Source organism: Gymnogyps californianus, chromosome 8 (genome assembly GCF_018139145.2).
Source record: "Gymnogyps californianus isolate 813 chromosome 8, ASM1813914v2, whole genome shotgun sequence".
Lineage (NCBI taxonomy): Eukaryota > Metazoa > Chordata > Aves > Accipitriformes > Cathartidae > Gymnogyps > Gymnogyps californianus.
The window spans coordinates 8,286,899-8,512,412 of NC_059478.1; the positions used below are offsets into that span (position 1 = coordinate 8,286,899).

At 51.7% G+C, this 225,514-nt stretch overlaps 12 protein-coding genes and 1 long non-coding RNA gene across 18 annotated transcripts; 6 read left to right on the forward strand and 7 right to left on the reverse strand.

The window, feature by feature from the left end:
* Nucleotides 1-24,689: 24,689 nt before the first annotated feature.
* TADA1 (transcriptional adaptor 1) lies at nt 24,690-40,109 on the reverse strand. 2 transcript variants are annotated; one of them, XM_050901300.1, is made up of 8 exons: nt 39,993-40,109; nt 39,614-39,705; nt 38,387-38,452; nt 31,724-31,821; nt 28,510-28,719; nt 27,313-27,464; nt 26,134-26,296; nt 24,690-25,132 (listed from the first exon to the last, which is right to left on the reverse strand). In XM_050901300.1, the coding sequence occupies exons 1-8, from the start codon at nt 40,064-40,066 to the stop codon at nt 24,980-24,982; spliced, it is 1,008 nt and encodes a 335-aa protein (XP_050757257.1). In that variant the 5' UTR covers nt 40,067-40,109; the 3' UTR covers nt 24,690-24,979. The 2 variants fall into 2 exon arrangements, with proteins under 2 accessions (XP_050757257.1, XP_050757258.1); XM_050901301.1 differs by lacking the exon at nt 24,690-25,132 and adding an exon at nt 25,139-25,865.
* Nucleotides 40,110-40,282: 173 nt separating this feature from the next.
* PRDX6 (peroxiredoxin 6) lies at nt 40,283-50,610 on the forward strand. Its single transcript, XM_050900788.1, has 5 exons — nt 40,283-40,418; nt 42,706-42,862; nt 47,560-47,706; nt 48,300-48,446; nt 49,891-50,610. Exons 1-5 carry the CDS (start codon nt 40,327-40,329, stop codon nt 50,020-50,022), a joined length of 675 nt encoding a protein of 224 aa, XP_050756745.1. The 5' UTR covers nt 40,283-40,326; the 3' UTR covers nt 50,023-50,610.
* A 5,677-nt stretch (nt 50,611-56,287) lies between these two features.
* On the reverse strand, nt 56,288-58,650 carry FAM78B (family with sequence similarity 78 member B). Its single transcript, XM_050901345.1, has 2 exons — nt 58,388-58,650; nt 56,288-56,810 (listed from the first exon to the last, which is right to left on the reverse strand). Exons 1-2 carry the CDS (start codon nt 58,648-58,650, stop codon nt 56,288-56,290), a joined length of 786 nt encoding a protein of 261 aa, XP_050757302.1.
* Nucleotides 58,651-59,376: 726 nt separating this feature from the next.
* Nucleotides 59,377-62,654, forward strand: PLPP6 (phospholipid phosphatase 6). Its single transcript, XM_050901346.1, has 2 exons — nt 59,377-59,779; nt 61,763-62,654. Exons 1-2 carry the CDS (start codon nt 59,377-59,379, stop codon nt 62,131-62,133), a joined length of 774 nt encoding a protein of 257 aa, XP_050757303.1. The 3' UTR covers nt 62,134-62,654.
* On the reverse strand, nt 59,705-63,223 carry LOC127019347 (uncharacterized). The gene is made up of 3 exons (XR_007766897.1): nt 63,066-63,223; nt 61,747-62,147; nt 59,705-60,223 (listed from the first exon to the last, which is right to left on the reverse strand). It is a non-coding gene; the product is annotated as an uncharacterized LOC127019347 (long non-coding RNA).
* A 3,101-nt stretch (nt 63,224-66,324) lies between these two features.
* Nucleotides 66,325-70,754, forward strand: LOC127018894 (flavin-containing monooxygenase 5-like). Its single transcript, XM_050900689.1, has 9 exons — nt 66,325-66,355; nt 66,801-66,958; nt 67,170-67,358; nt 67,440-67,602; nt 67,846-67,988; nt 68,409-68,608; nt 68,979-69,328; nt 69,695-69,767; nt 70,012-70,754. Exons 2-9 carry the CDS (start codon nt 66,827-66,829, stop codon nt 70,355-70,357), a joined length of 1,596 nt encoding a protein of 531 aa, XP_050756646.1. The 5' UTR covers nt 66,325-66,355; nt 66,801-66,826; the 3' UTR covers nt 70,358-70,754.
* Nucleotides 70,755-71,518: 764 nt separating this feature from the next.
* Nucleotides 71,519-75,988, forward strand: LOC127018895 (flavin-containing monooxygenase 5-like). The gene is made up of 8 exons (XM_050900690.1): nt 71,519-71,653; nt 72,821-73,009; nt 73,092-73,254; nt 74,014-74,156; nt 74,410-74,609; nt 74,712-75,061; nt 75,462-75,517; nt 75,604-75,988. Exons 1-8 carry the CDS (start codon nt 71,519-71,521, stop codon nt 75,973-75,975), a joined length of 1,608 nt encoding a protein of 535 aa, XP_050756647.1. The 3' UTR covers nt 75,976-75,988.
* Nucleotides 75,989-78,280: 2,292 nt separating this feature from the next.
* On the forward strand, nt 78,281-85,133 carry PRKAB2 (protein kinase AMP-activated non-catalytic subunit beta 2). 2 transcript variants are annotated; one of them, XM_050901153.1, is made up of 8 exons: nt 78,281-78,382; nt 79,674-79,851; nt 80,094-80,260; nt 81,161-81,254; nt 81,838-81,958; nt 83,187-83,320; nt 83,628-83,696; nt 84,180-85,133. In XM_050901153.1, exons 2-8 carry the CDS (start codon nt 79,690-79,692, stop codon nt 84,255-84,257), a joined length of 825 nt encoding a protein of 274 aa, XP_050757110.1. In that variant the 5' UTR covers nt 78,281-78,382; nt 79,674-79,689; the 3' UTR covers nt 84,258-85,133. The 2 variants fall into 2 exon arrangements, with proteins under 2 accessions (XP_050757110.1, XP_050757111.1); XM_050901154.1 differs by having other exon boundaries at nt 81,838-81,952.
* A 205-nt stretch (nt 85,134-85,338) lies between these two features.
* On the reverse strand, nt 85,339-116,051 carry PDE4DIP (phosphodiesterase 4D interacting protein). 4 transcript variants are annotated; one of them, XM_050901151.1, is made up of 41 exons: nt 115,911-116,051; nt 115,372-115,448; nt 114,336-114,459; nt 114,106-114,260; nt 113,709-113,826; nt 107,456-107,575; nt 105,587-105,706; nt 105,251-105,343; nt 104,922-105,137; nt 104,213-104,371; nt 103,727-103,840; nt 103,354-103,491; nt 102,865-103,044; nt 102,397-102,591; nt 101,336-101,479; nt 100,205-100,283; nt 99,574-99,662; nt 99,275-99,391; nt 98,703-98,840; nt 98,256-98,368; nt 97,375-97,502; nt 93,154-93,245; nt 92,872-93,032; nt 92,455-92,770; nt 92,194-92,362; nt 91,944-92,063; nt 91,385-91,859; nt 90,908-91,143; nt 90,626-90,677; nt 90,097-90,314; nt 89,536-89,730; nt 88,735-88,956; nt 88,426-88,557; nt 88,173-88,292; nt 87,903-88,131; nt 87,694-87,818; nt 87,363-87,464; nt 86,609-87,180; nt 86,367-86,505; nt 86,200-86,246; nt 85,339-85,902 (listed from the first exon to the last, which is right to left on the reverse strand). In XM_050901151.1, the coding sequence occupies exons 1-41, from the start codon at nt 116,049-116,051 to the stop codon at nt 85,870-85,872; spliced, it is 6,513 nt and encodes a 2,170-aa protein (XP_050757108.1). In that variant the 3' UTR covers nt 85,339-85,869. The 4 variants fall into 4 exon arrangements, with proteins under 4 accessions (XP_050757108.1, XP_050757107.1, XP_050757105.1 ...); XM_050901150.1 differs by lacking the exons at nt 113,709-113,826; nt 114,106-114,260; nt 114,336-114,459; nt 115,372-115,448; nt 115,911-116,051 and adding an exon at nt 111,155-112,511 and having other exon boundaries at nt 86,609-86,746; nt 86,993-87,180; nt 87,903-88,080; ... (1 more) ...; nt 99,574-99,650; nt 100,199-100,283; XM_050901148.1 differs by lacking the exons at nt 113,709-113,826; nt 114,106-114,260; nt 114,336-114,459; nt 115,372-115,448; nt 115,911-116,051 and adding an exon at nt 111,155-112,511 and having other exon boundaries at nt 87,363-87,488; nt 87,903-88,080; nt 91,944-92,060.
* A 7,926-nt stretch (nt 116,052-123,977) lies between these two features.
* Nucleotides 123,978-127,761, forward strand: PHGDH (phosphoglycerate dehydrogenase). The gene is made up of 12 exons (XM_050900722.1): nt 123,978-124,177; nt 124,454-124,605; nt 124,789-124,854; nt 124,936-124,990; nt 125,079-125,177; nt 125,281-125,413; nt 125,496-125,644; nt 125,863-126,015; nt 126,144-126,276; nt 126,616-126,743; nt 126,938-127,166; nt 127,462-127,761. The coding sequence occupies exons 1-12, from the start codon at nt 124,040-124,042 to the stop codon at nt 127,614-127,616; spliced, it is 1,590 nt and encodes a 529-aa protein (XP_050756679.1). The 5' UTR covers nt 123,978-124,039; the 3' UTR covers nt 127,617-127,761.
* Nucleotides 127,762-128,526: 765 nt separating this feature from the next.
* HMGCS2 (3-hydroxy-3-methylglutaryl-CoA synthase 2) lies at nt 128,527-131,751 on the reverse strand. Its single transcript, XM_050900723.1, has 9 exons — nt 131,639-131,751; nt 130,946-131,385; nt 130,546-130,671; nt 130,078-130,242; nt 129,839-130,007; nt 129,583-129,753; nt 128,942-129,048; nt 128,713-128,838; nt 128,527-128,633 (listed from the first exon to the last, which is right to left on the reverse strand). Exons 1-9 carry the CDS (start codon nt 131,749-131,751, stop codon nt 128,527-128,529), a joined length of 1,524 nt encoding a protein of 507 aa, XP_050756680.1.
* A 1,168-nt stretch (nt 131,752-132,919) lies between these two features.
* Nucleotides 132,920-135,475, reverse strand: REG4 (regenerating family member 4). The gene is made up of 8 exons (XM_050900973.1): nt 135,370-135,475; nt 135,142-135,223; nt 134,606-134,710; nt 133,765-133,841; nt 133,561-133,658; nt 133,342-133,479; nt 133,156-133,261; nt 132,920-132,993 (listed from the first exon to the last, which is right to left on the reverse strand). Exons 1-8 carry the CDS (start codon nt 135,473-135,475, stop codon nt 132,920-132,922), a joined length of 786 nt encoding a protein of 261 aa, XP_050756930.1.
* Nucleotides 135,476-137,540: 2,065 nt separating this feature from the next.
* On the reverse strand, nt 137,541-225,175 carry NOTCH2 (notch receptor 2). Its single transcript, XM_050900506.1, has 33 exons — nt 225,131-225,175; nt 215,001-215,082; nt 205,098-205,357; nt 204,072-204,407; nt 197,400-197,522; nt 182,010-182,243; nt 181,022-181,177; nt 179,705-179,893; nt 178,430-178,543; nt 177,128-177,241; nt 173,586-173,819; nt 172,974-173,084; nt 171,111-171,303; nt 169,372-169,517; nt 168,728-168,847; nt 168,472-168,624; nt 165,436-165,664; nt 162,786-162,987; nt 160,063-160,216; nt 158,880-159,064; nt 157,906-158,038; nt 155,562-155,807; nt 153,462-153,574; nt 152,370-152,899; nt 151,232-151,579; nt 150,845-150,987; nt 149,772-149,982; nt 149,053-149,149; nt 148,366-148,534; nt 143,292-143,593; nt 142,786-142,933; nt 142,176-142,273; nt 137,541-141,260 (listed from the first exon to the last, which is right to left on the reverse strand). Exons 2-33 carry the CDS (start codon nt 215,069-215,071, stop codon nt 139,917-139,919), a joined length of 7,206 nt encoding a protein of 2,401 aa, XP_050756463.1. The 5' UTR covers nt 215,072-215,082; nt 225,131-225,175; the 3' UTR covers nt 137,541-139,916.
* Nucleotides 225,176-225,514: the final 339 nt, after the last annotated feature.

Here is a 225,514-nt window from a genome sequence, read left to right on the forward strand (position 1 = left end):
TAACACCACATACCACTGCTGCCCGAGATGGCTGTGGCTATTGGGAGCTGGAGGGAGGCTGGGAGGGGCTGCGTGCCCCCTCTCCACCACCACCACAGGCAATGTCAGAGCACGAGCACCAGGGTGAGATCTGGCCTCTCAGCTCTTGCCAGTAGTCTTTGCCTGTAATTTAAAGGTTTGGCCTCCACTTGGAATAAATTACTAGAAGAGCAGTGCTGTTGCTCTCATTGCTGCAGTCAAGTAACACAGCTTACGCACGGTGTTGGGCTGTCTTGTGTGCGGTTGCTTATGTTCCATCAAGGCTGTCTTTGCCTCGAGAATAACTGGTGGCATGGTTTGATTTAGTAAAACAGTGGGAAATAGCAAAGGAAGCCTTGCATTTATATAGGAGGGGGGAAAAAGCAGCATTACAAAGGCAAGATTTTCATTCAGGTCCTGCTGCTCAGCGTGTGCCCCAGCTGTTGCTGTTTAATGTTTCTGTCCACTCCAGAAACAAAGTATTTTGTAACTAAGCTAGATTTATTTATCAAAGTCAAGGAATTTTGCCTAAAAAGTTTGTGGACTCCTGCTCCAGTGTCTCTGAGCCACGTGAGCTCTCTCTCACCCTTGATTTCACTTCCATATGGCTTTTTCTTGCTCCTTGCTTGTAGCCACTCTTTGACCGATGTGTGCGTCAAGGATTTCTGCCAGCAGAGGCACTGAGCCAGTAGGAAGGAGTTTATGTTAGTCAGGCTATTTTTGACAGTGTAAAATAGAGAAGGAAATTGTGAAAATGCTGTGAAATCACAAATAAAAATATTGACATTTATGTGGAGCCAGGATTTTGTGGGGAGATCCCAAAAGAGGAACATCAGCACCGAGGTAAATCCCGCTGTGCCTCATCCCAGAGTGCTGCGCTGGGATTTTTCCGAGCAAGCTGCTTTATGGGAGCAGTGGGGTGAGTGGCAGATGGCTTCCCCAGGGCACACCTCCAGCAGCTGCTGGTTCCTCACTGCTGCACACAGAGGCTTTTTCCGTGGCTGTCACAGTCCTCGGGCCAAGAGAAGGCTTTTTTCCAAAAGGACCCGATGCTGAGCTCCGGCTGTGCTGGGCACAGCAAAGCCAGGCAGGATTAGGACCATCCCCTCTGACAGTGCTGGCAGCTTTTCGTGGATCTTAGGAACTGTAGCATGCCCAGCACCCTGGGACAGGCTAGGTGGCATCTGTGAGCAGGTACAGTGCCTGGGGAAGAGCTGTGTGCTTAATGGCAGTTTTTAACAGCAGCGTTGTGGTGTTCAGCACAGCCCCCGATGGGCAGCAGTGCAGACCTCCGAGCAAGCCAACGTCAGCATTCCCTCAGCTGGCAGCCACCACATTTCACACCAGAGTTGTTAGGTTTCTAAAGGTCAGCTGCTGCCTGCTTTTTGATGTGATGGGAGATTTTCCATTGCTGGCGGTGATCTTTGCCCTGAGCATTCTCTCTTTCCAGTGAGCCCCTGTGAACCATGCTCTTCTGTTCCTTGGAGTGGACTTCATTTACCACAGTATCAGCTGAGTGGGTAGGGACTAAGAGTTCACTGTAGCACCTTTAAAAGGTCAAGGTGAACTTAGTCATACCAATCTCCCTTCCTTTTCCTCAGTAGCTGCTTCAGTCAGAAATCCCACCATACCATACCATCGTAAGATATCAGGAGAGAAAATCAAATACAGCTTTTGTCATTTTTCTGGTAAAGAGAAATAACAATCTATGAAAAAAAAGAAATAATTCTACAGATGACATTCAGAAATGCAGCTGGTCTTGCAGAGCTTCCCAGCTCAGCCAGCTCCATTCCCAGTCATTCCTGCAGTGTTAGAAACCCCCGGGAGGGACGTGAAGCCAGTGATGCTCCAGACACAGCTCTGCTCTGGGTTAAGGAAGTGGTTTCTCTTGCCTATCTGTCATCATTGACCTGTCTGCTTCCACTCATCACCCCCATGGGAGTTTTTTGGCCAACAAAGATTCTCCCAAAGTCATCCCTCCCGAAAATGAGGTTTTATTGCAGCTTTTGATTCTTCCTGTGGGTCTCTAACCGGTTCACTTCTTTTAAACATGATGATAGGAATTGTGAGCAGGGTTTGGGGGAAGATTTGCAGGCAGAGGTACTACCTCTCATTAGCTCCCTTAAATAGCTGGAGTGAAGCATGAGCAGATGGGTGGTGGGCAAGCAGAGACTGCAGTAAGGAGAGGGGGGTTAAGAGCTGGTGACCTTTCTAGGACAGAGACAGGCTGGAAATTGCAACAGCTCTGTCTGCAAACCCCAGCCTCTACCATGTGTCCCTCCATCTTGGGGTGACTTGTGCTTTTTAATCGGTGGTGATGGCCTTACATTTACTTCAAACTGTTAAAGAGGGGAGTTTACTCCACATTAAAGAGGTGGAGAAGGGTTAGACATCATTCCTGCCCCAGCCGAGCCCAGCAAGAAAGACCCACATGCAGTACCATTTCCTACTTGATGAATCACTTCATCCCTTTGCAGGTGTTTTATTGGGATGACGTGCTCATCCTTTTCTAATCAGGATGCATGCAATACCGCTTCACCTGCCTCTCACCATCAGCTTCATCAGCAAAGATTTATCCATTAGTTATGGAACTCCAGAGACTGAATCAAGATCTGGTGTCAACAAAAGCATGTTGACCAGCATGATGCTTCATAGCCTCTCCCTCATGGACAATATGAACTCTTTCCTTTTCTTGTTTTCTGAATATTTTTTTCTTATTTTTAACAGCTGTCAGGTTAAACTTCTGGCTAAATTGTTTCCTTCACTGTTTCTTAAACACTTCTTAAAGAGCTCTTTAACTTTCCATTCAGTCATTTAGTTATTGTTTTTTCCACATGGTCAGTTTTGCTCATAATTTCCCCTAATTTATATTAGCCCTTTTGAAACATCTAGTAGCTGTATTACTGGCTGGGGCTGCCCTCTGTTTTCTTGTGCTGACTATAATCAGATTGTGGTCACTACTCCTTAAGCTCTGACCACTTCTTCAGCAATTAAATCATATTTATTCACTGTAAAAAGCAACAAATATAGCACTTGCATCTGGCTTAACAGTTTCTGTATTAGTAAATGTCCATCTGAAACCTTTGAAAACTCTCCTGACACTTACCCTGGTCACGCACGAGTCCCAACAGAGGTTTTCCCCACAGCATCACCGTTTCCTTTTCCAGACCCCATGGGAGGGACGTTGCTGGGACCTGGTGCCAATCTCTGCTTTAACATGGCAGACAGAAACAACCTGCTCTCAGTTTTCTCTGTTTATTCTTTATTCCTTTTATTTGGAAAAGACTGAATTGTCTAGATGCAGCTTGAATGAATGATTGAAAAGTTCTTATTACAACAGGGTTTCCATAGGTTCAGACTTTTACTTTTGGGTGAGATGAGAAAAGGTCCATATCTCCAAAAAGCAAGCGGTCATTGGCCCCTTCTCCCAGAGTACCCCCAGCAGACAGTCCTTGAGGCTTTCAGGCACCTCTAATGCCAACTGCACTGTCTTCGTGACATAATGTGCTGGTTTCGGCTAGGATAGAGTTAGTTTTCTTCCTAATAGCTGGTACAGTGCAGTGTTTTGGATTTAGTAGTGTCCTGGTTTCGGCTGGGACAGAGTTAACTTTCTTTTTAGTAGCCAGTACAGTGCTGTGTTTTGGATTGAGTGTGAGAATAATGGTGATAACACTCTGAGGTTTTAGTTGTTGCTAAGTAGCGCTTATCTTAAGCCAAGGACTTTTCAGATTCCCGTGCTCTGCCAGCAAGCAGGTGTGCAAGAAGCTGGGAGGGAGCATGAGCCGGGGCAGCTGACCCGAACTAGCCAAAGGGATATTCCATACCATGGAACGTCATGCCCAGTATATAAACTGGGGGGAGTTGGCGGGAGGGGCAGATCGCGGCTCGGGAACTAACTGGGCATCAGTCATGAGTGGTGAGCAATTGCATTGTGCATCACTTGCTTTGTATAGTCTAATTCTTTTAGTATTACTATTGTCATATTATTATTATTATTTTTCCTTCCTTTCTGTCTTATTAAACTGTCTTTATCTCAACCCACGAGGTTTTTTGTTTTTTCCGATTCTCTCCCCCATCCCACTGGCAGGGGGGAGTGAGCGAGCGGCTGCGTGGTGCTTAGTTGCTGGCTGGGGTTAAACCACGACACATAAGCCAGTAACACAGCAGGGGCAGGAAACATTTCCCAGCCGCTGTATAATTCTCCTACAACTATAGAACAAGTGGCCAGGCCCCGTTTGCCCAGGGCTGTGTGTCGTAGCGGGCACGAGGCCGCATGCACTTGCAGGAGCAGCCCATGGGTGCTGTGGACGGGGGCGCCCACAGCCATCGCATGGCCATGTATTTCGGTATGCGCAGGGGCTCTACAGATGAGTGCATCCAGCCCGTCCGCAGCGCCAGTTCAGAGGGCTGCGAGGCAGTATCGAGAGCCTCAAATGACTAACCCCGGCCGGAGGTTTTCTCTGTATTACACACAGCAGCACTTGTGCTCCAGCGGGCTTTAAAGCGGGGGACAGCACAAAGGCTGTGGTCGCAGCCAGAGCCCCCTGAGACTCTGGCTCCCTGCCCTTCCCACGCAGCCATCACGCTGCCAGCCCCGAGGGACGCAAGCAGAATTACAAGGGGTGCAGCAGTACGAAACCCAGGGGGGCTGAGCAGTCAGCCCCTCACCACCGATATTTGCAGTTGACCTGTGTTTGTCATCTTCTTCACCTGCCACTTTCACTAGTCCGTAAGTGAAATATAAACAGCCCTGCCTAGTTTCTCCCGTAGAGACATGAACATGGCTGGGCTTCACGGGCATGTTCGGGGCTCCCTTGCCTGCAGCCAGCACACCCACCCCCCGGCCATCCTGGGGAGGCTTGAGAGGGGACACTTCTCTGCAGGCAGGCAAGCAGGTATGGGTTCATACCAGTGTCCCACTGGGGAAGCCTGCGCTGAGGTTGGTTTGTGTCAGGGTTTGCCAAATCTGGCAGCCTAACAGACGTAAGGCTGCCGCAGCTCTGATTCCCTGGGTCCAGCCAGCAGCGAGGCTGAGTGTGCATGCGTGCAGTACATACATACATACAGCTACAGTACATGTATATATACTTACACATATACACACAGTCAGCCACGCAGATCAGCACAGGCAGAAAACGCACAGTCCTCACACAAACAGCACCAGTGGCCTCATCCTGTTCCCCTCTGGCTAATCAGGATGAAAGCCCACTAGCAGAAAATATATACATATATACACACACTATAGATTCCTTCAGCTGCTGGTCTTAGACATACAGTCTCTCCAGTCTATCCTCCTGACTCCTGAGCCTTTTATCCTAGTTTCCAGCTGGCCTGGCTTGCTGTTTGCTAGTGATCGCACACACCAACACACCCACCCACACCCCAGTCTCTCCAGCTGCTACCATCCTGGCACACTGGCTGCTGGGCCCCACGGGGCCCCTCTTGTCACTGGCACTCTGACCTCCATACACACCCATGCACACCGAGCGGAGACCCTCACCAGGAAAATAGCTAAAGAGAGTTTAATAAGCAGACAGGACATGCCGCAGTGATCAGGCACAGGGCACGGCCAGACAGGCATCCAAGCAGTCCCTTTTGTCCCCTTTTCCCTCTGTTTTCCCACACTAGTTCCTCCCCAAACTGCCTTGATCCCTCCCTTTCCCCCGTTTGCTCCTTCCCCCAGACATCCCACAGTAAGTCCTGGACAGTCTCAGAAGGCTCTTCCCAGCATCCCATAATGAACCCCATGCGCCTTTGGGCAATCACCCTCTTTGGTGGGCAGACGGGGAGGGTTTCCCGGTTCCTCACCAAGGCGGATGCAGGTAACCCAGGGGGTGTATGACCACCTGCCCCCCCCAGCACTGTCCTCTCCCCCTCCAGCGCCACCAGAGCTCATAGGTTAAACAGCTACTTGGAGCATTTGTTGCTATTCATTTTCTTTCAGATAGCTACAACCCTCCGGACAGGCTCCCGCACTGACATTAACAGCTGTTAAATGTTTTCACTGCAAGACTGCAAAACCAGTAAGTTATAGCTCAGGGATTTGGTGACATCTTTTTTGTGTTAAATCATCTCTTCCTCATCCAGTGTTTAGGGATTCTTTGCTTTTTTTAGTGTATGCAGTTTTTTTAGAACCTTAAAAGACTGATTTTTTTCAGTTGCATCTTCAGTACAGATGCAACAGGTAACTCAGGTCTGAGCAAGGAAGAAAGTTTATTCCTCTGAGACTACTTTTCCCTGCCAACATGCTCAGCTCCCTTCAAGGCTGGGGATGGGGGAAAGCCCAAATTACCTTGTTTTTTACAGCATTTCTTCTCCTTTCATGGTGGCTGCCCTGGGCAGGGAGGGAGCTGCGGTGGCCGGATCCACCAACTCACGTGGAAACGCACAGCAGCGTCGGGGCATGGCTGCTGGGGTTCACCTGCATCCCATCCGCAGCACCTCGAGAGGTGAAGTAAAGCCTTGCTGTCCCAGCTCTGCTTTGGGCAAACCCCCGGGCAGAGGGAGCCCCGGCCCCAGCCCCGCTCCCTTTATAGCTGGAGACAGCCTCAGCTGGCCCCGGGGCTGCTCCCCTGATGCGTAACGAGCTGAGCCTGTCTCCAGCCTCTGCAGCCCTTCCCTGCAGGTCCAGTTTCCCTGCAGGTCCAGCTCCTAACGCTCTTTCCCAGCTCACGACATGCCAACCCAAGTCCAGCTTTCCCATGTAGGAAGGTTTTTTCTTTTTGATCCCTTTTCCCTGCAAAAAAAGGTTTGCACACACACAAAAAAAGACATTTCAGGGGAAAAAAAAAAAAGAAAAAAAGCCTGCCTCTGCCTTTCTGTCCCAATTCTGAGCAACATTTAGTGCCAAGAATAGTAATAAATCTGTAATTTTTTCCCGGGAAAGGCTTTCTGCACCGCAGCCCCCCTGGGGATGCAGAGAGGGCCACAGCCGGTGGCAGCACTGCCAACCTCCCGCTGCCACGGGTTCGGCAGCCCCGGGAGGAGGGTCAGACACGTGTCCGGGCCCTGCAGGGCTCCCCAGGGCTGCCTGGGATGGGTCCCATGGAGGGGCAATGATCAGATAAGACACACCAAGCAATGACTCGACACGTGGATGTATTTCCTTTGAAACTCAAGCAAGAAAAGCACTTGCAAGCAGTGAACACATGTCTGAACATGCTTAATGTGTCTGAACTGGGGTTTAGCATCCAGCCAGGTCCCTGCAGGAGCTTACCCAGAGCCTGGCTCCTTTTCCCACCACCCACCCTGTGCCTTCAGCTTGCACCATCTCTCCCACACATCAGCTGGGAGAGACCCACCAGTGGCATCCCTCGCTCTGACTAGAGGAAGAGAAATCAGCTTTTCCCTTTGGACTGCAGCACAGGGAACCACGGCCAGGCTGGCATGACATGAGTGTAGGCAAGAGCCGGCCATTTCCACCGGCCCTGCCTCGGGGCACTCGCCTCTTGCCCCTGCTCCCCCTGCCTACATGGGGCATGGGGCGACCCTCAGGAGAAGCACCTTTTTCTCCCCAGGCAGCGTCAGTGCCAACCACAGCGCAGGATGTCTCTCACTCGCCGTCTCTCCGTGACTCAACTAGGTCAACCGAAGGCAGGCAGCGAGCGAGCAAGGAGGCAGCCGTGGTACAAGCGGGGTTTTCTCTTCTCTTAATGCTACAAGGTCTCATCAATTTGGGACATTTTCCAGCCCTGATTTGAAGACGGGAGCGATGGGAAATCTGTACACACTTAGGTCCACTCTTGCACATACCCTTGGCAGCTCCCCATGGGCACCAAAGCCCACGTGAGCCCCAACGGGAGCAAGCCCACCGGCTTGCCAGGCTGGGGCGCTTGGCCGGGCGGGCTAGGACAGAGAGGAAAGCGGGCCACTGCCTCCAAGCTGGTGCCCCATCCTGCTTTGAGGGTGGAGTATGGAGGTACCTGTAAGACACCTAGCTGTGAGGTACCATCAAATCTCAAATGGTTTGTGCTGTGCTTTGCCAGGTTTCATGCCTGCTTTCCCATCTTTTGGGCAAAGTTTCCCCTAATCATTTTTCTACTTCCTCTGCTAATTTCTCTGTGGTTGTGTTATTCCTGGCAGGCTTAGGACTATAATTGTGCTAATGGATAAATAGTATTTGTGGTTATGAATCATCAGTTGTGCCATTACTATCTACAAAATCAGTGTAGATCTGGGTAGAGATGCTGGTTAGTGCTGGAAAATAAAGCCCCCGTGGCTTTACATGGCACCCACACTTGTGGGTTGTGACGCACTAGCCCTGCCTGGTGGGCCCCCCTCTCCCGCAGTGACACTGGAGTGAAGGGAGGACTTTTTAAAGCCACCGTCCCCATGGCATTTCATCAGGCCAGCAGGATTGTTTGAAGAGCTGCCTTTTGATCCACTTTCCAGCATTTGCTTGATATGGGTTTGTTGCAGTTTAGCTGCAAAGAAATCAGCATTTTTGCTGGAAAAAGACTTCTGGTATTTGGTGGCTGAAGGAAAAAAAAAAAGAAAAAAAAATCCCAGAGAAGTTCAGCTGATAACGTGGTGGAGTCATCTGCGTAGTGCTAGGAGCGGGCGCAGTCATGTCTCTCCACCCAGCGATATCATCAATACTGCTATGACTTGTACAGAATATAGGATGGAAAAAACGAAAGTGCTCGAGTCAGCTGGAAGTTTTCAGGTGGAGTGTGTGTCTGCAGGCAGTGCCGCTGCCTCCGGGGAGCCCACCACGACCGGCAGCCCCAGCTGCACAATGGCCCCTGTCCGAGAGCCACACTCGGGTGCAAAAACTCCCCCAGCAGCCAGAGAGAGCCCCAACCCCGACACGGCGACCCTGGGATGGAGGAAGCAGAGGTGAAGGGGCTGGTCCAGCCTCTGAAATGGAGACGGCTGGTTCTCCTTCAGCCATGTGTCCTGCTGAAACAGGGGCCGGGGGTTTGTGGGGCTGCTTGAGAGGCAAATGCAGGGCAGGAGCTTTGTCAGTCTCCGGCTAACTCTGGTTGCAGATAGCTAAATGAACACTCCTGTGCAGAGCGCCCCGTACCTTCTCTCTGAAATTATTGACCCAGGCTCTTAGACGCATAGTAGGAGCCTGGGAGCCCCTACGCCTGACATCCCAAGCCTGGGGCAGCGTTGGTCCCCTAAGGCAAACACCCCAGAGCTAGTGGGTGCCAGGTGGTCCCTGTCGTCTCGGCACAGGGTCCCTCAAGCTGAGCAGGGGTGTTTGATGCTGGGCGTTTTGGGCTGGTGGCACTTCTCCATCCCATGCAGAGCCCTGTGTAGGCTTTTAATAACACAGCATGTATGTAGTCAAAGATGGGGTAAAAATGCACTACTTAAGGCTGTGATTGTCCCAGGGTCAAAGCAATCCAACGCTTGCATCCCCAAGACTTTTGTAACTCTCCTATACATCTTTAAAGATGAAAAACCAGAACCCCAGCTGTCAGAGGCTGACAGGGTCCTGGGGCAGAGGGTTTCTCTCAGTGCTGGACACCAGGTCCTTGAGAGGAGCACTGCCTGCAGAGCAGGGACACAGCCTTGTCCCCAGGGTGCCATCCTCCATCCTGCCCTCGCTGCAGGAGCTGTTCAAGGCCAGCTTCAAAGCCTGGTTAGAAATCCCAGCACTGCTCTGAGGCCCCAGAAAGGAGCCAAGCAGCTGAGAGAGTTGTGTGTCCATGCCCAGCCAGAGCTGCCTCAGAGGATCAGAGAGCCGAGAGCACCCAAGCTGCAGCTGTCTGGCACCACGGGCAGCTGGTGTGCCCCAAATCGCAAATTGCTTGGGCAGATCTTGTTTTCAAGCAGTTCTTGCCTTTGCAGGGAATGATGGTCCCTCTGTCTCTGTGCTGGGTTTGTCAAGAGCTGTAGGGAGGAGAACAAGCTGGTTTCCTCCATGGGCAGTTTTGCCATGCTGATAGGAAGCGGGGAGGAATTTCCCTGGAGCCATAACCCAGAGATGCCCCCAAAAGCAAAACAGAGATAGCTGTGCAGGGGAAACCACTGGAGTGAGCCCTGTGAGCTGCGTCCCGTCCATCTCGCCACGAGCTGGCAGCATGGCAGTGCCGAGCCCACTCTGACCACTGCCTGTCTCCCCATCTCCTCACCACCAATACAGATTTTCATGCTTCTTTTAGACCTCTTTTCAAGCTGACACCTTCTGGGTTGAAAAAATCTCTTGGCAATCTACTGGCTGTCAGTTAATCTAGCGGATGATCAGTTTAAGCAAACTTAATCACTGCTAAATGCCACAGAGTATCACCCATCGTTGGGAAACCTTGGCCACGTGAGGGCTGGATGGCGTGCTGGGCTGCCTGCCTGCCTGCTTCTTTCCCCTGGCTCAAAATCAGACCCAGCGCAAGCTGCTAAATATTGGGATCCTGTTCTCAGTTTAACTCGCCTTTTGGTGACTGCCTCATCAACGAGGTGTGATTTGCTCCAAGAGGCCATGTGGGAAGAATGGAAGGAATAAAGTTAATAAGTTGGATTTCAGACTACTGGGAGCAGGGAAGCTAATGGTTGGGAGCTACCATTTGGGAAGCCAGCACACTTATAGCAGATCTCTGCAGTGAGTAATGATTTAAGCGCCTAAGTGAGCAGCATTTCACTGCTCTTTGGTACTTATGTATGCCATCACTCGGCGTTGGGCCACATGGCCCTGTTGGTGCCAACTCCAGGAGAAATAAGTTTGCATTTCTCAGGTTTCCTGTGGGTTCCTGCAGTATTAATTCCTTACTGCATCTGAAGTTTCTCTGACTCACGCTCTCATTTGCAGCATGCAAGTTGTCCAAGAGAGGATAAACCATAGGAAATGAGTGCACAGAGAGGTGGTGGTGGGATGGCAACTGCTCTGTCATGGATCTGTCTGGTGAGGTCTGCTATGCACCATATTCCTGGAGGTCAGGTCAGTGAAGGTGCAGCCTGGGGTAAATACCCTTTCCCATGCATTCCCCATGTTCCTGGAAGCAGTGTCATGTTCCCGTATCAGCGGTAACTATTTGCACGTGGTGCAAAGCCCTAACCAGAAGCAAGGGCCTGGGGACCATGCTGTACTGTTGCGCTGAAATTGTGCCTCTCGTCAGGCTTTTACATGGGTTTCTTTTCTTTTCCTATTTGACAAGATCCTCCCCACCATAAAGTTCATCTTGTCGTTGCAGCTGCCTTTGGGAGTCAAGAAAATGATCCATTAAGAGCCTTTATATGTTTTTTTCAAAAAAGGAAATCATCTTCAACCATGTCAGCTGTGGTGCACAGCATGTGCCTCGGGGCAGGCAGGGGTCTCAGGCTGTGAGGTGGGGACACAAGCTGGAGCTGGTCTCACCGTCATCCCACCTCCTCAGCAGTGTGCTGCCTGGAGCAGTGCCAGCCCAGGGCTCCAGCCCCCCAGCTGGGTGCAGGGCGCTCAGAGAACCTTTCAGCTGCCCGAGGCATCCCCTTTTCAGCCCATTTGCCCCTAGGCATCCCCGCTGACACTTCCAGCTCTCCGCCCGCACACAGATGTAGCGAGTTCCTGGTGGGCTGCATTTAACCTTGCGCTCCAGAGATGGGCTGCGAGAGTGGGCCAGGAGGAATCCCCCTGTTATCTCGCTGGTATTTACATCATGGCTTCATCAGGCTTTGGAGGAGTGTTTCCCATGGCGTGTGGCTGCTCAGGGGCTGCGTGGGCACCCATCGGTGGCTGGCCGTGGCCTTGGCCAGTCTAGCCGGGGGCTACAGTGATGGATCTCCTCTGCTCCGCAGTTCTCTGACTCGCTGAGATGAGTCTGAACCAAAGTGCTCGCAAAAACACTACAGGAGGAAGCACGCAAAGATCGAGATCTCATTTACCCAGACACCACCGAGTCCTCTCTGGTTTATTCATGGACTCGTAATTCACTGGGCCCAGCCCACAACAAGGGGAAAAGCAGCATCCTCGTGCCAAGTGAGACCCTGGACGCCCTCCCCAGGTGAGCTCTTAGCCGGGGGCCGGTGGGGACTGGGACATGCCAAGGACACACATCAGCCTTTGTGCTCGAAGGGTGATGGGCTTCTGCCTGGTGATCCCAGGAAAGAATTAGACTTTAGATGATGTGCTTTAAATAGAAAACTCACTTCTGAAGTGAGCAGAAAACCACAGATAAGGATGGCGCAAAGATGTGGCTAAACTGACAAGGAATTCCCCTGATGGAGCGAGCCGTGGCGGCAGCCCCAGCCCTGCCCGATCTCCCCGCTGTCCCCCGGCCTCAGCCTCTGGCAGCCCCACGCAGCCACCACGGATTAGCTGAGGCACCAGGGGATTTCTGAAAGACCCAAAGCAGTGCAAGGAGACACGAAGCCTCCTGCAGCAGCACACCACTGGCTGGTCCTGCACCTGGCCATGGCACCATGGCCATTTGTTTGCACAGAGTTGGTGATGGTCCCGCAGTGCCCACCCAGCAAACCACGCACAATGGAGAGGGGACGTTGGCCCCCTGCTCCCAGCCATACGCTGGCATCCACAGGGGCTGGGAGGAGATGTAACGTGGCATCAGCATCCAGACGGCTCCTTCTTGGCACTCATGCTTAGCCTGCATAGCCCAGTATTTCCTCAGCTGTTAAGTGAAGGTGACGGGGTGGCTGCTGCGTGGCGCTCCCTCCCTCTCCCTTTGCAGCCAGCCGGGGTGTGTGCTCTGCTTGGGCTGGGGTCCCTGCAGCTTCCCTGATGCCTGCAGCTCTGGATTTGGTAGCGACGCCGAATGGGACTGCTACGCCCCTCCACGGGCTTTTTTGGGTCGATGCAGCTGTGAAGCTGTGCTCAGCTGCCGGGAGCCCCTGGGACCGCAGCTGCGAGCAAGGGCAGCACTGGCCCAGCCAAGGTCTGCAGCTCTGGTAACAGACCTGCTCCAAAGGGACAGACTGAGCCCCATCTCCCAACTGGGCAGCGCAGCAAAAGGGGGCTTTCAGAACCCCCCATCTGTGCCACAGGAGGATGGCTGCTGCTCCCCAGCCTCCCAGCTCCCTGTGAGCCCCCGAGAGGCATGGGGACTGGCCACAGCCTTTTTCTGCATGGCTGCCAGTGGGTGCAGTTCTTCCTGCTCTCCCAGCCCCTTCCCGGCCGCACTGTAACACTGGATTTCTCCAGACTTTAAACAAGCTGGGGAGCAGCGTGCTCCTTCCCCTCTGTAGCAGGCAGCACAAGGCAGGCAGGCCAGCACCGTTACTCTGGCCTGAGGGAGCACATGTGCCTCAGACATGCCCCAGACATGCCTCCACGCTCTGTTCTTAAAAGAAATCCTTAGTGCTTCTCTCCCTCCCCAGTTTCAGTTTGAAAAGCAGCTACAGCTCCTCTCGCCTGCAACACCAACAGGAAACACAGACCGGTGGCCAGGGCATGCTTGTGCCCCAGGGCGCCAAACTCGCAGGCACAGCGCACGCAGTGCCCTCGCTGCCCGGCCATGGGGCGAGCCTGGCCCCGCGGCACTGACATCAGCCCAGCAGAGAGGGAAGCACAAGACTGAGGACACGTTTCTGAAGGGACTGGAAATTTTGTTCTTATAAAAAACTGTGATGGCCAGGGTCATCCCAGCCGCTTCAGCTCAGGCTCTGGCTAGGGACCACTTTTTTCGCTGTGGTCACCATTTTCAGAAAACATTAACAAATAAACCATCAAAAGCCCAGAAAGCAGAAGCCATGACTAATGGTCTTTGAGCTTCCTCCAAGTTTAATACCAGAGCAATAAACAATTACAGGAATAGAAATGAGACCAGGCAGCGAGTGAGCCGTCACTGGGAGCGCCAAGCTGCTCCTCCATTGCCCGGACGATCTAGTATTTGGGCAGTCAGGCCCATGCTTTTATTTTTTACGTATTCCCTTTTACTAGTAGCAAAAGCAATAGCCATTAAGTGCCCAGGGGAGCAGAAGTGTTAGGGGCACTGGGAGGGTGCAGTCTGCCCTCACCACGATGCCAGCAAAGGCACCCATGGGAGCCGTGCTCTGCCTGCTCCTCTCCTGGTCTCTAGCAATGCCTCAGGACCATGGAGGACATGCTTCCACAGTGCTGGGTCCATGCCTGACCTGACACCCCCCGCCCTGATGGTGGGGCCAAAGCCCTGGGGTAGACCACAAGCACCTCTGAGCTCATGCGAGAAGCTTCAGAAAGGGGAACTGTCAGCTCATTCCCACAGCCAACACAGAAGCACAGCTGTGGTTAAGCACCAGCTCTGAGGTATTGCTCATTTGCATCATGCACTTACCTCAGCCGCTTTGATGTCGCACGTGACGTTATGGTGCCCGGGGTGCCTGGAGCTCCCGTTTACCCCAGGCGGACAGGTATGCCCATGCTACTATCTGGTGAACAGGACCGCTGCCATCCAGGCAGGCTGGTTGGCTGCAGGCGCGTCCCTGCTCCCTCCCTGTCCCCACCGTGGCCAGCTGAGCCAGCAGTAGTGTGGCACCCAGGGGACCTGGCCCCACTCACCCATCACCGCCTTCCCAGGAGCCAGCGAGGGCTTGGAGGGGGGCTGTGGGCCGGGAGGATGCCTGCACCTCTTTAGGCACTGGGGAGGCTGCTCCTTCCTCAGCTTACACCTTCGTGTCATTTCTGCAAGATGGGGCTTGTCCCTGTGTGCTACGTGGTCAGCGCCACCCCTCAGCAGCCCCTGTACCATCAAAGGTGGCAAGCTTGCAAAAGGCACCTCTCGGAGCTCGCCCAGTGCAATGGCGAGGTGGGCTCGGGCTGCTCACACCTGGTGGCACACGGGGTGAAGCAGCAGCCACCGCCCAAGGGGCTCCTCAGGTGACTGCAGCACATGAGGGCAAGGCAGGCCCAAGGCGGGTGATGCCAGCAATGCCGATACCTCTCTGGGGCGAGAGAGACAGAGCTGACCTCGATGGGCCCAAAACAGCCCCCAGACTGGGGATTTGTTCCTCGAGGTCACTGCAGATGCCAGTAGGTGCAAGCCAGCCCCACTGGCTGCTTAAAGGTGTGATCTCCAGATGGCTGTGGCTGCTTTGTATTAACGATGCTCTTCAGTCTTTGTTCGCTTTATTTATTTCTTTTTTGGCTGCGGTTGTAGAGGTTTAGTTTTAATGGGATCAGCTGTGTGCAGGGACCAGCATCTCCCTTGAGCATTGAGGTGGAGGCGGCCAGTTTAGATGACCCAGGACATGGGCTTGTTCTCTACGATGCCGAAGCTGCAAATACATTCACTACTCGCACGCCGAGTCCTCGGGAGCTGGAAACAGGTGAGTGGGGTGAGCCGTAACACCTACCACGCAGCAGGGAACAGCCTGCAAAATGCAGTGCCTTCAGAGCGGCAGCTCCCGATGTGAGCGTGGTGGCCGTTCGTCACTGGCAGCCAGCGACCAGCAGCTGGGCTGTGCTCAGGTGGTTTCTGTGTGTGTGCGTGTGCATGCTACTGCGTGTTTGTCGTTGCCTCTTTTGGTTTTTTCCACCCGTGGGCGTCCTGAAGACTCAAATAATGCAAATCACCCCCGTCACTGTCCGAGTGGGGTGAGGGGAGCTGGATCCCACAAAACCTCAGGGAGCACGCGAGGCCAGAGGGTGCAGCTGCCCTGCCAGGCACTGACGCGTCCCTCTGGCACCGGCTGGTGGAGCCCGCTGCATGAGGCTGGACCAAGGGATCTCATCTGAAAGCTTATCTGAAAAAAAACCCTAAATCAAGCCCTGCATGTTGTGTTTTACTGGGAAGCCCCAGGAAAACATAGGAGAGCTGTTCTGGGCAGGGGGTGGGGTGAAGCCTCGGCAGTAGTGATGGGCTTCCTGGCCGTCCCCACACCCCTCAGGGGGGCTCACGGTGTCAGGAAACCACAGGAGCTGCTGCACAACCACACGCTGCTCCCTGCACCCAGCCAGCTGAGCAAAGGCTGACCCCAAAGCCTGTTGGGGTTTGGAGACCAGGTTCTACCATTCCTTCCTGTCTGCTTCCCAAACTGGCTTTTTCAATACTCTTATTAAAAAAAAAAAAAAGGGGGGGGGGATATTCCCACCCTCCTGTTCTCTCCCCTTCCACCCTGGCTCTCAAGCTCCCCATGTTTTTCCCTTGGGAACAAGGATGCTGAAGACTATGGCACTGCATCGGCTGTTTTGGAAACAGGATGCCTGTGCTTGGGTATGGCAACGAGCCCTGCTTGACTGCGTCAGCGTTGCTGGCTTTCGCAGCCAGCAGGAGTGAAACTGAGAAAGCTGAAGTGGAGGGATAATGCAGCCAGCGTACGAACAGCCCCAGGACGTACGGCTCAGCCGCGCATGGGGGCGTGGGGACAAGCGGTGGCACCCCCTCACCATTCAAATGTGGGTCAGCGAAAGGAACTGTGCCTCAGCAAGGCAAATGGGCGGGGGGGAGGGGGCGCAGGCTGCCCCACACGGGGTCTCATACCCCATCCATGCTGGCGAGAGCCCATGGCCACAGGCAGATCTGAGGCAGGGGCAGCTGGCACAGGCACAGCACCAGGAGCATGGGAAGCACGGCCACGCGCAGCCTGCCCACGCTGCGGTGTGCCACACGGGGCCCTGCTGCCCTGGAGCAAGGACACGGCTGTTTGACTCGCTGCTAACATAATTTATGACTCACGGCATCAGCATGTACAAGCTGGTTTTGGGCAGGAGAGTAAATACTTGATTTTTTTTTTGCCCCAAGGGTTTTTTTCCCCTTTTTTCAGCACCGCCAATATCAAGAGTTTTCTGAACTGCAGCTGCTGACCCCCAGGATGGCTCCCAGGGCTGTGTGCAGTGCCTGTGGCAGCTCTGGAAGGGACACCAAGTCAAGCTCTGCTCCACGTCCCTGGCTCAGGGACAGACATACGCCTTGCCTCCCTCCTCTCCTGATGGATGGTCCTGGCAGAGTAAGGGACGCCATGCTGTGTGCTGGCTGCTGCCTACAATGGAGGTCCAGCCCCTGCTCTCACGCATCCCTTGCTCGCAGGCTCGAGGCAAAGCCAGGGAGTCCAGCTGAGACATTTTGCAGGGCAGGAGGGATCATACAGATGAATCTCCAACATGTGAGAAAGGAGAAAAACCTGCTAACGCCCCTGCAGCACTGACCCTCTGGTGCGAGCCATCAGCCACCTGCAAAATGGCAGGGCTACACCTCCACCAAGCGCTCCCAGGGCGCGGGAGCAAAGCCGATGGACAGCCGTGCTCTTGCTCCTCCTTTTCCTATCTTTAAGGAGCAGAGTAGAGAGTGGATGAGGACAGAGGAGAAGCTGGTGGGTAAGCATTATTCTGAAGCCATTTATTATGGAGTTATTTATTAACTCTATTTATTATAGAGTTAAAAACCAGATTTGACAACTTAGAACAATCTTCTGGTGAATATGTTGGAGAGGTTGGGGGCAGAGGCACAAATAAAGCAGGCTGAGCTGCCTTGTGATTTCTTTCTGGTGGGAAAATAGCATTTTAGTGAGAAATGAAAGTTTCAGTGGAAAAACGTCTGAAATCTTTGCTTTTCCCTAGAGCAACACAGAGTATCCGCTACCATCAGCATTTCACGTAGTCTAATAACAAAATATTAATATCTGAAAATCAAGCCTACAGTTCACAGAAGGGCTCTGTGCCAACCTCCTACAGTACGCAGACAAGCACCTGCTGATGGCTCTGCCAAACCCCATCTGGAGCATCTGCTTCCGAGATACAAACAAAACCACGTGGGAGCCTGTTCCCTGCAATGCCTTTACTGCTGCAGTCCAGCCCAAACTGAAATGGAAAGACCTAAAGGAGGCTTTTCTGTAATTACCTGTGGCAGGATGACAACTTCAAGAACTGCCAGGGAACACTGCTCAGCCAGGGCCAGCCTCCAGGGATGTGAGAGCAAGCTGGCCAGCTGTGCACGTGGAGGGAGGAGTAAGGAAGGAAAAGAGGAATGGGCCTTTGCCCACATGCACCGCTGCCAGGACTTGGACAGGACCACTGCCTCCATGCTCCAAAAGCAAGGTCTAAAAACCTTCAGAGGGTTTAAAGAGGTTACAGGCTGCTCCATGGCAAGGCCAGCAGCCCTTCCTGTGAGACAAAAGCAACCCCAGCTCATTCTCTTCTTATCGAAGTGGAGTTTCAGAAGTGGCTGTCATTGCACAGAAGCAGATATCTGATTGTGGGAGCTTTTAAATTTAACAAAGACATAACAAAACCCACCAACGGGAAACTGGTTTCAGATATTCAAATGGAAACAATACTTTTTAATGATAACCAACAACACACCCCCAGCGAGGCAGTCACTAAGCTGATGCCTGCCATCTTTCTGAGGGAGCTCTACTTCAGAGACAACTCCTCTGGGGCTTACCCAGGCACCAGATGCAGATGGAACAGAGCAAGCTGCCAAGCGCCCTCCCAGCCGGGCATCCAGCCCTGCTCCCGGGCACAGCTCCCCAGAAGCTGGCCCCACAGTGCGAGGGTAAGGGCTAGATGCGTGGCAAAGGGTCTGCTCACAGGCTGTGCGATGGGAATGGCTCCGCTAGGCACACCTGAGCTGGCAAGGGGGTCACGAACACTCACCGCAGTGGCAGTTTCAAGTTCTTTTCTACACACTGTACCCATTGCAGGGAGGTCAAGGCTCCGAGCAGAGCCCCAGGAGCAGCTTGTACTGCTCAAATGCAGGAACTTTTTCTCCTCACTTAAATGGCCCTCAGGCAGAACAAGAGCCCAAGTGCAAGCCTCCAATACTCCACCCGAGCATCCTCAGACGAGGATAGTCTGCAGTCATAAAACCCCCATCGGCCAGATGTTATCTGGAGACACAAACTCATTTCCTGGCAAGAAATGAATCAAAAATGCTACAAAAAACTTCACTTGGATGCACTTCTTGGTGAAAAATTATTCTTACACAAGTTTTCTGTCCAGTTATAACTCAATGCTGCCTCTGCCTTTTGTGATCTAGAAAAAAAAAAGAAATTAATCATCTAATCAGGACCTTGGACCATAATCCAACTGAGGGCTGGAGGCAGGTTACAGCGGCAGCTCAGTGGTGGCCAGCAGCCTGTGCTTGACCCAGAAGAAATCTGCACCAGGTTCCTGCCATTGCTACACAACCCCACCCAGAGCTGTGTCTGTGTGGGGATGCCCAGGACACTGAACAGGACTCCTCAGAAGATGCAAATTCTTGGAGGCAGCTGAGGTGCCCTGATCTCAGCATGAACTAAGGTCTCTGTACACCTGAGGAAGGCAGACACTAGTGTTTGTGCCCTGACTTTGCACGCTTTGTTAACTCTGCTGCTGTGCAAACAAGCCCGAGGGGTGCCAAGCCCACGACAGTCCCTTCAGCCCGCGGTGCCTAGAGCACACGGAGCTGTGCTTGCATCAAGGTTTGGCAAATGCTGACCTCAGGGACATGAAGGGTGCACTTGCCTGACACTGCCTGGCTTCCTGGCCTGCCCCAGGCTACAGCCACAGCTACACAAAGGTTTTTTCTGCAGTAACTAACTGCGAGGCAAGCTGGAGAATTCTTCCTCTCCTCCTGCCAACCAGACCACACGAGTAACCACACTGGTAAAGAAAGGCAATGCCACAAGCAAACCTTTTGGCTCTGAGAAATTATTTCCTTCTAGGAGCCTGTTGAAGTTATGCTGCCGCAGCTCTCCTCGCAGCACGAGTTGTGCCTCCTGCTGGGAGGAGAGCTTGCTGGCATTGTGCTACTGCCACAGCACCGCTGCTGCACGTCATTTCAGGCCAGCAAGACACATCCATCATCACCTACAAGTCCCTGACAGGGAACAGTCACCACCACCCCTCTCTGCAGCTGCCGTCTCAGAACTGGGGAGGCAGCCCCTCCTCTGTGGAAACTTTCTTCTTTGACGACATTGGACTGCAGCAATAGGTCACGCACTTTCTTCCACCCCAGGAGCACAAAAGGAGGTCTCCTTTCTGGTATTGTTTTTGCTTGGCTGGACAGCAGAGTGTTTCTGCAACCCCAGTTTTGGGCTCTTGGGCATTCACAGTTAAGGACACAAATGCAGTGTGTGTGGTTTCTTCTTAAATGCAAGCAGTCCCACTTCCTCATTTTCCCCTCGTTGTCAGAAGTTTCCTAGAGGTCAAGTAGGAGGAAGGTGGTACAGTCACTAGTTTTAATTTTTCTCTATTGAGAAACCAGAATCTGCATTTTTAGGCACTGCTGGCACACAGTTTCTGGCCCTCAAACAGAGGAACCACTCTTTGCATCAAGCCCAATTCATTTCCTGGCAAGAAATGAATCAAAAATGCTACAAAAAACTTCACTTGGATGCACTTCTTGGTGAAAAATTATTCTTACACAGGTTTTCTGTCCAGTTATAACTTGATGCTGCCTCTGCCTTTTGTGATCTAGAAAAAAAAAAAGAAATTAATCATCTAATCAGGACCTTGGACCATAATCCAACTGAGGGCTGGAGGCAGGTTACAGCGGCAGCTCAGTGGTGGCCAGCAGCCTGTGCTTGACCCAGAAGAAATCTGCACCAGGTTCCTGCCATTGCTACACAACCCCACCCAGAGCTGTGTCTGTGTGGGGATGCCCAGGACACTTAACAGGACTCCTCAGAAGATGCAAATTCTTGGAGGCAGCTGAGGTGCTCTGATCTCAGCATGAACTAAGGTCTCCGTACACCTGAGGAAGGCAGACACTACTGTTTGTGCCCTGACTTTGCACGCTTTGTTAACTCTGCTGCCCAAGGCAACAGCTTTCTACAACAGGGGGATTTTCTGTTAGGAAGGAAGAACTGGGCAACAACCAAAAAAGTCCACCTCAGCTGCCGAACAAAGAGTGGGAAGGCTGAGAGGGGATATATGAGCAGTTAAGCTAAGAGAAAGGCAGCGCAGTGCATGTTTGATAGCAAGTGCTATGCCCAAGGTTTCTGCTGTGAACCAGCAATGAGAAACATCTTTCCTGGTCACCAGTCTTGGGAGCAAGAATTTGGCTATTTGGTGGTGTTGAGGAGGGCTACATTCGCATCTCTAGGATCCTCCTTGGCACCCAGCTGGAAAGGCTTGCTCAGACTTAAGCCAGGTCTGGCAGCTGGAACTGGCCGAAAAATAAAAATAAGATATTTTCTTTCTGCATCTTACACTCCCAGGGGCATTCACCTCATCCTGAGATCAGATGGACATCTTCACCCAAACTCAGGCCATGAAGTGAGCCCAGTGAAGCTCTCAAGCACTTTTTTTCCCCTCTTCATGTAGCGGCTAATGGTTTTCCACTGCAAATCTAGAAGCGGAAGCTAGAAGCACTAAAAGCTCCCAGGTGGCAACTTTCAGTACATTGCACAGTTCCTACTGGATGCATGCAATTCTCGCTATTGGGATGTGACAGATGATGTCTCATTCCTTCCCTTCTGTCTTTCCATACAATACTCTGGGGTGAATATAACAAGTTCTAGGTCTAAGCTGCAGCAAGAGGCACAGGACTGTGGAAAAAGCCTTCATTAGTGAAGACCACTAAACAGCGCAACGGGCTGCGTCAAATAACTCTGAAAGCTTCCATTGTAAGTTTTTCGGCTAACACCTGTGAGGAACAGTTTTGGTCAAGCTCAGCTTGCCATAGACCTGGCAGGTTCTTGGTGGATCTTGGGGCAGAAAATAGACCCTTCCAAACTAACTTCAGTGCTACTTTGAGCTGCTGCTTTGAAATTCAGCAATATCTTATTCATTTTAGAGGGCTGATTACTGTAGTGAACAGATGCATGTCACAGTGAAAGCCACCAGCCTAACAGCGATACATATCAGTGCCATCACCCTGCTCTTGGGGCAGGTCTGCAAGAGCAGTGGTCAGCGACGCAGAGTCCAGCTGGCTGCTAGTTACTAGTGGCACTCAACACTGCGACCAACACTTAGGAGTCAATACTGGGGCTTCTTATGCTTTAGTATCTTTGCTACTGACCTGGATGATAGGGTGGAGCGCACAGGCAGCAAGTCTGCAGATGACACCAAATTGGGAGGAGCGGTTCATACACTGAAGGGCAGAGCTGCTATTCAGAGGGACCTAGACAGGTTGGAGAAATGGGCCAAGAGGAACCTCAAGAAGTTCAACGGCGAATGCACAGCCCTGCCACTGGGATGGAGTAACCCCCGGCAGCAGAACAGGCTGGAGACAACAGGCAGGCAAGCAGCTTTGCAGGAAAGGAGCTGGAAGCGTGGGTGAACAAGCAACCCGGGAGTCAGCAGTGCACCCGTGCAGCAAAGGCCAGCCGCTAGCAGGAGCGCAGCCAGCAGGGCGAGGGGAGGGATCCTGCATCTCTGCTCAGCACTCGCGAGACTGTCCGGAGACCTGCGTCCAGTTTGGGTTCCCCAGCATAAGGACGGTGACATACCAGAGCAAGTTCAGTGGAGGCTATCAAGATGGTTTGGGCTGGAGCACACAACGTATAAGGAGAAGCTGAGAGCGCCGAGTTTGTTCAGACTGGAGAGAAGGCAAAAGGGCAATCTTACTGTTATCTGCTACTCTCTGATGGGGAGCCACGAAGAGACACACAGGAAAAGCGGAAAGGCAACAGGCACAGGCACAACATGAGAAATTGATGAGATGCAAGGAAAACCTTCACAGTCAGCATGGTCACACACTGGAATAGGAAATGCCACCACTTCTCTGGTCTCATCTCTGGAGACAGACAACCTACTCTAACTTTGAACTTAGCCCTTCTTTCAGCAGGGGATGGACAAAGCAGCCTCCAGACATCCCTTCCAGATAAATTACCCCAGAAGTCTATGAAGCACCACTTCTCACGAGACCTCACACTGTGAGAAAGTGCATTGAGAACGTGCCTTTCAGTTTTCCGATCTGTGAAATGGGGCTGACAGGATTTCCTTATTCAAGCCTTTGTTGTCTAGCAGGTGTCCCAAATAACCCACTTTTTTTCAGTGTGGAATAGATGACTCAGCTCTTCAGAACATGAGGCTCTGTCTGCAGAGCCTTCCCCCAGCACATGCAAACAGAAGAGGCACTTCTTGTGCCATACTTAGTATTTTGTTTCAGAACTCACTTGTGATGCTGTCAGAGGCTGCGTGCTTTCTTCAGATCTGAAATCCTCAGAGCTGCCCCAAAGTTTCTAGCAAACAAACTTAATGCTTTCATTTTACACCAGAAGCATAACAATTATCTGGGAAATCCCCCTCCCACACCCCAGAGTCTGTACTTTGGGTGACTTGATGATCTCACCACATGCAGTTACTCAGGTTCAATGTTGCTTTTAAAAACCATCATGTAAAAGCCACTGGGGTCAACTTCTAAGCTAAGGCTCACCCTGAACAGCTATGTATGCTTAAATACAGAAAAAATGGCTGTTGAGAGAAAGGGACCAAAAGAAATCTTCCATCTCCTCTCTCCCACTCCCCTCTTAACCACACACTGCCATACCTTAAGAGACACGACCTACCAAGTACAGCTGCCCTCATCCTGCCAGGCCCTGCTGTAGTTCTCTGCTGTTGCCTTTCCCAGCTTCTTCATAATCCTAAAATGGTCTTCTCATGATGAGAGCCACTGTATCTGCACGGGCACTGCCTCTTGCTATGCCTAGCTCCACAGCACGTCCCACAAGGGGATGCAGGAAAGCGAGGAACACGGTGACAGATGCACAGCCCCTTGCTACAGCTCTGGTCCAATATGAACAGTCATGGGGGTCAAGAAAGGAAGTTATAAAAAAGGTAACTGGGACGAAACATCAGGGACCTGCACCCTCTTCAGTCCTGGGGGCGCAGTAAAGAAGGAAACTGCATTAGGGAACGGGGAAAGATGACACCTCTATCCAAATACTTCCCAAACAGAGGAAAACTAGAATGGAGGGCAACCACAAGCTTTCCCTTTCTTATTCCCCCAGGGGAAGCTGCTTCTATTCTGCTATCTGGAGGCACAATACGCCAAGTCATCCTTCAGCACGTACCTCCATAGGTGTGGTTAAAACAACGTAATATAGTAATTAAGGCATTTTAATAGAAGTCTCATATTATAATAAGCCTGTTCCCTTCAGCATCTGAGGAGCACACAGTTGGTTCAGGAAGACAGCAGAGTACCTGAAACACAGCAGGTGGAATTTTCCCTTTGACACACAGTGATCTGCACGCCTCCCCACAGGGAGAGGTATGGCTGCGTATTTTTATGATGAAGTAATAAAAGGCTCTGTATTTTTTATGATGAAGTAATAAGAGACATTTTGTTCATACTGCAAATCCTGTCTGCAACACTAATACAGTGAATTGGTGTATGTATTTGGGAATTGCTGTCCCACCTCAGGGATGGTCAAGCCGCCTGCTGGGATGGCTAAATCATTAGCTGCTGTACTGACCAGCACAGAGGCTGCCTCTTGTCATAGGTCCAACAATTCCTAGAACATCTGATCACAAACTACTGCAAGACAGGGGTGAGTCAAGGACTAGGCTGACAGAAAAACATTACTCACAACCCTGATTGTATTGCGTATTTTGGTAACTGGTGAGAGATTCCTACGACAGTGCGCACCTTCATGTTTTGTGATGCAAAACAGTTCAAAAGACAGGCTAGAAAGGACCTTTCCCTTTTTGCCTTGTTTTCTCAGTTTCTAATCAGAAGTTCCCCTGGTAGAAGAGGAACAATGTCAGCTTACAGAATTGCTCATCTTCACAAGAGCCCACCCTGTTTCCAGTTAAATGAATGGAAAAGGATCCCACCAACTGCAACAGAAGTTGGACAAGGTCCCTGGAGACTGAGCTCAGAAGGGAACCTCACTGAGAGGGGAGGGCAAGGAGGCAGATTCCCCGTGCTCACAAAAGAAAACACAAACACACCTTATTTAAAACCAACTCTTTCCACCCTCACATTTATTTTTCCTAAAAAACAGTCTTTGCAAACGAATCTCGTTTCTCCTTTCCAATTCAGCGGGATTGCTGCAAGCACTCCATGGCACATGACTCCGGGGAAGCAGAGAAAGTGTACCGCAACTCAGTCATATTTCCATAGGAAAAGTTGACTCCTAACTTACATCATCCTTGAAATGCTGACACAGGTTTGTAAGAAGCATCTGTCAAGTCCAAGGAACAGCACTGTAGCCATCTGAGGCCTGACACGGTTGCCTTGCTCTAGCAGAGTAGAAGGCCCTCCTTTGCTGCCAGGCGCTGGCGATGGATTTTATCCTGCTGTAGCTCCTCGTGGTTCGGATGCCAGAGTTTCATGACAATTCTCTCAATGTTCAGTGCGTAGACAGTGTGCGCAGGAATAACTTCTTTGTGCACCTGGAGATATACGTTAGAAAACAAGTTCCGTGCTTTCATAGACGTTTGCCCATATTGCCCATGGAAGAACCTCCCTCTACTACAGGATGATCAGAGCGCCAGCCCCGCAGAGCAGGAATGCAGGCTGTCACACATGAGGAGAGCTGCAACTTGCCAGCACTGCCACACCAGCCAACACAGAACAACCGCCTGTTACGCCATTTTGTAAGGGAGTGGCATGGTAAGGAAATTGTCATCTTGCTCTTGCGATGACAAACAACAATTTGTCATCAAAATCTTACAAACAATTCTATCTGACGAAACACGTCAGACAAATGCTTGATTACAGCTCTTACAATGAATGGTCTGCCTCCACAGCCTTGAGATAAAAATCACAAGGCCTGTTCACAATAGCAGAGATCAAGGGGGAATTTCTCACAGCTAATTTTAGACATTCAAAGTAGTCTGAATGTCCCCAGAGCTGCCAGAGAGGGAGGGAACCACAGACATACATCTCCACAGGAAGATTCATCCAGCCTACCTTAGGTTGGTGTGATCATAGCTAACGCGCTGCAGCAGCCTGCATGCCAGGACCAAGTATTCCTCTTAAGTACCCAGGTAGAACATGAGGACTAAGAAGGGATGTGCCAGGCAAGTCATTCTGCTGCATCGCTGTCAAAATCTCAGTCTAGCTCAGTTCTGATATAATCACTGCAGTCTTGCTACAGAGGAAGAGTTCGCCCTTCTTACGCAGCTATAAGAGACAGGGATTTCCTCATCAACTCTCTGACCAAAGGGAGCAGAACAGGCATTAAACCATGAGCTGACTGTATGTTAACCATTACCTAAGAGTGGGAACAAGTCAAAGCCAAAGAATTGTAAATTTGAGAGGGAAAGGAGGAAACAGACTGTAGGAGGAGAAATCAAATCCCCCTCCATGCATGTAAACCAAATCTGAGACTGGTAGCTGGTACTCAGGACAGCGCTGCCTGTGACACGACAGTGTAACATGAACAGCTTACCTGTAATGCCTCAAAAAGGTCATACATGTTCACTGGTGGGAGGGATGCTGGTAAGGTGTCTCCAGAGCACGCTAGGAGTAGAGCTGCCTGCTGCTCAGCATCATCGGGCGGGGGCTGGGGAGCTAGAGTCTGACCGGCAGAAGGTGTCGCGCAGTTTGGAGGGCTGTAGACAGAGCAGGCAGTAAAACCTTCCAGTCAAGAAAACAGCATCAGCTTTAGAAGTCACACAGCAGGGGCTCGGCCCCAGGGTTTGCTTTTCTGCATCCGTTGACTTAATTTTATGTCTATAAGGGCTATTTCAGCTGTAATTAAAAACTCTTTAAAATCCCAGTTTAATAAAAATAGTGCAAACCGATCCTCAACATGCTTGAAACCTGCTTAACTGATCTCGATTGGGCAACTTCTGTTATTTACAGCCAAGTTTCTACCCAGCATAAAAATTAAGGCACCCACAACATTGAATTGAAAGACATGAGCCGTTAGGCAGAGTTGTTTGGAGTGGATTGCATTTGTAGTGTTTGTAGTGCTATAATCAAATCTTAAAACACCCACGACCTCCTGTCAACTCCTGGAAGCTGCCATAGACAAACACAACTGCCTTCTCACACACACACGCTGCCAGATGCACAGCACAAGCTGTCGCACACTGAGACTTTGGAAAACAAGATGACCTTGAAGCTCTGCTAACTGGAAAGGCGTGCCAAGGAACCATAAATACATTTGGATGCAGGAAGTGACAGCATGGCAGTGTCCTGCAGGTTCTTACCGACCTTTCACTCCTATGGCACAACAGCGGTGCCCCCACAAAGGCAGGGCTCTTCTGCCCAGGGGCACTTTCCCTGAGAGCAGCAGAATTCCTGTGTCACTCACTACAGCTTCCAAAAAACAATAATTACTAAGGACATTCAGAGGGCCAGGGGTCACCTTCATAAGTTGATGGACAAGCACAGGCAAGGAAGAGAGACTTAACACTGTCCTAAACTCCACTGCTGAGAAATCCCCACATTTTCCCTCCCTGTTTAGCTGTACAGTCCTCCGTACTGATACCTTCTTAGTATGTGAAAGCTACACACCATTATTAACAGATTCTACTAAGTAAAAAGAGAAATTGAACCATGGAGTAACTTCGGGACTAAGCAAACTGCATTTGAAATTAGCAGCGTGCTGAGAGCTCCTTACCACTCAATCAAATTGTTATAAGCAACAACACTGTTCTTCAGGTATGGCTGAGGGTTAACATTGCTTCCGAAGGCATACTTGAAATGGCCATCTCTCAGGCGATAGGCTTTCCGCCTGGATATCACAGATGTCAGAATATCCTTAAGATGGTTCTGCAATGAAAAACAATCTTATTACACACGCTGATTTATTCACTCTACCAAGCCATGGCTATGAGAAGTGCCTCACCTATTGGCAAGACAGAAGTAGTGCTGCTATGACCACACGGACCTAAAGACATAAAAAGGAACCAAGATCTGGACAAGGTACAGTATGTTTCCACCATCTGATACAACTGGATACAGAGAACATGGCACTGTGAGTTCTGTATGCATTAGCCCGTGAACTGTACTTTAATATGTGATGTGCTGCTTCAAATGTCAAAGAGGTTTCTTAAATGCTAGGAAATTCCCAACCTCTGATCCCTTTGATAAAAAGTTAAGAGATTTCATAATTGGCACTAGATGTTACACTTGTGCTGAAATACTGACCCTAAAACTACAGTGAAAAGCCACTCACTCCTCTTTTTCAGACTGTTCAGTTACCTGGAAAGTGCTGGAGAAGCAACTGTCTGAAAAAAACAAGCAGACAACTGCTTCTTAATTTGGCCTCACTCCCAGATGGGGAATTCAGGTTGGCCTCCACATCCTCACTCCAGAAAACCATCCACACATCAACGCTCCAAGTAATGGCTGTATCATTCCTGAGATATGTCAGGTAATGCACTGATGGCAAAACCAGCAACAGCAGGCACTTCACCTGCAGGTATTGCCCGATTCTGTTACTTCACTTCCATGCCAGATACTTGCGCCTATAACAGATTATTTTTTATAGAACTGTTTAAACCGGAGCTCCCGTTCTGTCCCTGCTTTTAAGTGACAGGAGCAGCATTTTCCAAAACGGCGACTTAGGCATGCCTGCAGTTCTTCATATGCAAGTACTTCAAAATTAACACTTGCAGGCAGAGATCCAAGACTTTACATCTATGATGCCACCAATCTAGAAGCCCTTGGATTCTCATCTTACTCCTCCCGAGGCAAACGGGCAGTTAGAGAAACAGGTTTCCTCTCCCCGCTGAGGGACGCTACCCCATACCGCACACAGAGCCTTTTGTTGCTGGTATAATGAGAACACCACTGCTGCCCAGCCCAGTCTCACCTCCACAGCATAAACAACTGCGGTCACTGCCTCCTCTGTGACATTGTCTAGCCCGTGCTCATACGCTGTTACGATCATCCTTCCTTCTAGCTGGCCACGTGTAGGAAGCATCATGGTATGAGAACACAGCTTCAAGTCGTCATCCTCCTGAGGATCCTTTGCCACAAATTGCTGGGCTCCAGACAGCGGATTCTGAGGCTGGAATCGGTGCTATTATGAACACAACATTAGAGCATAAGAAGATAAATACTCGGTCAGACCCTTTGGTTCATCAAGCCAAACATCCCTTCTCCAGTCGGAAAGCAAACACCTATAAAAACATACCGCAGTAGGACAAGCAGAGTGATATTCCTCCCCAGGATACTCTCCCAACCCCCAACAATTTGTGACTGAGGAAATTTCTGAGCCAGTGCTGGTGTCCTTTTATTAAACAGCCCATGAACTTGTCCAGCAGCACCCTGAACCACCTAAACTTTGGGTATCCACAACATCCTGCAGCAAGAAATTCTACAGTGTAACAACACACCCCGTGAAGAGTCACCTCCTCTGGTTTGCTCTGTACTTCCCACCTGCTGGATTCGTTTGATTCTCCTGTACGTCTCAAATGTGGTCAGTCATTGTCCTTTTTATCTCTGTTGATGCTATCTAGGCCAGTGATGATTTTATGGACTTTCACATCTCTCGGTCACCTCCTTCTATGCTGAAGAGTTCTCGTCTATTTAGTCATTTCTTGTACAGAAGGGTGTATTTTTACTTACTAACTGTACAGTTTCCATCAAGATTAAAAACCACGATGCTAAGCTTATGCGATTAAGTGATTCTTACATTTCTTCAAAGCTTTAAATGCAACAACTTAGCCAAATTCCAGTTCTGAATTTCATACTCTAGTCTCCCTGTGCACTTTCAATACTCTAAACAGAGCTGTGTTACTGAGCAGCCACTGATTCTGAGATGGATTATGGCTATTTTTCAGAACTGACTCAGTTATTTAGAAGAAAAACAGTCACAGAACAGGAATTCATACCAGAAGGTGGCAACTCGCATTTCCCAGGTCACATGTATCCCAGCACAATTCCCTTGCTGTGCTGGTGTCTCAAGCTCTGAGTGCTTGTGGTGGCTCCTGGGAAGCCCCAGCCCTCAGGTAAAGGGGAGAAAAAAAAGCAGATGGGAACAATTGATCCTTGAGCCCAGACATGTGCTTGGCCCAGGCCAAACCCACAAGGGAACAACATGACCCTGGCTCGTCAAGTACTCCCACAACTCCTTTCCCTCAACTCTCCAAGCCACAAATCCAGTGGCTCTGGAATGAAGATTGCTGCAAGGCTCTTACGGGCATCAAGACACACACATATTTTAAATATAAACAATGAATATACAGCAAAGTAGATTTCTGACATCTCAGTTTCAGAAGAGGAAGGGGGGCTGCTTTATTCAAAGGACAGTGTGGCATTTAACTCAGAGTGAAAAAACAATCCACCCACTAACGATGTGAAAGCAGTTTTCCCTCCCCGTAATTCTGAAGACTTATGCTTTCATTACAGGAAAGCTACATGCCTGTATGCCTGGAAAAAAAGACCTTCAAAATGTAAGCAACTCTTAAGAGGAACGTGGTTTGGGAGAGCAGGCCAACTGGAATGAACCTGTGGTCATTCACAGCTGTTATTCTGGTCAGTGAGGGGAACATCAGGAAATATCAAGGCACTTGAAGTTCACACTACTCAGGAATTCCACTAGTAATAGACAAGCCCATTAATCATAACATACACTTCATACAGTACTTCCTACCAAGCATTCCAGGAACATGTGTATAAACACACACTAGAAATGTGGTGTAACGTAGGGGTATCTGTGTAAACCAAATTCCAAGACTTCCACTGTGTCACGACTTGCTTCTCAAACTCACCTCTACTTGCTACTGAAAAGTTACGGTGAAGTTTTAAAACAAAAAGATAACACAGACTGCCATCAGAATTCAGGACGCAGCTGTGAACACTGCAAAATGTTTCAGCAGTTTCTAAATACAACGAGCCTTCCGCTGGACTCACATCCCTTTGAAACACTAGTCTCTGAAGCACACGCATGGTGCCTAATTATAGTCCTAATTATAGTGCAGTACGCACTTCGGCTGAGCCAAGCTAACCTCTCACAGCGTAAGAGCGGGAGGGTTTCACATGCCCACCTTCCTCCCCTATCCCCAGCCCCTTCTTCCTTTGCACTGGCTTTGGCATTCATCCAACCACAAAGAATGCTGATCCAGCTGAATAAACCAGCAAGAAAAACTTGGGGTTTGGGGTCATCTTTGCTTGGTTAGTTTTCTGCCTCGTCAGAGAACTGAACTGGATCACGATGTGCTCAGACACGTGATAAATCTGGCTCAGTAAGAGACAGACACTCTCCCTTTCAACAAACTGTTAATTCAGTTTGAACAGTCATATCAAACCCCGCCCATCGAAGACAGTGCCCCATCGCAATCCTCTTTCACACCAGGCCCCCTCCACACCAGTCTGGCAGCACAGAAACAACTGTAGAACAGACGTGTGACAGTACCAGATGCACGTACAGAGCCTTCACTGCAAAGTGAACTGGATCTCGCACACTTCTCTGCCACCTACCAGAAGACAGCGTCTTTGCAAAGCATTTTCAATTCTGAAACAACTTGACCCTCTAAAAACATTCCACCCCAGGAACATCTTACTTCTAAGACTTCAGACTGCAGAGTCCTGCGGAGGGGATCATACAATCACAGAATTCTGCCCGACTGCCTGAATAAATAGGAAATCACTTTTGCTTCAAGAATTCGGCAGATGTGTGAAGCGAACAAGATATTACAGAGAACGTGAAAGCTGAACGAGACTATGAAAGACCTGCCCAAGCGTTACTCCAGTGACCATAGAGCTAAAGTTACTCCTCATTGGTTCCTGGAATACAAGCTTTTGCAACTTTGACATTTAGGTGTTCTTCCACGGACTCTCTGGTGTCTAATAAAGCCAGATCACACCGTAGCCTTTCACCCAAGAGGCTTCCACAAGAGAGGCAGCAGCCACTAACCCCCAGCTCTTGCACTAATCCAGAACTCAAAACAAATATGACATACATCACTGCACGTGTTGGACTTTCATCATCCCTGGTAGTAACAAAAACTACATGCTGTGCAGAGCTCTTCACACCCAACAGAACGTCAGAGAGCCACAACCATTTGACCATGGACACTTACATCAAACTTTTGTCGAACCGAAGAAATCTTTTTCTTTCCCTTGGGTTTTCCAGGTTTAGTTGCAGAGCCACCTGGCCATGGCAGAGATCCAGCACCTTCTACAAATTGAAAAGAAAAGAAACCCACTCGATAGGTGTTGCTGATTTAGGGCCAGGATGAAACTGTCCACACAGGAAAACCCTTAACATTTGGCCCCCAGCTAAGCCTTAACCCAAAATCAACAGCCATGGCCCAGAGGAAGGACTTCTCGGGCATGCTTTTGGCAGCCCTTCCCTTCCTTTGTCAGCCCCCTGCTAGCTTGACTCACTCATGACCCATTACTTAAGTAGAAATTTCTATCCACACAAAAATCCACGGCAGAAGGAGCGAGATGAGCACAGCCTCCAAGGAAAGCCACAAGGAAGGAACAAGCCAGTTTTTCCCCATCAGGAAGGTGACAGGAGCGTGCCTGGATGGGGATTCTCCTCCCACCAACTCCTGGATCAGGTCAGATGCTAACCAGCAGGATCGAGCAGTCTGACTCATTACATCTGCCTTTACAGTTCCACATCCGCTTTAGCAAGCTTTATCTCAGACCCCTGTTAAACATCACGGCTGATCGTTCTTGTTACACTGAGGGAAAAGGGGGAGGGGGGGGGGGGGAAACAAAGGCCACTGAGCCCAGGAGCAGGACGACACCAACGTGAGCAGTAAGCTTGTGACTGACCAGAACTGGCAAGCAGCTGAAAAAGAGATTACTGTGTAGTACCAATAAATAAATACATTTGGCCGCATCACCTTGAGGAGACTGCTCAAAAATCCACTGTATGCTGTTTGACAAGCTACACCTACAGCAGGCCAAACCACATCCTGATAATCACACAGCTCTTGGCAAGGACAGCCTAGCAGATTTCCTGCCGACGGGTTTACAGGATCCGTGCGCAATTCCTTCAGGTACATTGGGGCTTAAGACAACATTGCATTGGATGCGTATGCGCTTGCTGACAGTGAACAAGAAGCACAACCCAAAGACTGGACAGCCCTCTCGTGGCTACAGCAGCCTCTGCTTTGTGTCACCAGTATCCTCCTCCCTTGGTTTTGCACAGCGAGTGAGCACCCTTTTTCCTTCGGAGCAGAGTGTGCCCTGTGCCGGGGTCCCTGCCCACCTCAGGGAGCCTGGACAACTCAGCTCTGAAGGTACTTCGGTCGCCTCCGAAGTGGGGGTTGGAGCTCTGCTGCCAGGCGGCGCTGACAGCACGGCAACATCTCAGATGTTCCCTGGCCACACCTGAGCCAGCATTTGCCATTTCCTCTAGACACGGACAAGAAGTGACAGCAGCCATCCCGCAACTCACCCAGCCTCAGGCACACTCACCGAGCACTGACAACCAACCAGTTCTGGTTCCCTCCTGTTGCCGCAGGCTGCCCTGGCTCAACACCAGCTTCACGCCAACCTGCATGTTTACCTCCGGCTCTCGCAACTATGTTTAATTTGCTGTAATCAGGAATTCATAAATACAGTTATACTACAGCCCTGTTTATAGGGAATGAGGCTGGCTGGAAGTCCTTGGCTATGTGGAGCTTCCCACACTTATGGCTGGAGCATGAGCACAGTGTCCTCTGCCATGAAAAAAACCCTTCTAAAACATGACTTTAAGGATCAGGCTAAACCAGAGGATTCAGTTGAAGTTTTCAAAGTCAGCTGCTAAGAAGGGGTCAGAAACAACCTACACACACACACAGAGATGGCATACTCTCCCTATAAAGTTTACTAAAAAGCTTAGCTACATCCTATTAGTGAGGTGAAAACCAATAGTCTACAACAAACCCTGTTGTCAAAATCCACCGGTCAATTATAGAAAATTAAAAGATAATAAATAAAGCCTCTCCAAAAATCATAAAGCTGATGTCACTACTCATCACTACAACATTGCAGTAGAGGCCCTAACAAAGGGGTGTGGGAAAGCAGCGTGGACAATCATCTCAAGGACCACTCTTGCCCTTCATTGAGATCTCAGGACTTACGTCTTAGGATCTATCAAAATAACGCTACTTCTCTCACAAGATGTTGTGCTCTTTACAGATGAGCCCTTTCTTCCTCCTCCTCTCCTTCATAGCAGGTCAGACCCCTTCTAGGCAGGGGGGATTAGGTGTGTTAAGGGTCGGACACAGAAATTACCTGGCCCATTTCAAAGCTTTCAATAAAAGCCCATCTCTCTAGCTTGCAATGTCACCCCACCCCAGGCCCTTCCTCCTTGTCAGGAGTCTCACACAGCTCCTTTGCAGCCTCACTTACAAAAGTATCCTTAGCTACCTGTGTGACCAGGTGGCAGAGACAGAGAAAGTGGAACGGATGGAAACAGAAATAGCAAACAATACCCTTTTATCTGACAATGTGTTACAGATGAATAGGTTATAGCAGAGTCTGAATTTTTAAAATGCCTTCTTTTAAAAAATAATATAGTAACTTTTAAACTAAATGGCAACTAAATTTTTAGGCTTTGACAGTAGATCTGAAAGATGCAATTTAATTGAATCTCAACCTGCACATTTAACAAAAACTTAGCCAGACTTAGCTTAGCACAAGGAAAAGGTGAGGTAGTATCTCCTATTCCCCATTATAACGAGCCCAGAGCAGAATTGGTTTGGCTCCTTTTCCAGGTTTTCATATTACTAAGCCTGACTTGCACTAGATGAAGAAAGCAAAATTTCCCTCTAGTATTCTAAGAAAAGCAGTACTTGCCTTCCTGGCCACAAAAGACAAGGCTGGGTTGGCTCATGCGTGAAACTTCAGAGATGTTAGCAGCTTTTATTTAATCTTGCTAGCAAGAGAATTAGATGTTAACAAGCCGCAGCGATGGCTGCTGATATGCCTTCAAAGATGAGCAACAGATAAAAATGTTTTTCTAAGAGCTGCCGCATCTCTGCAGTGATGGCACCAGCCAGTCCAGACAGAGTAAGTCAGGTTTTCCTGACGTGCTGTACCAGCACCGCACCGGAGGAAAGGACAAAGATACAAACAGAGAAAGTCACGACAGAGAAGAGCAGCCAGGCACAGGAAACATGCAGCTTCCCACCCTCGTTTATTTGACCTTCAGTTGTTTGGTTGGGTTTTTTATCTGCTTGCAGGGACAAGGGTTTAGTCAAATATATTCTGATGACCCTCCTCTGCAAACAACTCACACTCCCATTTTCTTCCTTTTTCTCCCTTCCCAGCTCTCCGGAGAGAAGTGGAACATGAGCAACCTGAGCCCATCTCACAGTTGGCAGCCCTTCAAGCAAAGCCTGTGGGCAACCCTTATATAATAAAATGTTCCTGCTATCCCAGCAAGAGTTCTAATTCGCTGAACCATCTCTTAGTTGGCTCCAGATTACTAGTAAATAAATTAAATCCTTACATCACTAACTCAAGTGCTTGCAGTTGTCTCAGTTCTATTGTTAACATTTAGCTGAGGGAGGCAACAGTTCAAGTGAGATACGTGTTAACTCAAGAAACCTTGCTAACTTGATTGCTTGCAATTGCCCAACAAACAAGATAAGCTTAGCAAGCAAGTCCATGCAAGGTTAAGAAAGGCTTTAAACTGGAGTTCCTCTTGATGGAATTTTTGGTGAAGAAAAACCTCAGACATAAAAATTCAGAAAAGCACTTCTGAAAATATTGGTAAAAAAAGAATACCAAAGAAAACAATTTTCCTGCAATGGGAAGTGTGCCACACTACTTGGGCTGGTATAGCCAACCTAAAATCACCATTAAGGCACTCTCTAGCATTTTGGATAGCATGTTTCTGGGAAGTTCCTCTCTTCAGGCACTTTCACAGCTTCCCAGCTACGTTACAGCTGGGTGCCGCTCGAGTATTTATGGGTGTCCTTACAAACGTGGCTACCAGAGGGAACATCATCACCCATTTTTAAAAAGGGCAGGGAAGTCAGCTTTAGGATTGCTCAGGATCCTGCTGGGCCCTCCGTGAGAGCTCAGCAGGAATTAAAGCAACTGGCCATTCTTCACGTCGGAATAGATAGGAACTTCCCTCCCTCTCCACCACCAAGTCCTAAACCTCCCGTGCCACACAGGCTGTTGAACCGGGATTTGAAGTTTGCGTGACCAACAGCCTAAGCAGATGGGAGGGGGAAATGGAAAGCCTTCTCACAAAGAGTCACATTCACCCAGTGTTCCCCTATAAGCCCAGGTGGAACTGCTACTGCCGGAGGCAGCAAAATTTGGATCAGATGGGTTTGTTTGCATGGTTCAACATATGTTATAATCACTCCTTAAAAATACCTTCCCCGAGGTTTCCTATTCCAAATGCCACAATATCAAGCACACTTTTAACACTGACCACACTATTTATTTATTGTTTTTTAATACAAAATCGCATTTCAAAGATGGTTCTTTCCCCCTTGTAGCTCTCACACGAAGGTGGAAAGTACGTGCATCAGCAATCCTTGTGATGGCGTGCCAAGTGCATCAAGCACACTTCTTTAAAGTTACTTGTTTCCAAGAACTGTGAAGTAAACACCGTCTACCCAGAAGACAGTGGTGGAGACAAAAGCCTGTTAGCTTTCCATTCTTACATGGGGAAAAAAGGAAAAAAAAAAAAAAAGAAAAAAACAACAAAAACTAGCAGGTGTCAGACGGGCATCTAGGGGGAGAAAAAGAAACCTAGACATCACATCTAGTATTCCACTCGCACTGCACTCTCCTGGGCTTGCATGTACAATCCGCTAGGCCACATGCAGCAGACTGGCAAGTAAAACCTGTGTGTAATAGATCTACCAGTCAGTGGCCCAGAAAGAAGTACCTCAGTAAAGATTAGCTCTAAAATCATTGGGAGACTCTGCATCGATTTGAGGAGAGCAAAACAGAGACTCCAGAAGGGACTAGCAGTATGTACTGTTAACTGCAGAGCGCTAAACCATGTCTTTAAGAACACACACATGATTAAACGGGTTTTTTTCAAGCTGGCTTATGCAGATCTGTGGACACAGAGCCAACCTGACCCAAAAAGCCTGCCTGAAAGCACTGGAGGTGACTAGCTGGTCAGCACTTGGTAAGGTAGCTGGTCAGCTAGCACGCCGTTATATGCTGTCACCCATCCGCTGAAGCACGACAAAGAAGGGTTCTTCGAGGGCTCTTAAAGAGAGCAAGCTTCAATGGGACAAGAGGAGAAGTCCTTGCAAGGACTTGAAATTAAAAAAGGTCAGGCAGGAAATAACAAGCCTGTGGAGCACCGCACTGCTTTGTGTGGGGCTCGTACTTTCAACACATTCCTAGACAGCCTTGAAAAAGGGGGTACTGGGGAGCTGGTAGAGCTTGCTGACAGATCGGAGCTGTTCGAGCCAGGGAAGGTGAAGCCTAACTGGACGGCTGCAGAAGAGCTGCACAAGACTAAGCGACTGGATAAAGAGACAAATGAAATGCAGTACAGTTAAGCACGGAGCGGTGCACTCAGGAATAAACAACCGCAACTGTAGTCACACAGCGATGGGCTCTAACCTGACTACTGCCACTCAGAAGCAAGACCCCTGAGCTATGATCTCTACTCCACCACTCACATCAGCTCAGTGCTGAGCTCGGAGAACACAGGCACTCTCTCCCTCACCCTCCTCATTTAGACTCAGCTACTTCAGGTAATACTCACAGGGGAATCACTGTTTTTGTGCTTGCTTTTTATAGTCCAGCTGTAAGTACTCTAAGTCAAAAGCAAGGAGCAGCAAGATTTAGACATAAATCTTCTGAATTACATGAGTGCAGACCCCTAAAGAAGACAAGTCTGGGACTCAAAAGGTGTTCGTAAAGTTCAAGAGCAAACAAAGCAAGTTTGGAGGTGGGGGAGGTCAGCATTTAATTAGCACAGCTGGCATAGTTAAGGACCAGCTACAACACAAAGAGCTGTGGGCATGCATAAATTTTCCATTTTTTCCTTCCTCTAGCTACATCAGGTACCCTAATAACAGGTATTCTCTCCTCTCAAAAAACTCGTCTCTCAGGTCTCAGCCCAGAGCTGTAACAATTTTGTCTCCCTTACTACGCAGCAGTTTCATATCTTGAATTGCAGCTCAACTGTCCTTCCTATCAGATCTCTAGATTGAGAGTTCTTTTGAAGACCAAACAAAAGATATCTTGCAACCCTGATGACAGCCATTCTAAATGCTTACAAAGTTAAAAGGTTAACTCTCTGCAGAAGGCTGGGTTAATTGGCCATAGCTCAGTCAAGACTCACTGTAAGCATTCCCAGTAAGCATTTTTCTATCAGATAAGTACTTGATTTCAAGATCAGTCAGGAGCATCCAGCTCCCCAAAATTATATCCCCAGCAGCGAGAAGAACAAAGAGTACCACCAAGTTCAGAAGAGAGAGGAAGCGGTAGGCAAAGCAGATCAAAGACAAAGCAGCGTCTCCCTTTACACTTCAGCTCGCAGCACACACCCAATCCAGAAATCAAACCAGCTTATTGCACACAGCAATCCAGTGCCAGCCTCTAATCAAGCACACGCAGCTTATTTATAAAAGCATCTCTGCTGAAATCAGCTGGATCACTACTTTGCTACCCTTCTGCCTGTGTGGCAAAAAGAACACGAATATTAAGGCCCAGAAAATTGGAGTGCTTTGTACAAAACCCACCAAACACAGATGTGGCAAAGTGTCACTACCCGATTGTTTTTAACGAGGCTTCTCAGCACTTACCTGGTGCAGAAACCAAGATCTGGCATCGGGTAAGAATAGCCAGGAGGAAATCGTTGTGAGAGTGGACTGCGTAAAGACAGACAGTTCATTAGCAACATGCCAGGGCCCAGAGGCACCCCCTCAAAGCGATCTTAAAGTAACTCGCTATGCCTTTCCACAGCCGTGTTTTCCCCACGTGCTTAGCTACATAGGCACAACTTTCAATTTAAGTTTTTTGGGGGAGTTTTCTTCTACTGGACCCAGAATCTGCTACTACCACACTAACAAAAAGGATACTACACATGGCATGGAAACAAGTTAGGTCACGTCTCAGTATGCCACACACACAAATCCAGCCCTACAGCACGCAACATGAAACATCTGGTGTATTCAGCCGGTCAGAGGAGGATCAGCTGTCCTTTCTGCCACGCAGACTTCTGGTAGCAGGGCTTTTGGTTTTGCTAGAAAAGGGCCAGTAAGAGCCAGCCCCAGGAAGGTGACGTTAAGTCAAATAAGTTCTAGATAAAATGCAACTTCCTCCCAGAAGGGTTACTGGAACACAGAGTGAGTAATTACGCGTCAGAAAGAGGGAAAACAAACTTCGTAAGCAGGGTCAGAGAGTTACAGGATCCTCTTTGGCCTTTGAGCCCAGGCACCAACAAACTCCCTGCCCTTCCCCACAGGGATCACAAACATGGAAGTCAGGAGCCCCCACAATGCTCTCAGCAATGCCCACCAATGTTTGCAGACCCGCACAGAGGCAAGGACGAAGGAATCTCACTCTTCAGCGCTCCAACCTGCCACCCCCAAAGGCCAGGAAGGGGATCTGCCTGCTGCAAAATCGCCTAGGTGAATTTCGGGGTTCCCTCCCCGACTTCAGCCACACCACCTGTTCAGTCCCAACCAAAGGGAGAGTGCCATACGGAAAGGACAGGGTCTCTACGTTGACATTAAAAAAATGGCTTTTTGGTTGCTAGGATAGCATATTTTACCTTTTTACTGCATTTACACAAGGCCAAATTGCCCGTTGGTGCCGGGGCCACAAAGGGACTTCCTCCTGCAGGCCAGGGCACCTCCCAGCTTTTCAACTCTATTGCTACCGGAGCGCTGGCCATTCTTATTTCCCTCACAGCCTCTTATTTCCCTGTTTGGGAAACAACGTGCAGCAGGGAGGAGCTCCCCCCAGGCCTGGCAGGGGCAAGGCAGCATTAGAGTCGGCACGAAAGCAAACACAAGATGGCTTTTTACCATTGTCTTGCGTGAGAAGCCTGCGTGCTTCCAGGTCAAACTCCTCCTTACTGATCTTTTGCTTGAACCAGAGCTTCAAGTTGGCCCAGTACCTAGGGAAGAGCGGGGAAGGTGCAGACACCAAACGAAAAGCGTTGTTCCTAAACCCACTGCTTTCCCCCACCAGCGCAAAGCGGCCAGGGGCCAGGCCAGCGCTGGGGCTTCCGCACAGACACGGTACAAACGCGCGGCCCTCTGAAGGCCGAGAGAAAAGGAACGGGGCCGCGCAGCAGAACCTAGGCCCAGACAGCGCCGCCCTCTCAGGCCCGGCCCGGCCCGGCCGAGCCCTGCGGGACGCCCCCACCGCGGCTCGGCCTCACCCCCCTCTCCCTGCACTCACTGCTTCACGTTCTCGCCCAGCGCCTCGCTCAGGCTCTTCTTGGCCGCCTCCAGCTCGCTCACATACGTCGCCATCGTCGCCGCCGCCACCTGAGGAGAGGGGCAGCGGGGCGGGCCGGCCGGCCACCCGCCTCCCCTCCACCCGTGCCGCAAAGCGCCACAAGGCGCGGCAGCAGCCGTAAAGCGCGGCGGCCGCCCGTCACGTGACTAGCCCGCCGGGGCCCCGCCGCCCGGGGAGGCGGGCAGTGGCCTCTGCGCATGCACAGAGGCGCAGAGCAGCCCCGGTAGCCAGCGGAGCCGCAGCCACAGCCGGAGCCGGAGCCGGAGCCACAGCCATGCCGGGCTTGCTGCTGGGCGACGAGGCGCCCAACTTCGAGGCGGAGACCACGCAGGGCCGCATCCGCTTCCACGACTTCCTGGGAGACTCGTGAGCATCGGGGGCGGCGGGCAGCGGGATCGGGAGGGTGGGGAGCTCCGCAGCCCCGGCTGGGCGCTGGCCCTCCGCGGGGACGCAGGAGGTGCCTGGGGAGCAGGGGGAGCCGGGCGCGGGGGGAGGTCAGGGGCGGGGGATTGACCCTAGGGCCGGCCCCGGGGGGTAGGGGCCGCTCACCGGGCAGCAGCGCCGGGGCACGGTCCCCGGGGGCCGGTTGTCCTCCCCCGCCGGCGGGCCGAGCCGGGCCTGGCTCCCGGGCGCCGAGGGCGAAGAGTTTTCTTCCAGATAGGCACGAGGATGAAGAGTTTCCTTCCAGATAAGCACGACGGTGAATTACGTGTGGGAGCCCGGCTCGACCCCCGGGTGGGAGCCTTGCAGGCCGTGTCGCTCCCACGGGCGTGCGACCGGTGCGGGGGGTCAGAGCTGGGCCAGTCCGTGCCGTGGGCTTGCTCCAAAACCGGTGGTTTTCAGGTGGAGCCGCAGCGTGCTCCGGGGGCGAGGAAGGCCTGGACACGGCGATTTGGCAGGGGAGCGCGGTGGGGAGGTGCACACCGGTCCCTCCGAGGGGGCACAGCCACCTCCCCCCGTCTTCCCCCATCCCCTCCCGCGGGCTGCGCGGCGAGAGGGCGAGCCGAGCTCGCTGAGGGCGAGCTGAGCCCTCGAGGAGAGGGACGAGGCGCACTGAAAACGGCAGAGCCCCAGGGGAGGGCAAAGCCAGGCTTGCCAGAGCGGCGCTTAGTCCAGGCCAGTCCCCGAGATCAGCTCGTGTGTCACGTACGTCCTTTGTGAGTGAGCCCGGGAGCGCGAAGGTTTGTAATCGAGCGGTGGCAAAGGGCCCTGGTCCTGTTTGAGCCCGAGGAGGAAAGCCACACGCCTTCAGGCACTGTTTCCCTCAAAGCCTGTTGCTCCATTTCTGGCACAAGCGGGAGGGTGCTGGCACAGCACGTTTGGGACTCGCTCCCCGCGGCGCTTGGCAGGCTTGAATCGGCGTTTGAGTCCGCTTCTGTCAGCGTTGTGAGCTTGGGCAAACAGGGAAAAAGGAGCCCTCTTAGCGAGAAAATAAGCTGCAGGGCTTCTTAAAACTGGCTGTTCCAGCCTGATCACCCACATGGCAGCGTTCTTGGCCAGCTTCTAATTGGTACTTTGCTGCCTTTTTATTCAAGTAGTATGCTTATTGTATAAAGAGACTTGCAGCACCAGTGGGCAGGTAGCAGCCCCGTAACTTCATGGTGAGCCGTGGCAATCGCGCGCCTCTGGCAGAGCTGCGGGGTGCCTCACTTGATCCCTCCAGCTCCGTTCCCCAGTCTCTAAGACAGGACTTTGCCCAGCTGCTGTGGCATGCAGCTCTATTTACTGAGCGCTGGGGGCCAGGTGAGGAGTGGTGCAGTAAGCCCTGTGAGCGTTGAGCTGAGAAACAGTGTGACAAGTCCCTGGCAGGGCAGTTTAAGTGCTGGGGGTGGCTTTGCTTTAGCCTCTGGAAACTCCTGAGAGCTGGGAGCTGTTTTGCCGTAAGCCCATCTCGCTGCTGGGCTGCATCGCTGCCTTTCTCTGTGCGCCGGTTGCCTTACCTGTAAAGTGGGGAGACTAGCATTTGCCTGCTCTAAAGATGGCAGAATCCACTGATGGGAAGCGGTGGGCAAAAGCGAGGTGGCAGTATTGTTGTAACTGTAGCCATAATGTGATGTTAACTTCTGGCCTCCCCCGTTAGTTGATTAATTCTTATTTTTTCATTAAATACATTTGGCACCTCACAGCAGTGGTTGGGTTAAGGTTTGGTCCTATCCCATTCTTTTAAGTTGCGTGATATACATGGGTGTTTCTCCTCACGGTCGTTGATGAGGTATACAGGATAGCGAATAGCCTTGTAAATCAGTAATGATCTCTGCAATAATGTGGCTGGCAGGCTGGCATCTACGTCCCCTCGCACATGTGGTCTCTGGGGTACAGAGTGTACACGTGGCTCCCCCACACCTCCTCCCGTGGCACGGTGTCCACCGCCACATCAAGAGCCATGGGCTATTCCAGCATCCCCTGTGGGATCCTGGAGGGAGAGGGGGAGCGAGGCGCAGGGAGTTTCTCAGAGCATGATGAGCGGGGCTTGTCTCGTGAAGGCTTCTAGCGATAGGGACAGAAAAGTTCCCAGGACAGGATTTCCACTTAGCAGAGAGATGAGCTGTTCCCGCACTAGTCTCCGTGCAGTGCAATCTGTACAGCTTTTTGTCTGCAGTACAAACCAGAATGACGTCTCGCCCTAACGCCATCTCCTGCTCTGTTCTTTCAGATGGGGCATCCTCTTCTCCCACCCACGGGACTTCACACCCGTCTGCACCACAGAGCTTGGCCGGGCGGCGAAGCTGGCGGCCGAGTTCAGCAAGCGCAACGTGAAGATGATCGCCCTCTCCATTGACAACGTCCAAGACCACCTCTCCTGGAGCAAGGTACGGGGCGTGGGGAGGCGCAAGGGGAGCTTGCACTGCTGCCTTGCTCTGAAGGCCGGGGGAAAAGCCCACACAGAACAGAGCACAGACTCGGAACTACGTATCTCAAATCCCAAAGCATGTGGGATAGGAAGTGCTAAAATTCAGAGCAGGAACAGGAAGGTCTGCTCCATCTTCATGGAGCGCTCCACGAAGTCCAGGGCACTCTGTGCACTGACACTTTGAAACAAGAGGAAAACTGCTCTCCTACCAATACCTGAAAGGGTAGAACGTATGTGAAGGTGGTGCCAAAAGCTCAGAGGAAGGCAATCTATCCACAGACCCTCAAAAAGTTCTGTAATAAAACAGGAAAGGAAAGGAGGCATTAGAAGTGAACAGGCAGTCTTCAAAGGGTGCAATTCATGCCCAGGCAGGGAAAAGAAAACAGAGAACAAACAGGGACATGTTAAAGCATAAAACCACAAATAAGAGAATGTTCAATACAAAACCATCATGAGGGAGTATAAAAAAAAAAAAGGTGGGAACGGAGTAGCTTGGTGAAGGAACATAAAAGGAACTAATGAAAAGCTTCAAATGCAGCCTCAGCGATGGTGTGCTGCCAGGGAGTATGACTCCAGAGCTCATAGGCGGTAGGGGTGTGAAATGCTCATTTCAGACAGATATGGCCAGAGTATAAAAATCCCTGGGTGAATTACCTGCCTCTTTCTTTGCTCTTAAAATTGGGAATGTTCTCGTGCATTTTCCAGGGGTGAGATATGCATGCAATAAGAGGTAGTAAAGGTGAGAAATTTCCACACTCAAACATTGTTTAGTGACTGACTGGCTTTAGAAATTGCCTAATTGCCTTATTGCTTAAATTGACCTTCGTACCCGAGTGGTCGATTTGAGTGACATTGAGATTGGCCAATGTCCCACCAAGCCTCAGAAGGGCCTGGGAAAAACACTGTACAAATCCCACACCAATAAATGAGATTTCTGTGCTGGTTAAACTGGCTGAAACCACCAGTCAAATTAGCAGACACCCCATTAAATATAACAGAAAGTTGGGGTTGTGCTTTTGTAAGGGAGTCTCACTTCCTGGTTGGCTAAAGGCCTTTGAATAACAATAGGGTATTGCTGACTCTTACAAAGTCCTCGAATTTCCAAAAAGCTTTTCAATGAAATCGGCTTTGTGAAGGGCAGGTTCTTTTCTGCAGGGAGACAGGAGGAAGTGATAAGTTGTCTCAAGGGTGGGAAGCGGTGAGCTCCCTCGCGAGTCTGCAGGGACGTGTGGGGTTCAGCATACTCAGGCGATCTGGAAAAGAGATGAACAACGAGCTGACTTTGCTGATGCTGTGGCATTATTCAGCACAACCTGAGGTAAAACCAGGAAAAGCTGCAGAACAGCCTCTTGACGCTGACTGATGGGAGGCAGAGTAGCACATTTTGAAAACCTTCCAGAACAAGTGCGGAGAAAGGCAGAGGGCAGTGGTCCAAGCGGCGATGGGCTTTCTGTCAAGCTGGGAGAGGCCTCAGAGACAATGGTTTGGAAATGTCAGCTCAGCACCTGTCAAAAAGTAAACCGTGAAAGTCCTCCAGAGCAAAAGATCCAGTTGGTGAGGACAAATCCATAGCAGACTGGAGTCTTCCATGCAGCCTGTGTTTGAAATTGCCCATCTCGCACACTACAGGGGAACAAGAAAAGGTGCAGAGGAGGATCAAAGCTGCCTGCAGATTTGGGCAGGTTTGCTTCAGTGCAGAGCAGCTGGGGCTCTTTAGCCTGGGAACGGGAGGACGTGTCAGGCTGTGACACTGTGAGTGGCGCGGGGAGCATGGAGGAGCAATGGACGCAGCAGGCGTGCATCATGGAGGACATAAGAGAGGACGGGGATGGGATTGCTCTGCTCTTAGACCTTGCCCATACATGTGATCCTTTTCCTTTGTCCTTGACAAAGCAGAGAAGAACTTCAGATAATGCGGAGAGCTAAAGAGCTGAACTAGGAAGGCAAGTGTTAGTGCTTGCTGCAAGTCTGAGACCAGGGGCAGTGCCCCAAAGGTTCTCCTGCCCAGCCATGGGGAAAAAAAAAGAGCTTAACAAAGATACCGAGCCTTGGCAGAAGCTGCCTGTCGGGACAAAAGCAGTCTTCATTAAATGCTAGATTGAGATCTAGAAACTGCAATTTCCTTCACTAGATCTTAACTTAGAGAGAAGTCCTAGGAGTGAGCAAAACTTTGGGCAGACCTCTCTGTGCAATGTTCCTTTACATACCTATGCTTTCTCTTTGGATGAAGCTCGTAGCAGTAGCGAGAGGATGAAGTTGTGTTTATCTGGAGCCCAGCCTGTGAGGAAGCAAGCGGGCAGGAGGGATGGCTGAAACCCTGCATGAAACAACAAAGAAACTTCTGCTTGCTTTGCTGCCAAATTTCAGTGGGCAGACGGGGCCTGGAAAGGTGGGACCAGAGTATAGCCAATAATTCTCATGTCACTTTGCTCAGCTTTGCTTTCCCAGCCAAAGATGTCACTGCTGTTCTTAGCCATCCCTACCCAAGACCCAGAGGCTTGCTCCAGGACTCAGAACAAGCCTGTAGCTCAGCCAGGGATTGATCCCACTCTCCTACCTCCCTAGTCCGTGCACTGCTTCTCCAAGGGTTGGCTGAATGCACGAGCTCCTTAAGCAGGGTTGACTGGCATGTGCTGTGCATGTCAGAGGAAGTTTCAACACTTTCTTCGGCCACTAATGTCCTCACCTTGGTGAGTGAGGGGTGAATGAATCACTCCAGTGATGTCTGGTTTCAGCTTGGACTCTGGAAAGAAAAATAGTTCGTAGGGAAGTGAGTGAGTCTTGGGTGTCTTATTGCAAGATAGGGTGGGGTTTGTGAGGCTGTTTTGTACAGAGATCCCCACATCATGAAACTAGTTGCATTTTGGAACGAGTTACAGTCCATGGGATTCAGATACTGCTTCTCAGAAGCTCTCTTCATCCTCCAGCCCCAACTCTGAAGGGGGAGTGGGGGAGGCTTGTCACTGTCTGACCTTCATCTACAGCTTCCTGCGACTCTGTGGGGTATTCAGAATCATTTCACCTGGGCTGGCCTCTCCAGCTCTGCTTTCATTTCCTTCCCCACTCTGCTTTGACAAGGCAGGTCTGCAGGAGAACAGAACCGATTCCTTCCTTCCAAGGCAGGCCTGACCGCAACCCAGCCAAGATAAACAGCCCCTTTTTGCAGCGTAGTGCTGACTCAGAAAGCCCTGGGGAGAAAACAAGCAAAGAGAAAAGCTGGAAAGGAAACATCTTGCCACATGTGCACCACTTGACCTGCTTGCAGCACCCTGAGGAGCCGGGGCAGGGTTACAGCCCCTTATGTCACCACTGTCAGCCTAGGAGGGCTGAGGAGTGGTGCAGGGCCTGCCTGCTCTTGCTGCCTCTGGCATGCTGTGAGCAACAGTGGGCAGTGCCAAGGGGCAGAATTTCCAACCCTGCCCTCCCCAAGTTCCCTCTGAGCAGGACCCAACCTGTTCCCCCAAGTTCAAGGCCCTGGAAAGGCAGAGAGACTTGTACATTCAAATTATCAGCTCAGCTGATAATGTATGGCAGTGGTGCGCGGGAGGCTTGCATCAGCACTGGAGTCAATTTTATCCCCTTGTAGCATAAAGAGGGATGGAAGGAACAGGCAGCTCTGTTCTGGGGCAGAAACCTTGAATTAAACTTGCTTGAATGCTGGCAGCTGCTCTGCTCGTGCTGCCTTGAGCAGGCTGCTCCCAGCCCTGCCGTGGCTCAGCATGACCCATACCAGTGGTACTGCAAACTACAAGGATAACTTGAATGCTTTGGCCAAGTCCAGACCAGATTCAGAGGTGCTCAAAATACAGTTTCCCTGTGAAGCAGGTCAAGTTTGCACTACCACAGGGAGCAACCTCATAAACAAGGGAGAGCCTGCACGGCTATGGAAGGGGATGGTTTTCTCTTCTCTCCCAGCCATGGTTCAGAAAGGAGTGTGCAGTGTCCCAGCACCTACGCTCAGACTTTCACCCTGTTTTCAAGAGCCTTTAGTTAAGTAAGCTAGGAGTGACGTGCCAAATGGAGCTGGTCCCTCGCACAAGACCTGTGAAGTGTTCGACACTTGACCTTTGTTAGCTGTAGAGTCACTGGTTTGCTCTGCCACTAGAGAAACTGTTCCTTAGAGCACAGTCCAGTTCAGGTGTGATACCAACACATCTGTCAGTAGTGCTAGATCCCTTGCTGGGAGAGGGTTGGAAGAGGGACACCTCTGTTCTCAGGGAAAGGTGGGTAAATCTCCCTGTGTCACTGGCACGGGCAGGACTTCCCTATTTCTCCATACCCACTGCCTGGGCAAAGCAGCTAGTCCACAGGCAGTCCCGGAGGTGAGTGACAGGGTGTGAGCATAGACAGCCTAAAAACTAACCTCTAAGAAGAAGGCAGAGTCCGGCATGGCACGCACGTTTCTGGTTTGTCACCTGGTTTCTGGAAGCAGAGAAACTTCGTGAAAGGCCACGAACCCCTGGCTGTGCTGTCCCAGCCTGACACCCTGGGGCCAAGCAAGTCACAAGCTCCTGTGGAGCAGCGGCTGTACATGTTTCTGCATGGCCTCTCTGCAGGAGCTTGCCCCACACACATAAAGCCTGTGTGGATGTCTCCCTGCCTGGCCTCTGTCTCTCGTGGTGGTGGGATGGTATGCCAATGGTTTTGTCTCTGCAGGACATCAACGCATACAACGGGGGGCAACCCGAGGAGAAACTCCCCTTCCCCATCATTGCTGATGCGAACCGGGAGCTCTCTGTCAAGCTGGGCATGCTGGACCCAGATGAGCGGGACAAGGACGGCATGCCCCTGACTGCTCGCGTGGTGAGTACCTGGCCCTGGAGCACCGCTGCACAGCAGCCTTCTCAGCAGTAGGCATTGCCTGCCGTCCTGCCCTGTGTCCGTGAGGCTGGGCTTGAAGATGAGGGCAGCTTACCTGGATGGACATGACCATCTTCAGGAGCTAGGTTGACTTCCTTGGGCTAGATCCATGGGTTGTGCTGCAGGAAGAGGCTGGCACAGCGCTGGCCTGCTGGCTCCATCTTGCTGTTGCCACCAGCTCATCCTGGTTGTGCCCGTCCTAACACAGAGGGGACAAAAGTGCTTGATCTGCTGGAGTTTCCCTCTCCCCTCTCGTATTTCCATTAGAAGGGCACAGGTCAAGAGGAGGAAACGTTTCAAGTAGCAAAACAAGCTGGCATTGGAAACAGGAGCTCCCAGAGCAAACACCGTGTTCCCTGTGCCTGGGCATCACTTGCTCTAGGAGATCCCCACCATGGCATCTCACCTGTCCCAACACTTGTGATCAAGCAGGCCACCTCCCAGGAAAGGGAGGAGCAGCAGGGCTGAGCAGACCCAGCAGGGCAGCTGGACAAACATCTTCTGCCCAGCCTCTGACCCTGTCTTCCTGTGCTCAGGTGTTCATTTTTGGCCCGGATAAGAAGCTGAAACTCTCCATCCTGTACCCAGCCACCACCGGGAGAAACTTTGATGAGATCCTGAGAGTGGTGGACTCCCTGCAGCTGACAGCGTACAAGAAGGTCGCTACCCCTGTGGACTGGAAGGTGAGGAGGGGAGCAAAGCTCACAGCTGGGCACTGAAAATGTGCATTGAAACATCAACCAGCTTCCCTTGGAGGGGGACCCACAGGGTGGGGAAAGCTGCTGAGGTCCTGGGATATGAGTTAGATCCCAGCTCAGGCCCCAGGGCTGTTGCAGTCTGGAGTCAACCATAGGAACTTCCCGTCCCTGCCCTCGGTCCCTGGTGCCAGCAAATACTGGGCTTGGCCCTTCTGGCTATCAGTACTTGAGCTTTGGGCCAAGAAACCTCCTGCCCTTGTTGTCTGTGATAAGGAAGGGCATTACCAGGTGTCAGTGTGCCAAAGTCCATTCAAAGCCAGCGAAGCAGCAAGCATGGGGCACCCCTCCCTGGGCTGGCTCGCTGCTCTCCTGCCTTTGAGCCAGGAAGGGCCAGTATGGGCACAGCCCCACTTTGCCCAGCACGTACACAGCAGAGTCCTATATTCGTGGAAAATTACGAGTTGAAGTTGCTTAGTTGTGGCCATCCCTGTTCAGTAGCATTATTTAAAACTCCCAAAAACCATTTAGGCAGCCAAGATAAAGCAAGAACAAGCAGCACAGTCTGGCTGCTTTAGCTAGCCATGGTTCCTCAGCCCAGCAGCGCTCCTCAGCCCCTGGACCTGTCCGGCCCGCTGGCTTTGATAGCTGTTACTGGGGAAGCCTGCCTGTCTGGAGCCAGAGGACACGCTCCTGCTGTTACAGGGTGTCCTGGAGAAGTCCTCCTGTGTTATGAGGCAGGACCAGGCTCCCAGAGCATTGTCCTAACCACCTGCTCCATCTGGGCAGGAAGGCCCCGTAGGCACAAGCCTCGGAGGTTGAGTAACTCGGGGTGTCGGTGCACTTCGCTGTGCTTCTCCACCCCTCAACACCAGCGTCCATGTGCTGAGTGTACAACAAACTGCACCTTCACTTCCTGGGGCAAAACAGAGCATGGAGGCAGCCCGCCTCCTGCAGCATAAGCTCCCTGTGGTGTGGGGCCAGCTCACCCACCAGCCCACCTCCCAGGGAAGCACACCCTTCCCCGGCACTTAACACATCAAAGGGGAGCCAGCACCGCCTGCCCAGGGGCGCCTGAGCAATAGGAATGGATGAGCAGACTTGGGCAAGCTGTGCTCCCTCCTGCATCGTAGAGATACCCAAATTCCCCTCTTGTTACTCCCTGTTCCCGTGGGAGTGCTGTGGGGAAGAACTGGGCTGTGGGATCCCGTTGGCAGGGCTGGCAGATGGCACAGCTCTCCCTTTTGATATCACCCACACCTCCTGGTGTAGCTTCCACTCAGTCCTCACTGCCAGCTCCAGGGAGAGCTACAGGGGACGTGCCTGGGGCGCGGGGACTGAGTGTTCACGGGGAGGCAGCGTCACCTGCCAGTGGGGACGTGCCACCTGCATCCAAGCCTGCCAGCTCTCATGGTTCCCATTTGCTCCCCAGCCTGGTGAGAGCGTCATGGTTGTGCCCACCTTACCTGACGAGGAAGCCAAGAAGCTCTTTCCCAAGGGAGTCTTCACGAAGGACCTCCCGTCGGGCAAGAAGTACCTGCGTTACACCCCGCAGCCGGAGTGAGCGGGTCTGCCCATCCGTCCCGCTGGGCTGCAGGTCGTTCGGCGTCGGGAGCCTTCCCCGTGCCCAACTCCTGCCTCCCCGACACCACGCGACCAGCAGCCTCGTACCGTCACACTGATGGTGTGTCGCAATACTAAACCAATCCTCCCCATCCCTTTCATCCCCCACATCGCCTCAAAACTAAAACCCTGGGTGTTTTCTTGCCTTGAATCAGCCCCGCAAGGAAGTGGTTAGCAGGCCAGTGAGGGCTCCAGGGCTCGCACTGTGGAGTCTCTCCTGTTCAGCACCAGCCGAGCTTTTCCCGGAGGCACAGTGAGAAGCATGGTGTCAGCAGCCAGGCCCCGGAGGGCTGTCCTGCTGGGCTCCCATGCCTCCCATCAGGGAGCTTCAGGGGCTCCAAACTGCTGCGTGCCTTTCAGAGCAGCCGTCGCTAACACATTAACACCTTTGTCTGGTCCTGTGCGTAGGGGAAGAGCTGCAGAGCCAAATCTCTCACTTCTTGCTGCTTTCTCATCTATTGCTGGAAGTTTATTGTTTTCAGGTTTTATGGAAGAGGGAATAGAGCAAATAAACTGATCTTCAGTACTACCTGCAGTATCCCTCGTCTGCCTCTGCTGGTGTCCACGGCACCCTGCACCATTTACTTTGTTCCCTGTGGCCGCGCAGCTGGGATGTGTGCCCATGCTCCTGGGTGGGTGGCAGCAGCACAGATTGCCCTTGTTCTTGCTCTGTAAATAAGGCACGCACTTAGGAAACGCAGGTTGGCCCAGGGCACGTAATCTCAGACAAGGCAGCGGGGCCCAGGGCAGTTGTGCTGCCCCTGCTTTGCAGCAGAGCCTCAGTGGTGGGAAGGAGGAGATGTCTGCTTAGGGAACACACCTGGCCTGCCATTAGCTGCGGTGTGGGGCATCTTACCCTGCTTCCCAGGGCATGAGCGGGAACGATACAAGCCATGCCAACTCCTCCCTGCTCTCTGGCACCTATGCCTCAGGGATTTGTCAAGAGATGAGCGATGTTTTAATATAATGCTAGGAAAGAAGCCCGCTCACCGAATGGCTCATAGGCTGTCTGCCAGCATCTCTCGGTGCCCAGTGCAATCGGCAACACTCAAAATGAGCAGCTGTTAAAGAAATTGGCTGGCTCAGGGCACAAATGTACCCCACAGCAAGCGGGGACTAGTAGGGTTGATGCTCCTGGTAAGCAATGCACTGGATGCAATGAGCTACCCTCCAGCATCCTGCAGACCCTAATCCTGGGGCAGCACCCGCACTCACCTTGGACGTGGCCTGTCAGTCCTCAAACGATGTCCAGAGCCACTGGCTTCTCCCAGCACCCATCGCTGTCCTCCTTCACCCCAGCGTGCAGGCCAGGACACCCTGCTGAGGACATCCTTCCCCAAATACAGCTGCGTTTCAGAGACCTCCCTCTTTCATTATCAAAAAAAAGTGTATATATTAATATTTAATTGCCTCCAGGAACTGTACGGTGAGTATTTGTATTTTTCCCCAAATGATTTTTAAATGAACCTTTGTTACGAAATTCTGCATTATCCCCATGTATTATTTTTACTATAAGAAGGAAAACCCTGGTCTCTGGGTTGACTCTTGTTCCCCTCTTTCACTCTGCAAGAAGTGAGAGGGAGATCTGCAATTTCAAAGGGGAAACATCCCTTTTCTGTGTAGTTTTTTTCAGCCTTATCATGCTTGGCAGCTTCCCTAGTTCCCTACAGTTGGGCTGCACGAGCTCCTGGGTTTCTTGCTGGTCCCTCAGCACACAGCCCTGGCCTTGATCTGGTTTCCTAAGGGAAAAAGGGCTGTCTGCCTCCCCCCCCAAGCTCTCCAACCAAATGCCCAATTTTCTGGAAGCTTGAGGACACAGCACCATGGCAAGCTTTGTGCAAACAGGCTGCTCTGAGCATCTCCAGGGAAGGGGCACTGCAAGGCAAGCACAACCTCTCTACGACACCAGAGAAGCCACCTGCAAGTTGGGACAAGTGGGAACGAGTCCCATCAGCAGACCCAGGGGCTTCAAGACGGCAGGGGCAGCCACTGGTCCCACCACCGAGCCAGGCAGGGGCTGATGGCTGAAAGCCCACAAATTCCTGCCTGCTTCCCCACGCCACCGTGGCCCCAGAGGTGCAAGCCAGCCAGACGGACTCAAGCAAACACAGGGTTTGGTTCCAGTACAGGTCGAGTGGTTTTCTTTTAATCCCAGAGAAGTGAAATGCAACATTTGTTCGAGTTGATAATAACATCCAGAGACAGAAGTCCAAGCCCCCTACTCGGTAAAGTCATTTGTGTTTAAGGCACTCTGCAAAACCAGCTTTCCTCTTCTCCTTCTGATTTTCCCCACGCGGCAGCAGAATACCTGGTTTGGTCTTTTCTCCATAGCGACACCCACACGTCCTGGCTCTTCTCACCATCTCCGGGAATTGGCAATAGCAAATCCAGCGGGAGCCAAACGGAGAAACGCCAGGAGGCCGGGTCAATAAATATGGACGGGCACGGGAGGGAGCACAGCGCCTGGGGAGGGGGCACGGGGGGCTTCGAGCTTCTGCAGGAAGGCGGACAGGCACCGGGCGTCCTCCCTGCAGGCACTGATGTGATTCCCCTTCCTTTCTGCCCCCCCGGCTCCGAAAAGGGATGGGAGCACGGGGGCCCGCAAGCATCCCTCCCCAGCGGCGCTCCCGAACACATGGCAGCACCCCAAAATGCAGGGGGCTGGGCGGGGGGGGACCCAGCTGCCCCCACTGCGCAGCAGAAATGACCCCCTGGCTTCCAGCCGTCAATAAATACCAATAAATAACTTAAACCTTAAATAAATAAATAAATAGATAGATAGATAAATAAAGTGGCCCGAGGATGGGGACGGAGGGGAAGAGGCACCCCGAGGCTCAGGGCAAGGGGAGCGTGTGGGTGGGCATTTCCGTGACCTGCCCCTCCCTGAGATAACGGGGTGCTGGTGCGAAAGGGGGGCACAGGGAAGGCATCCCGCGGGGCGGTTGGACAACTGAGCCCGGGGGTCCGGGTGCTCGTCCCTGGCGTGGGCTCTGCAGCTGGGGCTCCCGCTCGGGGTCCCCATCAGCACGGCTGCAGGCCACGGGGACGTGAGCCAAACCCGGACTCGTACATGGGAGCTCTCACCCGCCACCTCCCTCCCTCCCTCCCTTCCCTCGAGCATCGCGAGCCCTGCACCCGGGCTCCACTGATCAGTGCTACTGAGCTTGGGCAGACGCTCACCCAGCGCCTCCACCCAAGCGTGAACACGCACCTTTTGCAAACATGCAAAATGCCTGCAAATTTTTGCAAACATTGTTTGCAAATTTTTTTTTGCAAACAATTTTTGCAAACTTTTTTTTTTTCTTTTTTTAACGAGGAAATGCCCACGAAGACAACCCACGCATCAAACTGAGTTAAGTGCATCAAATACAGCCATCGGAGAAGGAGCGGGCACGGAAGCCCAGCAGAAGCCCAGAGGGGTGAACACAGGCATGGCCCCGGGGCTCAGCCAGAGCCTGCCTGCAGGCTGGGGCAGCCCTGGGAGCTCAGGCACACGGCTACGGCCAGGCACTGAGCCCAACACCGGCACCAGGCAGCACCAACCACCTCCCTGGGGACGTTGCAGACGCATGGACAGAAATGGTGGCTGCTGCTGTCTCAGTGTCATGGCAGACGATGTGCCGAGGCTCCGGCCAGCTAGCACATCCCAAAAGATGGCAATGAATTCAACAGCATCCCTGCACCAACATCCCCGCTCTCCCAGCCGGCTGGCACGACGGCAGTGCCACAGCAGCTCCCTGGGCTGACGGCCAGCGCGCAGCCCCGGCCCTTCCCCGTGGGTTTTGGGGAGCTCACTTGCACAGCCTCTCTGGACACAGCATCCACTCCCAGCAGGGAGCCCATCTCAGGGCTACCCATTTGTCGGGGAACCCCTTCCTCTGGTTTTCGGCTCTGATGCTGCCAGAGATGTTTCTGTCCCACTAGGTCAAAAGTATACATCTGCCCTATTTCAAACCAAAAGGTACTTACCCCTCCTCCTCCCCTAAACGTTAAGGAAAGTTGTATTTAAAGTTTCTAATCCTTCTCCACACGCTTTTTGAGAAACGAAACATCGGTGACGGCAAAAGCTGCCGTCAATCCTGTACCAGGATAAAACCACGGGCAGAGTCTCACAAGAGCAGGACATCTTCCCACACCGGCAAGCTCCCAGTAGAAGTTTTGCTCCAGAAAACGCAGCAAACCAAAGCTCAGAGCCCCCTCTCCCTCCGAACCTTTCCCACCGCAAGGCTGTAGCCCCTGGCAAAACCCAGATGTAGGCACCGAAAGCAGCAGGTTCCCAGCCCGCCGCGAGGCCGAGCGGGAGGAGCAAGACTCCCAAAGCAATGCTCCCAAAGGAAAAAATAAATAATCACATCAGCAGCAAACACTACTGAGAATAATAAGTAGCACGGGGATTTCACAGGGATTTTTGGTCTAAGATGCCTGGGGAGCCCCTTTGCCAGTGGGGACCAGGGTGCACATCCCACCCTGGAAAAGCACAAGCCGTGGCTGAAGCTTTGCAGGAGCTTGGCCACGCTCTGCGGAGCAATGCCGCAGGGATGTGCTGGGGGGGAGCTGACGGCCAGGCGTCCCGACGGCCAGGCTGAGGGCAGCGCTGCTAATACCGCAGGAAAGGCTTTGCACGGAAGTGCCGAACACGGCAACCCTCCCCAGGCTCTCCTGGCAGCAGGACAGAAGATGGGACCCTCCCTGCGGGAATCACCTGCATCCCCAGGGGAGCGCAAACCTCCCGTGGCACAAAGGCAGGGGCGGCAGACAGAGCAGAGAAAGCAGTGAAAGCCGTAACCATCTGCCCAGGAGCGACGGGGCGCCTGGGGCATTGACAGTGCAGCCGTGGCTTACACCCCTTCTGCATCTCAAGGGCGAGATATTGGGAATTGCAGGTCGCAGCCCACAGCACCACACCGCCCCGCAGACCAGACAATGCCAGCCATCCAGGCAGAGCGAGGGGCGAGGAGAAAGGCAAATAAAACCTCCTGTTACCCCCCAAACATCTGCAGCAGCAGGAGGCAGCGCCCAGGCAGCACGCTCGCCTCCTCCTTCCCAGGCAAACCCAGGCCTGCCTCACGCAGCCTCTGCTCACATCCCTGCCTCCGACCCACGGAGAGGAGACCCCCATCCCTGCAGAGCCCGGGGAGTTATCGCAAGGCGTGCCGTCCCCTCCACCGGTGTCCCTGCCAGTAGCCACCCTGCTCTGTGGGTGGCTGAGGAGGAGGAGGGGGGTCTCCACGTGAGCCAGCATTTGCGTGGAAAATGAGCAAGCACCCAACTTCTCGCAAGGGACTTGGGTCTGCAGTGGAAGCATGTGAGTCCCGGGGTACCTCCAAGCCGGTTTGGGTACCTCACACACACAGTCAGCGAGCACCTGGGCTGGGTGAATGGGCACCGCTCCCGATTTCTCACTCGGCTGAGAATTGGTTTTGCTTCCGTAAAAGAAGGGTTGGTGGAATTGGGGGGGTGGGGGGAGAGGTTGAAGAACTGCAAAGATTTAGTGCACCTTAAAACAAAAGGACATCTAACCTGCCCTTAAATCTCACTCCAAGACAGAAAAGAGCTATGGCATCTCCTACACTCACAACTACTCCAAACACACCCAGACGCATGCAAAACGTGTCCCGCTACCCCTCGGCTGCGGAAAACCCCTCCCGGGCAGCGGCACTGGGCTCCGGCTCAGCACCCCGGCACTGCCAGCTCCCGCTCCACTCCCAGGCCCTCCTGCCCAGTCCCAGCGGGCAGGGCGAGGGGTCGATTATTGATCCGAAATGCATAGGTATAGACACCGCGGGGACACCCGTGCCCCGGCGGGAAGGGTCACCGCAGGAGCCCTCCGCATCCGGCAGGCACGGTCTCCACTTCTACCTCCGGTTGGGTGGAAAGCAGCATTTGCCACAGGCACGGTTCCATCGCACTCGTGCTCCTTGCATTGCCCTGCAAGGAAAGACGAGTCATTTAGACCAGACAGCCTCTTTGCCAGCTGCAAGCCCCTAGAAGTACTCGATTCCGCTTCCTGGGAAATCCTCCAGCTCAGCGATCCCTCTTCCGCGCCCCTGTGCCAGCCAGGCTCTTTCTGACTAAGGAGGAGCCACGTTTCCAACCACAGCTACAAAGGCAGGAGAACCCAAGAGATCTGCTTTGGCTCAGAAACCCCGTTCGTTTGCAGCAGGCTGGCAGCACCCAGGTCCTCACGCGCGCGCCCCGGCGCTGCTCTACTTGGGAGGTATCACGACTATAGGCTGGCCTCGCTTGGGTCTCCACATGAGGACTTGGGCATCGTTGGCGTTGGGTTTCACTAGTGCGTTTGGTGGGATGGGCTCCATCCTGCTGAGGATCCGGGGCTGCTCCTGCTGAGTCCTTCCCACCAGCCGTGCCCGCTGCCCCAGCAGCTGCATGGGATCAACCTCAATGTCCACTCGCATCCTCCACTTTATAGTCTGCAAGATGATCTTTTCCTTGGTGGTGGTGTTCATGGCCACCAGCCACGTGGTAAAGCTCTGGTCCCTTTTAATCCTGGTCAGCAGCGGCACGTTACTGTTGCTCACCGGGACAGCCCATGTCACACTGGGGTAGAAATTGTCATTCATGCTCACCGAGAACCTGGAGATCTTGTTAGTGGGCCCAACCAGGGTCACAGTTTCTGTGGTGTTTCCGTACCAGGGGTAGCTCACGCCATCCGAATCACTGATGGCTTTTACTCTTCCTTCTCGCAGGTCGGGCAGCTCCCAGCTTGACCTAGTGAACGAGAAGAAAAAGGCCAGGTTAGCAGGGGAATGGCAGCAACAGCGCCCAGCGAGGGATGGGGAGGCAAGCAGCATGGGGACCCCCTCCCCACCTGCAGCAAGCTCTCAAGGGCCTCCTTCAAGAACAAATTCGGCTTCAGTTCCTTCGCAGCCAGCTGAAGCCTTTGCTTTGCCAGCACAACACTATTTTAATTAACCCGCAATCAAACCAATAGGGCCAAAACTCATTGCTGCCTCTCTCTGGGGTCACTCTCTTCTTAATCAGCTCCTGCGCTGGAGGAAAACAGCCTTCCCCATCCACCAGCTGCAGCACCGCAACCATGGCACTGGCCAAGCCTGTCAGCAGCCCCCTCCTGCGATAAAAGTCTGCGATTTTTATGCCTCTAAATACACACGCCTGCACAGAGGCACATACAATAATTAAATACCACAATTATGCCTGCCGCTGGTGCGATGAAATCCCTGCAATATGGCTGGGGGGGAAATTCCAGCCCAAATCTTGGCTGCCAACCACGTTAGCAACACCACACGGCTACGGCAAGGGAGACGATCGCCACATGGCAATTACGAGCGGGGAGCTCTGGTGAAACCTCCTGCTGAGTCCGAGCTCTGGCTTCAAATGCATCTGGGCTCTGAAGCTGCCTGGGAGGGGCAGGGGCCGCCATCCCCCCGACAAGTGACGACCTCCGCTCGCTCCAACGTCCCCAAGCGCTCCAGTGCCACGTGCAAACAAACCTGCCGTGACGCAAGGACGCGGGCAGGCAGCACGAGGACCCGCTGCTCCCCCGGTGCCCGCGCACACCGCCCTGCCTGCCGCCCTGTTGCCGGCACCCCCAGGCACCGGCAGCGGGAGCCCACTGGCGAGCTGCAGAACGGACCCCTCCGGCCATCTCCAGCCCCCTCTTGCACCACCCCTTTCAAACGGCAGAAGACACAGCGACAGAGCCAACAGCTTTGCCCCTCGGCGTCCCCCTGAGTCACCCGCACACTCGGCCTTGGGAAAAGTTGGCTTCCAGCAGCCATTTCTGCCGAGCACTGCAAAGCTGCCCCCTCGGCTTGTGTTAAAAGGGGGAAACCCCCCAGCACCACCCGTGCTCATGACCTGGCCGCAGAAGAAAGGCTACTCGGCGGGGGACGGTGGCCACAAAGCCCTCGAAGGAGCGAGCCTCAGGCCAGCCGGCTGGTGCGGGAACCGGCCGTAGGACGAGAGCAGCAGGCGCTGCCCGGGCCGGGGCACTGCGGGGTCAGGTCGGAAGGGGGCTGGGACGGTGCCGGGAGCCAGCGCTGGGGTGAAGGTGACGCCTGTGGGTGCAGACATGGGGTGGGGGGTGCAACACCCGGTGCCCGGGGGTGCAGCGCCCGGGAGGCGGCGAGCCAGGCGGACGCCCACACTGGGTGCCGGGGTGCCCGTGCCGTACCCAGCCCGGCGCCCACCGCAGGGCCTCCGCGCCCCCGTCCCCGCTCCCCGCCCCAGTGCAGCCGGGGTGCCGTGCCCGGTGCCGGGTCCCGTTCCCCCATGCCACACCCCGGCGCAGGTGCCGGGGTGCCGGTGGCGGTGCCGGTGCTCACACGCCGAGGTCGCTGTAGGTGTTGTAGAACTCCATGTGGTTGCAGGCCTGGATCCAGCCCACCACCCAGGTGTGCCGCCGGGCGATGGGCGGCATGAGGACGCGGGCCGAGGCGCGGAAGTAGGGCGTGCGGTACCGCAGCACCACCGGCGAGCTCTCCTCGATGGCGGTGGCCGCCGGCTCGATGGTGGCCGACACGTCCGACACCACGATCTGCTCCCGACGCACCCGCGCCTTGCAGGCCACGCTCTGCAGGCACCCCATCGCCGCCGCCGAGCCGTCGTCACCCGCCGCCGCCGAGCCGCGGGGCCGGGGGGGCGGCCCGTCCCCCCGCCGCCGCCGCCGCCGCCGCCCGCCCGCCGCGCATCGCCGCCCGCGCACCGGCGCCCGCACCGGCGCCGGCAGGGCGAAGGCGCCGCCGCCGCGCCTCTTGCGGCCCTCGCCGGCTGCCGTATGCCGGCCGGGGCGGGCACGTGCGCGGGGGGAGGCGGGGCGCGCCCACGGATCCCCGCCCCGGGGCGCGGCGGGAGGGAGGGTGGGAGGGGGGACCTCCCCTCCGCCAGGGGGCGCCGCAGCCCCGCCCCGCGGCGTCGTGGCTCCACGGCAACCGGCTGCGTCACGGGGGGGCGGCGGAAGAGGAAGCGGGGCCGCGCCGGGGCCGCCTGGTACCAGGGGAGCCGGGGTGCGGGGGGGAGCGCGGGCGCCGAACACCCGGGGGTGCCCTTGAGGGGGTCCCGGGCACACACCGGGAGGGGGGAACTGGGCCCCGGCGGTGCGGTAGCGGGAGGCCGGGGTGCCGGGCAGGGTGCGGGGGCAGGCCCGGGGCTTGCAGGCAGCGGGGCCCGTAGCAGGTTGCGGGGAGGGGGGAGAAGCAGGCCCGGGCAGGGGGTGACGTGCAGGCTCCTGGGCGGCTCGCCCGGGTCCCGTTGCCAGAGCAGGCCTGGCAGCCGGTGACCGGCCCCCACCTCTCCCAGGCCACCTCCCCTCGCCATGCCGAGCCCCCGGAGCAGCCGTGAGCGACGCGCCGGCAGCAGCAGCCGCCTGGAGTTCCTGTCCCTGGTGAGCCAGCGCAGCCCCGGCACCCCGGACAGCCCGTCACGCCGCAAGGAGTCGGGCAGCTCCGCGGCGGCCCCGCTGCCCGAGGAGGACTGCATGAAGCTGAACCCCTCCTTCCTGGGCATCGCCCTCAGCTCCCTGCTCGCCATCGACCTCTGGGCCTCCAAGCGCCTGGGCGTCTGCGCTGGAGAGGGCTCGGCCTGGGGCAGCGCACGCCCCCTGATGAAGGTCATCGAGATTTCGGGGCACGGCATCCCCTGGGTGCTCGGCACCTTCTACGGGCTCTGCCAGAGCGACAGCTCAGCGGCCAGGGAGGTGCTGCTCAACCTGCTCTTTGGTGAGGCTGGGGGCTCACCGAAAGGCTCTGCAGGCAGGGGCTGGCTGGAGCCGAGGGGGGAGGATGGGACCTGAAGGATGGGGCAGAGCCGAGTAAACCTCAGCCTCCTCCAGCCCCGAGGGAGGCAGCTGATTTTGAGTAACTGGTGCAGGCTTATCTGGGGTGTCTGGTACCAGAGCGAGTAACCCTGCAGCTGCAGGGCACGGTGGTGTGGGTATGGCTCATCTGTCACAGCTCCAACCACACCCTGTGAAACTCCTGACAGCTAAACTGCTCCTGTAGTTGCACAAAACTTTCAGGGAGCTGAACTCTCTTTTAGTCCCTCAGCTTCTCAGAACAGCACATTCCAGGTGCAGCTGCCTAGTGTTGAGACACCAGCCCGTTCCCTGAAAAGCTGCTCTGGCACACAGACGTCCGCACCCTTGGGCTCCCTGCAGGCGGTACCTGTATGGATTGATCTGTATCAGCCAGTGAGGAAACTTAGTGTAAAGCATGCATTTTAATCTTGTGTCATGTAATATGCCCTCCCCGCCAGCTTCCTGTCCTATTAGGTATGCTTAGATTCTTCATTTTTGCTCATTTAGAAACTGTAGTAGCTCCAGAGCAACAGACCTTTTCAGGTTCCTAGTTCTTACTCTCTTATCAAGTTGCAAATAATTGGTATCTCACACTTATCATTTGAATTGAAATTTGCTTGGTGGGAAACATATGGGTTTGTGCATCTTTTTCATCTAGCAGCACACGGTTAAATTACACTCCCACAGCAGAGCTGTGGGAAGGGACCTGGAGGCCTCCAACATAACCTCTGCTCTGAGGAGGTCTGTCTCAGCACCAGGGCCTTGTCCAGCCCTCAACGCTCTGGGCCAGAGCCACCCACCTCTCTGGGGCCCTGTCCCAGGGTTGCAGCATCCACGTGGGGAAGGAGCGTTCCCTAATGTCCAAGTTGAATCTCCCAAACCATAGGTAAAAAGAGAAAAGGCAGTTGAACTCTGTTTACGTGTGGGGGAAAAAAAAATTTGTTCTTAAATGATGAAGCAAAGGGAATGAACTGAAGGGACCGAAAGATTTGGTGTCCAGAAACAAGCCTTAGGACAAGCAGAAGTCTGTCTCTCACAAGACTTCCTTGGAAGAAGTAGCCCTGGCTGCGAACGCTGCACCAGCCGAGCCAACAGGGATGGAGAAAGCACCCTCTGCCCTACATGAGAAGTTGCTCTTGCCAAATACTGGCTGAACACTTCTCACAGGTGCTTCGCCTCTGACTTCTACCGCAACAGCCTTTGGCTCCCTGGCAGCAAGCCACCGTTATTTAAATCATCTTTTATTCACGTCTTGAAAACTAGAGCGTGGTTAACTTTCTGGCGTTAATCCCCCAGCAGCAGGGAGGAGCCAGACCACAGGAGCCCTGGCACCACACAGGCTCAGAGCCCCTCACACCGAGCTGTGGCCGAGTGGTTGAAGTGGGTTGATCATTCACTTGGGTCAGTTTGACCCCCAGCCACGAGGTTAGGCAAAGCAATGCTGAGTCAGCACAGGCTGTCAGGAAGGGAGTTGCAGGGAATATTAACCCCCTCTGCTGCCTTCAGATTAAGGGTCAGTTTGAGCCCCGAGTCATGGCGAGATCAGATTTTACACAGAAAGAAAAGCCCTTGGGTGCAAGCCGGGCAGAGCCCTGTTGTTGGCTGTGGCAGGCAGAGCGTCTGGCGTTGCACGAGGGCTGTGTGCAGCAAGAGCAGAGATTGAAGATGTGCTCATGCTGGAGACGGCCAAGTGCTGGATGAGTGCCATGCAATCCCTACCTGGGTATTGTAGCCATGGGAAATACTGCCTTCTCTTAGCAGGTTTTGGTAGCCAAGTGCTTTCTTCTTAGCTAATGGCTTTGCTTTGATTCTTGCATTGTTTTCCATGGAGGGGAAAAAAAAAACCCCAAAAACCCAAAAAAACCCAAACCCCAAACCTTGCTTACTCACTGTTGCTGTCTCCTAGCATTGCTGCTGGATCTTGTGCTGGTGGCAGTGGTGAAAGGGCTCATCAAGCGGCCACGGCCCACCCACAACAAGATGGACATGTTCGTCACCATCTCAGTGGACAAGTACTCCTTTCCGTCGGGCCACGCCACCAGAGCTGCCCTGGTCTGCCGCTTCATCCTGCGCCACTTGGTGCTCGCCGTCCCGCTGCGGGTCCTGGTGGTGCTCTGGGCTCTCATCGTCAGCGTTTCAAGGGTCATGCTGGGCAGGCACAACATGACGGACGTGCTCTTTGGTTTGCTGCTGGGCTACGCGCTGTACAGCGTGGTGGAGTACTGCTGGCTGTCCCCGCTCAGCGCGCCTGCCCTCTTTGCGCTCTGGAGCCGTTGATGGCTGGGTCCGTCCTAAAGGAGAGGGCGTGCACCTGGTTTTCTAAGCGCACACAGAGAGGGGATGCTGGGACTTGAACTCATCCTAGACCCCATCTATCCAGCCAAGACTTCAACACTAGCGGTGCTGCAGGGTCGTGGGCCTGCACTTGGACGTTTGGTGCTGTCTTGCCCTCCCGATGGGCTGTCAGCCAGGGTGCGCACTGGCCAAGCAGCTGCACTGACTGTTCTCCTGTGAAAAACCAGTCCCTGCAGAGCCTGGGGAGGGCTCGGCACATTCATCTGGCAGCTCACTGCTGATACTGTGAATCTGCATGCTCTTGCTGGGCACCTGCTGCATTAGCCCATGGTGCATGTGGTAGCTGCGGCTTTACAGATTTGTCTGCAATCGCCTGTGTCTCTGTATGCTGTAAATACACTGATCGCATTGCTGTTGTGAGCCTGCCCTGCACAGCCTGCTCCATAATGTCTGCCTGGAGGGGACTCACTGGGGTCTGCCCTCAGCTTTATAAAGAGCTCTGCCTTCCTAAGCAATGCGTCTCTTCCCTATTGCTCTCAATCAAGTACTGCACTGAGGCCAGATCTTAAGCAATGAGGACACAGGCACCTGGCTCCCAGTGCCATGGGGAAAGGATGGTGTGGCCGAGGGTTTGGTCCATCCATGCCATCTTGAAGACAGTGGGTAACGGGGGAGGCAGCTCCCAGCAGCAGCCTGCTCCTGAAGCCCTTGTGCAGAGCTTCACAGCTCCTTTTCCCCTCCACAGGATTTTCAGTCTCCCACGGGGTACAGCACATTCACAGCAATTCCTGTTTGTCAGCATGTTACCAATGCTGCTGACAGCGTACTGCAGAGTGAGCCCCTTCCCCATAGCCCAGCAGCCAGCAATACACCCTCGCCCAGGCTGCTGGGCAGCCACAGGAGCTGAGCCTTACCTGCACCTCCTGCAGCAAGAGGCCCTGGCTCTGCCAACCACCGCCACAGCTCCCCGTGCTCCGGGCAGGCTGGCTCTCCTACCCTGGCAGCCTGTTTTTCATAGAGGACTGCTTGTCCTTGGCAGGAGGGGACCGTGAGGAGCCTCTGTAACAAGCCGGGGCTGGGGCTGAGACTGAGCCAGAAAAGCAGAGAACCCACATCAACAGGGACCACAGCCAGGCAGGGAATGAGGGCTCTGGACTGAGCTTAAATGGTGCTCCTGGCATGTGGGTGGGGGTGATTGGGCCCAGGTGAGGCTCCTCATGGCCCGTAAGGTCTATTAGTGCACTCAGGCCCTGGAAAGCACAGCTTAAGTTGTATTAAAACCAGGCAATGTTTAAGTGTGCTGTTCCTCTGGGTGAAGTGTATGGGAGCAGCCTGAGGGCCGGTGGTACAAGCATTCCATCTCTGTCTGTCGCCCACCGTCAGTTATACAAGGGCTGAAATGAAAGCGCTTGACGTGACAAGGTTCCCTGTTGCGGTTTAACCCCAGTCAGCAGCCAAGCACCACGCAGCCGCCCCCTCACTCCCCCCCGCCGGCCCCACTCCCAGTGGGATGGGGAGGAGAATCGGGAAAGAAGGTAGAACTCGTGGGTTGAGATAAGAACAGTTTAATAACTAAAGTAAAATATAATACTAACAATAATAATAATGAAATATAATAATAATAATAATAATAATAGTAATGAAAAGGAATATAACAAAAACAAGAAGAGGGGGGAGAAAAAAGAAAGGGGAAAACAACCAGTGACGCACAATGCAATTGCTCACCACCCGCTGACCGACACCCAAGCAGCGATTCGCCCCTCCCGGCCAACTCCCCCCTGTTTATATACTGGGCATGATGTTCCATGGTATGGAATATCCCTTTGGCTAGTTCAGGTCAGCTGCCCCGGCTCTGCTCCCTCCCAGCTTCTTGTGCACCTGCTTGCTGGCAGAGCATGGGAAACTGAAAAGTCCTTGGCTTAAGATAAGCGCTACTTAGCAACAACTAAAACATCAGTGTGTTATCAACATTATTCTCACACTAAATCCAAAACACAGCACTGTACCAGCTACTAAGAAGAGAGTTAACTCTGTCCCAGCCGAAACCAGGACATTCCCCCAGAGCTGAGCCCTGACCCACCGGCACGGTGAGCCGGTGAAGCTACCAGCTGTGGGTTTGCACTCCAGTGACCAAAATAAAAATCCCCTGGGTTGCACCGCATGCCTGGCAGCCAGCTGGACCAGTCCGGCATGTGCATGGCAGCACCCAGCCACCCTGGCCAGCCCTTCCACCCCAAGGCACAGACAAGCTCTTGCGGTGGCTGCGGGATCACGGGCAGGCGGCACGCTCCAGTGTGGTCAGTGTTTGGAGTGATCAGGGCTTGTTGAGCTGTGCCAAAACATCTTAGCTCTACTTTTTTCCAAACACGGGGTGTTTTCTGTCCAAGCAGTTCTTACAGCCGTTGGGGTCTTCCTCTCCAGGCCACAGAGGAGTACGGCAGCAACTCTGTGCATCTGTGGCTTGTTCCCACATGCATGTGCGTGCCAAAAGTTGCTCCTAACTCATTTGCAGGACCCTCCACGAGCTGCTTGGTGGCCTTTGCCAGTGCACAGCCCCGCTGGGTCACGGGCTGCCCTGCCGCTCTCTCACCTCTGCTCTGCTTCTCCACACCTCTGCCTGCAAGACCTTTGGTCTCCTCTTGTGCTTGTCACTTGTCACTGCTCCTCCGAGCACGGGTGCCAGCCCGCTGATAGGAAGGAGGAGACAGGTGCTTTCTGCTCGGCTTGTCCCACAGCACCTCTGCCCGCTGCGGAAGCCCTGAGCAGACATGTCTGCATGCACTGCCCACCACACGGTACATCCTGGGTGCTTGCCAGGCATGGGGGACCATGGCTTTCCCGCGGACATCAACAAGCCGGTCATGACCGAAATGCCATGGCTTGACCCTGGTGCACTTCCACGGTCCCCTGTGCCTGATGGCGCTGGGCCATGAGCCCAAGCACAGTGGAGACAAAGTCCAGGGCTGTGCAGCCTCTTGTAGCTGCCCCGGGAGAAGGGCAAATTCGAAGGCAACCTGCACAGAGGTTTCATAGCACCGCGGCGGGGTTGAGAGCTGGGAGAAGTCCCCTGTACCTGTCACCCTTGGGCAGTCCACGCAGAGCTTGCAAAAGAGCCAGAAGCCAGCTGAGAGCGGAGCAGGGAGGGTAGCACTGCCAGTGCTGCCTCCTCGCTGTCCCCGTGCCGATCCCCCCGTCTGGTAAGAGATGATTTCAATGCTTTTTGACAGGCAGGCATGGAGTGTGGGTTGGCAGCTCGGCGGCTCTGCCCCGGGCAGAGATCAGCCCTTGCCAACAGCGAGGGAGAGAAAGAGCTTTATTATTACACTTACTGCAAACATACTATGAGTTTTAGAAGGTTAAAACCATTTCAGCTGCAGAGCTTGGCCCCTCCACAGCCGTGTGCCTTGCTCAGCTCTGGGACAAAGCTCCCCGGACACAGAGGAGCAAATTTCCCCTGCAGCCCCCAGGGGCTGTCCGGCTGCGAGTGTGCTGGGAGCCAGCGGTGTGCTCCCAAGCCACCTGGTCTGTGTCTCCTGCTGCCAGCGAGAGCCTTTTCCTAACCGGTCCCACCACCCTGGCACCAGCAACACCCTGGCAGCACGGTGCTCCTCACACCAGGGTCCCGCTGGCCCCAGAACTCAGACAGCCCAGGAGCGAGCTGCGGCTATGGGTACACTGTGCCGACATGCCCAGCCCTGGGCATGGGGGACGAGGGCGATGCAGTGCCGGGTGCCACCGGAGCAGCCAGAGCCACATGTGGCCCCGGGTACCAGCATCAACAGGACTGGGCTGATCCTGATAATCCCACAGGTAAAAGTTCAGGGCAGCATTTGTTTACACAGCGTGCACGCCACGGGGACTGGCTGCGTCTCTGCCTCTCCTGCAGCCCCGTGTCCCTACAGCGTCCCCACAAAAGGGTTCGTGGCAAGGTGCCTGGGACGGCTCCTCACCCCACTGTCCGAGGCTGTGGTGAGAGCTGCTGCCAGAAAAGCCAAGCAGGCAGCCCGGAGCCAGCTGGGTGCTGGCTTCCTCTCCCGAGCTGTGTGGGAGGAGTGACGGAAGGGGAAGCCCTGCTCACTGCTGCTGCGCACCACAAAGCCAGGCTGCTATCCGACATCATAAGTTTGGGCAACCCGGCAGAGACCCTTGTGCAGCTCCCCGCCTGCCGCCGGCCTTCCCTGGGCTGCCGCTCCCACGGCCACAGGTCGGTTGAGGGCGTCCCTGCGGGCTGCCGGCACGCAGCAGGCGCCGGGGCGGCACGACAGGCATCTCCCTGGGGAAGGGAGAGGGCAAAGGGCAGGCAGAGGGGCTGTCGCCCACCTGGGAGGGAGCCATCGGTCCCCGCGGCAAGGCACGGCACTCCGGTGTGCCTCCATTGCTGGGACTTGGCGTGGGCAGGGAGATTTCAAGGCTCCCTGGCACTCAGTAGCATTTCTCCCCGTGGTGTCCAGAGGCAACACCGCGACGGTACAAAACCCCAGCACTGGCCAGGTCCCTGCTGGATGTGGGGATAGCAGTTGCCTTGCAGCCCCAGACAAACTTTTAGGGGGCTGCCTCTCAGCTTGAGACCTCTTTGGTGCACAGGGCCAAAATTTTGCACAGCTGCACCCTGCTCGCCCCTCAGCCCTGCTCTCTGGCACTGTCCCCAGGCAGAGACCCGGTGGTGGAGGGCAACATGGCGAAGAGGGTGGCCATCATCGGAGGGGGCAGCAGTGGGCTGTGCGCCATCAAAGCCTGCCTGCAAGAGGGGCTGGAGCCCATCTGCTTCGAGAGGACTGGGGACATTGGAGGGCTCTGGAGGTTTGAGGTAAATCCTGCGGGCCACATGTCCTGCTGGGGGTCAGCACTGTGGCAGCCAGGGATCAGGGGCGGCTGGTGGGGTGGCACATAGCCAGCCACGGCAGGGTCCTGGGGGCGAGGCTGAGGGCAGGGGCTCCACACAAAGGGCCACATCAGCCCCGGCCATCCCTCCCCATCGCTGCCTCCGGCCAGCACCAAGCCGTGCCCCGCTCCCCCAGGAGCGCCCCGAGGAGGGCCGCGCCAGCATCTACCGCTCCGTCATCATCAACACCTCCAAGGAGATGATGTGCTTCAGTGACTTCCCCATCCCCGAGGACTTCCCCAACTACATGCACAACTCCAAGATCATGGAGTACTTCCGCATGTACGCCCAGCACTTCGACCTGCTCCGCCACGTCCGCTTCAGGGTGAGAGCCGGGGGGGACTGGGGGGGCGGCAGCGGGGCCGGGGGCACAGGGTGCCTGATGCCCGCTGCCTCCTGCGCCCAGACCAGCGTGTGCCGCGTGTCCAAGCGCCCCGACTTCGCCACCACGGGCCAGTGGGAGGTGGTGACCGAGAGCGAGGGGAAGCAGGAGGCGGCCAGCTTTGACGCCGTGCTGGTGTGCACTGGGCACCACACCGAGGCATACCTCCCGCTGAGCACCTTCCCAGGTACCGCCCCACACCCCAGCACAAGGAGAGACCCCAGAAAGCTCAGCCACGGCAGTCCCTATTCTCCCTGCTGCTTTTCCTCCCCGCCCCAGCATTTCCCTGCCTTGCTTCGGCTCCAGGAGCGCTCCCACACTCCCCAGGAGGGGTCTGGTGGGGCCAGGGAGCATCCCCACTTCAGTTTTTGGGGAGGTGACCCTCCAGCCCAGCACCAGGAAGCCAAGCATCCCTCCTCCCTGCCCACAGGAATCGAGAAGTTCAAGGGCCGCTACCTCCACAGCCGAGAATACAAGGACGCTCGGGATTTCACGGACAAGAGGGTCATTGTCATCGGGATCGGGAATTCGGGGTCAGACTTGGCCGTGGAGATCAGTCAAACGGCCACGCAGGTGAGCAGCAGGTGTGGGGTCTTGGTGGGCAGGGCAGCCCCCCGTGGGACACTGCCGGCTCCACGAGGACACCAGGACCAAGGCGCTGGCACAGCTGCTGCTCCGTCCCAGCACTTGTTGTGTTTGGCAGTGCCGGCACCCGCCAATCCCAGCTGCCAGGCAGTGGTGGCAGTCGAGACTCGATCCCGTACTGATACCCCAATTTCCATCCCCGAGCCCCGGGCTGGGGCTGCCCCTGCAGCTCTTCCCTACCTCTCCCTGCTAGGCACCGACCGCCAGCTCTCTCTGCCCTCTGGGTCTTCGCCCAGCGCTTGGGCAGCATGAAGAGGAGCGATCCTGGGGCAAGGACGTGTCCCCCCTCAGGGCAGACCCCCAGGACCTTCACAGCCTTCAGGAGGTAATGCTTACTTCCTTGCCCAGGTCTTCCTCAGCACCCGCCGGGGTGCATGGATCCTCAACCGTGTTGGAGATCAGGGCTACCCCATCGACATTGTCTTCACCACCCGCATGAAGACGTACCTGAAGAAGCTGCTGAGCCTCTCAATGGTGAATGACTTCATGGAGAAGCAGCTGAACGCCAGGTTCGACCACTCACACTACGGCCTGAAGCCAAAGCACAGGTGCCAGCAAATGCTCCCCCTGCCCAGGAAGGACCCTCCGCCTCCCTCCGTGTCCAGCCCTGCTCAGCCATTTCCATGCTCCCTGTGCCCAGGCCGGGGCCAAGGCACCAGCCCTGGAAACCCAGTTAATGGCTGTGTTGTGCCCAGGAAACGCTCCAGGGAGCCACCACTGCCCCTTCCAGGGACCCTTGGTGGCACCAGTGCAGTGGCAGCTGCCGAGCATCCCTGGGGGACCAGCCCCACTGGCGATGAGCATCCCTGGGCCTGAGCATCCCTGGGGATGAGCATCCCCAGAGCAGGGAGCAGTGGCTGGAGCAGGACACGGAGCAGAGCCCACCCCAGCACCCTGATGGCTCTTTGTACCTTCCAGGATCTTTGACCAGCACCCCACCGTCAATGACGACCTGCCCAACCGCATCATTTCGGGCAGGGTGCTGGTGAAGCCGAACGTCCAGGAGTTCACAGAGACGTCTGCCATCTTTGAGGACGGCACCAGGGAAGACATTGACGCCGTGGTCTTCGCCACGGGATACAGCTTCTCCTTCCCCTTCCTTGAAGGCTGCGTGAAGGTGGTGGAGAACCAGATCCCCCTCTACAAATTCATGTTCCCCCCTGACCTGGAGAAGCCGACGCTGGCTTTCATCGGCCTCGTCCAGCCTCTGGGTGCCATCATGCCCATCTCCGAGCTCCAGTGTCGCTGGGCCACCCGTGTCTTCAAGGGTAAGCGAGGCAAACCTCCCCTGTGGCTGCAGCCCGAGCCTGCACCCCTGGAGCCAGGGCAAATGGTGCCCAGCCATGTTTGGGAGGCAGCAGCCGGCTGTGCCATCCTGGCTGCAGGCGATGGCATGGCCGCCTTGCAGCTGTCATGGTGAGCTGGGCTTTTGCCTGAGCGGCACAGGCACATCCGGACCCTGAGCCCCATGGGCTGCTCCTTCTCATCCCGAGGAGCTTGGACATGCCTTGGGTGCCAGACCGCCTGCCACGGTGGTGCCGGCAGGGGCACAGCACCCAGGCAACGGCAGCACCACAGTGGGCACTGTTGCCGGCGGGGTGCAGCACCTCCATGCTGTGGCTCATCCTCCCTAGGGCTGAACAAGCTGCCCCCACGGCACGACATGGAGGCTGACATCAAGCAGAAGAGAGAAGCAATGGCAAAGCGGTAAGACCCCCTTGGGAACAGGGAGGGGGCCGGTTTGGGCATGGCTGCTCGTGGGCACCCGTTCTGTCCTGTGCCTGCATCCTGGCACATTTGGCAGCGCCAACAGACGGCAGGGATGCGCTCGGCCGCACTACCCCCACCCCACTGATCCTTCCCAATGGCGGTCCGTCCAATACCGCCTTGCCGGCGCGTGGGGCATCTGCCGGCTCTGCCGTCAGCACCCGCCTGCCCTCCCTGCCCACAGGTACGTGAAGAGCCGGCGGCACACCGTCCAGGTGGATTACATCCCCTACATGGACGAGCTTGCCTGCCAAGTGGGAGTCAAGCCCAACCTGTTCTCCCTCTTCCTCACCGACCCCAAGCTGGCACTGGAGGTGGCCTTCGGGCCCTGCACGCCGTACCAGTACCGGCTGCAGGGCCCGGGCGCGTGGGCGAGCGCCAGGGAGGCCATCCTCACCCAGTGGCAGCGCATCATCAAGCCCCTGCAGACACGGCACTTGGAGGAGGAAGCATCGGCCCCTGCTGTGCCCCTCTTCTTCAAGCTGGTCGGGGCCGTGGCCGTCCTCGCCATCATTTTTGCTTACTTGTAGGTGCCCTACAAGTGCGGGGAGGGAGGCTTTCTGATGTGCTGGGGGGCTGACCGGCCACCCCCTGCCCTGCAGCAGCCTGTGCACCCCAGTGCTGGCAGGAGCCCTCCTCCTGCCTGGCACAGCCCCGCTGCGGCCACACTGCAAGCTTAGCGTGCACGGAGCCTCGCTGGCTGCTGAAATAATGCCTCCATGCCTGGTCTGCACCTCCTTCTGGGGAGCTGCCACCAGGGACGGACAAGGAAACCTGCTCACACACAGGATAAAATCCAGTCCCCCTCAGGCAGCGCTTTTGACCCAGCGGGGACGTACCAGCTTTCCTGTCGCCTATAACCCGACTGAGCCACCACTGGCACACTCACATGAGAGCTAAGTAGCAAAGGCACAGCAGACTTCCTAACTGGATAAAAGCATGTTAAACAGAGCCAGGTGTCCGTCCCATCACTGACACCACCATGTCCCCCTGTGTGCCGGGGCAATGCGCACACGTTTGAAGTCGGCTTCGTGCCGGCAGCGCAGCTCCAGCTCTGTGGCAGCACAGGCTGCATGCACACGCATGCACGCACATGCATGCACATCTGTGTATCCACAGCAAAATAGCCTCACCCTGGGCATGTGCCACCGGAGGTGACAGCGGCACGGCTCAGTGCCACCCTTGTCACCTGCACACAGCCCCTCCAGAGGACGGCTGGGTGGGTTGGGGACCCGGAGCAGTGACAGGGGGTCCAGGCCATCACATACCCAGGCCAGCACGGCTGCTGGCCACCAGTGCCCCAAGCATCCCCCCGGTTTTGTTTTCCATGCCATGACCTGCTGAAATCTGGAACACAGCAACATCTCATACCCTGCGCCCAGGAAGTCCTGGGGCAGCGTCAGCATCGTTAAGTGCTTACAGAACCTAATGAGCCCCTTGGGGAGGGCGGGCGCAGGCAGGAGGTGTGGCATGGCAGCAGGGGGAACCTGTAGATCATGTCTGGAAGAAACACACCTTGCGACATGCCAGCTGACGTCGATCACCCACGGGAAGCACAGGGACAGCCATCCCCAAGCGAGCAGCACGGTGCATCCCCCCGGTGTGACCCGCCAGGCTCCACACCTCCCTGAGCGTCTTTTGCCCCTGGCTGAGGCTTCCCCAGCATCCCTACCACCACCGCACCGCGGGACATGGCTGCCCAGAGAGTAGCCCTCATCGGTGCCGGTGCCTCTGGCCTGTGCGCCCTGAAATGCTGCCTGGATGAGGGGCTGGTACCCACCTGCTTCGAGAGGAGCGGGGACATCGGGGGGCTCTGGCGCTTCGAGGTAAGCCCCGTGGCGTGCCAGCCTGCCCCATGGCGGCAGCACAGATGGGATTCGGATCGGTCGTTGGCAGCGAACGAAGCACCGCTCCCCTGCTTTGCATGCATGCAGCAGGCGGGTTTCCAAGGAAAACCACAGGAAAGAAAAACTGCTGCAGCAGCTGGAGGTCCCCGTGGTGCCAGCCGGTGTGCCGGCCACATGGGACCCATCTCCTTCCCACCAGCAGCAGGACAGGCCCTCCCCAAGGACCTTACCCCAGGGCTCGCTCCCCCAGCTCAGTCTTCCCCCTTCCCATCCCTCTCCTCCCAGTCTCATCTATCCCTTCCCCTGCTGTTTTGCTCTTGGTCCCCTCCAGCCCTTTCCTACCCATCCTGGTCCCATCTGACCCCACCGGCTGTCCCAGTCCCTGTCCTGCCTAGCCCTTCCCTGGAAGTCTCGGTTGCTCCGCTCCCTGCTTCTGTGCCGCTCGCCCACACAGAGGCACCCAGCGCTGCCTCCTCTGCGCCTTGGCTCTCCCTGCCTTGGGGGAAGCCCCAGAGCTCGTTTCTGCCCCCACCGAATGAGGCTGCTGACCTTTCCCCCGGGGACCCACGGACAAGAAGACAAGCCTTCCCACCATGCCCTGATACGTGGGTGGGACCGTGGGGGGGACACGCCGCACCACGCCAGCGCGGGGTTTGGGGTGACTTGGTTACAGTCTGCTGGTTCTGCCCATGGTGGGTCAGAAATGGGGCTGGTGGAGCAGAGCCAGGGCAGCAGCGCCCGGCTGCCAGGGCAGAGACCCAGCGAGCAGGAGCAGTCACTCAGCTGGAAGCACCGGAGCTAGCTCAGCAACCGGCGAGATGCAATGTGGCAACCAGGGCAATGGAACGACGGGCAGCTTTGGGACCGTGCCACTTCATTGGGGCCAGGGGTGGGAGCAGGGAAACTGAGGCACAAGACCCCACTGCCCACTGTCACCGCTGCATGGCCTCCACCAACCCAGAGCTTCATCTTCCCTGTTTTGTGGGGTGGGTGGTCGCACCTGCAGGAGGGTGCTGGGCGCAGGGATGGGTGCTATGACTACCTGTGGCTTAATCCTACAACCACAGGCATGGCAAGGCGCCAGGCAGGGCAGGCAGGCAGCCCTGGGGTCCCTGGCCAGCGCCGAGCCGTGCCCCGCTCCCGCAGGAGTGCCCCGAGGAGGGCCGCGCCAGCATCTACCGCTCCGTCATCATCAACACCTCCAAGGAGATGATGTGCTTCAGCGACTTCCCCATCCCCGAGGACTTCCCCAACTACATGCACAACTCCAAGATCATGGAGTACTTCCGCATGTACGCCCAGCGCTTCGACCTGCTCCGCCACGTCCGCTTCAGGGTGAGAGCCGGGGGGGGACTGGGGGGGCGGCAGCGGGGCCGGGGGCACAGGGTGCCTGACGCCCGCTGCCTCCTGCGCCCAGACCAGCGTGTGCCGCGTGTCCAAGCGCCCCGACTTCGCCGCCACGGGCCAGTGGGAGGTGGTGACCGAGAGCGAGGGGAAGCAGGAGGTGGCCATCTTCGACGCCGTGCTGGTGTGCACCGGGCACCACACCGAGGCATACCTCCCGCTGAGCACCTTCCCAGGTACGGCCCCGCGGGCTGCTCGCCTGGTCCCTGACACCCCTGGGACCACCCTCCTCTCCGGCTTAGCCCCCACCCCACTCTGTCTGCTGCCAAAAATGCCCAGGTTAACACACCAGGTGGGATTGCATGACCGTGCTGCTATCCCACCCATCTTGGTGGTCTGTCCTTGGTGGCTCTTGCCGTGCCGTCAGCGCCTGACCAAAGTGCCCTGCTGGCAGGTGTCACCGCTGCCAGCTCACCTCTCCCACCAGAGACAGGCTCCCCGAGCTGCTGGCCACACACCCGCTGGGCTCTCCAGCTCCCCAGCAAGGCTCGAGAGCTCGGCGCTGGTGGTGGCCTTCTCCTCTGGGTGCCAGGCAAAAATGCCTGGAGGGCTTTCCGCTGTGGAGACCTTCTTTGGCTGGGGATCAGGCTGGAGCACACCGTTACCAGGGTCTGGTGGGGTGGCACAGACCCTGGCTGCTCCTCTGCCCCCAATGCCTGGCACCGGGCAGGAACTGCAGGAGTATTTTGGGATGGGAGCATGGAGGTCTCCAGTCCAAGCCCTGCCCCAAGGCAGAGCAGGATGCTCAGGACCACACTGAGCATATCGCAGGCTGGAGATGCCACCGCCTCTCTGGACACCATCCCAGGGCTGCATCGCTCCCGTTGGTCACGCTGGTCCCAGCCTGTTCCCAAAACATACCGCCAGTCTGAGCAGGGGGACAGCCACCCTCTGCCCCATGTCCCTGCCCAGCACAGCTTCCCTCTCTCTTCCAGGGCTGGAAAAGTTTGAGGGCTGGTACCTGCACAGCCGGGACTACAAGAGCCCACAGTCCTTTTCAGGGAAGCGGGTGGTTGTGGTTGGCACCGGCAATTCAGGCATCGACATCGCGGTGGAGCTGAGCCATGCAGCCAAGCAGGTGTGCTGGGAGAGCCGCCGGGGCTGGGGTGCTTATTATTTGGACCCCGGAGGGCACCGAGCAACCCCCCCCCATCCCCTGTGGGCTCCCCTCCCTCCAGCACCCAGCCACGAGCACCCCGTCCCCTCTCGATGGGGGTGGCTCTTGTGGTCCCAGCAACTGCGCTGGCATCCCTGTCCCAGGAGCACGGCAGGGGCCCAGCCTGGTCCCGAGGATGCTGCCACACCACCACCTCTCCTCTCCTTCCTCCCAGGTCTTCCTCAGCACCAAGCGCGGGACCTGGGTGCTGCACCGGGTGGCGGATGGCGGGTACCCCTTTGACTTCTCCTACCTCAGCCGCTTCATACAGCTCCTCCAGAGCTTGCTGCCTAAAAACACCACCAGTTTTCTCCTGGAGAGGAAGCTGAACGCCCGCTTTGACCACATGCTCTACGGCCTGCAGCCCCGGCACCGGTGAGCGCCCCGGCAGCACCCCAGGTACCTGCCCTGGTGCTGCCCATCCCGCTGCCTGTCCCACTGCCCAGGCCCCGCACGAGGTCTGTCTGTGCCTTCCAGGATCTTTGACCAGCACCCGACCATCAACGACGACCTGCCCAACCGCATCATTTCGGGCAGGGTGCTGGTGAAGCCGAACGTCCAGGAGTTCACGGAGACGTCTGCCATCTTTGAGGACGGCACCAGGGAAGACATTGACGCCGTGGTCTTCGCCACAGGATACAGCTTCTCCTTCCCCTTCCTTGAAGGCTGCGTGAAGGTGGTGGAGAACCAGATCCCCCTCTACAAATTCATGTTCCCCCCTGACCTGGAGAAGCCAACACTGGCTTTCATTGGCCTCGTCCAGCCTCTGGGTGCCATCATGCCCATCTCCGAGCTCCAGTGTCGCTGGGCCACCCGTGTCTTCAAGGGTAAGCGAGGCAGCTTGGGGGGACACAGCTGGGCTCCCCTGGCCAGGGCAAGTCCAAGTTGTTCAGCTGGTGGCACACCCTCGCACGCTGCCTCCCTCCACTCACCTTTTTATCCTCCTTTTGCTTCTTCATGGGGACAAAAACCAGCGTTGCATTTTGCAACGAGCCTCACACTCATCTTCTTTTGCAGGGGCCACTAACAGGTCCTGTTGCCTGCAAACCACCTTCTCCCTTTCCTTTCCTGTCGTTACTTTCTTCACCCATGCCTCCCACTTTGCTCCTGACGTGGTGGCACGTCCCCGAAGCCCCAAAGGCTTCCATGTGCAAGCAGAGGCCAGGCTGGGCTGCAGAGCCAGCCAGACCGTGGCAGGAGCACAGCCCTCCCTCCACCCTTCCCCAGGGCTGCAGGACCTGCCGCCATCCGCTGACATGCTGGCCGACATTGCACAAACCCAGGAGAAAATGGCCGAGCGGTAAGGACCCTGTGCAGGCATCGCCCCTGCCACCGTTACCCCCCTGCCCACGTGCCAAACCCGCCTGCCCTCCCTGCCCGCAGGTACGTGAAGAGCCGGCGGCACACCATCCAGGTGGATTACATCCCCTACATGGACGAGCTCGCCTGCCAGGTGGGAGTCAAGCCCAACCTGCTCGCCCTCTTCCTCACCGACCCCAAGCTGGCGCTGGAGGTGGCCTTCGGGCCCTGCACGCCGTACCAGTACCGGCTGCGGGGCCCGGGCGCGTGGGCAGGCGCCAGGGAGGCCATCCTCACCCAGTGGCAGCGTGTGGTCCGGCCCCTGCAAACCAGAGCCAGGGACCACCCTGTCCGCTCCAGCACCGTGCCCCACATCTTCAAGGTCTTCTTCAGTATCGGTTTGATTGTGGCCACCCTTGTCTATGTCTCGCTCTCTCCTTAACCTAAAATGAAGGAGACAGCGGGTCCTCCTGGCAATCTTCTTCCTTTCCTTTGGTCTTGGTTGTCTCTGTAGCCTCTTGCTAGGTCTGCCGCCACATCAGGACACACAGAGGGAGTCGGTTCCTTGAAGACGCAGCCTGGTCTGTCTCGCCTTCCTGTTGTGCCAGGGCCACACCAGGTCTTGTCGGGGGCTGCTCTGAGGACAGGGATCGCTCCCCGTCCCTAAATCCTGGCCCGGCAGCTCCGCAAGCTCTACCTGTGAATTAGGTTGGCACAGAAACAGTGGGGAAACTGGGAACTTGCCCGGCCAGGGCGCCTCGGGAAAAAGGCAATAAAGCTTGTCCCCGTGCTGAGGGGACCAGAGACCACGCTGCGTGGGCTGTCTCAGTCTCCAGTGTCTGTCCTGAGGCATCTGTCCTGCCCACGCAGGGCCTGTCCAGCCCACGGGCAGCACCCTGGCCACTTGCAGGCCACAGCCGGCCTGCTCACCGCCTAACCAGCCAGCTCACCTCACGGCCCACCCGCAGCCTGGCAGCCCAGCCCCGCAGCCATCCCTGACCCCTTCCCCGGCACCCCCCGGGCCCCAGCCCTAGCCTTGCCCTCAACCGACATGGCCGCCTGCCGGCTGCGGCAGGGGTGAAGCCGCGCGGCCCTCAGCCGGTACGGCCCCGCGCCAGGCCGGCCGCTCTTAACAACAATGGGCGAGGCCGCCCTCAAAAAACATGGCGGCTGCCCGGCAGCGGGGAAGCGGGTCCGCGGCGGGGCGGGGCGCGGCCATAGAGCGGCGCGCGGGGGCGGGCCAGAGCGCCCCGCAGAGGCTGGCGGTGGCGGCGGCGGCGGGGGGTGTCGCCATTTTGGACGGAGGCGGAGAGCGGGGTCGGCGGCGGCGGTGGCGGCGGGCAGGTGGGGCCGCGGTCGGGGCCGGGGGCTGACAGCGGGGTATCGCGGCTGGTCAGGTCGCGGGTGGGTGGGTGGGTGACAGGTGGCCGGGCGTTGCTTGGCCGGGCGCTGCTGCGGGAGACGGTGGGTGAGGCTTGGCTGGGCGTCCCCACGGGTGACAGCGTCCCCACGGGTGACACTGCGGTGGGTAACGGTGGCCCGGGCCCCTCATTTGTGGCTGACCCCAGCCGTGCCCTGCAGCCGGCTCGCAGCCCCTCAGGAGGGCCTTGTCCCTTGCTGGTGCGGCCCGCTTCTCCTCAGGGCCATGGCAGATGCCGCTTCACCGTGACCTGGCAGGGAAGGGGAGCGGGCGGCCGTGGGCCGAGCGTGCCGTGACAGCCCTGCCACCGCCACCGCTTTGCAGAGCCCTCGTCCCAGCCGTGCCGGCTTGGCGCGAGTCCGGGGGAGGGAGACTTTCCTCTCCCCGGTTTCCCAGCTCATCCCCTTAACCTTATGGCAACCTCAGTCATGGCTGAGCTCTGGTTCCCTTCTGCGAAAGAGGGAGGTGGGAGAGTCCGGGTGAATCAGGCTTCCCCGGGTAACTCCAGCACCAGGAGGTGTCGGCTGAGCAGGCTGCGGGCAACGGAGGGTGCTGAACAGAGACCCCATCGCTCCAAAATAAACCCTCTCAGCCTGGCTGCCAGCGTTTCCCGGTGTGGGTTGCTGGCCGGGTGGGAGAGGCAGCAAGCGCGACAAGTTTCAGGGGGAACTGGTGTATTTCACGTGTCATTTTCAGAAGGAAGGTGGGGTGGTGGGGCTGGTTGAAACTGAAGGGGCCTTGTGATCCGGCAGGCAGGCACCCACCTTACTGCAGGCTGCAGCTGGCAGCGGCGTGCTGCCAAACTGGGAGCGGATGCGCTGAGACGCTGCGGAGGTTTGCTTGGGCTTTGGTATGGGCAGCGTTTCCATCAGTGACTTGGACGTACTTGTGTCACACCATCAGAGCATGCTGTGCTACAAGGGCCTGTGCGAACACAGGAGGGTTTGAGCTGCAGAAGTTAATTCAGTAAAGCCAGGTACCGCAGGCTGTGCTCAAAGAGCGCGCTGTCCCAGCACAGCAGGGTGCCTGTGTGCGCGATGCAGGAGGTGGGGTGGTCTTGTCTGCGTGGGTTTTCAGATGCCATGTGCCGGAAAGGAGCCACTGCTTGGGAGAAACCTCAGGAGGTGTTTGGAGAGCATGACCTGTAAGAGACAGCCAGAGGGACTGGGTTCCTTTTAGAGAAGAGAAAGGGGAGCTTTCACGTCTGTTAACACCTGCACGTATCTCTCAGGTCTGTCTTGGTACAAGAGGATGTTCAGCCTTTCCTACCTTCCTCCCTGTAGATGAGAAGTAAGGGAGCCTTAGCGGAGATGCTGGGGAAGAAGCTCCTCAACAGCAGGTCTAGTGGCACAGGGGCAGGAGCCTCCTCCAGGGCAGAGGGGGAAGATGTCAGAGCAAGTGGTGCAGCTCATCTGACCTGGATCTTCAGGTACACTTGATCCTCACTGAGAGAGGGTGGGGGTACGGGCTAGCTGCCCTCTTGAGCTGCCTTTTAGCCCTCAGGATTTAAGAAATACTTTAGTAATTGCTCTGTAATGTTCTGAAGCCTGGCTTTGGCTGGCAGCCTTGCCTGGCACCCTTCATATAACTTGATCTTCTAAATAAATCCCCAAATGTCGCAACTAAGCACATGAAGCAAGGCTGGCTGTCCTCTTGCCTTGCCCTGCAGAGCCCATGATCTGGGCGGTAAGCTGCAAGCTGCAAAATAAGCCTGGGAAAGGGGCAAGAACCCTGATCCATCTCAGCTGCTGGAAACTGGGTAGGGCCTGAAGAGTCCCATGTAGCTTGCGGTGGCTTTGTTGTTTGTCCTGAGAGGTGTGTAGTTGTTCCTGGCCTGGCACCGTATGACCAGCTTCTGTTTCGCCTGCTCTGAGCTGGGTGAGATCGGGGATGCCAGCCCGTCTCCAGCTGCAGAGTGGCGCTGAGGCGGCTGGGATTGCCCTTCTCTCCCTGTGTGCCTCCGGATGGCCAGGCAGACGCCGGAGTGCTCAGGGTGGTGCCGCTGCTTAGGATCACAACAAGCGGACCTCCTCGCTGCGCTGTGCTGCAGCCGACATGGTGGCTTGCCTAGTGAATCATCAGTGAACGCCGTCGAGAGCTGAGCTTTTTGCAGACACCACGGCATTAGCCCCACACCTTGGCCAAGCTCCAGCTTGGGCGATTCCACTCGGACACTTTAAATGCTCCCTGTCGCCTTTGCCAGGTGCAAGGCTCCGCTCTTCTGCCCGCGAGCTCTTGGAGACTTGTTGGGAGCTGTTAAACAGCTGCTACTTTCACTCTCCGGCTGTTTTCTTGCTGGATATAGGGGATTTGTCTGTAGAGCCTGACTGTGGGACTGTGAAAGAGGCTCTGTTAACGCCAAGCAATTGATTTGCCAATAAAGGTTGGCTTTATTTTTCCCATCAGCCCCTCTACTATGCTGGCTGCTGAGGGCTTTTGTGGGACGCGGTGTAACTAGTATCAGTTTTGGAGTGTAACAATTACCAGCTTAACTAGAGTGATAGTTCATAAGGACATGGCTATAATTAGGTCAAGCTGTCTTGTTTGTTAAATTCCCATTCAGCTTCCAAACTTGGCAGTGGGAATGAACTTTGGGCCTTTTTTAGGATTGCTGTCAGTCTCCCCTGGCAAAGAGCATTGGGAAATGGCGCCTTTGCTCCTCTCCTCGCTGCTGGAGCCCGTGGGCGCAGGCACACTGCCATCCTCTCTCTCTCTCACAGGGGCTGCTGAGCTGTCATGGGGAACACCACCAGCGAGCGAGTGTCTGGGGAGCGCCATGGCTCCAAGTCCCACCGCTCGGACGGCTCCGGTGCCCCCCACCCTGCCAAGGAGCACCCGCACAAGATCATGGTGGGCAGCACCGACGACCCCAGTGTTTTCAGCTCCCATGACTCCAAGGTAGGGGCTGGCCGCTGCCTTCCCTGTCCTGCCCTCTGAGGCCCTGGCTGGGGCTTCAGCTCACTGGCTGCGCAGGGCTGTGCTCCCAACCATGTGAGGGGTGGTGTGGAGAGCTGGGAGGCTGGAGGAGTCTGCGATGCTCTTGTCTGGGATGTGCAGGTGGGCTGGTAGAGGCCAGGGGGAAGTGAATGTGGTCCCGGTTGTCTCTGTGTCTCAGTCAGGCTCTGGTTTTCTTTGCTCAGATTCCTGGGGACAAGGAGTTTGTGTCGTGGCAGCCAGATCTGGAGGAGTCAGTGAAACCGTCCCAACAGGCTCGTCCCACTGTCATCCGCTGGGCCGATGGAGGCAAAGAGGTCTTCATCTCCGGATCTTTCAACAACTGGAGCACCAAGATCCCACTCATCAAGAGGTAACCGGTCCCTCAGGTCACTCTATGTTCTCCTCTGCTCCATCGCAGGGAGTGTTTTCCCTTCTCTGTGCTGGTTGCTGTTCCCTTTGCTCACTTGGCTTTTCTCAGTTCACCCAAGCCGGAGGGTCTGAGCACAAATATGTGGTCAGCTTCTTCCCTGGGTGGTGCTGCGGTGGCGGTGGGAAGTTGTGAAACAGAGGGACAGGACAGGATGGGCTGCTTTGCTTGCCCAGCTGGATGTCACGCAGCAGCTAGTCCTGGCAGCAGGGCCCTGCCCAGGTATGCAGCAGTCCTCTGGAAGCTGTCAGCTCTTCCCTTGGCTGTGGCCTTACCCCATGCCTAGTTGTGTTGTTGCCAGCGGGGTTGTTTGTTTGTCCCTCACATGTCTTCCTGCCCTAATGATGTTCTTGCTGTTCCACAATACATCTGTGATTTCCATGGAAACACTGTGTAGGACTCTGGGCATAATCCCAGCAAATCATCTGGAATGGGTTTATCATCTCAATTGCAGGCTTCACAAACAGAGCTGCTACACTTGCTGCCCCTGTCCTGCAGTGCTAGTGCAGGGTTAGATGCTTTGCCCACGCATCCTCCCCAGTGTGTCTTGCACAGGGTGTCTGTCACGTCGACTTTTCCTGGGCATGCAGGGCTGGGTTGCCTCCTGCACTCCTTGCAGCTGGCCTCCTAGGGGTTTGAGCCATGCTCGTGCTCTGAACGCTCGCGCCTGTTGTGATGTGCCTCAGATCACTGACGATGAGCAAGCCTAACCCTGCATGAAGGTGTTGGGGTAGAGGGGCTGGGCAGTAGGTGAAAAAGTGCTGTTTTCTGGGCCCCCATGGAAGAGCAGCATCCAGAGCATCAACAGGGTAATGCTGTTGCACGTCTGTTCTCTCTGCACAGCCACAACGACTTTGTTGCTATCCTGGATCTCCCAGAAGGAGAGCACCAGTACAAATTTTTTGTGGATGGCCAGTGGGTCCATGACCCATCTGAGGTAACGCTCAAAGCTTTATCCCTGCAGATCTTGTCTTCTTCAGGGGACTAGACGTGATGTAACTGCAGCAGAGGGGGAACAGAAAGAGCAGAGGGTATCTGCCAAAACGAAAAGGGCACCTCCATCCCGTGAGCCCTTTCAGAGGCTGGCTCCTCTGGACACAGACATGCTGTATGGGGGAGTGTCGGGGAGGTGCTGAGGGGCAGGGAAACACCAGAAGGCCTTTAAGTCCCATTGAGAATTGGCTGCATGGGAAGATGGGCCATGTGGTCAGCACTCACTTGCAGGTTCTCCAAACTGAATCACGGGGTAGCAGCATGAGAAGGAGAGGACACTTACCCATCAGCATGTAGCAGGATGGAGGATGAAAATAGGAGGTGATGTAGGAGCCTGGGAGTAAAGGGGAATCCTCCCAGGGTAAACAGCAGAGATCTGCAAGCGTAGAGCAGAGCTAGACGCTGGCCACCTGTGCTCTGAGGTAATGGCACAGCAAAGACAGCTTGGGCTGGGAGGATCTAGGAAGCATGGAGTGTGCTTCGATTGGAGGTGAACATAGGAAGACTCTTACCTCAGTTCTCTCCAGCCTGTGGTCACCAGCCAGATGGGGACGATTAACAACCTGATTCACGTCAAGAAGTCTGACTTTGAGGTGTTCGATGCTTTGAAGGTGGATTCCCTGGAGAGCTCAGAAACCTCAGGTCGGGGTGAGTTTTTGTGGCATTACAGCTTTGCATGTGCTATTTTCCACCTCCTCTGCTCTGAGACTTGCTGCTCTGGGGGTGAACAAACCCCCTGAGCAGAGGTGTGGGCCTGCACCGAGGCAGACTAGTGTTTGGCAGTGTGTCCTCAGCAGCCCACAGCTGAGGCCTCGTCTCTATGGAGGGGCTGTGCTGGTGTAACTTGTTCTGTGCTAGCACCGTCCCAGAGCAGGGTCAGTGCCTGTGCGTGGCTGAGGCAGCCATTTCAGACTGGTGAACGCCGGGAACATCAGCCCTTTCTGTCTGCTCAACTGTGAGTAAGTCATCTGATCTGGGGTACAGGCTAGGCAAAAGCAGGATCCAGGTTATTTTCAGCAGCTACTCTTGGTTTTCATGCCAAGGTAATTTGTACTAGTGCTAGCACATCGGAAACCTCCCTCTCCACTTGTGTTACAGCAGCAGCAGGTTAGGTTACCACGCAGATACCGGCAGTGCTGGCTCGGTGTGTAATGCTGGCAGGTAGTGCAGTTGTGTTTCAGTCCAGGGTGCTCTGAGTGCAGCCTGCCATTCCTGGTACAAACCCCGTCTCAGATAGAGCTCAGCTCCATGTCCTTGCCCAGCCTGGGCAAGAGATAATTCATTGGAAAGAAGCCAGCAAGCAGCAGCAGCTCCAGGGAGGTAGAGCCCTTCTGGGTGCTGGTTGTTCCAAAACAATCAGGTCTGATGTGGCCAGGAGATACAGCCAGTCCAGCTTCCAGTGACCACAAGCTCCCGTGGTCCCTCATATGGGTTGAGCAGCTGCTCAGTCTAGACTTCCCATTTGCTCTTTCTGGGACCTCCTCATCAGGCACCGAGAGCATGCAGGCGTGCTGCTTGCTGTGCCCCTGCTGCAAAGGGTACAGCTCTGGGGCAAGCCGGCTGCTTGCTACGGGGAGAGGGACCCGGCTGTGCTCAGAGCCATGTGCAGGGGTCTTGGGTGGATGCCACAGGGTGCTTGTGTTGTGTCAGTGCACGTACCAGCTTACAGCCCTGCTTGGAAATGCCCAGGGCGCGCCTGGCTGCTTATTCCGCTGTGAAAAGGCTGAGCTGTTGCTATAAGATACATGGTCATGGCTCATGGAAGGTGTTTGTGCCTGAAAGACCCTGCTGGGTCCTTCTCAGCTTCTTAGGAGCTGCTCTGTGCTCGCCAGTCCTGCTTAGCCATTTCATGTCTCCTCCTTTCTCTTCTGTTTAGACTTATCAAGCTCACCACCTGGACCTTATGGCCAAGAGATGTACGTATACCGGCCCGAGGAGCGCTTCAAATCCCCACCCATCCTCCCGCCTCACCTCCTCCAGGTCATCTTGAACAAGGACACCAATATCTCGGTGGGTACCAGCATACTGCCCGCACACAGAGAGCCACACTGGGGTTGGGAGTCCTGTCTGCGGGGAGCCTGGTCTCCCCTTGGCTGGGGCCTGGCCCTTGGCACTTCCTGGGAAAAGCATCACTTTTCCCATTAACCATGCTGGTTTGGCCCCTTGCTCTACCTGGTGCTTAGCTGAGCTCTGTTCCTGTTCAGAACAGGCAGAGACACCAGCAGCTCAGGTTGCCCGAGACAGCAGCTCCCTGTGACGGCTGGGGCTGGGGGGGTCAGGGCTCTGCTGTTCACCTGTGACACTCCTCTTCTCCTAGTGTGACCCAGCACTGCTCCCCGAACCCAACCACGTCATGCTCAATCACCTCTACGCGCTCTCCATCAAGGTAAGGGCAGGTCCCACGAGGCCGCTGGGTGAGGGAAGGGGAGCTGCTGTGGCTCCCAGGAGCCTGCAGCACCTGCAGGGAGCAGAACCTGGACAGCCGGGGGGTGGAGATGGTGGTGCAGGGATCAGAGGACCCACGTGAGGACAGCTTGGCTGCCCACTGAAGTGTGGCATGCGCAGGGGTGTAGGTTGTCGTTCCCTTCTTACAATTCCCTTTAGCTGCCTCCCTGCAGCGTGGTGGAGCTGGGCAGCCCTGCTGTGTACCAGACCCTTCCCTTGCTCTGCCCTGGCTCCCTGTCGTGGGTGTCAGACGTGTCTCGCTGGCTGTGAGACTTGGGACAGCAGGGACGGGCTGGGGCTGCTCCCCGAGCCCGCAGAGCCCTCTCCCTGACGGCTGCCTCGAGGGTGCCCCACTCCCGGGTTGGCGCAGCCAGGCTGCGCTGAGCTCTCCCACCTCCTCCCGCTGACGCTGTGCCTCTCGAAGGATGGCGTCATGGTGCTCAGCGCCACGCACCGCTACAAGAAGAAGTACGTCACGACGCTGCTGTACAAGCCCATCTGAGCTGGGGCCTCGCCCGCCCTGCACGCAGGACACGAAACGCCGCTTTGTCTGCACACGCTGGGCCACGGGACTGTGAGAACTGGCCGCTGGCTCCAGCCTCGAACCTGGCAGGGACACAGGCCCCGGCGATGAGCCCAGGGCCACTGGGGCCTGTGACACTGTCCCATCCTACTGGTGTGGTTTGATTTAACCCTTGGTTTCTGCCCACCTACAGCTCCCCTTGGCTTCTGTGAGTCTCTGGGGCCACTTTGTTGGCTGCTCACCAGAATAGCCTTTCCTCACGCCCAACACGGAAAGGGCTTCACCCTACCCGTTTTTTCCAGCCTGCAAAAGGGCCCCAAGGCGGTCCTGGTGCTGCCCCCACAGCCCAGGCCTCCAGGAACTTGTCCTACCTGCTGAAGGTTGCTGTGCTGTCCTGGTGATGAGCCTCCAAGGCCGCCTTGATCCCTAGGGCCTCTGGGACACCCCAGCCTGCCGCCTGCCCCCTGTCCCGCAGCCCTGGCTCTGGGGCTGCCCCCCTCCTTGTGCTTCCCAGCTTTGAGGAGGGCTCTCGGCTCTGGCTGCAGCCCCAGCACTCTGCCAGGTTCAGCATCGAGCCAGCGGGAGGGAGGGTACAGCCGGACGCCGCCACGCTTACCTGCCGCCCGGACAGCACCGTCAAGGACTGAATGCCCCGTCCCCAACATCGAGTGCTTCTACGGGGCAGGGCTGACTTCGTCACAGCCAGAGGGGCACCCGCGCACACCCACGCTGGAGGGGGCCTGGGGAGAGCGGAGCAGGGCAGGTACCCCAGGACCCCGGCTACACCGCCTGCTGCCGGAGCAGTGCCACGTGACAGGATTTTCTCTATTTATTACAGTATTTATTGTTCTCGGTGCTGCTGGCCTGGTGTTGGTGGGGGGTTCCGGAACAGCGAGGGGAGGGAAGGGAGCACCCAGTGGGGTGCAGAGCTGCCCTTGGGGTGCTGGGGTGGGGCTCAGAGCCAGCCCCTTGGGGCCAGCCGGTGCTTATGGCCCCCTGCGCTGTGGGTAGCTTGGGGAGGGGGGTGCACTGCTGCAGAGACGGGCGTGCCAGAAACACCACAACCCAAAGGAAACCTTTATTGGGGACTCTCCAGCCACTGAACAGAACATGGCATTTCTTACATCTTCCTCCCGTGCTGGGGCCCCGACATGCCCAAGGAGCCCCCAAAACGCAGCTCCAATACCTCTATCTATATACATATACATACATCCATGAGCAGGGACGGGTATGCAGCAGGGTTACACACGGGACCAAGTCCCAGGGCGAGAGGTGCTTGGTGTGGAGGGCTGCGAGGCCCCACTCTGAGCACCGTGGGTGGAAGGGGGGCGAGCGCTGAAGCACGGGGCAAGCAAAGCCCAAGCCAGCAGCTGCTGCTGTGATGCCAAGCGAAGGCGGGCAAGAGGGCACACAACCACCACGGAAGCCCAAACCCACTAACTGTGCAGCACTGGGCCCTCCAGACCCCTGTCCGCCCCAGCCCTCGGCAGGAGCAGGGACAGGGTCCGCTCCAGCCCTCTGGTGTGACATGGCTCAGCAGCCAGCGGGCTGTTCCGTGGCCGCAGGCATCGCTCCCTGCCTTGCCTGGGGCTCACGCGACGGGCAGAGCCTGCTGGGCCTTCACCTGGCAAGAGAGTATGTGTGCTGGTGAGGGGGAGCGCTGCCAGGGCAGGCCTGCACCAGGGGGCTGCTGGGCCCCGGGGACACGGACATAGAGACCGGGGACAGCCAAGGAAAATGGGTCCTTGTGTCCCCACACATACATGGTGCACCCAGCTGGCCCCTCGGCACTCCCCATCAGCCACCACTCTGCTGGCAGAACACGGGGTGCCTGCCATCTGTGCCCATCCCCAGGGCATCAGGGCTCACCAGGGCAGGGGCACCCGCTCCTATCCCACACTGGCTGCCAGGGCAAACTCACCTCCAGGTTCGTCCTGGCCTTGCGCAGCACGTTGTGGGTCCTGGTCACTGTGAGGGAAAGAGATGGGGTCAGTGAGGTCCCTGCGCCGTGGAGCCACCCCAGGCACAGGGGGACCAGGCCACCTTGGCGGTGCCGCCCCGCAGCAGAACGCCACCCAGGCCACGTACGGTGGCTCACGATGAACTGCTCCATGCTGTCCTTGAGCTGGGTTGTGCTGCGCAGCCGCTCGGCCGTGCTCTGCAGAGCATCCTCCCTCTCGGAGAGCTGGGCCCGCAGCGCTGCGATCTCGCCCTGTAGCGCCTGCTCCTGGGACAAGACGAGCGTGATGACTGGCAAGCGTCCAGCCCCACCACCCTGCGTGATGAGCAGCAAGCATCCAGCCCCACCACCCTGCCAGCCCCGTGCTTACCTTGCCCTGGTGCTGGGCAGGACTGACGGGCAGCACGGTGCTCCAGAAGGCAACGAGGAGAGATGCGCACTCCTCCAGGACGCGGTGCAGGGTGCTGGCGCTGCCCCAGAGGTGCCCCGTGCCTGACCAGCCCAGGGCCTGCGGAAGAAGGGTGCGGGAGCGGGTGCTGCCGGGGCACCTGCATCCCACTGCACCCGGAGGCTCGCCGTGCCCAGCCCAACATGGCAGGGCAGTGCCGGCAACAGCCCCCAGGCTGGAGACTACCTGCTGCTTGCCAGCCCTGCAAGCCTCTGGGCTGATATTGGGCTCAGGAGCTGCTTTATGCATAGTCCGCAGAGGGTCTGGCCCCCAGCCGCCGCCAGCCCCGTCCTGCCCACACTTTACCTCCTTTCCCGGGAGCGGGCCGTTGGGCAGCCTGAGCGCCGGGCGTGTGAGACACATCAGCTCGCGGGCCAGTGCCTTCCCCTCCAGGATGTGCTGCTCCAGGGCCCGGTAGGTGTCCAGGCGACCGACGACATGAGGCCCCGTCGGTCCCTCACTCTTCCTCACCAGTGGGTCTGCCCCACGTGGCTCTGTGGAACAAGCAGGGCTAGGTGAGGACCACTGGCTGCTCCCCCTGTGGCACTCACCATCCCATCCCGGGGGCTTGGCTCTGCCCTGGGCGCTCCATCCTTGCTCAGCAAGGGTGCTGCCACAAGTTTGTCAGGTCTCAGCAGCCCCTGAGGCACACGTGTGGGCAGGCTCCAGTACCCACCGTCCATCCGCTGGGCCACCGATGTGTCAGAGGGCAGCGGGGAGAAGAGGGGAGCTGCTGAACTTGTGCCAACATCCCGCACCGGAGGAGACAGGAAGCAGCCTGGAACAAGAAGCATCTGAGCCCCTGCGGACGGCTGTGGCTCTGTGCCTGGGGCTGCTGGGGTCCTGCCCTCCCTCTCTGCCTGCCAGCAGGGCCGCCATGTCCCTCCTGCTGCCACGACAGCAGAGGTGTTTGGGACTGCCCAAGGGTTGCAGAGGGGCCAGGCACCCCAAGACAAGGAGCTGGGGCTGGTGGCGGGGGCTGGGGGGGCTGGCGGCGGGTCCCGTACCTGCATGGGTCTCGGCAGAGGGGCCGGGGAGGCTCTCGTAGACGTGCAGCTCCGCACGCAGGGTCTGCAGGAGCAGGCGGTGCTCCTCACTCTGCTGCTGCAGGAGTGTCACTGTGTGCTGCAGCCTGCAGAGGGGTGACACGTGGGTCCGGTGCCAGCCATGCCACCCAGCCCTGCTGGCCCCAAGGCCACAATGCCCCAAACCCTACTTGTTGTTGTCCTCCTGCAGAGAGCGCCGCTCATCCCGGAGCTGCCGGACACACTCTTGGCGCTCGGCGAGCTCCTCCGCCAGCCTCCGCTGTTCCCCACGCCTCTGGCCCAGCTCTGCTTCAGCCTCCCGTGCCCGGGAGCAGGCAGCCAGGAGCGCCTCCTGCACCCGCGCCAGTTCTGGGGACAGAGAGCGTGGAGGTGTCACCGCCACCCCACTCAGCCAGTGCCCTCTGGGACTCAGACCTGGGATGCTGGTGGCCCAGCCCTACCTTGGGAGAGGTGGTCACACTGAAGCCGCAGGGTCCGGTTGTCCTCGCGCAGAGCCTGGTTCTCCCCACTCAGCTGCAGCCCCGGCTCTGGCGACTGGGTATAGACATCGCTGGGCAATCCTGCAAAGGGGGACCGGTGCTGAGTCTCTCTCCCCAGCACCCCACCGTGCATGGGGTGAGCACCCTCCCCGTGCAATGGGGTGTGCAAAGCCTGGGCCCCCCTGGCAGCCCTGGCCCCAGTGCAGCACCGTACCGCTGGCCTTGCCGGTGGAGGCCAGGCGGCGTTCAAGCTGCTCCCGGAGCCGGTCGTTGGTGCAGATGGACTCCTCGAGGCGCTGGCGCAGGCTGCGGATCTCCACCAAGTGTTCCTCCAGCAGGTCTGCCCCTGCCACAGCCAAGGAGATGGCTCAGGGCGGAGATAGCCATGCCACCTGCCCCACTCCATCCCCACTATCCTGCCCTATACCAGAGCCACATCCCGCAGCCATTCTGGTGCCAGGTCTCCTCCCTGTTCTCCCACACCCAGCCAGGATGTCCCCAGGCTCTCCAACACGGACCTTACCTGTCAGCTTCTGGCTGGAGGGGTACCCCGATGGCAGGGCCCCGTAAAGTGGCTGGCTGGGAGGGGGTACGTCCCAGAGGGCGTGGGTCTCGGTGGTGCCCGGGATGTCAGCCAGGCTCTGCAGCGCACTGTGTCGGCAGAGCGATGCTGGGGCTTTGCTGCCCTCTCCAAAGGGGCCCAGCGGGGCTGTGGGCTTTCCTGGAGCCACAGGCAACGTCACACCTGCACGCACAGGGCAAAGCGGTGAGGAGGAGGAGGAGGGCAATGAGCAAGGAGGACGAATGGGGGTAACACACTCCTGCCATATGCTTTTTGCCCCCTTCTTGCTCTGCCCAACAATGCAGCGCAGTGTCCCCCCATGGTGATCCCCCATCATTGACTTCCTGCCCTCGTCAAACCCATTCCCCCTGAAGAGCAGAGGCTCTCCCAGGGCTTGCTGATTACATGACACGAGTTGGAGGGTCTCAGCCCCACTCCTACACAACAACTAACCAAACCAGCCCTTTCCCAGAGGCCCTAGGATGTGCAAGTGCCCACACTAAGGGCTAGTGCTGCCTCAGGCTGCGTACATCCCACCCACCAGGTCCTCTCTACATGAGAGCCACATGTCCCCATCATTCCCCAGCCAGAGTGATGGGACCCAACCTCGAAGCAGTAGCCCCGGGAAGCAGAAGAAGGGCCAGGGCAGGACGGGCAAGTCAGAGAGGGTGGGGGGGCCAGGCGGCACAGCGCGGCACAGCATGGCACAGCATGGCACACAGGGCAGGCAGGACCAACCCCACGCCGGAGGCACGCGCTCACTTTCTCCCAGCTGCCTCCGGAGCACGTGCAGTTCCTGCTGCGCCTCGGCCAGGGAGCAGACGGGGGTCCCGCAGCAGCCCAGGAGTGGGGGGACCGTGGGAGGGGGGGGCCCAGCAGGCAGGAAGGGGGGCAGCCCAGGGGCCAGCGCAGGCAGGGGGGCACTAACGGGTTTGGACAAGGAGTCAAAGTGAAGGCCTAGAGACAGGAGAGAGACGGAGAGACATATTAGCGCAGCTCTGGCTCAGCCTGGCAGGGACCCCGACGCGCCCCGAGCAGCCGAGTCCCCGTGTCCAGAGGCACTGCGGGCTGGGACAGCCCACGCCAGGCCAGTCAGGTCCCAGCCTTGGCAGGGCTGTGGTACCATGGCAGGACTCCCCGAGATGCTCCCCTGCAGCCCCAGGTACTGTGTGCTCACCCTCCCAGGCTGGCATTAGGGCACGGTGCCACACGGGCAGCCCCTGCCCAGGCCTGACAGGCACCTACTGCTGCAGGGACCCACACAGTACAGAGGGGCTGCATGTCCCCAGCCCGTGGTTGTGGCCCCCGGGCACCCCGCGGTACCTGCGAGTCGGGCAGGCTCCTCGCAGCACTGGCTGCACTCGCTGGCCGCATCCCCGTCGGAGCAGGGCTCCAGCCCCTCAGACACGAAGGAGGAGCTGGTGGCAGAGCGGGACGACTCGGAAGGAGGGTGGCTGCTGCCCGGGGACTCACAGCGCTCCTGCAGCTTTGCCTCCAGGCTCTCAATCACCTTCTCCTTCTCCTGGAGCTCCCGGCTGAGCCTGCGGAGGTGGCCCATCACCAGGGCTGGCAGGGCAGGGTGACCCCCATCCCACAGCCCTTCCTTGCTGTGCTGTGCATGCGCCAGCATGACACCCCACACGCCACATCCCACTGGTGCTGCAAGGCTGCCCGGAGCCATGGGGTGCCCAGCCCAAGCCTGGGGCTCCCCATCCCCAGAGCAGAGGCAGCCCCAGGACATCCACCTGGATCAGAGACCCCAAGGGCCCCTGGACCCCCACCCCAAGAGCAGCGATATCCCCCAGGGTGCCCACGCAGAGCAGGTCCCCCAAGCCCTCCCTGGGACAGGTACCTCAGTGCCAAGAGTTCATGGCTGGTTTTATCCTCCCCATCTTGTCGATCTCCTGAAAAACCAAGCCAGAGAGGAGCCAGTCAGTGTCTCCGTGCCCCAGGCTGCCCGTCCCCAAACAGAGCCATAGCAGGACAGGACAGCCCAGCTCAAAGCGGGTAGCCCACACGGCACAAGGTGTCCGAATGGCCCCAGCCCTTCACAGCACCCATCAAAGCATCCCTTCCTGGCCCACCGTGCCCCACAATGTCCAGCCCCAGCGCCTCCCCCAGGCAGGGTACTTACTGGTGCCCAGCTTGTCGCTGAGCCTCTCGGCCAGCTGCCTGCCCTGGGCCAGCTGCTCCCGGAAGCCCTGGCCCAGGTAGTAGTCGATGTCGGTGCCACGGAGGAGGTCCTCAAAGGACCGCAGGGCATCACGCAGGTGCTGGGCCAGGCTGCGGCTCACCCCACGGCCCTCCCGCAGCGTCTGCCGCAGGTGGGAGAGCTCCCGAGCCTGCGCTTGGATCAGCGAGTCATACTTCCTAGGAGGGATGGGCAAGCGGGGGGTCCACAGGGCTGCCAGACCCCCCAGAGAGCACGGCAGGGACAGGGTGCCATGGGGGGGAGGGTCTGCGCACTGTCCACCGCTGGGGCTCTGCCCCACCGTGCAAACGCCCCAGGAGCCTAGCTACAGGGAAAGCATGCAACAAGAAGCCACCACCCTTGGGCAACCCCTGGAGACCCCCATAGTCCCCTGTTCAGTCCCGATTCCCGCAGCCATACCCCGGCCAAGTGGCAGATTGCAGCTCCTTGGGCAAAAGGCCTCCGGGCTTGGCTGTGGGCAGCTGTGCCTCGAGGAGGGCGACGCGGTGCACCAAGTGCTGCAGGTCGCGGTGTGCCTGCAGGGCTGGCGGGCAGAGGGTGCCGTGGCCGTCCGACTGCCAGCCCTCATCCTCGTCGGTGAGGCTGTGGGCCGGGGAGGCCAGGGTTGTGGGACCCGGCGGGGGCCGCTCGGCGCCCGAGGTGTAGCCACTGGTGACGGAGATGGAGCGGGCACGACGCTGCAGGCTCTGGATCACCTTGTTGGCATTGAGCAGCTGTGCCTTGAGGTCCTGGATGTGCTGGTGCAAGGCTCCCACATCTGCTGGGGCCACAGCTTTCCGGGCAGCCTTGCTTGCCTTGGGCATCCCTGGCCGGCACGGGGACCTCAGCTCCTCACGCAGGCTTGGCTCGCTGAATACATCTGGCTCCTCGCACTCTGCAGAGGGGACAGGGCACAGCGTCACTTCCCCATGCTGAGTGGGCAAGGCACAGGGATCCCCAGAGCCCCAGCTCTCCTTACCGGGGCTGGTGGTCTCATCCCGGTCAGCCTCGGTCTCACTTCGCCCACACGTCTCATAGCCCAGGTCCTGGAAGTCCACCTGCACTTGCTTGCTGAGCTGCTGGGCATGGGGTTCACCTGCTGGGCAGCCCCATCAGCTCAGGGTCCTCCTCCAGGCAGGATCCACCACCCCTGCCCCGCGTACAGCACGGTGCACAGTGCTGGCCAGGCTCGGCACAGACCCCCCATCCCGCCCGGGGTTTTAACTCACGGAGCAGGACGTGGTACTTCTCCAGCTGCTCGGCTTGTGCCCGCACCATGGCCTCTGAGGCAGCAAGCTTGTCCTGCAGCTCCTGGCACTGCCTTTGGCCCTGCACCACCTGGGAGCGCAGCTCTGTGCCCAGTCCTGGCCAGCCCCCGCCGGGGGCCGTGCCCTCTGCCTGCCAGAGGGGAGACAGGCTGTGAGTTCCCCATTTCCATCCCCATCTCTATCTCCATCCCTATCCCAGTCCCCCATGCCCAGGGCACTTACATGGCTCCCATCCCCTCCGCCCAGGGTGCCAGGGCAGGGTCTCTTGGGCATGTCATCCTGGGATCGTGCCTCCAGCGCTGGGCGTTTGGCGGGCACAGCTCCCCTCTCTACCGGGACCCCCTGGCCATCCCCGCTGCTGCCGGCCGGGCGGTCCCCAAGGGTGCTGCGGCTCTTCCGCTGCAGCCTGCTGGGCTCAGGGGCCAGGGGGCTGCCCAGCCCAGCCTCTTCCTGCTCCCCACTCTCCAGCAGCGACGTGGCTTCACCCATCCGCTCCTTCAGCTCCGCGTTCTCCAGGCACAGGCTCAGCATCGCCTTCCTGGGGGCACACGGCACTGTGAGGGACAGGCAGCGGCTGGGATGCAGGGTAGCCCCTCAAGCCACTGCCACCCACTGGCTCCAGCACCCCAGGGCTCTTGCCTGATGTGGGAGACAGAGGAGAAGCCGGCTTCCTCCAGCTGCGCCTTCAGCTCCCGCAGCTCCTTTTCTGCCTGCAGCTCCCGCTCCAGCATGGCAGGTGCCATGCTGCCCATCAGGGTCCTTACAGTGCCCTCGCTTTCCTTAGGGGCCCGGGGGCTGCTCTAGAGGGACAAAGACAGAGGGTGACAGGGACGTTTCCAAGGGGGCTAGGACACGGTCCGGCAGTGGCACAGTGCCCAACTCCGCCACCCCTGTTCCCGCTGCCGCGCTGCCCTGACTCACGTGCTGGGTTGCCACACCGTGGGCTGCCTCCTCCTTGACGCTGTCGGTGAAGCTGGTGCTGGCATCATCAGCATCTGTGCCTGTGGCCTGACCTAGGGGACAGCACAGCACAACAAAGTGCTCAAAGCAGCGGCAATGGCAGCACCGCCTCTGTCCCCTCCTCCCTGGTGATGCCTGTGGCCACTGTGGGCAGCCCCAGGGCAGGTGCCTGCTCTCATACATGCCTGGTGCTGGGGCACTCCCAGCAGGACTGAGGTCTCCCCACCGTCCCTGTGCCCTGCCACCCCCTCTCCGCATGCTGGAGCTCCAACCCAGCACCCTGTGCTGGCCCTGCACCAAGCGGGGAGGACAGCCCCAGCTGCCTGCAGCCCCAGGGACGGCACGCCAGCAACGGCATCTGCCCCATCCACATCTCTGCCTTCACACCACCTTGTGCTTGCTGCCCCAACGCACATGCATACATGCCACCCACCCTGCAGCCACTTCAGAAGCCACAGCCAGCAGCAGCAGCACGTGCTCAGTCAGGGAGCCTCTCTGGCACTGTCCCAACCTGGCAGGAGCGTGGGGGTACACCCCACACGATCGCCTGCCCGGGCAGGGGCAGCTCAGGAAGGCCACTAACAGCCGCCCTGCCCATGTCACCCAAGCCCTGCTGTCACACATGGCACTGGGCTCTCTGCAAGCCCTGCGCTGGCCCTGCAGAGCTGCAGCAGAGCTAAAGGAACACTTGCATCCTATATCACAGTGCATGGGGGGCTTGGGCCCACCCTGCCCCACAGAGCTGAGCTGGGGGCACGCTTTTCTGCTTGCACACATCTCTGCTCCTGGCCCCTTGGTGCAGAGCCCCGGGTGAGGGCTTGCACCCCTTGTCCAGGCAGCTTTCCTCCCACTCAGCTACAGGGCTCTGCCTGCTCCGCTTAGCCTCAGACTGCCTGGGCTGGGATGTGGGTGTACCCCCAATCCCTCTTCTCCCCAGGGAGAGGGGAGCTTGGACAGGGCCCAAGACCATCCCCTGGGGCTGCACAGGGCCAGGTTTTGGCAGCTGCCTGTACCCCGCAGGAGATGCAGCTGCTTTGCCCATGGCCAAACCCATCACCATCAGGTCTGGAGCTCCCAGGCAAGGCTGAACACGGAGCAGGGGACTGCAGAGAAATCCTGGCAGGAGAGAGGCCAAACATCGGTGGTGAAGGAGAAGCCAGCAGGGAAGCATACGGCTCCTAGGAGGGAGAGCCAAGGACCAGCCAGGAGCACACCTCGCAGCAGGGCAAGCGGTTGCGCAGCACACTGTGCATGTAGATGGTGGCACACTCAGGACATCCACTCATGACGAGCAACTGCCAGGAGGTTGCAAATATCAGGGGCACCTCACTGCCAAGCCTGGGCAGACATCACCCTGCATGGTGGAGCCTGTTCACCGAAGCAGCCGTGCCCCAGGGAGCAAGGACAGCCATCACGGAGGAGCTCTGTTCCGGGAGCAAAACGCTTAAAGGCAGCTGGAAGTGGCAGCAGCACCCCAGTGAAGAAGCAGCTCCCATGGGTGGCATTCAGCATAGCCAAAGCACAGCCCTGTGAGCCCCTAGGGATACAACCTACCAGGTGACAAACCATCTAGGGCTACAGCTCAATGCCTGCAGGGCCCCAAAGGGTGAGGGGATGCAGACCCTCAGCTGCCGGCCTTGCTGGGGGGCTGAGGGCCACGTGCACATGGTTTCAAGCTGGGTCACCACGGCTGAGAGGCCAGGGCAGGGTGGCTCACAGCCAGCACAGCTGCTCTGGGGACATGGGAGAACCACCTCTTGTGCCAGGACACAGCACCCCACTTCTCACTATCACCCACAGCTCCGCACGGAAAAAGGGAGCGCAAATCTCTGGGGGGAAAGAAAAAAACAAAACAAGACAGGAGAAGAAGAGAAAGCTGGTGCTGGGGGAGCAGAGAACTGTGCACGTAGGGCACACTGTGCCCAGGCTGCTGTTCACCAGTGCTTGAACCCTCCATCGCAGCAGGAGCACACCGGGGTGCAAATCCAAAGGGACAGGGGCTGCTGAGCTCTCTGTGTATTACCAGCAAAGGAGACAAGAGATGCAACCCCAGCACTATTTTTCACAGACTCCTCTGTCTTTCACACCTAGCCTGAAGGCAAAGAGGATTAGTTGCATGGCTTGAAAATTGCACATGGCCCACAGGCACAGGACGCCCAGGTGCACTGGCTGCGCTGGAAGTCTTCACACTGCTGGGAACAAGGGAAGGGAAGCAAGGTCCCCAGGGAAATTGAGAGAGGAAGGAGAGACCTCCACAAAGAGCTACGAGACAGCACAAAGCACTGCATAGTTTGACAGAGGGTGATCTCAGGCATGGGATCTCAGGCTGGTCCTCCTGCGGGGCAGAGGAGTGCACAGCCAGGGATATCAGGGATGAAAGGAGGCTCTAAAGAACAGAGCAGAAAAGTTGCGACACCTTGGCCTAGGACAATGCTCCCCTATGGGGCACTTGACAGCAGTGATGCTAGCAGAGGCCAGGGACAGATCTGCAACAAAACACAGACACAAGAAGAGATGGGAGCTGCCGGAGCACCAGGCAAGACTTCCCTCATGCCGTGCCAATGAGTCTGTGCTGGGTCCTGGGCTCCATAGTACCCAAGGGACCAGGGAGCCAGGGGGGCATCAGAGCCAGGATGGAGGAGGGAAGGTAGAAAGATAAGGACAGGGACACAAAGGCTCCTACAAAGTGAGAGGCAGAAGGAGAAAGAGAAGATGGTGCTACACAGAGAAGTGAGAGGAAGGGAATGAGACGAAACACAAGACAGGAAAAGCTGACCAAGTACCAGAGCTGCCCAGCAGCCACCAGCTGAGTCCCTCCGGGCCACATGAGAACTGCTGAACTCACCAGGCAGCTAGGGGCGGACCCAGAGGAGCAGCGCTGACCTGCTGCGTGTGAAGGGGGAGCTGCGCTGCCTCCTATACCCCTCTGAGGCAGGGAAGAGAAGACCTCAGCACGGGTGCAAGACATGGGATAGGCGGTGCCATGTGAAGCAGTCACAAGGAGATGTGCAGCAGAGCAGTCACAGGTCCAGGCGGCGCAGCCCAGCAAGACAGAGCTCTTCTGCTCCACCCGCTCCTAGTTCAGCTTCCCCAGCAAGCAGAAACAGATGCTCAGAGGTACAAAATCTGCTCCTGCCACCTTGGGAAGTGATCAAGTATGAGACAACTGATCCATAGCCCACTGCACATGGGAAGCGCTGGTCATCAGAAAGCTGTTGCTATTGGTTTTGAACTCTCACACCAGCCCCAACGCTCCCAGAGGAGGTGACAGACGCCCTAGAAAAGGTATGCAGTGGTGTCAAGTTGGACTGCCCCCAGCAAAGCAGAAACAGGGCCCTGCCCATTGCCCAAGGGGCATGTGGAGCCTGTAAGTGAGATGTGCACATACAAGTGAGGGATCAGACCCAGCCCTGAGAGCAGGGACAGGTCTCAGTCACCCCAAACCATCTGTCAAAAAGAGAAGGAAGCTCTCCCTTGAAGGCACTTGCAAGCTAGGCTGACATAACTTACAATTAGGGAAAAAAAAAAAAAAGAAGTCAGAAAAATCATCAATACTGGAGTAGGATTTGGTTTAAGCATAAAATGAATCATTGGTTCTACACTCAAGACTTGTGTAAGAGCCCCAGGCAAGTGCCACCAGGTCTTGTGGCCCTTCTCAAGTTCTCTGGCTCTGGAACCCACTTTTCCATATACACCTTCTCCTTTTGGGCCAGCCACCATCAACCCAAGAGGGGGATGTCACTGGGTAAGAAAAATGGTGAGGGAATACAAAAACTCACACTCAAGCACTTGGGAGATTATAGAGAACATCTGGTGTTTCCTTCAGAGAAAGGGAATCTTTATTTGGCCCATGGGGGTGGGAGGAGAAGGGAGACAGAGGGAAATCAACTAAAATGGAATGATTTGAATGTGCAAATACATCACTGGCCACCAGGGTGGGTCAGACAGGAACATACACGAGACAGGTGGATTGCACTGATCGCCGTTTCCGAAGCAGCTCAAAAACAAAACAAAAAAGCCCTGCACCAGTTCTATCGTACCATTACTAAGTACCAAAGCAACCCTCCCAGAGTCAGTGAGACAGGCTCGCTCAGTTAGTGAACCGTTTCCGTGGCAGGCAGGCGAGCGCCAGTGCTCAGAAGGCATGCTGGGGTAGGACTCTCACACGCTCCTGTTCCCCACCTCCTATGGCGCCCTGCGTCTCCAGCCTGCTCAAACGCTCCAAGCTTCTTCCAAGGGCTTCTTCCAGCTGTCCCCGGAGCTCCTGGACCCCCTCCAGCTCCACCTGCAGAGTGTGGTCTCTCGCAGCGCTAAGCAGACACGCCACACAAAAGGGAAGAGGGTTAGGCAGGCTGCAGCAGGCACACACCAAATCGGCCCCTCCATCCAGGGCTGCCACTTACTCCAGACACAGGCCCCGCATGCTCCCCAGGCAGCTCGGCCACCTCTTGCCTCACCTCTAAACCTCCCCAGAGCACAGCCAAAAAAGGCTCCAGCCCATGGTAGGGGACTCCTCGTCACAGCTGTTCTTCAGTACTCACCCAAGCACTCCACTTATGTGCTCTCTTGCTATCAGGTAGCTCAAATATCCCAGAGGCTGCAGCCCCATGAAGGGCAGGGGATTAGTGCAGAGGACAGAGAACACAGGCCATACTGCGCTGCGGGACAACCGCCTGGATAAGCACCTAGATAGATCCTTATCAACCCAACAGTTGGTTGGGAATTTGACAGCAGCCTCTGAAAGGTGGCCAAGTATGGGTGGGAAACTGAGCCGGGAAGGGATAAGCCAGGGAACAGAGATGGAAATCCCAAGGCCTGAACAAGAGGTGGCAACGGGGGGAGTTTACGTAGCATTTAAAGCTGGCCACAGCCTCTTCAAGGGAAGAAGGCAGCCTAAAACTTGGACTCCCAAAGTCGCGTTTGTCCGATTCTTTGCCTAGACTCCCTCTTTCCCAATGAGGGCTCTCAGACTTGCAGAACGATCACTACTTCAGGGATTGCCCCACTGGACCACCCACGCTTGCCCCAGCAGTGCAGCACAGAGCCAAGGCAGCCTCGCTTACCTGTCTGGGTGCGTGTGAAACTTTACCAGGCTGCCGTAGAGCTGCCTCTCTGCCTGGAGAGCCTCATTTAACCGATTCCTTTCAGCCACCAGCCCTTCCAGCATCAGTAACAACTGATTGGAGAGAAGAGACAAGATGCAACACTTAAGAGACAGAAATCAAAGGAGGCATCTGGCTGCCCCAGAGAAACAGGGGCTTCCCCTTCCTCTCTTGCTTGTGTCCAAGTGATCAAGTTGATCATTGTCACCTCTAGACACCCAAAAGACTCTGCCCTTGAGACAAGTGCTAAAGGGAACCAATCCTCTCCTCTGTATTCCCCCTATTGTACACAGCCAGCTTCCAAGAACAAGCACATCTCAGCATATCCAAAGGCTGAAAACAAAGCCTCATAACTGGCCACCAGCAGAAACATAAACACATCCAAGCTTGCCCCACATGGCACACCACCTGCTGCCTTCTGTTTCCAGTAGCCTCCTGTCCTCGTGACTCTGCTATGGCCACTTTCTCCCGAAGCACCAGCACTTCTTGCGTCAGCCTTTCCACGGCTGGAATTTCTTCAGGATCCACCAGCTGCATCTGCAGATCCTGAAAACCAACAGCAGGAGAGCTCAGTAACAAGGACAGCTGGACCTTCGTAATCCTCCCTGGAACACAACTGCCAAAAGTTTCCAGTGTTTGGAAAGACCCAGGTCTCCTAAGAAAGAAATGCCAAAGCACCCAGAGTGTATTAGGCACAGACAACAGCCTGGAGCAAGAACTGAGAAGGGACACAATGCACTCTGTTTAAAGGACTCTCGAAGAAGAGTGTTTGGGACACAAGGAGCAAAAAGCCAAATAACAACACTCTGGGGGTTTGGGCCCTTTGCCTTCTGACCAAAGTAACAGAGAGGGCTGGAGGCAAACCAGCAGCAATACCATCCATTGACAGCTAGCCACATTACTCTGAGGATGTGGGGAAAGAATAGACTCCTCTGCAGCCTTCCAAGGTGGAACTGACCCAGCATAGCACGTTATCTCACCTTGATGAGGTCCTCTTTCATCTGGATGGTCCTGGTCAAGGACTCTATATCTGAGGCCTGCACCTGCAGCTCTTCCTCCTGCGTGGCCACGACAGACTGGAGAGCAGTGAGCTCCCGCTAGGGAGGGAAGAGAAGTCCGTGAGAGACTTCAGAAAGCCAACACCCCACTGCAAGCTGCTGCCCCATTTCTCTCACTGGGGGTACCCTCACAATAGCGGGGTCCAAAACCTCCAGTGAGGGGCAGCCCAGTGGTCTCCTGTAAGCAAGGGAGATCAGCACAGGCTCCATCACAAGCTCACCCTGCTTTCCCTTTCCTTCTTTGCCATTAGCTCCAGCTCCTCTTTGGCATTAACAAGATCCTTCTCCAGTTCTGCTGCTGACATCATAACTGCAAAGACAGCTTGGTTACTGCAGGGATACCGTGTGTCAGCTCTGACCCCAGGATCAGACAGAATCCCTCTATGGCAAGACAGGTCCATGATGCTTGCACTGCCCATCACACTGCCTCTTAGTAAACACTCTTCTTCCCTGCTTGATCCTTAAACAGCAGCCCAAAGCAACAGCAACATCCCAGGCCTGCTGTCCCACCCCAGCAAAGTTCAGGTGTTCTGGCCCCAAGGCAAAACCGAAACTAGTTGCACTTGTCTCAGCCCAGCCTGAACCATAAAGTCAAAAATCCTTCACTGGACAGCATCAGCTCTTGAGCAGAAGCACCTCACCTCAAACCCGACACCAGCCTTTCTCTTTCCCATACTCCCATCCCCGGACATCCCTGAACCATCACCCAAAGGGGAGGCACAGCTTTATTTCAAAATACTCACTCTTGCTCAAAGCTCTTTACTCTCTCAGTTTCATGTAATCATGTTTCCCCCACAGCAAAAAGCTCTGGTCACGTTTGGGGACCTTGAAAGAAGCTGTCACCACACTCACCTCCCTCTGTCCTGCAGCTGCTGTCCCCCTGTGGGGATCTGGCAACGGCTGTAGCTCCACAAGCTCTTTGCAGTACTTCCTGAAAACAAAAAGCCTCCAGGTTTGCATTGTTATGGGGAACCTAGCACTTGCAGCTTCCCCAGAGCTCCAGGACTGCAGCAAAGCTGCTGGCTGCTTTGTTGATGCCTCTGAAATGTGAGAAACCAATGAAGGGGATCTAGCCAGGCAGCAGGGACAAGTGAATTGCACCCAACCTAGAAGCTGTTTATGTGGGCAACAGGGCGCTGGCCTTGTTTTATTTGGCACTGGGAGGTTGCTGGCAGTGAGTGTCTTCATAGTAAGGATTAAACAGGTTTCACTCAACTGCAGAAAGCCCATCTTTCAACTGAGACTCTACAAAGACCTACATCTTCATCCAAAGATGTGGCCCAGAGGGACCATCAGGAAGGAAAACACAGAGCTTGGCCCATATACACGTCCCTGGAAGTCTCTAGAGCTCACTTTGATCCTGGAAACAGAAACAAGCAACCTGTTTACAGCTGCTTAAAAACATTCAACATGTCAGCTCACCAATAAACCATTAACAGCTGCTCAAGTAGGAGCATGGCATATGTAGCCTTGGAGTTGTGTTCAGCCTCAAAGGGGTTTTTAGCAAAGCTGCTTTAAAAATACCAGCTCCAATTGTGGAAGAGACAGCAAACAGCCAGCAGGCTCTGCCAAGAATTAGCGAGACCTAAAATTAGCTCTCTTGTCCCCTCCAGAATGTGACAATGTCAGGGAGGGGATTACAATACAACGAGGCAGCCCAGCCCAAGGAAGGACTGGGTCAAGGCTGGAAGGTCAGAGGGTGGATTTCTTTCATACTCTCACGTGCCCTAAGGGCTCAAATACTGCCTGATCAAAACGAAAGGAGACACTGAGTGACAAAGGCTGGTGGAATCAAGATCAGAACATCCAGGCAGCATTTCTGCTCCTCATTTCTTCTCTTCCTCCTATAGGAAGTCTCTTCCCTAATCCCACTTTCATTTCTATCATTTTCTGTGGTGCTCCACTCTCTCCCATTTCCTTCTGGGGCAATCAGTTCTCTCTGGAGCCCCGAGGCCACAGGCAAACACAGTGCACGATTCTTACTTGTACGGGCTGTTTGTCTTGCTTCAACAGCCTGGCACCAGCCGACTGGGTCCCGACAGGCTCCTTCCCCAGCACATGCTGGCGCAGGAGTTGTAACTCACAGCTCCTTTCAGCCAAAGCATGCGCCATCTTCTCAGCAGCCACCTGATTGAGCAGGAAAAATAGGGGATGGCAGGACTGTGACCAGGGTTAGGATCCCTGTCCCTCACCTTCCTTAAGAGACTACGGGAACCATCTCAATATTTATCTGTCACTTGAGACTAGAAGTGCTTTGCAAACCAGCCTGGGAGCTACTGCTCCTGGCCACTCACAGCGGCTCCACTGCAGCCCTCCCATCTCTACTTGCCAGACAGCTGCAGCAAGGCTTGGCCTCGCTACCTACGGAACAAGCTCCTCAGTTTCTCTCACCCCATTCAGGAGGTGAGAAAGACAGAGGACAGACAACAAGGAGGCGGCAGTGCCTGGCCTTTTAGCCCCCTCTTTATGAAAGAAAACTCGATGCAAAGTATCTTGGGTAACACTGAACTGCACCCAGCGTGCAAGAGCAGGCAGAGTAGGAACTGTAGCTCTTTAAGTGGCATTTACATGCCCAGGACCATGCACTAGCTTGACTAATGTGTAACTTAAGAGGCAATGAGCAGAGCTTCCTCAGACTTCTGTGCTACACAAGAAACAGCTCAGAGGCTTCCTTTCTGGTCTGGTAACACCCATGTGAAGCAGCGACCCTCCCAAGGCCCCTCTGCTGCCCCAAGCCCAGGAGCATGGATATCTAGGAGGATCTGCACTTCCTTCCCCACCACACACACAAACCCTGCCCAGTCCCCTTAATGACAGGGACCTGACACCTGAACACCACTACAAGAGCTGCTGCTTCATAACTGTTCCCACGTGATGGGTTGAGACCAACCTAGAAACAGCTCATGGCATCTCATGTGGTTCTTCAACACTCAACAGCTCCACCAGGCTAAACCAACAGCAGCCAGAGAGCAGCTTCTGTTTGCTTAATGCAAGGCAGAGCCATCCACCCCAGCCTCCCCACTGTGGCACTGCACTCAACTCACTCTGCTCTGCTGATCCTTGGTGCTCACAGCCTGCAGCAGCTCCCGGATTTCAGCATCATGCTCCATGGTCTGATGGTTCCTGTCACTGAGGAGATCCTGCAGCATTTTCTCCTTGTGCTGGAGACGCAAGCACAGCTCCTCTGCTACCTCAGTCTGTCCTGGGCCCAGCTTGCACAGTAGAGTTGCTGTAAGCTCCTGAACAAGGAGGAAGGGAGAGATGGAGAGACATTGCTACCATCAAACTGTAAGCTGTTCAAGGACGAACAGCTCTTCAGCCTGGGTGTAGCTGAGAGCAGCGTCTCAGCAAGCACAGGTATTTACAGGTGCCAAAAGCAGCCAACTTCCAAAGCACCAGACACAGGTTCAAGTGCCCTCCTCAGAGGCAGGCAGCCAGGAGGTTCTGGTTTGGGACCACTCTCTCTGCAGCCAAACTGGCTGAAGGCTCAGGAAGCCAAGCTAAGGCCTTACCTCCACTTCCTTGTTCCTGTCATGCAGGCAGGTCTGCAGCTGCTGGATGATTCCCTCCTGCTCCTTCTGCCTGCTGCAGGATTTGGCCTCGATCTCCTCCTTGAGCCAGCGGAGGTTTTGGCAGGTTGCTGAGACCTGCTCTAGTTCCAGGGTTTTGGCTTTCAAGAGGCTCTCCAGGCTCTGGGGACCACAACAGAAGCAGCTCAACCAGGGACAGAGACTTTATCCTGAATTAAGCAGAACTGGAAATACCACTCTCTCCTGCTAGTGGAGCCACATAGATTCAACCCTGTCCTCTCCAGACACCACACTCACATCTACGCCCAGTAACACAAGTGACCCAGGAACCGGCCCTGCACACAGGGCCAGAGGAAGGCAAACACCCTGCAGCCACTCTCCCCAGTAACCACCAGAGCATTCACAGGAAGGTTTGTCTAGCACCACACCACAGCCAGGCTGGACTCCGCATACCCAGGTACAAAGACTCACGTGAATGGTGGCCTCATTGCTGGATAGGACACTGCGCAGTCTCTCCAGGTCACTTCCACGCTCCCTTATTGAGAGATGGAGCTGCTGCAGCTCTTGCTCCTTCTTCTCCAGGGCACAGAACTTCTCATCTACTGCTCGCTAGGGTGAGGGGAGGTGATTGCTCAGGATGGGGTAGTAGGGCTCTGCAACCCACCACTCACTGTGTGGGACACCTCAGCTCTCCCTTTCAGAGGACTCCTCTGGAAGGCTGAGCCATGAAGAGCATGTAGAAGACATGGTCACCCCTGGGGTCAGCCTGGGGCTGCACCGCTGATGGTAGCCCAAAGGCTGAGCCTCAGGGAAAAGCGAGACATCACCAACAGACTGTGCTCACCTCCAGAGCAGCATCCCTGTCGCTGACTCGCTGCTGCAGTTTCTCTAACATGGCATTCATGGCTGCAGGGCTCTTGTCCAAGCTTTGCTGGCATTGCAGAAGCTCCCTCAATTCCTAGAGGTCACACACAAACACGCCTAGTACAATTGTCAGTCCAGAAACCGCCCAGAGAGCAGCACAGGGGAATCAGGGCTGACTACCTCCACCCTACACTTGTTCTACCCCCCACATTAAAGGGTGGTCGAGTCCCAGCACCTGGGGCTGGTTGACTAGCATCTACCAGGGCTCACCAGGTATTGCTGTGGGCTGAGGTACTCAGGCACCTGTGCCTTCTTCCTCATCTTGGGAGCCCAGAAGCATCTCTTTCCTTCCCTTCTTCAAAGGGCATGTGTGAAAGCTACAGACTGACTTTTGCATTGCCAAATACCAAAGGAAGAGCAGGGGCCCTGGCTAGTTATGCTCAGCTTGAATCTTTCTGCATCTCACCTGCAGAAGCTGTTCCTTGCGAGCCAGATGCTGACTCAAACGCTGAACTCTCTGCTCCTGGGCCTGCAGCTCACGGCATTTCTCCCACTCCACAGTCTGGAGCTGCTGAGCCTTTTCCTCCAGCTCTGTCTGCAGCTGCTGTACCACAGCACGCAGCTCCTGCAAGGGAAAAGCACATACCTTGGCAGTCAGTCCTCAACAGACCTGTAAACAGCAGGCCAATCTGAAGAAGCCAAGAGCAACAAGGGCTCTGCGAACAGCCAAAAACACTCTGCAACACTACAGCTTTCACATCTCAAAGCACACTTCCACGGTGATGAAGTTTGAATTTATTTCATTTCCCAGGGTATCCGTCCATCTAAACCCCTTGCTCTGGCCACAGGCAGAGCTTTACAGTCAATCACAGCTAACTTGTGCAGCAGTGGACAATAACTTTGTAACATCGCAAAAAGAGATGGGACATTTGCACCAGCCAAAGACATACAAGTGACAACATACCCACTATCAAGTGTCTTTGCTGATTCTAAATCCTCAGGTATGAAGCTAAGGAGGCTGGAGAATTCTCCCTGCCACATGTGACAAGGGGTTAGCCAAGTGTGCCCAGATTGGTGGGCAGAAATGATGAATGAGAGCGGAGTACTGACTACATCAGTGCTTCTTAAGTTCTGAGACCTAAGCCATAGACTTCCAGGCTAAGTGCTTGTCATACCTGGTTGTGTTTCCAGGTTGCCTCTTTCTGCTGCTCTTCTTCACGCACCATGGTCTCTAGGAGCTGGGTTGCTCTCCTGGCTTCAGCCAGTTGATGCTCTTTCTGGCGCTGAGCTCTTTTCAGCTTCTGCACCTCCAGCTTGGTGCAGAAAAGTGTGTTCTGAAGGTCTAGCAGTGACATTTGCTGCTCCTGGGATGAGAGTGGGCTCTCTGACATCTGACAAGAGTGGGAAGCAGAGAAACTCAAAGATTCACTTCACAAGAGCGATTTAAAAATCAGGATCCCTGCAGAACGAAACCTGATGTATCTAAGGCTTTCCAGGGACATACCTGCAACTGTCCCAGATGGCTTCTGTGTAACATGTCCCGCAGCTTGGCCATTGTCTCATTCTGCCCTTCGATGATATGGTACAGCTCTTCTGACTACGAGCCAAAGGATAGGAAGCCCAGTCACTGGCAAACCAAGCACAAACCCTCCCGTCCCAAGCCTCCAGCGTGGATTATGACACGTCAGCATCGCACGAAAGTAAAAGCTTTGCAAGAAATAATTTAAAGAGATCCAGCCTGCCTAGCAATGGCTTAAGCATTCCTTTTCAGTCACCGCCTACAGGGCTAGCACACTTTCCTCTTTTGGTGAGCACCACCCTGTCCACCCAAATCTATTACCTTACTCTCTTTGCTCTTCAGGGCCTCATTCAGACTCTGGATTGTACGATCTTGCTTCTGCGATGTTTCTTGGAGAGATTTTAATTCAAAATTCAATTCATTCAGCTTTTCCTGTAACAACTGAAGACAGAAATATGTTGTCTTTTTAATCCTGCCTAATGCTCTCCATAAACCCTTAGGACTCATGCCACTCCTTACTCAAGTCCATACAGCCCAGGTGTTCACCAGATCAAGATCAATGTGGCTCCCTCTAGAGTCTGTAATTACTGTTTGAGCTGGGTGGAGACCAGTGAGTAAACACAAAGCCTTCAGTCCCTCCACAGGACTGTTCCAGTGCTTCTGGTCCCTCCAATGCAGCCCCCACGTGCAGGGCAGAAGTTCCAGACTCAGGTTCACATATCATACTGCCTCCCACATACTCCAGGAGAGTCTTGCTTACTGTCCAGCAGCCTTCCCAGTTTCTATCATTTGTTTCTGTTCCCTTAAGAGGAAAGGGGCTGCTTCAGCCCAAAAACCTCCCAAGAGATCTGGAAAAAAAAAAATCAACATGGAGAAGCTACACATTCTAAAAACTGTCCCCTTTGCTTCTGAGGTCCTCCAGAGCATTGCAGCTGCCGCTTTACAGTCTTCCAGCTCCTTCTCTTACTGCCTCCTTCGACCACCCAGGCACTCTTGCAGCAACTGCTGGTCTAGGTAATTCTACATTTGATCAGATAAGTGGCTTATTTAGCCTCAAGTTCTGGCTTCAACACAACAGAGCCTAGGCAGTGCCAGCATGCCAACAGCACGGCTGCAAAGCAAAGGGGAACATCTCAATAGTCTCTGTGGCTGGTTTACAACCTAAGTAACTTTTGCCTTTGACATTTTCACCCTAAAGAGACTACCATCTCAAACAGTTTTAGGACAGTTCTCTGCTTTCACCATAATGTTCATGATGCAGCGCACATTGTGCCTTTAAGCAACTGCTTGTTAGCATTTCTAAACATGCTGCCTGTTGGCATTCTTAGTCTTGGATGATAGGCATCTTCCTCGCAACTTACTCAAGCATCAGTTTCTTAAGGAGCTGGTGCTGCCACATGATTTCCTCTTGTTGCTTATTAGTTTACATACCTGTCATTATCTCTTCTCTAAGAGACACTCCCCCTAACCTGTTTAAACACTTCCAACTGCATTCACAGTGCAGGGCCTTGGGCCTCTATTTCCCTGTCAACCTTTGTGGTCCAGGCGGCTCCAACAGCTTACAGCTGTCCCCAGATTTAAATAAAGATCCCATCCTGATGTGTTTTCCCCATTTAATCCCCCTGTTTTCCCAGTGGGTATAATTTACCTTAGAGTTCAAGAGCATAACTAAGAACATCTACCCCTCACAACATGTGTTAAATTTGATCTGCCTCAAGACAACTCAGATGCATGTTTCTTTCCTAAGAAAGCCTTTAAATCAAAATGAAAACAGGACCCCCTCTGCACTGATCTTCCTTACTGCTTGAAAAAAGAAGGCAGCTGTCTCGAAAGGCAGGTGCCCTTCTCTCCTGCACCAGGCTCAGCTCATGCAAATTGAAGAGAAAGGGAAATAGCCCTGTGCGTCTCTCCTTCACCAGCTCCCAGAAGGCTCACCATGCAAGTGGGAAGTTCTTCCAAAATAATGGTTTGCAAAAATAAATATGGAAAATGTACACAGCTCAGCTGCAGAAAAAAGTAAATGCTTTTAACTCAAGCTGGCAGACAACAGCACTGACAATCATGCGTCAGTGCACACCCTTGCTAGAACGGAGGTGCAGACGCCTGCCTCTGGCCAGGCTAGGAGGCACCCTCCAATACTAACTACATCAGACTTAGTAGGCACTGAATTTGCTGTTCATGAAGAAATACCTTGTTGGCAGCTTCAAACTGCTGGATTTTGCCCTGCAGCTCTGCAGCACACAGATTGGACATGTGCTCCCCCGCTGCAGGGTCACCTGGAGCCGGCTGCTGACGTTCATCCTGCAAATTCTGAAAAAAGGAGAGAAATGGCTCAAGTCTTGCACTGGCTGCTTCTATCCAGCTGTCAGCCCTCACAGACCTTGCAGCATGGGCTTAAACATGGCCCACTGTGCTTTTCTAACTGTCTCCGAAACATCATGCTGCCCATGTCTCTCTTCACCTGGAAGCTCTCTGCCTGACCTGCCAGAAGTGCCCTGCTCCCCCAAGGCTCTGCTTGAGCTCCCTCTCTTTCCTCACTTCCATACCATGAACCCAGCAGCTTGTCTGGCTCTAACCACTGTCTGCAGGCTGATGACGGATCTGCTCCCCACACCCAAGCCACATCCCTGAAACTTCCCCTCCTTCCCATGTGCCCTGCTGGCAGCTTCAAAAAGCTTCAAAACCAGCACCGAACCAAGCTCCTTCTTCCCATGTTCTGCCAAGCTTCTGTCTTAATCAAGCACACAACCTTCAATCCTTCCCACCAGCTACCTTCCTGCCATGACCTAGCAGTCCCCCCCTGCTCTGAACCCCTCCACTTGCAATTTTCTAGGCTCTCCTTCACAGCTCCCCATGCTCCAGCACCCACAGCGTGTGCGATTCCCTGCAGCTCCACAAACCGTAGCAAATTCAGTGCCACAGCTGAGATTTTTTTTCATGACACATACCCATTTATTGAGAATGGAAACAGCCTGCTTTCTGACACGTGGCCTGCCAGACCCTGCTGGCTGAGCACACACTAATCCCTTGTCATCCCTTCTTACTATTTTGCTACCTCCCGCCTAGTGAGTTGCTGACTCCCTAGAGCAGCATTCAAACCCAGCCACCCACCCCAGCCCTCACAGGACTCATTAAGTATTCCTGAATATCATCAGCGATATGAGATCGATTGTACTGGTGTCTGTTTTAAGTGGGAGCCCTGGCAAGCGCAGAGTTGAAGCGCAGAGGCTATGAGAACATGGCAGAGCTTTTCAGAGCACACACAGGAGCACCAGCTCCAGGCAGCACAGCACAGGGAGAACAGCAGAAAACTCTGATTAGCCCTGTCAGACTGAATCCTCATCTTCAGCAGCCACAGAAACATTGTCTCTGGGAAAGACAGGCAGCACAGGGGAGCTCCCCCAGGCCTGTGCATTGCCTCTCACATACAGAAGCAATGCTTCCCTTTACCCTGATGTTTTGTTAAGATTTTGGTGAAAACTTAAACAGTCACAGCAAGTAATTTCAAATTTGCCCAGCCTGAAGGCTTCAGATCAGACAGGGAGAGCTGCTGGGATCTGTCACACAGCAGCTATTTTGAAATAAGGTTGATGAAAAGAGAGGAGAGGGGAAAAAAAAAAAAGGAACACACACCTTTCCTCACAATTTGCACATTCCAAAGAAAAATAAGCAGAAAGCCTGCAAAGAGCTAAGAGCAGGGAGGGGAAGGGCAGAGCCAGCTGCAGAGTCCAAAGTTCCAAAGCCCAAGCTGCCTCCCTCATGCTTCCCCGCAGCCATGTCAGGAGCACGGCTCCCCAGCGGTTTATCCTACATCAGCATTTTACTGACAACTTCTCCTCAGTACAGCTCCAGCAATGTCAGCACACACTAACACTAAAGAACACTTCTTTAAAAAATAATAATCACGGCATTATCTAAGCCTGCCAAGCTCGCATCTGCCCAGAACAGTGGGTAAAAGACCGGCTGTCAGTAGGGCAACACTTCCCTCGCTGCCAGCACGGCACCGCAGGCAGCTGCAAGAGTGTGTCTGACAAAGGCTTGATTTGGTGGCATTTTCCTGGGGCTGTGGTGGTGAAGGGGAAGAACTGTTGGTTCAAGAAAATGCCCAAGAAGACACTACCTACAAGGTCACGTGCCCCGACACCAGCTTGCTCTCAGTCATTGTAGCTTACAGCAGTAAATTTAAAGAACTGCAGTTTCCCAAAAGTAATAAGGGAACTGTGGTCCTATATATTCCTTTCACATTACCAGAAAGGCGTTTATGCATATGAAACGCTGGACAGCAGTACCTGTACAAGCAACACTCTTTCTAAAAGTCAAAGAAAAACCATTTATACAAGAACTATTTAGTCTACTAGCTGCATCCGACTTCTCATTTTTGCTGTTAAAACCATCGGAAGGATTAAGCCCTTTCCCCCTTCTGCCAGAACCTGCACCGAAGATCACAACTGCTGCTGTCACGGCAAGAAACAGGCAGTAAAAAATCCTGCAGGATGAATTCCTGGCAGGGACGGTCGGATGGCAGAGGCTGGAGGTTGGAGAAACTCCTCAAACGCAGTTCCCAGACGAGGATGGTGACGCATGACACAAAGCCAAGCTGTAAACATGCCACGTTGATTGCACCACGTTCTGTTAAGAGAAAGCCTATTTTTATGCCGTAAATATATCCCTAGCAGTGAAAATTAGTAGCAAGCGACACAGCCTACAGGAGCAGCATCAACACCCTGCTTCACGTCTTCAGTCGCTGGCTGCCAGCACGATGCTTTTGTGCACCAGATGAAAATTAGTTTTTCTACATTCCTCCCTAGCATCATTTCTTGAGCAGGCTTTTATGGGAAAAGCACACAGCTCTGGGAAACGCCCGAGCAGATGGGACAGCAAGCAGTGCTGGCTGAATAGGAAGTGTAATTCAGCACAGCCACAGTTGCCATAGTAATAAACAAGCATTTTTCTAATCCCCCAGGCTACCTAGAGCATTAGACAGCACTAAGGCTGCTAATGGGAATGCAATTAGGCTGACATGGATATTCCTGAATTGAAGCTGACTGAGGCCTTCTATTCATTAAGGAAAGTGGTAAAGGAGTTACAAGTTCAGCTTTTTGACTGCATAGTAATGAAGATTTCATTAAAGCCAGCAAAACAGAGGCAATCCGGAGCTACACGAGGACTACCATTGAGGCAGATAACAGCATCAGGAAGCCCCGCGAAAGCAGGAGCTTTCATCGCCTCTCAGCAACACCTGCCACTAATTGATGAATCTTTTCAAAGGATCAGAAAATAAACCAATTATCTAGAATACCAACCCTAAAGTCATCCTCTGGCACAAATCCACCTGCAAGGAAACACCTTTTCCTCAGGGCATGCGCCACAGATCCCTGCGCAGATCTGCACGTTAGGCAGGTTGGAGGCCTGATCTGCAGAGGCAGGGCTCTGGAGGCAGGCGTTCCTGACACTGAACCATTACCCAGGCACAAAGAAAATACATTTGCTGGAAAACACATGCCCAGAAGCTTAAAACACTCCCTTTGGTTGTGGGTAAAAGTCACACTGACTTCTTAAAGAGAAAGCTGAAGTGAAACTGGTGTTTTCTCAGCAGAAAAATGACAAAGCATGCAAAGAGCTTAGACCCATCTAGCAGGCTGCATTGACAGGGAGAGCTGATGGAGGCGGGGACGGCTAATTTCCCAGAACACAAGGAGGAAACAGACAACAGGAGAATGACAGAGGAGAGAGGCAGCACACCTAAAAAGGACCGAGCTGCCTATTCTTAGCCCTGGGTTCAGCGACACGTGGCTATCTGTATTATCTCAGCACAGAAGAATCCCTAGTGGGCTCAGTGTCTGGCCACAGGGACCCTGCTCAATCGAATGACGGCACAATGACCTCTACCTGTACCCGCAGCGGCATATAATCCTCACAGAGGTCGTCCCACAGCTCCTGCAGTTCAGAAATCTCCAGGGAAAGACCCAAAGGAGCTCTGGAAAAGGATTTTCTGTCTGCGTTCAGGAAGGCAGAACCAGCACATGCTAAGCCAGCAGAAGCGCTGCCATCTGCCAAGTCACGGCTGAGCTTGGGAGGGGGCAAGCTGGACTTCACAGGAATAGGTAGCCTGCTGCCTCGGGGGCTCTGAAGGGGTTTGTAGTCCAAAGTCTTGATCAAACTGAGGGCCAGCTCCAGCCTGTTCCCACTCAGCAAAGAGTTTGGGGTCATGCGGTCATCTGAGAAATCATCACATTTCCCATTCCCTTTCATCCCCTTATCTGCATCTTCGTCCTTCTGCTGCAGAGGGCTTGCCTCCACAGTCGTGTCCAGGGACTCAACAGAGGATGCAGGCGTGCCTTCCTCCATGCTCTCCCCCTCCACAGCCACTCTAGCGCTGGCAGACTCCACCACGTCACACACGGATGACTCCTCGTTGCCCATGCTGGCTGACCACCGGCTGGACAGCCCGCAGGAGATGCTTCTGGCCACCTTTCGCGGCACTTTGCAAATTGCTTCATAGTCGGCATCAGCCACCCGCAGCGCGGCACAGCCACGGCAGCGCCGCGGGCGGTTACTCACTCCCTCTGAAGCATGGCAGCTGTGTGGCTCCAAGCCGTGCTCTTCTTGATCCGTCCAATATTCATACCCGGAATAAGCAAAGTCCTCCTGAAGGAGGGCAGCGTACCGTACATCAGGCAGGTTAGAAAGGTCCACAGTCCCATCCCCAGCTCTGTCATCTGTGCTAGAGTCTTCGTTGTTCCTGCGGTACATGCTTGCAATGCAGAACTTGAGGCGGTCTTTCTCCAGCAGCAGTTTCTGCAGGCGCTCGATGGAGAGGGCTTCGATGCGTGCGATGACAGTGTCGAACCTGTAGATGCGGTCCAGCATGAAGGCACACTTGCTGCAAGCGAACTCGGATTTGCCATCCCGGCACAGCTCCCTGCCCAGGACGTGGGAGAGCAGCACCTGGAGGTTCAGCTTGGCTGCCGTGTGGAAGATCCATCGCCGCTGGTTGCCGCACAGCTCCCGGGCACAGATCCGGCAGGCTTCCTTCATCCTCCCTCCCAACCAGCACCCAAACCTACTTCTGGGGGCTCTCAAGAGACCGTCCTGAGGCCTCTACCGCTCGCTCAGCACATCTCCCGAGCTCCCTCAAGCCCTGAGCCCACCGGCACTTCTCACCCCACTAATCCCCCCTTTTTAGGTGGGTGACACGCCGGGACTCCTGGTGCTACAGAAACATCCCACCTTACAACATCTCCTTCGCATCTCAGCCCAGCCACACCAGGGCTGGCCCCCTCTCCTGGCTGCCCCCCGACTGCCCCCCCCCGCCTTCGCTGCCCCCCTCTCCTCACAGCTCCCCCCCCTTCGAGGCTGCCCCCTCTCTCCTCACTGCCCCCCTTCCCCGGGGCTGCCCCTCACCCCGGGCTGCCCCCCTGCCTCACAGGCCCCGCCGCTCCGCCTCCCCCCGCCGCCGCCGCCGCCGAGGATGCTCCTGCCACGGCGGCGCCCGGCTTGTGGGTCAGATTTCAAGATGGCGGCGGGCGGCGGCCCCACGCGTGCGCGGCGGCCGCCGCGCCTGCCGGGATTTGTAGTCGCTACGCCCGAGTGTTACGCATGCGCAGTGGGTGCCGGCGGCCCGCCCCGGGCACACGCGGGGCTGGCACAGCGCAGTGCCGGGGACAGCGACAGCGGCCGTGACAGTGCCGGGGCCCCGCCCCAATGCCAGTGCCCAGCCCCAGTGCCAGCGCCCCCCACTAGTGCTTGTCCCCAGTGCCAGAGCCTATCCCAGTACCAGTGCCAGGTCCCCACCCCAGTGCCAGCACCACATCCCAGCCCCAATGCCAGTGCCAATGCCCAGCCCCAGTGCCTAGCCCCAGCAGGCAGTACCAGGGGGGCACGTCCCCGCAGCACAAGGCCACCAGCACCCATGCACCAGTACCTGCACGGCACCCCGTGCCACCCAGTAGGCACACGCCGGGGTCCCCTGGCGGGACCACCGCACGGGCAGCGTACGCACTGATGGCCCATGGCTGCTGGGGACAGGGCTGTGCCATCAAGACGCAGCATGGCCAGAGCCGTGCAGCTGCCAGGAACATGCTGCTCTGATCCCTCGCAGCCCCGAAATCCCACCTGGCACCGCGCCGGGCTGCCGGGGGTATTTTAAGACCTGGGATTTAAATGGCAGACGGGCGCAGGCGGCACTGATATCCACAGAAGGACTGTGCAGGCTGGTGGCCTCTCCCCCGACACCGCGCACCAGGTTCTCCCGGCCCCCCCAGCACCGCGGCACAGCTGTGCAAACGCCCGATGCTGCCGGGCTGGACGTGGCACAGCCCCGGCCACAGCCCCGGCCACAGCCCCAGAAGGGGACAGGGATGACAACTGCCAGCCGAGCCCTGGGCGGGTGCACTCCTCCCCACGGTGCCGGGCTGGGGTCCCCCCGTGCTTGCCCACCCACCTGCCCCCCCACGGCTGGGGGCTCCTCCAGGCGCTGCTGCAGGTCACGCTTCTCGGCTGACAGCGTCTCCACGAGCCGGTTGCTGGCGGCCAGCTCTTGGGTCAGCTCTTCGATCCTCCTGAGAGGGAGGGAAGGGCAGGGGATGCTCAGGCACTGGGATGGCCCCGGGATGGCACTGGGGACAGCTGGGGGGGGCAATCTCTGGGGCAAAGCAGAGCAACCCCAGGGCTGCTCCCCCTTCCCCACAGCCCATCTCTCTCCCCTTGGGGCGACCCCTCCACCCCCCCAGATGCCCGCAGTTCCCCAGCCCTGCATAGTACCAGCCCCTTGGTAGTCCCCAAAGACCGGGACAGGGCACAAGCTAGCAGCATAGAGGGGACGGGTCCTGGGCACCCACCTCTGGGCCACGGCGCTGCAGCCATCATCGCTCCTGTCCTCCTCCTTCGTCCTCGCAGCTTCCTTCAGCTTCCCTGCCAGCTCCCGGCACCGCTCCGCCTCGGCTCTGGCCAGTGCCGTGGCCTGCTCAGCCTCACTCCGTGCCAGCCTGGCCTCCTGCACAGCAGCGGGGTGAGCCCCCAGGCACTGGCCTCCAGCCCCCCCCCCAGCCCCCACCACCCCCGGGCTCACCTCCTGCAGGAGCTGGATCTTGTTCTCCAGGAGCTCGTAGACATGCTCCGACTCCCGCTGCCGCTCCTCATACTGCTGCCGGAGCGCTGCCTGGCTGCGGGTCGTCTGGTTCTCTGCGGCCACCCTGCCAGGCACAGCACGGCATGGCATGGCATGGCATGGCATGGCACAGCACAGTATGGCACAGCACAATGTGGCACAGCGTGGTATGGCATGGCATCTCACATGACATGGCATGGCACTGCACGGTATGGCACAGCACACTATGGCATGGCACAGTACATGACATGGCATAGCATGGCACAGTATGGCACGGCATGGCATGGCACAGCATGGCATGGCTTGGCAGGGTGCAGCATGGCATGGCATGGTATGGCATGGCATGGCATGGCACAGCATGGCATGGCTTGGCAGGGTGCAGCATGGCATGGCATGGCATGGTATGGCATGGCATGGCACGGCACAGCATGGCCTCCCTTTGCAAAAGCCCCCACCCCAAACCAGCTGGGCTGGGCGAGCTGTGCCACCTCAGGTGCCCCCAGCCCAACTCCCCCCATGCCATGGGTGCTGTTTCTGCAGGACCCCTGGGCAGGGTGTACTGTAACCTCCCAGTGCCGCTGCCCTAGGGACACGACTCCTCCGGTGGCACCAGGTCATGCTCAGGCTCTGAACCACCAAAGCAGTCCCCGCACACTCCCGAAACCAGGGGCTCCCCAGCTGCCGTGCCCCCGGCCCCCCCGCCCAGCGGTACCCCGCCGCGGGACACCCGCACCACGGCCCCCAGGCATGGCGCTGCCCTCCCCCGCCAAACAGGTGCTGCCCTTTATTTTTGGCTGGCGCCGGAGCTGTAAGAGGAGCCCTGCGGGTGCCCGGCCCCACTGCAAACCCATCCAGCCCCATTGCAAACCCCTCCGCTGCCCGCTGCGGGCAGAGCGCAGGCAGACAACCCTCGTCCCCTGTGCCTACGCAAGCGCCGCAGACGGTGTGTGGGTGCCGCGTCCACCCCGGGGCGAGGGGCTTGGCCGGCCCCACTCACCATGTGTTGTCTAGGGCTTGTTGCTTCTCCCGCAGCTCCCGCTTCAGGCTCTCCACCTCCACCTTCAGCTCGATGTTCTGCGGGGCGGGAGGGAGGCGGGTAGGATGCCCCCATGCTTGCCCGGACCCCCCAGTGCCGCTGCCCACGGGAATGCATCAGAGGTGGCATGGGCGTCCCCCACCCCATGGCAGGGCTTCGGGTGCTCCTGGCACCAAGTGGCACGGGTGGTATTTTAGCCCACTGGAGCTGGAATGGGGTGTACCTGCTACATCTGTCTGCACCCAAACTGGCACCGCCACCCACCCTGGGCACCCCACCGGGCCGGGGACGCTCTCCCCGACCCTCTCCCCCCTCCTGTCAAAGGCAGCAAGGGGCAAACTCCCACACAGCAGCTCTCCCAGACCCAGTGCCGTGCCGGATGCCCTCCTTGGCATCCTCACCAGCTCCAGTCCCCTGGCCCCATCCCCTCCCGGCAAAGAGAGGGCATTGGGAGGGAAACCCCCGTTGGGCACCCATCCCTGTCCCCCACGGGTGCTCACCCGCCGGTAGACATCGTCCCGGCTGCCCTCGCCCTTCTGCTGGACGCGCTCCTCCAGAAAGTAAATGCGCAGCTTGAGGCTGAAATTCTCCTTCTTGAGGTCATTGAGGTGCTGGGAGAGCGTGCGGTACCCGTTAGCCATGGCCGGCGCTCCATGGGGGGGGCATCCCGGCACCCCTCACATGGCGCCGCCGGGGACACGGCCCAGGGTCCCTGCCCGCCCGCAGCTCCCGCCGCTGGCCCCGCCGCGGCCCCCTCTCCTTTTTTTTTCCGCCTCCCGGAGCTATTTGAGGAATCGCCGGAGCGGGGACGGCGGGGACGGGCGGGCGGTGAAACCCGAGCCCCGGCGGCCCCCGCCCGCCTCAGCCAGGAGGGCGGCGAGGGGGAGCCCGGCGCCCGGGGGGGCTGAGCCCCCTCTCCCCGTCCCACCGCCGCCTGCCCTGCGTCCCTCTCCTGCCCTCCGCACCCCACTGGTGCACCCAGGGGATCCAGCCGGTATCCTGCAAGCACCCGGCGGTGCTGGGGGGGTCCTGGCAGTGCCATGGGGGGGTCCCGCCGGTGCCATGGGGGGGGTCCCGGCACCCCGCGGTCTCACCTGCTCGAAGTCCCGCAGGGTCTGCGTCTGGGCGAGGGGACCCATCTCCAGGTCCCGGAGGAGACACGTTTGCACCAAGGGGCCAGGCTGGGGCTGAGCACCCGAGGGGCCGTGGGACCCCCCCGGCTCGGCTGGCGCGGGGTCCTCGTCGCCCTCACCCCACGGCCCGTCTTGGGAAGCTGGGAGGGAGCGAGGGCAAGCGGCAGTCAGACGAGCAAAGCGGCTGCTCCACACACTGCCTGCCTCGGAGATGTCACCGGGAGGGACGCCGGGATGCCTCGGGGCCCGGCGAGCCGCTGGCCATCCCCTGGGGCGATGCATGCTGCCAGGGTGCTGAGCCCCGGCACATCACCCTCGGCAGGGCATGGGAACAGGGTGTGCAGGGTACGGGGGGCTCTCGGGGCGTCTTACCCGCCATGCCGCTGGCTCCGGGGAGCACGGCTGGCCCGTCGCCGCTGCAGGGGTCCCTGCAGAGAGGAGCACACGGCCATGTCACGCACAGCATCAGGGGTCCAGCCCCTAGGGCCCCCCATGCACCACCCAGCTGCTGTGCCAGAGGGGCCAGGGAGGGCGGTGGGGGATTTTACCAAGGGCTCTGCACAGTGGCTACTGCGTCTCCCCCGCCCCGGGGGGGTCACAAGCAGCTGGTGGGCACCGGGGGGGCGGCAGAGGCGAGCTCCCGACATCAAACGGTCACGCAAAAGCCTGCCTGGGGTGGGGGGCGAACTCCAGGCAAGGCAAAACCCTTGTGCATCCGTGAGTGTGCATGGGGGTGTGTGTGTGCATGCCTGTGCATGCGTGCACAGGGGCACACGGGCATCCGTGCACACGTGGGGGTGCACGTGTGTGTTCCCACAGCCGGGAGGCATCCGCTCTAAGTGCAAAGACACAAGGCCCTGAGAGCCGTGCAGATGGCGGTGCCCCCGTAGGAGCACTTTAGCCCCATTAGCAGCCCTGGCAGGGCCACCTGAGCCCCGGCAGCACACCCCTGCGGCCCCGGGGAGGGGGTCTGGGTGCTGGCAGCTAGCAGCGGCTGCCTAAGGCAGGGCTGGCCCCGGCCGCTCTCCGAGGGGCCCCGTGCCTCTGCGCCATCACAGCTCACCAGCTCCCCACCGCAGCCACAATCAGGTTTATTTTCAGCTGAGAAGCGTGAGTCATTTCATGATTTAAAAGAAAGAGAAAAGAAAACCAACCCACAAATAAAAAAACCCAGATTTTTTTTCCTTTTAAAAAAATCAGAATATTTATTTTCTGATCTCAGCATGACAGCTTTTTGGTGGGGTCCCATGAGCAGGGAGGTGGGCACTCGCCCCCAGCGCCACAGTGGGCACAGTGCCCTGCCCACGCGCACGAGGCTGAGCCCCAACGGCCGGGCAGGGCCAGCACATTCCTGTGGCATAGGCCACGGTAGGGGCCCTGGGGCCATGTTCCCAGAGCCGGGCACACCACACCACCACCTTGCAGGCAGGGGACACAGCACTGCCAGCCTGGGACGGAGCAGGCAGAGGCAGCCACAGGGTGCCACGGCCCCTGGAGCAACAACCCATCACGAGGGGAAACTGAGGCATGATGGCTTTAAACACACCAGCACTGGCCAGGCATGGCCCTGCGCCCTGCCAGGCACCATAACCAGCACGATACCCAGAAGCACAGTACCCAGAGGCATGATACTCGGAGGCACCCAGAGGTAAAATAACCAGAAGCATGACACCTGAGGAGACCCGATACCCAGAGGCACAATATCCAAGGAGGCATGATCTCTGGAGGCATGACACCCCAGGAGGACCAATACCCAGTGGTGCGATACCCAGAGACAAAACATCCAAGGAGCCACAATACCCAGACGCAAGATGCACAAGGATGCACAATACCCAAGGAAGCACAGTACCCAGCGGCACAATATCCCAAGGCATGATATCCCAGGAGGCAAAATACCCGAAGAAGCACAATACCCAGTGACATGACATCCAAGGAGGCATGACACCCAGAAGGATAATACCCGGAGACAACAATCAAGGAGGCATGACAGCCAAACGCCTGATACCCGAGGAGACACGATACCCAGAGGCACAATACCCACGGAGACACAGTACAATACCCAAGGAGGTGCGATACCCGGGGGTGCGACACTCGAGGAGGTGCAATACCAGAGGAAGCAGACCACCCAAGGAGATGCAACGCCCGGAGGGGTGATACCCAGGCAGGAGGGTGACCAGCTCCTGTGACTCCAGTGCCGTGGGGGCTCCTCAGGGCCACCCTGAGGCAGGGCCAGCCCAGCGTCGTGGCTGGCCATGGGCTCTGGGGTGAGTGAGCAGAGCACCCGGTTTCCCGCAGCCCAGCCAGCACACCCCCAACACCAGGACTGGGAGCCCCGTGCTGGGCCACAGAGATGCTGGGACCAGCAGGAGCCCCGGGCTCTGCTGCAGCCACGGCCGGCTGGGCTGGACGGGGGCTCCCCCCTCCCTGTCCATGTGCCCAACACTGGGAATTTGTTTGCTGCGAAGGGGGGCCGCCACGGTGCTGCCAGGGCTGGAGGAGGACAAAAGCCCTTTCATGCCGGCCATGCCACCCTGGGGCACGGAGCAGAGCCACCGGCACAGCGCAGAGCCGGAGAGGGGCACAGCCCTGGGGCCTCCCACCCGCCTGGCAGCACGTCCCACCCCGATGTACCTTCAAGCCCTGGCACGAGGGGTGCCACGCGGCCCTGACTCAGAGCACCCGCTGACTCACAGCATCTCCATGGCATTGCACCAGGGCCACCGCAGCCGCCCGCCGGCACCAGCACTCTGGGGTGCCGCGGGGGAGAGGGGAGAACACAGGGGTGGCTGCCAGAGCCATGGCACGTGGGCTGCCTGAGGGTGGCTACTGCCCCACAAGAGAGCATCCCCAAAGCACCCGGCACCGCTCAGCACAGCAACAGCAACTCACCTCCTCCTGCTGCTGGATTACCTCCTGTGGACAGACAGATGGACAGAGGGATGGGCGGCAGCCCCTAGCCCCATGCTCAGCCACAGCCACTCCAGGTGCCAGCGACTGTCTCTGGGCTGGCAGAGGGGCCGTGGTGAGGGCTGGGCAAGGCCAGGGCGAGCGTGGCAGCTCAGTGCCGGGGCCGGGATGCCGAGCGTGGCACAGCCCGGCTCCCTGCTGACTCGTCGGCACAAATGTTTCAGCAGGGGCTGAGTGCCGCCACGGGGGAGGTGGAGCGGGGGACAGCCGGCCACGACCGCGGCAGCCGCCTGGGCGTATGTGCACAGCACACGGCACACGGCACAGCCGCCCACCGACTGCCTGCACGCAGGGCACGGCAACAAGGTCTCCATTGAGCGCGGCAGGACGGGGGGAGCCAGGGGCGGCGTTACCCACACTCCTGGCGAGGCCGGCTCCCAGCACGGCACCGCACGCGTGGCAGCCAGCACGGCTCCCGGGGCCCGGCAGCCCTGGCCAGGTGCCAGGACCAACGATCTGGCCGGTGGCTCAGGGTGGAACTGGGGATGGGCAGAACCAGGGGAAGAGCAGAGAGGATGCAAACGGGGCTGGGGAGATGGGGCAAGCCAAGCTCACTGTGCTGGCACCCCGAACCACAGCCCTTCCTGCAGGGCCACCCTTGGTCCAGCATCTCCCAGCAAACCCCACCTGCCCAGCACCCCAAGGAGAGCCCAGTGCTGTTGCTGGTGCCAGCCCAGCCCCGCAGAACCCTACGGCTCCTGCCCTCTCGCTTGGCACAGCACACACTGCCCTGGCACCCCTGGGTCCTCATGGCATAGCGCAGCAAAGACCCATGTGCCCCTGGTGCTGGACGAGGGGCCCCTGTTCCTTTCCCGCACACCGGCAGCTCCCCCAAACCCCCTGCCTGGATGCCCAGCAGCGCTCCTGGGCTTGCCCAGCCTGGGGCCCAGCAACCCACCAGCCCGGCTGGAAGCAGGGTGTCCCACAGCCCCGCCACCAGCGCCAACCCGCGGGACCCCAGCAGCAGGCAGGGGACACCCACGGCCCAAGGGGGATGGGGCTTGGGACAGGCAGTGTCCAGCCCCACACAGCCCCGAGGGAGCACACCTGCATCCCGGCCGCATCCCGGCCGCATCCAGGCCACACCGACGCCGGTTGGTACCTGGGCCTCAATCTGCCGCAGCATCACCACAGCCCAGCGTGGGCACACGCAGCCCCACGGGTGTCCCGGACACACGCAGCCCCCACGCGTGCCCAGGCAGACGGACATCCCGACCCGCATCACTCACGGACACACGCACCCACGGATGACACACGCACGCACGAACACGCTTCTCACCTCCGCCGCGGGGCTCGCATCCTGCCCCGCCGGGCACCGCCGCACCGGGCCGGGCAGTACCGGGCCGGGCACCGGCGGCACCGGGCGGCACCGGGCCGAGCCGGCGGGTCTCCGCAGGCGCTGCCGGGCCGCCCCAGCGTGCGCCGGGAGGCGGCTCTGCGGCACCGGCCGGCTCCGCCCGCCGCTGCATCCCCTCCTCCTCCTCCTCCTCCTCCTCCTCCTCCCTGCCTCCCTCCTTCATCCATCCCTGCCTCCCTCCATCCTTCCTTCCCTCCCTCCATCCCTCCTTCTGACCCCCCACCCTCCCTCCTTCCCTCCCTCCCTCCCTCCCTCCCCTCCCCGCTCCCTCCCTCCGCCCTCTCCCTGCTCCCTCTCTCCATCCCCCTCTTCGTCCCCCCGCCCAGCAGCCAGCCTGTCCCGGCTGACACAGCCACCCCCTGCCCCAACCCTCCACTCCCCCCAGTCCCTCTGGGCTGAGCCCCAATCCTCCCAGTCACCCCAAAAGACCCCCAGTTAGCCAAGATCCCCCATGGCACCCCCAACCATCATCCTGACACCCCAGTTACCCCCAGTCCTCCTTGTCATCCCCTACCGCCCTGGTCTTCCTTGGATGCCTCCATCCCAGCCTGACACCCCCAATCCCTTTGTCACTCCTGGGGCCCCATGAGCCCCCCGGGTACCCTTCCAGCCCCACAACACCCTCACTTGCTCTCTAATCTTCCATGACTTCCCAGTCCTCTGCTGGCACATTCCTATCACCCTTGATCCCCCTTGACCCCACCATCACCCTAACCCCCCTCGAACACCCACCATCCCAACCTAACACCCCCAATCTCCCCACCCTTGCCTCTCCTTTGTCACTCCCCATCCCAACCCCAATAACCCCAGTCCCCTTTGACCCCCTAATTCCTTTCCCTGCTTGATACCCCAGTCCCAGTGCTGCCCCCGCCTTCTCCCCCAGCCCCATCCACTCTGCAGGGACACCCCCCCCCACTCCCCCATTGCCGGGCCCCACTCCTCCATCCTGCACCCACAGCCCCTCAGCCAGCTGTCCCCTGTGGCCCTGCCTACCTGCCACCAAGCAGAGCCCATCCATGACCCTGGTGCTAACGGGGTCAGCAGTGGGGTGCCATGTCCCCGTAACCCCCACACTCCATCTCGGTCATGGCTCATCAGCCACCACAGCCCATGTCCCCCGGGCACCCGTCCCGCTGGCCCTGCCAGCTTTGGGGTCCCCTCCAGCCCGAGGGGCCGTTCCTCGAGCACAGGCAGGGACCGGATTCAAGTCTCTCCGGCGGGCTGCCTTGGAGGGCCAGGAGTGGGGGGACATGCCTGCCAGCATCGCCACCCGGCCAGCACTCCCCGTGTCCCAGCAGGCCCCTGGTGAGGGATGGGGTGCTGGGGTGCCAGGGTGCTATAGGGCTGTGCCTCCGGCGCTGCTCCCCAGGAGAGGGCACCAGCCGGCTGGGAAAAGCCGGCAAACATGACGCCGCGGCAGCTGTGGCTTGGCCACGCATGGCCTCCGCACAAGCAGGCCACAGGTGTGGGTGAGGGACCACGGAGGCATACGGAGGCGTTGGGCAAACTCAGGCAGTGCCAGCACGGGGATACTGGGTCAGTGGGTGCCCTGAGCAATGTCTTAATGGTTAACGGAGGCCAGGGCCAGCGGCAAGGCTGTGCCAAGGGCTGCGGGGCTGCGGGGCTATGTCCCAGCCACGGCACGTCCCGCAGTGTGGGTGCCCCCAGCCCACGCCACGCAAGAGGCTGTGGAGCGGGACCCCTGTCCCGGTTCCCGGGTCACACAGCCCTGCTGAGGGGCCATTTCAGGACCCCGCTGCAGATTTCTCCAGCCTCTGCCCTTGACCCTGTCTCTCGCCCTGGGTCGGCTGCCTCGGACTTTCCCCCCTCTGGCGTCACGGTTGTTCCCTGGCTGTGGCTGTGGTGTACGTAGCACGAGGGTATAGGTAGTGCCAGGCTGTACATCGCACCGGGGTGTATGCAGTGCCGCGGTGTACATAACGCTGGGCTCTCGCACCTTGGCAGCACTGCCTACGGTGAGGGCAGCCATCCTGGCCACCTCCTGGCAGCTGCAGCAGGTCCGTCACTTGGGCTTTGCTGGGTTTAACGGCCTCTGGGGCCACCCCAGGTCTCACACGGGGCAGTTTGGTCCAGCCCTGCTGCTTGGGGCACACACAGCCCTGGGAAGGGCTCAGTCCCGTCAGGACCTGGCTTGGGAGCACCGTGCCCCTGCTGCCCACCCCCAGCGCATGGAAAGCGGTGGGCAAGGAAGGGCCGGATCCTGGCTCCCCCATGGGCAGGACCTGGGGTCTGTCTGGTCCAGCTGCGCTGTGAGGTTTTGTCCCCATGAGCAAGGGGATGCCCTCTGTCCCTCACCATCCACCATGCTGGGCTGTGCCCAGCCCCGTGAGGTCCCCACACCGTCCCCTCTGGAGGGCCAGCACTTTCCCCCACGAGGTCACTGGACGCAGCCACGTGGCTCTTGCCCCACGGAGGGCGTTTGCTGGGCAGCTCCCGTGCACCCCACGTCATTGGGAGCCGGTGGCCAGGACTGGCCCCGTGCCCCCGGCCCCTTATCGGGGGCATTGCTCAACAGCGGGTGCGATGTCGGGGGCGGGCAGGGGCCATGGCACTGCCTCACATCTGGGCTCTGGGATCCGGGGAACCTCCATTCCTGGGCGAGCTGGGGGGGCATGGCCGGTCTCGCCATGGACTGGGGGCCGAGCTGCTCCCCTGCCAGCGGCACCCCCAGCTTTGGGGGAGCCACCCGCACCACCGTGGCTGCCACCACCGTTCCCCTCCTGCCTCGCTGTGCTGTGATGTGCGGGGCAGGGAAACTGAGGCACGGCCGCGGTGCGCGGACGCGCTGCCCCCCGCTCCCCCCGGCTTCGTGGCTCCCCGGGGCAGCGGGATCCTGCCGGGGCACCCCTCCTCCTCGCTTTCGGGCTACTGGGGGGCCCGGCACAGCCCCGGTCCCGCGCCCCTCCGCCTCCTCCCTCCCTCCCTCCGGGGTTGGGGCGGGGGGGGGGACCCGGGCGGGCTGGGGCGGGGAGGGGAAGGAGGTGGGATTATGGAGACGGGACCCAATGAGCCCGAAAAACGTGCCCCGCTCGCAGCCCTTTTAGCGCGGCGGACGGGCGGCAGCAGCCTCCCGGCGGCGTGCGGAGAGAGCCGGCACCCCCGTCCCGTCCCGTCCCGCCCCGTCCCATCCCGGCCGGTCCCGGCTCCCGCCATGGCGCTGGGGAAGCTGCAGAAGGTGCTGATCAGCGACAGCCTGGACCCCTGCTGCCGGGAGATCCTGCAGGCCGGCGGCCTCCGGGTGCAGGAGAAGCCCGGCCTGAGCAAGGAGGAGCTGCTGCGGGAGATCCGGGTGAGCGCGGCGCGGCCGGGCTGTACCCACGGGTGGGTGGGTGCGTGGGTGGCCGCAGCTGGGGACCGGCTGTCCCGGCTGGCAGCGGACCCCCCCTCCTCGACCAGCGGGGCCGGTTCCCGCCTCCCGTCTGATGCAAGAGCCCGGCCGATTTCGCTCGGCGGATCCCAGCCCCCGGCAGCGGCTGTCCCCAACCCGCCACCCCCCTGGGACCACCCCGGGACCGCCATCCCCGGCCCCGATCCCGGTCCCACCCGCCGTGTCTGTCCCCCCCAGGACTGCGATGGGCTCATCGTCCGTTCGGCCACCAAAGTCACGGCCGACGTGCTGGAGGCGGCGGAGAGGCTGCAGGTAGTGGGCAGAGCGGGCACCGGCGTGGACAACGTCGATGTGGAGGCGGCCACCAGGAAGGGTGTCCTGGTCATGAAGTAAGAGCAGGAGCACGGGGACATCCCTGCCTGTGCTCCTGGGGAGACAGGGGAGGCTTCAACAGGGTGCCCTCCCCACCCATGGCACCCCGTGGCACCCCCCTGCGGGTCTTCATCCTCACGGGGTGCAGACCCCCATCAGCCCGGGGGTGACACACCAGTGACACCGCTCTCCATCCCCAGCACACCCACTGGGAACAGCCTCAGTGCCGCTGAGCTCACCTGCGGGATGATCCTGTGCTTGGCCAGGTGAGCGTGGGGCAGACGGGGGGGACAGACGTGCACCCCGCAGCCCCCTGCCCCTGCGCTGACCGCAGCCTCCCCTTTCAGGCAGATCCCGCAGGCAGCTGCCTCCATGAAGGAGGGCAAGTGGGACCGTAAGAAGGTAGGAGGCGGGCGCAGCACCCCAGGCACGATGGGGTGGCGGGTGCCCGCGTGGGGTGTGCTCGCTCACTCTCCGCTTTGGACCCTAGTACATGGGCATGGAGCTGAACGGGAAGACGCTGGGCGTGCTGGGGCTGGGGCGCATCGGCAGGGAGGTGGCCACCCGCATGCAGGCTTTTGGCATGAAGGTAAGGAGCCGGGGCAGGGAGGAGCGATGGGGAGCGAGGACTCCCCTGGCCTGGCTGCGAGCATCGTGCCAGGCTGCAGGAGCAAGCACCCGCTCTGCCTCAGACCATAGGCTACGACCCCATCATCACCCCCGAAGCCTCGGCCGCCTTCGGCGTGGAGCAGCTGCCGCTGGAGCAGATCTGGCCCCGCTGCGACTTCATCACGGTGCACACACCACTGCTGCCCTCCACCATGGGTACAGGGCGGGCACTGGCGTGGGGTGGGGGCTTGGGGGGAGCCGGGGCAGCTCCCCACCACTCACAGCACTCCCTCCGCAGGGCTCCTGAATGACAGCACCTTTGCCAAGTGCCGCCGCGGTGTGCAGGTGGTGAACTGTGCCCGCGGTGGCATCGTGGACGAGGGTGCGCTGCTGCGGGCGCTGCGGTCGGGGCAGTGCGGCGGGGCTGCCCTCGACGTCTTCACGCAGGTGAGCGGGGCCGCAGGAACCCCCCGAGCTCGGCTTCGGCTCAGCATCACCTTAACTCTGCCCAAGCCAGGCCAGGGCAGCCCGGCAAACCCTGTGGGACTGGGACCAGGCACAGCCCTGCTCCAGCTCCCTCCTTGCAAGGGAAGAGGGGGTAAATGACCCGACGGGCTCCCGGGTGGGTGCCGGGGGCTGACGGTAGGAGGGGGCTGTGTCGGCAGGAGCCCCCGAAGGACCGTGATCTGGTGAACCACCCCAACGTCATCTGCTGCCCACACCTGGGCGCCAGCACGCGGGAGGCACAGAGCCGCTGCGGCCAGGAGATCGCCATGCAGATCGTGGACATGGCCACGGGGAAGGGGCTGGCCGGCATAGTGAGTCCCCCCGCTGGGCACCTGACCTCCGTGCCTCGGTTTCCCCGTCTGTCAAACATGGGTGCATTGGGAGCAACCCTGTGCGCTCGCTGGCGGGTTCTCATCGCTCACCCCGCTCTTCCTTGCAGGTCAATGGGCAGGCTCTCAGCAAGGCTTTCACACCGCAGACCAAGCCCTGGATCGCCCTGGCCAGGGCCCTGGGCACGGTGCTGCGCACTGCGGGCAAGCAAGCGCAGGGCAGCGTGCAGGTCTGCACCCTAGGTGAGCCGGGCAGGCTGTGCCCTGTGTCTGGGTGCCGGGACCCCGATGGGAGGGCAGCGCAGCGGGGTGCATGGGGACCCACGGGGCTGGGCGGATGGGAGGATGGATGGGAGGGTGGCCAGGAGAAGGGATGGACAGGAGAGTGGTTGATGGTGGGATGGGAGGATGGGGGCATGGGTGTATGGGATGGATGGGTGCATGGATGGGTGGGATGATGGGAGTAGGGATGGGTGTATGAATGGGTGGGTGGAAGGACCAGCCCCAGGCTGGCTGCTCCAGTGCAGGGCTGACCTCTCTGCTACTGGCCCATCCACCCCCTGCGTCATCCCTGCAACCCAGGGACACCCCTGCGGGAGGCCGGGAGCTACCTGATGCCTGCCGTGGCTGCGGGCATGCTGGCTGGAGGGGTGCAGAAGGAGGTGACCCTGGTGAATGCCCTGCTGCTGGCCCAGGAGGCTGGGCTGAAGGTGCGTGGACAGCTGGGGCTCCGCACGTCAGCCTGGCACACCCAGACCCCATCCTTCCCAGGGCTGCCCTGTGGGGCTGCTAACGCAGCTCTCAGGCTGGGGGCCATTCCCTGGAGTGGCCTCCGAGGACATCCCTTCCTCATGCCCTGCCACGTGCAGGACCTGGGTGCTGAGTGGCTGCACTTCTCCGGCAGGTCACAACCAGCCACGGCGACGTGGCCCCCGAGCCCGATGGCAGCACCGGCTTGCTGCAGGTGTCCCTGCAGGGCACTCCGCACCGGGCGGCAGGGACAGTGCAGGGCAGCACCCCAGTGCTGCGGGAGATCAATGGGGCCACCTTCAAGCAGCCGGCCCCACTGGCTGGCCCCATCCTCATCTACAGAGCCAAAGCCTCTGAGCCGAACACGCTGCCCGCACTCGCTGGTGAGCTCCCCACGTTGCCCCCAAGCAGGGGGGGGCAGCCTGGGGGAACCCCGTATTTGCCCCAGAGCCGAGCCCCTGCTGCAGCAGGGAGAGGGAGATGTTGCATGGAGAAACAGGGGTGGACAGGGGAGTTTGGGCAGAGCGTTGGGGGCTTGGAGCAAAGGACTTGGGGCAGGGGAAAGAAACGGCATCGTGAACGTTTTGAGGGGCGCTGGGGTGGGCAGAGCCCTGCTACCCGTCGGGTGCTGGGGCAATGGGGCAGCCTGCAGTCCCTAACACCTCTCCTCCTCTCCAGGGCTGCTGGGGAAGGCGGGGGTCCAGCTCCAGTCCTACCACAGCTCAGGCACGGTGGCAGGGGAGCAGTGGAGCGTCGTGGGGCTCTCGGCCCCCCTGTCCGACCTCGGCGAGCTGAAGTCACGCATCACCGAGGTCTTCCAGCTCCACCTCTAAACCCTGACTGCCAGCAAGGACTCTCCCCATGGCCGCAGCACCTGGAACCCCCCTCAGCTGGGGGAGCATCGCACCCGGCCGCCCCTGGCCCCCACGCTGGGCTTGGGGTAGCCCCACACTCAATAAAGGGTCCAGAAGGAGCGAGTGTGTGATGCCTTGTCTGTGCAGTCCCTTGTCCTTGAGCCCAAACCTCCCTCCCTCCTGCCCCCGCCGCCCCCCGGCCCCACTGCTGTTTGCTCAAGGGTACAAAGGTCTCCGCGGCTGCTGCGGCCCCGCCGAGGTCCTGTCCGGCCATGGTTCCGTGCTGGGACATGGCCCAGAGAGCGGGCAGCGCTCCAAGGGAGGCTGAGCCCTCCCGTGAGCCCCCGCATCGCCTGCCCCTGCCTGCCCCCTGGGTTTTCCCATGGGGATGTTTCAATTTACCGGTGTCACGGGGAAAATGACATCTTACCACCCCCAAACTGGAGACTGGGGAGCTGGGGTTTACTTGGCTCCCCCAAAATGGTAGGGCACGCTTCCATCCTGGGGAAATGGAGGGTACCGAGGCACGTGTTCAATGGGGCAGATGCCCACGTTGGGTGCCCATGGGATAAATCCCTTAAGGGGCTGCAATCCAGCCCTGTAGTGGCTGAGGGAAGGGCCCCGGGGCGGGAGGGGACCAGTCGTGACCAGGAGCCAGAGCCGGGCTGCTGCCCCCTCTCGTCTGCACCTTTATTCCCCCGTGCCGCCCAGGTGTTTGCAGAAAACACCACTGTCTCCACCAGCTCTGGGGCCCGAGGCGCTGCTGGCCACTTCCCGGCCATCCAAGGTGAGGTTTCCCGCAGAGGCCAGCCCCAGATTTGGGGGTGAGCAGGGATGCCGGTGGGTAGGAGAGCATCCCCATCCCTGGGGCTCACCGCTCCGGTCCCCCCTAGACGGGCTTCCTGGCATATTCCCGGCGGTACTTGTCATCCACCCGCGTCAGGTACCAGGTGCCGGGGAAAAGATCCGCCTGGGAGCCGTGGGGAGCGTGGTCAGCTGCAGGGAGAGGGCGGTGATGCTCAGGGGGGGTATGGGGTCCTGGTGGGGGGTGTCACATCCCCCCGGCCCCACTCACCCAAGTGATGGGTTTCCTCCCGCCGCTTCATGATCTCGGCGAAGTCCTGTGGGGCCACACGCTTGCGGGCGTCCAGGCGAGCCGGCAGGTCAGCCAGGCTGGAGACCAGCTTGTCCAGGGGTGAGCCTGGCGGCGGGCACCCCTCGGGTGAGACGGCACCGCCGGCGGCCCCGGCCCCGCAGCCCCATGCTGCCCTCCCCTCCCGGCCTCCCTCTCCCATGGGGCTCACCCGGGGCCGCATCCTGCGAGACGCGGAGGGAGAACATGCTGGCGGCCAGCCCCGAGCCGTAGGAGAAGGCGCCGATCCGGGAGCCGGCCAGGTCCTGTGCCGAGGACCTGCAGTGAGGGGTTAGGGGGGTTAGAGGGGATTTGGGGCTTGGGGGGGGGGGGGGGGGGGGATGCAAGGCTGTGGGGCCAGCGTAGGGGGCTGCCTCCTGCCCCCTTTGCAGGCAGGGGGGTCCTGGGACTCGGGGCTGCATTGCTGAGGGTACGTAGCCCTGGAGTGTGGTGGTGCCGGGGAGCCCCAGGACGAGGTTTTCATGTCCCCCCCGGTGCCTGGCCGTTCCTACGGCTCCTTTGCTGCGGCGTCAGCCATTCTGCCGGCCATGACAACAGGGTTTTCATCCTTCCGGGGCCAACAGAAGGGCTTTATGTGCCGGCCCAGCTCCAGCGAGCTGGCATGAAAAGGCTGGCAGGGAGACGATGAGGAGCGGGACGCGTCAACGCCAGGGGTTATGTGCAATGAAAGTGTGAGGTCTCTGCTGGGGGGGAATGAATGCTGGCGCCTGCCCCGCCAGCCAGCCAGGCCAGGGATTGCCCTCCCCGAAATGACCTCCCCCCCGCCCTGAGCCAGCTTTTTGGGTGACTCACTGTGCCAGGAGGGAGGCCAGGCAGCCATACATGGATGGTGTGTACATGTTGCCGTTGCGGGAGGAGAGGAGCAGGGAGGGCTTGGTCTTCTGGTTGAAGATCTCCTGGCTGGCCGCCTGGAACGCCTTCTCCACCTCCTTGCTGGTGTAGGTGTCCTCCAGCTTCACGCCGCTGCCCAGAGAGAGGCCGGCTCAAACCCCACACGGGCGCATCCCCGGCCAGGCTGGGGGACGGGGGACACGGCACGCGGACCCACCGAAAGGGCTGCAGCCCCTTGTAGAGTCCAGCGGCCGTGTCGGCGTTGGGGGTGGCCAAGAAGTCGTTCAGCAGCAGCCGCCCCACCGACTTCTGCACCAGCTTGCAGAAGGGCGTGTGGAAGATGATGAACTTGAAGTCGTCGAGGGTGAAGGGCCGCTGGATGCCAGCTGGAAGGCAACGCGGGGCCGTCAGCATCTGGTGGGATGGTACGGGCACCCCAGGGGTGCTGCCGCTTACCCTGCTGCCACTGGCTCTCCGCCTTCCGGCGGTACACAGCGTAGCAGCGGTCCAGCGCCCGCAGGTAGCACTGGATGGAGAGCTGCCCGTCCACCACCGGGTACTCAGAGGCCAGATCTGGCTTGTAGAAATCATAGGCGTGCTCCATGTGGGTTCCCCGCAGGCCTGGGGACACAGGGAGAGCCGGCTGTCGGGGAGCGTTGGGGGGTCCCAGCTGGATGGCAAGCACCTACGGGTGCTGCCTGCCGTGCCAGTCCCAGCATCCACCAGCCTCCCTGGGTCGCTCCATGGTGCCCACAGGGACGTGGCTGGCCAGGATCCTGGGGTATGCAGCACTGGGCAGCCACCGGGGCTGGTGGAGCTGGTGCTGCTGGAGCTGAGCAGCTCTGTTCGGGGCTGGGACATGGATGTATGCCCCCCAGGGACAGCACCCATCAGCTGCTATCCCCAGGGTCTCATGACACCGACCTCTCTCCAGCACCAGCGGGGCATTGGGTCCCACCAGCATGGCGATGGCACCAGCACCTCCCGTGGGCCGCGCGTTCCCCGTGGCGTAGACAGCAATGTCCCCACATACCACCACAGCGTAGCGACCTGGGGGAGGACAGGGGACCACCAGGGCTGTCAGTGGGTGGGAGGCTCCATCCCGTGGCCCTTGTGTACTCCCATCCCCATGCTGCCAGGCGTCACGGCCAAAGCGGGCAAGAAACAGTGGTGATGGAGAGCCTAGAGGGGCAGCAGCTCCCTTTGAGGCTTGCTGGAGCATCTTTGGGTTTCAGGACGCCTTGTGCCTCCTTCCCCCATCCCATGGCACCCACCCAACATCCAGCCCCCCCATCCCCATGGCACAGTCCCTGCCCGCACCCACCGTCCCAGGCGCTGGACTCCACCCAGGCGGCTGCGTTGAAGAGCGAGGCCGTGCCCCCGTAGCAGGCATTGGTGGTGTCGATGCCCTCCACGTCAGTGTTGCCCGAGTCATGGAAAAGCTGCATGAGGACGGTCTTGACGGCCTTGGACTTGTCGATGACGGTCTCAGTGCCTACCTCCAGGCGGCCGATGGCATCCCAGGAGAGGCGCCCGCGCTCCACCAGCCGCTGCACCACCGTCAGGCACAGGGAGTTGATGTCCTCGTGGGCGGCGCAGAAGCCCATCTGCTGCTGGCCCAAGCCCCGTGTGTACTTGCCGGCCTCCACGCCGTCGTACCGCTCCAGCTCCTCCTGCTCCACGTACTGGGCAGGGAAGTACACCTCCAGCGCCAGGATGCCCACGTCCTTGGGCCAGGTGCCCGTCCCGGCAGCGCTGGAGAGGCTGCGGGGCAGAGGGAGCGGCAACAGTCCCGCGGTGGCCCCGAGCTTCGGGGACAGGCAGTGGCCCCGGGGAGATGCCACCAGCGAGCACCCCAGGCCGTGAGCACCCCAAATCCCTGCTGGTTCCCTGTGCCCGGTGGCACTGTGGGGAGGAGGGAGAGCATCCCCTTCCCCAGCAAGGTTTAAGAGCACTGCCAGCTCCCTGACCCTCCCCGGTTATGCCTCCACTCCACCCGATCCGCGTGGCTGCTCACCATGCCCTCTGCCCGGCCATGGGGTGCTGGGCCCCCCAGGGTGCCCGCTCCGGCCCTGGCGGTGCCCGCCTTGCCCCCCAGCAGCGCGCGGCACGGCCGACCAAGCGCAGCATCTTCGCCCCAGCCGCTGCGCGAACGGAGGGACAGACGGCAGGACAGACAGCGGGATGGGCCTTCGGTGGTGCTTTTATAAACTGCGCGGGTGGCACGGCACAGCCCTCCCGGCCCTTATCAGCACACCGGACCCCGGCGCTCAAAGGTCACCTAGCGCCAGCCAACGTGACAGGGACAGCGGAGCAAGTGCTGGCTTTGGAGGGGGGAACTTGCAAGACGTCTCTGTCTTGTGCCCCAAAGCCTGGGCATGCACTCGGCTGGAGCTGGGGCTGAGCTGCGGGATGGGCTCTCCCACAGCCCTGGCTCCTTGTGCCATGGGGTGGCGGCAGCTCCGGTGCCCACGGCTTGCCAACACGGCTGCGGTCACCACGCGGTGTGCAAGGTGCTGTGTGGCCTCCCCAGCTGCCCCCGCGGTCCCAGGGAGGGAGCAGAGAGGGGCCGGAGCTTTGATGCCGGCACCATCCATGCCGCCTGGGATGCGGTCCACCTCCATCATGTGCTGCGGCTCCGAGGGGAAAAAAACCCATGAGCTGGGTGGGGGGCAGAGCCATCTTCAAAACAGCAGAGCAAACAGCCACGTGATGCCTGTGGCAACACTGCGGTGAGACAAGAAGGGACCTTTGGTCCCGGTGCTGCTGTCAACACGGCCATGGGGCAGCACCGCAGCCCCTGGACCCCTGTGGAGCCGTCTGCACCCAGGGGGGCACCCATCCCCATGCCTGCTCACCCACAACAGCCCCCATCTCCACCCACATCTGTGCCCCAGGTCTCCTCCATGCCTGCACCCTGGGGACGCTCCTGTCTGCCCCACCTGCACCCCAGGGACACCTGTCCCATTTGGCACCAGAGGGTTGGGGATGAGCAAACACGAGCGCCTGGCCGGGACAGCCACCAGCCCTGCGGCTCCTGGGGACTCACCCTCAAATGGCTGCACCGGCATCGGCAGCGCCGAAACCCCCTGAAGCTGGGAAGCTCAGGGAGCCATGGCAGCGCCTGTCTCTCCCTCGCCCGGACCAGCCCAGGGCTTTGCACCAGCACCACGCTCACACAGCACTTGCATGCTTCTTTTTTTATACATATATTTTTAGGAGTTGGAGGGAGAGGAGCAGAGATGGCAAGGGAGGAGCATCGCCGGCGCGGGGTCCGCCATGGGCCCAGGGTCTATGCTCAGTGCAAGGGGGTGAACTTGCAGATGTAGTGATGCTGCTGGGCGCAGTCGGCGCTGGACCACAGGGTGAAGCCTGCCAGAGAGATGGGCCGGGGGTTGGCGGGGGCCATGGCGAGGACAGGGCACCAGCTCTGCCCGCCGCAGCCCCCTGAGGACACGGGATGCAGAGAAAGAGGAGGGGGGGATGCCGGCCGAGATCAAGTGCTGGAGGTGGACGTGGGGTCCAGGCACTCACCACTCAGGTGGGTCAGCATGCCGCAGGTCCCCCCCTGGGCACCGTTCCCAGCCAGCCCACTGGTGATGTTGTACTTGTCCCCAGTCACCCACTGCCAGGCCCGGCTCTGGGCAGGGAGAGGGGGGTCAGAGGCATGGCCCCGCTGCCCCCCGACCCCTTGGCACCCCCTGCCACCCCCCGCCTCACCTCGTGCCCGTAGCGGAGGCCAAGCCAGACAGGCTGCACGTGCTGGTAGTAGGAGATGACCTTCTGCAGGGTGGCCGCCTCCCGGGGCTCCTCCACCCAGGCCAGGTGGGCATCGGCATGGCTGGCCTGGCACTGCCTCTGCAGGGAGAGCCGTCAGTGCCGGGGCACCCCTGGGAGATGGGGGGGTCCCCGGCCGCCTGCGTACCCTGGCGGGCTTACCTCGGCCTCATCCCAGCTCTGGAGCTGACGGAAGTACCTGAAGCAGCTGAGCTTGTAGTAGGACCAGTCCTTGGGGCAGTAGTCTACGTACCAGGCACCTGCAGAGGAAGAGCCGCGGGGAGGGATGGGGGACAGCCGGAGAGGAGCATGGCTCCCTCCCAGCCCCGCTGCGAAAGCAGCTGCTCCCCGAGTCGTGGGACTCACCGGCCGGCCACAGGAGCCCCACGCAGCCCAGCAGCAGGAGGGTGAGTCTGGACGCTGCCACCATTCTCCTTGCTCCTGAAGTGTCCCCTGTAAGAGCTCAGGGGGTCACACCAGGTCCCTCAGGGACAGGGGATGCCGCCTGTGCCCAGAGAGTGCAAACCTGCCCTGCTGTGGACTGAATCTGGCCCCTTTCAGCCGGCTGGAGGAGATGGCAGCCCCGGGGGCTGTGCCTCCCTCTCCCCTCCCTGGCAGAGGTCACTGCCCCATCCCCGCACCCCATCCCCCAGGCACAGCTCGGGGTCCCCAGCCCACACTGGCAGCGGGGTGTCCCAGTCCCACCAGTCCCAGCCTCAGCGGGAGGCATCTGGGCGAGCCAAGCTGTTTTGTGGGGACATGGGGAGAGCGCTGCCATGGGCACAGATGGGGGGACCCCAGCCCTGCCCCGGCCTTGGGCAGCAGCAGCAATGGCACAGGCAGAGCCGGGGCCGGTAGGGCTGCAGGGACTACGTGCACAGCATCTTTTTCACCCCCGAGCTCGTAGCGCTGCCAGACCCAGGCTGGGGAGGCAAATCAGCCACATCAGCGCAGTTCCCCTTTATCTGGGCTAATCCCCAGGCACCGGGGTCGATTTGCAGACTCAGCTCATCTTCCCCTCCAAGAAGCAGTGACAAAAGTCAACGCGGGGCTGAAAAATGCATCGTTGCAGCCTGCCCCATCCAGCAAGGGCAAGCGCTCAGCTCCCCTGGGAGCTGCCAGGGCTGGGACTGGCTCCTGCTTGCCCACAAGCCACCTCGGAGCATCCCAAGGCCCCAGCCACCCTGCGAGGGTCCCCTTCCTCACCTGCTGTCCGGAGATCGGGAGGAATAATGGCTTCTTGTGGGTCACCGGGAGAGGAGAGGAGCTTCCCTTTATAGCCTGGTGCTCACCAGCATCAGTGTTTGCCCAGCTCAGGTGATTCCCACCATAAAAATCTTACTGCTGACTCTCCTCCATCCCCACTGCTTTGCTGGAAACCTGCCTAGATCTCTGCTCTGTTTGCATTCAATGTTTCTCCAGAGAAGACAGGAAGAACCTCTCCTAGTTGGTCAATAAACCCCCTGCAATTAGCGTTAATTTCTAATGCAAACACAGAGATAACCTCATAGCAGAGAGCAGCCTGGCACCAGGCAGGGATGCCCACTGGCCCAGCCCCAGCTGGACCAGGAGCTGGCGGGGGCGAGCCCCAGGGGGAGGCTGCCCTGATCCTGGCTGGAGCATCCCTGCGGTAAGCGGCCGGGCCATGGGTACCACCCGCTGGCATTGCCCATGTCCCTGGCCGAGGGATGACACCCAGCCGGGCCCCACGCCCTGCCCGGCTCTGCCATGCGTCACCCATACACCGCCCTTGTTTGAACTGCCTGGGGACATTTGTCAGCAGGATGCAGGACGCGGGGATGTGGGAACAGCCTGCGGCCGGTGGCTGGCAGGCACCATCAGATAGCGGTGGGGGTGCCCGGCCCCCACGCCCGGCAGTGACGCAGGGCTTCGTCAGTCTGCATCCCTCCAGGAGGAAGGGGCAGGTCCTGCAGCAGCAGCCCCCCACCGCCTCTGCCCCATGTGGGGTACCTGCAGCCCTGGGGAGGCTGCTGCTGGCATGGAGCTGCAGAGGGGGGGCTGCCCCCGGCCTCAGCAGCCGGAGCCCTTCAGCACGGTCGGGCACAGTCTTTGCCATCATGGTCCTCGCTCCTCACCCCGAGGCGTCCTCTTGCACCGGTGGGAGGCGGCTGAAGCTCATCTACCCTACTGCTTCAACCACGCTGCTCTGGAGCATCGCTTCGCTGGCTCCTAACATACCAAAGCAGCTTTGAAAGCTCTTCCCGCTGCCTGTCCCGTGGCCTCCTGCAAAGCTGCCAGCTCCTGCCCAGCGCCGTGCTGCCGCCAGCTACAGCCAATGCCCGGCTCTCCTTCCCCCAGCCCTCTCGAAGACCCTTGGAGGAGGCCACTGGGAGCTACCCAGGAGGCAGTGACCTGCGGAGGATCCAGCCCCAGAGCTGAGCCCCGCTTCTCCCAACATGGAGGGCTTGTAGCTGGCTGAAGCTGTTACTTCTGGCTGTCAGGCTCAAGCCATGTTCCCCAGGGATCTCCCACAGCTCCTTTGTGGCAGCATTTACTGAAACATGCAGCCAGCGAGTGCTGCTACGCCCACAGGGCGCAGCTCCACTCCAGCATGCAGAGGCAGGTCTGGCTTTCGCCCCGGGGAGGGAGGAGGATCAGACCCGTCTCCTTCGCCCACACAGCCGGGATACAGCTGCTGCTGCTTCCCTGAGACCTCTCAAGGCTCAGCCAGCTTGCTAGGCAGCCTCTGGGACCAAAGGGGTAAAGCCTTCTTGTGTCCAAACGCAGCTGCTGCCTGCTACCATTTCTCCTGAAAGAAACAACCTTACAGAGATCAGCCGTTCTGACTAATGGGGAAACCCTTCAAACACAGCAACCCCCCAGAAGACAGGACTCCACCCTTGTTTTATGAAAAACCATGAAAATGTTCCCCAAAGGAGCCTGGGGCTACTCCATGACTCCTCAGTTAGATAAGGGATGCCCCAGCTCCCTGCCTGGCTGGTTCAATTCGGCTTATTTGGATGGAATACACAAGTTTTCACAAGCCCCTCGTCATCCTGGGCAGGGGAAGAGGCACGCGCCATCCCCGAGGAGACACAGTTTCAAGTCTCAGCCTGAGCACCAGCAAACTCGACACAGCTGTGCCAGAGACACAGCAGAGCTCGCTAAACTTTGGCATAGATGTGCAACCTGTGGGAGAACATGGATGAAAGCCTCATGGAGGTTTGTACTTGCCAAGCTGGCTCTACTAGAAGATAAAGGAGCTGCGCTGTTTGAATATTAAACCCTTAAAATGCCCCCAGCAGCTTTATCCCTGCTAGGCATCATAACTCAGCTACCAGCTCCATCCGAGTCCGCAGGGAGAGCTGGAAACCGGCCAGGTGAGCACTAGTGGAGCCCAAGGCTTCAGTGGCACCTCCCTGCTCAACATACAGGAAGGCAGCCATTGTCAATTTGTTCTCCAATTGTTCAAGTCAAACTTTTCAAGTCCGAAAACAGCACGGAGGAGCCGTGATTCCCTGATTCCCCGTTTCAGCGGCTGGAGAATCACACATCCTCATGCATCAGCTGCCAAGCCAAAGCCAGGGAGGCAGCCTCAGCTCCAGGGATGAGGGTCCTCCTCCCAGCTGGAAGAACAGTGAACAGCCCAGGGAAGCAAGCAGGACCTGAAAGGGCGAGCGAATCCATGGCTCCACTAACCACCACCGGACCCACACTTGCTCACAACCTTTCTAAAAGCCACACAAAAGCCCCAGCCCTTCTCCGGCTCCCAGACTCCCAGGCAAGCGAGAGCTCTTATTCAAAGCATCTCAAAAAGGCCCCATCCCAGTCCCTCCCCATCCTTCCCAGTATGCCCAGCTGCTTGGCTGCTGGTTACTGCCCCCCTTCTCAGCTAACCAAGAGACCCAGAACCCTCCTGCTACACCCGAGCCAGGCTGCTTTCAGCTCCCAGGCACAGCTCCCTTGGATGGAGCTAAGCAGTGGGGTTCATGTGCTGCTGAGCCACAGCACAGAGCGCCCTTGATCCCCCAAAGCTCTCTCCTGACATGGACTGCGGAGGTCCTACCGAGCCCTGCCTTGCCAGGGGTCTGAACAGCTACTGAACACCGATGGTTCATTTATAATCCAGGGGCTGTGCCGCGACAGCCGGGAAGACAAACGAAAACAGCAGCACACAGACACTGGGCACATACTCTTTATTCCGGGGATAAAAATTGCTTATACATTTTGCAGCAACTATTTTCATAAAAGACTCTTATAAAAAATGTAAAAATAAGCAAATATTTTCCATTATTAATATAGGAAAATGCTGCTGTGTGAATGGTTACTCTACAACTTATGAGATAAAATACCACCTTAAGGAGATATTATCTTTACAAGTAGTTAAAAAAAAAAGAAAGGCAGAGGGCCATCGTATTAACACGCCAGGCACGAAACTGGCTTCATTCCACAGAAAGCACTCATCTTGTGAAAGGCAGCCACATATATAAAAAGGCACTTGGTTATTTGGGGCTAATGAGGAAAAGCCCTTTTTTTCTTTAGCATCGATGTAGCAACACTTCATTATTTGCAGTGAAACAGGTACCTGGACAGACCTCCAGGAGCTTGCAGGCTCCTGCCTGGAGATCTGAGTCGGTTGCAGCTAAACTTCACAGGACACACTGCAGCGAGCGTGCCGGGGAACGCTGTGTGCGTCGTAAAATGCAGTAACTTCAGAATTAAAAACTTCAGCCCAAAACAACAGCCCCGGGAAACAGCTCCTCCTGAGGCCCTGCCTTCATGTACCATTGAGTCGAATCGAAAGAAAAAGCTTTTACTCTTGATTAGAATGGAAAGAAACATCGGAGAAAATACTGTACACGGTAGGACGCTGAATGGCCGCTGCTCGGAGGGGAGCGGCCTTCTCTGTCCTCTGGCGGCAGCCGACAGCCCCGATCTCTTTGGAACACGTGTCTGCAGGGTTCCCCTGAAGAGGTAGGAGCAAACGATTCCCAGAAATGTTCACCTCGGCTGCTGACTGGTTCAGAGCCCTTCAGGGAAGCATTACTCTTGCGGACAAAGCAGAAAGAGCAGCTGTTTGTCTAAGGTCAGCGACAGCTGGCTTCCGTAACTCCAAAAATATCAGGGGAGCTGCAGTACTAATGGCACTACCGTCCCACAGAGCACGTGGGGCACCTCAGTTGGGAAATCTCGATACAGGCTGAAGCTGAGAGCAGAGGACAGCCCCAGACCTGCTAACCAAACTGCATTAGGCAACGGTTTCTGAGCTATTTGGTCTGCCACATAAGCCCAGCTCCTGGCTTCAGGCACGCTGCTGCTGCTGCTGGAAGCCTGCTCAGGAGTCAGTGCTGCAGCCTCCTGGTTGGGAGGGGAAGACAAGGCAGCCCGGTCCCAGGGCTGGAGCAAAAGGGACACTTTTCAAAGGGCTGGATGCAGTTCCCGACGCAGAAGGACACACACTGCAAACATGTAACGACGTCCTTGACACTTCTTGATAATACCATAAAGAGGCAGCACATGGTATCTGGAGGACAGGACACACAGCCACCCTTGGATGGAGGGGAGTACTGTGCAAGAATGCTGGGAGCCTGTGTTATCAAGTTTTGAAACACTCATGCTCATCCCAAGAGCTTCCCAAAAGGCCTGTATCGGTTGCAGGGCATCTCTTCCGGCACGGGAGCCTGTGAAGGCGGTCACGGACACACCTGGCAGGACGGGGGCACGGGGAGGGTAGTGTGTTCAAAATGGTCAGGCGTGTCTCGGGGAAGACATACAACACGGGAGAGATGTGCCTACAGGCCACCGTGGGGGGAAGACCAGGTCAGACCAGCGTTTTCGGGCGGGGGGGCGGGGGGGAAAGACCTAAGAGAAGACTATACGTATATATAATCTCATAATACCTGGGGGGCAGGCAGTGAGAAGGCTAAGAGGTGTTAGTGGGACTGTATGAGACAAAGACTCTTGAAGAGGAAAGGGTGAAGCTGCGTGACAGAAGGTGTCACTTGACCTGCAGGTGTTTTGGGAAGTCTGGCTCGCTTGCTGAGCAAGAGTGGCCGAGGGAGGGAGGGGTCTAGGAATGTGGGTGCAGCTCTGAGCTGTGTCAAGACAAGGCAACTTGAGGAGAACTAGTAGAAGGTGCTTCAGAGAGAGGTTACGTGGGTAACAGAAGGAGTAACAAAATAAGGATACAAAGCTGGTTTTGGCTAAATTTCTGGAGAAACGACCATGAGATGCATTAAGCCGAAGAGCTGTCTCCCCAAAGAAATGGTGGAACATATTTAAAAGCAGACTGGAGAATCCAGTGCAGACAGCAATCACACCCAAGGTGCATGGGAGTTGGTTAGAAGTGACCCAGCTGGTCTTCTCCATCACCAGCTTCTACAGTTCTCTGTTTAGCATAAAAGCATACAAGCCTACAGCGACCACAGTCCCTCCAAGGAAAGAACAGCCTGGGCTCATTAAGACTCTTGGATACTAAAATGGTTCTTCATTTCCATCCTGGAAGACCTTCATGAGTTCTGGAGTCCGCTTTAATCGGGCTTCACCTTGGCCAGCCTTCAGGCATACACCTGCATGTTGTTCCGCTGCTGCTCTGTCATGTGAGCGGCCGCTGGCCCGCGCTGGTTGTTACTGGGACTGGTTGCCACATCAGACCAGTCAGAGGCTGAGTGTGGGGAGGAGCTTGACCACTGGTCTGGAGATTCCGGCGACGGAGTCAGGTATGGGTGCTCCCCTTGTAAGTGCCGGTTGTGGCTAGGAGTCCGTTCTGTGGCCGAGGAGTAGCAGCTGTGCTGTGAGGGAGGCGTCGGGTACTTCCCCATCGAGCTCTGGAACTGGTGGTAGGCCGGGAGGACCGTCTGAGCCACTTGCCCGTCCTGCTGAGGGATGGCAGCCATGGAGAACGAGGCGCTGGGCAGCTGAGCTAAATCCGGTATCTGGTACATGGAGCTAAGAGGACCAGCCATGTTCTGAGCGCAGTTTGACTGGGCCTGCTGTGGCAGTGCTTGCTGGTTTACGCCACCCTTGGGAACCAGCTGGAAAGTCATGATAGGGGGCAGAGACTCCCTGGACACTGCCATGTGCTTTGTATCTGCTTGAACCAAACCGCTCTGCTGAGAAACACTGGGGTGTGAATGCATCACCTGCGGCACCATGCCAAACATCTCATTGTACTGGGACTCGTTCACCTCCATACGGTTCATCCACTCGGCAGAAACGTTGGCTGGCCGGAGCCTGCCAAGCCCGCTGTTAGGAGGGGTGGTTCTGTGCTGTGAAAGCAGCTGGCTGACAGATGGGAGCACGGTGCTGGATCCATGTCCCAGGGGCTGCATCTCGTGGAGGTTGGAGAAGGACATCGTGTGCGCAGCCTGCACCGACGGAGCGGTCAGCAGTGAGCTGGGCGACGAGTGTAACACCCCCGGCGACGGCATCACAGGAGACGATGTTGGCTCGGATGCAAACGCATGGGGTGATTCTAGGGAATCAACTGGTGACAGGGTCACTGAGCTCTCCGAAAACTGCCCTTTGCTCTCACTGAGGGACTTCTTCCTTCTCCTCTTTGCATCTTTGGTGAGGTTTGTGGGCATGATGCCTTTGGCATTCGGTTTTCGTGACTTCTTGCTTAACGAAGCATGCTTCAGATTGAGGAAGGACCTATTTGGGCCACAGATGACCGGGGAGAGGGCAGAGTTCAGCATGGCGCCGGGGTGCCCAGCGGGGCTGTGCGCCACATTGTACTCGTTGAGAAGCTGCACTATGTCGTGGTGCATCCGGTCCTGGGCCACATCTCGGGGCAGGCGGTCCATGTGGTCCGTGATGTCTCGATTGGCAAAATGGTCCAGCAAGATTTTTGCTGCTTCGAAACTGCCTTCCCGAGCGGCAAGGAAGAGCGGCGTCTCTTCCTGAAAACACAGAGAATAAGTATTTTAGCGGTTTCACTGTGGGGGGAACTGACTTACAGCTAACAATCCCTTAATGGCGCGGCAACACCTGGAAGCACTGTTTAATGCAGTGTCGCATTCATTGTCTCCAAGAACAACCCACCCTGAGAGGTGCCCATTGAAAAAGGCAGATTACAGATTATTTCATGCATGGCAGTGGAGCGCAGAGGCTAAACTATCCCACCAGGAAGCGCACTGTTCTGCCATGGGTCCTTGGAGGAACTGTGAAAGCACCTGGTGCCTTTCTCCCATTGTTCCCTATGAGGGAAAGGGAAAAAGGACTAAAACAGCCCAGTAAAGAACTGCAGCTTGTTGGTAGCTCTAACAATCCACCGAGCAATACATAATAATCCAAAAAAGAAACCATAGGCAGAGGAAAGAAATCAAGGACTAAGACACAGCAAAAACTAACAGTGAAGCTACAGGAGGTCTGCACAGTGCAGACTGTCTCTCAAACAGAGGGGCTCCTCCCCCATATCCACCCTGCATCGAGATCCCTAGAAATGTGACAAGGCGTGACTGCTGCTGTGCTGCCAGATCCGTCTCTGGGCTAACTGGAATCAAGCTGCCTGACACCAGCAACGCTTCACCCTGGTGCTCTCACACACCATTGACTGCGTATTGCATTCCTTTTCTGCAAGAAAAGCAGGACAGCATTGATGCCCAGGACTTGGCCAAACAAGGAAGAGAATTGCCCTCCCATATCAGAAATCCTACAAGACATCCAGCACTTGGGGAGAGTTCCAGTCACAGTCTGGGTTTGGAAGACCTGCACTGAGCACCCCGTTTAGAAAATCTGAACTTAGTTCACTACCAACAGCAAAGAGATGCTTTGAGTTAGGAAGCACAGCCATGCTGAGCACACCCAAACTGTACCTTGTTATCCTGCATGTCTCTGTTGGCTCCATTTTTCAGCAGCACTAGTGTTGCTTCCACATTGTTGACAGCAGCAGCCCAGTGAAGAGCAGATTTACCTGCAGGGAAACCCAACAACTTCAGTTACAAACCAAGGAGCTATTTTCTGAAGCACCAAGATGCACAGAGTACAATGAGGGAATAAAGCAACTGCAGTGCAGCTCACAGCACATGAACATGCCCTGAAGTCACGTCTACACTTCGGAAATCACCACGCTGTGACATACCCTTACATTATCAAGATGCAATGGGACTTTCAGCACTTGCTCTGGGATTTTTTTATTTTTATTTTTTAAATAACCCATCCACAGAGTCATGTCTGCAGTCCAGAAAATCCCAGCATATCCAGCCCCATATTTCTTCTGCTTCTCTTCCAGGACTGTCTAACCAAGCCACTGTGCAGCAGCCTGCAGTCTATTACTGCTGGGAGGACTTCTGCAGGGGAGCCTAGTGTCTGATTTAGCTACAGAATTTATGAGCAGCCCACACTCTGGGGAGAGCAGAAGCCCACCCCTCCTTGCTCGCACCATGACAAATATTTGCCCAGCCCAGTACGTCGTGTTCACATTACCGTGGTCATCTACAGCGTTCACATCTGCCTGGCAATTAATTAGCTCAGCCACCATTCCTTCCACAGCCAGACGTGCAGCCAGAATTAACGGGGTCGTTCCATCATTCATCCGAGCATCCAAGTCTGTCACTCTGTTTCGGATCAGGATCTGGACAAAAGGGGAAGACAGATTTTTGTCAATACCGCTACAGACCAAAACTGAGGATTTGGCAGAAACCAAGAGAAACTGTATAACGAAAAAGCAGCCTGAGCACTGAAATGCAAGGACCCAGAAAATAGGTGACAGAGGCAAACAGACCAAATAAATACATGCCAGATGATTCATGCATGCTGAGTTCTTCAAGCTAGGAATACCTGAGGAAACAGGATGTAAAATACAGTTTTGCCTGGCCATCACACTGTGGAGGGCATGAGAACAAGGCTGTGAGTGAACAGAGCGCAGCTTGGGCAGGCTCATGTAATTACAGAGCACAGCTACTCTAAAAGGGGTTCTTCAGTTCCTGTACCTGGAAGACACCCTGGGCGTCAGCAGCTACAGCTGCATGCAGGGGAGTCCGTCCCATGTTGTCCCGTGCATTAGCATCCGCACCAGCGTCCAGCAAACGTTTTGCAGCATCTGCTCTTGAGTAACGGGCTGCTAAGTGCAGTGCCATCTCCCCAGTGCGGTCTGTTTGGGCCTGCAGGTTGGCACCTTGATAGATCAAATCTGTTATTATATTTGCTGAGGAATCTTCTGCATCCTCATCATCCTCGCTGATATCGGAGCTGCCCACACGCAGAGATGCCAACATAAGCGGAGTACATCCATCTGCAACAGAAGAGATGATATCATAGTAACCTGACGGTGACAGCAAAGGAAAGGAAACCCTCTCATAATCCTCTCCCCTTGAGCACCTACAGCTACAGACAATCCCCCCCAGTCACTTTAATCCAGACCTGTTCTCTTATCTTAAAGCCCAGAGTTAGCGAGTTGTTTTCCTTCCAAGCAGGACTTCAATACCTACTGCAACCCCAACAGAACTTAGATACTTCTCAAATAAGTAAGATCATTATAAAACAAAAAAAAGTTTGCTGCTAAAGTGAAAAATTCCTCAAAATGTAAAGGCCAGCTAAATTCTTAGAGAGAAGCAAGGGCTACAAAAATCAAAGGCTTCAGATGACTAAGTATAACTTAAGTCAATCCATTCACATGTATGGTATGTTCTAATCACATACCTGGGGAAAAGAAACAATTGATAGAGAAAAATTACTGGACAACTAGCCACCAATTATTGGTGGCATTTTGCAGATATTAACCTGAAGTGAAATGCAGACAAAATCCTTCATATCTATTACACACCAAGTCTTCACAAGAAGGATCCTGAAGTTGTGAGAGTCAAGCACTCAAAGCTGAAAAATGCCCCAGGATGACTGCCTGAACCAACCTCATCTTGCTTTTAATAACATCCACGACCAGAGCCCTAAACAAACTGATCAAGCACACTCCGTACTTCCACAGGAGTACACCATGTAGGAAGGGACCATGGAACAGGATCTAATCCAGTATTATTCACTGGTGTACCAGTAGCATCCTACACATGCACAATGCCTTGTTCCCCACGTACTCCTCCATCGCAGCATGGACTGCCCACAGATACAAATTGCTGGGTCTCATACAGTTTGAGTGCTTTGGAAGATACTGGGCTCGTGTCTCTCCACAAGTCTCCAGTGATGGGCTCACACTGACGGGACATCCACAACAGCTAAATTCACATTCATCCAACCAGGATCCTTGCATCGTCACTGGAAGAAGAAAGGCTCCTCCAAACTTCTAATTTAACTTAGCTCCCTTGGATGAACCTCCCTCTTTCTCTGCTGATCAGAGAGGGCGGTCCAGGAAGACCAGCTCATGCTGCTGATTTTTCACCCTTGTTAATACCCCCTTGATGCAGTGTAATTAAGATTTAAAATATCCCCACATATTTTCAGCAACCCATCAAATGCCAAGTGCTTCAGTTTCAGCCGACTCTGAACGTTACAAGATATTCACTAAAACCAAAGACTTCAACTGTAGATGCTAATGCTTGCTTATTGATTTTACTGCTTTACTCCACACACATCATAGGCACCTAGAAAGCAAGAGGGACTAAGATAGCAGCAGGAGTGAACCGCTCCATACGAAGTGCCCCACTGGAGCTCTGCAAAGGTGAACACAAATTTTGCTTCTCCAGTGTGGCTCGCTAGCAGAAATTCAAGACAATCTTTCAGCAACTGCCTGATTTGTTCCATGGACAAGCAGGGGACCTTCCTGGAAGCTACAGACAACAGCTTCCCTGCCTGCACAACTCTCAATCTACAGTGCACTATCTGCACTGAATGAAGTGTGTGAGCCCTGCAGAAAGCCATATGGCAGAATTAGGATTCTGCGCAGGTAAACAAGGCGATGATCTCCTATTGAAAATCATATACAGAGCTCTAATGCCCGGCTCCCATTTCCCAACTTCTCATCACCTAGCTTTCCTGACTCTCTATTTTAGAGCAGTTCCAAAACCTTCTAGAAATCTGTCCTTCTACCACAGGGAACAGTGTCGAGCACCGGCAGAGCCCAGGGCTGTGGCCTCCAGGCCTGCTCCCAGCCAGGCTGGCAGCAGCAGCAGCATGCACACTCCTCCTAGTGGCTCACGCTCACAGGACACGCAGGCTTTCACCGAGCTACTTTCTCAGGATTTCTTGGACGGCAGCGAAGTGTTGACGTATGGGCCTGGGTTCAGTTCCAAGATCCAGTCCTGTCTATAGACCCTCTTTGCCTGTGGTCCAAGGCTATACCTCCTTTTGTGCTTCTCCCTCCCACTGCTGGCTCTGCTTCCTCGTCCCAAATGAATACTTCTCAATATTCAAGTCAGGCTGCGGTCTCCTCCGTACTGCCCCGACACAAAGAGCAGAGAGACGGAGCACAGAAAGGAGCTTTCCTTTTCTCCAGCACCACAGCCCTGGGAAAACCACTCGCAGGAAGGTCTTGCTTGCTCAATCACTGCAGTTGTCCTGGACAGATCATGCCTAGCTGCTCTACAGGGACACAGCTATAGTATGCATTAAATCCTTGGAAAAATTAGCTGCCACTATCCAAAAAGTCTCTCAGGTATGTGCAGCTCTTTTCAGAGCTTTGTAAGTTGGCCACACACGGGTAGTTTTATGAGGCTAGCAAAAAGCACATCCAGCTAGACCGTCACAATTAAATGCTTGATGGACTACTAAAAAAAAAAGCTGTGGACACAATGTCTTTTTTCCTCCTTCCAGCTTGTTCTCTGAAATAGCTGGAAAAGAACCCAAAAGGATCCAGCTGGAGGCAGACACACAGCATGGAAAATTCCAGTCTGAACCACTGAAGTTTTAGTAACTGAAAAAGAGGGGCATATAACAGGGACAGTTCATCAGTTTTAATTATAGGTGGTGCTACCATTTATGCCTATAATTGCATTACCCTGGTTACACACTCACAATAACTCCAGTGAAAAGAATGTCCTCACCACTCTGGGGGACACAGAGAAAGAACAGCATGGGGAGACAAAGGTGACGGCAGCATTTTATAAAAACTGTTCTGTTTGCTGTCTTTCAAGAAGACAGCCCCTGGGTAAATGTAAAACTCAGAGCAAGATGGTAAAGCCAGAAGTTCACCAGATAGGTACAACTGAAGGACTCACACAGGCACAATATACTGAAAGCTGGGATGTAAAGAACCCACTGGCAAAGTCTCTAGGCAATACTTCTGTAGGAGACTGGACCTCTTGGATCCCCCTAAACTTGAGAGACCATAGAAGGTGCTGGATTAAGAGAGGGAACAACCCCTTAGTACACTGAGGCGTTTCAACTTGCCTCTCCTCTCTCTAGAAAAGATCTCTACTGTTCTACCTGCCACCTGGACCTGTGGCCAGGATCTAACTCACCCAGCTTCAGATGGCTCCAGCCCAGACACCTGTACCCAAGCCAGTCAGCCTCAACACCCTTTGTAATTAGGGGCAGTGAAGCATTACTGGAGTGTGAGCCATTTAGTCTTCAGGAGACTTCTGCTTGAGACAGAGATGAACTGCCTCTCAGAAGTGCCTATTTCTTCCCTCTGCCTGCAAAGGAAGAGGAAGGTGGCCAGGGCAGATGAACAGCTACACTAACTGTGAGGAATCCTACCCCTCCTTACTAACCCATTACTCCAACACTTCTCAGACTTTCTAAACGATTTCTTCCCCTGACAGTAACTCAGCTGCTTGCTTCTGATGCCGCAGAGGGGGATAGCTCACAGCAGCTTGCTCCAAGCTTCACAGTTGCATCTGAATGGCAGGAAAGCAACCCACAGGTCAGTATTATTCCATTGCTATTGTTGGACAAAGCTTTGAGTGAACGTGAAAATAAGCAGTCTGAAGTCTTAAGAACGTTATTGCCTGCACTTGGAAAGCTTTTACACCCTGCCACACAACTAGAAGCTTCAACAGGGGAAATAAAGAAAAGCTTACATTTGGCACTGATGGTTTATGTTCTCACACTCGTTACACAGAAATCCCTCCTTCCCTGTGCTTTGCATTTAGGAGAGCTAACGGGTCAATGAGCAGAAAAGACAATAGAAGGGAACTGAGAGAATAGGTCCAGTCATCATTAAATTGCATGGAAATATTCCCACAAAATCCAATAAAAAGCAGTTGCAGCAATATCATCAGAATCACCTCTCAGCACATGAACAAGAGCCATGCTTGCAGCTCTTCCGACCAGGATAAAGTTCTTGGTCAACTCTCTCCTCTCAGAACACAGGAATGAGTTATTACCAGGTGACCCACTCAGTCTCTTACCAAGTTACATAGCTTTAGTGCTACACTTAGAAAAGCAGAGCATTCTTACTGCATCTAGTCATTTGAGACTGAAAGAGAGCAAGCCTGTGTGCACATGTGCGTGTTAAAGAAGTTTCCTTCAAAGTTCACAGTTGTGTTATGGTGATCAACTCATTGAATTAGTGAGTTGAGGATATAAATCAGTGAATAAAAAAAAAAAGTCATTAACAAGCTTGCTGCATTGCCGCTCTGTTCCAGCACAGATGTCTCACACACTGCTCATCAGGGTATACTGTCTGCCAGAAGTCATCTTATTCAGGAAAAAGCCATCCTTGCTTCCACCCCAGATAACAGACACCTCAGGTATAAACCGTGCTAAGTTGGTCCTTAGCGGAATCTGCCACAAATCCCTGCAGTGATCCAGCTGGAGAAGCTAGGGGTTATTTCCAGCACAACTATGTATTCCAAATTTCTGCCACAATGGCATTTTGACAGTATCTTTTAGGCATGCATTGTTATAAAGCAGATGCTACAGCTGTGGTTCCTATAGGTGCTTGCTAAGCGAACTCTTTTTCTCCTGGTTACATGATATTCCATGTGCTACAGACCATGATCCAATCTGTCCGGCTTTCTTTTCTGGGGTGCACATGAGCTTTCCTTAAGTACCATAAAATTTCTGCTGGTGTTCCTGTATACATCATATAATTTTTAAACGTTAGCAGTCCCAGCCATTGGAGACAGGGGAGGTCGGTGGCTGGCAGAACACATGGACGCTCAGAGTACTGACCTGGCCCTCTAACATTGACATCCAGAACATCCACTTCTTGATCTGCTTGAGGTGGTGTAAGGGCTAGTGACGTGCTCCCACAGACGTCTGCTGCCTCCAAGTGCTGCTGTGTCCACTGGCGCTGATCGATCTGCTCATCACCTTCCGGGAGCAAGGCTTGATCCTCAGCCTGAGCACAGGAAATAAGCAGTTGCTTCAAAATGCTCATCAAGTGGCCAAAGACACTGAAAGTTCTTGGGGTTTTCTTAGTTTTGTTGGGGTTTTTTGTTTTGGTTTTTTTCTTTTTTCTTTTTTTTTGTTTTTCTTGGGGTTTTCTTTGGGTTTTTTTGTTTGTTTGTTTTAACCTATTGACGGTCTCCATTTACCTCTGCTTGGCATTCTCAGCTTTCACACTCCCACCATATGTTATCAGGCCTGAACTGCAAGACATTACACTACCGTTAACCTTGATGCAGCAGGGCCTGGGTAGGGAGAGGACACTGGAACAGAAGTTACCTGGTTTCTCTACTGGCCTGTGGTGGCAGTGTTAACCTGAGGATTTGCTCCTCAGATATCATTAGTTATATATTACAAAACCCTAAGCAAAGGGAGGTTTTGAGCAAGTGGCATACTCTGGAAGTTAATGCAGCTGTTTTCCTCACTAGCAGTTTCAGTTTCAGGCGATATTCAAGTCTTGGAGCTCCTTACCTTTGCTCTCTTTGGCTGAGGTCCACCATCACCTGCCCAGTGTTCAGTTGGTCCAGAATCTGCCAGGTTACCCTCTGGTATCTGGACTGACAGATTTCTAACAAACAAGGAGGACACATCACTTTGCAGGCTGACCAGATGCTACTACTGCTACTTACACTAGCCTGCAGAGACCAAGGATGGGATGCTTGCAAGTTTGGTAGCTCGCAACAGAGGGGCCAAGAAATCAGAAATTTCAGGCAGCCAACAATGGCATTAAATGCATTTAGAACTGCAAACTTGATTAATCCAGTGGAAAGCCAAAACTGCATAAATGGGATTCTTCTTTTGAAACTTCCCATTATTTCTGAGTCATGTCTTTAACGCGTTGAGCTAGATGTATTAAAAATTCGCTGTCACCTATCGACCTAAAAATGTCTCACCTGTTCTGGGAGGAAATTATGCAAACGGTACCCAACCGCTGAAGTAAACAGAGTGTCAGAAAACCAAATATAACCAGGAGATCAGATTCCTTACTAGCATTTTATAGATTAGAGTTAAAGTTCCCCTGTCCAAAACAGATATATTAAAATTTAGAGAAATAGCCTAAGAAGTTCTAGCTTAAAATGCAGCTTTCTCTATGGAGGTAAGTGCCTTTAATGAAAGATTTATACACTATGTTCTCAAAATCCTCTAACACACTAATAAACACACTGTCAGTGGCCTAAATGCAAACTTACTTGAGTCCAACAGCATCTTCCCCAACTGGTTCTCTGCGCTTATGATTACTAGGATCCCTGCGCAGAATAAAGCCCTCTGGGAGCCACAGCGAACCATGTTTGCGCTTACGCTTTGCCATCATCACACCCAAGAGAAGGATTAAGAGGATGATCAAAGCTGCCACAGCAAGTAGGTAAAGCAACTGGGTCTTCGGTGGTAACAAGGGTTCACCTAAAAATTCCAGTTAAAATACAATGAGATTAACAAAGTAGAGACAACGATCTTCAATCTACATACTTTCTTTTCTCAATCAGAGTCTTCCCCACAGAGAGTGTACTGTCTCTATACTGTGATGCGTTTAAAGCAAAGGCTTGAGGAAGTTTAGGCTCTGCTGCAACTGTTGTAAGAATACATCCTGTCTTTCTGGCTCCCCTTGATCTTGTTTCTCAAAACATCTTTTAGAGTATGTGACTGCTGAACTGAAGATCTTGCTCCTTCCTCAAGAGTCCTGCTGGCTAAAGACAGCCACCCTGAATCAGTGTAGAGAGAGCTGATCTACATAAAGATATGAGCATGACCCAACTAGGAATAGTGATATTATCAATCTAGTACAAGGTTGCAGCCGAGCCTCAGACTGAGGGAGAGGGAAGCAGAAATCAAAGGGATTACATATTGCCAGAGGAGAAAACATCTGGTAGACTGAAGAATGCCCCCCACCCTTTCTCTCTAACGGCACCTTTTTCATTGAATTCATGGCTTAGAGCACATGAATGGTTTTTAGTGCAGACAAGATCACTGCAGCATGTGCTGCACTGCTGCAGCACATGAGAGATTACTGTTTCTACAGGTATTAAAATGACTAGGCTCCAAACTTAAATGCCCTGCCTTACTAACCAGATGTCCCCTCAGAGCAGAATAAGCATATTGCACATACATACTTCTCTAACTGGGGATGAATAAGTTAGCTCCCAGAAATCATACTGAACAGTGAGATGTATTAAGATGATGATCAATAATCTGAGCATGAATTTTGCAAGCCCCAGTTTGCTGACTGCCTTCCTCCACAAGCAATTTTCCCTCTGCAATTACTTACTTTGCACAGACACGAAAGGATAGGGCAACATGCCCTTGATGGCCTGAGCAGCTAAGAGAGCTGCAGCAGCTTCTGTGTTCTGAAAGCATTGCTCCGAATCCTCTGCACACTGACGGTTGTCAATCTCCAGGAACACCCTAGTGCTGCAGAGACACAGTAAGAGGCCACAGAAGTCAGCGACAGAAACTTTTGCCAAAGCACTAGGTTAAACTGCAGACTTTTAAGTTAGTCTTTCCACTCCAGCACTGAATTTGGCAGTTGCAATAGCTTTACATTTCCCCATAATAAAACAGACTACAGCCCTAGAAGGTCCAGAATGCCCCAGACACCTACAAGCAAGAGCTATCAGCATAACAAGGCCACAGGAACACAAAGGCATCCACTCACCCAATGACCTCTTGCTCCAGTTCTCTGTGCTTGCGAATGACCACAAGTGATCGCCGACTCCGTGCTGCCGATTTCTCCCCATAGTATGGGAATACCATGGGGTTTCCCTGGGAGTCCAGCTTGATTCTCAGATTGGTGTGCAGGAGAGTTCCCAAAGTGCGCAAGAAGCTGCGAACATCACCCAGCAGCTCGTCAGGGGGCATCAAGACCACAATGATTAGGGTCCCTTCTGCCAGCTTCTCAGCTTTGTCACCAGCACAGTCCAGACCGTCCCAGCCACACTCCTCACTATTACAGCCCTGGTCACAGCGGCCATCTGCGTAGTGATCTGCACAATACTTGTCATACCTAGAACAGCGAAAGGGTTACAGGCAGCATATAAGACATACACATTCTGTACAGTATACCTGCAGTCTAGGGGCCAAGGCCTTACACCCTTCATAATCATCTGAGGTAAAATAACACTGATATTCAGGATATAAGGAGAAGAAATATAACCCCAGGATAAGCTTCTAATCTGGCAGGGTGGAAGTAGGAAGCACAGAACACCCCAAGCACACATGGTTCAATTCTGGTACCAGTGGAAGAGAACTGCTTATTCTGTTTACTAAGATAAAGCTATAACACCTCCTGCCTCACCAAGGGAGAGTCATCACAGCAAAGCTGTAGCATTTATCACAAATAACTGAAGAGAAAGAAGTGCCACGACAAATAAGCTGGAAAACACATTCAGAGGTAGCAAATACAGCTGGGATAAAAATACAGGTATTGCTGGTATGGAATGAAATTCAGGGTAGGAGGCAGTACTATTAAAATCTAGCACAAGGCGAAATGCCTCCTATTTACATTATTACACAGAAATCAGGGCACATCCATCAAGCAGGTTAACATATTAGCATTGTTGAGGTTATCAACTTGTTCGTAGCATACAAATTTCAGAACTTCTTTCCAAAAACAGACAAAAAGTACATAAAGAAGCAGAAACTCCTTGATGCCAAACTTTTAGCAAGAGCAAGGGCCAGCAACAGAAAAAACGGAAGAGATGGGAGCAGCAGGCATGAAGCGTACCAACTACTGAAAGCGCTAGCAGGAGATATATTAGTGACACAGAGAAACCGTTCTCAGGATCAAGCCTTACTTGCACGTTTTGCTATTTTGCTGACATTCAAAGTTGTCAAACAGGCACTCGGGTGTGTTGCAGAACTCGTCACACTGTCCATTGAAAAGCATCCAGCAGCGCAATGAAGAGGAACAGTTGGCCCAAGGATCTTCCACTGTCAGGGAGCAGTCGCCTCCATCCCACTGGCAGGCGTGAGTGTTACAGTCTTCATCACAATAGCCATCTTTTGCTTTTTCTGCACACTGGGAATCCAAACATCCTCTGGGCTCTGGGCTGAAAGTTACGGGTTGTTCACACTGGCTGCCTTGGGTGTGAATAGGGCACTGACAGTAATAGTAAGGAGGCTGAGAATGAGGGTGGCAGCTTCCACCGTTCTGGCAAGGGGCACTGGCACAACCCGTGTTGGTCTGGCATTCCTCTCCCACAGACAGCTTGGGGCAATAGCACCGTGGACCAGAAGATGTCTGGATGCACTGCTCCCCCTTCTTGCATTTCACTTGTCCACAAGTACTGTGGCTGCTGAACTCACATTTTGCTCCAGAATAACCCTACAGGGGGAAAAAAAAGGCAAAACAACCAGGCTCACAAACGTATTCTTCAATGCTACGAAGGCTGGAGGCAAGGTGTCACATGCAAACCCCTTCTCCCTCGTAATTCCTCTAGCCTCATTGCAGGAGCCATGATTTTCTGGATCTAGCCTCAGGGACAAACTAGGAACTTACAAGGCTCTGTTACATTTTGAAAAGGACTTATAAGAGCCATGAACAAGGGGAATCTTGCAGTAAGCACAGAGAACACAGGATAGAAAAAAAAATTGTTGAAATTTAATGCTAGGTTTAAGACAGAAAAGCCAGCTATCCTGCGTCAACAGCAGAATTGTTTGGGGTAACAACAGGCAGCATCACTCTCCTAGGGCACCTGGAAGCCCTGAGTTTCCCAGCTAAGTAGATAAACTAAGCAATGTGGGTAAAGAGTGTCCAAGGACATAGCTTCGCAAGTAGTACAGAAAAGATAACCTTCACCTACAGTGAACCAGTGAAACTAATGAAACTGTAGCCAGAGAACTCCACAGTTGAGGCAGGCAATTCAGTTTCAGGATACGGTGCTTACCGGAGGACACTGGCAGATGAACCCATCTGGCATATTGCTGGCAACAGCACAGGTACCTCCGTTCTGACAAGGCTTCCGGGGACACACATCTATTACACTCTCACAGTGACGACCTGAGATGTAGACACACGGGGAGAAGAGAGCAGAGAAATGTGCATGTGCGTGCACATCAAAAAGCCATCACAAAGCAAAACACTCCAGTGAATAGCCAACGAGCCAAACACTCCAATGAGTCCTTCCCCTCAGAACAGGTAGGGCACACCTCTTCAGATAACACATGCTCTCTAAGTAGCTGTAGAGGAAGGCACAACCCTAGAATCCACAAGGGGTATTTGGAGAGAGCCCACCTTGTCTGCTTCCTCAAGAATATGTGTGACCCAGCACAAAGACAGAATTTGCTGCCGTCACCCCCAATTCATGCAGGCACAGAGGCTGAAGGTGCTGTACCACATCAATCTGGAGGTTCCTAAGACTTCTTTACTTTTTGGGAGATGCTCAGTGAGTCCAAAGGCAAATCACACTCTAACCATGAATGAACAACCCTCAGGACCAGCTGCAACATGAGTGAATAGGACAGGCAAGCGGACTCTCCTCAGACTGATCAGCTAGACAGAGGTCTTACTGCACTGCCTAGCATTTGCAGCAGCTCCCAGAGTCAAACTCTGACACCAGACTTTAAAAAGATGAGGATGACCTAAGCATGACTTGGACCCCCTAGGAAAACATTAATAGAAGTCTCCACACATGTGCAGCCGAGACTGACTGCTCACAGACAGGAGCAGACAGGGCAGGACGGCCCACAGAGTCCTGGCATCCCATCAGTCACAAACCACAGCAAAGCCACCCTGTCCCCTCCCAGGCAGAAGGGTCAATGTGGAATGCGCAGAAGACGAACAGCTAGAGGAAGAAGCATGCTCCCCCTCTGTGCCTAACATTTCCAGACAGATCTCATGTCTGAGACACAGCAGCTCTCCCTTCTCCTCCTGGGGTGCAGGAGGTCTGCACTCCCCATGCCCCAAGTTCCAGCAAACCTTCCATGAGAGCCAGAAACAAAATGAGGTATAATTCATAAAAGCAAGCTTAACAGACGGGCTTAAATATAAACCTAGCTGATGACCTGCACTGGTGTACCACTAGCTAGGCTGGCTCCACTTCCCTCATATGTCGCTCTTTTAGGAACTTCTTTTATCAGTCTAGGTAATGCATTCAAAAACTACTATGTGGATTCTTCAAATGTATGTCTTTGTGATTTCTTTGCATCTGACAATCACAGATTTAGTGGAAAAATCACAGCATCTTTACATTTTAAGAAAAAAAAGAGTAAAAACTACTGGTAAAGCATGCAGAGAAGGTCACTGGTAAGCAGGGAAAGTGAAAGATTTTAACAGAGGAAAACTGAATACATAAGAAGTTAAACTGACACGGAAACTGCAAAGCTGAAAGTTAAGACACATCTGCAGACTATTAGCCCAAACTTATGCCCAGTGGGAGGCAGAAAGCAGAATAGCAGCAATACTAACAAAGAAGAGATCGAGAGAGAGACATAAGTTTGTGCAGTGTGAAATTCTTGCAAAATTGGGATTCAAAGTTGGATTGTGGAAGGATCACATCACTAAGCTAGGAATGTACAGCCTGTCTATGCATAGAGTATTCCATCCTGACCACATCACCAATGTAAGGAGGAAAGGGAGCGAGGAATAGAAAAGGAGGCCAAAAGCTAATTATTGATACCATGACACTGATTTATAGAGAAAATTCATATGCTGCTTTGCAGAAGGAAAAGCCATGGAGAAGCTGACACGTGAACAGTTACACTTCCAGTATTAGAAATGTGAAATTATGAAGGAGAGAAAAGTACCACAGAAAAAAAATCCTGGCAGCCAAGCGTCTCAGGAGATTCCTTTGTCTGAGACAGCTCTGGAAGCCAAATTTCTTGGAAGGTTTAAAAGAAAGATTGGTTTAAAAACTGAGACATGGTGTAGGGAAACAATCAGATATCGTAAAGGGAAGTGACTAGATAACATGACTGCCAGAAAGGGAAAGAATGACCATTTTTCAAGATATTACTCTGAAATTGGAAGCATGTTTACAACTACTCACCAGTAAAAGCACTACGACAGATGCATGTATAATCATTTATCAGCTGAACACAGTCCAGACTTCCACGAGGGTTACAAGGATTAGAGAGGCATTCATTGATATCTCCCTCGCATCGCTCGCCTGCGAAGCCGGGGAGACAAATACAGCTGTAGCCCCTGATCTGGTCAATGCACTGCCCTCCATTAAAGCAGCGGGGTACTCCTGAGTCTGAAACACAGTCATCGACGTTCTCCTCACAGAAACGGCCTGTCAAGACAGTAAAAAGTAACAATTTGAGGATACGGTGTCATGACCTCATTTCGTACACTGCTCATCAAGTTTTAAGACCATATCACACACAGTCCCAGATATAAACAGGTAAAGATCCCAGCTTAATGCAATCCATACCCTGTGCAGGCAGCCAGCCTCAGATCAGACCTAGGGAGCATGTGTTTTAGATTAGATCCAGGCTGTTCTCAATGGTAGGTCATACTGGTATTTAGCAGCTTTCATGCTTGACTTAAATTAAGGGCATAATTAAAAACACAAAACCAAAACAAAACCAAAAAAGATGCACTCAATTTAGCCCTGCGACTGAACATAGCCGGAGAGCCCGGTGCTGCCCTTGCAAGGCTGCGAGCTTCCCACCATTCATTTAACTTGGTGGTAACCCTGAAACTTGGCAAAGAGCATTTGTAGCGACATCATTATAACAAGCAACAACAAACCAACAGAAAAGCAACCGTGATAAAACACAGATTCCTGGCCAGCATGCTATTCCTGCAGTTTGACTTCTGGGGACCTACAGTAAACTCTCAACACTGGCTAGGGATGGCAGTTTCTCCGTCTCCCTACAGGGTTCCCTTTCAAGAGACAATGTCTGGTACTGGTTCTGCCTTCACCACACAGTATAACAAATAAAAGGGGACAGAGAGGGTAAGCTGAGCAAGGAGTTTTGTCCCTTAATACAGTTGATTCATCCGGAGCAAGTAAAGCCATTCACCTAAACATGGAGGATGCTTACACTGGTATCAGTAAAGTATTCATTTCAAACTGGGCCAGGGACAAAAGCTAAGTCTTGATATCATAAGTAATTATATCAATCTTTTCTAATTCCTTTCATTTACAAAAAAAAAATTTGTCACATCCAAAAAGTAATTCATCTCAACAAATAAAGACTGAAGAATTAAAGCAATACACTCAGAACCTCTCAAAGAAGGGTGGGTGCTTTAGTACAACACAGAAATTCTGGCAATGCAGAAACTGGTACATAAATATACACACTTTCATGCAGAGACATAAGCAGCAACTTTTTTTTTTTTTTTTTTTTTTTTAAATTGGAGGACCAAATTAAGAACAATACATGAAGAATTGCTAATGCAATGATTTACAATGAAATAAACACTTATCCAGACTGGGGAGATGTGCTGACAGCCACACTAAAGTGAATGAACTGGTAATACGCATGGGCAGAAGGCAAATATATTAGATTATTTTATAATTTTACTTAAAATTTACTTTATGAACAAAGAATCTAGTTCTATCTGACACACATCTGGATATTTTGCCTACATTGAGATGACACACTTGAGAAAGAAAAAGTACGTTCAGAGGAATGTAAAATCTTTAACTGACTTGAGAAATAAGAAAAAAAGTTAAGTGAGAAAGCATTCACTGATGGGTTAAAATGTGCACTCCTGAATATTTTCAAAGGTAGAAGTCAGGGCTATCAGGTCAGGTATAACAGGGAAATGGAAGGTTAGGTTTCAAGAAACATGACATTAAACAGGCTGTGGAATCATACTTACTGAAAACCACCATTATGTAACTGTGGACTTTTTTAAAAAAAAGAGCTTTTAATAGAAGAGCTCAAATTTGCTGAAATATTTTAAGCTAGCCTAGAGGCACTGAACTTCTTTTCCACAAAAGACTCCAGGACAGAGGACAATGCAGGGCCAAAATTTAAACATGTAAAGGACACTGGAAATTACGCAAGAACTAAGCAAGTTTTCTGTATATTTCATAGCATCTTAACCAAAAAGAAACCTTGGATTTACTATATTAAAACAGACAGGGTTGGGAGAGACCTTAACAGTAATCTAGTCCATCCCCATTGCCAAAGACGGATCATACATTCCCAAAGGACACTGTCATGACCTATTCCTTTAAAAGAAAAAAAGAAATAAGAAAAAAAAAAGCAGCATTTATTTTTAAAGAGAAAATATGTATCTCAAGGGATTCAGTGCACTTTGGGAACATTCTTCAAAGAAAATAATGCATTCCCTTTAGCCTCTGCATCATGAAACCAGTAGTCAGAAAGGAAAATTCACTCTTGTAACATTCACTTAATTGCTGAGCTTCATACCGCGAGTTCCTGGTGGACAGGAGCACTTGAAATGATTGACAAGGTCTATACAGGTTCCTCCATTCTGGCAGGGCTGGAACTGGCACTCATCCACTTCATATTCACAGTTGACACCCTGGTATCCAGGCACACACTGCCGGTATAAAAATAAGTGTGAATAATCTTCTCCTAACAGATACATTAGTAGACATCTGAGAAAGGCTAACACAGACAAAACGAGCCCTCAATGGGACAGATTATGACTGCCTTTGTAGCTACACAACTGCAAGTGATTTCAAGGGCTGCACAGCCAGCCAGCTTAAGCACACAACTTGACCACGTGACTACTCACCAGCACACTGCATGTTTGCATTTGAGTGCCTTTATTCCTGCAAAATACAGCGATCAAATCCTGACACTCTTTAGCACTGAGACTGGCTTAGTAGTTTTGACTTAAGGTTTACATAAAACTCATCCTTTCCTTCTGGGCATGAGCTTCCAAGGTGTTCTACCATTCTGAAAAGCTTAGGAAGGTGGATACACCATAATCGCATGGTCTACATTGCTCTCTGCATCAGCTGTAGGAAACAGAAAGCAGTGGAAGGCATCTCCTACCCTGACAGGCAAGGTATACTTTGCCCATCCAATAGGGAGAATACAACATTCCTGTAATGCATTCTACATATATTTTAATATAAACCACACCTTGGGCAAAAAATCTTTCAAGATAAGAAGTCTGTCTCCAAAGAGGCAAGGAGCTCCAATGCCCATCAACCACACCTCCTTACAATCACATCTCTAATTCAGTCTTAAAAGCCTCTCAGGAGCACTGCTTCTGCCACAGCTAAATTAAAAATTCTTTCCAGGTACAGGTTGCTTTTATCCCCTCTTTGAAGCTATTCTACCCTTGCATGTGTTTCCGATTTCGTTCGATTCCTTTGCATTACAATGCTCTAAATATTTAGACCTCTTCCTACTAAACCACCGTGCATTACCTCGCACTGGTATCCACCCAGGTGATCCCGGCAGGTAGCACCGTTCTGGCAGGGGCTGGAGTCACACTCATCCAGCTGCACCTCACAGTAACTGCCAGTGTAACCCACCTGGCACTGACAGTGGTGCGTGTTTCCAACATTGAGGCAATGACCAGAGTGCTGGCACAACTGGTCCACTGCGACTCCTGAAACAAAGTTAAATCAAGTGAGCAAACACGTAAAACACATTTGCCGCCAGTGTTGGTAGCTCAGCCAGGAATGAATATGGCTAGACCCAACAAATTGAAAAGTTGAAACTCAAAAACTGAAGAGTTACTCTTTAAATTGCAGCGGGTCAGAACCACAACTGGCTTCCAAATGAAGTGACTGCTCTGTCCCCTTTGGATCATCAGCATCAACACTGGCATGAAGTATTCGTATTGCTGTATTATTTTACCACTGGTTGGTGAATACACATCTGAAGTACTACTGTTGTAGTACAAAGGTTCAATGTTTGTACCTAGAATGTCTGCAAAAGGTATGGGAGCTTGACACCCTTCTCCTTTGACACTGAATCTGCTTGTTTGGATTTCCTGGACTGAAAATGGCATGACCCTGTCCATCAGCCTGGGCTACAAGCCACCTTCCAGGAAGAAATTCACTTAAAAACCGAATCTTTCACATGTACATCATCTGAAACAGGAAATTACTACTTTGGGGGGCCACAGTATTACCTATATAGCTAAATAGCGTACTTAGTAGCCCGTGTTCTCTGCGAAAATACTTACAAAGATCATGAGTTACAAGATGCCTTTCTTATACAGGGACAACATGTCTTAAACCTGGCCTACCTGGGATTTGGCAGAAGGCATAAATAGCTGACGTATTTTCCAAAAAGGCAGTCCACGTAAAACAGTATTACTGAAACTCTGAGACTTCATAAAATATTTAATAATTCTTTTCTAATATTTTTATGGCAGAAGCTAGCTTCTTATGTCAGGGAGAATCAAGAAAGCCTTGACTCCCAAATCCAACCTTGCATAGAGTTTTTTATCTTAGAAGTGATCATGATCAACCACCTAGAGGCAAAGCTCTCTGGGATTTCCAACGCATGCTGTGTTCACAGGCATATGGAGAAAGGAGGCACAGATTAATGACACATGGGGAAATGTTTTCAGTTAAAGCACAGAGGATGCTTATTTACCCCTTTGTGAAGCTGCCACTTGACATGAGACATTGGGCACATCGCAGTAAGCACCAGTCCAGCCAGATGGACAGACGCATCGAGTCTGGGCTCCACTCTGGACACACGTGCCTTTATTCTTACAGGGAGACTTGTTGCACAGATCCGTAAGTGCCTGGAGAGAAGAAAACACAACATGATATATGATATGAAACACTACTTGGAGTACAAGTTCAAGAAGCAAAGAAAGGAAGCTCTGCAAAACTGGTTCCATGTGGCACTGGAAAGAAAGGGACAGTAATTCCCAAGTCTAAGCCAGGTGCTTCACTGACAGTCTCAAGAGCTCATGTGCCTAGGAAAGCACAAATGTTTAGAGAAGTAAACCCCAGATGGCAGCATCATTTCAAGAGTAAGCTAATCCTCGCACCTTGCTATGCAGAGGGATCTTTGGCTGGCTGGGTTTGAGAAAATTCACTTTTATTTCAGACTAGGCTTCTAGTTCCACATTAGTAGGAGGCTTCCAGCTATCAACAGTAACAGGTGCCCTTTCTTCTACCAAACTCCCCCCCATCTTCATTGCTTTTTGAGGATGACAGATGTACTCCACATTTTGATCTTTGCTTTTCCTTTTTGTCCTTAGCTCACCATACCTGCTTTTGGCCCCATTTGCTCTAGCATGGTCTCTCTGAGTTCTCCTGTCTTCTGAGATTCAACTGAAACCCCACAACTGTTTTATGAACTGAATATAGGCCAAAGTATACTGCTTTTCTTGACTCCTTATATAAAAAAAAGTTTCCAAACAAAGAGACTAAAACTCAGTAAATCATCACATGAAAGTGGAGTGAGGACCCAAAATAACTCTGTCTGACCTAATATAAACCAGCCACTAACCATCATTTCCTTTTTGAGCACTTAGTCTTCAAAGTAATACAGCTATTCGATTGATTTCAAGCTGACTTGAGGGAAGGATGAGGTTTTTAAAGCAAGTAGTACTGAATTTTGGCTGTAAAATGCAATTTCAATTGCAGAAAGTTCTGCTTTTCAGATGCAAACTGTCTCCTCACAAAGATTAAAGTAGAAAAATCTGTGCTCTCACAGGCAACCAAAAAGAAACTTGGAATTAAGTTTTATCACATGTAGTTGAGCGTGAATAAGAAAAACACCGAGCCTCTTGCTTCTGCATTTGTAATGAGTAGCTGACTGTTTTACATGCAAATTCTATAACTTATGAATCATTGTCTGATTTTGTGCTGCTTATTTAGCTTTGCTAATTAGGTCAAGCCAGTTTACCACTAAGACAAGAACTACAGTGTAGCTGTAATCTATAAATCTCTCCAATACAGCTTTGAATAGTACTTATAAATTTAGAAAGTTCTGATTCCTTGTATAAAATAAGTAATACATTATGATCAAGCTTCTCTGAACATAACGCAGACTTTCTGAGAATCCACAACATTTTATTTGGGGACAGGAACATTAATCCTTTTCTCAAGTAAAAACAAAGCAAACATAACAGAAGAGGAACTACTGAACTTCACAGTACTGTACGATCACTCTCAATGCTAATTCTCGCAATGAGGTTTAAGTGGTGTGCCCAGAATGCATAATTAGGGTAGCAGAGGGGTTGCTTTTTTATATCACTTCATTACTTTGCATTCACTTCCTCCATTAGCAATACCTAGAAGCAGACCCGAGAATTTAATGTCTAGCAACATACTTCTGGAAAAGCACCTCCCCCACTGCCACTAAAATGCTTCTTCTAACACCCACTGCTTTACAAAGGCACATTGGCATGAAAGCCAGTTGCAAAATTCTTACAAAATTGTAGTGTTTTCCAGTAGTTTAAGAAATTCACAGGTTTTGGTTTTTTTTTAAATGGCAGCACTCAGACAACTTATGAAGGAAGCCAATATAGTGTTTACTGTTCCAAAGCTAGAAATAGTCTCAAATCATTCTTGCTGTTTTGATAAGCATAGAATAAAAATAAAAAACTCTGATTTGAAAAATTAAATCAGCATTCTGTTTCCACTGTGATATGCCAAGTTTAAGGTTTTTAATAGGTACTGGTCAGTCATTTACAGTATGGGTTTGCAGCTCCTATGCTCAACAGTGGAAAACTGTAAATTGCCTGAACTTAAGTCTGCAAGTAAGGCTAGAGCTTTTTATTGAGGTTGTGAACAGGACAATCATGTCAGTTACTGCCCCAAGACATTTTCTGGCTTCTAATGGAAAAAAATCTACAATCAACCCAGAATAATTACACCTTCCTGTAAAAAAAAAAAAAAACCCACAGTTAAATTAAGGTCCTGCTAATCAGACTGATATTCTTTCTGTTTTGTGTTTGTTTGGCCTTTTTAATACAGGACTCTGCCTTCAATCAGGACAATTTTATGCTTCAAATGAAATGCAGCCATTTTCAAAGCTAACAGCTGTTTTTCATTTAAGAAGAGAACTAATCTAGAAAGTTCCAATGACATCTGTCCTCATAAATAACCAAGCATTTTTCTGCTCCTTGCAAACAGACACTTTCGATTTCCAGAGTTTTGAACGGGGGCACCTGCTCTGTCAGACAGAGGCGCTGGACTTATTTTTCCTGGGGCTAACAGGCCAACCACCTCTTACCAGAACTGAAGGAACAAGAGCTCTGCCACGTTTGGTACCTCACATCTAACCCAGTCCCTTCTGCTGTTGGACAGTTCAAACAACAGTGCCCTGTGCAGAACGGGCAAGAAAATGTCACCCACCTGACAGTTCTTCCCAGTATAACCCAAAGGACATATACATCGGTATGTGCCTAGGCTGTCCACGCAAGAGCCTTTGTTCAAGCAAGGATGTGAATCGCACTCATTAATTTCCGTGAGGCAGAAGGGTCCTGTAAACCCCACCGGACACTGGCAAGTAAAGGAATTGATCCCATCCACACAAGTACCTCCATTGAAACAGGAGCTGCAAGAGATGAGAACAAAGGTAAATTGAGACAAAATGCAATTAGCTCACAGCCAAAGCAGCACATAAACATTACTGAAATGAGGGCGAAAACCAGATTACAGGATCTTCTGACCGCGGGTAAGTTCCTGCTAAAGAAGCATAAATCCGATAATAGCAATTCAAGGGGACTCCAGCTCACTGTCTTTCACCTTGGCAGGCAAAGAAAGTAAAGCAGGGTTGCAATGAGTCATTAGCAACGGAGGTAACTTATTTAATAAAATCTTCCCAGCTTCAATGTGACCACAAACAGTACTGTACCAGGCAGGCGTTGGCTTGCTCAAACTGATAAATTTTATACAAATTTTACTACAAATTACAATTGTATTACAAATTATGAGAAACAAAACAATTTGCCTTTTTTTTAAAGCTTCAAAGGAGTCACAGGTATGTTTTCTCAAGGAAAAAGTTCGTATAACATGCAAAACACAAGCATGTTCTTCACTGAAATTATGTGAAAGTATTAGTATTGCTAAATCCCTTCCTCCTCTTCTCATGAGAACCTTAAGTCCTTGATTTGTAAAACTACTCATACATGCCTGGCAGAATTCAGATCAAAGGAATTATCCCCCTCCCCCCAATCTTCTGATCATAAGAAATTGTGCCAGATTAGGTGTCCTACGGAGAAGTGACTGGGAAAGTTAGGAGAAGTGATGCCTCATGCAAAATTGACTCCTTTTTCCTTCTAAAGAAATGCTTGCCAGGAAACTCCTGCTCCTCTGAAAATAACCCTAGATCAGACTCAAGATAATAAGTTTGATAAAGTACACAAAACGAATTCATGCTTGTTATCTGTTTTGTGCATTGTCAAAGTGTACTTCCATGAGAGAAGCCACTGACTCACTTCCTTGAACTTCCAGTGCAAGTTTTAAGTATCTACATTCTGACTATGATTACGGTAGAGGTGTCAACATTAACCTATTTATCAGAGATGTTCCTCTGCCTTGTGGGCTGAATTCTGTTTTACAGGGAGCAGAAACTGCTGTTTACATTCATGGCAAAACAAGGAAGAGAAGACAGAGGAACTGTCAATCACTTGGTGTGTTTCACTGAAATCAGGTACCCATCTTCAAAAGAAGATGGCACTCTCTCATAGGCAGCTTCTCACACGAGACACGGAAGAATTATTTGAACCAAATTCAAATTAGCCAACCATCATGGCGCTCTTAAGTATAGCTCAGTAAATTTTGGTTGAGAAGGTGTGACTGGTTTAGCTTGGCAGAGCGTTGAAAATTGCTACATCCTTCATTCATACCTGCAAGACTGGTTTCTGTCCTAACTGATAACGAGAACAAAAACAGGATGAACCTCAAGGAAGACAAGGCATTCTGCTAAAACAGCCAACATACTGCACTTGATTAAACAACTGTTGTGCAAATTAAACACACCCTCATCAGTGACACAATCCTGTTCTTAAGCAAAAAATGTTAAAATACTTCCTCCCCCACAAATGCAATTTTATAAAAGATAAGAAAGATCTTTTCTTTGTGTGCAGAACACACATGAGAATACCAAGAGCTTTGCATTTAGGCACCTTATTTGTTTCTGGTAACTAGACTAGAACAGACTATTTTTTAATTTATTTTTTTTAACCATTTCAAGCTTTATTAGAAATTGTTTCCATTTGAGAGTCTGAAGTTACTTACATCAATCCTAAGGAAGCTTAAAATAAAGATGCAGGCAGATGATGGGTACACAGGGTTAACTCTCAAAGAGCTTTTAAAACTACCAAGTGAACCATTTATATAAGGACCAGCTGTTGAGCATTTTAACTCAGTTCCACACCTCCCCCTTAGAACGACCTCAGGTTTTATCTCAACACTGCTAAACCGCATCCAATTTGTGAGCATTAAAAGACCTCTGATGATTAAACCTTTCCAGTACAGAATTTGTGGATTTAGTGTTCCTCCTGGTTGCTGCTTCATATTATTTGCAGTCAATAACTCAACTCAGGGATAATTTAATTTTCCTGCCTGAGAGTTGGCCATTGCTTCCATTTTTGCAGCTTTTCTATTTCTCAACACAGTAACTGTTCATAACCAATCAAGTATTTCCCCTCCTCTGTATGATAGTGGTCTATTAAAACATAAATAATTTATGTTTTAATAAGCTAGCATCTGTTACTGTCTTAACGTTTGTTAAACACTGTCATGTTCCTCCTATAATGGAACTAAGCTTCTAACTAGTCATGCAAACTGAAGACCAACTTTGACAGGCAACTGTCTTTCAGCTAGTATCCTGCACAAGGTAAGCAAGTTTTCCTTGCATGAATCACAAGTATGTCTCAATGACAAAAGGCAGGAAAACAGAACCTCATCATTGAAAACTGCTTCTGAGTAGGACTGACTTCAACCCATGAGCACACACTGTGTGGCTCCTCAGTGCAGCAGCACAGTGAAGTTATCTCACCTCTCAGTGCATTCATCGATGTTGTTCTCACAGTTGGTTCCCTCAAATCCAGGCTGACACTTGCACGCGTAGCTGTTGACGTAGTGGGTGCACGTGCCTCCATTCCTGCATGGTTCACTCAGACATTCATCGGTATCTGTTTGACATTTATCTCCATGAAATCCAGGTAGGCAGATGCATGAGAAAGAGTTTATCCCATCCACACATGAAGCTCCATTTTGGCAGGGATCTAAGAAACATTACAGTAAGTGTTAAAATGGGTAACAGTCAAAGGCCAGGCCTAGAGTAGTAGCTTTTAGGAAAAAAAGTATCACACAGCCCAGAGTGTGACAGACTACTGACAAGTTTTTCTGAGCCACTTTATGGAAGAGATAATCGCAAAGCATTATCAATAACGAATTCACAAGAAGGTGTGGATCAAGACCAAGGTTTAGGGCCTAAAGGTTTCTCTGCTGGGATTTGTTCAATCAAAACCGACAAAACTAGACCCAAAGTCTCTTGGTTTAAAATTCAAACTCTGCTTTTTTGACAAATGCCTACTGATAAAGACAATACAAACAGCACAGCAACTGTTTCTTCTTCCTTACCAAGTCCTATTCATGAGAGAACTCAGCCCGTTCTCTCTTTTCCAGACACCACTCAACACACGAAAGAACTCGTGTGCTTAATTTTAAGCATGAAAGCAGTCCAGTCAAATCAAATGTGTGTGTGTATATTAGTATACATATCAGCTCTTATGCGTTAGCACTTAGCATTTTTCCCAGTATCAAAGGCTGATTGGGGAAAGGCTGGCAGAAAAGCTCACAAATTCATACACCACCTTGGACTCTCCTCACCTCTGATTTTCTTGAGATTTTCTTTATCCCTATCATGGTCTTGCTACTTGTGTATCATCATCTTTTGGTCTAAGCCCCCCCCTACTACTGTATTCCTTCTACTTCCACAAGTACCGATCTGCCTGAAAGATCTCTGTCATTCAGTAGTTTCTTCCTGCTTTGCTCCTTCCACTTTTGGATTTCAGGCCCACATTCCTCTGTCGGATACTGCCTCTGAAGCCAGATTCCTTTTCTACTCTGCATTCCCTAGACCAAAAGCCTACATATATGAAGGCAGGGAGGGAAACTGGGAGGGGGGAGGAAAAGGGGAGACAGGAAGGGGGATGAAAAAAAGGTTACAGAGCAGGTTTTTTTAATCTATGACTATCTTTAAGTACTACTAAAATACAAACTGGAAAATGCAAATAGACTCCACCAAAAATTTGCAGTTCAACATAAGTAGAAGATCATTCTGTTCACTGGTAAATGAAGAGAACAGATGTGAAAGGTAATTAAAGCTCAATTACTGACTAAGAAATATGCTCACATGATAAAGATTTATGTTATAAGAGACACACCTGCACCCATTTAAAGGTCACCTGACTACTGCAGAGAAAAAGCACATTCAGAGCGAGACCCCTGGCAGCTATAAAATGTTGTGTCTATGGCAGCCAGCCATTTATGACTGAAGCCAAAAGCTGCACATTAATTTTCTGTGCCGCACATTTACTGACAGAAAAAGGAGACTCGAGTATCAACTTTTCAATAAGTTCTTGTTGTTGGAGGGTTTGTTTGCTTCATAGATTAAAGACATTTGGCTCAAGCCATGGAAGGTTTTTGTTATGCTAAATGAAATCAGCTGTAGCAGTAATTTGAAATTCTTCTTCAAGTTCATGGGTGTGCTGCCTAACAGACAACACGGGATGAATCTCACAGCTCTCAGAACACTTAGGAATAGAGAGAGATTTCCCAGCTGTTCAAGAGAGAAAGATGAATGCTTTATAAACGTTTTTATCTTCGGACACCCATATAAAAACTAACAGGACAAGCAATAATTTTGTTGGCTTCAGTAAGCAAAGCTCTGGGTGAATGCACCAACGTGACATTTTTTGTGATGTACCTGTTTGCTCAGAAAGAGGCAATCAAAAGCTCAGGTTGAGCCAGATGTCTTAGAAGTTCTTTCAGCAGTGCTGCTTTGGGGTCTCCCACGGTAACTTTTCCTAATAGATTTGTTTGGATCCTTCTCTACAGCAGTCATAAATTTACATTTTTTTCAATGCAAAACACAACTGTCTAAATTCATACCTAAAGTCTTTAAGACTTCCGTTTGTTTTTAAGCTATTCTAATAAAAAATAGAGGTTTGGGTTTTTTGTTGTGGTTTTTTGTTGTTTTTTTTAAAGAGCCAGCCAATTAAAAAATTACAACATTGTGAACTCCTCCAAGGTTTGATAAAGCAGTTTTCAAATAGTAATAGATGAACTTTAAAACACATGACACTTCTCAGGAGATTCTGATTTTATCTGATGATGATACAGAATATGCCCAGCAAGAAAAAGAAGTTACTATGTATTTGGTTTCCCTTGTAAACAGCAGTGTCAACGGCATGAAATTAACATTTGCTTTCTTGTACTTTAAACAATTTCAGTACTCATCAGTGTATGGGCTATCCTCCTGCAACTGACACCTATTCCGGAACAGAGTGCCTTCCTGCTGCTTAATTTGCTTTCAAATATGGATTAACTGGAACAGCAACAGGACCCACTCTTTCCAGAATATTAATGTCAGACAGAGACATTTCAGGAAAGACTGCTATACCTGAGTTTCCCACCACACCTCAATCAAGCTTAACGTTGAAATACAGGTAAGCCCTGCAGTGTTACTTTAACTTGGTGTATTAAAATTTCAGGCAAATATAATTCTTCATTTAACAGTGCTCCTTACTAAAGTATGTAAATTCTCAGGACCTTTTCAAATTAAGAATCTGGGAACAACTCCTGCTATCAGTTAGAACACGGTAGTCCATTTCTAGCAGCTGAACATGATGGATTTTGACTGCCTCAAACATGCAAGTCTTACAAAGCTGAGGTTTGGGGTTTTTTTTCTTTTTGGTAAGAGATCATAAAAGGACTTTCAGTATCTGTCAAATAGCAGTCATCAATAGTACAGCAAAATTATTTCTAGGAAAAACTGGAAAACACAGAACAATCTGCTGATACTCACTTGAAAGGCAGTCATCAATGTTACTGTCACAGTCTCCTCCAGTGAAGCCTGGCCGACATTCACACAGGTAACTGCCTTGAATATTATGGCACAGAGCATGATTTTTGCAGGGCTTTGAGAGACATTCATCGATATCCACTGTACATCTCTCTCCTGAAACATAGAGAGTCCAGAAATAAGACCCCTCATAAGCCAATGGTCAAAAGGCTCAATGCCAATACTGCTCAGCGTTGAAAGCGTTCCCCATCCACATTACCTTCCCAGCCAGGGGCACACTGGCAGGTGTAGCCTTCAGAGTCAGGAGATTCTTGGCAAATTCCCGAGTTCTCACAAGGATCAGGGGAACAAGGAGCAACCACTACCTGGCAGTTCACACCTGGAGAGCAGAAGGGGAAAAAACAGGAGAGTATGCTGCTAAGAGCTTGATGCTTCTTGGAAGAATGAATAAAGAGATTGTAACTTGCATGATCATCCTACACAGCAGTGGACAGCATTTCCATATTTGAAAAATCTCAGCAGAAGGAAAAGGAGATCAGAGCACTCCTCATGGGCTCAGTGGGTACAAGCAGACAGCAGCCATGGTATTTCTGAGTTTAATGCCCCTTCAATTCCCAGTGCATTTATGTATCTCAGTCTAACTTTCTTACAAAGAAAATTAAGCTGAGCTGCAACCGGGACATTTCTTAGTCAGTCCAAACAAGGCTTAGATATGGTCTTACTAAGCATTCTACTATTGTATCATGTCTACATGAACCGACTGTAATTTAACTTCATACAACCACGGCATTTCCCCTCTTGATTCCTATTTCCATGAATTTTAATGAAAAGATTAAAATGGCACTAAGGGTGTAATGAAGTGGAAAGGAAAAAGCAAACAGAAACTTCTCTCTGAATTTTCACCTTTGAATCCTTTCCTACAGGTACATCTATATCCATTCAACAGATCCTCACAAGTTCCTCCATTCTGGCATGGGTTTGATTTACATTCGTTCCCTTCTGTTGAACAATAATCTCCTATCCAGCCTGGGTCGCAGACACACTTGTACCTTTAAAGGCAAAAACAGCAGTAATTTAGAACATTCTGAAATAACTCCTCTACCGGTTTCTCCTGCAGATTAGTTTAGGAGAGAAAACCAGAAGACTTCTCTTTAGGAGAGCCCTAAGTTACGTTTAGATTGCTTACCCTAGCTGTAGAGTTTTGAAGATACTGAAAATAAACCCTCCCTTAAAACCACACTTCCCTCCGTTACAGTTTTCACAAAGCGCTCAGTCAACCAGCAATATGGTCAGAAACAGCAATATGTTTCTGCTTTGATAAGACCATCTCAACACATTTAAACAAAGACAGGAAAAAAAAAAAAGATTGAAAAAAGTGGAGGGGAACAATAGGTTCCAAAGATAACTAGACGGATTTAATACAAAGTAGTGGTTACAAATGAAAACAGCTGGCTGGGAGCAGGAGCAATCTTCTCCATCATGTTTCAAAATCTGAAGTAGAGCAGCACTCCACCCATATGACGTAGAACCAAGGACTTGGTGAATCACCCTGTACCCAGGCCACACAACACACACACTGGCCTCCCTCCCTGTCACGCAAACAAGACTTATTTTATCTGGCACTGAGCGTAAGGTGTAAATGGGCACAAATATGAATGCAGGTGACAGATGATAGACAAGATGAACCAAAACATTTGTTTTCCAAGCTTACACGGAGGCTGAATTAGCAATAAAGGCTGCCTTCCTGCCAGTTCCAGGGAAAGTGCTGAATCCTGCCCTACAGAGCTGCCCGCAGTGGTAAATCACTTCCTTGCCCAAGTGCTGACAACACTTTCCAGGATGCAGCACACATCTGGGAGGCACTGCTATTCCACGTACAGTTGGGAAGTTTCACAAACACAAGCCCTACCTCCCCAAACCTGTTGACTCCACAGGCCCTACGTTCCCAGACCTATCATTACCGAAAAGAGGTCTGATTCAGGGCTCCTGAAATCAGCATTTGGTCTTCCTGGATGGGAAGATTCAGAAGCAACTACTACCATCAAAATAGCCAGAAAGAGCTTTCCTTTTTTCTCTCAGGCATGCAACAATGTGACTAAAGCTGACAAAATCTCAGCCTGGGACAAACTGTTCGAAGCCAAATATCACTCTATCTCCTAGTGTCAAAAGTTGTCTGCCTGTTCCTTAATACAGAGTATTTGGGTAGCAAGAACACCAGTAGCCAACAAAGATAGTCTCCACACTCAACTTTTTAGAGTTTGATGGAATAGATAGCTGCTGCTCCCCAAAGATTCAATTTGGAACCATTTCTTTATTTTAACTGCATTCACTCTACTCACTTGAATTGCCAAACCCTCCCTTCAGACGGTGGCAGTCCACCCTGCGCTACATGCCCATGCAAAGACAGCAAAGAATACAATGCAGGACAGAAAAACCTATGTTGAAACAGCACAGACTGCAGCTGCTGACTAAAGGTCTACACCTTACTGTGATTATGTCATGGGCAGCAGGTAAGTCTGGAGCCTAATCTGAGAAATTAGAGAAAAATCAGAAGCCTCAAGTCAAGATGGAACTCCAGCCAAAGCAAGAAAAAAAAAGTATAGAAGGCAGCAGGTAAGTTTAATGTGACAATAAGTACTTACCCACTAGTAATATGCGTGCAGTTGCCATGTACACAGGGATTACTAAGACAGCCATCCGCCTGTGACTGACAGTGAGGATGATGGTAACCTTCAGGACATACACACCGAAAGCCATTGACTTCATTTATACATGTTCCGCCATTATGACAGGGGCTGGATGTGCATTCGTCAATGTCTACATTACAACGTGGGCCTAGAAAAAAAAGACAATACTTACTAAGTAGTATTTCTTATAAGAACATTTACTTTGCATGTCTGCGAGAACATACACTGAGACACAACTCAGCAAAGCCAATGCAGCGGGACAGAGCTTGCATGCCTCCGTGCTTTAACTGAAGTCAAGAGAAGCATTTTTGAAAGATGCAGTACTTTTCTGTGCCTGGAAAACAGCACTTACACTCAACAAGTATTTACAAACCATTCAAGAATCTCAACAGAATTCTACTAAAAATCACTGGTTAATATTGATAAGGAAGGCAAAAATCACTCAACTGTATCATGCTTGGAACAAACCTCTTGAGCTCCACTTGTCATAGCCCTGCTCTTCTGCTTTGAAAGTACCTACCCTTTGAACAACCAATACCGCCATACTGTCTGCAGTAAATATAGTTCTTGTGGTTTATTGCGCAAAAGGGACTCTAAAAAACACCGTTTCCTGTTTTGCCTGCCTCTGATTACGACTGCAAGATCCTTGAAGTAGTGACCATAAGATCTCGTGAGGCTGGAAAGCTAAACAAAGTGAATGTTGCAGTAAGTTGAAAGCGTTTTTAACATAAGGAAAGGACAAAGTAATGCGACCCCATGCAAGCCAGCTCTTTAAATACTGGAATATGCCAATTCATCATATTACTGAATTATTTTAGCAGCATAACAGTAAGAAGTCCAGTAGGATAACAAATATGGTATGCCAGCAACAAAGAAGACTGAAAGGCAAGAGTGATCAGGATCATGCCTCTTCCTGTGCTGGGGACTAAAGAGTACCACCATGCCAGAGCCAAAGGAAGGAAGGAGCGTCATAAGTTTAGAAAGATGCCAAGAGAAAAGCACAAAACACATGAAACCTCTTAGTGCTATTTCTAATGCATTTCAGATCAATTCTAATTAGAATAATTCAGTAATAAACAGTAACAAACATGACGAGAAAACTGTTATAAACAGTACCAACTGCCTTACAACGATTATTTTATGAGCATATTACTCTACATGGCTCAAAACATATTAAGTCCATTATAAACAGTGTTGAGATGAGCTTTAGTCAACAGAAATAGTCCTGACGTAGATCTACAGTTCTAAGCATGGATCCAAAAGTGCCTAAAAGCTTTTCAGCCCTACTTTTACTGTACTAGATAAGTCTTTATAATTTAAAAAGGAAACAGAACAGACCACACTATGAAAGAGAAGTACTGAAAAAAGCAGGTTATTCAGTTGGAGACTTTGGAGTGGAGAGCAGCTCATTAGAATACTGAGTTAATGCTTTGCTTTCACAGAAGGAGAAATACTGTTCATGGTCAAAGCCCAAGGTACTGTCTAATCAAACACCTCTCTATATTGTCCACAATCTCTCTGTCCCTGGAAAGAAGCTGTAAATAATAAACCAAAGTCACATGGGTTTATTTGTTATAAAACCAAGAACCATGAATTGGACGTAATTACCTAACAAGAATGGCATTTCACAGCACAGATTAGGCCATTTTTCTGCTTGGTAGAACATGCTGTAATGTAAGACGCTGAGATTCAAAGATTAGGAGGATTTACTGAGATACTAACTGAATCCCTTGCAGTCAGTGTGCAAAGAACAGCTTCCTTAGCTACCTGGATAACTATCTGCAACACAACTCAAAGCTACCGGGTAGCTGACTTTACCTGTAAATCCAGGTTTGCAAGCACAATTGTAGCGATTAATGCCATCAATACAGTCCCCGTGAATGCATGGGTTACTTGCACAGTCATCAAAGTTATTTTCACAGTTCACTCCTGGAAAAAAAAGTTAGATGAATAAGGAAGCCAAATCTTACAAAGACAACAACAAAACTATTTCCCAGAAATAGCCAAATTAAGAATCCCACCTGCTTCAGTTACACATGCATTGGGGCAACTTAAACAGGTGATGATGCAGAAGCACTGCAACACCAAGGATTGTCACCTGAGTCACTGGGTGCTGACTGAATATGACCCTGAACTTGTACTAAATGTTTAAACAAAAGAATAAACCATTTTGAACACCATGCCTATTTTTTTTCTGCATGCTTGAATTTCAGGAGTAAAGAGGAGGTAAATTCTTCCAAGACCAGTTGCAGTACCAGTGAGGGTTAGGCAAGCCACACAAACACACCAAAATTCAGCAAGGAAAAGTAATGTGAAAATGATACTCTCATACCATAAGCTTATCTCTGTATGCAAATTTAGCACACATGAGAAATAATTAAATGCTTGAATTCTGTTAGGATCCAATCCTTCCACTTGGGCTTTACATACCTGAAGTGCCCAGCAAGCAGTTGCATTGGTAGCCATTCACCAAATCAATGCAGCGCCCTTGATGGAGGCAAGGATTGCTGTGGCATTCATCTATCTGCTCACTGCATATGGCACCCATGTAGCCAGGATTGCATATACATGTGTATGAGTCAATTCCATCTTGACATTCCCCATGGTGGCAAGGATCAGGATCACAGTTGTTGATATTCTCCTCACACAGAAGGCCAGTAAAACCTAAGGAAAAATGATAAACAGGAGTAATTAAGAAGCTAACTGGTATGATGCTGCAGTGAATATAATGCAAATATAGAAAGAGTCATATCAAGAATCAGCAAAGTGGTAGACAGCACAAAGGGTAACTGGGCATCTCAACTGCTGCCCATTTTCCAGCCCTGGAAAACAACACTCTTCCACTGCTCACAGCATTACAGAACAACATCTTGCATGGAGAATCCTGGCATTGGAAGTGGTTACCTTCAGTTTATTCAGAACAGTAGCAATGAGAGGAAACATGTAAATCTCAATGAGAAATATTTACTCGCATCAGTATAAACTATGTCATTATTTCCTCTACACAATACCAGGGGGGTTGACTTTTTAGTATGAGAAATTACTATGAAGACGCTACAGAAACCTTGCCAAGGGAACTCCCTTGGCTCATGTCAAAGCTTCTGCAGCTCTGCTTATTAAAAAGTTTCTCGCCTCTCTCATTGGGAAACCTTTCAGTAACTCCAATCAAGCACCAACTGCAAATTTATGAAAGACTGCATGCAACCTCTTCAGTTAGGAGCAATGAAACAAGCAGCAATTTGGCCTGTTTCATTCTGCTTCAGCTGGGAAACATCCTGAGCAACAGAGAAGGACAGAATCTATTCACCAGAAGGGCTAAAACAATGGTTCAGGAAGCTCAGAGCAGCAACCACCTCCCTCAAGAGCCCCATTTTCCATGATGGAGCAGAGCTATATGAAACAGCAGAGCTATATAAAACCATTTAAAATAAATGGTTTTCAGAGATGAGGTTTTGGAGCAACAGCTCAAACTGCCTTCCAGCAGCTGGAGGTTAGGAAGGTAGAACTTCAAATTTCAAACATCAACTGGAGACTGATACAAACCAAGCTGCAGGGAATTTCAACAGCTGAAGAGTGATTCTCACCTGAGTATTATAAGTGGATAACAGGCTCCCCATTTTTCATACAGGTTTGTGGTTATTTCTCTGGTCAAACATACCAGGTGACGGCTAACATTTCCAAGTTCTGCGAACGTATGCATGGATGAATGGGTGTGGAAATAGGTGGGGAGAGGGAAGGGAAGCTAGTTAGAGAAATGGATATAAAAAGATGTTAGGGAAGGAAGAAAAACAAACCGGTAAGAGGACGAACAGTGGCAAAGAAACAAAAAGGAGGACATAGGCAAAGAAAAGACGAAAGACCTAAGACAACTCAAGAAAAGAAAAGCCATGATCTACCACTGGGAAGGAGAAGTGGAATAATGCCAGAAGGGAAAGAAAAGACAAAAAGCAAGCAGTAAATAGAGCTATCTGTACAGCATTTGGCCAAACATTTTGCAGTTTTCAATCACTTCGGCAGCTGGCGATTACCATTCAGGGAACACATATCACTCATAATGAGATTAGCAGAGCAAGAACATACTCAAACATTATTTTCCAGTAACTGACCTGTCCCAATGATCAATTCCACATTTCAGTCTTACAGAAGACTGTCAATATTAAATATAATACTTAGCATACATTCGTTCAAAAAATTATTACCTTGCCTCCTATTGTAGCTCAACTGAACCACTTAAAGATCAGATATATTTCTCAATCTCTTAACTGAACATACCTTACTGAGATACCATTTCCCTCTTTGCAGGCAAGAGTTAGACTAGAAAAAACCCACTTGAATATAGAACATAAGAATCCCTCAGGATGGAAAAAAGCCCTAGTACAGAGTCCCTCTTCCATTTTCAGCCAAAATACTAACCAAGGATTTTAGTAAGAGCTGCTGCTTCAGTAACATACATTTGGTTGCTTTCAGCCTGTTCCTTGAAAATGCTTCATACATCACATGCCTTCATGGAAGCAGTCGTCTTCCCTCCTCATCTGGGAAACCTAGGATTTCTGTACTGAAGTGGTTCCAGCAGTTTAGTGCCCAAATTCAGAATATGCTTTTCAAGGCGCAGCCCTCCACATTGTCCTCCACTACACGACCCAAAAGCCCCCTAGGCCCGATAAGCTCTGCACTCTCCGTGAATGAAAGCAACCAGACCACACACCAGCTTGAGAAAGACTTTCTAAAGATAGTTTCCAACTTTGGAGAAGATTTGAGCTTTTTCTTCTTTTTGCAAGTGTCAGCTTATTCTGCCACATGCAGTAATCAAAACAAGAATTTTGACAACAATAATTATTCCTCTCCTGATCAGAACTACTGCATTCCCCTACTTCCAACAAATTCATTGTTTCTTCAGGCACTTTGGGGAAGGGGGAGAGGGTGTGTGTGAAAAGACTGGGGAGGAATTTTTAGGCTAATCTCTGCTATATTCTGTACAGTGCAGAATAAATTAGTGAAGTCAAATTTGCCCTAACAATTTGATTACTGGAATGATTCAGAATTAGAAAAATTGCACGTAAGTCTAGCCAACATTTCTGGGACAAAGGTAGCTCCAGGAATTGTTCAGCCTCCTCCCTAATGGAAGAGCTAAAGCCAATGCATACCACGCCTGAATCTGCATCATGAGCAATGCATCAGGCACCAGTAACTGAAAGCAACCAAAAGTCGTTCCTTACTGAGAATTAGAGTGTAACAGCTCTGAACCCTCTTATTTGACCAGATGTCAAAATTAAGATAAAATATATCTACAGCACTCCTAGAGGTCTGAAGATAAGAAAATCCCATAATTAAACCTGACATTTCTAAATGTGTAATTAACCAAGCAGTAAAGGAATTTAGTGCATTCAAAAAAAACCACCTCAGTTCCATCCACAGCGCTCTCAAAATTTCTGTATGATGCTTGACAAATCATTTTAACTACATTCTGGCAGGCAGCTATTGTGTGGTATTTCTTCCAGTGGACACAATTTTTACTGCATTTCAATCTTCCACTTTTGACGTAAAATAGCCTGACGCAACAGAAATCAGAATACACAGTAGTACTGCTCTGTCCATCTCTTGTTCTTCAACCGTATACTATATAATCTGACTTGAAGAAAGAAAGGTAAGCCACAGATAAAAGGCTTCACACTGCTGTTTTTCCACTCGTGGATTCCACACTCAATACAGAAGAAGCTGTCACCTTCTGGGAAGCAAGAGATGGCGCTGAAAGAGGGAGGCCAGAACTCCCATCAATTGCGAACTTACTGCTGTCACAAGGCTTTCTGTACTTAAATACTATTCTCTGCCGCAAAGGACTAGAGAAAGCTTCACAACAAATGAGCAGTATTTCAGAGAAAGAAAGAAAGAATGCTGACACTTCTTTGACGACCCCCTTATGTATTTAGGTTACATGCAATCTCCAGTCCAGGGGCTCTGAACACCAGACTAACCTGTGGCACACTGGCACTCATAGCCATTGGGATGGTCGATACATTTGGCTCCATTGAGACATGGTGTGCTGGAGCAGTCATCTATATCAATCTGACACACGGCACCACTGAATCCTGAAAGGCAGAAAAAAGATGAAAATCCAGAAGTAATTTGAAGTAGTTAATCTAAATAGCTGCACTGTCAGGAATTACTTATTAGCAAATCCTTAAAACCACCCAAATATAAGCTCAGTAAATATAAACTCAATTGCATCATTAAGCACACACACCACACCCTGGGTGGACTGGTTCCTCGTCCAAACCACCAGCCAAGACATAGTTTCTATCCTCCAGGTCAAAGGAGCCTCAGCTTGAAAACTGAGATGGCCAAGTCAAACAGAAATAAAGCAGATGGAGCACAAGTGGTGTCCACCACTGAACAGTATGCCTGTCTATAAAATTGAGAGGCCACCAATAAAAACTTTCAAGTAACCAAAGCAAGTAACTTAAAATGAAACAATAATGCATACATCACTAGAGCCTTCAGACTAGAGTTACTACTGCAGCGTGAAACGCGGTACAATATAGCACTGTATCCTTCAATACACTTCTTGAAATTGTTAACGAATTATCAACAGGTTCTGCCAGATGATGCAGATCCTTAGGTGCTTCAAAAAAAAAAAAAAAAAACCCAACCAAAAACTCCAGGAATGTCTCTTGGAGGAAGAAACCAAAGGAGGAGCCAGAATATCATTAGTCAATAAGAAGGGATGCAGAGCAGGCTTTTTTCAAGTGTATTCTCAACTCAAAACTTTTTGTAAGCCATCAGGAAAACAAGTGACGTTTACCCTATAGCTAACATCGATCCCTCAGCTCAGCATTTATCCTTCTTTTCTAAAGTGGAGACCAAATCCACCTCCCTCCTCATGCAAGCACCAGAAAGTATACTGATGCAAAAATGGCTTCTGCCCAAAAACCTCAGAAAAAGACAAAAAGCATGCAGAGGCTCTGGTTTTTAAAATGTATTTAGAATTACTCATCTATATCTCACTATGATATCCACAATAACAGAAGTTATGCTGCCAACTACCCTTTAAGATGAGACCATATGTTTCTCAACACTTACGCAGTTACAGGCACAATACTATTGCAACCAATACATGTCTATTCTTATTTACCAGTGATTGCAACTCACACATTCAAACAGATGCTGCCCTAAGACAACAGAAACTCACAAGAAACATACCACCTGCAATCTCTCACTGGTTATCTATGCAGTTCTTGGTAAGGTGAAGCAGGAAGCTTCCACAAACAAGTACTTACCAGGAGGACAGACACAGAGGAAGCGGTTGACTTTATCGAGACACTCTCCATTGTTCACACAGGGATTACTTAGACACTCATCAATATCTTCTTCACAGTGAACACCTTTAAAACCTGTTTTAAAAAAAAATTAAAAATAAATAAGAAGAGGTGACTGAAAACCTTAGAAAGTGCCCTGAAAGTATAACTGCCTCTTCTACCAACGCTGAAAGTCTAAGCCCAGTTTCATTGCAAGTTTGCAGTTTGGACAGAACCCATGAGGTAAGAGTATACGCCAGAGGTTAACAAGGGATGTTGAATGTGTATTTTTCACCATTGCTGAACATGCTCACTTAATCAGCAGTAACAGGAGAACTTTGTGTTGAATTCACATCTAATGTTTTCTTCCACTTGATGAGAAGGGGTTATGTTTTAACACTTTGGAAGATATCGATATATTTGGGTATGCACCAATATAAGGTAAAAGGTAAAGAAACAAACACAGCAGATAATTTTAGCTCAAGGCTTTTTAGCTAATGACAGAGTAAAAGAAAAACATTAAGAAGGGCGAAATACTTGGGACTAGAGTTCCACCTTTCAAAACAGATTAGATATTAATAAAAACTCATTCTAGTTTTCATGGTATCAGCTGATCACCTGCAGGGGTCACAATTCTTTCATTATACTTTATAAGACTGTGCAACTGGCAACTTGCACCCTTTTTTTTTTACCACTTTCTATCAGAAAGCGAAATAGCAGACTACATGGGTCATTAGTACGCTGGACATGTAAATTTTACAAGCACGATTTCAAATCAAGTAACTTTTTTTACAGTTATTTCCTCAGGTCAATGGCCGCCTGCATCATTTGGGGTATTTTAAGCAGAGAAAAAACCCAAATACTATTATCCAGAATCATCACATACATATCTCAAAACACAGTCACTCAAAGTTTGCACCTGCTTTGCTTTCACAAACTTAAGTTTCTGCACATGCACTTTACCAGGTATAGTAACAAATATGTTCACATATACTCCAGCTCAGAATGCTAACTTCCTTTGCTGATGTAGAGGTTGGTTTCTTTCTCAGTCCTCTAATTGCTTTCTCCCTCCCCCACACAAATGCCAAGTCCTCTTGGCTGGTGCCACCACAGCAGGCTCTCTCTCACCGTTTCATTTAGCCTCACCCCTCTGCAATTTTGTGTTCCACCTCAGCAGAGCTGGCAAGCCTGTCTGTGCTCTGCCTTCTGATTTTTTCCTTTGCTGGAAGCCCCGTCTTTGTCAGAAACTCCCCTTACCTGGCATACAGAGACATGTGAATCCTCCAATTTTATCCAGGCAGGTAGCATCGTTTTGGCATGGATTTGAATGGCATTCATTGATGTCCATTTCACAGCGAGGTCCTGTGTAGCCCTTCAAACACTCACAGTGGAAAGAGCCTTCTGTGTTTACGCACTTCCCAGCATGTTCACACGGATTGCTGTTTGCTGCAAGAAAAATATATACGCGTGTGTCAAAACCTCTCCTTGGAGCAGGAAAGCCACAGTATTCTTTCTTAGTCATGGTCTTTTCCAGTGGTCATTCCTTTCTGGCAAGTAATACCAGGGAAAGACTGTTCATCCTTCTGGGGAAAGGCTGCTCTCATTGAAGAAAACATGTGGCAGTTACCTGCCTGTCAGAGGCAAGAAGAAAGATTGCCATCATTACCAATGGACCAAAGGAGCAATGCTGGTCCGTTACTACTCATGACAGTTCTTAAGAGGAGAGCATCAAGTGGCAGGGATTAGAGAATTAATGATGCTTTCAAGGTTTTATCTCTAGATCATCTTTTACACTTACTTCACTCCTGAGGCTGACAAGATGCCGCCACAGCCACAAAACAACCAAACTAGTCCTTCATGTGTTTTCAAAAAGGAATGGCACTCTTGCCCAAGGCAGACTGAGGACCGAAATTCAAAGAAGAGTTTCTTTCCAACACTTCCATGAGTGCTGGTTAGGTATTACCTTCATGCATAACACTCTAGAAGCATGAACTAGCACTCAGAAAACTATAAGCAAGTCTGTGAGAGTCCAGCTAATCCCTAAACCAACACAACAGCATGGTATCAGAGAACTACAGCTTTAAAAGCCCATGTGGTCACCTGTCTCAGAAGGCACTCAAAAGATCCAGCCATATTCTGGCTGTCAAACAGCCTTGATATATTTCTGCCAAAGCATGAGCAGCAACAACTCCCACATGAACCGCGGTACTTCTGTTGTACACTGCAGTTCTAAGGGTCAGCTTAATTATCGCATCTGTTTGCGTGCACTCCTCACACAATGCTAAAGCTCTCTTGCATAATGAAAAACAGTTAAGCATCTCGCTGCTTTTCATATTCCAGAGGCTAACAGTTCAAACGTGGACAGCTACTCTGACTCAGCCCTTTGCCCCAAGTCTCACACAAGATTTAAAACTTATCTAAGGACACTGAAATGGAAGGGGGAGAGCAGGAAAGGAGTCGCATTTATGTTGAGAAGCTATGACAAAAATGTGTATTCTTGCCCCTCTGTTAGTTCATAAAGCAACCGACCGAACTCCCTGTTCATGTTCTCACAAATAGCACATAGAAACTCACCCATTGCACATTCGTCCACATCCTCAGTGCAGTCTGCTCCCTTATGGCCTTGAGGACAGGTGCAGATGTAGTGTCCATTCACAGGATTGGTATCACACAGAGCACCCTTCTGGCATGGATTGCTAACACATGCATCATCCAAGTGGCACAGAAGACCTAGAGAAGCATCCAAGGGTTCATTCAAAAAAGTGAAATACAGCAGTCAGACTGTATGTTACACAATCAAATACTCTGTCCTGATACTTCAAATAGAGACTCCCACAGCCAGAAGCTTGAGCATTATCTTATAGGCTTCAACGTATAGACTACCACAAGGATTTCACCACACACTTATGAAACATTATATTTAAATATAGATTCTGTGACTTCAGAGGTGTCTCCAGCATTTCTGGAGCAGTACAATGGCTTACCATACTCTCTTCCTTGGAGCAGTTAACTAACCCTTCTCTAACCAGCATGATGGTATTTCTGACAGCTGAAAACACAGGTGCACATGCAGCTCACCTCCTCAATTCAGATAGACTGATCACTTGTATTTCCAGGTAGTAGTTAGGAGACCATCACATTTTTACCTACCCTACAAAAGCAAATTCTCCACTATACCAGTAAGGGCATCCTCACTCATGCAAAAATATCTAAATTTGCCTTCTAGACTTTTAAGTACAATTATTGTAAGTGGCATAGAGCAAGTCACCCTCATGCATAACTTCTCAGGCAAATACAGGTCCTGCTAAGCACTAGAAAAAGATCTGCTTTCCTTGCAATCTAAACTGTAATAAGTTTGTCTTCCAGCCTAATACAAACACTTCTTTGTCCTGAGCTACAGAGGTTTAAAAGGTTTTTGCTCATGGACAGCACGTGTTTCCTTTTGTTCTTCCTGGTTTGGTCACAAAGCGTGTAAAATAAACACACCACTTCAAGCAAATGCATAAACTTCAGGAAGTATTGTCAATTAAGCGCCAGACCTATGCAAATTTTCTGTCCTTACCTGCCTTTCCTTCTGGACAAATGCATGAAAAAGAAGCCACTCGATCAATGCAAGTCGATCCATTAGCACAGGAGGCAGTGAAGCAATCATCAATGTTCTTACTGCAGTCGTCCCCGCTCCAACCATTGACACAGACACAGGCATAGCCGCCATTGTGGTTGGTGCAAGTACCTCCATTCTGACAAGCGTTGGGCTGGAGCTGACATTCATCAACATCTTCAGTGCAAAACTGGCCTGATGCACAGACAGACACAAGTTTAATAAAAGTTCAGACACTCGGACACAAGAAGACTCTTGCACAGACAACATAACCACTGTAGTCCAACTTGACTGCCACTTCTTATTTCGAGGTCATTCGAGCCTGAGAACTTTCAACAACGTTGTCATCAAATTAGGCAAAAGACAACTGGCATCCATACACAACCTCAATGCAGGAGCTGAACTGCAAATAACTTTGGAAAGGTACAGTGTGAGAGCCAGCAGGCAGCCTGCAGTATATGAAGATACATCTGTGAGGATGTGAGAAGCAGAAAGAATGAAGGTCTGCCTGCAGAGCAGCCAGAGGGACTAAGAAGAAAGAAGATGGCCTCACAAGAAAATCTTGGCCAAAGCCGTGTCAGCAGGCCAGCAGCAAAGTAACTCTTGTCAGTAGAACTTAATTCTTTCCTATAGAATTATGCAATGAATATTACTTGATGAGGAAGAATAGAATTCTTGAGACTCCTCTACCTAAAATACTCCTTTTCCTACCCCCAGGTATTTCCACAGACAACAACAAATAGTTGGGGTTTTTTGGCTGTTGGTTATTGGGGTTTTTTTAAGAAACAAAATAAATACTTCAATAAAATGCTTTAATGACCGGAGATATTGGAGGGAAGAAAACAAATGCACACTATATCAGGGAGTTTTAAGGAAAAGGACCACCGGACCACTAAGTATGAAGTCAGTTTCACAAGATACTGAATTTCACAGTCACATCTATAGGAAGCTCTGCAAGTCACATTTACTAAAGTACTTATTTATCCAAATCCACCTTGCTTTGACATCAAGATCTGGAGAACCTACCACTTGCATCAATATTTTGTTTCAACACTTACTCATCTTCCTGATTAAAATTGCATGGTTTACTTTTAAGCTGAAATTGTTCAGCTTAAGTTTCAAAGTCATTAATTCTTATTTTGAGTTTCTTCAACAGATAAAACCTAATGACTAAGCACCAGCTAGTTTCTCCCAGGCTGGCATACGAGTGCACATGTGCAACCACAGAGTACTGGTCACAGTCCACAATCTTCTTTTTGATAAACTATTTCTCCCCTTTCTCTTATAGTAAGAACTCTCCAGCACTGAAAGCTTTTTTTTTTTTTTTACACTTCCTTATAACTTGCTTTTACCACCCTTCCTAAAATGTTGATACGATGTATGTAGCACCAAAAGACCGCCCTTTATCAGAGAATAAGATTAGATTTGTTTGATTTGGGTTTTTTTCCCCCCTCTGGCTGACACCATCAACTCCCTCCCTAGCTTGCAGCAGCTTTCCATTATTTGAGTGAAGACTCTTAAATAACTGTGTTGCTACTACCAATATCCTCCCATTTGTCATCTCCAGCTACTGTATCAGCTGCACACTTACATTTGCCTGGAATTCCCCCCGTATTCCAAGAAAGAGAAATTCAAGAGCAGGCCACAGATCTTCCCTGCCAATTTGCCTAGGCCCCAGTTTATTCAGGTTTGCCAATTTAAAAATACTTATTAGATGTTGCCTAACAGTCACCTTGTTTATTAATGGCCCAGAAATTACAATGCAAATGCACACCCCCACCCTCTTCCAATACACAGAACTGAAACATTTATTGTTGGCAGGAATGTGAAAATGTTCAGTCTGAACCATCTCCATCTACTATATTGAAATCATGATTCCTTTTGTTTTCAAAGTACTTAAATAAATCTTAGCCTTTGGTCCTGTGAGCTCTGGATTTTTTTGCCTTAGTGGCAAAGAAGTAACATTATTTAAAAAAAAAAAAAAAAAAAAAAAAAGAAGTTGCACAACTGACTTTGTTCTGTGCATCTGTTCCTTCCTCCAGCAGGACTACTTCAAAACAAGGATTTTATCACTTGAAAAAAGTAACAAAATTTTAACAGTAATAATAATTACAATAGAGTTTTCAGAATGAATCCTCACTTCCCAGTTTACTTAGTAGAACAGTTGGGGGGAAATTTAACACTTCATATTGTTATCTGCAAAACATAGCTCTCTACATTATGAAAAAACAAAACCAGACATTTGTCATAATACAAGTCGTTTGTTCATTAGCTTTCGATATTAGCTTATCAGTAACCAAACTGAAAAGAGCCAGTTATCTCAGACTGGTTCCTAGTAGTCGTGTGTGTATCGCAACTCAACACAACTGACTTCCTTTAAAAAAAAAAAAATCAAGATGTTATTTGCTTATTATAATTTTCCTTCTTTTCTTGGAGGGGGCCCAACCCAGATGAAAGAACGTACTCTCTGACGAACACTCATCTGTAGCGCAATCATTTTGCAGAAGCGTTCTTGCAGCATTTACATCCTCCTTTTGACTGCAGCCAATTTAAACACGGTATCACTAAAGCGTGAAGAGTTTTCAGCGCTGAAGTTGCCACACCACTCTGGATTGTTATGCCTCTCTCAAAATCACTTGCCTTGTGGCTGGCTGAATAGAACTCCTGAAATACAACGTTTTCTGGGGCTTTTTTGGTGGATTGGAGGGGTGTGTGTCTGTGCATGTTTGTGCTTTGGTTTTTTTTTTTGGTTTTTTTTTTTTTTTTTAAGAAAAGATGGGCAAACTACTCCCTCATATAAATGCTCTTGGTCTGTTTTTAACTTCTCATTTCAAGTGTCATTAGTAATATCAACACTTAGGATTTTTTTTTTTATATATTTTTTTTTCCTAGCACTTATTCTCCACTTCTAGAAAGGACAGTACCAAATAACATCACTGATGTCCTTGGAATAACCTTATGTCCTAGGCTATTCCACATGTCCGCAGCCCTAAACTAAAACAAACTTTTAAAAGGTATATCAATGTCTCCACAAGAGGAGAAAAAAAGCAGAGCTTAAACTTCTTTGAGCAATTCAACTGTATTTCAAGAACATACCACATTTGAGCTCCTTAAATTTGATCATCACCTAGCTTCTCAGATTTCCAATACTCCTTTTGCAGCTACCAGATCACAATCATACTTGTGTTTAATTATGAATATGAATCAAACAGAGCTCCATCTTAATACAGTTTGTTTCAAAAACAAAGGAAATTCAACTCAATATATTAGGGGCATAAATGAGCAATTAACTAGTGCATTTTACTATTGAGTATTTTAATGAAAAAAACTTGTTCTTTATTGAAGTTATAATTGAAATCCAGATTCAACTTCTGGGCAAAAATATATGAATCAAAAGCAACATAGGACAAGCAGAGCATATCAATCTAACTACACTAATAAGTACTCAGTCTCATCACCATCAGGCAATGTAAGTGTAATAGTTTTTGAAAGATTTTGGAACTATGTTTTAAAATACTGCAAATCCCAGACTAAAGTCCAAGGTGCTCACATTTCTTAACTGGAGCTGGTGAATTGGCAAGAATGCAAAGCAATTTCAAGTTCATTGAAAATGCTTGAGCCCTTATTGCTGAAGTGGGGCTTGAGTGGCTTGGAAATGCATTCTGTAGCCCGAAATCTTCAAAAGGGAGAAAATAAAGGGTTTTTTACATACCCTATGGTTGCTTATATGGTGTTTTTGAATCTTTAGGTGTTAACAACATGGGATTAATGGTCAATATTGTAATTCTTCAACACAGGTTTTTGGAAGGGGTTTTTCGTTGGGGTTTTTTTTGTTGTTGCTGTTGTTTGTTTGGGTTTTTTTTTTTTGTTGCTTTGTTTGTTTTCCCCCAGAAGCGAGCACACACATTTGTAAATGGCTTTCAAGACTGCCCTCCCTCAAAGCAGTATCATGACTTAATTCTTAGCAGGTGTCGTGGTTTAACCCCAGTCAGCAACTAAGTTATCAACATCATTCTCACACTAAATCCAAAACACAGCACTGTACCAGCTACTAAGAAGAAAGTTAACTCTGTCCCAGCCGAAACCAGGACAGCAGGACTGCAGGATGGCCACAACCTCTCATTTTCCCGAAAAGGGCTGACGTGCCCTCAGTAGAGACTTCAACTCCTTTTGCAAATGAGAGAAATAGATTAATATTTTGGGCAGGTGCTGCAAAGAAAAGATTTGATGCTTCTGTTGTGAGCGACCTAGGTCTTCAATGTAGTGTAACAGGATTTAATTCTAAAACTTCTCAATGAATATTCTGCACAAGGCTTCTCTCTGCCAGGTTGGTTAGGCAGATTTAAATCAAATGAGACAAAAGATCTCTGAAAGTTTACTTAAGGCATGCTGTTTTGACTTAATTGTAACTGAACCAAGTATATTTATTTGTAGCCATTTGTACTTGGTAAGCTTGTTTTCTGCTTGTTAAGAGTTTTAGGAAGAATCAAGTCTTTCATTCACAGAACTGAAATTCAACTTCCAAGTGCAAACTCCATTATGAATTGTACAGTGTAATACACCCCTTCATAGCCCTAGTGCTTCTGAATGCCACAACCACTTCAGCTAAATGTTAATTCATTTAGCTGTAAGTTTCTGTGGGTATTTCTTCTCTTGTGCTCTTGCTAGTTTCAATTATATTTCTAAAAGAAACATATGAAATATAGGGTGAACTAGTGAAGGCAAGCGCAAATACACTAACTGTACAATATTTTAATGGAAATGTAGAAACATACGTATCAAATACAACAAGAAAGGAAATACAAATTACTCCAAGAAGCTAATAAAAGCCTAACCTGACCTTGATATTTGCAGAGCCTGAGAAATCAGCAAAATGCCGACTCAGGTTCTGAGTGACCTTGTACAAAGTAAATAGCTAGTCCATGTGGCATTTCAAAATTGAAAACTAGAAGTAGAAAAAGGGAACAGCCTTCAACTCTTAGCACTTTTTGCCCACTATGAAACTAAGTTACTTCCTGCATATTTCCCCTCAGAAAAGCCATATGGAGTAAGACAGCCATGGGAGCAATCAAAGCAGCAAACGTTTTCAGACCAGCAGGAACTGGACAGGAACTCCGGGAACTTCTCTTTAGGCAGACACAGGATTGAGTAGTTCAAGGTCCCTCAAGTAATTGTACCAGATTTCATTGATGAGAAACAGCCAGCCGCTTCTCCTAGAGGTCTTTATGTTAAAAAGCCAATAAAGCCTGATTTATAAGAGGCAGACAGCACATAAAATGAGTGCAGTCCTACACTGAAAAAGTAGAGCATTAGCTTGAGCAAGTAAGAAACCAAAACAGTCACTCTGGTAAGCAGCAGACACCTCCAAAAGCTCCTACCGAACCATACAGGCTTTGCACAAACCCCAATTCCAATTGCACTGATCCTGCAGTTGAATGCAGGACCTCCAGTCAGTTCAATCAGAGGTCTTCGTCTTTGGCAGAGCAGACTTTCCATAAAGGAGAAAGTTTTCTTGGCCTCTTAACAGCTCTCCAGCAGGAAAGACTGCTGATGCACAGCTGGAGTACCAGAGGCTAAAGCTCCTGAGAGGAGATCTCACATGCGGTTTAAGCACTAAAAACATTCAGTAGGACAAAGGATGCAAATACCTTCCTGTGCCTTGAAAAAAAATCAGTTCCTGGAAAACTGAGCTGGGAGGAGACAGCAATGTCCATTTCTCTCAAAATCACAAGCACAACAGCACTCGAATCAGACTGAACTGGAAGTCAGAATATCTTAAAAGTTTAGTGATACTGGAAGGGAAAGATAATCCAGCAAGAATCACAAACCGGTCCTCAAGGTCTTAAGAGACTCACTGGAAGAGGAGCATCAAGTTTCAAGAAGCCCTGATGCCCCTATCCTCTCAGTTCTTCACCAGAAGTTTGTCACTTAGACTAGCGCTCCAGTACACAGGGAAGAGCTTGCTAGCTCTCTTGAAAGGGCTATCTGGGAAGCTATAAACCAGATCTAGACAGAAACTCTCTGAAACAGTAATTTAATTCACAAAGTATTCCAAAGACTGTTGTATGGTTTTTGAATACAATCAGTGTAGCTAAAGCAAGCATGGCTCATTAAAACCGTTTACATTTTTTCTCCAAGTTTCAAAGGACTACTAAGTGAGAAGGTGAACAGCATCTTATCAAGACTCAAGAATGGGCTAAGAGATAAGAAACAGTATTTGTACAAATGACCGAATCTAATTGTGGCAGAAGGTTAGCAGTGCCACACTGCAAGGGACCATGCAGTTTCTTCCCCTCCCTAACCACCTGTGTATATATTCAGGATGCCAGCTGGCAGACCACATCTGGCTGGGGAAGGACATTTCTCTGTCCAGTTCTTTCTTGTAACACAAGAAAAACATCTGCATTGACAGTGTAACCCAACGCATGTTGGTCGGTCAGGTCAAAGCTCAGTTTCCTCAAGCTACTGTGTGAGTCTCCTGAGCAAATGGAAAAGTAAAGGAAAAATTGCATGGAACCATCCGGCCTTCTAGTAAAATGCCGTTTATGAAAAATACTTCAGTTCCCACGTTTTTGAATTGTGTATTTGTAAAAACATTCAATTAATCTTTAACCCACAGAATTATCCATACTCCTTGAAAAAACTAAGTTACAATTAATGAATACATACAGGCGCTGGAGCATTTAATTAAGAGTCTGGAAGGAGATGAACAGTAGGCAGTGGTATCTTTAACAAAATAACATTTATATTACCCAAGAGGAAGCCAGAGAATTTCAGACAGATTCAACCAAGCGAGGTTGCTGGGCAGTGCAACAGCAGCCAAGGCTTGATGCACACAAATGCCAAGTAAAATACAAAGGCAAACAGACTTGTTGCAGAAGGTTTAGGTTAGGCACTCCTTGAGGAAACACTTCAGCTTCCCTAGAAGAGGTCAGCGGGGACCTCTGCTCAATCACAGCTTTAATCAACAAATTAAACGCCGGTGACAAGACATTTGACTACAAGGAAGAATAACTAATGCAAAGTTTTTGTTGTGTAATAGCAATGGCATAGCCTCAGTCTGGAATACATTTTGCAGTATTGAAGCCATCACCTCTGAATAAACACACTGAAAAGGGGTAGAGTTCAGAGTCTGACAGACCGATGTAGAGAAGAATTTCATAAAAGACTTACAAAGCAATTGTTACTCACAAAGGGAGAAAGACAGGTGATAAAAAGTATAATACAACAGTTATTGCAGGGAAGATACAGCGCGTGGCAAAGAAAATAGTTGATCATTTATATAATTTGCTTTATTGACACAACGTATCTCAAAGCAAAGAACTTCAAACTTCTCTGAAAGGGCAACACCTTTCTACAGACAAGAACGTCCAGAGCAATAAAGAGGTCATACTGAAAGGGATCTCAAGTGTGATGTCCAGATCACATCCAAATTCCAGACCCTCTGACAAAGCCATCTCCACAGCTCCCTGCAGGCAATCCAATGAATACGACTGCTGCTTTCAGCTCCAAGGATGGCTTCAGGCACACAGAGAATTCAATGGACTGCACTGTTTACATCTGCAAAAAGTGCTCCCAGTTGCATGTGTGTTTAGTAAAGGTCTTCCCTACTTAAGTATTACGGTAGTTTCCCCTGAAAAAAGGACTGAAGCCAAATATTTTTCCCTTGCAGGAGTCTTCTAAAGTGAGAGGCATCACAGCTCTCAAAAGAGTGCTCCTTCCCCAGGATCTCACAGCATCTTTCTCCCATTTGAAATACAGAACTACAGAGCAGCAAAGCAGTAGCAGCCATTCCCAAACCTCAGGTGTTGGGTTTTTGGTTTTGTTTTTAATAGAGCTACTCTGTCTTGGGTAATGTCAAATGCCATCCAAGATATCATAAAATTTAAGAGATTAATATAGAATTTGAACAATTGAAGATGAATCCAAAATTGTAGCAAGCAGAGTAAACATTTGTGTTTATTTTAGGCTAATATGGTGGAGAAAAGAGTTTAATTTCATAACTGCACTGGGAAGCATGTAGTGGAACTAATGGGCTTTTACAAGGGATTTTACAACCCCCAAATACAAAACTGTGGGCTTTAAGAGACTTACGCACGCCCTGATCCATTAAATACTGCCCTAAACCACTCCCCACAGACTACTGGGCAGAGAGGGCAGTCCTGACAGAGCTCTTCAGAGGCAGTAATACAAATGAACAGAACAAAATTCATTAAAAATTATTAGTGATGCACTAATGACAGACTGGTTTAACATGGCAGCAGTAGGTGGAATGACTGGAGACAGCAGCAGGATAGAGAAGTAACCAAAAGGAAATACACATCACCAAGCTACTCTCCATTTTGCCCTTCTCTTTACCTCCTCTGGAAAACCCAGCGAATCAGGGAAATACCTAACAAGTGAAAAGATCTGCAAAGCAAAAATGTAACAGTTGGAGCCAAACCTTACAATAAAAGCTTCATATTCTCAAGCTATCTCAGCAACGCATCTTTAGTAATTATCCAAAGACAAATCACCTCATTCTAAGTACAAGGGAAGGGACAGAAACTGCCAGAAACAAGTCAGCTGCAGATAAAACAACTGTTACCTATTAGCCTGGTCTCACAGCACACATCCACCAACCCAGCCCCACCGGAGTGGTCTAGCCTATTTTGTTTTAGTGCCAAACACATGCAAGATGTACTGAAAGACAGCTCCACAAGAGATTATTTGGCACATTTGATCACAAAGAGTATTTCCGGACCTGGAAAGTCACCAAAGGTGCAAGGGAAGAAGTAGCAGCATGGTCTAAATTGGATGCTGTCATTCTGTCATCGGATCAGTTCAGCTGTTAACACCTCAGGTGTTTTATTACAGCTACCTCCTAACCAAGGCTTGCTGTTGGGAAATGGAAAGCAGCACAAAACAAACGGGAGGTTGTGGTAGGTGTTCCCGAATCCATACTGGATAAGGTACTGACTAATGGCGTAACTTTTAATGCCTCTGAAATCAATCTGCTCTGCACAACACTGGAATCAAGTACCACAAGAGAAACAAACAACATCCAGGATAAAGTTTATTTGTGTCCGATGCTTCAAATCATTTGTACACTCAAACTTAGAGCTGCCAGCTCCAGAGGCTGCCACATGCTCCCTGCTCCCTTTGTATCTGCCAGTTCAAACATGAAGGAAGAAAAAGAATCATAATCCCTCTTGGCCTCTTTCAGAGAGCTGTCTCTTGGAGATACTACTGTAGTGACAGCAAATCACAAGCGAACTTGCCAAGTTTGGTGTAGACAGATCTCAGCCAGTACCAAAGAGGTTACTATGCTTTTTAATAAAGTCTGGAAAGGCACCAGAAAGTCTACCATTGCTACACCACTAGGAAAGTTAACTGTGCTTCTCGCAGGAGTCTGACCCAGCCTCCCTGTGTTAACACAAAGGTAAAGACTGCTCTTATGTATGCGCAAAGGTAAAGACTTTGCTCTTATGTACGTGCATGCCAACCAGAATCAGAAAAGAGTGCAACCCCAACAATGCTCTCTGGCAGGTAATAATCAATACTCTATAGCAAATAGCAAGGATGTATATTCCGTCATTTAGGAGACTGGCACGTTGAACATTTATGATCCGTGTCATCTAGTGTCAGAGTTAGTTCCTCTACATTTCAAGCCTCTAAGTATTCCAGCAAGGCAGTATTTTTTTGAACGCTAGAGTTAACATGACTTGTTACTGTATACTTTGTGATACAGAAGCTGAGGAAAGTGGTATTTGGCAAAGAAAGTTTTAAAAAACAAAATACCAGAGCATACGATCTTACATAAAAATGTTAAACATTAGCCTTTTGATGTTTATCCTCCCTTCTTAGCAAAGAAAAGTCACGTCTGCCCAGAGTTTAAGGCTGGGATTTTCAAAGAAAACCAAGGTAGGGAGCAAATATTACTCTAATTAAATAGGAATCGAACCCTTAACTCCCCCCTTTGAAAATTCCTGCCTAAAGCTCTGCAGAAAAAGTAACCCTTGTGCTAGTGTTTAAGAGCATATGACCAAGCTAACAGCTATTTTAATTAAAAAGCACAGCCCTGCTGCCTGAAGAGCTTTTCTGCTCAAGACAAACATTTGCTTCTTAAGCTAGCTCCCAATGCCGGAGTTATTTGGTGGAGTCAGCTGTTCGCACACTGTGCTTTCCTTGAGACAAAGGTCACCCAGATTTTAAAATATACAGTTCACTGGAGCCCCCTTTTCAGGGGAAAACAAAGCCTAAATAAATACAACTGCCATTGGAGTCTCGCCTTCCCAGCCACAGGGGTAGAAATAATGAAAGGAGGCAAGCAGGCCAAGCCTGCAACTGAAGCACTATAATGTAGGTCTTCCAAAACCCACTTGAGCGTGGACTTGTGTCCCCCGAAACCCAGAGACTCATCCCACAACTCCTGATGCAGCACTTCAGGAGCAAACTGTGCAAAGGACTTAACTCAATGGAGGATACAAATCTTAATCTCTGCTGTGCGCCATTCCTGAAAGGTGATTTGGGCCAAACACAGATTCATGATGATCCTCTGAAACACTGCAAACTTTCCACAGTGAAGTAGGAGTCCTTCTTAGCCAAGAAAAACAAAAGCATTTACAGCATTTTATATTGATGACTTTAGTACCCAAATTCTCAAGTGATCTTTCTTGACACAAAGCTGCGTAGGTTAAATCAACAGAATAAACAGGTGCCTTTTAAACAAAGCCTTGTTTCTTTATATGAATTGTAGTCTGGAACGACTGAGCAGCCTTTAAATTCTCAGATGGTTTCACCCTGTCCTGTGGAAGGACACCCTAACCTTCCACATGACTTTACAGCCCTCGACTGCCATCACTTCCTCTGCATCCGCTCACCCATGAGACCACTCTGTGAATTTTAATTCCTGATCCCAGACAAAAAAAAAAAAAGCAGCTGGACAGGATTTTTTACTAGATTAGTGAGTTAAACTGGCACACTCCAACAAATACCAGAGCCAGCTCAGGGGAAGGGGAACAGTGGCTGGGACCAGGGAGAGAAAGCAAAGACACCTTCCTCCTCAGACTGCAGTGAGCCCATCAGGCTGGTTTAACTGCTGCAGAACAGCAGCATAAAGCAGAGTCCTTACATGGCACAGACATTAGCCAGGATTTTTGGCTAATTTTGACTCAAATCACACTTAAAACACACCAAATTCTCTGGCCTGCCATGCACAGAGGAACAGACTTCAGTCTTTCACAAAAGCATCCTATTTCCAAGAAAAGGTGAGCTTTGTTACACATCTGCAACATGGTGTCTTGAAAGGACCCAACAAACACTGGTTCTGACAAAGGATTTCGCCTGGGACAAGATAAAGTCATCCTTAAACAAACAAACAAAATCAGTTAACATTCAGCAACAGGAAAGATCTGGGGCAGTTTCACCAAAACACATCCAAGATTGTCTTGCCAGTTACAGATTTATGAGGTTGACAATCACTATAACCATATGAAATACGAGAACTTTGAAGGTGACAAAAACATTAGTGACAGCAGGAATTTCTCGTCATTGTTTCTGAAAGGCAAGATTTTATCTTTCCGGAAAAAGCAGCAAAATGAGAAACAGAAGGCACGCACTTCAACAAAAAAGGAGCAGTGAGCTCTGTTTGAGGAGTAGGAAATTAGACCGAAAGCAAACAGTGTCTCAGAAGCTGGATTCTAGTAGCAAGCAGAAAAAATATTTTTTAAAAAAATGCGTAGTTATGTAGTCCAGCCTACCACCTGTCAGGGAATTACAAGAGGCAGATGGTTACCAAAAGGAATTGGGACAAATTCTGTTTCAGTAAATGATGCTTCAATATTACTTTTTGCAAAACTGTTCTTCATCGGATGCAGTACAGCTTCTTGATTTTTCTAGCAATGAATCACAAACTATATTAACAAACATGCTATATCGTCATCCATAGCACAAAGATTGAATGAACACTAAAACTGCAAACAGACCAATTTAAACTTCTCCAAAATTACTTGACAAGTAGTATTTGAAAGAAGAGACTGCAGAACTGTTATGAAGACAGCACATCTACACTGTTAAGTATTTTTAGAAAATTTAACATCCTTTCCTTTTTGGCTGACGTTTACTTACAAACTTGCATGTTTGGGCCCTTTTTTTTTTTTTTTTTTTTTTTTTAAGCAGCACACAATGTCCTCTAACCTCAAGGTCTCATTGGAAGCTTTTGACTTCCTGAAGCGTTCACTCTCACAGTTTGACACTGCTGGGCTATAAGCATTTGTCAGGACAGACTCCGAAAGAGTTGTTTGCTCAGCTCTCCCCTCTTCACTTACCTTAGAGATGATTTACAATGTTATAAACCATGTTTGTGCAAAGGATGGATCTGCACTTATGCAACATTTCCTTATTGCTGAGTAACTCATTTTTTATTGTAGTTTACTCCTCTCAGCATCGGCTGCAGTTTAATCTTGAAAAAAGTCATCTCTCTCCAAACTGTTCTAAGCAGTCTTCCATCCACCTTCCCTATTTTGTGCCCTGCCTCAGCATCACCCCTCATGTCTCCAAGCTGGATGTGTACTGTTATCCTGCACCTTCTTAGTCTCTAACTGAAGATGCAGGAAAGGGACTGAAGTCCATTCAGAGAAACAAGCTTCTTTAAGAAAACGCTACTGAGATGAAAAAGCAGAGTCACTGCTGGGATGACCAGCAGGACCACATTAGAACAAGAGGCATTGAGGAGACTTGCAAGACGTTTGTCCACTCGCACCACATGGCTGCATTCACTGTGGAGCTGGACAGGATTTTGGGGCATCATGTGACATCACTTGCACACACATTTATTGGGCAAAAGGAATATTACAGCTACAATAAATGAATTCTTAAAGGTCAGCTGGCCAAGAGCGTTTCACTGCACAGGGTTTCAAGCAAAGCAACATAGAGAAGGCCCCAAACACAGCCCTCCGTTGCCATCGTGAGCCTTCAGCCTCCAGAGACACTCAGATCAGCAGTTACACTGCAGAGGAATGGCTATCGCTAAGGCACCTGTGGATGCACAGAGCTACTGCCCTACATGTGTCAAACATATGGCAATATGAACATGCATAGCTACTTCTGAAGTTACTCATGTTTTAGTCTGTACACCACAACTGGCACTGTTCATTTCAGACAAGGCAGTTCAGCTCCCTAAAAGGCTCTAACGTTCATTGTTCAAACAGCCAAGCTGCTGTTTCCTAAACGGTGAGATCAGTTTTAGTTCCAAACTGACCTGACAAAGTCTAGAAAGTCAATGGCCTTGAGAAGCCATCATCTAAAACCGCTGCTGTGCTGACAACCTTAACTTCACCATAAACAAAGGAAATTCTCAGAAAGCCCATTCCATTAAACTGTTTTAGAAAGCCATGGGAACAAAAGGCTTGGGGAGTTCCTCTCCCTTTCCAGGGTTTCACGAAAGCGAAGCATCCTTCATGCGCACAAGGTTTTCTGGAGAGACTGCCCACACAGAAGAAAGATGGCACAAGACTAGGCCACCACACGGATCTAATGCTTTTTCCCAATGCTAATCAGTCAGAGCCCATAAGAGGTTCAGAGAGGGAACCACCACAACTGCATTGCAAAGAACTTCAGTGGTTAATCAGAGAGACAATCTACCACAAAACCAAACAGAATCACAGCCTATTACCACCAAGGTCTCTTCCAGGTGAGTTGCAGAAGTCATCTCTAGTTGACAGCAGCTATCCACCCAAATCCTGTAAGCCAAGCTAAGTTTACAATGCCTCTACAAAGCAAAATAATCCCTTGTGATTATATACTCACACTGTACACACTCATGATCCATCATATCCTCTATGTTTCAGGAATAAGCCCGAGATTAATTTACTACTGACAGACGCTAGAAGCCATAACAAGGTTTATAATTTCTGTGGCACAGAGCAAGATTTTAGGGGTCACTGAAGGGTTGTTGGCTCCACACCCAAGCTCTTTTCATGTTTTCCTTTGCAGGTTTCACTTTCTGCAGGCTTTAAAGGACATATAGACAGAGAAGCAGTACAGAAGCAAGGGTACTTGCTCATTAAGGAGAGGTCTCATTTTCTCCTATTTACACCTAGTTTCAAAGAGCTATGCAACCAGTGGTGAATTTCACTCTTTTATGTGGTTTTAACTTCATTTAAGAATATATAATTTTTTAAAGTTAATGAGGGTTCTTAACTGGCAGCCTCCTTTGCAGTTAATGACAACCGGTTTATAATAAGAATAATGCGCTCTGAGGAAAAAAGCTAGAACAACATGAAACCTCCGGTCTCTAGTAGTCAAACTGCTCACAGTGCATTTGTCTGAACTACCAATCAGTACAGATGTTCTGGTTTCAAACATAATATTTTCTAGATACAGAGAAAAATGTGCTAAAGGTTCTTCAGAACCTGGGGAGCTAGTTCAAGCTTAGTTCCAAAACAAGTATCCCAATTTACTCTATGAAAGGAAAAATGCAAATTGAGTCCACACCTCAGTTTTCCAGTTTTAGGGCTGTTTTTTTACCTATGATTTTGAAAGAAGGGCAAAACTATACTTGACTGAAAAAGCGTGCCAGCTAAGAATGACTAGTATGACTCAAAAAAAACCACCCCAAAACCGGAGGTATTTGTTTATTTTTGAGGTACGGAGACATTTTGTGACTAAAGATGACACTGAATTTCCTGTAAGCTGCTTCCTTACATCACACATAACACTTTCTTGAAATTCACACTTTTTCCCCCTACAGACTCAGAGCAGACTCATTTATGAAGCAAAAGTAGCTTTGCTAGTCAGAGAACTCCAGATAAAAATCGGTCACAGCAGGAAAATAGTAGCAAAAACATAAGCTTCCCATACATACACTTCTTCTCTTCCCTCCCTTTCTCCCACGTATGCCTCCTTTCAGATTTGCCCCGTTCCTCAGCAGCATTACTATTATCTACATGAGGATCATTATCCCAGGTTAAAAATACCCCCAAACTTATCAGCAAACCACCGTTATATGCACACACCTGTAATAGCAAGGCCATGTTTTGTACTTTTGGAAAACACATATCCTCTTACAAAGTAATCCATACAAGCAGAAGTGCAGCTCTGACAGTCGCACTGCATTGCGGCTCAAGAATCGCGGTACCTGTCTGCCAAACCCATGCACACATAAGCCTGTAATACTGCCTGGTGCAATGGGAAACTGCCCTCCATTGTGGTGGCTTTGATGCAAACAATTTTCCTTTAAGGGTTCCACTGACATCTGCCCCCGAGACTGCAGAACAAGGTACAGATGTGAGTTGCATTCAGCCGTATGCAACTCCAGTTGTACATTGGGTGAAGGCCAGGAGTTCTCCATTTGTTTTCCGTAGTACATACCTGTCCATTGCGGTGGGCAGCGGCAATTGTACGTGTTCACACCATCCACGCATATACCCCCATTTTGGCAGTTGTGATTTGGGCAGTCGTCAACGTTGTGCCCGCAGACGCTTCCCTCAAAACCTGGACAAAGCAGAAACACAGCAGACTGAAATGGGCTTCCAGCCTCTTTTGAAGAGAATTCACCCTTCATGCAGCTTCCCCCCTTCTGTTTTTCTTAAAGACTTGCCCTGTTAACCTAATCCTGATGAATCTCAATGTAGCATGCTGACCCGAGACTTCGTTGAATGCCTTTGCTGATAGCATGCAGGTCAGATTACACAGTTAAAACACTACTACTGTGGGTAGATGGCCAAATATGTTTTCACAACCAAAAAGACAAGGGTATTTTTTCGTTAAGTGACTAATGAGCGCTGTCATTCAAAGCAAACAAAGTGAAGACCAAGACATTTAGCTTACTATGAGGTAAGCTCACGACTGCCCACCAAGCAGCAGTTAACGGGCATCAGCCAGGACAAGTTTTTCCCATGGCAAAAAAGTGCCTGGCATTCACTTCATGAATACCACAGCATAGTTCATATGCCTTAGCTATGTCAAAGAAAGATCTTCTATGCTTTGAAAATGAGCTTTCAAATTCCTGATTTGGCCCTCTTCAGTGTTAGACAACTCAGTCAATCAACAAATTAGCCACCACCCAGGCGATGCTTATACACTAAGTCCTGACTGAAAAGCAGAAGAAACCAGACACCCTTCCCCGATGAAAATCAAGGCTCCTAATGAACATAGCCACCCTGGCAAAATAGCCTTGCTAGATCTCCCTCTCCTCTCAAATAACGAGAAGTGGGGACATTAGGGAAGGGAGTTGTCAATAATCCATCTTCCCCTTGATCTCCCCTGCTGATTTACTTCATGCTTCATTAAATAAACCTGCCATTTCTGCTGGATGAGAGCGCTATTTATCAAAGCACAAGTGGATGCATGCTAAGTGGATGAAGTAAATGATTCCAGAGCACACACGTTAATTTAAAACATCAGCTCCGCCTCTTCACTGCTTTGGAATGTAATATTAACATGACACAGTCCTCTCATCCAAAATTATGCTTTAACCCCTCTACTTTTGATGCCCTGTTCCAGACGCTTCCATAACATCTGTGTCAAGTCACATAGACCCTCTAAGCAACATCTGGTCCAACACAGATCATGCTGTGTGGCAGATGAGACTGAGACTGTGAAGCTCTGACGCAGCTTCTCCAGACTACCGCTCCCCTCAAGAGACTTGAGATGACTCGTACGCATTCCCACCTCTTGAACTTCTCCAATACTACAGGTAAGAGTCAGAAGTGGAGTGCTGTTGCCAAGCTGTATCAAGTGCATTAGCATCCATCAACAAGGAAGAACAGACTCCACAAAAAAAAAAAACAAAAAAAAAAAAAAAACCCCACCTGCAATATTACCCTCTCCCTTCAAAGCCCTTCCCACCGTCACCCAAGATCCTGCAAATTTCATGGCAGTAGGGAAGGTTAAAATGAAGAGGAAATATAACATGGTTAGCCTGAATCCTAATCATCACAGCAGTGCCTTCCTGGCAAAAGCTGCTGAGGAACAACTACCAAGGAATACAATTAGCATCAGATCACTATGTTTAAAACTGTATAAAGCTACCATGCATTACCAAAGGCTCAGCTGTAAAACACAGGGGTGTCCTATCAGCTTGCTTTTCAGCTTGAGGAGAATCATCCCGCTGACCACAGATTGCACTCATGCCAGCAACGTGATCAGCATGGAAACACATCCAGAGCCACAAACGCAAAAGGTTTAAGTTCTTATCCTTTCAGCTCGGACAATGTGAAGACCTACCCTACTTTCTAGTAAACAAATTCCTGACAGCAGGCATTTATTTAAAACTATCTCACTGTACTGTGTACAAATTTAAACCAACCCAATGATTTTAATAACAAAGCACGGAAGTCATGTCAATACTCAAACCTCACCAAGCCATCGTATATTTTCACATTTTAACCATCTATACTACCATCTAAGAGCTGGTCCTCAAGCATCTCATGCAAATGTAGAAAACCATTAATCCCACACGAAAAGCTGGAGGATACCACTAGTGACAGTAGAATAGAAACAAAAAAGAGCTTACAAAAAAAAAAAGCGATGTGTTAAAAGGTTCAAGAGAACTGACACACAGTCAAGTGTGCTCAGTCAAAAGACATCTCCAAGGGAAAGGGAATCAGGAAGGGTTGAAATGGTGAAGACGACACTATTTTGAGTGCACAGCTGAAGAAAACACAAGTTTCCTTTTTGGTAACTTCCCAACTCCCAAATTCCCTTTAAATTTGTCTTACTCTGAAGAACAACTTTGGCTTAGTTTCAGAACATCTAAAAGCTATAAAGGCATGATTTTTGTGTCCTCTTCAACTCCAATATACACCACAATATTACGATCTGCTTAATTTGTAAATAAAACTGTCCTAGTGAAGTTTAGCTTTCATTCTTAAAATCAGTCCTTCAGAGTGATGGTTGTTTGGGCCAATGCATGTACATTTGAGCACGACAAGCATGAAGTTGCTCTGGCACACGTGAGCTTTTAAGCTGGGTCCCCAGATCTGATTTTGCAGTTACATAACCTGACTCTTTTCCAGAAAGCCAGAGAGTTCACTGTTTTGATGTATTTGTATACCTGACACTGTTTCCTGTTCCCCCCTGTGCTGGGACTCACATGTTGTCCTTTCCTTTCTCCCTCCAAGAGAACAGTTTGCAATACATATCCTGACTTTTACTCCGTATCTCCAAGCACATCAAACTAAGGAATGAGAACCTCGAGGGGAAAAGTGTTCCCAATGCCAACAGTGTGTTGTTCCTCCTCTAGTACACAGATGGATACAAGCATATAACTTTACTCCTATGTCATCTGAAATCTCCATCCCTTTCTAGAGCACCATATCCAATTCCCTCCAAATCTTAATCTTTAGCCTTATTTCTACCTGTAAATTACACCTCAGACTTTCTGCAGGACCAATTAGTTATGGGGACAGGAAATTATACCTGAATGAAAATGTCAAGTGATTGCCAGATTTAGGGCCTGCTAACAAGAAATTAGGGATCTCAACACAGAGTACTAAAACTGACCTGCATCATTTTAACACAGAAGTAAGGTTCTGCATACCAGGTGCCCAACAGCAGTTGCCTGCACGCAACTCGGACAGTTCAGCTTCTTGAAATAAATGCGAGATGGGCTACTCCACATAAGAGAGCCAGCTCACCCGGAGCAGAGAGGCACGCACGCCATCTGGTACCCCAAGACTGCCGCCATGCAGAACCTCACACCCCGCAGGAAGCAGCTCATCTCTAAATCCGAGCAAGCAGGCTCTTCCCCACCGCAGAAATTCAGTATGTCTGTGAGACCCCATTCATGATGCTCACCGCGCGGGGCAGCGTGAGGCTCCGCTACGAACCGGCGTGAGGTTACTTCCTCTTCCCAGGAAGTGTTCCAGCTCTCATAAACAGCCTGCTCCAGCCTGACAGATCGTTTCCTGAACAAGCCCTTGGAATTCCCTAGGGTCCTTATCTTAGTTAATGGGTAATTATTTTGATGGATAACAATGAATAATCACTTTCCCAGCTAAGAACTTCCTCTATTGACTTGTTTAACATTCCATTAAAGGTTAGTTGCCAAATGAACTCCTTTTTCGTCAAATATTTATAACTACGAGCTCATTCTTATATTTAAAGGAGTTGCTAGTGCTTCAGGTTAAGTCTGTTTCACAGAAGTTGGTTTTTTTTTTTTTTTTTACTACAACTATCTGTTATGATTGACCTAACATACTCACTTGTCTACAATCTTTTTATCTAAATCAAAGCCCAGAGGAAAAATGGTTACACTAGATGGATAGAAAATAAGCTACCTTTCATACAGATGTAATACTGACAGTATATATACCTCTTCACTTAAACTTGCCACCAAACGCTGACCTCTTCTAACACATGACTTCATTAATTACCTAATGCAAGATTTGTTTGTGTAAATCCACAAGTGAAATGGGAACCTGAGAATTTAAAATAGCAGCTTGACTACACTGTGGATAAACAGTACTTGCACTACTGTAGAAAAAGCTGCTGTGATGTGTAACTCCAGGTTGTAGGCTTTTTCTGTATTTTCAAGCTCTCATTCTCACGTATCTATATTTACAAAAAATGAAATTCACTCAAAAGCAAAGAAGTAAACATCTACAGGAAACAAGAACTTATTTCAGGGCCAGTTCAGGAGTAACCTAATTATGCTTAAATTGCTGCTTGAGCATAATCAGTTTCTTCAAAGCAGTTTCACAGGTCACAAGATGCAAAATCACAGCAAAAAACATCCCAGCAGTTCAAGATGTAACTGCCTCCTGCTTCTATGGCCATAACGCTGAGCTATGGTAACATCTTAAGGCAGTCCAGAAGGAAGGGCAAGAGCAATTCCATTTATAGTCACCGTATCATCGGCATTGCTCCAATTCAGAGAAGGAGTCTAAAGAGGCATTTCTAGTCCATACTCTTGGCACTCTCTTCCAGTGAGCAGGCCTTGTTCACATCTTCCCTGGGCGTGACAGACCACCATTTCTCTTCTCTCTCTGTTGACCCTTCCTTCCCAGACAGAACCTTTTCCAACACTTCCGAAATTTCGTGCTGCATGCTTGACTGCAAGGGGGAAGAAATGGCTGGGTGCCTTGCCATTATCAAAGAGTTTAATGTAAGCATTTTGGCCTCCCCAACCTCTCTCCTTTTTTGCTGTTTTTCAAATGACCACTTTCAAAAAATCAAGCTAGCAAAACAACATGGCCAACAAATAAATACAGGAAATACAGAAGTGAAGGCTCTCAAAGCCGCATTAACTCACCCCCACTATACACGTTGTGTAACAAGTCCAAAAAACCAGCTAATAATCCAAAACGTGTGTGAGCAGTGTGGGTGTGTAACTGTTACTATAGTAATCTCATTTTCATTTCCTGACCATAGTTTAGCCAGCCCACACGCTTGTCTAAGGGAAAATGTGCTCCTACCCAGTCTCATGCCCCTGTAAGAGTCACGAAATCAAACTTCTTACCAGCTTTACAAGATCAAGTCCTTCAAACTTCATCTTCCTCTCCTCTTCCCCCCACCACACCGCTTCTGCATGAGATCTTAAACTCCTTACACTGGCTAAACAGATCTGACTTTATGAAAATTCTGAATTTCTGATCAAGCCTGTTAATCCAGAGGCACTTAGTTTACAATTTCATTTTAAAAAGATGCAAAGCAGAAAAGGAATAAATTCCCTGAGAGCAACTGTTAGTTAAGATACGGCATTTTCAAAGACCCTGTATGTTCAAGCACTGTTTCTTCAAGCATAGCTAGAAATGGTTGCTTTCACACAAAAATAAAGATGATACATCCTTCTATTTTAGGATCAACTTTCCTAAATCCTTCAAAGTCACATGCTTGCTCAGACAACCCAGAATGTCATCGTGCAGGCACTAGCTAAGGTTGGCAATGTACATTTAAGGTCATTTGAGCCAACACTTCAAGACAAAGGTCTCCAAAGACAGAGTATTTTTTCACAAGTTCTAAATGCTCTTTCCACACATACCTATGACTCCAGATGATCCTCATGAGAATGCAGTCACTCTACATTCATCCTAAACAGTATATGGCAGCTACACCTTTCACATAAATAACAACAGAGAAATGCTTAAGGGAAGAGAGTTTACTTTTCTAGATTACCACACACCAAGTGTTCGTGTGCCAAACTGCAATACACTTAAGTAGGAAGTCTAGTCAAAAGCATTTCCAAACAATCAGTTTCCCATGGAGTTGAATTACTCAGTAAAAAAATATCAGCCTAAAAAAAACCCTGACATGCAAAGACAACTAGTACTGCCCTGTGGTCAGTCTGACAAGTGGATGAGGAGGAGCAGGACAGGATGAGACCATCAGGGTCCCAACCAGGTGATATATGGTCCTTTGTAGAGACGGGTGCCTTGGTGATTAGAACCTAGCTTGAAACACAAAACCAATACAGCCCATGATCCTGAGTAAGCACATCACTCCTGCTGTGGATGAACTCAGGGCAGCTAACAGCATCAGAAAACAAGCAAGCATAATTTAGCTGGAGGTATTACAGGACAAAAAGGGTGTGGTGAGTGGGAAATGATATCTCATAAGATTTGGAGGAACTGGAGGAGAAAAAGGAAGGGAATAGAAACTAAGACTGAGAAGGAAAAAGACAAATGTTCATCTTCATTCAAGCACTGAAGTTAAATGTGGCCTTTACTGACAGAAAACCATGTATTTGTAGGGGTTTATGCTCATGGAATTTGGCATTCCAAATGGGCATTAGGAGATACCACCCTAATCTCCTTGAACTTACCTTGTAGTTCTTACTTATTTGATTCTCTGCCTCTAATTGGGTTCCAAAGAAATCTGTCATTTCTAGCCTTCTTCCCTTTTCTTCCCTTCCACGTTATGAAATCCTGACACTCAGAAATTAACGTCCTAGAAGAGCTTCCTGCCTTGCTGAGATTTCTCCCTTCAACCTTACATTACATGAGTATCACAAAGAAACTCTTAAGAGAAGTTTTCAGAAGAACACACAGGAATGCAGTGACAAGACTACAAAACCAAGCACTCTGAAGAAGCAGCATTTACCTGGCAGACAGTTGCACTCAAAGGTGAAGTCACTTGTTTGATGACAAGTTCCTCCATTCATACAGGGTGATGGGGAACACGGCACATATACGCTCTCACAGCGATGCCCTGTATAGCCTGGCTTGCACTGGCATCGGTATGAACCGGGCAAATTGACACAGGTCCCACCGTGTTGACAAAGACCTGGTGTGGCACATTCATTCACATCTATCTCGCACTTCTGGCCAGTGTAGCCAGACAGACAGATACAGGAGAACTTATTTCCGGATACAGTACATGTACTTCCATTGGCACAAGGTTGAGATGTACAGGCATCAATCCACTGGCAGTCCTTTCCTGTAGGATCAAGACAGAGCACGCCATCAATAAAAAGTTATTTCTATGGAAAATAGTATTTCCTTCACGCTACCTCAAAATGATTGGTGTACTAAATCTTAGAATTATTACAGGAAAATTTATGTCTGCATTTTACAGTATTATATTTGAAATGAAAATCAATTTGCTGGTTACAGTACAAAGTCATTTTATTTACAGGGTAGCAGCAAGATAAAGAATGTTGTGATTTATAAAAATAACCCATGACCTGAAATCATACTACACACTGACAGTCACTCTTCTTCTACGTCCCTGTCAAGAATGAAAGGAGTGAGTTTCCATGCTTCCCGCTCAGGCACCCAATTATAGTTTTCCCATAGAAAGATTTTGCTGGCCACATCTACTTAATTTTTCTAGAAGGTAAACTCTGAACTCAAAGTGCAACAGCCACTCCAGAGTAGCTTCTGCAGTCAGTTTTCCCACATGGACAACTCCACAAGATCTAAATGTCTTTCTGCTTACGTGTAAAGGGTAGAGAGTTTGATTCCCTACCCTCCTTTGCTTTTTTTGGTCATGAAGTCATTTAGACTTCTTCTCATTTCCTGTGCTGGAGCTAGTAAATTTGAGAGCGTATTATGACAGCCCCAGAACATTCCAGGGTGAAGTAATTCACAAAGGAGGGAGTCTGGAGGTACAAACGCAGAACCCCACCTGTGTAACCTGGAGGACAGACACACTCGTACGTTTCCTGGCTGTGGGGATGACAAGTTCCTCCGTTCAGGCAGGGCTGGGACACATAGCAGAGGTGCGATTCAGAGTATTGACAATCCTCTCCCGTGAATCCTGGAGCACATTTGCAGGTAGCCTTTCCTATCAGAGACGTAGTTTCACAAGTTCCCCCGTTCTTACAGGTGTTGCTTTCGCAGGGGTTCCTGTACTGACAGTAGTCTCCAAGAAAGCCTTCTCGACACCTGCAACAGAGAAGAAATTACTTGCAGCACATTCACCTGAAGCCTTGCTGTCCTGGGAAGATACCAGGAATGAAGTCCCACGACCACCGAAAGTCTTGGAATTTGCCATAATTAATGATAACACTAACAGACCTAAATGCTAACATCATAGATATAACAGGGCCTTCCTCTGGGATTGTCCCAAATGAGACCACTGAAAACTTAAGTTCAAATTGTGAAATCGCTCATTACAAAATAAATAAATAAATACCGCATACAGAGTTACATCAAATGCAGGAACTTATTCTTGCACTTCCCTTCAAAACTTCAGTAAAAGCCTAAGTGTTAAAGAACTGCTGAGTAACAACTAATTCCTTGCACCTACTCCCATTCTAATAATCATTCTTTTTTAGAAGAAAATGAAGCAGTTTCAGTAATAGGTATTTACACCAGGTATTATCCCTCTTCCAAAATATTTATAAACCTTGTACAAGTGCAGTGTCTGAGGGCCTGAAGATCTGTAGCAGATCTTTCTCCACAACACTCCCGTGAGACAGGAATATACTGTTATCCTCATGTTGATAAGTGCATCTGGGACTGTGACATGCTGAAGTCTGCACTCAACTAGCAACGCAAGCACTGAAGTCAGGTCTCCCACGCCCCTGGCTAGCACCCTAACGACAAGGTCATTGTTCCTCTGTCTCCCACAGAAAAACGAGTACACACACACTATCTACAACTAGGGTAATATTTTATACAAAGATCTGCAATTGCAGAATAATTGCAGTTATTCCTCTCTAACCTAAACTTATGTCAATACAGTCTGACTACACTTGTCAGCTGTAATCCATCTTTTAACTGGCCTTTGTACTACGAATTTTCCATTTAACTTCCAGCGATACAGGACCCAGGCAAGCAAGCCTACAAACCCCACGTTTGTGTCACCCACAGTTCCATTTGCTTCTTTCAGGCAGCAGAAAGCTGCAGGAGTATATGCTGGATAAAAATAATACCTAACATACAGAACAGGACTGTCCACTTGCAGTTTTTTCTATAGTGCACAGCTGCATGCTTTAACTGGTAAGTAACCCAAGATACACACAGCCTGAGAGAACACGTATTTCACTGCAAAAAATTTCAGAGCTGAACATTAGATACGCTTTGTTCCAGAACACGATAGGTGCAATTATTAAATCAATGAATTACTCAAATCCAAAGGGAGGAGATTCCAACTGCAAGAAATACACAGTCTCTAGTTAGCCCCCAGACAAGAATGTAAGAGTAAAGAGACTGCCTTTTCCTTATGCACTTAAAAGTGTATGGTGGATTGGAAAAAAAACCAACCAAACCCCTAACTGGATAGGCCTTAAAATTCAGTTTAAAAATCAAAGAACGGTCATGAAGCTGTGTTTTAAACAGAATACTACAGGGATCTGCCTTTGTTCCTATGCTATTCAACGCTTCTGTCAATGAATAACAACGGGAAACATCAATGCCGGTCAAACATGCAGGTAAGAGAGAAGACAAGTTCTTTATAGAGATTAGTAACACAAACTGCTTAACAAGGCAGTCAGCACGCAAAGCGCACTTTAAGCACTGAGAAGTCATACATCTAGAAACAAAACACATATGGCATCCTCCCCAAAACAAGAGACTGATCTGGGAAAGACAGACTTGCTCTGGGGGCTCCTAACAGTCAGCTGAACGTGAATTCCTAGCGTGACAGTTTGGCCAGGAACATTTTAGACGTACAAACAGCAAATATCAAGGAGGAGTACATGAGATTATGCTACACCTGATACTTGCATGGCACAACCATTACTGGACCATTACATCAGTTCTGGTGTCTGCTCTTTAAGCAGGAAGAGCTGAAATGAATTGAAAGAAGCCAACAGTAATGATTAATAGAAAACTCTTGACACAATGAATAGCTCAGGTGGCTCAGTCTATTTATCAAAGGAAAAAGGGAAGGAGACAGTTAATCAAAAGCTCCAAGTACCCACAAAGAAACTCAGATTTAATAATTCCCAATCTAGAAGGTAAAGGAATAACAGAACTGAGCAGTTAAAAGTTCAAGCTAGATAAATTCAAATTAGAAATAGGGTAATATCTTTATCTTCAGACACAGACTTATACACAGTCTCTCAGCAGTGGAGAGAAACAACTGGAACAACGCATTTAAGGTTACAGTGGAATTTCTCCATCACTCATGCTTGTTTAAAAGAACACCAGGATTGGCTGTTTCAGAAAGAGTATGCACGCTAGTTCAAACACAGCTATTCAGAGAGGTTATTATCCGAGTTACGCAAGGGGTCATTACTAGATGACCACAACTGTTTTTCTCATGTTAAAATTTATTAACTGGCTTTAGCCATATGTCTAAAGCAGGAAAGTCATATAATAGATGTGCATAATTGTAATTTACCATTCCCTACACCCAAATTAGGCTACTTTCACCATACCTTAATACTTTCAACCTCATACCCAAGAACAGACATGAAAGAATAGTTTTTGCAGGGCAAGGCAGGATTAATAAAGTTACAGAAAGCAAATCCTGAGACAATACCATTTGCAGAATATCCTCTGCCTCTTGTGCCATCCTCAGTATAACAGCCGAAGGCTGTCAATCAGCATGAGCTGCTGCCACATCACACAAGAGGCAATCTTTGGGTATTCTGGGCCTAAACCACAGCAGTTCTATAGGCTTCCTTTAACATCCCAAATCCCTCCTTGATATGGGTTAGAAATCAGTCCAAACGCCAACGGGCTACAGCACAGCTTTGTAGGAGCTCGATCACATAGAAATCTGGCACTCAGCAAAGACGGCTGTGCCAGAAGCTGGAGGACTGCTCGACTCCCACAGCATTCAAGCCTGCACATGGTGCACTGGCTAGCTCTGCTCAGAGACCGTCTGGATAACTACAATTAAATCATGTTTCTGGACATCTATAGGCAGCTGATGAACGTGTGAAGTCAATTGAACTTCAGTCCCAGAAGGCTTACAAGATTTCGTTATAGGGATTTCTTCTGGTTTCACCACCGCCAGCGATGGGAGGGTTTGGGCAGCTCAGCCATCTTCAGTGTCAGCAGTACAGCAAGCTCCTCAGACTAACAGCAGCAGGCACAGGTCATGCACTTGTAGTTGTCTTTATCATGAAAGAAAGAGCAACAAACCAGAATTTCACAGAACCCCACCGAGGGCATCTCATCAGGCAAACGAGAGGTCTTCCAACACCACCCCCCACTCCAACAAATACAAAATAAACCAAAACACACCTAAAAGATAAGTCCTAAAGTGCTTTTTCATTGAAAGGCTGTAAAACAAACTAGAAAGTCTAGAGGAACATCCCATGTTTTGTCCACAAGCAAATAAACCACCAAAATACGCCTTCTCTCCCACCCCTCCAACACTCAGGGATACTGGAAGGTGCATTTAACTGTTGCCCCTAGGTAACAAGGAGGAGGGAGCCTAAACACTGATTAAGAGTATTGCTGGTATGACTTAAAAAGAGAGCTGAGACCTGTGCTCTAAGATGACACTTGCAACCACCCCCCACAAATGGCCCAGCATTTTGTACACAAACGTTCTGGTACAAAGTTGAAGAGCGCTCCAAGACCAGGCTTGTTCCGGTATCTTCTGAGGCTAATCAGAAAAACATGAGGGAGCACTCCAGCAGGGAACAGCAAAAGCTCTTTTAACTTTAGCTTTTTATATTTGGAAGGACAAAGCCTTACAGAATATGCCAGAAGGAACATGCCTGCCTGTGAAAAGATGAAAGATCAGGTATACACGGCCCTTGTACCCACCATTTTGTTCTCCTCCTGGAGAAGCGCTTGGTCACACAGTTAGGCAATGTTCCCCTCCAGCAATTCAGTGCAATCCTTTTTGAATGTTAGAGAATAAAAAACCCTACAGTCCAGATTTTCAACCATGTCTCCTGTCATCAACATTTCTAGGCACAAATACCAGTAATTTAGTTCTAAATGTTGGTGTAGACAAAACTGCAAATATTTGCCCCGATTCATGTTGGGTACCGCATTGTTTCTCTAAAAATAGAGGCAAACACTGAAAAAGTGAGGTCTAAGTCCAGACTTCTTTAAAGGATATGATTATCCTCAACAGCAACTCCAGCTTCCCACCACCCCTGCTCTGCTCTCATCTCAACCTACTCTTTCAAGTTCTCTTTAGGAGAGGAAAAAAAAAAAAGCCACTTGTCTACAGAGCAGCTTAAAATTTTAGCAGCTTGTGTCAGCTCCAAATGACATGCTCAGAACAGGAAACCGAATCTTTTCCAAATAAAAGTCACTGTTTCTCCTCAGTTTTCCATCTAACACTCAGAAACAGAAACAGGAAGATGAAGTTTGTTCTGGCACTTTCTGGAAGCATATGAGGTCTCCTAACCTACTTCAACAGGAATTTAATCTTTTAAGAACAAATTTCACATACAACTTAATTCAAATCATGATTTCTGAAAGCTGGAGAGTTTGAAATGGGAAAATGTCCTGTGGGCTGCATCAGCTATGCAGCTGCTTCTAATTAAAGCTTCTCCTTTACTCTCTCTGGGCTACTTTCCAGCACAAATACTTTAGTCAGAGCTCAGCCCATTTTTTGATTTTTTTTTTTCCCTCCTCCTTTTCAGCTCCAGCCTGCATTTGCCTTAGCTCAGGCTCTCATGGAGCTAAACAAGAGGCGTAAAAACAAAATGAAGGTATTTATCCAAATTTGAAATATCCACAAATCCACAGAGCCGCATTCACTCTAACAACCTAACGCTACAAAGTGAAAGTAGAAGACTCACAAAAGCTGCATTTTTGGCTCTTCTGCCACAAAACTACATGGAAGTTACCTCCCAATACTTAGTTCTCTCTTGCTTTCACAAGACTGCTGGAAAATATGTCTGGCCTGTTGGAAAAACCTCCTCATCTGCCATACTATATTTGCTTGGGCACATTCATAGGACAGTCTCTTCAAATGCACCTTATAGACTGTTCTAACCAGTCTTCCAGATGTTTGATTTTCATGGGAGTTTCCTATTCAGGCCCAGTGATATCATCTGGAGATGCACAGAAGGAAGCAGATGGTTTTAATTTAAAATGCGAAGGGAAGAATTTCCTAGTAGTGTTGCTTCTCCCCCCCCCAACCCAACACTCCCTTCACTTTGATTGGAAGATGCTTCAACGGAGGGAGAAAAAAAAAAATGCAGTCTGATGACTAACGTGAGAAGGGTCTCAGCTATTTTGCTACAGATTTTAACCAGACTTCCCTCTGGCTCCCAGGTTCTGACTCCCACACCTACACCTCCTCTCAGGAGGGAGAACAGGATTCTCTGGTTAGCTTTACAAAAGCTCCTTCCCATGTCTCAAGGCTCCCATTTATGCGTCATACTTTGAATGCAAACGATGGGATGGGACAGCCTCGCTGTTGCGCGTTTAAAGCAGTACACAGCTATTGTTTCTAGTCCACAGAAAGTGCTTCCACAGTGTACCACGCCACAGTATACCAAGGAGTAACAGCAACCCAAGTCTGAATGGGGAAGGTTTAGTTCAGCATTTTCTGACCATCGGAGCTCTGAACAGCTTTTGGTCTGCACAGGTAAATCACAATAGAAAATTTTGATTGAGTGACTCAAACACCACTCTGCTCCCAGATTTGAAGCTAAAAGTGTGTGTACTCTCCCCTTTTTCCTCTGCCCTGGTCTCTAGAGTCTCCTTTAACTTCTGAAAGGAGACAGAAGGAAACAGGAAAGGTCAGCCCATTCTCAGAAAGGGACGACAACTCAACTTTTGCATTTAGCCTTTTCTGGAAAACTCTCAGACCTCATCCTGCTACAAGGTCTCCTATGGGTATTCCCCATTCACTGGTCTAGGAGTGATTAGTCTCTCAAGATAGATCCTGAGAAGGTATCTGCTGCAGTCTTGGAAGCAGTTCCGCAGTCTAGGATCTTGCCTTCAACCCCAGAAGTCCTCTTAAATCTGAGTTAAAATTCAATTATGAAGATCCCACTGGAAGGAAAGGTAGGTCAAAAACCGGGCAAGGGGGCTGGGGGTTAGAGAGGGATAAAGCTTTGGGATATGATACAGAGGTACCGATATCCCTTCCGGGCACACGATGAGCAACAGTCCTAAGGTCAAAAAATCCAATCTTAAAAACCTACAAAGCACGAGAAGTAGCAAGGCCCAGTTTCCTCCCTAAACCTTGGAGCACCCCTACCCCAACTCCCTTCCTTCTCACTTCTGCTTCTCCCCCTGGCACAGTCTTGCTTCTGCTCCCTGTCACTGGGGCACAGGGGAGGGATGCTGGGAGAGGACACAGCTGCCAAACAGGGCGAAACCAGTTAAGATACTCTCCACTTCAGGGCCCTGCCCCACTCCAAGCACAGGGGGACTGCCCAATCCTGCATCCACCTGCAGCAGAGCAGACTCTTGCGCTCAGAAAACAGCGGGCAGCGTTGCCAAAATCTCTGCTCTGCTTGTCCTTGAAACAGCTCCCTGTACCCACGCCTTCTCAGCCTGCCCGCAACTGCAGAAATACTGCAAGTTAGCAGTACCATCCCCCTGACTCTTCCTACTACTACCTCCCCAGTCATCTAGCAGCAGGGAGATGAGAAAGGGTTTTCCTCTGATGTTCACAATTAGCATTAAGCAACATGCAACTGTTATCCTGCTTCTCTGCTGGATACAAGAGTATGCAAGAAGGCTCCTTCACGCTTAACACCTCAACGTGCAAAAGGCTGCCTGGAGACGCTTTGAGGGGGACAAAAACCCCACGACGACAACAAAAAAAACCCCACCACAGTGCAACGCAAAGCCAAACCCCAAACTGAAACTGCATTTTGTCAAAGCGGGACCCAGAAAGCTTGGAATGACAGGCCCCCTTCATACTGCTACTGCAGATATGGCCATATTCCTTGGAATAAGGTCTGCCTCCTCACCATGCCAGTCACTGAATGGGTGTAGAAAGATCTCTCAAACAAAAATTCTGACCTTGGAAGACGCAAACACAGGAATGTGTAATTTTCTAAATATAAAATCAAGGTCAAAGAAGGTCAGTAATTCTATCAAACAGTGCCACAAAATGACAGCCATGGGCCAGCAGCGTCACCAGGGGAACGGAGCTACTTAAAGGGCGCTCACAAGAGCAATCTGATAAAGATCCAACTCCGATTTCCTTACAAGGGTCACAATCGCTGTTCCCATAACAGAAGCCAGATGCACCAGAATAAAGGTTTCTTAGCAGAAAACTAGCTTTCTCTTTTAATGGAGTAGACGCTACAGGATTTTCTGACAAAAGAAAGCTGTTTCAGCACTAAGCTGTCACTTGCTGCTTTGCCAAATATCTAGACTAGATGTTTTGCTTATCAGTGCTTACGTTACTCATGTCTTATTCATCACGTATGATTATCTCTGATGCAGGTTCTTCCTCAGCCATTCGCTTGTTTCTTACAGACAGCAAGATTAGCTAGATGGACTGACCACATGCTAGAACAAACAACTTGGCCGAGAGGAGGTACAGAAAGAGGAAGAGAGCCTATTATAATAACTTATTGCCCAGCAGAGGAAGTACTGCAGAAAACTTGAAAAAAGTGGAAGGGGTGGAGATTTAGCTAATCAGTGAGTGATCCCGCAGAGCTAGAAGCCAAGCCACTCGCTTTAGTATTAAGTCCAGTTTCCTGAACAAAACATTTCTACTCTTACAGCCATCAAAAATTCAGAAAGTCATTTAGGTTACTACACCAGATAGAAAGTTCCCCTATTCAGAGTTCCTCATAGAGCAGGAAAGAAAAAAAAAGTTAAAACCAAAACAGGATGCTAAGAATCAGCCTGCTAAAGGTAGAGTCTCCACAATTGAGGTTTTTTGCTATTTTTTCCTTCCTTTCTGTAAAAAAGAGTTCTTGAGCCAGAACTAGAAAACAGACACATACTAATCTCTGTATGCAGGCCTCTACCGGCGTTTCCAATGCCTCTGGCACCTGCAAAGGGACTGAGCTGTTACTTGAAGGAGGGGTTGGCTTAAGACCTTCAAGAAGACTTTGCACAAAAAGGAAGAAGGCAACATTAGAATTATAAATAACTCTGTGCGCTAAAACAAAAAGTAAGAGGGGTCAAAGCTGCAACAGTGATAAGGGAAATGTGTCAAGATCTGGACTGCACTACAAATACTGAACAGGAGTTAATCAGATGAATCAGCTAAACAATTTTTTTTTTTTTTTTTTTTTTTTTTTTTACAGTCTAAGACATGGTTAAGAGGAACATGCAAGTTGGAGAAAATGTCCCTTAGAGAGGTACAAGGGGCACCAACATCAATACCAGTCTTGTTTGTTACCTTTATCATGACCCACATACTTTGGCTCCAGACTAACATGCTTAAGTATGCGTCAGAAAGACCTACTAACATCACACAATTTCTTGTTTCAGTCTTAAAATACAGGTGAAATGCAGGAAAAGTTCCAGCTTTCTTTTCAGAAGGGCAGCTCATTTCTGTTGACAGCAATATAAAGCCATGGAAAGGAAAAGACCAGGAACCAGTTAAAAATTTGAAAAAAACAACAGGGAATAAAAGTTACATATTTGCCTTTCTATGGCGTTTCTGCACACCAGGTATTGATTTGAAACTGAGAAGAACCTCAAATTAGATTATGATTTCCCCTTTGTGTGCCACAGGTGCAATTTAAGTATATCGAGTTTTATGTACCACAATAACAGAAAGAACTAAAGGCTGTGGCTAGGGAAGATGGATGTGTAGAAAAGGGTGAAGAGCGGAGCTGTGTGTTAGCCAAGCTAAATCAACAAGACAAAATTCACTGATATTTAAAGAATGTTAGCATTAAGAGGGATTTAGCATGCTAGAAAATGGCATAACTTGCACTGATGAAGTAAACAAGGTTTAGAAAATAATCCATTTACTGCAGACATAGTAAATTAATCCTGCCAGACAAGGAGGATTTATCTTTTTGCAAAATATCACTTCATTTAAAAAAAAAATCTAAATACTGCAGTTTGAAAGGTGAACTGCATTTAAATAGATGTGATATCATTCTCCAGACACCACGCACACTGCCAAAGCTCCTGCTAGTAAGCTTTCCACACAGCAGCAAAGTGAAGGCACCATTGAAGATGGACGTCAACATTTACCAAAATCAATTACATGATGAAGACAAATGTGGGTGTTTGGGGTTTTTTGTTAGTTTGTTTTTGCAACTCCCACATATTACTTGCTCTCCAGCATGTGGAAGGGAACTGGCACACTTCAGAGTGCAGAGTAGTTCTGAAAAACCTCATAACAATATTCAAATTGGGGCTGAAGCTCTATAAAGTAAGGCAAGCTATAGGATGGAGAGCAAGTTCCAACTTAACTTGTGGGTCTGGAAGCAAGGTACAGAGTTTACCTCTATGATCGCTTTGGCCTTGCTTCCTAACCTAATGCAAAGAAATCAAACTGACAAGATCCAAACCCAAAAATCTGAACAAGAATTCCAGATTTCTTATGTTACAAAAAGCTAGCACGTGAGTACTAACGCATTATCAAGAAACACCAACTGGGCTAAAACTGTTACGCTGAATGCACCCAATAAGAAAATCTTAACAATTCACATTTCCTTTCTGGCTAGGACCCTGAATGAAAGACGACTGGTAATTAGATTGATGAGAAATTAAACCAACTTACTTGCAATATCCTGTACCATTTTGATATGGAATGCACTTTCCCTCATTAACACATGGCTTGGAATCATCCATACACTGCAAAGCTGAAAGAAAAGAAAACAACAGTCAAATCAGTAGCCATACATGTCAAGTCAAAGCTTCATTAGCATATGTTGGGGAATAAAAATCTCAGAGTAGAAAATTTTATATGACTGGAACAAAAACAAAGACACTATCACATAGTTTAATTTAATCTCTGGCAGCATCAAAAGAGCCAGACTGAAAGAAGAATCAAATACAGATTTGTTATCAGGCAACTAAATGTTTCCAGAATTTCTTTTAGGTAGATTTTCAAAGCAAAGCATGCAGTAATTTCAGCAAGCTACAAAGACATTCGTGTCAGCACTTGCGTATTTTGGGTTAAGTGTCACCAATTACTACTTTCTGATCAAAATTCTGGACTGAAATTCTCTGAAATAAGAGGCAACTACTCCTAAGCCTTCTTTCACAATATTTTGTCTCAAATTCCTTCCTTCTTTTCTACTATCTCTAGGGACACTTGGCACTGAAATAGGGGCATCTGTCCCTCATAAGCTCACCTGCTGTATGCTTCTAGCAATCCAGAATTTGCTGCAATATCATTACTGTTGTGGCACTCTGATTTCAGTCAGGATTGTGTTTGGGAGTAAGTGAAAACATCAGAGATGTTAAAGACTTTCAGCAAAGAATTTGGTATTTCTAAGCAGGAGATACTCTGTAGCTCAAACTTGACATTTTCAGTATTATGTTTTATAATGCCAAAAAAAGGCATCAGGTATGACACAGTTCAGGGCTGGTCAATTTTTATCCAAGTCTACTGGAAGCTCTCATGAGGCCTGTTCTGATGGAAGTAACACATCAGCAAGCGCTCATCTCTTCACGGGGACCTGAAGCAGCACGCCATGGCTATTTCTGAAGTGATCGGAAGGGCGACAACTATGGAAACCCTGCAGGAGCAGAGGGCACTCTAAAACCACAAAAATTTAGCCTGTCCACCTAGCCCACAGCCTGCCGTTTGAATAGCACCAAACTAGTGGATAAAGCTCTTGGAACCAGAAGATCTGGATCCTATCCTAAATTTACCCACATACTGAGAAGTCACAAGCTCTTCCCAGCCTCCAGTTCTGTCTCCTGGCCCCCAAACACACACACTTCTGTGCCTTTACATACCCTATTACAACAACCTTACTGCATTTGGGAAAGCATTTAACCCATCTTAGTTAAAGGCTCCTAGATGCATCAATGACATCCAACCGCCTAAACTGCCCACTTGTGTAGCAGCTGCTGTAGGGCAGACTGCCTTTTTTTAAGGATGGTTTTCCTTTCCTCAAGAGGTACTAAATCTTCAATACAAATTCAGCAAGGGGTATCAGAGAAAACTGGTCCAAACCACCACCAAAGTTTATATGCTGGTGATTAAGGAATGGGGCTCAGAAACAGAAGAGTTAACACATCAGTCCCACTAAGCTCTCCCTGCAACCAGCCCAAATTCAGTCCAGCAATTAGACAACTTGGAACAGACTCCAGTTACTGCTATCCAAGGCTTGAAGTGTTATTTCTCAATAACCCTGGAGCACGTAAACAGGTCACATGCACTACGAGGTACTATAGGAGCGTTTCACACTTGCAATCCCTATAGAGGATACAGTTAAATTAAACCCAGTTGTCCAGGAAAATATCAGTATTTCCCACAATACGAGTATGCCTGTTTCTGTTAACTTGATTTCTGAAAAAGGGGCACTTGGATGGCGCTGCTTCTGCAGAGCTCTCAGGAAATGAACAAAATTCCACTCTGAGCCCCTTTCAGATAACCCCTGAGGTCAGGGTTACTAAGCGACAGAAATATTAACACAGATTTTGCATGGCATTCCCCCCCACAGCGGTCAAAAACACTTAAACTGATTTGCACCTGTCTGACAATTTTTATCCCATTTAACAGCAACATCCACAAGGCTTCGACTCCAAGCTTCATCTGCGTCTAACACTACAGCAGCTTGTTTTCACAGCAAAGATTAGCTCCAGTTAGCATAGTTCAGTTATACTGTGCTCAAGAGAAACTGCAAAAGGACCTGTAATGATTCAGACTTCTCTTACCACCTATGCTACTCCAGGGAAATGGAGGAAGGTTAAAACGAGCCTTACCACATTTCAGAGAACCGGGAAGGGAAGCAGATGAGGTATTCTCATCTCACTACCTTGAATTTTCATTCTTTTCACACCAATCAAGCCAGTGAAGCAAATACTCATAGGATTATTTCTTTTGTGCCCATGCTTTCAAACACAATTTTGTAATCTCTTCGAGTACCCACGTCCCCAGCGACAACTGAGCAGCCAGTTGATTTTGTAACCCACAGAGTAAAAGCTTAACTAGCACTTGGCCAAAAACACCTCCCAGCACAACTGCAGAGGGGAACAAGAGGGTGACGGCTTTCGGGGTCACAGTAAGGATCCAAATCAGTGACTCCTGTCTAGCTTGCTAGGCCAAATACAGACACAGCAGAGAGGCTTTAGCAAAGTAATGATTAATTTTCTCCTGGTTTTTGACAAATTATTCCTGCCTTGAACTGCTGTTTAGCAGGTCATTAAACTACTACTAGTCCTTAGAATTCTTTAACAGAGACACAAAGTGAACGGGGCAATGCAGGCAGCTAAATATAGATTTTGTATATAGTAACTTAGAAGTGAAAGAAGCTAAGAAAACAAAAGCAAAAAGACTCGTTTGTACTTTTTCAGCTTAAGACTAAAATAGGCTGAATAGAAATACATTGAAATGCAACTAAAGTTGAAGTGAATGCAAATGTAACCATATTCTATATTAAAATGAGTATTAAAAAGTAACATGAGCACTTCTCTTTAAAAAAGAAATCACAAGGGAAATTGAAGACTACAGTTCTCACAGTAAAATTAGCATTTCTGTGCACAAAGGACTGTCTTCCTGTATTTCACGATATCTTTAATAATTTCACAATGCATGCAAAACCAAGGCATTTCAACACGACTTCAAAAGTTACTTTTCTGCTACTCTACCATGTTGTGCTCAAGAGTTAACAGTATCAGAAACTTTACCTTCTACCTCAGCCAGCATAAAAAGTATGTTTCGCTACATCCATTATGTTAACTGGAAATACTTTGTTGTGTACAGCATGAGAGAAGACAGCCTTGTCTTGAAAAGATAAAGCCACTTTTCTAGAAGCCATATATAGATAGCATCAGCATGCTGTCAAGGCTTTGAGTCTAACAGGCTGCTTTCAACAGTTTTCTGCCGTGTTTAAAAAAACCAGCAATGGTGAATTATTTGTTGGTTTTCTAGACTTGGTCTAGCTTGCCGAAACCACCAAGACTATCAGAAGCTGGGTTAGCCCAGACCAAGCGCAAGCAGTGATGTTTCAAGTCCTCACACTCTCATGCGGTGGAGGGCTCACTCGGGTATGCCAGCAGGTCTTCAAGGGGAAATCCCATGGCTTTTTAATGTATTGAAGCGCCTCATGAGTTTTATCAGTCCTTTTGGGCATATTACGGGAAGATTGGGAAGACACCCCACGATTATTCAAAGACTGGCTTCTTATGAAGTGGGCAGGCCACCACTTTGTGAAAGTACCACCCAATTTCTAGCATGCATCGTAGCCAAGTTTGAAAGACTTCTCGGATGACAGCTCTAAGTGCATGTGAGATGAATGTTATTAGCTATACTACCCAGCCTATAGTCCATTCAAATCCTTGCGCATGCCTGCGTTTAGACACAAATTCTAACCTAACGTTTAACCAGCCTACCAGGACTATTTTCCAAGGCCAGAGGGAAAAACAGGTAGCCGCTGCTGTAAAATGAGCACAAGCAGAAAGCGTTACCCGCAGAAACACTATTGAAAGTGCTACGATTCTCAACATCCGAATTCACCAAAGCTCACAATTCACTGGAGTACAATTTCACCCAGGTTTCTGCCTTATTGTTCTTTCGGGTGCCAGGATGATCTGGAAGTTGTGATTTGGCTTCCATACTTCATCTGCCCGCTATAAATTCAGATACTTTCTAGGCTAGAAATAGTGAAGGATTAAGATCAGAAGTTGTGTCAGAGTTCAGCTTTTAAGAAAGAAGACTGCTATAGGGAAACCGAGCCATAACCGGAGAAAATCTGAAAGGGCTTTGTTATAAATACTAAAAGGAAAGCAATGCCAATAAACGCCTCACCCACAAGTTCGGAAAAAGTCAAGCAGAAATAAAAATGCAAAATACCAAAACAATTAATGCTATGAGGAAGAAACCTTATAAAGCTGGTTTCCTGTAGCTCTGTGGTTGATTATCCTGCATCTAAGAAGGTGTATGCTCTGACCAGAGGTTTTACTGCAAGTAAGGGGAGAGCGATAGTCTGACAGAGAACACAGCTGAGCTGGTGGTACAGCTTTCTCCTTGGGAGGACACTATATGGGTCTCTCTCTCCTCTTTCTGTCCATAAATTCTCCATTAAGTTCATAGAAACTCAGTATCTTTTAAGAACCTAGACCTCTGTCATGTTTGGTTGAAACTCTTCCATAGGTTCAAAAGCTGTCTTGTAGGAGAGGGCGGAAAACAACCTACTTGAACATAGAAGAAGTCAGGCTAAAAATACATTCAACACTAGAAAGAAAACTAAAGGACAAAATAGGTTTCAATAACCTTTATGTAGTCAGTAGATTTTCTGTCTTGATTGACATTCAGGAGAAATAGCCTGTCATTTCAGCTGTGTTACCCATTATACATGAAGAGAAAGGAAGAAAAAGGATTCAAAGCCCTCAAACAGCTGCAACACAGGATGCATGGGGAATCCTTATGCAAGCTCAGGCTGCTTGCCAGAGGTGGATCAGTTCTGAAGACGACGACCATCAGCATGGTCAGAAACACCAGCTACACTACAAATCACGGGGTCCCAAATTCCAAAGGAGTGAAAAACAGCTTCTGATTCCCTTCAGGAAAAACAGAGCATGAAAAAAAGAAGCTAAGAGAAAATGCTGAAACATGAGGTTCAATTCTGGAGGAAGATTGGTAGGTCCTCTATGTGCAGAAAGGGACAAAATCCTTCCACAGCAGCACCTCGCACCACACAAACAGCTGCTGAAAAAGCTTGTAAGGAATAAGAAGCACTGCACATATGGACAGAATACCCAAAGATAACCAAATTTTGGAGGAAAACCACAAAGGAGTGATAACTAATTATGCTATTCACTAACCTCAACAGATTACAGTTCCAGTGCGATTATGTACCAGGGAAGAGCCCACTAGTAAATAAGTGCTAGCTGAAAATATGAAACTAGCTTTTTCTTTTTTTCTTAAGAACAGATCACCTGATGGCAGCCACTTGTAGGAGGGAGGAAGCAAACTAGTAAAAATCCTTACTGTGAAAAAGAGATAAAGCCTTATATTCAGCTCAGCTTTAGAAAATTCTAACATTTGGGGAATTTAAACGTGCTGACCAGTTTGCACTTCACAGACAGAGGGTAGTAGTTAAGGACAAAGCTGGTCTACAAGGCATGGAAATAGTCTATGAAGTAAAAATGCTTTAAACAGATTATTAAGACATCTCCACTGTTTTTACACACAAAAGCCTGAAATCAATTGGATAATGCAAGACGACTCAACTGAGAAGCTAAGCAGAGCTCAGAGGAGTGTGAAGGCACTCAGCCAACGTCCTGTACCTTTTGGGAGAGAAAACCCCAATATCTAAACTGGTTTCCTTCACTAACTTCTCTAGACAAGTGTAAAATAAAAATTGCAAAAAAATGTCTAAGTGGATTTCAGAAGAACAAGCCTGTAAGAAGAAAAAATTTTGCTTTAGAAGTTCATCAGGTTTTTTTAAATTCCTGAGAGTGCTAACAGCAAGTCTGACCACATTGAGCTCTCAGACACATAAAACTGCATGCCCTGCCATGATCCGTTTCAAATCTCTCCTCTGAACATCTAGGAACTGGCAAAAACTACTAATTGGCCCTCCTAAGAACAGAGCTGGGAACCGTTGTGCAAATACACACGTAGAGTTGAAGTCTTTCTGTCGTCGGGGTCTTAGGCCTAGGAAGCTGGAGGAAGACTTATTTCTATCAGACGCAGCTACAGTTCATGTGACACTGTTCCTGTTGAAAAACTACTGACAAAAGCTCAAGTTATAATACATATTGAATTCAGTATGAACTTGTAATACAGTTTGAAAGTCTGTCAGTCACCATATTCTCCATTTTCTTACACAGCTACTGCTGCCTGCCTTCCCCTATTTTCAGTTTTCCAAACAAAGCCAAAATGTCTAAAGTCCAGAACTGCAACATAAAGCATTTAGTTTGGGGGGAAAAAAAAAAGTTTTCAACAAAAAAATGTAGGGAAGGCAATTAAAGAGCTGAAGAGGTATTGGTGTTTCCATGGCAATCTGGCAGACGGGAGCCATGCCCGCGTCTTCTCCAAAGTCTTCCGTCATTCTCCAGCACTAAATCTTTATTAATTTGAACGTTAAGCATGTTTGCTTGTTCAGAAATGCTAGCCCGCTACTTGTGCTGAGCAGCGCTTCCACAGCCGTCCAGGGTGATGTCAGAGAAACGAGATGAAGACTTGCTGCATGGAACAAACAGCAGACGCCCGTGCCATTTTGAGACACAAAGCTCCTTTTTCTTCCTCGTAGCAGTCTAAAAAAAGGACATGTGCCCTAGGAACAGACTATTTTCTAAACAGAACGAACGATTATTTCTGCAGCTCTCAGATGACCGTGTTTAGAAGGATATAAGCACTGTTTCTTCTAGATGGGCACTGACAGCCCTTGACTTCTGTTGGCACGATCACTTCAGAGTGAATTCATAGAAACTAAGAATGTAACTACAAAAAGACTTTTTAACACCGATGCTTAGGGAAGCTCTTTTTCCCCCCCCAACATGGATGACATTTCCCTAACATGTCCCAAAGGAGGGGTGAGAATTAATAATCACTGCATCATTCCTCCACTTAACAGTCATTAGCCAAGAATACAAACTTAAACGACGTTACATCTGGAGTTACAACTTGTGACTGTTTGGTTTTGCTGTTAAGATTCCCAAGTCCAGAAGAAACAGGCTGCCAAAGCCCCGCTGCTGCTTTTTCACCTACTCCTTGTCCTGGGTTCAAACCCCAGCCACCGGTCCCCTCTCACGGCCCAGATACCATTTTTGAAAATGGGAGAAGCTGAACAGGACCAGAGCATATCAAAGAGAATTACCTGCTCATTGCAACAGCAGCAACACACCTAAAAAAAGGGAGGGAGGGAAATAGCTGTGGAAGCTGACAAAAACCCAGCCCACCCACTGTAAGAAATTCAAATGCCAAATGCCACCAGAGGCATGAGTCCTTTTCTCCCAAGGATTCAAGTCCTGAGAACGTCAGCAAGAGGATCTTCACGTATTTCTAATCTGACTAAGTGATGCCCTGCAGGAAGTGATGCCAGTTAGCCAGATTCTCATCACACTCCCTTTTGAAAGTCTAAATCAGCATCTTTGATAAGAACAAATTTGATAGACAGTAACACCTTCAAAAGATCAAGTAAAACTTGCTCTCCGTAAGCAAATCCATATCAAGCAGACCAGCGTTGTCAGCATTATCTGAAGCCCGCAAAAGTTTCACTGTTTGAATACTAAAGATCTCAAACTGCAGTCCACGTCGTCAATGCACTACCTTTGCGCTGCTCTAGATTAAAAATGTACTGCAACCTGTTAGAAACACAGGCTGATAGTCAACAGCAACCTGGTGAAACTGGGCTTAGCAAAACCCAAGTGTTAATAATGTTATCAGGTTAATAATTAGGCTATTAATGTTGTTAGTGTTAATAATGACATTAGGGTGGGCTTTCCTAGTGAGGATTCCTGTTTCACCCACTGCTGTCTGATCAGAAGAGGAGCAAATCATTCACAGCAATTATCAGGAGAGTATCCTCACCAAAAGCGCAGGTGTTGCTGCCCCACCCCAGCTTACTGCAACTCCAACTGCAGCCCTTTGCAAAACTAAACGGCTCAACTGGAAAAGCAAGTTGCTACACCATTGGGCTTGCATGATGAGGCAGAGTTGAGTAGTCCAAACCATAGCGCTTAGTGCATCCAGGAGCCTCCTATTTATTGACCAAGAGGGCTGACATCAGATACCTGCCCTCTCTTGCACAAGAGCATCAAGACAGTTGAATATGCACCTGAAAATACCCTTTCGGTGACTTCATCTTTCCCTTTCCCATTAATTCAAGCCACAGCTCCCACTCCCAAGAACCAGATGCAGGTCAGTACCTCATGAACAACAGGAGCCATTTTCAGTCTAGATTTGTCATCTCTGACAACCAGCCTTTGTTTAGCACTGGGAAGAGATTTCACCTACAATGCCAAAAACTTCTGCAGCATGGGAGGACCTCGACCAGCCTGATAGGTATCCGTACCCAGTCAAGTAACAACAAGCGATACCACAGCTACTTCCCCTCTCGGGAACTGGTAGGGCTAGCAATAAGGTGGTAAGCTGCTGGTATGAAGGTACAGTTTAACTAAGTGGACATGACATTTGGTCTTTGCCAAAATAGTATTTTGCCATCTTACTGGACTCTGTAAGCCATTTCCAAAAATAACAGTCGTACTATGCACCACACCTCTACCCTACCAAGAAAACATATTTCTGAATTTATAAAAGACACCCACCCTTGAAAGACTCTCTATTTTTCCAGTCCCTTTTGAGCAAACCTGGCCAAAACACATTCAGGAAACAGCTTTTTTTTTTACTCCAACCATCTTCTTGCAACATATCAGTAAAACTAAGTAAGTCAGATTTCAGAGGGGGTTACTGGGGGGGGGGGGGGGGGGGTGTGAGGGAGCAGAATCATTTCTCCCAGGAGACAAATAATGACCATTTCAAAGTCAAAACAGATAGATTAACCCAACTACTCTGTATCCAAGACAGGAGTAGCGGTCAAAACTCTGCAGACAACAGTTTCCACTCCTAACCATACCAAAGAATAAAATTGCTGAAGTTATCAGTGTCTCGCTCAGTCACGCACTAAACAACTTCCACTACCACTTTCTCCCATCGCTGCACTCTTCACAAGTCATCTGAAGCGCAATCTGGCCTCTCAGGAGCAAGAAGGAAGAAAGAATGAGAAGTCACGTAAATAATCAATGACTGCTGGTCCTTGATAGCTTTAACGTGCTGCAAGGCTGCACATGCTTTACTCTAGGGGCAGGACTGCTGCTGGGAGAGGCATGAAATCCACCAGAACCCAACAGTTAAGGCTATGGACCGCGTTCCCCAGCCCAGCTGTAAAACATATTGCAAATGCCAACATGCAACGGGGAACAGTGACGAAAAGCAGCAGTTTCTTCAGATGTGCACACATGGCTTCACCACGCCTGGACCGATTAACAATTAGAGGAGGAGGATATGCAGAAATTCTTTCTGTGTGTGCAGATATGTCCTCAACAAAGAGGCCAGAACGAACACGATGCATAGGTATTTCAAGCGACGGCAAGCAGTAAACCATTTTCTCCCGTGTTTTGAAATCAAAAAACCTCAAGCGCTCAAGCCACTTTTGCAATAGCACATATATCACTGCCATGCACTGCCGGTAAAGGACGACTTCCATTTCAGTTTTCCGTTACGTGTAAGCTCCCACGAGAGCAGCTCCCACGGGAGAGCAGCCCCTCACGCAGCCCGCAGCCCTCCCGCGGTCTGCACCCCGGGGAGCCCCCGCACCACCACCCGGGGGGGGGGGGGGCCGGCTCGGCTCACAAGCGAGCCCGCCTCGGGGAGCTGGGGTGGGGGGCCGCTCCACACAAAGAGGCGGCGGCCCCCGCGGGGCCACCCCCCACGCGATGACATCCCACGCGCGGCCGTTGCGGGCCCGCCGCCGCACACCCCCGCACAAACACCCCCCCCCCCGACCCGGGTCCCCTTCCCCGGCCGGCCCGAGGGAGGAAAGTGACAACGACGCCGGCCTGGGCGCGTTTGAAGCGGCGCCGGGAGAGGGTCCAGTCCTCCCCCACGACGCCGGGCCGGGCAAGGGGAGGCTCCGGGCAGCCCCTCAGCCTCCCGGCGCGGAGCCGCCCGCGCACCGCCTCAGCCCCACAGTCCCCCCGCCGCCCGCCGCTCGCCCCCCCGTCACTCACCGGCCGCGGGCTCGGCGCGGCTGAGCACGGCCAGCACCAGGCCGAGGAGGGCGGCGAGCGCTGGCCCCGCTCCGCGGGCCATAGCCACGGCCGCTCCCGCCGCCACTGGCACAGCGCGGCGCGGCGCGACGCGGAGGGATCTGCGCGGCCGCCGATGGCGCCTGCGGCCGCCCCGCGCGGAGGGACACGTCCCAGACGCGCCTCCCACGCTTCCTCCGCCGCTCCGAGCCGCGCCCCGCCCTGCCCCGCCTGACCGCCGCCAGGGGGCGCCCGCCCGCGGACCGCGGGGCGGGGCCGGGGTGGGGACAGGGCGGGGCCCGCGGCGGGGCCTGGCCGGGCTGTGGCTGCGTGGGGCTTGGGTGGTGGGGTCGGGGCAGGGGGCTG

Coding starts and splice junctions, on each gene's coding strand:
- PDE4DIP (XM_050901148.1), bottom strand. CDS start 112,303: ATGAAGGAAGCCTGCCGGATCTGTGCCCGGGAGCTGTGCGGCAACCAG. Junction 91,144..91,384: donor CAATCTGCCACTTGGCCGGG/GTATGGCTGCGG, acceptor CATCCCTCCTAG/GAAGTATGACTCGCTGATCC. Junction 87,819..87,902: donor CTGCAGGAGGACAACAACAA/GTAGGGTTTGGG, acceptor ACCCCTCTGCAG/GCTGCAGCACACAGTGACAC.
- REG4 (XM_050900973.1), bottom strand. CDS start 135,475: ATGGCAAAGACTGTGCCCGACCGTGCTGAAGGGCTCCGGCTGCTGAGG. Junction 133,480..133,560: donor AGAGCTGGGATGAGGCCGAG/GTAAGCCCGCCA, acceptor CTCTCCCTGCAG/AGGCAGTGCCAGGCCAGCCA. Junction 133,262..133,341: donor GCCTCCGCTACGGGCACGAG/GTGAGGCGGGGG, acceptor CTCCCTGCCCAG/AGCCGGGCCTGGCAGTGGGT.
- HMGCS2 (XM_050900723.1), bottom strand. CDS start 131,751: ATGCTGCGCTTGGTCGGCCGTGCCGCGCGCTGCTGGGGGGCAAGGCGG. Junction 131,386..131,638: donor ATGGCCGGGCAGAGGGCATG/GTGAGCAGCCAC, acceptor TCTGCCCCGCAG/CCTCTCCAGCGCTGCCGGGA. Junction 129,049..129,582: donor CTGGCCTCCCTCCTGGCACA/GTGAGTCACCCA, acceptor CCCTCACTGCAG/GTCCTCGGCACAGGACCTGG.
- LOC127018895 (XM_050900690.1), top strand. CDS start 71,519: ATGGCTGCCCAGAGAGTAGCCCTCATCGGTGCCGGTGCCTCTGGCCTG. Junction 71,654..72,820: donor GGGGGCTCTGGCGCTTCGAG/GTAAGCCCCGTG, acceptor CCGCTCCCGCAG/GAGTGCCCCGAGGAGGGCCG. Junction 74,157..74,409: donor TGAGCCATGCAGCCAAGCAG/GTGTGCTGGGAG, acceptor CCTTCCTCCCAG/GTCTTCCTCAGCACCAAGCG.
- NOTCH2 (XM_050900506.1), bottom strand. CDS start 215,071: ATGGATGATTCCAAGCCATGTGTTAATGAGGGAAAGTGCATTCCATAT. Junction 179,894..181,021: donor TGTGGACGAATGTGCAATGG/GTGAGTTTCTAT, acceptor TTTTTCTTGCAG/CAAACAGCAATCCGTGTGAA. Junction 168,625..168,727: donor GTGTGCCCCTGGCTGGGAAG/GTAATGTGGATG, acceptor TCTATGTTTCAG/GAGAGAGATGTACAGTGGAT.
- PRKAB2 (XM_050901153.1), top strand. CDS start 79,690: ATGGGGAACACCACCAGCGAGCGAGTGTCTGGGGAGCGCCATGGCTCC. Junction 79,852..80,093: donor TCAGCTCCCATGACTCCAAG/GTAGGGGCTGGC, acceptor TTCTTTGCTCAG/ATTCCTGGGGACAAGGAGTT. Junction 80,261..81,160: donor AAGATCCCACTCATCAAGAG/GTAACCGGTCCC, acceptor CTCTCTGCACAG/CCACAACGACTTTGTTGCTA.
- TADA1 (XM_050901300.1), bottom strand. CDS start 40,066: ATGGCGACGTATGTGAGCGAGCTGGAGGCGGCCAAGAAGAGCCTGAGC. Junction 39,706..39,992: donor CTGGGCGAGAACGTGAAGCA/GTGAGTGCAGGG, acceptor GCTCTTCCCTAG/GTACTGGGCCAACTTGAAGC. Junction 31,822..38,386: donor GATCTTGGTTTCTGCACCAG/GTAAGTGCTGAG, acceptor TTCAATTTGTAG/AAGGTGCTGGATCTCTGCCA.
- PRDX6 (XM_050900788.1), top strand. CDS start 40,327: ATGCCGGGCTTGCTGCTGGGCGACGAGGCGCCCAACTTCGAGGCGGAG. Junction 42,863..47,559: donor ACCACCTCTCCTGGAGCAAG/GTACGGGGCGTG, acceptor TTGTCTCTGCAG/GACATCAACGCATACAACGG. Junction 48,447..49,890: donor CTACCCCTGTGGACTGGAAG/GTGAGGAGGGGA, acceptor TTTGCTCCCCAG/CCTGGTGAGAGCGTCATGGT.
- PHGDH (XM_050900722.1), top strand. CDS start 124,040: ATGGCGCTGGGGAAGCTGCAGAAGGTGCTGATCAGCGACAGCCTGGAC. Junction 124,855..124,935: donor ATGATCCTGTGCTTGGCCAG/GTGAGCGTGGGG, acceptor CTCCCCTTTCAG/GCAGATCCCGCAGGCAGCTG. Junction 127,167..127,461: donor CACGCTGCCCGCACTCGCTG/GTGAGCTCCCCA, acceptor CCTCCTCTCCAG/GGCTGCTGGGGAAGGCGGGG.
- PLPP6 (XM_050901346.1), top strand. CDS start 59,377: ATGCCGAGCCCCCGGAGCAGCCGTGAGCGACGCGCCGGCAGCAGCAGC. Junction 59,780..61,762: donor GCTGCTCAACCTGCTCTTTG/GTGAGGCTGGGG, acceptor GCTGTCTCCTAG/CATTGCTGCTGGATCTTGTG.
- LOC127018894 (XM_050900689.1), top strand. CDS start 66,827: ATGGCGAAGAGGGTGGCCATCATCGGAGGGGGCAGCAGTGGGCTGTGC. Junction 68,609..68,978: donor GGCCTGAAGCCAAAGCACAG/GTGCCAGCAAAT, acceptor TGTACCTTCCAG/GATCTTTGACCAGCACCCCA. Junction 69,329..69,694: donor GGCCACCCGTGTCTTCAAGG/GTAAGCGAGGCA, acceptor CATCCTCCCTAG/GGCTGAACAAGCTGCCCCCA.
- FAM78B (XM_050901345.1), bottom strand. CDS start 58,650: ATGGGGTGCCTGCAGAGCGTGGCCTGCAAGGCGCGGGTGCGTCGGGAG. Junction 56,811..58,387: donor ACCTACAGCGACCTCGGCGT/GTGAGCACCGGC, acceptor CTCGTTCACTAG/GTCAAGCTGGGAGCTGCCCG.